The sequence below is a fragment of the Opisthocomus hoazin genome, chromosome 1 (genome assembly GCF_030867145.1).
Source record: "Opisthocomus hoazin isolate bOpiHoa1 chromosome 1, bOpiHoa1.hap1, whole genome shotgun sequence".
In the NCBI taxonomy this organism is placed as follows: domain Eukaryota; kingdom Metazoa; phylum Chordata; class Aves; order Opisthocomiformes; family Opisthocomidae; genus Opisthocomus; species Opisthocomus hoazin.
This window is the reverse complement of record NC_134414.1, coordinates 152,320,765-152,609,122: the sequence shown is the minus strand read 5'-3', so window position 1 is coordinate 152,609,122 and position 288,358 is coordinate 152,320,765. Positions and strand designations below refer to the sequence as shown.

The 288,358-nt window shown below is 38.8% G+C and overlaps 1 protein-coding gene across 7 annotated transcripts; it reads left to right on the top strand.

Annotated features, from left to right (window-relative positions):
• Positions 1–52,617: 52,617 nt before the first annotated feature.
• Positions 52,618–219,020, top strand: CCDC91 (coiled-coil domain containing 91). Of its 7 annotated transcripts, none has more exons than XR_012766080.1 (14): positions 52,841–53,401; positions 82,085–82,127; positions 82,237–82,315; positions 90,337–90,494; positions 93,631–93,819; positions 95,652–95,756; positions 125,352–125,429; positions 141,547–141,654; positions 155,959–156,051; positions 156,233–156,301; positions 158,547–158,723; positions 170,993–171,106; positions 213,372–216,463; positions 216,719–219,020. XR_012766080.1 is itself a non-coding variant. In XM_075441941.1 (13 exons), exons 2-13 carry the CDS (start codon positions 82,098–82,100, stop codon positions 204,440–204,442), a joined length of 1,323 nt encoding a protein of 440 aa, XP_075298056.1. In that variant the 5' UTR covers positions 52,618–52,640; positions 82,085–82,097; the 3' UTR covers positions 204,443–208,486. The 7 variants fall into 7 exon arrangements, 5 of the variants coding, with proteins under 5 accessions (XP_075298056.1, XP_075298084.1, XP_075298074.1 ...); XR_012766079.1 differs by having other exon boundaries at positions 213,372–216,807; positions 217,613–219,020; XM_075441941.1 differs by lacking the exons at positions 52,841–53,401; positions 213,372–216,463; positions 216,719–219,020 and adding exons at positions 52,618–52,640; positions 204,320–208,486.
• Positions 219,021–288,358: the final 69,338 nt, after the last annotated feature.

The following is a 288,358-nucleotide window of genomic DNA, read 5'->3' as shown; positions in this document are numbered from 1 at the left end:
TTGAAGCAAACTGCAGAATGTGAGAGGCTGAGTCAATGGCTAGACAGTTGCCCTCTACCTTGGTGCAGTATTCTGCTCAAGTATTTTATTATTCTGCTTCTCCAGTAAGAACTAGATATCGAAGAGAATGAGAATACCAGTTCAGTACTCCCCATCCAGCAAGTCATGAAAAAGATTTTGTTCCTTTCCATGGCCTTTGGATCAGGTTCACGATGGATGATTGTGAATCATTTTCTTTCTTATCCTACAGGCATATCCTCTACTTTGGCAGACTGACTACTGATGTTTTTCAGAGATCTTGAGAAACCAAATGAAAGGAGGTAAGCATTAGACAGAGTAATTTTCCTGTGATGAATTAGGGCTGGGCATTCATTTGCTCCTTTCATAAATCTTTGATCTGCTTTTATATCTTAGTTGTCCTTGATGGGAAACAAACTGAGCCTTTGTCAGGTAGTCATGAGTGGGATAATACCTGTGCCTTAAGTTCCTTACCTGTTTCCAGTAGGCTTAATGATCATCTGTCTTCCTCAGACTCCTGAGAACTTCCATAACATGCTGTAAGGGGCAAAAGAAGGGAGCAAGAAAAGTATAGATCAGCACTTTAGGCCGTGTTATAAACTATGTGGTAATTTGGGCTGCTGCATTTACAGCTAAGTTCTACCAGATGACACATACAGAATTAATCATAACATGCCTGAGTCTGCACACCCTTCTGACTGCACTGAGCTCAGGGCAAGAAGGGGCAAAGGGATTAAGTACTCTGTTGTCTCCTTTCTCAAGAGGCCAAGTCAGAGACCTGCCTCCTGCTTTTCGGATCTCTGGTTTTTGTCAGTCCAAAAGTTCAGTGTCAGTAGTTTTAAATATACTTATGTATATAAGTATTACATACATTTACATATTTATACACACACAGAGATACTTATAGAAACGATACATACATACTAACTCCCACGATTTCCACATTGTTTCCATATGTCAGATGTGTGACTGATGTTACAAGGAACATCACCATAGGACTGCAGGGAGTGAATTGCCATTGCTGCAAGTAAGCTGCGGGTGGAAACCACCTTTTCCCTTCCCAAAAGCTTATGTCACAAAATGATAGCAAGGAAGACAAAGCTCAGTAGACTTTTCTGAAATGACCTTGTTGCCCTTTTGCTGACCTCTTTGCTGTACTTGACGGACTGCAGCACTAAGCTGTTAAGAAAGAGGGCATGCATGTTGCACCCAAAAATCTTTCATAAATCTGTATCTATCATGACTTCTTAGGAGGAAAATGTTCTTTCACCATTGCTCCTGACATCTTGGAACAACACTGCGCACTATTTGGTTCTCTGACCTTATCAGCTGGGTCTAGCTGCATGTAAAGCTTAGCAAAACCAAAACATGGTTCAGTCTAGAGCATTTGCCACGGGCTCTTTTCTTTTTTTTCTCTTTGTGAATTGTTACCAACAATGGTCTTCCATGAGTAAACGTTTTCAGCATTCCTACAGTCTCATTCAGCTTTTTACTGTAGGTCTTGTTGAGACAGGACGGTGAAGATAAACACACTTCTGATGGGTGAATGGACGTCTCGGAAATTTGTAATAGGATGTAAGAGATTTCTTTTTTCTTCTTCCTTGTTTTCAGTCCTGGCCAGACTGCTGTTGCATATGTAGCAATCGCCTTCTGCATAAGGATAGGGCGTTAGTGTTCAAGACTCATTTTTCATTTCACAGCCTACACAACACATTTCGAATATTATTTTGAAAACACAAACTTCAGTCTTTGAGTTACACCAAACCTAAGTGAGTCTTGATCTTAGTAAAAGTGCATCACGCACCCTCTGAAGGAGCTCCTACCCCAGTCTGCCTTTTCTCCCCTGCTACCACCAGCTGCCATCAGATGATGATCGCAGTGGGCAATTCCAGCTTCTCATGGAGAAGGAAAGGGTAATTTGGAGAATTCAGTGAGCTCAGTTTATCCCCTCATATACTCCCACTAAGGCCTGCCTGGGGCCGTTTTGCAAGGGCTTAGTTAGTTTAGCCCAGTGACAGCTGTTTCTTTCATCATCTGTTTTTTATATGTTGCATTTCTTTTTAACATTGCTCTTTGTCAAGTCTAATCATTCTTTTCTTTTGAGGTGCTGCTTTCTGAAAGGGGCTAAAGAATTTATTCTCCAGGCTAAAAAAAAAAACTGTGTTGAAAAAGAGCTAGAGAGAAGTATATTACCCTGAAAGCAAATTTTAGTTTGGCTTTAATGCCTGGAAATGGGGTAGTAGAAATGGAGGTAAACACCTTATTGGAATTAGTCATTAGCCTTTCCACTTCCCTTCTTACAAGAAGACAGAAAGCTTGAGGCAAGTCCCTGGCAGCAGTTGCAAAGTCGGGTGGGGATTCCCTTCCACAGCAGAAAGCGCAATTATTCGCTACCATTACTTGATCCTTTTTAATTAGCCTTTGGACATCTATTTTACAACTCAGTTTCTCTCCAACGGCATGAAGTAATGTTGGGGTCATGTGAGTGCCACTGTTCTTTCTCTCATTTCTGTTCCTCTGAAAGCCCACCGAATCCCACACAGAGGATCATCAACCAGTAAGGACGGAATAATTCTCAAAAAAAAAAAAAGTTAACCTTAATGACATGTATACTAAATTCTAAGATAAAAACTTTATGCTGAAATTGCAAGTCAGTACTTGAGCAGATTAGGTTCACATACAAGATTTTCTAGCTGTTCAATACTACTCATTTCCATACCAACAGAAACAATATTCAGTTTCTGTACAAACAGAAAAACAGGAAAATTCAGGAGAAAAGCAAGAGGCCAGGAAATCTTCTGAGGAGAGAAGTCAGTAGGGGTGGAGGTAGCTAACAAGAAGATAAGAATCTAGGGCAAGGTTTTGCTAGGGTTTGATATATTGGTTTTATTTGTAAAGGCAGGATAATTTTGTGTCAGAATGACCCAGAAATACAGAGACTTTTCCATCTATGTACTAAGAGGCTATATTTCATGCAATTTTTATGTATTAGAGTTCTTGCATCTCATTTCACTACCTCCTCCCGCATAAAATAAGCTTTATGCAAATAAATGCTTGAGATTTCTGGATTGGTCTATGTTTTCAAAGGTGTGACAATGCACTAATTGTTAAAAGAAGGTAATGATCTTTCATAAGAGTTTTTCCACATCGTCATTCAGAAGAAGTCCCAGTAAACTTCACAGATCTGACCTAATTAAATCCAGCATCAGACACATGCCTCTTCACTTTTGATTCAAAAACCAAATCTGATTCTGATTGCCGAATATAAAGAAGCAGCTGATTCCATAATTGTGAAGCATAAATACGAAAGGCTCCAGCCGCCAAACGTTTTCAATTTATATTTAGGACAAGCTAATAAATCAGACTGTGACCTCAAAGTGTAACTGGAAACATGAAAGTCAATTGTAAGGATATTCTGGGGTAATGTGAAGAACCGGATAGGTAAACAAAAATACTTTAAAAATATCAGTGTAAAATATTACTGCTAACCGATGAAAGACTTTCAGCTCCAGGATGTTTTATTCCAAGACTTTTCCAGAGGTTTTTTTGCTTTACAGTAAACCAGCTGTACTTACTTACGCAAACTAGCAGGCTACAGTATTGTATCAGTAATGAACCGAAACTGTTTGCAGGTTACCAGTTGTGAAAGTTTTCTTAAACCAGCACACAAAGATTTGAGGTCTAAATGCTACTAATGGCATCTGTGCCAAGTGGTCACAAACTGCAACTAGACACCTGTCCCAACAGTGTCATTATAAAAATTGCAGAGTGATCCTTTATGAATGGCATCTTCCGTGATCTCGCTATACTCTATGCCAGAAACAGATTTTTGATCTACTATTTAAGAATTCGTTTCCAATCTTAGCTGAGGTAAGCAGAGTATCTTCATCCAGAACTCCCTTGTGGTCATTCTCATATTGCAGATGTCGAATTCACCCTTGTTTTTCCATTGTTCACTGACAATGAAAAAAACTCTGCTTTTTAACTGACTTCATTTTTCCTTTACAGTTCTCCAAAGAGAAGGAAGAGTTGCTTGCCAAACACTGCTGTCAGTCCGACATAACTGTGGGCTTGATCACATGAAAATTGAAAGTGTTTCTCTTTTCAATTGATTAAATGATTAACTACAGACTTCTTTAATAGAGCAGTCAGCATAATTCATCCTTAAACTCAGCATGGAGCACTGTGTGCACCATGCTCGAAATTGCTGACAGTTCATGGTTTGTCACATTTGGCAGTCTCCGTACAGAAAAAAGGGTAGTCTTAAGCTGAAATAAAAATAGGTGCTTTGACCAGAACTTGGAAACAACAGGTAGGAAGAGAGGTTGTGCAAATACATATCAAAAACACTGAGCTTTTCATTTCTCATTTTACTAGCTTTAGTTTTGTACATCTTCATAACTGTCTGTTCCAGTCAAGTTACCATCGGTAAATAATGAAATGTAAATGATGTTAAGATTTTGAATCTTGTAATAGATGACATTTCTAACATATTCAGTTAATGCTGGACATTCGTGAAATGGAATGGATGGAATGGTACCTAAAGGAGTGAGGAAGGTGAACTTGGAACGTCTTGACTCTGTTGTCTTACTGTCACGAGTCTCCCTCTCTCAAGTGACACAGACCTAGAGTGTTTTTTCCACCTCTCTCCCTCCTGGAAACTTTTTGAAAGTTGACAATTGTGAATTGTTTTAGAAAAGTGTTTTGTTTTGACTTTCTCCAAACATCTAGTATTTAAAAAAACAAAACACAATGCCCAATAATTTTCACTATTTGGACAGATATATGGTTCCATTTCCATAACTCCTGGACTTTGCAGCTTCCAGAGAAGCCCTGCAGAACCAGGATGTCAAGTTGCCATGTGTTTTACAAACTTTTAGGAAAACAAACATCTTCATGCAAAGTGATTACACACTTCTCAGCCTCATCTCCTCTGAGATGATCTAGATGATCAGGCCTTCATGGCAACACAAAGCTCTGCTGAGATTAGTCAAGCCACAGCTGGGCACATGGAACCATCCACTTAAGGTAGTTCACTGAATCATAACCCAAATGGCAGCAAGCAGTAAAAACAAAATGTGCAAAAAATCAGTAGTAACGAGTGGCATATGTACGTGGTTTGTGCATGGTTTTGCTTTATAATCTAAGAAAGAGCCATCTGAGAATCCATGGGTGGTATCTGACCCTTCAATGGCAGCTAATGCATCTGTTGGTTAAAATTATGACACTCTAGCAAAGCCATGTGAGGATTAAAGACTAGAATAGCAGAAGTGTCACAGATCAGAATTCAGCAGCTTCTTTATATACTAGACATACCTTAAAAAGTCAAAATATTCTTGGCCTAACTAAATCTGATCTCTAAAAAGCACTGAAAAACTGCATGGCATAAAACTGCCTCACCACCAACGTTTCTGGGAAGTCTTGTCTCTACTTAGGTAGAATGTAGATTCGGGGCAGGAATTCTGATTTTATTTTTCTTAGTTTATTTAAAGCAATTACTGTACAGGTTATTATAAACACTGCCTTTCAGTTTCTGTGGTCACCTGACCAGGATTAGGAAGTATTATCTAGCCTAGAACACGGGCTGGCATTGTGGTGTACGTAGTCATTAGCCGATATAAGGAGCTCACAGACTGGATGAAGTACTGCACTGGCTGACAGACATTTACAGCTGTATTGAAGATGAAAGCTGACAGATGAAATTGGGAGCCAAGATAGGACAAAGAAAGGTTTTCAGTATTTCTGCTAGCCTTTCTGCTGCCTGTAAATCCAGAGAAACTCTTTTGCAGATACAGCTGCCCTTTCAGCATTTAGATGCATATCAGAAAGCCATGGATTTCTGAGGATAAGGGGTCTACAAAAGCCACCTTTTTCTACCTTCTGGTTTACCTTTGACCTAACAGCAGCTGTAGACTTGAAGCTCTCTTCCTGCATTGGCAACACATAACCTAACATGTAAAAGGCTGTAATATTTCAAGAATATGAATAGTAGTGTAACATTTGCAAAGTGCTTTCTCTTTCGGAAGCTCCTATGATCTTGAAATGTGCCATAGTGCCAAATCACAAATGGTAATTACCTAATTTTGCTACTGATCTTCATAGTGAACCAGACCTTATTTACACCATTTAGTGCAACTTGTCCATTCAGTCACAATGAAACCACTTTCTGCAATGATCCCTGATTCCAGAATAGTACGTCTTCGCTTTTTAAAACATTTCCTTCCCTCTACCCCTCACATATGTTAATAAAACACTTTTTGACATAGAAATACATTCTTTGCTCCTGACACAAAGAATGAGAAGAAAAGCTCCATAACCGACAATTTTCCTTACATCATCTATTTTTAAAGCTTTTTATAGATGTTAATAGAGTGTGATGGGTGTCATCCAAATTTTAGTGACATAAGTGAAAAAACTCCCACTATTTCAGTGACTTCAGTGAGTTTTGCATGTTACATGAGTAACGTTCATTGCATAAATGTGGACAGCTTTCATTCAGAGAGAATTTTTAGATTTCAAACTCTACTTTTTTTCCAATAAACATTTTCATAGTTGTTTCTGTTTCATGGAGAATTTTCACCTTTAGTATCTGATCCAAATTAGAATAAAATCAAACAGCTTTGGTAATTTCATGACACTGATAATATTTGTCAATATCTGGTTTGTAGAACTACTACAGATCAAGAAACCAATGCAGTCCAATATTCAGACACTGGAGAGACTAAAATTATGACTCCATGGTTTCCCTATTTTGTGTAAGACGTATTTCACTAAAAAGATGTGCATATATACAAATGACTACATCAAAAATATAGAGAATACAAGCACTCGATCATTCAACTTATTCATATTAATTTAAATTTGCTTATTTTGATAAACTATTATAGGGGAGTTAATAGAGATTCAGAAAATGGAAGAAGCACAAATGAGGAAAAAGCTTCAGATTAATTTTGGAGATAACTGATTTTATTCAAATAAAATAGCTGTTTGTTAAACAGTTTTCAAATTCTTCTAATTTTAAGAGGTATTTTAACAAACATTGTGTGTCTTTTGCAGATGCAGATTCCTCTAGCTTGTTAAACACTTCTAAGCAAACTCTCTAATAACACAGACTAGCATGAAAAAAAATGTTATTTTAGAATGTGTCTGCATTAGAACAGCTTCTGGGCACTGAATTTAAAGATTTCAGAAAATGTTTACTGTATTTGAGGAGATCCTTACAGGAATAAGAAACCACAGGCACATTCTGGTAATCAGTTTTTCAGCCATATGTCTTTGTGCAATTTAAGCGAGTTAGTAGATAATATTATCACTGAGAAATGGGAATGATTTTCATAAATGGAAGTCTGAGTGGTTTTAATTCTCTGAATTTATGATTCAGTATGCTGTAGTCTTTACCTAAATTATTAGCAGAGATCCCACACCAGCAAAAAGAACAGCATTGTCGTCCAATAAAGAACAATTTGAAGTAGGAATAAAAATACATTTCTGATATCCTTTTATGGCAGCTGATGGAAAACATTGATTTTTTTAAAGGTAATCATTCAATCGTTAGCTAACTTCATAGAAATACCTACTTCAGGTTAGTCTGGGCAGAAGAAACCTAACATGGCTGCAGGCATATCATGCTCTGAACTGAAATCTTGAAAGAGTCGTGGATCAGAATCAGAGTATGTAGAACAAATGAAGCGGCCACAGGGTTGATAGTAGAGTCAACCTCTAAATGCCTCCAGTGGACCAAGCCTCTGCCAACAGCTTCAGTGCCATGGAGAAATCCAGCAACCAAAGGGTTTAAAAGGAGTAAATTTTGTGATTCCTGTGGGTACTTTCTCAGCACTACTGACGCTTTCAAGAGAAGACTGGTCATAGAAAGTCTTCAGCATTGCCAGCTAAAGTAGAGCTTCAAAAGGATCCAGTTTCATGCTGCTGAATTCCATATAAAGGTTTCTATTCCTTTTTTTTAATTCTGAGCCAAAACTCTATTCAAATTTGGCATTGCTCCTTCTATGTATGATGCAGATATCAGAACAGCACATGAAAGTTCGAAAGTTGAGGGCATTGCTACATCTGCTTAATTTTCTATGTAAATCATCATACGCAAGTAGCAAGTACTTAGCTCTTCGCAGGTAACTGTTTAGTTATGGCTCATTTGGAAACAAGGCTTTCCCTTTTATCCAACAACTGAAGCACACAAATCACAAAGTGAGAAAAGGTTTATTTGGTGTTTGTCATTTTCTGCTTTACGTTTTATTTTTGACAGTGTTCCTCTTCCTCGTAGTCTTCATTAGCTTTTACATACTGGGCTATTTGGTTCTGCTAACCTGCTGCTTAGAGCAGAGTCATCATGTGTGACATCATAAAGTATCTTTCTTTATTTATTAGGCTTCAGTGTTCCTTGAGAGAGAGGAAGTTGAAAGAAATGAGATGAAGATGGGAGTGGCAAAATAAAAATGTGTATCATTGTGGTGGGTTGACCTTGGCTGCCTGGCAGATGCCCATCCAGCCACTCTCTTACTACTCATCTTCAGCAGACAGGCATAGTAAATAAGATGAAAAAGCTTGTGCGTTGAGATAAATACAGCGAGAACACTTCCCAGCTATTATTAACAGGCAAAACAGACTCGACTTGGAGAAAATGAATTTAGTTTATTGCAAATAAAAATCGAGTTGGATGGTGAGAAACAACAACAAAAATTAAAACAACACATTCCCCTCACACACTTTTTTTCCCAGGCTCAACTTCTCTTCTTCAGTCTCACCTCCTCTACATCCTCCGCCCCAGCCCCAGGGTGGTGCAAAGGGTTGGGGAGTGGGAGGTTATCGGGCCAATCCATAAGAGTTCCTTTCTGCTGCTCCTTCCTCCTCATACTTTTCCCGTGTGGGTCATCTCCACAGGCTGCAGTCCTTCAGGATAAACCTCCACCAGCATGGCATCCTCCCCAGGCTGCAGTGTGGAAATCTGCTCCGACGTGGTCCTCTCCACCAGCTGCAATAGAATATTTGCTGCACTGTGGTCTCTTCCACAAGCTGTAGGGGAATCTCTGCTCCGGTGCCTAGAGCACCTCCTCCTCCTCCTCCTTCTCTGACCTTGACATTCACAAGGTTGTATCTTGCACTTACTTTCCTCACTCCTCACACTGCTGTGACTGAATTTTGGCCTTTTTAAAATATGTTTTCTCAGAGATGCCATCAGCTTGGCTGATGTGCTCAGCTCTGTACTGTGGTGGGCAGGCCCTGGTCTCTTCCCACAGAGACCACTCCTGCAGTTCCCCTGTTTCCAAAACCTTGCCATGTAGACCCAATGCATTTGCAAAGACAAGGAAAGCTCACTGTAGCTTAGAAACGGTGGAGTTTCTCACTCAGCCTCAGTTTTTCCTACTTGCAAGTTACATGTGGGAAGCTTCCTTGCAAGCCAGAAGTTACAAGCTGCCCTCACAACGCACTTCCACGTTCCTATGGATCACTCCTGTATTGCTCTACAAGTGAAGTACCAGAAGGAGAGAGGCAGGAAGGCATAAGCCAAGAGAGATCTTTGGGAATGTGGTCATTGTACAGTGTCACAGCCCAAGAAACTTCCACCCAGAATCATTACATGAACCATCTGTTTGCTGTCTATTAATAATCAAGAAAGTGAGAAAATCTAGCTAAAAAACCCATAAGAAGCAAAATTTCTGGGGAGAAGGACAGCACGAACTGTCTCTGCTCATCTGACTTTCCTCATATACCTCCAAAGAAAAAATGGAGCTGTGTAAAACTATACTGGATGTTTCCGATAACTCCTCAGACTATCTTCAGGTAGAAACAGCAATCCTGCTATGTGTAAAAAGGGTGTAACAGACAGAACTGCTTTCTAAAGGCTACCTTAATCTTCTGTAGCCATTGAAAGCATCCAGGTAAGAAATGGGAAGGTACTTATATTCATTACAACTGTCGTCTTGCTTCTCTGAATGGAGTTAAATGTACTGTGCAACAGCCGTGACAAGAGGTGGTTGTGCATCCTCTTACATCTTTTCAGAATTTTGTTCAGGTATTTGTTTTCCCCTTTCATACCTCCTCCTGTTTCGTCTCTTCCCAGCTCTGGCTTCTGGCAGCTTTCCTCATCTCTCCACTTTACTGCTTGGTCCAGCCATTTCCTGGGTTCTTTTACCTGATATTGTCCTTGTTTTGTGCTCTGACTCCTTTATAGGCATTATTCTTCTCTTTCTCTTATTTGACTACTTTCTGGCAAATCTTTTTTTCCAGCCCTTATCACTCTGCCTTCCAGCCTCCACTACCTGCTCGGCTTGGCAGTGGCAGTGGCAGCAGGAGTAGATGAAAAACAGGCATCAGACATACTTACCCCTATATGGTATCCCTTGTTTGATGGTCATGATGTTTATCCCACCCTTGCTGTGGACTGGTCAACATATGTGTTTACCCTGGCCAGTTGGTCTAAAAAGAAAACAAAAACAAACCCAAGGCACTGTAAATCAGATTAATACAATGTGAGTGTTTCGGATCTTGTTTATGTCAGTTGTACAAAATTGACGTAAGCGTGGTCACTCCTGGTTTACCTGATTGTTTGTGCACTTTGAGTAAATAGCTGTGAAAATGGCCTGTCATGGAAGAATAAGGTGAGCTTGGACTTAATTTCTGACTCCAGCACTGTACGAGTATAATGCCTCTGAAATCCGTGGCATTGCTCTAGCACAAAAATGTAGTAAGCTGTGGGGAACAGAATCCTGTTTTGTTGCCTCTGAAAATTTTCAGTCTGCCTGATATGGCATGAGTCAAAAATATTTTGTTATTCACTGCTTTTTCTAATTATCAGATTTGTCTCCAGTCCATTTTGTGGTGTTGGCCAGGCACTTGATCTGAGTCAAATTTTCCATACAATCCACACTGCTTTATGTTTCAATGTTTTTTTTCTTCTGCCTTAAAACCAGAACAGAAGAGCTGGCTAAGCATGTACAAACCTGCCTGATGAAAAGACTTGTTTTTCCTTTTCCCTCACCCTTTCTTTTCCATTTAATGCTAGTACAAAGATGAAACACCGTTTAAGTAGCATAGTGGTTAGAATTATGAACTGGGGAAAGCGATTAGCAGATCATCAATCTGTTCACTTGCCAGTGGACCACTTCATCCACACAAGTCATCTTCATTAAAGAATCCAATCTCTTGAAGATAACATTAATTTTTATAATAAGGAACTGTGGTATGTGCCTGATATTGTTTTGAGAACACTTTCAGCATCCTTTTACTGCTGAGCTTAGTCTATGGAGAGTTATCTGGGGTTGAAAAACATCTCTAGCTGCATAAAAGCAGATGAGAAACACAAACAACTGGAATGAATAAGTAATGAATCCTCCTATTCCTCATCACTGAGTGGTCTCATCACTTGATCCAAGATCCAAGATCCCATTGTGTACTTAATGCTGGCATTGTTATCCCCACCCATCTCTGCATTTGGAGAAAGGATGTTCACTTTTGCAGTTCAGGTGAAATTTCATCTGCAAGCTGCTTGCTGTCATTTTTCTGCACTACAGTCTGGATCTGTGACAGTCAGTTTGGTGGAGGAAGAGCATTACTTGGTCTGGGTGACAAGATAGTTTCACTGAGTTTTCTGAGCATGGGGTAGACCTAAGTTGCATGATTGCAAGTATTGATTCAGACAAGCTTACTTGCTACTGCAGAGCACAGCCATAGTTATGTGGCTCCCAGTCTTGCTGTGTTGACTTGTCTAGTGAAAATACACATAAAAACCTACTTTGGTTTGCCAGCCATGACTGAAGGAGCTCCACTGATGAAACTGTAGCTTTTGGACAAAAAGCAAATGGTCTCCTTCCTATACCTTATACTAAAAAATTTCAGTGTTGTTGGCTTTGCTAGAAAATTCCAAGTGGTGTTGGCTTTGGACATCAGAGATTATCAGAAGCCTGGCTTAAAATCCCACTGTTCTAAACTGACTTTTCCTGAAGCTTCAGACTCCCCAGAAACAAAAGAACCCAGTAGCTGTTATTGCACTTCAGTTGCTTTTATTTTTCTAAGTGTGTCCTGAGTTCTGTGCTGCTTTTGCCTTATCCAGGGTCAAAGATATCAAAATGAACCAAATGTTTCTGAAGTTGAAAAAAACATTAAACTTCTGGTCCAGGTGGAACCTAATTTTTTTTCAGGACACCAAATAGATCTGAGTGTTACATCCGGCCTTAAATGCTCTGTTTCAGTTTTACACTTTTGAACTAAAATCTTTTTCTTACCCTGACTGATGTCAGCTGAAAGAAAGTTCCAAGCAAAACGCCCTTTACAGTGCTATTTTAGGGCTGAGGCCATTCTTTCTCTCTTCTCTTCGTCTTTCCATTTTCCTGATGCAATGCTCAGTCTGGCCTTGGGCTCACCTCACAGACATAAAAAAACAAAACCAAAAAAACCCAAAACACCAGAGGAACCCTTCAAACCTCAAAATTTTGCTTTCGGAATAGGCTCAGAACCTAGTGATTAGCTTCCTCTGAAATAGCTTTTCAGATTCCCAAGCTTCAAAAAGTTGGAATCACTGAAAGGCCTGGTGGCAGATAGATGTCTTTTTTTTTCATTAAGTCTATAACTCAATCTGGCAGTGGAGAAGTCTACAAAAGAAACACTGCAGAAAGAGGAAGTAGCTCACTAAGTCTTGGCAAATATCTTCAAAGAATTATTATTCTTCCAAGTTTGATCTGTACAGACACATGTAAACATATTAACGTATTGCCTTATCTAGGATTTTTCTGATGAGCAGAGGGGTTTCTTAGGGGGTAACATCCTACCAAAATGACTCAGTTCTTTCTGCAGCAATTAATCTTCCATGTTTGGTTTTACACTGCTTTCCAGTCGACCCCACCAAAGTGCAAGAAGGTCAGATTGCTTGTCGAAGGTCCCATATGACTCAGCAGACTAAGTGAAAACGGAGCTCAGAGGACCAACCTGCTTTCCAGCTTTTGGTTTAGAGATTCAGTCTACACAGTTTCTTTAGTATTTCATACATTCCATTAATCCCACTGGCTATCAGCCATAAAGGTATTGCAGAAATAGTCAATACACGTAAATGTGCACAGTGATATAAAACTTCAAGCTGATGGAAAATACATAGGACAAGCATAATTTAGTTCCTCTGCATTAAAAATACCCTTTAGGCCCGTGGCTCAAAAATAAAAGAATACGAGAATACTATTTGTGGTTTTCCCTGCGTTTATTAAGATGAATAAGATGAATCTTTCATCTTGTTTCACTCTTACTCTAACTACACATAATCAAAATCCCATGGTTTTGTATCAACTTCTCAACTTACTCCTATCTGAAAATGAAATTCGTAGCTTGACTGTTATGACTACTCTCCTGTTGATGTCCTCTGGATGCAGAATAGATAAATTCCAAATTTCAGGATAAGGTATTTATTTACAGTTTTCCCATTTGTAAAAACTTTGAGCTAGAGATGTGATGAAGTTCTCAGTCGATCAACAGAGCAAGCAAGCCAAACTTTCATCTGAGAACTTGTTGTCTAGCCAGTTGTGAAAGTCTTGTAAAAGTGAGAAATTGCCTCTTTCTGAAGCACATCATATTCTATAGAAATTAGATCTAGAAATGGAAGAGTTAAGAAGCATCTAATTATTAAATTTCATTAAGGACCAACAGTAGTAACTGACCCTTGTGAAACTGTGTAACAGGATAAAGCCCTGTGCTGCCATAGCAAAGTCTACAGGGATGTCCCAGAATGTTGCAAGGTGGTTAACTAGCAAGCAAAGGACCTTGCTATAATTTACTCCTTTATGACAGCATCCTTTGACTTTTAACATAAGCACTGTCTCCCTTAACCTGCCAGTTTGCATAAACTCTCAAAATAATCATTATGTCATTTGAATTAAAGAAATCTGTCTCCTGTCTGAGGTTCTGTATGTTTCATTTCACACATCCCTCTGCAAAACCAAGTCCAACCTCATTGGTAAACCTCTTCCTTTTGGAAACTTTGTTGAGAATCTCCCAAGATGGGCCTTTCTACTGTCATTTCCAGTATGTTAAGTCTTTTTGCTTTGGGCTCTGTGTGAGTTTCTGGAAAAGGTACTGGTCAGTTCAGATGTTTTCTGAGCCAGTTTCCTGCTTCATTTCCTTCCATAAGAAATACTCCCATCAGCCACTGGTGGTGGTAATCAGCTTCTGGAGACTTCTTCACTGAGTTTTTCTTACTTGTTGCATGGTGAGAGGGCAAGGAAAACAGTACAAAAAGCATTTCAAATATTTTGAAGGGAAAGAAAGAAGCCAGTTTCTTGTTAGACAGAAAAGGAGTCTCTGTGTCTTGCATGAGTACTCTATGTCTATACAAATGGAATAGATAAGTTGCCAGTAGACAGTGGTCAGGATTGGTAGCAGAGTTCCTAAGTTTTATAGTACCATTAAAATGTGTGTAAACTGTTTCCTTCGATTTATGTCAGCTATTAGTATATAGCATGCCCTCTTGGAAACCCCATTGCTTCCCACATCTGCATGAAGAAACACTGCCATTTCCTCTTCACTGAAATACTCTGCACATACACCTCCAGCTTCATCTGTAAGTCAGATGTGCCTAGAGAGCCATAGGCAAAGCTCCAGGGAGAACAGACTTACAGAAAATTCTGCTACACATTATGTGATCCTCCTTACTTATGGATCAAAACATGTGAAGAAGTGCTGCAGGAATGTGGTGTGTAGTGAAAGTCTCACTGTCACAAGTGCACAGGAACCTGTGCGGATCTACCAGGCAACACTGGACCCTTCACAGCTCTTTGTAGGAGTCATAAAGTACAGCCTGCCACATGAGGTCAGCCAATTAAAGAGAGTAAACTTGAGTGTAGTCACTGTCATGGAGCCCCAGCTAGGAGCTCATGAAGTGGGGGCAGAATCTCGGTCTCTGCTCCATTCATTCTCTCTGTCCCTCTCTATTCTTTCTGTCTTTCTTAGCAGCTAGGAGTCTTGGGAGACGCTTGTGTGATTGTCTGCTTTGTACAAACATTTCTTTTTAATTGGAGCCAGTTACAAGATCAAAAGGTGAATTACAGTGATTTTCTTGAGCACATGAAAATGAGAACACATGCTTAGAGATGGCCTTTCTAGCACAGCTAAGAGCGAGCTTGTTAGAAATAGCATGGCTGAAAAATAGCCATGTTAGAAGAGCTGGGCTTACCTGCGTGTAGAGGTTTCCATAAAGAATACCACAGTATTTATCCATTCACAGCTCTACTTGACTTGTTCAGGTTCTATTTCTTAGTAGCTCTGGAAAAATGTTTTAATAGCCAAAAAATCTGTACCTAATTACACACACAAAACCCAGCAGAGGAGAAGTCTATTTCCTCACAGAGATACTGTGGTTTATATATTCAGTCCTAATACGAACGACTCCACTATTATTTTCTGATGTCCCTCTTGTTTAATATGCTCTGAGTAACAGGAAAGCTCTTTTTTTCTACACCAGTCATGAAAGAAGACAAGATAAATGCATGCTAGACATTTCAGTACTGGATGGTTCCTATTTCCATTTGAAAAAAGCTTCTGTCTGATTTTATTTTAAGAAGTTTATCTCGTTTAAAAGTATTTAAATGTAACCATGGCTATGTGTGCAGACTTAGGGGCAAAATCTGACAATGACTCTGTACCAGTGCTCCCTGAATTTCATCAGTGTTCTAAGTGGTGGTTTTACCTCCTTGTTACTTGGGTTTAGTCCAAACATCCAGTGATTGAAAGCTGTTTAGGACAAGGGTTCTGTGTTCATGAAGTATCTCATAGAAAGGGTCATCAGTGAGTAGAATAACTAATTAATTATAATTAATTCTGTAACAGAATAACTAACTAATAATAATAATACCTGCAGCCAAAAAAGGAGATTAGGTCTTGCCAGGGATGTTGATTCTGCTTACTTAAATGTACAATTTGTATCCAAAAAAGTGTTCTGGGTTATCTTAGGACTCTAAGCAAATGTCAGAAAAACTCTGAATTTCACTACTGCTTTTGATTCTGTTTCAGAAAGTACTCAGATATTAGGTGATGAGTGGCCATAGAACGTCCACTTCCTCCAAGCAAAGGAGGAAATTGTTGTGGGTTAGAAACCAGCACTATTTCTTAAATATTAAATGCAAACTAAGGCATGCAGCATGACTTACATGGTATGACAGCTATAAATAACCTACTCTCACTGTGCTATTGGTCCTTGGGTTTTCTGGGTGCAGAGGGGGTTTTTTGGTTTTGGTATTTGAGGTATTTTGCCCCATTTGGGCTTGTTTTCCTCAGGCTAATTATTAGAATGCAATTTGTTATGTCTCTGAATATTCCAAACTTGTTTATTTTTAAAATCTTTTCTTGTGATTCCACAGAACTTCCCACTCTACTGTGAAGCTTTCTTGTACCCAACATTTGCTCTGCTTTTGCTCCTCACTTTATCCTAGCATTACATCTCTGTCAATATATCCCTTCAGTCTTTATTGTTCTAATTTCACTCTTCCTCCTACAGAGCTGAGATCGAGCAAGTACTACATTCCATGACCATCATGAAGGGAGAACAAGGACTAAAAAAACCTTGAAGATGAGGCCAGTGTTGACAGTGCTGGAACAGGAACTCTTGAAAACCGGATCCATGCCAGGAGATGTGGAAACAAAGATGAGTCTGTTACCCAGATATCATCGTACTCCATCAGTATTATAAACATATCTGAACTAGACCTGGAGTTAAAAATAAAAACTTCTGAAATCACTGTACTGCATTACTTGCATTGCTTCTTACGAACAATATCCTTCCTCAAACTAAAAATCACCTATTTGGTATTTCCCATCTAAAATCACAGCCTTAGGTATGTCCAAAGCAAGTCCTCTAGAGCATGTGGGACCCCTCTCTATATCCCATGTCCAAGTGCACAAATACTTCAATTTGCCAACTGACATCAGCTGTCTGTGAGGTACCCATGTGGCTGGAAAATAGCCAGGACCTGGAGAAGGCCTATGTTCAGGGCTCCTCTGCAAGTTATCCTTTCAATGGGGTATCCAATAAGACTAGAATACAAATAACTAGTGGAGGAGATAGATATAGTCATGTTTTCTCTCATCTTAGACCTGTCTGATGCGGCCAAGGGGAGATCTCTGCCAGAGTAGACAGGATATGCATGTGGAAGAGTTCTGGTCTCTCAATGGTTCTTGTCAGACCCATTTGGGGTAGGAGCCATAAATCCTCAGAAAGGCTTATTCTTCTTAATATATATTTCTTCAGGTAGGAAAAAAAAATAGTTAAGTCCATTTACTAAGTTACGTTCATGTCCATGTGTAATGGCAACTGATGACTTCAGAAGAAAGCTAAGCCCTCACTTATTCATGGTGAACTAGCCCTCTGCAAGGCAGCAGATACTCTGGCAATGTTTGGGCTGAGTAAAGCCCTCTCTCTGTATGCTTTTTATATCCAATGTGGGATATGTCTGAGGAGACGTTCAGTACTACAAAAGTATTTGAGTTTTCTTAACTTCTCCAATTTTCACCATCTTTCTTTTTCCAGAAAAAAGAGCTAATGCTTTATTGATGGCATATGAAAATAAAATCACTACCCTGCCTGACCACTCTAGATCCCCCAAAGGTCTTTCATCATTACTGAAGGACAGATGGGAGAAAGGTGGAACTAACCATGTTGTTTCGGAAATAGAAGGAAAAATATAGCTGTCAAAATACCAGTGGGCTCTGCACTCCTTAACAGATGACTGATGCTTTTCTCCAAAAAGAAGCGCGCTCTAAAGTAATCACTCAAGGTTATTTTGTGATTTAGTATATTGCAAGCTCCTCTGAGACACCTATCTCCGTGGTATGTCTAAATTCTAGTATATTCTGCACTACAGGTGAGATAAGTGATGTGAAAAAAACAGACCCAGTGGTAATATTATTGGAAAGCAGACTCTTGTTCAAACAAGCTACAGATTAATAAGATAGATTTCTAGTGACTAGACTCATCCCTGGCTTTTGTCTTCCTTCAGTGTAAAATAGAAGACAGATAGTCTGATAGAGGAAAGTCTGGCAAAGGTAAACAGTAACAATGGAGCAAAGGAGTCATAGCATTCTCCTGAGCAAGCCCGGATGCCTGAATAGTGAAATACAGAGGAACACTGATTAAGGTGACTGTCAAGCTTCCCATAGGCTGCCAGCAGTAGTATAGTATCCTCCAACAAGCACATGACCAAGTCCATTCAGATCTTTCTTTTCTCTGCACAAAGTTCTCTAAAATGCAGTTACCCTCTCTCATAGAGAGATGTTTCATTTAAATTCTTCTTTGCTAGGTTGTGTAAACGTCACTTGCTTCCCCACGTTTTGCAAAGTAAAAGATATGTTACTTGTGACTATTTCTTAAGGCTAAAGTTTTTGCTAGCAATTTCCACATTTCACAGTCCTCCTGGGAAATCTAAACTTCTCTTTTAATGAAAATTCCATTCTCTGTCTTTACAATTTACAAAAAGATTTACAACCTCTCCGTGTCTGTGCTTCAAAATAATCTGACAAACTGTGTTATGTCTATTTTAAATAAGCAGTAGATTGCTTCTTTCCAGTTGAATATAATATCCGGTAATTGCAGGAATGTAGACTGCACCATTGTCATTCCTAACGATATCTTCAGGTACCAAGGTAAAGCACTAAAAGATACAAAGCACTAGTTCACTGATTTGCAAAGCAAAATTGTGCAATTTTTACAGCTAAAAAGAGATTTAAAATTTATTAATGTATTTTCTGGAGAAAAAAGTGTACATTTAATGTTGGATAGAGTGAAAAAACAAAGTAGGAAGAGACAATGATCTAGTAACTCAGAATCCATTTTCAGTGGAAAAAAACGATATTCTTGGAACATCTTGACTTGATCTTCAAATGACATATTAGGTAACCTTTATTTTTCATGTTGATAGACATTTATAATGTGAGGGGGAGGATATTTCCCTAGCCAAATAATTTACAGGAGCATAAGAGGAATCTTGTGCCATAGATTAGACTGACTCAGCACTAATATGGATTAAAAAAGACATTTCTTCCTTGCCCTGTAGTAGCCATTTTCATTCTAAAACTGGCAATCCTGTTATCATGTGGCAACTATTTTAATACATTCAGCTTTCCAAAGAGGCATGTATGGAGAATATTCCTTTTAGGCTGAGTAGTATGCAGGGTATTGCTCATCAAGTGACCTGTTACAGATATAAACTAATACAACAAATTGCTTAACATTAAGCAGAAGCACGGAATAGCGGGAGTTGTAGGACCTCTAACAGGAGGAGTTTTGAACCTGTTTGTAAGAGCTACAACAAATGATGTTGCTTCTGTGTGTGAAGATCACATCACACTTTAAGAAGGCTGCAAGTGAATCTGTAACTTCCCCCTCCATCCCTTAAATATAATTTGATTTTGGGAAAATCAGACTCATGACCTGAACATATTTATATCTTTGCATAAACATCTGAGTTGCCAGATCTGGGATCAGGTAGCATAAATGAATCAATTCATGTGCTTAAAGCTGAGCACATACAGAAATATTTACAGCCCTAAAGTCTAAGATAGCCGTGTTTTCTTTTAAGTGGTGTAATCACCCAAAAATTCAGAGACACAGTCAGGAGTACAAAAGCGACCAACGTAGCTAACTTCCACTGAATCAAAGCACTGGAATGCCTTTAAAAATCTAGTGGTAAAGAGAAACTTCCTGCTGCCTTTTTATTCACACCAAGTGGTACCTTATTTTACAGTAGTTCCCCTGACTTCTTAATATCGGGGTTGCAAAGCATAGCTTAGCGAGGTCAAGGGGCTTTCTCTTCAGCACATCAGAAGAGGAATAAACGGGAATTAGATCTTCGTGCCCTTACCTAAACATTAACCTCTGTAAGAACATCTCTACTGTATGAATTCTCTTATATTATTCCAATTGGTCATTATCAGAGAGTTTGGTAGTTTAGGTTCAGGAAAGTACTTACGCAAGTACACATTTCCCAAATTTCTTGGGCATGCAGCTTTCAAATTTTAGGAAAAAAAATTATAGTATTATTTCCATACAAATCTGTACAATTTCCTCTTAGATGTTTCAATATTTCTGTTTGTAATGTTAGATGAAACCAGGAAGCATGGATGCTTGTAAAAATAGGGATCAACAATGGAAATATGGAGATGAATTGCTCAGAGCTCAAAGGAGAACTGAGGCTGTGCTCAGACCTCCTGACAATTGGTTGATACTCAGATTACAAGAGTAACACGCGTGTGGCTCTTGGGATTTTTTCCACTGGAGTAAAAACAGTAGTGCAGTCAAAGGACAGTTGTAAATTCTGATGCCATATTAAGAGAAATGATGTTGATTTCATTAAAAGCTTAGCAGCTTTGTATAATGTACACTTTAAAATTGCACCAGTTTTCCAAGAGTTTTGTCATTTGGCTTTAGCTTGCAGTCACCAGCAGGGCTTTCTTTTCAGACATGCATCTGGTAGCTTATAAACCCATTCGATAAGGTAAGAGGCAAGATAATCTGCGAAAAGAAGAGAAACAGAAAACTTTACTTATGAAATAAAATGACAACGTCATCTGAAACAGGTCTAAGTATATGCAGGTTACAACAGACTCCCTTAGGCATATATAACTTGTATGCTTACAACAAATGATAACTTAAACTGATGTTCAATTTGCCAGTTTATTGCAAAGGTGCTATTTTGACTAGTATTAAACAGTCTTGACTGATGACCTCTCTAATTTGTTTGGTGCAAAAGCTTTCTTTCAACATCAGACACTTATTTTTATAACCATCTACTTATTTGAGAGAAAAACCTATTGTGGCCTGTGCAGACAGTCCTGCTTTTTAATTGTGTTAAGGTTTTTCTGCATCTGCTAGACAGTGCATGAAAGTATTTGTTGATGAGAGCATTGATTAACCTTGAAACATATAATCTGGTTCCCAGGCTTGGTTCTAAAGGGTTTTTGGCTCTCCTTTCAAACATAATTTGCCAAAAAGCAATTACTAGGGAGCTGCAAAAAACCTCGCCTTCTGGATTTTAAATTCACTTTCTTCTTTAATGTATTAGGAATCTGAGCATGCTGCCTCCTGCTTCTTATCAGTTAAATACATGCAGCGATACCAGAAAAAGAAAACCATGAATGCTGCAATTCTAGTTCATTAGAAGTCGTCATATAGGGAACATCTGTAAAAGCAAACAGTGCCAAGCAAACAGCCAAGGCTGTTCATCGACTGCAGGTTTAATAACTACCTTATTTATATCCCACATGCTAGGAAAAATATCGTAATTGGGATGGATTATGTAGGACATGAGGAATGGAATAATTAATGGAATAATTACAAAAAACCCCAGTCTGCTTTCCTTCTAAGCTATTTGTTTGAGACTGGTTGATTCAACGGTAACAATGGAATACCAGTAGTGTCCAATTCCTTTTACTTTTCTATGTGACATTAGCGTACAGGTCTGTGTAGAGAGAACTTTTTAGTGTAGGATGACACTAGAGGATATTTTCTTCTGTCTTGCTTGTAGTCAATAAGGGGCCTGCCCAGCTTGCTGAAGACTTTTATTGCAGAGTGCCTCTATCAGTGGCCGGCTTGTGCAAGGCAACCCAGAACACGTGCACTATCACTCACGCTCTGCCTCAACACCTTAAAACTCTCCGAGAGTATCTATGCAGCAAAGCAGGACAGGAGGGTGATGTCCTGACTTCTATGTTTCATTCTGTCTGGGTTTTGCAGGTTAAGGGAATTTTTGTGTCCCTGACTGTCAGTGAGCTGTCTCTTGTTAGCACTAATCAGCCCTGGAAACAATGGAAAGTATACAGTGTGTTAAGACTTGCATAGGTGTCTGACGCAATCTAAATGTGAAACAGCCCTGTTGCATTACCTAATATGTCTAAATGAATGCCCCATAACCCCTGTTTTTATGCTGGGGAACTGCTGATTGCAGTAGTTCTTCATTACATACATCTATATGTCTCCAGGTGATAATCCAGCAAATGAAGGACCTTTTGAACTGACATATTTAATACACATCCTTCTTATTTAAGGACACTGAGAATATTGAGCGGTGTTCCAGCAAAGGGGGACTTGCTCTGAAGTTCAAAGGGTGAACTTCGGCAGAGTGGGGATGAACCTTGCAGTCAGGATCCCTTGCCTTGCAAAAGTGTTCATACAGGTTTCAGCACAAATGAGAACCAAATCTTCATTTTGAGTATCAGCTGAGAAGGGCGCAAGATTTTTGATAACCTAAAATTAAACTAACTAAAATGTTGTACATTTTGAATTATGTTCTTGGTATTTTTATTTTATTTTAAAGAGGAGAATGGATATAACATATTAAAAAATAAAACGTGGAGATACATGGCTGCACAATGAATTACTTAAAACATTCACTGATCCTTTATTAATATGCTTATTAAAGATCTACATTTTGTAATGTTCCTATCTGGAATCAGCACTTTACATTTTGTTGTAGACAGAGTATTGAAAAAAACCCCAACAAATCAGGTATTTGATCATGGAGACAAAAAAGCAGAGAAAGTAGTGTGTGTGCACATTGCAATTATATTATCAAGGCTTTCTGTAATGTTATTATAGGCTGTTCCAAGTTACCATGTATGAAAACAAACCACACTGATTCCAAGCCCCAAAATGAGAGAAGTTAGGGAAATATAATCAGTGCAGCTGTGGCAACAATACTATTGTTAAAGTACAGGGAAATTTCATAAACAGTGAGTAAGAAGTCAAGAAGGAAATAGTTGTAGACAAAATCATTGCTAGAAAACATGAAAGCAACTCTTTTTTTCCCATCCCATCCCCTCTCCACCCTGCGAAAAGATTATCCATGGAAGGGGAAAAAAGGGTGAGGTTGTGGGTGGTGTCCTACATAAGGCCATAACACACAAAAAGTATGTGTGCTTTTTTCTCTTGGAAGAAGATGAGGGAAAAAAAATGAGCCTGGAATTTCTTTTGGAACAGATACTGTACTTTCAGGTGCCATCTGTGGGCCATGCTTTGTAAGAAATAAGTCTATGTTAGACCAAGAATAAAAGAGATAAAGCACATTCAAAAATCCATTGTAGCCATTGCTTGCAGCATGACATAGATGTCCCCAAGCTGGTTTTAAACTGCCCGGCTGTAAGAACTAGTGGCACAGTTTCTGTGCCAGCAATGTGTAACACAGGGCAACAAATATCTCGACAAACGCTCATTTATCCTGCTTCTTACTGACAAAGCTAAAGATGTCTTAGTCAAAAAAGAAATGCCACTGAGTCAACAGCTGGGCTTTGCAGTGGTTTTCATCCACTTTGCTTTGGCATTATGTTAAAAACTTCAGTGGCGTTAATCCTGTTTGACATCACTACAGAAGAATCGCTCAAAGTCTGATCCCCTGATAAACACCGTTTCAAAAGAAATTCATGGTGCAACTTCCCTTAGCATAAGAGAGGCCAGGCTTTAACCAACACGTTTTAAACTGCTTCCATGAGAAATTCAGCAGTGTGATAGATGAAACCAAAAGAGATGAAACTTGACTAGTGTATCGTCCAAATTCACATTAAATAAAAGATAATTTTCCGTCTGCAGGGAAATCTACTTAATATGAACTGCAAACATACGAAATGTGAGAGCAGGTGTTTCCTGGTATCGCCGAAACTACAGGTATATGAAAAGCGGTTCTCAGCCCAGCCAATTTTCACCTTACAGTTTTTAACAGCGTTTGGAATCTACGCCTCAGTATAAAGCATTTCTAGATTGTAGCTTGGGAGTATGGCAGTGCTGCTGTTCTTCCCTGCCAAGATAACAGAGAGATTTTCACCATTTCTTTTGAAGTTTAGACTCCATTAGGCAGCAATACAAAATTCACATTCTGGAAAAAAGGGTTCTTGTGAACTGGCAGGAAGCATAAGATGACTTGCTGGTAATTATTTCCATGACATTAGGTTTTTCCCTTTTGAGGATTGCTTAGCATATATGTATTAAGTGCAGCTAGGAAAGTTTATTGAGCAAATGTGTGTATTGATGAGTGACAATTAAATTTTTTAAAAGAGATCTGTGACTGTTTCTTTAGCTCACTTTGATAAGATGCTCGTATTCCAGGCCAGATCCTTGAGGTGAGATGTGCAATGTCAATTCAGCGCTGGAAGCTGAAAGGCTGAAGGGAACTTCATCTTGTAGACAGCAAGAAGCACTCTCCGTAAAGATTACTACATCTCTTAGCTATAAAGATCATACCATCACCCTTATCTAGGACCTTATCTTTTGCAGAATCAGGTTACTTCCCCTCCCCCCAGTCAACTTACAAACTCCAGTAAAACAATTTCAGCCCTTTGAGTTTGTGCTTTCTCTCCACTACCTTCAGCATGTTCTCTGTCGTCTCCCTGCCAAAAATATTTCCTGTCCCCCAGACATATAAAACTGGCAGCGAAGAGGTTAGGTCAGCTGTGAGAGGATTTCCATGGAATCAATTAAATCTTTCTGGCAGCAGGAAGGCAGACACTGTGGGATGTGATGGGACTCACTTCACACGGAGTTTTGACCTCATCCAGTTTCTGAAAGTGCTCTTCGACCTTCAGCCCAGTACCTCCGTTGCTGCTACTGCCCAGAACTTTTGAACACGCAGTTCCCAGACAGACCAGGTGTGCAGTGAAAGATTTTTGCCTCCCTTTGGTACTGGAAACTGTTTGGGGTTCAGCCGAATCCCAGAGCAACAATTAAGGCTACTAATTTTTCTGACATGAGTATAAGTGGCTTAGGGCCAGGCATAGCATCAATACGGTTATTGCCAACTACTAAAAACAAATAAATCAGCCACAATTTACTAGCATTTCTGACTCTTTTTCTGAATTAGATGAGTTCATTTTGAGAGTTTCTAGAGAATATTTGAGAGAATTCAGCTGGACGAGGAACAGGATTTGTTTCACTGACATAATTTATTTGGATTTTTAAAGCGTTTTTGACGGTATACCTCACAAGAGGCTAGTAAGGAAACTAAGAAGTTGTAAGGTGGGAGGTGTAGTTGTGTTATGATCACAAAATGGCTGCAAGAAAACAGAATAGAATAAAATGCTTAGTTTTCAATATGGCAGTGGTTAGCGGCAGAACCATTATATTCATGAATGTCCTGGAAAAGGTCTTAATCAGCATGGTGGCAAGATCTGCCATGGAACTATTTTTTTAAGAAGTAACAATTATTTAACTGAGCAGTTATTTAAGTTCGTCAAGACAAACCTAGGCAATTAGGCAGTACAATGGCAGAGGAAGTTCATGATGGAAACTTCAAAATAAGGTGCGTTGGAAGGATATTACTAATACACATTGTTGGATTTTGAATTAACAGTAACCACCCAAGAAAATGACCTGTGTGTCACCTTGGAGAGCTTAATAAAAACATCTGCCTAATGTGGAAAGGCAATCACAAGCGAATGAAATGTTACCAGGAATAAAGAAAGGGGTGGGGTCCCACAGAACCTGCTCTGGACAAGCCTGTCCAGGATGTACAGTGAATCAGTACACTTTCTCACTCTGCTGCGCAATTTCTAGGGTGAGCTGGCTGGTCCCCTGGAGGAGAGGAAAGTGTTGAGTACCTTTGACATCGTTTTCCGTTCTCTGCCCCCAGCTTTCTCCAAAAGGCCTTCCTGTTGCTGAGAACCAGCTGTTCACAAGCTTTTGCTGCTGGAAAGAAACTGAGTTCATAAAGCAAGTCCACTGAAATGTAGCCATTTAACAACATACAGCGTTTCAAAACAGATGAATAACAATACATCCATTTAAAAATTCTAAAAAAAAAAAAAAATCAGGTGCGGAGAGTTATTCAGTTCAATTGTGTTGAAAATTGGTCGAAATGCAATGGCTAATGCTCCAAATTACAGAGTCCAACATTTCTTTCGTTTTAATTCTCAAATGAAACCATATTTAAGCAGTGTATAGGCTCAAAAGTAAGGAATACTTTCTATTTTGTGATGAAGAAAGGCTGTTAACTACAGGGTGTCCAGTCTCACTAATCTCTAAAAGACTAAATTAAAAACATCAAGCACCCACAATACCCAATTAATCACTAGGTTTTGTGGAGGGGGAGTTCTTTGCACCTCTATGTAAACGTAATAGCCTAATGGCAAAACATTCCATTGCCTCTAACTTAACACACTATTGTTCAGCATGTAAAATCTTCTCTTTGCAGTGAAGTGATACAGGGTGGGGACTAGAAGGACTGAAAGAACCAGCCCTGCTCAAACTTACAACATGAGGTAGGAATCAAGCTTTGATTACATCTAATTGAGAATGCATTTTTATTCCCGATATAACCCACTTCACAGCATAGTAAGTGTTCTGTACATGTCTGAAAGCAGATAAAACAAAATAGTGTTGAACTTTAGTAAAACATGAAAGCAGCTGATCAAAATGCATAGGAAAAAAAAAACCTACTAAGATTACCTATTTACAGATCTTGTGGGAAACAGAGATGCACTGGAAAGAAAAGCAGTGGCCAGATTCCTTCATTTGCCAGGATTGCTTTATGCTAGTCATATGGGTCAGGTTCAGGTATCTGGAGAGATACTCTGAAATATGTTGTTCCTTTAGCAAGGAAAGGCAGGAGAGGGAAGGAGGATGTTTGAATACATGGGGAGGAGAAGAACAGGGGTTAAGTTGTGAGAGTTTGGAGGAGGGAGTAGAACTGAACTGGCCTTTGACAGGAAGGAAAGAGACACTGGGAGATATTGGTGAGGTCGGGGCACAGATGAGGAAGATAAGCAGGCATTTTCATCAAATTGGAACTGGAACTGCTTGAAGCTACAACTAAAGTGCTTAGCAGAAAAGCGGGGCTTAGATATTCGCAGTCAGCTGCATGTAGACAAGCAAGAGTGAGAGGAGAAAGAAGAGCTGGACAGCTGTCCAGTGAATATCAGCTGGGTCTTTCAGTAGCCATACAAGCAAACCAAGTCTGGGACAAATAATCCCAGTGGAAGGCAAAGAGACTGGGACTGGAAAGAGGAAACTGCAGAATGCAGTCCTGAGTGGAACTGGGAATTAGCAGGCATCATGCTGTTACTTTGGTAGAAAAATGTATTATTCCTGGTTGTGCTGGTTCACCTAGACAATGGTTAGTCATTCAGCAATCAATTACTCTGTCAGCTTATGTAGGACAAAGCAGTACAGTGGATCTAGATTCCAATCCTGCTGACATTTCACATGCTGCCAGAATACAGTACTTTTTTTCCAGTTAATTTCTTCAGAAGTTAAGAATAAATAAAACATTACATAAGAATTATTCATTATCGTCATAAAGTCAAATGTTAACATTTATGAAAAGCCCAAACTAGAATTATTTATGCAACCTTAACTTGGCCACCACATGCACAGTCATAACATCATCTGTAACTACAGATTGGAAGAGTTATTTATACACAAGATTCCAATTTTTTTCAGTATAATGAAGGAAACTTTAGCTACAGCCGAAGTCCAAGGCAAAGGTAGTCATAAGGCAAAGAACACCGTGTAAGAGAAAGAATGTCTTCACGGCTATAAGATACCAACCTGGAGGATTCTCTTCTAGACTCTACTACTTCTCATGTAGTAACAGACAGCTGACTTAGATCTGTCTTTCCTAGATGATCAGTAAGCGTATTCTTCATTTCCTAGGTGTCTGCCTTAGGCCTGATTATAGACATGCCCGAAGCTCAGGACCATATTTGACATGTATGGGACCCGTGCTTTGAGCACATTAAGCGGTAGATAATTGTTTACATTCTGAAAAGATCTACTCCTAGGCATGCAAGATCTGACCCACACAATCAGTGAAAACTTGTGACCTTGAGATCTTTGTGATTTTGTTCTCTACCTATAATACTGTGTTTCCAGAGATTGTCTTGTGAAAATAATACCACAAATATTTGTGAAGCATTCATACACTGTAGACATGAATATTAAACAAAAAGCCAGACAGAAATGAACAATTGTTTCTACATCATGGATCCAACAGTTTGCAATAAACAGCATGCAAAATCATATACTGAAAAAAAAACCTGTTACAGATGCTCCATGGCTGTTCACTAACTGAAGACTGTCCACCCTGTGTGCTCAAAAGGACAGAGATTCCACTGGAGAAAATAAAAACCTATATGGTCTTTAATCTTACGATTTCAATGGATATACAAAAGCTGACCCAAAATTCTGGCAGTTTCTTAGTTTGAGTACTTTATGATTTCACAATCCTACATGATCTTTTAAGCCTCTTAACTCTATTTTATGTGTGTGAGATACATGTAATAACTGGTTTTGTAACAAAGAACAATGGACACTTGATGCTGAGTGACTTGATTAACTATCAATATATTATTTGCATTCGATTTTTCATTAAAATCACAGCAGAGCCTGTGGCAAAGAAATTTCCCAAATATCTACTTATCTCAGAGCACCTTGATCCTTCTCAGCCCCTTTATTTGCATGGATATGGGATGGAAATTGCCCTGGTTCCACTGATCTGAGAATAAATTATGACTGTATGTCTATGGTAATACTGCTAGAATTTTCTTCCAAGTTTCACTGACTTTCATACTACACAAGAGTCATGAACACTGCTTTTGAACTGCTGTTTTCTCTCCTAATTTGCTTTTCCCAGAATGTATTTTGTGAAATTCACTTCTCTCACCTTAAGAGACTGTGATGGAGGACTACATTGGACATCTGCCTTGTCGTCTTTCCTGTTCAATGTGTGTTTGAGGCTGTTGCGTCAGTGTGTGTAACAGGATCAAGGTGTTGTTTCTAGGATGTTATCAGAATTTTACCACTCGTCTAACAGTCAGTGCAGTAGTGTCTTGCCAAAAGTCTGAGGAAACTGCAGAAGGATGAAATGTTGCTGATTCATCCAGTGCAACTGGGATTAAACTGATGGCATGGTTGGGCATAGTAACTGAATTGTAAAACCACTAAATCGTTCATTGTTTCACTATTTCTTACTTATGTTTGCAGATTTGCGGTTATGCTGGATACCAGCCGCTCTCTGATCATGCAGCAGAAGCCACCAAAAATGCTGTATTGTCGGTGCTTGAAACATCACCTAGTTCAGGACTGGGTTACTTCAAAGTGAATTATATGGGGTGCAATCCAAAATTCTACAAAACACAAAATACCAGAAGAGCTGCTGTTGTTAGCAGCAGTATACGCCCTTGGTGTTCCTTGCTGTGGAATGGTTCCTAACTGGAATACAAGAAATTGGTTTCAGCTCTGAGGTATCGGTAGTGAGTCCTGAGCGCCTGGGTTCTTGTGACCTGACTAAACACATTGTCTCTTTGTGCCAAGTCACCAAAGGTGTCTCGGTGGAAATACTCTAACTAAATCCTTTTTAACTTGAAAGACAGAAGGCTAGCCACAGAGTATCCTCTGTTAGCATGCTTCAGCTTTGGAAATCTTCTACTGACCTCCATTTCATGCTAGAAGTAGGATGTAGCTGGCTGCCATATGAATGGAATTTCAAGGGAGATTTAGGACTTCACTTTTCTTTGTATAATATATGGCAGAGATAGCCAGAGACTTTATAGTTTTCCTCTTCTGCTTTTCTATAAGTCTTATTAAAAACAAATGTTAAAGATACCTGTGAAACAGAAGACTTCTGGCCTGTGTCACTACATGAGTATCCTCAGGCAATGGAAGGTGCAAAAAGAGTTTCATATTGCAACCCCATGGGAAAAAAAAAAAAGTGAAAGAAATTCTTCTATATGAAGAGAACACCACTGTAGAGGTTTTTTTCTTTTGCAATTTCTTCCTTTGAATCAATAAAACCCTGCATAGTTATGAGAAACTGCACTTGTTATTTTATCACTTATGAGCAATGTCGTAATTCCAAACTCATGTTTATAAAGCTATTACATCCCTTCAACATCTGTTTCCAATATATATGACAACTAGGTTTATCTTTGCTGTCTAGTGCAGTCTGGCAGTTTTACTCAGGATTAAAATCTATATTGAATACACCACTTTGCTGATCTACTTTGAAATTTCTGACCAATACAATGAAGCTCACCTGGAAATGATACAACCTTCTTTTATAGCTAAGGAAGATACACATCTTTTTGAACTTAGTAAATTTCATTACACTGATTGACCAGACTATTTAATGATCGTCCTTTCTAACCCTTTTTTCTTCTGCTGTTTTTCTCTATTGTGATTATAGGGTCAGAATTCATTTTATGGTGACTGAGTAAGCTGCCTTAGCTGTATTTCCTACAACACCGTGAATCAGCTACTTTAACCCTAAGCTAACCTTGTATGTAAGTACAGATTTGTCACTTCCTGTAGAATTATTTCAAGGTAAATAGTATGTTGTAGAAATTAAAGCAGGCTGCATGATCTGAGGTAAATTGAACAGGTCTGATCATGTGAGATTTTATACTATTGAAAGTTAAAAGAAAAAAAGCAATTTTGTCTTCAAATGCTGATAGTTTTCATCATACTGATAGTTAATATTTCCAAAAATGTCCAAAAATTGCATTAATTTTAGCACTAGTTTTCTCTACCCAAGTAAAGTTTTTAAATAATATACTCATATGGGTATGTTCTTCCCTTCCTATTCCATCCTCCCTTTTTTTTTGCTCACTAGCCACTTTGTTACCATGTGTTTGTCAGATTGGCTAGGCTTATGCTCTCTGTGGGACAAACAAGCAGAAAGCAAAGAGCATTTGTTCAACACGACTTCTGCCTGCCAGCACAAATATAGACCTGAGATTGAAAAGACTGCTTATCTCATTTTTAGAAATCAGTCAAGGACAGCCAACGTACTAATTGATGAAGGTTGCATGAGAAGCTCCAAAAAGCAGATGATCAGAGACAAAAGGAGTAAGACTGAATGTGATTTAATAAACTGTAACACATTGACATGATTACTTTTGTAACCACCTGGAATATGTTCTGACAGCTATTCCTAGTTTTTATTCACTCCTTACTCAGGCAAAACGCCCACTAACTTCTCTCCCACGCTATTTTTTCTGACTACTATTTAAATACAGTATCTTTGTGTCGTCTTGTATGGATCACACAGAACATCTTACTCATTTAGCTTCAGGAGACAGTGTATTTCATACTCAGAGGCAGGCAGAGCTATTACGGCCTAAACATGAAGAAGGATTAGAAATTTTATTACACTCATTACTCCTTCACTGTGCAACTTTGTACTTCCTTACATAATGTTCCTTTTTAAATGGAGAACTGCTTTCGCTATACCATTATGACAAGTAAGTATATAACCATATGATAGCAGCAATATGCTTAAATATGTGGATTCCAGTATGCAATGTTTTAACTTGTCTAAAAACGAAAGATATGACTCAAACCAGAGTTCTCAAGAGTAAGACTTGCAGCAGTCAAATATCACGTTCAGACTGAAGCTTTCCCAATTTTTCACTACAAAATAAAGATCAGCTATAATTTTATTTGCTGATTACAATTCTAATAACTCTGGTTATTCATTCCAAGGCCATTTTTACCTCTTTAAATGCGGAGAGAAGCAATGAACATCAAAATTTGCCTTGCGTATATGCAGTTCCCAGAGATCTTCAGGGGAGTCATGCATATGCAGGAAAGGACTAGTCATTTTATTTCTTCAATATTAGATGCACATCACATGTAATTCTTAAATATTAGAAGCACAGTACATGAACTAGATGCCACAGAATTACCTTTGCACTTCCCTTTCCACAGTAACTGAAAGAAGATTATCATGTGCACCAGGGTTAAACTGAGATGATCCAGAGTGAGAAGATGCGGGAAATTTTAATACAATTTACCCGGTTGTCCTAGGTCTCCATAAAATTTATATTTTAACAGCTGATGAAAGTGAATGAAAGCTAAATACGAGCCAGAATGGAAGGAGATTTTATAAATGTGCCATGCCTGATAAATTGTTTACAATGAGTTACCAAAGAATTCTTAAATTACAGATGGTTTGAAAAATAGTAGTATGCTAAAATCTGTGTGGACATACAATCATGTCTATAAGGATAAATAATTACAGCATTGGCATAGGAAAACTTTCTGTTTATTAACTGAAACCATAGGGGTTTCTCAGCTCGTGAACTATTTAATGGGCTTCTGCAGTACCTGGAACGTGGCCATCTAGCTTGTAGACAAGAGAGATATTTTAAGACAGAAAGTACAAAAAATAATGGAGATAATATCCAGCAGCAGAAGTGGACATGGGAAACCACAGAAGAGTGGTCAGGCATTGGAACAGGCTGCCCAGGGAAGCAGTGGAGTCACCATTCCTGGAGGTGTTCAAAAAACGTGTAGATGTGGCACCTGGGGACATGGATTAGCAGGCATGGTGGTGTTGGGTTGACGGCTGGACTTGATGATCTTAGATGTCTTTTCCAACCTTAATGATTCTATGATTCTATGATCACAGTCCCAAATATCTCAAGGCTGCTAGCATGAGTAGTCTCTGATCAACACGTGCTTTATCAGAGAATACCGTGTATCACATAAAACTGGAAAAGGCGGGACTGGAGAATCTGCCAACAGTCCAGACAACTAGACTGCAGCAATGCTTGGCTTGCTTTCTTCTGTGATCTCTTCAGTCAGTCATTCTTGATGATTAGCTAATACTCCCAGCTTCTCCAAATCTTCACCTTTGTCCGTTTAGAAATCACAGTATTGATAACTAGCCCATTGACATTGTTGACCTTTGGATGAGATCTCACATGTGAAGGAAATTTGCTTAAACAGATGTCAGTAGTACTATCAGAACTGAATTTTACCTATATAACGAGATACAGCAATTTCATTGACATGTTACCAAACGCTTACTTCCGCACTTAACTAGGACTTAATGGATGTTTCCATTATATTCAAATTTTTCCTGTGTGTGACCTTTTCTCCTTAGAATACTACTTCTAATTTTCAGTCCTTCACCGTATGACATCAAATCGACATAGAGTTCATGCAAGACTCAAAGAGAGTTTCTGCTGCTCTGTTTTCATTTTATTTAGGTTTATTTTTCTAAACCACATTACCTTATACTTTGCCAATGTAACTCATTTGGAAATAAAGTATTAATTCAAACAACGTTTGTTTGGAGGAACTCTCTGATAGCTTTCAGCTGGCTAAACACACTTAGATAGCATCCTGTTGGTTTCTGAGACAGAAGTGAAAGGCTGATATGCTTACCAAATGACAGCTTTGATGCAATATCCTTACAATATATGAGTACTTACAGTCCTATATCACTAGAGATAGCTTTTTCTCAGGAGTCCTTCAAGTGCCAAAGTTCATGCAGTTCATGTTTATATTCAATTAAAACCTCAACTAAAGTATTTTCAGATAAATGCTGCATTCTCAAGTTCTACGGAAGCCATTCAGACACATCTTCTACACAGATAATGGGATGGACTAGGCAGATAATTTCACGGCAAATTAGCTCTACTGTTGTTTATTTTGTTAGGAAGTAGTTGCTGAAATTGTTTTCATGCATCCAAAACGAAATGTAACTTGATAACACACCCACTGCAAACATAAAGCAGGTTCAGAAAAGGAAACTGCAGTTCAGATTTGTTTTAAAGCATTTCATAAACTTCCTGATTATTTTGTTTTCCAGGGGAAACAAAAAGGTAAACATGCCACGTGCAAAGCCCAATGAAATTCAGTGTGCTTCTAAAATGAACTTGAAATCCTAGGAGTTAAATGCAATGATTCATAACTATGTTTTGATACTGTTTTTCTCTTTTGCTGCTCCCTGAGAGACTTGTAGAAGCAATCCAGGAAAGTAATTACATACAAATGAATGTTAGATGTATTACGAATAACAGTATACCTCTTTAGTATAGTAGCCTTTCCCTTTCCTTTGAAAAAAATGAAGTTATTTTACTAGTATTGCAGCAGCATATTTTACTATCTATTTTAATTAAGCTAAAAAAACCTAGAGTTTATCTAGAGAATGGTCTAATAATATAAAATATCTTTATTATGGCATAGCCACGCCCACACATCAAATGTTTGTTTTGCTAGCTGTCTGTGAGAATAGCACTCGTTTAAAGTAATTTGTAAGGAAAACATATCTAACAGTAAATAAACATCTTAAAGTGTAGGCAGATACAATCATTATTACAGCACTATGTTACTTGCTGCTAAACCACTAATAGTTCAGGTTGATCAGGGAAGCATAATCAGCTGGTCACTAAATAATCATAATTAATATTATCCAGGTTCTATGCTGTTAAGACTAATTACAGAAAAAATGCAGTTCTAGTATCATTAGCCACCACTTGTCTGTCCTACAGCTGTCCTATCCTATTTATAAGTCTTACACAGGAGAAGAGCATCTTTTGAAGGCTTGTGGGCAGGGTGTTTGCTTTCCTGTAAAGGGAAAGGCCTGTTTCAACTACTCAGCTCTATAATGTTTGAAACAAAAAGTTAAATTGTAGAAAAGTAGTGCAAAAAATACAGAACATGAGTAATGTGAAGAATCTTCAGTTTCAGTAGAGTAAGATTATTACCCATTTTTGGAAATCATGTGCAATTTCTCACTAAAAAAGCCTGCCCTATACCTTTGACGGTTAACTGGGAATGTCCACGGTATGGCTATCATAACTTGATATTTCCCCTCCTTTCAAAGCCCTGATAAGAAGCCACGATTGCCACTGACAATCTTTCAGAATCAGAAACTGTCTACACTTACACATGATTCATGCAGGTTTTCATCTTTCATTTCATCTTTTGGTTCACCAAAGCATCTTAACTGGCAGTGTTGATGTAGTCTCATGATATGTTTCAAAAGAATGTGCTTAATGAATGCCTTCTTTTAAAAAACGTAAATTTTGACTGAAGAGGAACTTCAGTCAAACCTCAGGATATTTATTGGAGAAAAGCCAAAGTCAACCCACCCTAAATAAAATGGAATTCCTGAGAATGAATCCTTTCCCAAAACTAAGAACAGGTTTGGTCCTGTGTTCCTGAAGCTGGATAGATTCTATCAGTGCCACGTAACTACTCTCATGGTTTCTTACAATACCTGCTATAACAAAGCAATAGACCTGAAATGTGTCGGTGGACTTCAGAATGACAGTCATCTCCTAAATAAAGGATGTTTTCTGCTAGTAGCCTCTGTTCTGGAGCATAAACTTTCCTGGTTCCTTGGGATACATCTGCATTGTCATGCTTGCACAATCTCAAGCTTAAAATTTAGTTCCTGTAACACACTTATTATCTACATGTTAATGCATGTTCAGACTCAACTTTAGCATATGCCAGCTTGCTGACTAGCACATAAACTCTGTGCTGGAGAAGGAACAAGAGCAAAGGTTTGAGATCTGGTTTATGCTTCATCTCTACTGTTACAGAAGTTATTGGTCATGGCTGAATTAAGTTGTCCTGGCTCCAGACCTCCCAAACTGTATCAGCTTGACTCCATATCATAACATAATCTCAGCCTTCTACTAAAAATCTGTTAGGCATGAAACAGACTTTCACTTCTTGGGGGAATCTTTATGTAATTTTGTAGCTATTACATGGAAGGGGTTAGTAAATAACAATATAGAAAGGAACTACCTGGGCCTAGGAGAAAACTAAATCTTCTGGAAATAGTTAAAGGAAGAAAAATTTTTCTTCTAACAAACAAATCTCTAACCAGCATACAAAGCAGGTCAGAGAGGGAATATGACTCCGATCTGGGTGCAACAGGAGAATACAACTACAAGATTAAAATACAAAGAATTTATACTTGTACATGTGGAACCTCAACCAGCCCTGCTGGGACACAATTGCCTGTTCCATGACTAGCAGATTGGATGTAGCCGACATGATGTAATTCTTGAGCACCCGTGACTCACTTGCATGACTGCAAGTGAAACAGGCAAGTTAGGCCACAGCCTCCATGATGCATTCAAGGTGTGAGGCCACAGGGCACCGGCCCCTAACCTGCCAGCCAGAAGGCTGATGTTGGAATCTTTTACATGCTTCAGTTGCAGATCACTAGCGAAGGTCTTGTAGACCAAATCTGGCTGACTACGCAGGCATAATGTAGATGTTCACAGTGGTGAGCACAGATGGAGGGTCTGTCATGAAAGGTGCAGCACACGTGAAATAACTGGGAAGTCCAAGCTCCTACTGTGAAAATTCTCTAACTATTTGAGCCTAGGATGAGTCTAATCATAAGCTATTGTGGCAGTCTGTGCACAACTCCAAAGGCTGTACCTTTGCAGATCTTTCATATTTCTGAGAAACACACAAAAATATAGTCATATCAGAAAGGTAAAGTACAAGAAAATAGGTATCATACTACAGAAAACAGGTATTCAAACAACTGATGAAAACTCCTATCTTATATACCTTTGTTAATTTCCTTGCAATTTATGTGCCTGAAAATTAATTTTCCATAATTCTAGTTAGAATATATTTACTAAATAAAAAACCCTCACAAAGTAAACCTGAATGAATAGAAAATGTACATAGAAATGGAAGTCACATTTTGCTTTATAAATAGGTGTTTAAACTGTGTAGAAGAACTTTTATAATGGTGCTATCAGAATTTTAAAATGTGCAGGCAGGCTTATTAGTGTGAATTAGGTTTATGCACACCATGTCTGTGGAATGTGAAAAGTTAGGTGGTGGCAAGTCTTACAGCCTGTGGGGTCAATCTCGCCCCTAGACACATGTGTATGTGTCATTTATCTGCTACAATGCTAGCCAACACTTGCTGATTTTGGAAAGTATGTGCACACAACTGTGGGCAAGACTGAACAGTAACTTTTCAATCTGAAGTTTCTTCATACAAATGCAAACACTTTTTGCAATCTGATTCTAATTAACAATAGAGTCATTCATTCTCTAACAAATGAGCAGAAATCCCCTTCCTTTAGCAATACACAGACATTTGATAGTAACTAAATATTTGAGATGATTATGTGTTACAAGATCTGATTCTGTTGTACTTAAGACTCAAGTCCTGTTCCCATCTCAGCTATAGGCCACAAAACCACTATGCTGTATTACTTGCTCAGGGGCATTGGAAGAACATATCTTCCATCCACAGCTGCAAAGAAAGCAGTGGAGCCACTTTGTCACAATGAAGAAAACTTAAGGGTTGGCCTAATACTTATCTCATAATCTACAGAAAAGTACCTACTGAACATCAGCAGTGGCAGCTAGCGTAGTCTTTTCATGGTCTGAGTTCACTATCGTATGAAACTTCTCAGTAATTCCATTAATCTCAATTAATAAAATCAGGTTTGTGTAAAAGTGCCCCTCAATCTACTGACAACACTCTTGCTAGAACAGCCCAGTATGCAGTTGGCTTTTTTACCCACAAAAGCCTACTGCTGGCTTATGTTCAATGTTGTCCACCAGGACTCCCAGGTCCTTTTCAGCACAACCACTTCTATAAGACTCTTGTTTAAGAGTAGAGGCAAGAGGTGCAAAACCATTTTTTTTTTTCAGGCAGCTACTACCAGGGTGTTTACTTTGTGCTGGAGAGCATCCAAAGAAGAGCAATGAAGCTGGTGAAGGGTCTAGAGAGCAAGTCTTACAAGGAGTGGCTGAGGGAACGGTGGTTGTTTAGTCTGGAGAAGAGGAGGCTGAAGGGAGACCTTATCACTCTCTACAGCTGCCTGAAAGGAGGTTGTAGCAAGGTGGGTGTCAGTGTCTTCTCCCAAGTAACAAGTAATAGGACAAGAGGAAATAGCCTCAGGTTGTGCCAGGGGAGGTTTACATTGGATATCAGGAAAAATTTCTTCACCAAAAGGGTTGTGAAGCACTGGAACTGGCTGCCCAGCGAAGCGGTTGAGTCATATCCCTAGAGGTATTCAAAAGACGTGTAGATGTGGCACATGGTTTAGGGTGACTGGGCAGTGTTAGGTTTACGGTTGGACTTAATGACCTTAAGGGTCTTTTCCAACCTAAATAAATCTATTATTCTATGATTCTATGACTAGCTTCATCTGGTCTGATACATCAAACAATTATTAACAGGTGGAGATATTAGGTGCTTTACCTGGCAGGCATCTTCCAGTTTAGTTTCATTCAAAAGGAATTCAGCTCATGAGTTCCAAGACTATTCCATGATGTGACTTGAAGTGCTGTAAGTGGGGACAATTGAGAGGTTCACTTCGAAAGCACACTCCTCATCTAAACGAAAATGCTAATACAGACACGTCTATAGAATCCTACTCAGAACCTTGAGGGAACTGAAATCCTATGATCTTGACCAAGTGCTGGAAGCAAACCCTGTAGCTTGAAATACATTCCATGAGACTTACTTAGGCCCGAAAAATATGAATAGGATCTCAGAGGTTGGTACAGAAGACTCCCATTAGTTTAGTCCCCAGCAAAGGACTTGTCCCTGTAACGATATAACTCTAAAATTCCATTCAAGTCAGAGAAGTGGCAAGAAAAAGATTCTGGATCTTGGTGATCAAAATAAGAAGCTGATGACTCTAAAGCTGTTTAAAGTACCATGACTAATGGTCTTTTGCACAAGGTATCAAGCGCATGAGTGCTTGGAAGCACAGAATCATAGAATGGTTTGTGTTGGAAGGGAATCTTAGAAGTCATCTAGTCCAGCCCCCCTGCAACTAGTAGGGACATCTTCAATTAGACCAGGTTGCTCAGAGCCCTGTCCAACCTGACCTTGAATGGTTCCAGGCATGAAGCACCCACAATTTCTCTCAGCAACCTGTTCCAGTGTTTCACCACGCTCATCATAAAACATTTATTCCTTATATCCAGTCTAAATCTACCCTCTTTTAGTTTAAAACCATTACCCCTTGTCCTATTGCAACAAGCCCTGCTAAAAAGTTTGTCCCCATCTTTCTCATGAGCCCTCTATAAGTATTGAAAGCTCACAATAAGGTCTCCCCGGAGCCTTCTCTTCTCCAGGCTGAACAGCCCCAACTCTCTCAGCCTTTCCTCATAGGAGAGGTGTTCCAGCCCTCACATCATTTTTGTGGCCTTCCTCTGGACCTGCTCCCACAGGTCCATGTCTTTCCTGTGGTGAGGGCTCCAGAGCTGGACACAGGACTCCAGGTGGGGTCTCATCAGAGTGGAGTAGAGGGGCAGAATCTCCTCCCTTGACCTGATGGCCACACTTCTGATGCCACCCAGGATACGGCTGGCCTTCTGGGCTGTGAGTGCACTTTGCCAGTTCATGTGCGGTTTTTCATCCATCAGTTCCCCCAAATCCTTCTCGGCAGGGCGGCTCTCAATCCCATCATCCCCCAGCCTGTATTGATACTGCGGGTTGCCCTGAGCCAGCTGTAGGATGCTACACTCAGCCTTCTTGAACCTCATGAGGTTCACATAGGCCCACTTCTCGAGCCTGTCAAGGTACCTCTGGATGTCATCCTGTCCCTCAGTCATGTCAACTGCATCACTCAGCTTGGTGTTGTCTGCCAACTTGTTGACGGTGCACTCGATCCCGCTGTCTAGGTCACTGCTGAGATATTAAACAGTATCAGTCCCAATACGCACCCCTGAGGGTCACCACTTGTCAGTGATCTCCATCGGGACATTGAGCCATTCATCACTACCCTCTGGATCCGACCATCCAGCCAATTCCTCATCCACCGAATGATCCACCCATCAAAGCTCTCTCTCTCCAATTTGTAGAGAGAGTGTGTCAAAGGTGTTACAGAAGTCCAGCTAGATGACATCTGTAGCTCTTCCCCTGTCCACTGATGCTGTCACTCCACCATATAGTTGAATGACTGCATCACTAGGTTGGTCAGGCAGGACTTGCCCTTGGTGAAGCCATGCTGCCTGTCTTGAATCACCTCCCCGTCCCCCATGTGCATTAGCAGAGCTTCTAGGAGGTTCCATTCCATGATCTTTCCAGGCTCAGAGGTGTGGCTGACAGGTCGGTAGTTCCCACAGTCCTCCATTCTACCCTTTTCAAAAACTGGTGCAATGTTTCCCTTTTTCCAGTCACTTAATACATAACCTGCAAATGTCAATAGAACCATTGTCAACAAAAGGTTCATTAGTGTTCTGGAAGTCAGTCTTGCACAAAGTAGCACTGCAGTAAGGAGCACTGATTCCCTTGAAGCAATCTGACTAATACTGGGCAGTCTTAGACACAGTTTTGTATGAGATACAGAAGCTGTTTAACCAACACATATGTGACACTGGGAGAGTCCTTCTTAGGTTCTTAGCCTTCCCTTCCACCTCAGCATTCTAGAAGTCTTGAGGATGTCGCCATGTCACCATTACCTGTGCCTCAGGCACTTACAGTTTTTATACGTCTAGGTAATCTGTCAACATTGAAGCAAACTCCTGTGGAAGTATCTGGTTATGGAGATAAGCAATTTTAAAAAAGAATACTATCAAACAATAGAAAAGAGTAAGGATCCTGAGAGAACAATAAAAAAATTAAAGAAAAAAACAAAACCCAAAGGAAATTGAAATTTGAAGAGTGACTGTTGCATCTGCGTGGATCAGGATTACAAGCAGGGCATGGACTAGTGAAATTATAGTGGGGGTCTGCTACAGGCCACCCAACCAGGAAGACTGAGCGGACAAGGCCCTCTATAGGCAGATAGAAGCAGCCTCATTTTCACAAGCCGTGGTCCTCATAGGGGACTTGGCGGGACAACACAGCAGGGCATAAGCAATCTGGGAGGTTCCTGGACTGCGTTAATGATAACTTCCTTCTCCAAGTGATACAGGAGCCCACGAGGAGAGGTGCTGTGCTGGACCTTGTTCTTACCAACAAAGACGGGCTGGTGGGGAATGTGAAGCTCAAGGGCAGCCTTGGTTGCAGTGACCATGAAATGGTGGAGTTCAAGATCCTGAGGGCAGCAAGGAGGGCACACAGTAAGCTCACTACCATGGACTTCAGGAGAGCAGACTTTGGCCTCTGCAGGGACCTCCTTGTTAGAGTAGCATGGGATAAAGCCCTGGACGGAAGAAGTGCCCAAGAAAGTTGGTTAATATTCAAGGATTACCTCCTCCAAGCTCAGGAGCGATGCATCTCAACAAAGAGGAAGTCGGGCAAAAATGTCAGGTGGGCTGTATGGATGAAGAAGGAGCTCCTGGACAAAGTCAAGCACATAAAGGAAGCCTACAGAGGGTGGAAGCAAGGATAGGTAACCTGGAAGGAATACAGAGAATTTGTCTGAGCAACCAGAGATCACGTTAGGAACGCTAAAGCCCTGTCAGAATTAAATCAGGCCAAGGACGTCAAGGACAACAAGAAAAGCTTCTATAGGTACATCAGTGATAAAAGGAAGACTAGGGAGAATGTGGGCCCTCTCTGGAAGGAAATGCTCTGTATGTTAGGGACAGCTTCGACTGTATAGAGCTCGATGATTGTGATGACAAGGTCGAATGCTTATGGGTAAAGATGAAGGGGAAAGCCAACAAGGCAGACATCCTGCTGGGAGTCTGTTATAGACCACCCAACAAGGATGAAGAGGCAGATGAAGTTTTCTACAAGAAGCTGGCAGAAGTCTCACAATCACATTTCATATGTAGATCATAGAATGGTGTCACTGAATGGTTTTGGGTTGGAAGGGATCTTAGAGATCATCTGTTTCCAACCTTTCTGCCATGCGCAGGGATGCTTTCCACTAGACCAGGTTACTCAAAATCCCATCCAACCTGGCCTTGAACACTACCAGGGATGGGGCAGCCACAACTTCTCTGGGCCACCTGTTCCAGTGACTCACCACCCTATAGAAGAAATAAAGAATTTCTTTCTTATGTCTAATCTAAATCTACCCTCTTCCAGCTTAAAGCCATTACCCCTTATCCTGTCACTCCATGCCCTTGTATAAAGTTCCTCTCCAGCTTTTTTGTAGGCCCCTTTCAGGTACTGGAAGGCTGCAATAAGGTCTCCCCACAGCCTTCGCTTCTCTAGGCTGAACAGCCCCAACCCTCTCAGCCTTTCCTCACAGGACAGCTGTTCCATCCTTGTGATCATTTTTGTGGCCCTTTTAATCAACCTTACTAATCTTTGTGGTGCTTATTAGTTTTATTAATCTTATTAACCTTTTATCTTTGTCCTATTGACAAGCATTTTTGTCTTACTTACATGTCATTTGGTTTCCCTACCAAAATAAATACAAAAAGTGATAATTGCTTAAAATATTTTATATTGTTAAATATATAAAATATCTCCAGTAGTTAGGTTTTGGCAAGACATCAGACTCATCCTCCTAAAACGTTAACATATTCATTGTACTTCTCAAACTCTTAAAAAAATTCTGCGTTGCTAGCTTGTGTGTGTACCTACCACATTATAGAAAGCTGTCTTGTCAAAAAAATTTCCTCAACACAGCAAGACAGAGATTACATAAAATCTTAGTAGACACTTTGTGCTTGTTCCAACTGTTCATAAAAGGCATCAGTCCAACAGTAATCTGCCACTTTTGGTCTAAGAAGTAGTTAAAAAACTTTTTTCATAACAATTTATTACTTAATCTTTGAAAGTCATGTCATAGTATAGAAACATAGAATCTTTTAGGTTGGAAAAGATTCTTAAGATCATCGAGTCCACCTGTAAACCTAACATTGCCAAGTCCACCATTAAACCATGTCCCTAAATGCCACATCTACATGTCTTTTAAATCCCTTGAGGGATGGTGACTCAACCACTTCGCTGGACAGCCTGTTCCAGTTCTTGATAACCCTGTTGGTGAAGAAATTTTTCCTAATATCCAATCTAAACCTCCCCTGGGGCAACTTGAGGCCATTTCCTCTTGTCGTATCTCTTGTTACTTGGGAGAAGAGACCGACACCCACCTCGCTACAACCTCATTTCAGGTAGTTGTAGAGAGCTTGTCAGAAACAAGCACAGGGACAATTTTTGTACCTAACGTCCTTGACAACTTCCTTTAATATATCTATGACATAGGCCATCATGTAATTTAAAAATGTTTTCCAAAATCTTCCATCCAAATTACTCCAGTTTAAGGTTAATTTCATGTGCACTGAAGTACACGGAAAGGATTTAATTGATTTTAAAACAATTGGATTGATTTGATTTAGCTTTGTACGATGCCAGCTATCACCAGATCATAGTTTAGAACATTTTTTTTTTAGATATCTGCGTGAAGATGATGAAAAGAAGGTATAGAAATACAGTGTTTTTAAGTATCAGTAAGATAAAAATATCTTTCAGGAGCAGACATCTTAAATCCTGACATCTAGTCAATGAAACAGATTAAAAATGAGTTACAAATGTAATTTAGCATGTTTACCAATTCTTCCAGACTGTCAGTTTCTTTGCCTAAATATTTCTTTGCTGGCTATTGTGTAAAAAAGCCAGGCAAAAAGTACGATGAATGACTGTGGATAATGAAAATGATTAAGTATGGAATTCTATCAAGTCCACAAAATACACAAAATTAGAAAACTGAAAAGTAGTTTTCTTTTAATCTCTGCCATAATAATCTGTCATGTTGTATTGAGACTATGTAAATTTACTTTCATGAGTACAGTCCTCAAAGTACTTTTTTCTTTTGTTATTTGTGTTTTTCCAAAATGAGTATCTTAAAAGATACTTGTAGTATATATTTTAACTTTTCAAAATCTTTACATCATTTACTTTGAGTATTAACGTCAGTTTACTGTTCTGTCAGGTAGACGTTCTATTTCTAAACATGTATGCAACCTGGGAAACAAAGACAATACAGGCCTAATTTCTCCATGTATAAGAAATGTACATGTTTCTCTAAATGGTTTACATGTAAAACAAATTACTCTCCCTCATACATAGTAACTCACAATAAATCAGAAAATCTTCAGGTTTGGAATTATGTTTTCGATTTCTTCACTCATGCAAATGATACACTGTTGTGAGATTCCATTATAACATGCTAATAAATAATGTTATTTTCAACATATATAGTATACTAAAATGAGGATCAACGGATTAAGGTTAAAATTCTCCTGAGTAATTTTGTGAATATTCCTCTAATTTTTTCAACACACGAACACATTTCTTCATACCTTTTTTCAAAAGACAGATGTTTCCACTACTTTAAGGTTAAATAATAGTTCGTGCAACTCAGAAATACAAATTTTGTATATATGCATAAATTGTTTCACAACCCACTTACAAGTAAACTCTCAAATTCTGTAACATTTCAGGCCATACCAAGCGTTCAGTACTTCCTCGTAAGTTCCTTGATTGCCCAAAGTTCTTCTATGCAACTGATACTGGCATTTTAATGAGTGCGATAATACAAAATACTGGGATGTAACTTTGTGGTGTTGCGAATGTATTTGCAGTGTGAATGTTCCTTTGCTTGTCAATGAAACAAAAAAAGTTGGTTAATGAAAACCACCAACAGCTGTGGCCATCACATTTTGCCAACAGAAACATCTCACCAGAAAGCCAACAGTACGTTTTTTCAATTGCTTCTTTTGGTAAAAATAATTGCCAAGCATTTAAAGTACCATTGGCAGATTGTAAGTAGAAGTTTATTTCTAATGTTATATTGATTTTATTTGAAGATAAGATGCAAGCAGTTTTAGTTTATAGTGTAACAAACATTTTATCTTGTCTTTGTAACAAAAAAACTTGTCAAATTGTCAACAGTGGTATTTTTTGGAGTTGCAATAGCTTGAGAGCTGCATTAAAACAAGCGTGACTAGCAGGTTGAGGGAGGTGATTCTCTCCCTCTGCTTGGCTCTCATGAGACCCCACCTGGACTACCGTGTTCAGCTCAGGGACACCCAGCATAAGACATGAATCTGCTTGAGCAGGTCCAGAGGAGGGCCATGAAGATGATCAGGGGGCTGGACAGGCTGAGAGAGTTGGGGCTGTTCAGCCTGGAGAAGAGAAGGCTCTAGGGAGACCTTATAACAACCTTCCAGTACCTGAAGGGGGCCACCAGGAAAGATGGGGAAGGACTCTTTATCAGGGAGTGTAGTGATAAGATGGGGAGTGACGGTTTTAAACTGAAAGACAGTAGATTTAGATTAGACATAAGGAAGAAATTCTTTACTAAGAGGGTGGTGAGGCACTGGAACAGGTTGCCCAGAGAAGTTGTGGCTGCCCTGTACCTGGAAGTGTCCAAGGCCAGGTTGGATGGGGCTTTGAGCAACCTCTAGTTGGTCTAGTGGAAGGCATCCCTGCCCATGGCAGGGGGGTTGGAACTAGATGATCTGTGAGGTCCCTTCCAACCCAAACCATTCTGTGATTCTATGATCTGAGGAAAAAAGGGCAAATCAATATAAGAAAATTAAACACAGGATAATACCAGATCTTAACGTGTTTAACAGCAAGTTGTTCCACTGAAAACAGTAAGAGTTGGGAGCACTTATAACCTGCTCATCAGCTGTCCAGGTTTGCCCATGAACTTTATTTTTAAAAAAGAAAAATAAGGGGTGTCTTCTAGTAATAATTTCCTCAAGGTGGTTATGTATTTTATGAATGCCAAAAGTCTTCAATGCTACTTGTATTCCTTTGCTTGTCAGGCACTTTCTTTGCTACACTTTCACATTGGCAAACATTGATGCTTTATCTATTTTCAATACAAATATCTGTCGAACTATCATTTTATGTTTTTAATTAATTTTTTGCATAGCAGCTGCATTACTTGGGAGTGCTTCTAATGGAAAAACAAGCTCCAGGAGATGGATAAACAATCAGCATTTGGATAGTGATCACCTTATTGCTTGACGATTACTACTACAATGCTATCCCAAAGAAGGGCTTATCGTGGCTGCACTACGAGAAGATGCAATTTACACAAAACATTTGCTATATGCATGTCATGATTTTTCCGTATCAGACAGTAATAAAAGAAATAATTATTTCAGGTGTTCATTCCACAACTTTTTTTCCTTCCGTAATGAAAGACAACTATGTGGGTTAGAGAAGTTCTTGAATAAACACTTCAATTAGCAGCATTAAAGCAGCTTTAATTAATAAACTAGAGGTTAATTTATCTAGGACTGAGAGAGAAATGTAATTGTCCATTGCTACATTTCACCTATCTGCATTTTGAAACAAACTATTCTGAATCCTAATACGAACGAATCCCTACTGCAGCTATTTTGCAAGTGGTCAACCAGCAAAAATGATTGATTGCTTCTAATTCCAGAGACAGATCATTCTCCCTCAACTTTAGTGCGAAGGGATGAAAAAAATATGTCTTCAATCAGCAAAAGAGAGTAGAACTGAAATCTGTGTTCCTTTTGGTATTGTAATTTCAAACTTGATCTTTGACTATATCTAGACATGGATACACAACACCAGACTGGAATTTCTTCAGGGCTCCCGTTTGGTGCAATTGTCTGACACTGTTGGATAAGAAAGGAATGGTGAGTCCCCTCTGACTGCTAGTGGAAAGAATGCCACTCCCTGTGTAATAGCTGTCCAACAACAAAGGGTGCAGCCACCATTGCTGACAAAGTCCAGGAGTCAGAAAAGGATGCACACTTTGTAAAAAGAGAACTACCTGAGGAATTTTTGTTCCAGAATGTTTCTGGTGGTTTGCCTGCATCTGTCCCAAACATAAAAAAGTCATATTCATTTATAAATAACTCCAGGATTATGAAGAGGCTAGTCTGAAGATTTTAATGTGAGACAGTAAGGAACTTTCCTGGAATAATTTTTGGAGTTCATCTGCAATACAATTGGGTCTTATCACAAGCTATTTTTAAGAGTGGATATTAAATTACTCTTAAGGAATGATATGCTAATATGCTGACCAATCTGATGCAGTACCTGGTTCCAGCAAATCTGGTGAGAGAGGATTCCAGGACTGACTAATACGGTACTGCATCTGGTTCAGCTACTGTACTAGGGTCATTTACAGTATAGGACACGCAATTCCAAGCTGTCGTGCCTAAACAGCAGTATTTGTCCTTCTCTGGTGCTCAGATGCTGACCTTGTTTACAGAATCCTGCCTTTGCTCACTTGTGGCCTTCAAGCTCAGCCCCTGACTCAGTAATCAGGCCAGCCACTCACTCAAGTTCTCTGAAAAACTCTGCACCTAGCTTTTAGTTGTTTGACCATTCCCCTGGGATTTCTGAGAGTCTAGGAATTACAAGTTTGCAGACAGTTTCTATGGTTTGGGGTAGGGAGATATCAAATCTTGCCAAAGAGTCTAAGGTCAATAATGCTCATAGGCTAAATGCACACATGGTACTGTGCATCATTTAGGAAAGTTCTTGATATTGTTAAGCAGTACTTGTACCATGCTATGTGAATGATTCTGAAGGCTGTGTTTTTTCATATTCTTCAGTCCTAAGGCCAGAATTTAAACCCGTGGTAAGACTACAAGCAAAACTATGTTTCCCAGATGCCTCATAGGACACATTGTTTACGCTGTCAGCTCTGGATTTCCATAGCTTAGAGAGAACTGTGTTGGTTTCTGCTTAAGGGAAGTTCAGGACAGACTGCATGACTTCCTAGATTACTTAATGTCTGTATCAAGTCATTGCTATTAATACAGCAAACTTGCAAACTTATTATTACAAATTTTCTCAGTAATTTTAGCAAAATATAAATAAACTAAATCCTTATGATAAAGCTCTACCTTTCAAATATTGGTACTCTGAGTAGAGGTACTAAAAGTTAAGTGAAGTGGCATGATTTAACTGCTCTCTTGTTCCTTGAGGTAGTCTCCACAAAACCATGTTGCTGGAATAAATCCAGTAGTGCTGCAAAGTCTGTCCTTTTCTGTTTCTGTATTTATTAAAAAATGAAATATATACGGGAAAAAAAAAACAAACAACACAGTAAAAACTTAGGAAGAGCTTTAGGAAAACTTTTGCCCCATTTAATTTATCTCCTACTGGGGTTAACCTACAAGATCTGCTTAACTTCATGTACTTTGGCAACACTGTGGAGTAGGTACTTTGGCAACACTGTGGAGTAGGTACTGATTACGTTAGAAATAAAGTTGTGTTTCAGAATGATCCATAGAAGTCTTGAATACTGAAGTTCTAAGAAAGTTAAGTGGAAAAATAGAATTATTTTCAAATGGCAATACTTTTGTCCTCAGAAACTATTTGTTTTGGGTAAAGTTCAGAGTTCTTGAACTTGGTGTTGAGAAAATTTATGGATCTTGTTTGTCGACTCTTTCAAATCCTCACAAAATGTGTGTACATTAGCTACCAGCTGAAGAATACAGCCCTAGTTCTTGTTGACGAGGTCTGACTGATTTAAAGTGCTGCAGTATGCTTGTAATGGCTTTAAAAAGGACTACTTGGACATTTCCCTCACAGCTTAACCAAACTCCCAGCACTTCTGCAGTTTTCCATGATTAACTAGGTGATTTCTTTGTGCAATATTGTTTTCCTTAGAATTTCTATGAACTCAAATATTTATTTATTTTGACATTAAATAAGAGAAACTAAAATCCCGTAGGAAAATACCACTTGAAGTAAGAGCACTGTTCATAAATTGCTCTTGCAGATGTATGCAAAAACTGATTTAAAAAGAGTTGCTCTTGTGAATCAAAAATCTGCCTTAAACCTTTTAACATGATTTCACAAAGAAGTCTCTAGTGTAGCATTGCTGCTTATACAAATGCACTTAACATACAAATCAATTAAACTTGGAAAAAGGTAGCTGAAAAATAGATCACTGATTGCAAATTCAAAAGTACTTCTACAGGATTTAAAAAACAGCAGGACCAAGCATTTAAAACAAAAACATCCAACACAGGAAAACACCGAGTCACCTAGTACAGTGTCTATTTAGATGCATAAAAGCTGTAACAATTAGAGAAGTGTAGTAAAGTGGATACCACTAGTTCACTGCATGCACAAGATCGCATGACTAGAGACGGCAGGTACAGTACAACACTTTATCGGAATGTCTGCTTGGTGAACCTGGCCACAACTTCACATTTCTGCCTATAACTGCCTAGAGTTTGCGAACAGACTGATTCTATAACTGAGAAAAAATACTTTAAAACTTGGCCTCTGGGTTCTGTTACTGCCATCCAAAAGGAGAATTATATTACAATAGGTTGGGGAAAAAAAGTACTCTATAGCAGGCTTCTTGTTTAACAGCAGGAGTTCTAAATGTCTAATTTTTAGTATATTTTCTTGAAAGGAAATCGTCGTGATTTCTATACCATGATTTTCCCTATAAAACCTTAAGAGGTTTATACTACGCTTTGACTGCGGGTTTTTTTAGTGGGTAGAAAGGGGTGGCAGAATTTTTCTAAGCAGGCGGATTGTGGTCTAGCAACATAATGCTTTTTGCTTTATTGACGAATGTGGTAATAGCAGTGAGGACTGAAGTAAGTGGTGATAGGAGCAGTGAGCTCAATATGGAAGAAATCAGAGATTTAAGTTGATGAAACAGACTAAATTATTTTACACATGTTGGCTAGTTTCAGGGTTGACACAGTACTTTCTTCTCCTCTCCTCCCATTCAAACTGTTTAACCATTTGGGTCTTGCTCCTAATATTGACCACAAGAACGAGAGAATATGTTGGTTCTTATCATGGAAAGGACAGTTTGCTTCAGAAGCTGACCTTGGTCTATTCTTTCCCGCTGATCACCAAACAACAGATCATAAAGATTTTAGATGCTATAAGCCTTGACTGTATTTGAAAGTGTTGAATGACACAGTACTAAAACAACTGTAATCTTTCATATAAAGAAACTTACTGCCCTATGCCCCATTGTCTCAATCTGCTTTAGAATGAGAAAAGTGAATACTTCATTTTGTTGCCAGTTGTATCACCGATCTCTCTCAGTAAGGAAGTCAGCTCTCGAAGTTAATGATGGCATTTAACAGTGGTAAATCAATCCATATCTACTTTATAAATCATGCTTGTTCAACGGAGTTTTTCTTATTTTTCTACAAAGATTTAAAAAAAGCATCCAGTCGAATAACATTACAAACATTGTTTGATTTGGAAGACCCACAAATATGACTGGCTTCATACCACACAAACTGCTATACTGAAGGGTGGTATTACCCACTTATTTATAACCACCTAATGTTACCATGTAAGGCTGAATCAATTAAAAAAAAAAAAGTTCCAGAACTGGCAGGAATCTCTATAAACTTTGCTCTCTAGGAGACATAACAATAACATTCAGCCCAAATTAAGAACCTTTTGGTCTTAGATTGGTTCAAACTATTTTGGGTGCAATTACACCGGAGTTTGTTTTTCAGTAATCTAAGTATTATGAAAGATCTTTTTTCATTTTTCATAAAACTCTAGAGAGAAACACAGTTTGAAGTTGCGCACAGCTACCAAACACAAACAACCAACCTTTTGCTAATTGCTACATTCAATGTTAAGTCAAAAAAAAGTCCATACAGCTTCTACTTCTTGATTCCTCTTAAAATCTGTAGTCAGTGTATAGCTTGCAATGTGTTTCCTCCTCTTGCTTTTTCTTTACTCGCTGAAGTTACATTTATTAAAATGTCCTTTCAGGCTTCAGTGAATGAGTCTGCGAGTGAGACAAATGGATTTTCTTCTTCCTGCCATTTCTTCATCCTTTAGTTTCCCAAAATATGGTGGCTGTCAAGAATCAGTACTGCTTTGGAAGAATGCCAACAATTTATACTGATGGCCTGTCCAAATCGGGGTACTCTATGAACTGCAGTGTTAGAGAGTAAGAAAACTGAGTAACTATATATCATCTTCCATTGATATTTATCACCCGTCATCAAAATAGTGTTGAAAGGTATCGAGATACAATATTAATGTAATCATTTTAGTGGAAAATCAAAACAGAGCTGACTTCATTTTTTTCTCATCTACAAAATTCTGACACAGAAACAAGTAAGAGACAGCTGATAATGGTCACTATAAACCATTAAACTTGAGAAAAATAATAATAATAAAAATATAATAAGCAATGCATTTACTTTTACTGATTTTCAAAATGGAGAAAATGAGCTAATTAGACAAGTCTGCGTTTTGAAGGGACATTTTCCCTTACACAAGAAGAAAAGTATAAAGTTAAGTATATTATAGACCAATTCTCATAGCCCAAAAGATACAGCTGTGCTTTAAAAACACAGTGAAAATGTAATTACCTAATTTAGCTTGGTAAGAGCTACTTTTTCTTGGCTTTTTGCCCAGAATATGCTTATTCCTTCTGCAAATACAGTGTGGCAGACTCTAAAAAGAAAAGGAACATGTTGCAGAGAGGCAAAACAGAATACGTTCACTACATACATAGCACACTTATGGATTAGTGCCTCCAGTAACAGAAAGTAGTGGTAACAGAAATTTGCATTAATCTGGACAAAGAGAATAATACCTTGATAGACAAAAAGTGAAATCTTCAGTTTATTGACAAAACAGGAGCAGGCAGTCCTGGCCTGAGAGTGTGTTTGAACACCATTCTGGAAAGGATCTCCTGAAGTCCCAAGAATCTGAATTTTCACTTTTAGTATTATAGAAACCTGTGAGATAACTACTGACTAAAACTTTCTAGAACATCTTGAATGTCCACATATCAATAGAGAATATTCAAAAGGCTCCCTTATTTTTTTCCTGCTTGGACATCCAAGAAGAAACTCTGCCATCTGACTGACCTATACAATGGTCTTCAGCTGAGAGAATACTGCAGCGGAAACTAGGGCAGAACACAAGAGCCCCCAGAATTGCTGGTTTTGTCTGCTGAGGATGAATGTTTCGGCGATGTCCATCAAACTTTAACCTTTCATAATGATTCAGGCACTAGCCTTTTTTTTTAAATGCGTGGCATAACTTGTAAAAAGACTGATAGAGGTGCATGTGTTATCTGGAAAAGAAAATTCACGTTCTGTCACCAGCTTTGGGAACACTGCAGTCAGGTGTAATGGGACGTATAGACTAAACCACCATATTTTCTGTTTCTTCACGTAATGTGGAATATGAAAATTACTGCAGTGTATTGTTGCGGTGCCATAATGCTAAACCATTTTCATTCTATGTCTTCTAATGCACTGTTCATTAAATAAGTATCCATTCAGCTAGATACTGAAACTGTTTTGTCCAGAGTGAAGATCACCAGCTGAGGCTCCCCAGTTCACCACGCTAGGGCAGGTCATTCACCACTCCGACGCTCCAGCTTCGTTTCTGCTGCTTTGTGCCACGTTGCTTACACGCAACGTTCCACGCACATGGCGGCCCCCGCCGAGGGGACTGCCCAAGAGCTCCTCTTCTCCGCCTGGCCAGGCAGGAGCAGGTTTCGTCTTCGGCTCCGGACTCGTTCTGTGTGACGCCGCGGAAGGGCGGCAGCTGGTGCTAACGACGCACGCCGCTCCCTTTGAGGCAACGAGCCCAAGGCCACCCGGCAGGCAGGGCGAGCAACCCCGTTCTGACTCCGGAATCAAAGGCCAAGAGACGCAGGCTCCATCCCGGGGCCGGGCCCGCTCCGAGACCGGCGCCAGCCCGCGATTCCAGCGGCGTCAGGCTTCCGTAACGGGCCCGCTGAGGAAGAGCGAGGCGCCGCGGCGGCCCGGGAGCCGTCCGAAGCCGAGCAGCCGCTCCCCGCGGCGCTCACGGCCGCCGGCGCTCCGGAGCCGGGCCCCGAGCGGCGGTCACGGCACCCGCGTCGGCCCCCGCGTCCCCGCACCGGGAGCGCGCCTACCCCCGCCCCGCCCCCGCTGCGCGGGCCCTCGGCGGCGCCCAATCAGCGACCGCCCGCTCCCAACGCGCGCGTGCGGGGCAGGCGCCACGTGACCCGCGGGGGGGACGGGGACGGGGAAGGGGAGGGGGTGGGAGCGGCGTGAAATCCGCATCCGGGTGAGGCCGCGCGGGCTGGGGCTCGCGTGTGCGTGCGGCTCGCGCGCGCGGGGGGGGCGGTTTTCCCGTGGGGTAGGGGAAGGGGGGGGGGGGGGGGGGGGGGGGGGGAGCGAGGCGCGGCGGCCGCAGGGTCGGAGCGGCTCTGACAGGGGCGGGGGGACGCCGCCTCTCGCCCTTCTCCGGAGGATGAGCCCCGGGGGGGGAAGGCAGGCACCGTCTGCAGGCGGGTCAGCGCCCTCCCCTCATCGGCCTTGCGGGGCGTGGAGCCGGCCAGGTACCGGCGGCGGTAGACCCTGGCTGCGGCTGCGGGTGATTGTCCCTGCGAGGCCTGCCTGCGTCTGCCTGACTCCTCCTCCGGTGCTGCCCCCGGGTCCAGGCCCTACCTGCGCCCACGGCTGCGGCCCACCGGTGTCCATAACCGCGTGCTGTGGTGGCTGTTCTTAGACTTGAAGGTTGCTGCAAAAGTGGATTTTAGAAGTAGTTTAGAGGAACAACAGGAGCCTTCCTTCCCTGCACCAGAAAATCGATATCCCTGTCAGCAGGAAGGGAGAACCTTCCGAGTAGTTCTCTGGCCGAGAGGTTTGGAAATCTTGGCTACGACTGCTCCGCTTCTGAGGCCAAACTGTGCGCGGCCACGTTTTCGAACACTGCCTGGAATCTGAAGTTGTGAAATGTTTTTCAGAGGTGCCCGCGTGCCTAATACGTTACTGTAAATGGAGTTAGGTGCTGAAGTATTACTGAAAATTTGTCTGAATCTTCAGGTATCTAAAATGTTTTCTATAAACCTGGCCTTTAAACATTTTAGGTTTTGAGGCTTCTTATATGTATAACAGGCTTCACTACATCCTCGTGGTACGTCAGAACCTGAGCTTAACGTTTTGCTCTGGGATACTCCCTTGGAGACCTCTCTCTGCAGCCTTGGTTCTCAGGAGACTATAGTTTATCTTATAAGCAATTTTCCTTTCCTATTCCAGTAATTCTTTTTGCCTACCAACTAGACATTGTGAATGCGTTTCTTGTCATCTTACTGCAGCGTTTTAATAAAGCTTTGTGTAGTTTTTGTCATAGTGCTTGAACACCTTTTTCTGTGGACTCGCTGTATTGTTTTTGTTCTCTGTGCTTTCTGGCTTTTTTGCTTTCTCCCGCTCTTCAGATTTTCCTGTTCTGCATACATTTCTTAAACTTATGACATTGTTGTGAGTACCTCCATATCCATGGCTTGAATGTCAAAGTAACTTTTGGTGCTGGTGTTCTAGTATGCCATTGTTTTTTCTTCGGGTATGTCAGTTTCTCAGTCACTAATACAGGAAGCAGACTGCTGACCATTTGCAGTTTGCAGGGTAGACAACCGCTGTTAACAGTAGTGGGCTCCATGCTGGTAGGATTTAAAAGAAAAAAAATCACAGCAGTGTTCAAATAGGCAGTGCTTGGATACTCTGTGAATAGTAGATAATGTGAAAGCCTTTTTCAGACCTCTTAAACCTTGAGAATCTGGTGCAAATTTGTTTTGCACTATTTTGAAAGGAAGATGATTCAGTACAGGAGACTAGAAGAGTAACTTGTGTGCTGTATGCCTCAACATGTCTTTGTGAATAGCTTCACCAATAATGCCTTCTGCTGCTATTCTGGGACATCACAGCCTCCGCATGCCAATTCCTTCTGTCTTAAAACTGAGATGGTGTTCTACCATAGCTCATCTGAGGAGACAGGTGGATTTTGTACACACCAGATTGAGGCAGGGCACATTAAAATAGTCTGTCACCTTTAGACATGTTTTTATTCAAATCTTTGTTCTGACCACTGCTATAATTAAGGCTTGCTTCCAGTTTAATTCTACCTAGAGACAGAAATGATTGGGAACTGCGTATACCTGGTGACACATTTACATCTGTGATGTTCATACATAAACCTCCACCACGATTTTGAGATGCATTAATCGGTCAGTGCCTCACTAGAACTCTCAATCCAGTTTAAGTACTTTTGCATTTAATTATGTGCTCCTTGATTGTTTTCTGAATGTCTTTGGTCACTATGGACTGTTAGACCAGTTCCTTTGCCTTGATTTCCAAGTGACACAACTACTGCCAGAGCTTGGTGAAGACTATATGTTGTCTAGACAGTGTTAGCTGTTTCTGTGGCGTCAGGGTGACGCTCAGGATGATGATAGCTACATAGATTTGTAGGTGCCAAAATACTATTAGGCTATAAGGCATATTTCTGGTCGAGAGGAACAATTGGATCACAAGGGCAATAACTGGCATTCTCCAAATGTTTACAGAACTGCTAAGACATCTAAGTATGGCGTGTATCTGAGCAATTGGCTTCATTCCTCCTGGCTTACTGAAACCAACTTCCAGGAAAGCTTGCAACACCAAATGGAAAAAAGTTTGTGGTGTGATGGAAACAAGCTTTTTGTGAATCTTTAAATGTAAAGTTCACAACACTTTCTTGCCCGTGTTCATTTGAGTCCGTTTGGGTTCACAAGGTGGTTGTTTCAAGTCTGCAATGGGCTGATATGCTTGTGTGTTTTCTAATCTGCTGTTGTCCATTTGTGCAGTTTTTGACGCTTAAATGCCCTCACAAGAAAGTGCTTTCTGCTTGTGTAAAACTGGTTCGATCATAATAACGAAGGAAAAAGACTCTTGTTATACCATTCTGGATACTTTTTCAGCTATGTTTTTTTCTGTTGTGTACGGCTTTTTCCCTAGCACACTAGAGGTTTCAGACTGCAGACAGTGTAAATTTTGAGTCACACAGACTAAACCTATTTTTAAGTGCCTTGTAAGTAGTAGATGATCTAAAGAGTGTTGCAAGGTGACTTTGAGACATTGTATCTTAACATTTGTTACCTTTCACTACTTTGTTACTTTCATGTTTATAATCTTAAGAATGCATCAGAAATTCAAGGCGGGAGTTGTTTTTTCCGTTTTGGTTATTTCACGCTGCTGAAGGGTTAAGATTTAGGTGAAAATAACCCTTGCTTGTGTTAGTAAAAATAAATACCTTAAATTTTAAAGTTGAATTTAACTTTTCTGATGAGGCCTATTGCGATCTTAATCTTCCATTATCTCTTTGTGTCCCTTAAGCAATCATACCTGCTTTCTAGACCTGAGTCTTCAGAAGTGGTGCTGTTCTTACAGAAAGGAATTAAGTGCTTTGTAATTTTCTTTATGTAGAATAACACAGTTTCTAGAGTTTCTTAATGTACAGTAGATTTTGTATTCTTTCTTCCTGAAGAGTTTGAGATTGACCAATGTGAATAAATTTGCTTTCTTGATGTAACAGGCTTTTTTCCTTCACATTGTTCCGTTGACAGATTTATTTTTTGAGTGACTGAAATGAATTCTGGGGATTCTGTCCACTCTGTCGGTGAAACCAAGTCTTAAAAATGTAAATTCCATTATAGGGCATGGTTGCAGAAGCAGAATTTTGTTCCCCGTAAGTTTCTTTTTGTGCAACCACAGAGGACTTTTTGAGTTAAAAGAAAGTTAATTAAATTTGTTACTTTACATGTACTGGTTTGTAAAAGTGGTGATGGATATTCCTAAAGAGATTTTTAGGGATGGCATTTTTACAGAACTCTTCGGCAGCTTTTCAGAAGCTGGATGTGACATCTGTCTGCCTTAGTTTATTTGTGTACATGAAGCTAATGTTTCCTGTTGATCACATTGTTACAGATACTGTCTAGTAAACTTTTCAAGCCTTTGAAACAGACCTAGAGGAATAGACATAATATTTATAAAGGTGTTTTGCATCCTCAGAAAGAACAATGTTTCTCGTGCCTGTATAATGCCTATATAAGAAAAGCATTTTTTGCTGTTTGCCATTAAGATAACTGCAATTCATTTTTTTGTATGTCTTTCAGAGAAGAATCTGGAAATGTCTTTAGTTTAAGTTGCTAATTTCAATCAATATAAAATATGTCTTCTGTTACATTTGCACAAAGTTCTGAGTTCTAGTTTTAAGATAATCAAGCATGGCCAAACTATAGTGCTAACCTACAAAAAAAAGGTCTAAAATCTCAGGCAGTTTGTGAAACACTGGCTTTAAAAACCTTCACTTACTGAAAAAGATACAGCATTAAATTCTGATTTTTAAGGTTCCCACTAGCAACTCTGGTAATAGTTTTAGAATGTAAAGTTTTCGCCTGTTCAGCACTTCTCTTGGTCAAAGAACCAAATTTGAATATTTAGCTAATTTTTGTGAATCTCCTTATCTCATAACATATGGCATCATAATATTCCAATATTAAATAGTCAGGCAAGTTTTCAGGTGCAGTGAAGCTTAAGTCAGGTCTTGTCCAATTCTTCTACCTTTAGAGTCCGGGAATATTGCTTCTCTTGTTTTAGTACAGTCCCTCTGGAATAGATGGCAAGTTTCTGTGCACATATGTAAACTAATTTTAGGTGACTATGCAACAATAATGGTTGGGGCTTTTTGCTTATTTGTTTTAGGAAAAAGTAGTTAAAATAATTATACTGGTAGGAGGGGTGGTTCCAAATTGTGAGTCTTGCTGCTGTTCATCTTCCCTTTGGATTGTAAGGCGTAGCAGATACTGTACAGGGCGAAGCAATCTGTACTGGAAAGCAGATTGCTTGTAGTCCATGGAGTACAGTTGGAAACTGGCGCTAAGGGTTGACAATATTGAAAACTATTTTCTTTGAAACAAAGGATATGGGATGTGCAAGCATATGGTAAGGTACAAAACATCCAAACCTAAATTATTCCAGTTTCCAAACTACTAATTTCAAGGCTGTAGCCCTGCATCTGTTACTAGAGCTGTTACTTTTGCTTCAACAGAGTATTTGAAAGGGGATTTAATGTGATGTGTTATTTCTATAAAAGCAGTTCACAGTGGCATTACCAAAGAGAATATCAATGTTTGAGTATTCTTATTGGTTGTGTTTCAGTTTTTTGTATGTATTGAAGAATTATACTCTGATTATGAAGTATTGCATTCTTAAGAGCTGTTGTGTGATAACACAGCCATGCCAAGGCACTATAGTCTGTTGAGCTGAATAGAAGCAGAAAAATATACATTTTGCAATCATCTGTTTCAAGTGATGATAAATGTGTATGAAAACATAATTAAAATTTTATACTTACTTCAATATGAATATTGTGATCTGGAAGGCATGTCCTGTGAAGAGCGGCCAAGGACTCTGGGCTTGTCTAGTTTTGAGAAAAGGAGGCTGAGGGGCAGCCTTGTAGCTCTGTACAGCTTCCAGAAGAGGGGACGGAGAGAGGGAGGTGGTGCTCTCTTCTCCCTGAGGTCCAGTGCCAGGACACATGCGAATGGTTCAAAGCTGTGGCAGGGGAGATTCAGGCTGGACATCAGGAAGCATTTCTTCACTGAGAGGGTGGTCAGACACTGGAAGAGGCTTCCTAGAGAGGTGATCTGTGCCCCATGCCTGTCAATGTTTAAGAGGCATTTGGACCATGCGCTTAATAACATGCTTTAACTTGGTCAGCCCTGAAGTAGTTAGGCAGTTGGACTAGGTGATCATTGTAGGTCTCCTCCAACTGAAATATTCTATTCTGTGAACACTCTGGGGAAGAGATGCAGGTCTGGGTGAGGATACTGAATAAATGTGAGCTGAGAGGGATTACAAATATTTACTCTAAGCTATGGATTTATCAAGAAAATAACGCCTGTAGACATACTTGCTATTGCACATGTTCTTTTGGGCACACTGAATGAAGGTAGGAGAAATCTGTAAGATGGTGAGCAGGTTTAGAGGCGCTTCATCTGTTGTTATGTACCCAGAACAGGTACCTGCTTTCTGGGAAAATCTCATCATTAATCCTTGCTGAGGCTGGAGACCATGCTTCCCTGGTGCTGTTTGGGGCTTTTCGTTAGGTACAGGGGATTTCTCCATCAGGAACTACACCCTGAGCCTGGCTGCAGACGATTACAGTCTCTAAAGGCTGTTTTTAAAGTACTGGAGATTGCTCAGGGTTTGCCTTGTGCCTTCATTGGGCAAAGTATAGTGAAGATTGTGGTGTGTAGGTGCCTTGTAGTGCTGAATTCTCTGTCCACGTATTTACATGAGACCAATCTTCTGTAATGCTGAGGAAAGCTTAAAGCTTTGCAAATTTTGGTGGGTAAAGGAGGTTTCTTCCGGCTTTAGGTCAGCACCTAAAGGGAGCGGTAGTATCAGGGGAATGTGATTCTGCAGTATAAGACTGTATAAACTGATCCCAGTTTGATTCAGGCTATATGGTTCAGGCTATAAAATGATTTTATAATTAGATTTCCAGATTGGGTTGTACCTGTTGTTGAGACAGGTCTTTATCTTCTTGTAGTTATACCTTTTGCTTTCTCTGGTACAGCAGCCCTTGTTTGGAATGCCTGGGTTTCAGGAAGGCAGTGTTTGCATCTGAGGTCTTTGGAGGTCAGTTTTCCTGCCTATTTCACATTAGATTTGCGAGTACTGCATGAGTAGTAGTAAGAAAATGGAAAAAGTTTGATTAGTGATGTGGTAGGAGCTTGTAGCCACTGACAGTCCCGTTTCCAAAAAAAATAATCGTTTGTGTGAAGCACTTTCTGTGCTTCACTTCTAGAGGATTCACAGACTGACTTTCTTCTAAGACAGAAAGAGAACTTTAGAAAATATTTTCATTGCTGACAGCTTCTTATTTTTCTGAAGAGAAAATGAACATACATTCCTTATTAAAAAAAAGGCAAAACACTACAGACATTCTGATCTGCTATCACAAACTACTGATTGTTATTTGGTGTCCATCTGAAGTTTTCTATAAGTGTTGCAGCTTGTATTTTTTTTACTAAAAATGTTTGTAATGACATTCTTAAGGAGTAGGGGTAGGGCAGATCAGAATGCTTTGGGGACATAGCAATGGGTCTCCAGAATCTATCACTTCAAAATCAGTGATCCAAATTCAGTTCAGCTTGTTAGCAGACAAATTATTTTGTATAAAATGAGCTGGGGAGTTGACCAGGTCGTACACACCTGTGATTTCATTTGTGTTAAGGTCAAACTGCTGCTTGGTCACTAGCTGTAAGATAAATTTCAGGACTGTCTGTTCAGTGTTCTTTATATTTGGATGGGTTTTTTTGATTTTGGTTGCTTTGGGGGGGTGTGGGAGTGTGCGCATTATTTGAAGTAGTCGCTTCCTTGTGGCCAACATGTCGGAGTTGGGTACACGTTTAGATGGGCAGATGTGATATAGCAGCTGGGACTAAGACTGTGTCTTTTTGTGTATATTTTTGGTGAGGATTTCCAGGCACACCTGGTGTAGAACTTATAGTATAAAAACAACTGAAACTGCTAACAAAGAAAAGGAAGATGGTGGGAGTTTTTCTGAATGTTTTTTTTCAGTAAGATACAGATCCTCTGTTCTCAAACATCTCAAGTGAAGAGGTAAGGGAAGAAATGCATTAAGTAGTCTTCTCTGATCAGAGAAAACTGCGAGGACGATATGTGCCCCTTTGAAATGTGTTTTATGCCTTTTATTCTCTAAGCAGCAGCAGACTTCAATTTCGGTTAATGGTGACTACTCTCTTAACCCAATTGTGAAAAGTGAATACAATCCCCTACTCCATTTAAATGCAGAGCAAAACAGGTTGCTTAACCTAGCTCTGAAAGTAACTTAACATTTAAAAACAAACAAATAAAATCCCTTCAGTGTGAAAAACCAGAAACTAACAACCTATTGCAGCAACTTCCTGAACTGTTTGAACTCAATATACAAGATTATGAAGGGGTTCTGTGTAACTGTGTGTTACAAGCCTTGAAATTACAATTTGACTAGCAGTTTTTTGTCTCCTTCCCCAGGGGAATATATTAATTTGAAATAGTTCAAGATAAAACAGTCTTTGTTCCACTGGTACATTGTTTAGGTTTCTGTTTTCTACTGAGGTGTAAAGTTAAGGGGAAAGGAGATGTCAGAAAACTAGCCTAATTTTCTGCGTGTAATTTTGGCTATAATGGGTGAAACGTAGGAATCTAAATACATTGAATGATAACAGAGCTGTTAGGAAAAAAAAAAAAAAGAAAACAAAACTGCATATGGCAGAAATAGGTAGCTATTCCCCCCTAAGCTAGGAGAGGGGGATGACATAAAAAAAATTCTGAGTAGTTCATCTAACAAGTCTGTTTACATATTATATTTCTCTACAGCAATTTGCTGGTGGTTTTAGCAAGGGACTGTCGATGTCTTTAGTTAATGTGTGTCTGTGCTGAGTTAGGCAGCAGATTGTTTGTTGTGTCGTTAGGCTGCTGTTAAGCCTGGGCAGAGGACATTGGTCAACAGGTAGTATCACTGCTGCAGTTACAACTTCTTTTCTCATGCTCTTCTCCTCTGAGAAGTCTGTCCAAGGAGCAACCTTCTTTTCCATTTTTAGTTCTGTGTATGCAGACTGAGTATGTGGGTATTTTTCCAACTGCTGGGCCTCTGCAGTAGAGGAAGGGACTAAAAGGTTGCTGATGTAATATGCCTCTGGTTGTGATGGTGGCTGCAACAGTACGAGCTGTGAAGAACAGTATAATGATTTAAGTTACTGTGTATTGTGCTTTACCATCTACTTCCTTCAGGTGTTAGTGTCTGATCTCAGTCCATCGAAATGCACCAAAGCCGCACCTTGCTGCAAGAAGTGTAGCTTGTATTTAAAAGACACTGTTACTGAGTGATATATATAATATTTTTAGGTGTTGAAGAGACTAACAGTTCCGATTATGTTTCCTAGAAGACATCCTGTGGTATAGTAGTTGGTGAAATTTATATTCAGAGTACCATCTAGCTCAGAGAATTGAGTGACTTTGGATGTTAAGTGTTGTCTGTGAGAATTAATGTGTGTGAGAGAGTGGGTAATAACAGTAAGAGATGACACTGATTAATTGAGCTAGGCTGTAGGTAAGATTTGAAGATTCAAAATGCAAGGGTTTCAAAATGGTTTTGTGATGCTAGTTGGTTGAGGGACCAAACTAATTTGAAGTTCAAGTAGGGGACATGTCAACAGTACTTATTCATTGCTAGTCAGTTGTTTTATCTTCCAGGCCAGCAAAAAGGTAGCTTTTTATACAAAGGAAAATAGTACTGGCTGTGCTTTTCTGTTAATCTTTCTGAAAAACCTCTGAGGCAGTTTGCACCTAGAGGTTATTTAGTGGATGTGACAAGGAGTCCTTAGCTCAGTTTGCAATGGTAATGGTGAACTTGGTCAGACTGGGGTACAAAACTGCTAAACCAAAACTGGAGTGTTTTGAATATTGATTTAGAAGTCCATACTAACAATTTTATTTTGAAATTGCCTTGGTAGCTATGTATAGATGCCCTTGACAAGTAAAGACAAATGCTAAATTTATGCTTAAGCCACTCCTCTTCTGCTTTCCATTAGAGGTCCTATGGAATGGTTTATTTTCAAATGTTTCAGAGCCAAAAACGTCAGTAGACTACTTATATGCTGTGCCTTTTCTTAAGTATATTTGCTTTAGGTTTTGCTACGGTATAATTTCTTGCACAGAATTGATTGTTTGGTAAATAAGAAGGTGATGTTGAACCATTCTGCCAAGGCAAGAGCCTACTTTTAAGAAGAGCTATTAGGCTGTAATTTAGTTTTGACTACAATAAATTATAAGGAGAAGAATGAGAAAGAACGTTTTTTCATTATTGTAATTAGAGTTAAAATCTTCATAGAATAGGGGAAGCCAATAAGTACATATAAAAAGTAATTAGGAAAATATTGATTATAGAGTTTGATCTGTTTGAAACCTGTCATCTAGCACCAAGAAGAGGTTTTGTTAATTACAGTGCTTTCTGTACATGCTCTAGATTCTGAAGTTCTGTTAGCTTGTAAATAAATAAATATACTAAGTAACTGCTAAATATACTAGGTAATGTGTAAGTTCATTCCGTGTCTCCTTAAGGTTTTTGAATAAGGTGAATGTAGGTAAAAGCCATCTGATAATGTCTGTATTGTTGCCAAAACTTGGTCTTGCAGTTCTTTACAGTTGAATTTTTCCTCATTAAATACTTTGCCAGGATACACTGCTAGAATTGATTTCATTTATCTTGAGGTGGGGCTTGAGGTAAAGGTTGGACTTACATTACCTTGAATTTGTTTTAGTATGCTTTTATGTAAAGTACCTACATTTTCACTGAATTATCTTTTATTTATTGCAGAACACAGGCCAGTGATTTTTTTTTTTTAATTTATGAGGAAGAGAGACCTGCAGTCAACCTATTTGCACTAAATTTACTCTGTTTCGAAAACTTTTAACAGCACTTTCGTGTGTTACAGTTCTTGAGTTCACTGTGTGTGTATAGAGAGAAATAAACTGGAAATCCTGTCTCTGAAGATTGGAATTTAGTGTAGTTTTAGATGGAAACCAAAACATTTTAGCATACACGTGCCAGTTAAGCTTTTAAAATGACTTTCCATGGGGTGCAACTTCTGAAATAATGCAGAGCTTCCAAAGAGGTTTCCATGTGATATACATGCCACAGTCGACTTGCTGTCAGCAGTTTATAAGCTGCTGGAGAGGAAATCAGTATTTTGGCCTGATCAACTCTAGACTGAAGAAAAGTTGTACTTAGTTTGAAATGCTGGTTTTCAGTCAAGTCTTGTGACCTGTGATATGTTCTGATGGCGAGTTCTCAAGTTTTTATTATATTTCTATCTGTTACATGGGAAACTTTAAACAGTTAGGTTTACTTCTTTTTTTCTTTTTTATTTTCTGGACAAGTTCTTCCACTCTTCATTAGAACTAATGTGTAGTAACATTGTAAAATGACTGTGGAAAGGGTCTCAGAAACTGAGTTTAAAACCACTTTTGTTTAAAAGCTACAGTCCACTTAAAAATAATTCATACAAAAATTTAATATGAGTTACTGTATGATGAACAGCAAAATGAGATATTGATACCCCAGGATCAGATTCATTTTATTATCAGAATATAAAAAATAGTTTCTCCTTTAGGATTGTTGTGAATACTGTTTTTCTAGTTAATGAGTGCTTAAAAAGTGCGTGATACAGCTGTCTAACTTTATTGATATTGAAGGTACCTGAGATTTGGTGGAGTCAGCCTTATAAATACATGCATGAGCTGCTTTTATATGTCTTAGTAAAATGGATGCATTAAAATTTGAGTACAGAATACTAAGTAGCGAGAGTGCTCAAAATTAGTTATAAAAAAATGAAGTTACTTTTTAATACTTCTGATCTGCAAGGTATAAGTAAAACACACTCAGAAATGAAGTGATTATCTTTCTAACATATCTGAATTGTTTTTCTTGGAAAAAGAAAAATAACAAAGTTGTTGCAAAAACACAACACATTTTTATTTTAAGTGGTTGTCTTCAGGTAACAGCTATGCTTAAATTGTTCAAATTTCCTTATAGTGTAAAATACACTGTGATCTGGTTACAGTGTCTAGTTTAGAAGTCTAGATAATAAATAAGAGTTTTTATTTAAGAAAAAAGGAAACTGTATTTAATTGTATGTCAACATTGAATCCCATGGCAAAATGCACACATCTGTATTTAACCTGGTTAAGCTATAAGTGGCCGTGGAACATGCGGAGTTAGTAATGCTAACTGATGAAGGACGGAACACTGGCAGTATCTTTTTTACACCAGGGGCTACTGTATAGTTCTTGCTTATTAATCCAATCCTGGTTCCTCCATTAGGTTTGAATTACAGAACCACACACTAAATAAGAAAGTGAGGGAAAGGTGAAAAAGGACCAACAGTTTGTAGAGTTGAATTTAGCTATAGTCTTCTGGTAGACTGTACCTCCCATTCAGTATCCTAGTGACAGACAGCCAGGCTGCGTTCTGAGCTGCTCTCATTAAATGCACTAGGCTTGAATTTCTTAAAATTATTTTGACATTTTGGATTAAAAAAAGGCTTTTACTTTGTTCTTATTTAGTGAAATATTTATGGTAATAGTTTTCCGTATGAGTTGTGGACTCAGCAATATCTGTCCTGGGAAAATAGTGGTTTGATCATACAAGTAGCCTAACTTACTACTCATTATGGGTGACGGAAAATACTTGTGATTTTTCTGTTAAGATTTTTTTTAACAATCTAATATTTTAGAAAATGACTAGATTAGCTGAAGTTATCCATTCACGTAACTTTTTTCTTAACATCTCTAAAGAAAATTATAGTAATTACTTGAAACTTTTAATTGTTAAATGCATTGTTTTTATTATTATTATTGAGTGTAAGTGTAGGTTATTATTGTTCAGATATTCAAGCTTTTTCTTGCCGACTTCAGGCAAGCAAAACTTGTCTTCATTGGGAATTTTGCTGACTAAAGGCTATGTGATTGCCCAGTAATTAATGTAGTTAAAAGATAGCTCCTTACATGTAGTTTACTCTCTGGAGCCTGAATGTTCTGCCTGTTTTCTCAGTGTTGCCAGAAGGCATCACTTCTGCATAGCAATTTTTGGATAAATTAAGGTAGTTGTCTTTAAACACTGCCATTTCAAAAGCCATTAAGCTCTGTGAATATAGAAGGCCCTTGTTAATTTAAATAATTCCATGAATTCTCAAGTATGTTATATACAAGTTCACTACAGTTTGTTATTATTCTGTCTTGTATATGTATTCTACATGTATGGTAGTTTTATACTTTAGGATGAATATCTTTTAGGCATGTATTTATTTCCAGTTTAACAAAGGTCTTGGAGGATATACAAAATTGTGATTTACAATATGTTACACAGGAGAAAAAACAGTTGGTTTCTGTTAGACTGGGAAGATGTGGAGCAGTTTGAATTAGGCACACTGTGATGAGTGGAGGCTTGTCTGCATATATTGCTTATATTTCATAAACTTTGTGCATCCAATTTATTCTGCATCTTAGTAGTGAGGCAATGTACGTTTTATGAGTTACCTGTTTTTTGTGTGTGTGCGTGCTAGTGTAATATGGGGATGGATATACTTACTCCTCTAATACTACATTGCTATCAATGCCATCATTGCTGGAAAGAGAAATACTGTAGAAGGCAGAGGTATTTTGAAGGTGATTGATGTCTGCTTAGTGACAAAGCAGAATACATTTTTTTTTTTCTATTTCTGGAAGGGTCTGCTTGCTAAGCCTTGTTATATGATGATATTTTAACTGCTAATAGAGTTGAGGAGAAGTTGTGCAGATCTTGGACAAGAAAATCATTGGATTTGTTCTTCTAGGGCATGCCTGGCATACTCCCTGCCTAGCTTTGTAGGCTAGCTAGGTAAGGAGGCAAAATTGAATGGATTATAAGGTGGTTGGAGAATCTGGCTGGTATGTTGTTGTCTGTTTGTTTCTTCGGGTGCGGGGAGAGTTTGACTCCTCTTGAATGATAAATAATTTCCACTTAATTGTTAACTGATAAGTAATATTCTTGGTATCAGTGCCCTCATGACATACTTGGTACTTAAATTACTTAAATGTCCTGGTAACTTGCTGGATATGGACCTCTTAGAAAATGTCTTCCTCTTTCTGAAATGGGCATGGTAGTGCCTACCCATCTTTGTCAAAAGCTTTGGGAGTAGAGGAGTATTCTAGAAATGTGTAGTAGTTATAAAGAATCAACTTGGATAAAGAAATTATTTTAAAGCATTGTGTGATGATTGAAAAGAAAAGGACTTGGGCGTTGAGCCCTAATCCTATTTTCATTCTGGCCTGATCTGTGATTTCTGCCCTCAGCTTCCTCGTCATATTACAAAGGCATCAATGGCAATGAATCTTTTCCCTGAGAAGTAAAGATTTTTTTTCTTGATTGCAGCAGAGAACATACAGTTAGGATGATGTCCATTTGGTCAAAGGTCGTGTGGTGAAAGTGTTGTGTAACATGCTTAGGAGTAGACCAAAAATGAAGAGGGGAAAAAGGAAAGATAATGTGCACAGACATTCTGGCAGCAGTATGCTCTCTTGGAAAGCAAATTATCATTTTTGTTTTGCTTGTTCAAGGGATGGGTGTTGGACAATGTGAAAACGTTCCAGTTTGCTTCATAAGTCATACGAAAATGAATTTAAAATTACATCTGGAGTTGCTGCTCCATGAATTGAACATTTTCTTTGCGGGAGTATGAAAAATCAAATTCATCTGCTTGGTGTGTGAACAAAAAGTCCATGAGTCTGCTTTTCAAGTACTGGTAAAGGGAGAAGAAGGTGCAATGATGATGGATTCTTCTTTCCCTCCCACATGGAAAAAAGAATGCATCATCACTGCATGCGATGCATCGTGGTCTTCTCTGCTTGAACAGTATATTCAGAGCTTGCAAAACAAAAGATTTAAAGTTTTTGAAATGACCAGTCATTTTTTTGTTTCAGTGTTTGGATTAGACTTTCATAGAATCTGAATTTAAAGTAGGTGGTTGGGGAGTGGGGTGGGGGGGGAGAATATTATTACAGTTATTTAAGGTATTCTCTTTCAAGACTAGCAACTGAGGCATATAAAATCACTAAGACTTGAAAATCTGAGCCATAGTTTTTATTCTTTTTGATAGTATCATCTCATGCCAGAGAAATAGGTTAGTATCTTTTTCTTGCCTCAAATTAGTACCGTGTCCCTTTGAGAAGTACTGTACTTCCAGAGTTTGGAGGAAGCTGAGGGAAGGAGTTCTATTGATTGGAAAAGTGAGTCTTCCTGTCTATTAGGAGATATACAGTAATAATAAAGGAATGCTATTTATTTGTATTTAGTGTAATGGTTGTCACATCGCATTTTGCATAATAGAGCTACCATGTGCTAGTGACTTTTTTTTGGTGAATGCATGGTCACCTGTCAGCTTTTCTAACATAAAAGATAGAGTAATATTCTGTGAACTCTTAACATTTTACAGTTTTTGCAAACTGTCTATGCATAAGTTAAAGGAAAACAGTATTGCTTTTATAATATTCAGGTTTACTGAGTATCCCTTATATTTTGACCTTTACTATTTTATTTTATTTCTAACTGAGAGAAAAAGCTGTATTTTAACTACATATCAAGGTGATATACTGAATTTTTAAGCTTTGTTTTTTACATGAAAGATTCTTTTTCTGGTGGAAGTAGTGTTGGTGTTTAGAATCAGTGGTTCACTCAACACCAAATTTTCCTAAGCAGTGCATCATGACAAAAATGTAGTACTACCCTGTTTTTTTGTGTGGGTGGTTTTTTTTTTTTCTGTAAAGGGTATATTCTTTCTTAATATATAAGGACTTGACTACTCTTAGCATTTATGACATTTATTTGTACAAGTTACTGCACATCCATAGAATTGTAGAATCACAGAATGGTTTGGATTGGAAGGAATCTTTAAAGGTCATCTAGTCCAACCACCCTGCAATGAGCAGGAACATCTTCCATCAGTCCAGATTGCTCAGAGCCCTGTCCAACCTGACCTTGAATGTTTCCAGGGATGAGGCATCTGCTGCCTCTCTGGGCAACCTGTTCCAGTGTTTCACCACCCTCATTGTAAAAAATTTCATCCTTATATCCAGTCTAAATCTACCCTCTTTTAGTTTAAAGCCATTACCCCATGTCCTATCGCAACAGGCCCTGCTAAAAAGTTTGTCCCCATCTTTCCTATAGGCCCCCTTTAGGTACTGGAAGGCAGTCCTAAGGTCTCCCTGCAGCCTTCTCGTCTCCAGGCTTAACAGCCCCAACTCTCTCAGCCTTTCCTCATAGCAGAGGTGTTCCATCCCTCTGATCATTTCTGTGGCCCTCCTCTGGACCCACTCCCACAGGTCCATGTCTTTCCTGTGCTGAGGGCGGCAGAGCTGGACATAGGACTCCAGGTGTGGTCTCACCAGAGCAGGGCAGAATCCCCTCCCTTCACCTGCTGCCAACACTGCTTTTGATGCAGCCCATGATATGGTTGGCTTTCTGGGCTGCGAGTGCGCATTGCCAATTCAGGTGCGATTTTTCATCCACCGGTGCCCCCAAGTCCTTCATGTGTGGTTTTTCATCCACCAGTTACTCCCAAGTCCTTCTCGGAAGGGCTTTTCTCAAGCCCTTCATCCCCCAGCCTGTATTGATACCGGGGTTTGCCCTGACCCAGGTGCAGGACGCTGCACTTTGCTTTCTTGAACCTCATAAGGTTCACACAGGCCCACTTCTCAAGTTTGTCCAGGTCCCTCTGGGTGTCATCCCATCCCTCAGGTGTGTCAGCTGCACCACTCAACATGGTTTCATCTGCAACTCTGCAGAGGGTGCACTCGATCCCGCTGTCTGTGTCACTGAGAAGATATTAAACAGTATCAATCCCAACACAGACCTCTGAGGGAAACCACTCATCACTGATCTCCATCGGGACATTGAGCCATTGTCCACTGATGCAGTCGCTCCATCATAGAAAGCCACTAGGTTGTTCAGGTAGGACTTGCCCTTGGTGAAGCCATGCTGGCTGTGTCGAATCACCTCTTTGTCCTCCATGTGCCTCAGCATAGCTTCTAGGAGGATCTGTTCCATGATGTTCCCAGGCTCAGAGGTGAGGCTGACAAGTTGGTAGTTCCCAGGATCCTCCTTTCTACCCTTTTTAAAAATGAATGCAATGTTTCCCCTTTTCCAGTCACCGAGGACATCACCTGACTGCCATGACTTTTCAAATATCATGGAGAGTGTCTTGGCAACTACATCAGCCAATTCCCTCAGGACTCTGGGATGCATCTTGTCAGGTCCCGTAGACTTATGTATGTTTGGGTGCCTCAGGTGGTCTTGAACCTGATCTTCCCTTACAATGGGAGGGACTTTGCTCCCTCAGTCCCTGTCTTGTGGTCCATCCACTTGAGAGGTGTGGGAAGAGAGATTGCCAGTGAAGACTGAGGCACTGAGGTGGAAATGTTGTTGAGTGCCTCAGCCTTCTCCTCATCTTTTGTTACCAGTTTGCCAGTCTTGCTCATTAGGTGGGGCGGGTTTTCTTTGACCTTCCTTTTCTGGCTGACATACCTGTAGAAGCCCTTCTTATTATTCTTAGCATCCCTTGCCAGGGTCAGGTCTATTTGTTCCTTGGCCTTCCTGACACCATCCCTGCACAGCCGGGTGGCATCCGTATACTTTTCCCAGGATAGCTGTCCCTGCTTCCACAGAAGGATATTTTCAAAGACAAATGTTTTTGTCTGACATGTCATTAAATTGTTGCTATGATGCTCTAGCTGCTACTAAGTTTGTGTCAAACCTTCTGTTTTCAGATATGTAATTCTGTGACAAAATTGCCTTGAGGCAGAACTTGCTAGTCTTTACTCATCGAAAGCTGCTCCCTACAGCATACAGACACCTCTTTCGAAGTTCTAGTAAAACACATTAGTGTGATTTGCAAGTGAAAATAATCAATTGCATTTAGGAACGTTGGATATTAACAGAAAAGAACAGACAAGCAGAAGTATTTCAGTTGTTAGACTAAGTTCTTGACGCTTATTAGTATTTTAAATGGAGGTGCATGAATATGAAATGAATGAAATACCTATGGCCCTGCTATTTTACTTCTAAACCCTCCTCTTCTTAAGTTCATCAAACATGGACTATAAAAGAAAGACCACTGTTTTTCCTAGCATTCCCAAACTCTTAGCAGTGGATGGTTTTGTACACTTAATTTATTTGCTTCCAAGTAAAAAGATTATGTTACATGAATAAGCACTTTACGAAAATTGAGCATGTAGTTGGAGTGCCCAGCAACTGATATCCAGCTCTTGAGAGAAGCTCTAAATGGCAAAGCAATGCGTCTGTCAAGGCCAAGAGGAAGAAATAGACTGAGACTTCTAAAACTGGCTCAAAAAAACATTCATTCATTATAAAAAAAACTTTTCTTTTTGAAAAAATAAAGCTATTTGTAGATATCTTACCATATTCACAGTGAAATCATGCAATTTAGTGATTTTTAGGGAGGGTTTTGAAGAAACGAATGAATGAAGTTTTCTGTTACTTCCAGAGAAGAAACAGCCCCATGCAATTTTTCTATCTTGTCAAGATTTTTTTTCTTAATGCGAAGTTTACCTCAGCCTTCTTCAAGAAATATCTCTGTTGAGTACAGAGACTTATGTAAGACTTTTTTTTTTTTAACTCATGATGAAAATACTTCAATAGGTTTTTGCTACTTTTGTTCCTCCTACAGCAGTGACGATTTCTAGAGGTACTGTTTCTCTTTCATTCTTGTCTCTTGAAGTTGATTCATTTGTCATTAGCAAACCGAATCCTAAAATGATCCTTGACAGATGTTGGTAGTTATTACTACTGTTCAACGGAAGAACAGTCTCAAAGGTGGATTCACTTTTGTCGCAGCATTACACTTTTTTTTTTTTCCCTGTACTATTCTGGGTAAAACTGAAAGCACTGAGTGACAGACCATGCATGGAAGGGACATCTGAACGTTTTCTAGTCCAAACCTCTGCTTAAAGGAAGTCTGGGTAGAGCAGGTGGCTCGCAGCCCTGTCCTGATGAGTTCTGAATTTCTGCAGAGATGAAGAGTCCACAGTGTCTGTGGGCAGCCTGTTCCAATACCTGGTCAGAATTTTCACTATTCCAGCTTTTGTCCGATGTATCTTGTCGTAATCCCTCTGCAACTCTGAGAACAGCCTGGCTCTGTCTTTTAGAGGACTGTGTCCAATTTTATGGTCTCTAGTACAATAAAAATACTTCAAATATGAGTGTTAGTTTTTAGCCTACCATGGTCACTTTTGCACAGACATTTGCTGGGCCGCTGTCGTCTGATCTTTGTGACCTAGTTAGTCAATGACAAGTCATGCTTTTCTTACCACCTTTTTTCTTAAAATACAAACAAATTTCCAGGGATTCTGTTTATTGTTAATCTGAATCAGGTTTACAGAGATTGTTGATTAGGACTTGACGTTGGCTAGTTATAGATATATTGTATTGATGTACATAATGGAAATGATCAATTGCAGTTTAATTCAATCTGCTTTTTGAGGTTTTTTTGGGGGCAGATGGGGTGAAGGCTTGGTGAGGGGAGAGGTTTTTCCTCCAGAAAGCACAACATGTTTGAATTTTATCAGGTTTGTCAGACTTCTCACAGCAGTTTATGTACATTTTGTAAAAGTATGTGGCTTTTGAAATAAAAAGATATTTGTGACAGAGGAAGTTTATAGAGGGACATTAGAGAAATTTAAAAGTTAGTTAACTGTGATTCTTTATTTTTATAATGAAATAAAGGCTAGTCTTACAGTGTTCTGGTCACAAGAAACCAGTTATGGTGAAGACTGAAGCCCTTGGAAGGAGTTTCTATAAAATCTTGAGTTACTGAAGGTGTTAGAACTAAGTCTTGAGAGAGTGTCTATAGATTCTGGAGACAAAGAAATAAGCTGATGAATATGGTACTATGATACTTCTGCTGGAATTGATAAGGTTTTATTTTAACTCATCTTTCAGCATCTAGAATGAAAAAGTTGTTATTTTCTAAGTGGAAGAAGTTGGGAGAAGCTGACAAAGAGTCATAGGCAAAAATGTAAAAAAGATCCTCAGTCAAGAAGTATGTATTACTATAATTACTCATGTCAATAGGTAACCCTGTGGAATTAAATCCATATTTTTCTTATTAGAGATTTTTTAAATTTTTTTTTTTTTCCTGACTGTAGATGGATCTCAGTGACCAAAGCGTTTGGAAGCCAAAGTATACAGGCTTTTTCTCTCTTCAGCCTTTTAATTGAAAATATGTGCTGAAAGTACCACTGTGATGCTTGCAAAATCTTTTCTTCTGAATGATGCTATCCTCTGAGTACTTATGGTTACGCATTAAATCCCCATGTGGTCCATGGGTTGTGGTCTGGTATAGAGACAAAAATGGTACATGCATGTGGTAGAGCTCTACCTCAGGAAATATTCTGAAGTCAACCTCAGCCATTATTTCTGAATCACAAGCAGAGTGGTATTGTAGATGTTGGCCTAGTGTTCACACCTTTTTATTGATCTAGGAGAAAGCGCTTCTCTCCTACTTTATATTAATGCTTTCCTATACATAAATGCACACCATATGTTTGGTGATTTTTACATAAATTTAGAGTTCAAGAACAATGAGTGAAGTCAGGCAGTTTCTATCTAATATTGCCCCTTTTTTTCCTCAATAGCAATTTCTTTTTCTCACAGTCTATATCCTTTTGTTCTTTATCACCTTCTAAATTACTTCTGTGCACTATGCCTTTTTACAAATAGATTTCTTAATAACTTTTCAGAGATCAGATTTCACAGAACATGGTTTTGCTAGTTTTGTGATGTTGGTTTCTTCTAGAATACGTCTGAAGAATTGCCAGTTTTTGAATGCATTTTCCACACAAGGCTGTGGTGGGTTTTCTCTCTGCTGTGTTTTAGGTGATTTTGAAAACCAGTACCTGCCTTCTCTGTAGGAGCTGTCAGAGCCCCTTTTCTTCTAGTGGGTAAAAATGCAACTCTCACTTTCTCTTTGGTGAAGCTGTATCTGATCCAGGGAAGTGAAGTGGACTTGGAATTTGCACTTCATTGCTTTTTCCTGCTTTAAGCACTGTTTAAAAAACCAAAAGTGTATGCTGAAGAAGGGGATCCACAAGTTCTAAACCACAAATTTTTGTGGAATGGATTTTGCAGATTATCTTAATACCTGTTTTTGTGGAATTTCAGAGATTTTTGCTCATATTAGTTTAGTACCTTTCAGGTGAGGATATGATTTGTAAAGAAGATTTTTGTTCTAATGTCTTTAATAAAGACTATATCCAGCTAAAGAAGAAGTTTTGTTTTGTTTGTGATTTTATGTGATTGTTCAAATTTTTGCCACCCTTCTGATGCTTATAAAAGGTATGTTTACTGGTGTTTAATCATATGCCATGGTTCATTGTTCTTCTGAAAATGCTTTTTTAAATAGAAGTGGGAAGGGCGGTTACAGAAGTCTTGCAGATTGCATAAGATGTTCTTGTTACATGAAACTGATACAAATGCTATAGCTTTGGCTGCTACTCTTTTGTTACATACAGCACTGTTAAGCGTTGGTAGTGTTATTTCAAAATTGCTCGTGAAGATAGGTATGAATTCTCATATCATAGGGTATAGAATTTTACATGCTTCTTATAGGATCTGGATCTTTTGGTCCAGGGGATGTCTCCTGAGAAATGGACTAAGTGGTAAAAAGAATTTTGGTTTTGGTTCTCTTAGGGCTTTTTTTGTCTGTGAATTTTTTTTTTTTTTAATTCTTAAATTCACTTTAGGAATTGATAGAAAAGTTTTGGCTATTGACTTTTATTTTATATACTCTGTTTTGTGTAAATCAGTCCTTGACTTTTATTGTCACATTCCTTAATGTGCTGTTCACATCACTAGGTGTTGAAACCTCCTGAAAACTCTTCAGAATAAGTGAATAAATAAACAGATGAGAAAGGTGAATAGGAAAAGAAATTTCCCTAGGTATCTACTCTAGTGTTTCACCGCTGTTGCCTTGTTAGACTAGAGTCTCAGTCCTTGCAGATATTTTAAACTTGACTGTATGCGGCCTTAAACAGGCTGATGACCTTTAGAGGTCCCTTCCAACCCAAACTGTTTTGTGATTCTGTGATGATACAGTATGTAAGAGGCGGCCTTGCTTTCAGGTGGGGTGGCATCAGGTGTCCTCCTGAGATGCTTCCCAAACTAAATTTATTCTGTGATTCCTTGAATATATTTAGTTGTGTTTGTTTACTTGGACTGTGGAAAAGAATTAGTTAGAAAGAGCCAGACTCGCATTTTTCTTAAAAGTCCTGTAGATTTCAGTTGAATGAATTGTAGTATAAGCAACTGCTACTGTAAAATTGGTGATGTTTTGCGTCTGCTTTCTTTGGGTTTTTTTTATTAAAAAGATATATTATTTCATAATTGTTTATGAAGTCAGTACTAGGATTGAAATCATAGGATCATTTAGGTTGGAAAAGACATTTAAGATCATCGCATCCAACCGTAAACCTCACACTGTGAAGTCCACCACTAAACCATGTCCATAAGCACCACATGTACACATCTTTTAAATACCTCCAGGGATGGTGACTCCACCACTTCCCTGGGCAGCCTGTTCCAGTGCTTGACAACCCTTTTGGTGAAGAAATTTTTCCTAGTATCCAATCTAAACCTCCCCTGGCGCAACTTGTGGCTGTGTCCTATCAATTGTTGCTTGGGAAAAGAGACTAATACCCACCTTGCTATAACCTCCTTTCAGGTAGTTGTAGAGTGGTAAGGTCTCCCCTCAGCCTCCTTTTCTCCAGACTAAATGAACCAGCCTCGCATCCCAGGAGAAGATTGCTGTGACATGTTTGTGTTGTCTTCTTTTTCTTTTTACCCATAAACCTAGAAGTCTCTTCCTTTAACATGTGATTGAGCATGCTTCTGTTGCATGTTCAAAGGCAGGTGCTAACTGTCATATTATTGTGCCTTTCCTTGTGGGAGCTGATATGCATACTGCTTCATGGTGGTGGGGATTTCCTACATGTCACGTTATATGACTAAATACACACTGTAATGTGATGGAGAACATTGGCATTTTGGCGATGCTTGATTTTCACTATTTCATGATAGGGGTAGGGCATACAGCCCTTGCACAACTTTGAATGGGATGGTATTGTCTGTCTGATTGAAAATAAAAGGGCAGTTGATCGCGTAAAGCAAAATACTCGTTTCAGTCTCAGCCTTGCATCTCACATGTTACAGGTTCTCAGTCCTCTCATCTAACCAACTTCTTTAACAGTTGGCATGTACAGCCAGGCATAAGTTTGTATACCTACAGGGCTTTAGATGCTCTGCTTCAAGGGTAAATAAATGTAGGTTTTCTTTTTCTGATGTAGCACGAAATCAAAGATTGCATCTCTTAATATAGAGAGAGGTGGATGCTACATGCATGTGGCAACAGTTCATTGGTTTGAATAATATTAAATGGTGCTTTCCAAAGTAGTTAATTTTCTCTTTTTTCTTAAAAGTTTGAAGCTGTTTGCCTTGTATGGTGGTTAAAAATGACACACCCCACACCCTTCCCCATAACAACTCAAACCAAAAATTCAAAACTATGAAACCCCCTAAAAAAGAAAGTAGAAAACTTAACTGAATTCCCAAGTTTATTTGGGCATTTCATTCTCTGAAATAGTAAAAAGCTTGTATTTCTATTTCTTCTTAAAAGGTGTTCCTAATGTTTACCTTCGGTTCTAGCCTTATAGATGTCTCATTTAAAAATTGTAGCTTATCTGAGGTTCATTAATGAGCATGCAAATTGAAGTTTCATATTTCTTAATAGTTGAAGGATTTTGAATATCTCTGTGGAACTGATTAGCCTAATTTTTTCTTACATAACTAATCTATTATATTTTTGGCAAAAACTCTTGATTTCTTATTGAAGTCCTGCGTTAATTTTGTTACTTCCAAGTTTTTTTGTTTTTAAGATCATGTTTATTGTAATTACTAATGCGGTCTAATTCCAAATTGAAAGACCTAAATTTCCCTCTGGTCTTATGTCCTCATGGTCTTATGATGTTAGCCCCTGCTCAGTTGTATACTTTCATTGTTAGATACAGATGATAAATAGTGAAAATTTAATGCAGAATTTAGGAGCTGTTAAGAGCTTTCCTGTTAAAAACCAATACAGAATACTCTTTTTCTGTAACAAGACTGTGAACTCTTTTCATTAAATAACAAACCACTAAGTGAATGTTAACCACACGGATCATGCTCTCTTTGTAGGAAATTTTTCCATTCAATTTTACCGTACGGTCAGCTGCTTTAATAAGGGAAAAAAATTAAGTCTGCAGAAGCTTTTCATTGCAAACAAGATATCGCTGTGAGGGAAATTACAGAATTAAAAGTTACAAAAATAAAACACTAAAAAGATTGAACTCTCCACTGATTTGAAAGATTGAGAATTACTGCATCATACTGTTTCATTCTTTTTGAAGAGAAAAAAATGAAAAATCACCTACGTTACAGCTACCATTTTTAGAAATTGATACTGGACAGATATGCTAGCAGAATTTAGCCTTACTGCTAGGAATGGAAGTTAGAATTCCTCAATCTAAAAATAAAAAAGCTAAAAACAAAAAAAATCTTCCAGTATCTGTTTTTTAATTTTTGTTTTGACAGTGGCCTCTGGTAATGTTTATATTTTTTCATGCCGCTGAATTTCTGGCCACAATAAATGAAAAGTATTCCTCTGTTTATGGTCTAAGTGGTATTAAACAGGTTACTTCTAGTGCTGAGATTTCAAGCAGGAACGAAGTGAAAAATGTAAGTTTTATTTTGTTTAGAAAATTTTACAGATGCCCTAAAATTATTTTAGTTTCCATTACGCTGTACATTCATATTCTGGTCTTTCTTAGGTAGATATCCTCTGGGATATGTGTATTTTGTAATCAAGAATTTCTTGATGACTTACTAGCTACCATAAGTTGTTGAGATGCCACATGCTTGTCCTGCAGCTGTAATTGGTATAGATTAGGAGAAAAGTCTGTATCAACTGGGTGAAAAGAAGAAAGGTTGTTCCTGTTTTGAAATTGCGAAGAGGTGCTTGGAGCTTTGGCAGAAGAGCCATGAGGAAAAGTGCATGTGAGCTGGTTAGAACTTTGTGATACAGAATCTTATAATCTGTTGTGCTGTTTATCACAGAGGTATTGCCAGTATATATGCCTTCTAAATGACTACTTTTAAATTTTATTTTATTGTTGTTTTTTTTTAATCTCATACTCATCTTGGATAGGCTTTTTGCAGCCTGCTGTTTCAGCCAAAGATTTATTCTTCAAATAATGCGGTCTGTTATGTCCTGTGAAGAAACAGCTAATAAGTCTGTCCTAGATGGAACACATTCAATGAGTCATTTGGTAAGCATAAACATGCAAGTAAAACTGATACGTTGTCATAGGTAGGGGTTAACCACCGACCATGTTTGCCAGAAATACGACTGCAGCAGCCCCACCCTCAGCCAGCTCCACACATACTGTTCTGACAAAATAAACAGCAATATGCACTGTGAGTTGTTGCTTTAAAAATGTACAAAATTCTGCAAGTAAGTTGATTACTCAGAATTACAGGCCAGGTAATATATTGTTCAGTTGAATGTACCTGGTAAAATTAGTTGCCATTATTACTGAGGCAAATTTATATTTGATTTATCAAGCAATAGACCAGGACTTGATTAGTTTGAATTCTTACCAACCAGAGGTAGACTTTTAAGTGAATGAAGAATCCTTCTTAATTCACTGTTTGGTCTCTCTGCTACTTTTGCTTTTTGGATATGAAGAATACTGGAGTTTCTGGTGGGATTACAACATTCCTTCTCCTCCTAACAGTTGGAATGGGGAAGAGGGGCTTTTTTCACACCTGACATTTTCTATGTTAATTCTTGTGAATGACTCCTGATCTTCCTGTGTATAAAACCATGATTTTGATATGTCAGTTAGGTAAGTGCATTTCACAAAGTTCTCATGACATGTGTTAAGCTGATGGTCAAGCTATGGTGACTGCATTTTGTGTAGGAAAGCTTGCAAGCATCTCGGATATGCACAGCCATCAGTGTTTGAATACATTTGTCATGCATTGTCATCAGTGATAGAGAAGGAAGACTTGAGCAACCTGATCTGAATACAGGGTTGACCCTGCTTCGAGCATGAGCTTAGAGTGGATGACCTGCTGATCTGAATTCTGGCCTAAATTATTGTATGATATAATGAATACAAATATGTTCATAAAATATACTGAAAATGCGGTGGCTTACGTATTCATGATCCATGAAATGTTTCCTTCTTTTCACTGAAGAGCTTCTCAGGCTTCTCAAGATTTGGAAATCTCCTGGGCTGGATGACCTACTGTGTCTTTTCCAACCATAATTTCTATGTATCTGTAATTTTGAGGTTGACTTCTTGTTGCCCAATTTTACAGTTACTTAATTCCAGTATCAGGCATATTTTAAGAGACCACATTTAGTCATGGTAAGACTGTGTGGGTTGTTTTGTCTTAGTGTTATTTTTTAAATCCTTCTGAAGATTGTCAGCACTTAATGTATTCTTTCCTATTCCAGTGCCACAAATAATGTTCCTAGTCTGTGAGGAAAGAGAAGTCTGATTACTGGTTTTGGAATAGATGATCGATTAAAAAAAGTTGCTCCCAAAATTGTTGCAGTTCTGTGTCAGGTGTTAGGCTAGTTCTGCTGTTTGTTTCTTCCAGAAATGCATTTCCATCACCAGAATAAAGGGTGCAATTGAGAAATTGTGTATTTGGTCATATGTTCAGCATTGTTTTCAATTAGGTTTATAATGAACTGTTCAAACATTTTTTAGAGCTAAATGCATGAGTACTTTTGAGGGCTGTGAGAGAATCCTAGTTAAAAATAGGCTTGATTAATTTTTCTTTTACACGCTTTGTATCCTAATTTGCTGCCTGCTTGCTAGTGATACATGTGAAGTTTGCCAGTTTCATTGTGGTTTTTTTTTTCCTACAGAAAACAAAACATGTAAACAAATCAGGATTTCTTTCTATTAGACTCAAAACTTAGCTTTGTCTTTGAAAACAGAGAGACATGTACATGTATGACTGTATATTATACATGCACAAATAGCATGGTCCTCCTTAGCTGGCTGAGAACCACTTAGCCTAGAATTCCTGTGGGGTCTCCGAAGAACTGGAAATTGGAAGATTAGCAGTTAGGCGTGAAAACAGCATTGATACTACTGAGACTTGCTTGGGGTCTGTTTATCTCTTATTCCATTTAAATGATGTGTGAAATAATTTATAGATTAATCATGCTGTTACAGCCGTGAAATGCCTGTGTTAAAATTTGTGGAGAAAGGTAATCTTAGGTCAAAATAGTCTTGTGATCATTACCAGACTTACGAAAACTCTATATGAAATGTGATAACAAAGTTGATGGATTCAAGAACAGGTTGTTCTCCATTTTTTTAATTCTGCCTTACATCCTTTTTCTGTATTAAAAGTTACTTCTCTTTTATGTATATGTAGGTTCTTATAAATTTTCTTGTAGGGTTTTATGTTGCCTTCCTGGAAATCCTCACAAGTGTTTTGCCTACAGAGACTTCTGTCCTTTACTGCCTTATGTCAGTGCCGCATTTGATGATAAATGAAAGTAGTTAATAACTTCTTAGAACATAATTTTTCATATTTTATAGGTATTTGTTTGCCTTTTTTAGTTTTTTAAAAAAAACCTCTCCATTTTAATGTGCCTTTCCAAAATTGCTTCAATTCCTATTGCACTCCTCTGAACTTGTTCCAGTTTGTCTGTTTGAAGCACAATGCTGAATATGGAATGTAATTCATCCAGCTGAGACATAACCAGTCCTGAGATGATGGGAATAATGTCTTTTGCTCTTTGTGGAGAAAATCTGTGGTTCTTTGACGTAATTACTGTGGACCTTTGAAGTAACGTTGGGTAGATCCTGTAGGACCTGTTGATGTGATACATAGTGTGTAGATAAAATCCCTATTTGCCTTTCTAAAGCCTCTCTTTCTCCAGCTGACTCATCAAATTGCTACTTGAATGCTGCATTTTGCAGTACCTGTATTAATCGCCAGTCTGTTTGGATGGTGTTTAATAGTAGGTAGCGTGAATACGTTGACATTCTCGTTTGTGCATTGATGTCAGCTTGAACAGTGATCTTCTATCTATACAACTTCCATTGCTATCGTTTGTGTGTGCATGTGTTATTTTTTTGAGTTATATATTAAAGCCCTGAAAGTTAGTGGAATGCACGAATGTTTGACCAGTTAAGGTTAATATTGATAGGGAAAAATACCCAACTACCTTCTTACTCTCTTGAAAAGTAAACCAGCACAAAATCCAACCAACACAAACCAGACAAAATCCTTAGCAGTCCCTAAAAAGATACTTAGTTAATATACTACATGTGAATGTTGGACAATAGTCTTTAACCACATCTGTCTGCTTACTGATAGTGGTGGCTTAACCTAAGTTAATCAATAAGAGCTTGGAAATTAATTTGTTAAGCTTCATATAAATTTAAAGTGTCCCCTTCTGACAGCCAAATACTTTAATTTGGAGATTTCCTCCAAACTCTTTGAATTCTTCTGTTTCGGAGCATGTGCTTTCACAGGAAGAATAATTTCTCTTGCCTATTTTAACTGAAGTCAACGAAGTTTACAAACATTTTGACATTCTATAGACCCTAAAGGGTTTTTGGATCATCCTTCATTCACATGTCAGAATGATATTTTTTTTGAATATAGATAATACCCTTCTTTGAGCAACCATGTATATCTTGAGTTACTTTCATTAGCAGAGTAACTTACCCTGCATTTTTGTAAAAGGAACTGCAATTTAACTACAAATATAACAAAATGCCACAGAATTCAGGGCTACAACTCAAAAATGCCGATCAGTTTGTAAAATCTGAATCAGCCCCTCCATGAAACCTAGGGAAGGACCTCTGTGGTAGCAGAAAAATTTCCAGAAATTCACCACAGTCTTTTTCTAAGTTGTAGTTTGTGCTGATGTTGCCAGACAACTAAGAAAGATGGGAAAAGCAGGACATCTTTTTGGATTTAATCACAGTGTGGATTTGGAAAAGCAATTTAACAATGGAAAATGTTTTTATATTTTAAAACATAAACACAGAACTATGAAGTACATGGTAGATCGTGATTGCATTAAATTGGATCGTCGTCACTGCTAATGAAGAAAATTCTTCATTTTGGAAACTGATGGTCAGAAATCCTACTTCCTGGATTTTTTTTTTTTTTTAAATATGTATCCAGACCAGGTTATTTGCTGTTTTCAGTACCATTTGTTGAGGTACTGGGGACTTCACTGATGTTACTGAGAGCAATAGATACAGCTTTTAAAGTACCATCTTTCTGTTTTCCTATTCTGGAAAGCTTTTTCTACTTTCCTGCTTTCAGAAGATGTTTGACAATATTGATGCACAGTGCTTATCTTTTCTATTGAAGATAATCAAATTCCATTGTAAAATACCAAATTTTTTCATTTATCTGGATCAATAAAAAAGTGCTTCTTAAGAAACATCTTACAGTTCTAGCTCTTGCATCCTCTATGTGAAAAAGTTCCTATTTATGTCCCTTGATCTTTTGTAGAACTTGTAAATTGGGCGACTTCAGGCAACCTGTGGAGATGAGTACTTGGGAGAAAGACTGAATGCTTATTTCTGAATGGGGAGGTGATGAGGTTATGAGGAGCACATGGATGAGCTAGGTAGCAGTTGTATTCAGTTGAAGATCTCAACTTATCTGACGTGTAATTGAAGTACAAATACATGAGTCATTTTGTCTTTTGACTCCTAGTTGATGATATAATCAGTCCATTTCTCTTATGAGACTGACCAATTAAATATACCGATTTTCCTGCAGTGTAGATCACTGTATTACTTCGTACTGCTGGGCTTTTACGGTTTGACCACAGTGACTTGTTCTGCCCAAGTCTGTCCTTTAAAACTAACACCATACCTTTGGTTTTACAAAGTTTTTATTGCTATTCTGTGACTAAAGGGGATATAACAATTTAGTGGTTTTGTTCTTGTTTTTAAATCAAGATTTCTGCTATATTCTAGTTCCAGTTGAAAGATGGATGACGATGAGTTTGGAGGATTTGAGGTATGTTACTTGGATTACTTAATATTGAAATTTAACTATTGTCAGCTATTTTTATAGGAATTTATAGTATTTTTTAAAATACGTAACAATAATTTTTTCATGTTTCTAGGCAGCAGAGAGTTACGAATGTGGAAACGGTGAAAAGCAGACTACCTCCCCTGCTATTGCTTGGGCAGCATTTCCTACAGGTATGGATAAAGTCACTATAAAAATTCTTAATAATTTATTTCTGTCCTTCCGTGTTCACTGTATGTATTAGTACCCAGAAGGGTGTATATGCACAATAAAAGAATGGGCAGCAGTGAAACCCTATCATAAGAATGTTCCCGAGTAATTGTTTTGGGAAGCTGCGCTTCTCAAAGTTAAACTTTCTTGAGGAGCGAAAGAGAAGTATGGTTTATCCAGTTCAAAGGCTGACTAGCATCTCATGGGAGGAAGAAACGGAGCTTCTTTACTCTAGGGATATTCTTACTTTTAAGTATGGAAGGTCTGTTGTGAATGATGGGAAAACGTACAAAAACTAGACTTAAAAATAGGACTTGAACATGTTACTTTCTCCATTAGATTTCTCTGACTGTGATAAAGTCTTTCAGTTGCTTTGGGGGCAGGGAGAATGATCATTTTTACTTAAGCAGTTTTTTAAGTTAGAGAATATATTGCAGATCCTTTACCTCAAACAGAAGCTGAAACATTAGGCAGCTACTTTTATTAATTTATATAAATGCCTGGTGCCTGTCTGGGTTTTAAGAAACTAATAAAAGCTTATTGATAGTGGATAAATGTACAATATCAGTGATTAAAAGGGTGTTACTGATTGGGAGTTGGTTTTGTGGGAATTTATTCTAGATTTCACTGCTTTCACAAAACAAAACATCACTTTAGCAGCACTAGGAGAAAAAACCCATATTTTATTCTTTTATCAGGAATCAAAGATTTCTGCCTGTTATTATATTATTGTGCTGAATAAATTATGAAAACTAATTATAGTTTTAAATATAATACAAGCATTTATGTCGATATAAGCTCTCCATAAATCTTGTTCTTCAAATGTTTTTATGTATTTATTTCTGGCACTACTGGCTTTCATACGTTTCAGAATAGGGTTTTTTTGCCTTTGAAGTAAAGGAAGACAAATAATAAGGAAACTGTATTTTCCCAAATATCTCTATTATTCATCTTGTAATTTTGACTGTTATTTAAAAATACTGCTTAAATTCATTGGCATATTTGAATGCACTTGAATAATGTAGCTATGCGATGTCTATGTCATGAAGTCTACTTTAAATCGAATAAGGTATGTAGAATTTAAATGATTTGTAAGTAACACTGAAGTTTTTTGTATGATTTGTGAGACAGAAGTCCTAGGGTAGGTTGTATACCAAGTTATTTTAAGTATTTCAAAATTCAAAGAAAACCCCTTGTATTCAGAATATTTTATTAGTGTAAAGTCTTTACATGACTTTTGCATGCAAATGTTTCTGTGAATAAATTAACTTGTTGCAAGAGGCAAGATTTTAATAGGTTCGATGAAAATGCGTGTTAGGCATTGACTTGTAAGTTAATGTTTTTAGTAAGAGAAGTAACTGAATTGTGTGCCCAATGTTGTTTCTATATAAGTTCTTATCTTACCCTGGAAATTTGTCAGTCAGTAAGGTTTGCTGAAAAAGTCAGAAATTGAAATGTATTATGGTGCTATTGAGATATTTTGACAGATTTGGAGTGTGATACCATTATATACACACAAGATTCGGTGAACTTTGTGGAGGAGGAGTACATTACTCATCACACCAATTTGCAGCATATTTGATGTTTGTAAGATGTAAAAAGTTCTAAAACAAAATACTGAAACCTGTTGCAGTATTTCTCAGTGTGTGAAAAGAAATCAGATATTATTTCTAAGGCCCCAGGGTTGTCTGGGTTTTGGAGAAATGTGAGAGAACTACTCAAACAGCAGGGTTTTCTTAGGTTGGATTCAGTAAATGTATTCATAAAGTTGAAGAAAAGGAAAATCTATTTAAAAAAAAAAGCCACAACAAAACACTTTTGGAATAAAAAGTTGTTCTTTGGAAAGATGAGAACTCTCTGAGAACAGCAATGGAGTACTAAGTCTTATGTTTAAGGCTCAGACTTAAACACAGCTCAGAACTGAAAACAAAAATTTAAGTTTTTAAGAGCTCTAAAATAAATTATGGAATGTTCTAGTGCTGTATCAGTGGTCTGTCTCATTCCCAGAAGAGATTCAAAGAGGCTGACTGTACTAATTGTTATGGCTGGCCAGAAAACTCATGATATTTTCTTGATTTGTTATTGTGGCACTTTTCAGGGGGTTTTGCTCTTTCTTCATAAACTTAATTTTTTTTAGGAAATAAATGTAACACTTATGCTGTTCTCAAACAATTTTGTTTACTGAACATTATTACTAATATTTAAACTGAGCTATTTTTAATGCAGTGGCGAAATCTAACTGCAAATGTGTTGTTATTGACAACTTGACACACTTTTTAATGTAAGAAAGTAACTCTCAAGTATTTTAGACTCTAGAATGATCCTTGCAATGGATAAGTAAGATACTTCAATGAGAGAAAGAATTATTTGTAATTCAGTTTTGCTTTGTTTCTTCTTTAGATGCTTAGTAATAGAAGCACATTGTTGCGCAACTTAATAAAAATAAGGTTTTAAGAGTGATGTCAGTTTGCAATTCAGTAAGTGTGTACTGGAATACTGAAGTGCCTACTTTTTTTATTTGTTTGTTTTAGGGTTTTTTTCTTCCTGAAGAAGAAATGTACAAACTGTCAATTTTCTTGTACTTCTGTAGGTGTCAGGTTAAGTACCTTTAAGCCTAAGGAGGATCTTGAAATTTAGAACTGTGCTTGCAGATTCTGGTGTTATCTCTGCTTTTCTAGAGTTATGAATAATATCTGTTGCTTATAGTGAACAGTAGGAATAGGACCTGGGTCTCTAAATGCTGTGTCAGTGTTTTGTTTTGGCAGGAATTCTGCTCTGGACATCACAAGGAGCTCATGTAATGGAGCAGATGAAAAAAACAAGCAGATGTTACAGAATCACAGAATGTTCGGGATTGGAAGGGACCTCTGTGGATCATCTAGTCCAACCCCCCTGCTGAAGCAGGATCACCCAGAGCAGGCTGCACAGGACCTTGTCCAGGGAGATTTTGAATATCTCCAGAGAAGGAGAATCCACAGCCTCCCTGGGCAGCCTGTTCCAGTGCTCTGTCACCCTCAGAGGGAAGAAGTTCTTCCTCGTGTTCAGCTGGAACTTCCTGTGCTTCAGTTTGTGCCCATTGCCCCTTGTCCTGTTGCTGGGCACCACTGAAAAGAGTCTGGCCCCATCCTCCTGACACCCACCCTGCAGATATTTAAAGGCATTTCTAAGATCCCCTCTCAGCCTTCTCTTCTTCAGGCTAAACAAGCTGAGCTCCTTCAGCCTTTCCTCATAGGAGAGATGCTTCAGTCCCCTCATCATCCTCGTAGCCCTCTGCTGGACTCTCTGCAGTAGTTCCTCAAAGAAGGACTGTTTTGGCCCAGATGGAGATTGTGAATTGTTCTAAGTAAAGCTTGAATAGCAGAACATCCTCCAAATTACTGGGGAAGATTTTTCTCCTTGTTCTCATATTCTTTTGTTAACAATGCAGAAGGACTGTATGTATACAAAATCTATTTTTCATGTTTCATCTAAGAATTCAGTATTTCTGATGGTCTTGTTTGCAGCATTGAAAGAACAGATGTTTTGAAGTCTATGCAGTATGAGATGGGGTGAACTGTACTAGTGTGCAGACATGTAAGCAGACATCTGTGTAGCTTAAAAGGTTCTGTTTTCAGCTGTTGTGTTGAAATGGTTGTTTTCAGTTGTTTCTTTTCATAATAAATTTTGGTTTTCTGCAGGATATTAACATCTTGACTTGAGAGGGGTGGTGGAGGGGTGGGCAATAGTAGTAGGATACCAATATGTCCCTAAGGAGATGGGAGGGAACTGGCTTCATTCCTTGCCATGACTGGATGATGTTCAGAGGTCTTTGTTGACAATGGTATACAGCCTCATTTAACTCTGGAATGGTCTTGTTTTTCGTTTGCTGACATTTCCAGTACCTTGAGTATGTTGCTTTGAAAATGACTTCTATAACTTTTCAGATGTGACTATCTAGAATTTACATACGGTTGAAAGATTTTCTTGTAGCATGTTTATTAGATTACATACCACCTGCACTCTCTCTTGCTTAAAGTTGTCCAACTGCTTTAAAAGGCCATCCTATTGATTGAATATTTTGGCAAACCCAAAACAAAACACAACCAAAACCCCCCCAAAAAATACCGCAAACAGAAAAACCTGATGGACAATGAGTTCTCAGTTTCCTTGTGCTGTGTAGTCATTGAATGCAATTAATTTGTTTCTGAGGTTCAGCTAAATGGTTGCAGTGTTGTAAATTTTCCATAGCTGTACATAAGGTTTACTTAAATAAGAAGTGAAGTTAGTACTTCCATATGACCTTAGATTTAAGATGTTGGAATAGTATGTGTAATTACTTATTTCCTAGAATAGCTTGGCTTTGGAAGAAGAAAATGTGGAGAAGAGCTTGCTGCTGTGAACTGTAGGAAATAATCTTTAAAGCACATGGGAGTGGTTTTTCTTCCTCTCTATATGTTGATGTACCACTGTAAACTGGTATGTGTAGAGAAGCAGCCAAGTGTTTGCTTTTGGTAGGAGGACATTCATGCTTATTGAAGTCAACAGAGAAATTGCTGTCATCTTCAGCATTATGTAGACATTTACCTGTTAATCCTAATTCTAATTACACTTTTGGAATTAACACTGACTTACATTTTGGTTGTTTTTGAAGTCTGTATTCCCCAACAGATGTGGAAATGCACCTCATTCTGGTGAATCAGTGATCTGCAAATACACTGATTAAAAGTGTTGTTTTTGGAAGAGGAGAATTGCTAAGGAAAATACTAAAATCCCTACAGCTTTGCAGAATGCTATGCATGACATCTGAGACTTTTACACCACTATTACGGGCATATTGTGTGTCAATTGATAGCTGTTAATATATCCACTCATTCTTTAAGCAATTGAACCTTTTCTAATAGTTATACATTTACATTGAGCTAAAAGCAGTGTAAGTACAGGAAATACTTTGTCTATTTTAAACTAAAATTTTTAGTTCTTGCTTCTTGTTTCATGGGAAAAGATTTTTTTCTCTTTTGGGAAGGATTCTGTTCTTCTTTCATAAATTAAGTTGTCTTCCACTAACAATGGCAGCTTAATTTCATTGGGTGTTTGTTACTTACATGCTTTAGAATGGATTTGACACGTTCTGTTGTGTCCTAGTTTGAGAAGTCTGTAAATACAGTCATTTTCAGTTTATTTTTCCCTAAGCTGCTTATTCATCATTAGGCAGGCTGTAGATCCCTTTGTTCTAGTTCTGGTGTTACAGTTGACAGAAATTCCTGCCAAAATTTCAGGTGTGATCACTGAAATGTGGACACACAAAACCAGTTTTAAACTTTCTATCTGAATATTACTTTTAACTGAAAATGTTCAGTGATACGGTTTACAGTTCATACAGTATAGTTTAAAGGGTCAGTGAATTGTATAATCAAAGATGTGAATAGTTAAGGATGGAAATTTAGGTTTTGTTCGTTGGGTTTTTTATTTTTAGCAGCTCAAACCTACACGTAGGGGAACTGTGCTGCAAGTAGTTTGCAAAGTTCTACAAAAGTATGTCAAAGAATTATTATATGGTCTTTTGCTCAGACCCCTGCTGGCGTAGCTTCTCTTAATTGCTGGATATGAATAACATCCAATTAGTAAATGATACTAATGTTTATTTTTTCAGTGGTTTATTTCATACCTAATGTCTTCATTCTGAAGCTCAAAAGTATGGGACTCACGTGGAATGTTGATTTAACAGTTCATGTTCATCCACTTGGTTTTTTTTTCAGAATTTCTGATCCCCCAGTGATTTTTAATAATGGTTTGAGCTTCATTACTAGGAGAAAGACTTAGAATTTTTCTTGCATGAGCAAAATTACAGGCTCTTACTGATCTCTCCTTCTGGTAAACTGTGTGGTTTTGTCAGTTCTTGCATACAGACCTGTGACAGAATATTCTTACTATTGGGAAGTCAAGGCTTCAGAAATTATCAGATTTTTTTAAAGTATGTTTATGACAATAACTTATATCTGCATTTTATTTCAGCCTTCTTGGGCGATTTTGATATACCTGTGATTGAGTACATGCTGCATTTTTTTTATAGTACTGCAGCTTTGATCTATGAACAATACCAGTTTTCTTTGGAAGTTCATCAGGACTATGACTCCTGCCCTGCTTACTGAAGAAGTTAGAGGACATATATTACATCAGGGCAACATACTGTAGAAGACTATTTTGTCATTATTAACAGAATGGCTGTGTATCATAGCAGGTGGTGCAGCAGTTGAAGAGGAGACGATCTGTAAAGTGGTGCTAAAAAGCCAATATCTGTACTACATGTGCTGCCAGAGTTTTGTTTCAGACCAGCATTAGCCCAGTCCTGTGGACCTGAACATCCATTAGCTGTTGGAGTCCAGTCAGGCAGATTTAGCAGAGGAAAGTTTTTGTTTCAGGGGTTCTGAAACTGTTCCGTTACGATAATTAAGGCATGGTAAGCAGAAATGATAGAAGGGTCATTTTCATAAGCGAATTTTGAGCTGAAGTAAGATGCTAATACAATTTCACCAGTATATACATAAAAGGAATGAATTAAGAGAGCTTGGATAACAGACATCGCACATGTAATTTAGAGAATGTCTAATTCATGAATTTCTAACATCGCTGAAAGTGGAAAAAAAGGTTTTGTAAAAAAGATGTTTGAGTGATACCTTGGAGAATTGCCACCTTTTCTTGTCTTTTGCAAGGTCATGTATTTAGATGAATAATTTTAAACCGCAGTGTTAAGAGGTGGTCACCAGTTGTTGCTCCTCACTTCCTAGGCTTTATTTTGATAACTTTAGAGATGGGGTTTTATTTCTGTTTTTTCTTCCCCCTTAAAATGCTAAGCATTCATTACTATAATTGAAATAACTGAAAGCTCAATTTGATTGTTCTACGTAAAACTGTGTTATGTGAAAAATGAAGTCTTATGTCTAGTATTGGATACCCCAAAATATGGAATACCTTAAGCTTTAATCTCTGTGAGACTCCATTCCTCATCTGTATTCAGACTCGGTTTCTTTTTTTGCTTTTGTGATCAAGTATTTATTTTAGTTGCGTTTCCATCTGGTGCAAATTGACTTCAAACTGAAATTCAGGATATTAAGTGGTAGCATAAAACTGAGACTTTTCTGGGTTTTTAGAATCAAAGTCATGTCACTGTCATTTGAACTAACAGAGTAGGTATGTGGTTATAGGAAGCTGCCTTAGTAACCAGACAAGGCGATCGGTAGGGGAAAGATGAATAGAATACTTTGGTGGGTTTCGCGGGTATCTTATGATATGTTAAGAAAGCCTGAAAAGTCCCATTTCCAATTCTGGAGAACGGGTAAAATGCAGTTTTCTGTCCTGTTTTGTTTTGCCCTGGTTACCTAAATTGGTTGATAATGATGATCCACTGTTCAGGATTTTTATGGCATAACTGGAAACTGCTGTGGAAGAGCTCTCACTCTGGTATTAATTACACTTTAGTTTTATTAGCTAGAGAGTTATTTACTTTGCTATTTTTTGATCTCTTATAAAATAGAAAACTGCTTTTATCATGTGTCTTAGTAAGCTGTTTGTGTATATCTTCCAAGACAGCTGAGGATATTTTACCTTTAAAATTTATTAAACTTAGGAAACTAAATACGGTTCTACAGTTCTACAGCTGATTAAAAATCACGCTGAAGCTGAAAGGGTATCTGAGTGGAAAGAGACAAAAGTTAAAACTGCTGCTTTTGATGGCAATTGTCTTGTGAAACATCTGTGTAACTCTAAATTTAGTGTGATTGTACAATTTTGAATATCCTTAAGTTGATAGTACTCAAAAATACAGGAACTTTGTATGGAATTATTCTTCAGTGCAATTAGATCATGAGAGGTACACAGCTTTACATCAGTAGGACTATGCTTGTTGCTACTGTGATGGGTTTTGCTGGGTATAGATTTCAGAAACAATTAATTTTTGAATGCTGCTTCATATCATGTGAGTGTTTTCTGTTTTTATTTCTTGCATTAGTGTCTGAAGTCTATTTGTCTCCTGATGCTGTTCTGGAGCACTCTGTGCCTTCTTCCTGCCTGGTTCCTTCCGACTCATTCATTTTATCAAGTGATAACATGGCAGCAGCTATTCAAACAGCCAACAATGTTGTAAATCCAGCTGTTCTTGAAGAACGGGTAAAGCCACAATTTTTGTTTCACTAAGAGAACTTAATGTATTAAATATCTTAACATTGTATCTTTTCTGTGCAAATGTAGGTTGAATTGCGTTTTAAGAGCAGAAGGTAGTCCTTGGATTTCTGTGGTACAGACTTTGAAGTAGAATAATTTTGAAATTATGTTTAAATCCTGTAACTGGGAGGCACCATACTACTTTGGTATGGACTGCAAGAGAGAGAAGTGTGTTAGAGACTTATTAAAGGCATGCTGATAGTGCTAGGCATGAAAGTAGGAAACAATAGCAGGAAGATTCTCTAAAACAATGTGTTGCTGTTAAAGCTATGAAGATTATGGCTGTGCATATATGTCATACTTGTATGTTTTCTCAAGTGGTTTTTTTGGTGATCTGATGCAGTCCTAGTTGTGTGATCTTGATCTCTCCTTATGGCTGTATTGCTTCTGAGAACTGATCTTAGCTTCTTTTTGAGGGGTGAAAGTGTTTAGTTTTTAACTAAATGGTTAGGTGAGCAAAGGAGGGAAAAGAATTTCTGCCTGGAGATTAGCACAAGAATGCAAGATTGCTGTGGACAAGAATTAAATAGATTTACCCTCCCAAGTGAATTTTTGTTGCCATTGATTGCAGTGACACCTATTTGAACAAGTTTATTGATTGTAAAGTTCCTTGTTTCAGGATGCATAGTAGTATATACTTGAATTAGAAAGTGCTCTTGTCTTTCTCCGAGCCAATCAATATTTTGGGCTACTTTGTGACCCTCCCGTTTCCAGCTGCTTTATTATTTTTCAGGTAGTCTCATCAAGTCCTAGGGCTATTCATGGTGAAAGTTGAATTTCATGATTAAGACAGATTTCCATAATGACCATTTAAAAACATTTTTCTTCAGCTATTTAAACAACTTGTGCAAAATACTTGTTTTGATTGAACTGACTGTTACTGTTTTTCCTTGGAGCAGCATCTGTGTGTTCACACTTCCAGAACGACTGGCTAGTATAGCTCCAAGATTTCAGTCTTAGTGATGAATTAGTTACTGTTTTGTATTTGTTCCCAGCCTAATGCTCTGAGGAAAGCCTTTAAAAATTGAAGAAGAGATGTGCCCAGGTGCAAATAATACCTAAGAAATTTTCTTAGAAATCCAAAAGTTGTGGCTTTTTTTCTTGGGGGGGGGGGAAGTGTTTGCTTTCTTTTTTTGACTGATGCCAGCCAGGGTAATTTTCTGTGTTGAAAGCTCTTCATCTGCCTCTCTAACAATGTTTTGATAAGTAGATTTCTATTACTGGCAGGATGATCAAAATATGCTTTTCTTCAGACACAACAGATCCTACCCTTTTTAATTTTGGCTAACGGTGAAATGTGAATAACCTGTATCCTTTCTTGTTTGAGCTAGGCCAGCAGCCTTAGCTTGTGTGCTCTCTGGAAAGAGCACTTTGGATATTACAGAGTACTAAGACTTAGGTGTATTTTTTAAAACTAAAAAGTAATTTGGTTACATAATCTTACTAAAAATAAAAAATACACTTTGTAACTTCTGAATAATTGTGCGTGAGAGTTCTAGTTGTAGGTCATGTTTCAGTCTTTCTCATCTTATTCTGGTCAGCTACTGACAGACCCACGGTTCCACAAACACGAAATTCATTCTCTTTTTAATTCAGGAAATAATAGAAACTGAAGAATATAACATTAGCGAGTGTTACTAAAAGGAGAAGGGACGTTGAGAGGGGTCCTTTAAAATTATTTGGAAATGGAGATCAGACTTTGCACTTTTAGAGAAAGCTAAAGGAATATGGTGCACATAAAACTATAATAAAATATTATCACACCTGTTAGAGCAGAATGTTAGAACTATATTCTTCTGTAATTGTGTCTCCAGACCCTCTTGTTTCATGTTAAAAAAAAATTCAACTTTTCAGGTTCCAACATCACAGTTTTTGGCAGTGCCAGACTCTAATCTTGAGGAGTACTTGGAAGTAGAATTAGCACATCTAGCTTCTTTTTGCTTCTTACAGAAGGGAAATTCAGAGCACAAACCGCAATTTTCTTTCTGGCTGTTTTGTCTACTGGATCTTATGTGTCCATGTACAGTCAAGATCTCAGCTATTTTTGTTTGTTTCTTTCTTTGAATCCTTCAAGAGATACTTATTTATTGAAAATCTTTTATTTGAGTGTCTGTTTGGAATAAAGGGTGTTAATCCATTTCATAGAATGAATTAAATCAGATCAGTCAAACCTTTCTTAACAAACACATTGAGATGTTCCTTTTGCCACCCCTCCCCACATTTCAAGTGCACTGGGCTTTCAAATTGTTGTTGAAAAAGTGGCAGCTGATATTAATTTACGAACTTTTTCCTCTCCTGCTTTATAAATAAGCTTTTGTCTTTTTAATTTCTTTTTAAACAAGGAAAAAAGCTTTGGCATTTGTTAATTATACCACAAAATATTTAAACTTCACCTAATTTGTTTTTGTGCTTTTCTGAAAATGTGGGCTTATTATCAAAGTTTCATCTGTTTTGGGTTGTGTATTCTAGAAACCTCTGTTTCGGTTTTTGTACTTCTACAGTACACTAAAATAGCATCAACTAAATGTTGCAGACATACCCCAATTACTCTTACTCTGTTGGTCTAGCCTCAAGATGAGGTATTTATTTTAGCACAAAAATTTGTATTCCCTTTCCATGGCTACTGTTTGCAGTCTACATGGGGTGAAACCATGAAGTGACTAATCCAAGGAGAGTTCATTTCCCTCTAAGCTTGATGCTTTGAGACAGGTCATTCAGCTTCACTTCTGTTTCTTTTCACCTCTTTTGAGTATTTTGACCTCATTGGAAACTCAGATATTTGTGCCATTCTCCTTCTTAAAGCCTTCTCCTAAAGCATTCTTGAAAAAGCAGTCCAGGAGATTGGAAGGACTGATGTGAATCCATCTAGAATTGCTAGCTACTGTTCCATTGTTGGACCTTTCTTTTGAGCCAGCACATCCTACATATGAGATTTCAGAGAAGGGTGGTTTAAAAAAAGTAACCTTAGTATTTACTTATTACTTAAGTTCTGTAATGTCATCTGGAAATGAAATCTGATTTGACTGGAATGTTAAATTCTCTTTAACCTTTCTTTTACTGTTTTGTTTCTTGTATGAATTAGATTCAAGCAGATGTTGCAGTTGCATCTTTGAATGTAATTGAAGAGAAGACTTCAGGTACATCAGCCATTGCTTCGGTTGATGCTGAGACACAGAGAACAAATGAATCAAAGAGCTACCTTCAAGAAGCTGTTGCAAACTTAAAACTGAAGCTTTGCACTGCTGAAGAAGAAAAATTAAAAATTAAAAAGGTATGAATAGTTTATTGATGAAAATATTTGGCATTTATATAGGATTTAAATACAGTTGGAGCTGGCAGAGGTTTGCAGTGCATTTTTGTAGTTTTCACAGCGTGGAGCCATGTGGTAACAAGGTACAGTCATTCCCTCATGTTTTGGGGGTGAGTGTGTGTTCACTGAAGTTGAAAGTGCCTTTGGCTATCTTTATAAACATAATACGTAACACTTTTTTTTTTTTTTTTCCCTGGGAGCTCTGGTAAGTAAATTATTTGTATTCCTTCTGACCTGAATATGATAGAGCACCAAGCAGGCCTATGCCTGTAGTTATGTGTCTGAGTTAGCAAAAGGTCAATGAGGAATGGGAGAGTAAGTTTAGTTTCTGCTATTCTTAATATTGTTCCTTGATAGCTGTCAAGGTGTGGTAGAGAAGGAGGAAAAGGCTTGCTGGAAATGAAAATGAGGATGAGTAACTAGAGCCAAAGATGAAGAGGTCTGGGGTGGATTGGTTTTGCTGGGAATTAAGTGTATAGAGGAGGGCTGGAAGGGAAGCATGAATACAGACTATAAGAGGAGATAGGTTTAGAGCTCCGCTCTGAATTGAAGCGGTATTGCACAATCAGTTTCTGTCTCTACAGTTGAATCAAAGACTTTGATTCTCAAGAACTGTTTTTATTATTTCGTCCAAAAGTAAGATTGAACTAAGCAGAACTGCTCTTTCTGTCCTCCTTATGACCCTCTCAGTTGTACCTTTGTTTGAATAGCTGTACAATGATCTGGCAGGTCATTTGTTTCTATGCTGGCTTCCTGCATGGCTGCAGAAATAATTGTTTTGGAGCAACTGAAAGGGTGCCAACAGTTATGTGTAGTAGGAATGAGTTTGGTAGGAGCAACAGCTGCATTAAGAAAAAATGAAAATCTTTAGCTCTTTGTATGGCACGTAATTTTGAAGTTTATTGTCAGTAGTGTCATTCTCCTTCCTCTTTATTGGTTCAGGTTGGGCAGGCTTCTAGAATGGCTCTCTGCAAGATCACAGAGTATTTAAAAATTTTATTCATTTTGGAGATATAGGTAGAGGTCATTAGGGTTGTATGTAATGGGATTTCTCCATTTGCAGTGAAACCATTTGCTAAAAGTACACTTAATATGCAGCTTTTCAAATACAGAAAGACAGAACAAGCTATTAAAAACATGGAAATAATTAGAATAGAACAGAATAATTCCAATTGGAAGGGACCTACAACCATCATCTGGTCCAACTTGCCTGAGCACTTCAGGGCTCACCAGAAGTTAAAGCATATTATTAAGGGCAGTGTCCAAATACCATTTGAACACTGACAGGCATGGGGCTTCGACTATCTCTCTAGGAAGCCTCTTCCTGTGCTTAACCACCCTCTTGATAAAGAAATGCTTCCTGATGTCCAGTCTGAACCTCCCCTGGGACAGCTCTGAACGATTCCCACGCGCCCTGGCACTGGATCCCAGGGAGAAGAGCTCAGCACCTCCCTCTCCACCTTCTGTCCTCAGGGAGCCATAGAGAGCAACGAGGCCGCTCCTCGACCTCCTTTTCTCCAAACTAGACAAGCCCAGAGTTCTCAGCTGCTTCTCACAGGACATGACTTCCAGGACATGCCTTTGGTTTTAAATACCTTATACTTGAAAATATTGTTTCGGTTTAAAGACTGCAGTCAGAGTTTTCTTGCACAACCCTTTGTCTCTGTGTATATTATGATAGCAAATGTCATGGTCTTCAGAAACGAAATTAGTTGGAATGATTAACTGAATCTGTATTTTCACAATTTGCAAATGTTTGTAACTTCATGTACTTTATTTTGTAAACTTGACAGGAATTAGAATATTTACTGGAAAAACACAGTATTCTAGAAATGGATTTCTTGAAGGAAAAAAAAGAGAAAGTAACTTCACATCAAGATCACTACAAGACACTCCAGGTAATTTCTTTCTTGTAGTATCTTAATTTTTTTCAGGAGGAGTTTTTATAAACTATTTTTATATGCAAGAAATGCTCTGTTCAGTATCTACAGGCCTTCTCCAAAGGCATTTGAATTTAAAGAATTTTAAGGTCTTTAGATCAGAGCCTGACTTTTGACATTGGTGGAAATATAGGTTTAATAGCCCACTTGCATAAGTACATTATTGAAACTCAGATCACTCATCCTTATTATGATCCACTTCATAGAACGGATGAACAGAAAAACACTTTGCACGATAGATGTGTGTTTAACAGTATGGCTTGGCATGTTCTAGAGGAGATATGGCCTGTTATTTGTAAAGTATTAACAGACTTGGATATGGAATAGCTTGTGTTGCGTAATAATAATCTGTAAGTGTAATTAGTGCTACACAATGGAATTAAAATTGCTTCCATTGCAAAAATCAACATTGTTCATTAAGTACATGTGTGAAGTCTCACATACAAGACAAATTTTTCATTGAAGTTTTCAGTCTTCTTCTAGTGTTGTAGCAGGACAAACTAAATATTATAGACTTACAAAATTTCAAAACTTTCTTGTTGGCAATTCAGCTTCACTTTTTTTTTGTGCTGCTGTGCATAGTTTTTAAGTAGCTACTGCACTGTTTCCCATTTGTACTAAAGACTTGCTGTAATAATTTATATTGAATTCCTGGCTGCAGTACTTCCTAGAACTTATGGTAATATAATAATCTATTTTTTTTCTTGTTTATGTGTGTAACATCCTACTCAATGAAATAAATATTTGCTTAGCTATGTTATAAAAATGAGTTTTGCTTAAAAAACCTTCTGATTTATGGAGTATCGTACTGGCTAAAGAATTAGTGGATATTATTTTTTAATACTTTCACCTTCAAGCAGAAGTATTTAAGCAGTGGGAATGTTACTGAGATTTGCAAGTATCAGTCTGTCTGTATCGTACCTCTTTGAGTTGGGTACTACAGTTTTCAAGAATGGCAATGAAAGGGTCATAACCTTTAACTTTGTAGATAAACTCATGTACTTCCTGTTGTTGTCTTCTGGAGATAGCCCGAATCAAATCAGAGAAGAAGAGTGAGTCGTGTGTCTAAGAGCTGACAGTTAAAATTACTTTCATGAAACTTGGATATTGGATGCTCTCTATTAGTACGACTTTTCATGCCAATTCCTTTTGTCTTTCTCCTTTGGCTCCTACAACACTAGGGTCAACACCTGTGGCCACACACTGAGTAAATCTGGCAGCTGTTCAGTACAGCTGTCTGTCTTGCTAGCATTTCTTTTTCCAGTAGAAGCAGCTGGCTATTAGTGCTGTTGACTTGAAAAGCTTAAAAGCAGACTATGGTGGTGACTCTGGAAGAGCTTTGGGAACTCTCAGGGTGAGACTTCCAACTGAACTGATCCTGACATCCTAAGCTGTAGGTGTGCCTTGACTTGATTCCTCTTAAATGAAATTTCTGTTAATGTTTGACTATAACATGTAAAACAAATGTCTCATGAGATGGTTCTAACAGCTTTTTACATGAATGTGCATTATTTCATACATCTTTATATTTACTAATTATCTGAGTTATGGCAGTTGTGACAGGGAATTCCCAAAAGCTAGTTTGGAGGTAACAGAGCCAGTCAGTCAGATCTTTAACAAGGAGATATTTAGATTAGAGTATTTTCTTTTTTTGTGTAGTTATTGTGCTTAGTTCTGAGAGAAGATTTCATGAATCTTTTTTAACTAAGCCCAGTAATTCTTTTTTTTTTTTCCCATCTTTTCCCATTGATTTCTGACTCAATCAAGGATGGCAGTTATGTTACCACAGTTTTGTTGTCACAAAATTGTTTCAATAAAACATGCTTTCAGGTTTTTTATATTAAAAAAAAAAAATATTTTGAAAGACAAGATAGGAACATAAAGCATTTTAAAGATGTTTTCTGAGTTGGGTTAGTACGCTGATGAACTGAATTGTATTCTGGCCTAGTCACAATCTTTCTTCATCATAGGTGTGGAGAAAGCCATATACTTAATTTGGTAGTACTGCAAATGGAAGAATTGAAGGAGATTGATAATCCCTGCTCCTCATCAAGGGGGGAAGATTTCCATCTTTGGTATAGTGTTAGCATTTAACCAATGGATGACAATAGTGTGTGTGTTGCCACATTTATGCTTGTGTATAAGAGAAAAGTAAAAAGTTGTGTTTCGTCTAAATAAAATTAGCTTTAAAAAAATCAAGATTGAACAGAGCGTGTAGTATTTTCAGATTCTTAATATTGTTTCCATATGTTACTACAACAACCAGAGACATTAGAAGGGCAGCAGTGGGTTCATAAATAGATAAACAAATTGCTATTAACTAGTATTATAGAATTGTTTGCATATTTAATGCCATGTTCTCTTTGAGATTTTTGAATTCATACAAGCTGGTAAAATTGCAGTTATGATTCCCACGTTCTCACTTTGTTTGTAGTATTTAAGAGGCAGAATAACATACTGTAATTCTAACTTCTTTGCACACAAAATGTAGCTGAGTTAAAATTGCTGTGGGAAGTGTAATTTTAGTTTTCTTGTGTGCAGTATTGGAACCATAAAGTTGCATAAATGCAATCTTAGCCTTATCATTCCTTGCTTATTTAGACAGGAAGGAAACAGGTGCAAATGTAAGCCAGATTTTTCTATTTTTTTTTGTTGGTATGTCAGTCTTTTTCCCTTCTTTTGATCACATGGTCTTGTAATTATTCATCTCAACTTTTAACAACTCAGCTTTTCTGTAAATGTGAGGTGCTGCATATTTTCAAGACATTTAGTGCTAGTGGGTAGTACATGTTTTTGACTTCAATGCAGAATTAGTGATCATTTTAATCCTATAAATCTAAGATTTTGCTGCAGCCCCATTGCAACAGGTTGTAGAAATGTTGCCAACCATACTCCGGGCTGCACCCAAAGCAGCGTGGCCAGTAGGTCGAGGGAGGGGATTCTGCCTTTTTGCTCCACTCTGGTGAGACCACACCTGGAGTCCTGCGTCCAGCTCTGGAGCCCCCAGCACAGGAAAGACATGGACCTGGGGGAGAGGGTCCGGTGGAGGCTGCAAAGGTGATCCGAGGGCTGGAGCACCTCTCCTATGAGGAAATGCTGAGAGTTGGGGCTGTTCAGCCTGGAGAAGAGAAGGCTGCGGGGAGACCTTACAGCAGCCTTTCAGTACCTGAAGGGGGCTTATGGCAAAGATGGGGAAAATATTTACAGCAGGGCTTGCTGCGATAGGACAAGGAGTGATGGCTTTAAACTAAGGGAGAGTAGCATTAGACTCGATAGAAGGAAGACATTTTATATGATAAGGGTGGTGAAACACTGGAACAGGTTGCTCGGAGAGGTAGTGGAGGCCCCAACCCTGGGAACATTCAAGGTCAGGTTGGACAGGGCTCTGAGCAACCTGATCTAGTGGTAGATGTCCCTGCTCATTGCAGGGGGCTTGGACTAGATGACCTTTAAAGGTCCCTTCCAACCCAACCCATTCTATGATACTATGAAAGGAATAAATGCTGCGTTTTAAAACTACCATTCCCCAATTTGTAATACAGTGAAAAACCGTCAATAGCGAAATGAGTACTCCTGTTTAGTAGGTGATGTCCTCTCATTTACAAATCAGAAAGGGAACATTTCATTTGAGAATGGAAAATAGTGACTGGGTTCCCGTGCTCTGAGTAGGAACTTAGTTCCTTGGACAGATTCTTTAGCTGATATGAATTCTGATGTTTGGTCTATCTACAGACAACTGTTTTTGATGATTCAGTAAGAACTGGATCATACTTTTCCCCTGCTATTTCTTTGATTTACCACACAGTCGCATTTGAAATAGTCTGCATTGCTGCTGGAAAATTGTAGTTGTGGTTTTACACATTTTTTCCCCATCATCAGGCCTTTCTGGAAGTTAAACAGACTGTTTTTTTAAAGAACAATATAGTTGACGTGGTGTGATTGTTCTTTTTGAAACAGAGATTTTTTTTTTTTATTTTTTTTTTTGCCAGCTGACATCTCGTCTTCTAACTTGACAAATCTATAGTTGTTTTGAAAGCAGAAAAAATTGGTTGGGTTGTTTTTTTTGATCTCTTGGTTCTGTTCTGCCTTTTTTTAGGAAATGTCTTTTAAATATTTTTTTTAAAGTGACTTCAATATGCTTATTTTGTTTAGCAATATTCCTGTTGTTGCAAAAAGTCATGATTAAAAATGCATTGGCTTAATACTGTAATTTCATTTTGAATGATATTTTTGTGTGTAAAAAAGCAGGTGGGGTAGACTCCCTCTTTAAATGATGTTTTGGAAAGGCAAAGAGAGGAAGCTTATACTGAAGGAAGTATTGATAGATTGATAAGTAGTGAAGTTTCTTTGGATCATTAGGTCATACAATAACATCTAGCTGGGACTAAATGGTATGGTAACATAAGTACAGTCATTGCAGGTATAAGATGTTGTTTCATTTATTTATTTCTGTAACTGTTGATGTTTGGGGAATTTTTCATTTGAGTACCTGTGCAAATGTCACATTAAATTATAAGTGCGTTTAAGTAAGACAAGAAAAGGTAAACTTGAGATTTGTGGACTAGTTTCATCCCTCCTAGTTTGGAGGGATGAGTTTATTTTTAATCTGATTAATATTGCATGTTAATGTTGGGTTTTTTTATATAGTGGACCCATATATCACACGCATTCGTATAAAATAAAATGCATACTTTGTTGTGTCTGTCTCCTTGTTTGTGGAGATCATGCTGCAAAACTTTAAAATACTTTGTAAGGTATATAAAAATTAAAACTTTATGTTAATGCTAGATTCATCATACAATTTCGCATTTAAATTGAGTTATACAAACAGTAATTGAGATGTACTTACAATTTAGGACTGAATATACTCTGAATCTCAAAAATTGTACCCAGTACATGTTAAAAACTTGCTTGTATTCATAAGGTGTTGAAAAAGGAATGTTAAATAATGTGGCTTAATGTGATGATACCTGGTTTTATGTGTATGGATACTTTTGATTTTTTTTCCTCTTTCTTTTAGTATTTAAAATTGTATCCTATACTGTTGCCCACCACTACTCTTCATGGAGTTTCTTGCTTTCAAAATTGAATTAAGCCACATAATATTTCATATGGTAGCTTAAAATCTTTGATTTTAGATTCAAACTATGTCATAGTAATCTCACTATTAATTAAATAAATGACTAAGTACTAGCTCTAGTGGTTACATGCTAAACTTCCTATAATGAAAAGAATTTCTCTTGAGGAGTTGGAATTACAGTTTTGCAATTCCAAGAACAAGAAACAAGGTAACTAATTTTGTCTTGATGGCAAAATTCAGTTTTGCAATGATGACAGAAGATATTTCAGAAGTAAGTAGGTATACTGGTTTCTGAGATGGGTGAAGTGGCTTTGGAGAGCTGTGGTTTTGAGAGCTGTTCAGTGGTGTTCCAAGAAGGGTAGGAGGGACAGCAGTTAAAAGTGAATAGAAGCTATTAAGAAGGATTGAGGAGTGGGAAGTTAGTCGTAGATATCACCCCTCCTCGCTACTCCCAGTGTGATCTTGTCCAAAGTCCAGTACTTCTTCTAAGGAACCTTGTCCTGTGACAGTGATGCCATGTGGTGCTGGTCTGAACACAGATCAGGAGCTGGTGTGCATAAGGGCATAGGTGACTGAGAGTTAGGGGTAACTCTTCTAGGTCATGCCTTTCCTTAGGTACCTTTTCCTTCCTTGTTCCCTGCAGCATTGTATTTTTGCCCTCTCCTCCTTCTCTGTTGTTATTCCTTCTTCTGTTTGTCCACTTGTTCCTGACCTTGCTTACCTAACGGATAAACTCAGCCCTTCTGTGCCTTCCATCCGCCTTCGCTTCTTCCTTTCTTATCCAATGTTGACAGCTGGGGAGTGTAACTTTGCCTCTAATACGGGTACTTCCCAGCGTTTGAGAGAAGAACAAACAGCTCTCTAACTTCCCCAGCCTCTGTTTTTGTTGATAACAGGAACACTGTCCGTTTCAAGCCGGCGCTAGACCTACAATGTGTGGTCCGTCAGCTGTCCGTATTGTGAGAAGTCTCAGCGGCTGAAACCTGAGGACATAGGAGAGAAATCTGAAATGCACATCTTCCTTGAATAATAGACCTGTTTGTGTTGACAATAGGAAGTTTGTGTTTTTGGAATGAACACAGATGGTCCCAGAGAGAAAGCTTCCTATTCTGGAAGACCTCTGTGTTGTGCTTTAAACGTACATAAGCAATCCTGGCCTTGTATGAACATTGATTTCCTAAAGTAATTTCAAGAAGCAATCTTGCAGTTGGCTGTCTAGCAAAACAAGCTCTTGGGAGCACTTGCAGTTGAAGTGACAGGGTGAAAAGGTCATGTTTCCTAGTGCTAGTTGGCTATAGGATGAATTTTGTGTGCTGTGTTTGAAGATACAACTTTCTCTGGAGGAAGTATTCACTATGTGTTAATGATCTAGTAAATAAAGTGTACCCCCATGCAAACAGGTGTGTTTTTATCCTGATTTAATAAAGAGACCAGTTCTTCCATTTGGGGGGGTAGTTCTTGGGGAAAAAAAAATAATTGTAGTGATGGAAGATAACATCCAAGAATTTGTCTGTTGCCATTATACTGAACCTAAAATAAGGTACAGCGTGAGTAACCACGCTCTTTCTTCAAACTGCAGTTCACCTTTGAAATTAATTTTGTATCATTTTGACTGCAAAGGTTATCTCCATTCCAGAGAAACTGGTGAGCAGGGTCTGACAGATTTACTTCTGTTTGCAAGCTAAGTATACCTTGATGTGTTTATTACAACAAATCTGTGAATTTGGTAACTGAAAGGAAGAAATTAATTATGCTTTTCTGAGGTATTCCACCCCTCCCCCAGCATCTATGTATGAATTTCGGAGAAAAGTTATTGTTTTCCTTTACTGAAATGTGATATGTGTAAGAATGCTTATAGCAAAAAAAGCACAGTTGTAAGCTGTTTAATGCTACAGTTGGAATTAGATTTTAAAGAATTTTACTTTAACTTCAGTTCAGATTGGGGAAGGAGGGTTGAAATTATGGATTCAACCACAGGTTGTGAAACATTTTTCTCTTCTTGAGCTGGCTCTGGAGATTTAGGGATGACTGACATATCTGGATCGTGTAAACAGCAAAAGTACCGTCCTGTTTTGCTGTTTTCCCTGTTTCTGTTTCTCAGCTGTTGAAGTAGGTTAAACATAACTACTTCTATGCTTGCACGCTAACTATGTTGAACTGGTTTAATGACAATTTCAGTTTTGCCACACATGGTTACTAGAAATAATGTAGGCGATTTTAATATAATCTACCAGGGATTTTGAAGGGGAATTGTTTAACTAATTCACATAAGAATCTTCATAAATCTCTCAAATTTGAATACGTCTTGTATTTCTTAATGGAAACTGGAGAATTATTGTTGATTCAGAGCCTTGGCCTGGAGTAAATGATATCTGGTGTATTGCTATGACTGCTGTTTTTGATTGTAACATTAGTAGTAAAGCGCATACGAAAGCTCAGTGCTACTTTGTTTAATTAATAATATCAGTCAGAAGGTTAGTGACTCACAGAAAACATCTGAAGGTATTTGTCAGTTATGCCAACGTTACTTTTTTGCTATGATGCTTTACAGTGGGCTCTTTTCTTACTCTATATATCAGTTGTAGACTGAAAAATACTGTTCTAAAAATGACTGGTAAAGTAGAAAAATTCCATCTAAACCATGTATTTCATTCACAGAATCATTGCAGTGGAAGGGACCTCTTGAGATACAGTTTCCCACAACATTCTTGCCACTAAATTGGAGAGAAGTGGATTTGATGGATGGACTACTGGATGGATAAGGAATTGGCTGGATGGCTGTATCCAAAGAGTTGCATTCAACAGCTTAGTGTCCAAATGGAAACCAGTAACAAGTGGTTGCCCCTCAAGGGTCTGTACTAGGAGCAATACTGTTTAATATCTTCGTTAATGGCATAGTGGGATTGAGTACACCCTCACTAAGTTTCTGGCTGACACCAAGCCAAATGGTGTAGTCAATGCACTAGTGGACTAATTGTCCACCATTGCCGCACAGGTTCTTCTCTGCAAAACTGTTTTCCTGCCATTTGACCCGGAGTGTGTACTGGTACATGGGATTATTCCTGCCAGGCTTAGCATTTCCCTTTGTTAAATTTTAGCCTGTCAAGGACCCACTGAATGGCAGGTGGTCAGGTGTATCACCACCTCCTCACAGGTCTGTATCATCTGCAAACTTGCTGAGAGTGCATTCTGCCCTGTCATCCAGGTCATTAATGACAGTAGTCATTAATGACAGTATTGGCCCCAGTATCGATCCATGTGGTACACCACTTGTCACCAGGTGGATTTTCTGCCACTGATCATCACCCTCTGGATGCAAGCATTCAGCCAGTTTGAAGTCCACCTCACTGTCCACTTATCTAACCCATACTTTGTGAGCTTGTTTATAAGGATGTTATGGGAGACAGTGTCAAAAGCCTTGCTAAAGCAGAGATAAACAATATCCAACCACTCCTATCATAGAAGGCTATCAGATTGGTTAATCATGATTTTCCCTTTGTAAATCCATGCTTACTATATCTTTATTTCTTGTGTCTGGAAATGGTTTCTAGGATCAGTTGCTCCATCACCTCCCTGGGGACTGAGGTGAGGCTGATGGGCCTGCAGTTCTACAGATCCTCTTTCCTGCCCTTCTTGAGGACAGGCATGACGTTTACTTTCTTCCAGTACTTGGGAACCTGCCCTGATCACCACAATCTTTCAAAGATTATTGGGTGTGGCCTCGCAATGACATCCGCCAGCTCCTTCAGTGCTTGTGGCTGTGTCCTGTTAAGGCACCATGGACTTGTTTGAGTCTGCTTTGTTTTAGTGTTCCCTAACACGATCGTCTTCCACTGCGGGTTTAAGTCTTCCTTGCTCCAGACTTTCTCTTGCGTTTCAGGGGCCTGGGATTCCTGAAGGCCAGTCTCAGCATTAAGAACTGAGGCAAAGAAAGCATTTTTCATGTCCTTTGTCACCAGGGCCCCTGCCCCACTCAGCAGTGGGTTCGCATTTTCACTAGTCTTCCTTCTGCTGTTAACACACTTGTGGACTCCTTTCTTGTAGCGCTTCATGTCCCTAGCTGGATTCAAAACCAGGTGGGCTTTGGTTTTCTTAACTCCATCCCTACACACTTGAAAAACAGCTCTGTGTTCCCCCTGGATCGCGTACTCCTGCTTCCACCTCCTGTAAGCTTCCTTTTTATTACAGAGTTTAGTGAGGAGCTTCTTGTTCATCCATGCAGACCTCCTGCTGTCTTTGCTTGATTTCCTGCTTGTCACAATGGACCATTCTTGAACTTGGAAGAGATAATCCTAGAAGAGCCACCAGCTCTCTTGGAGCCCTCTTTCTGGGGTTGTAACCTGTGGAATTCTTCCAAGCAGACACCCAAAGAGACCAAAGTCTTCTCTCCTGAAGTCCAGTGTTCTGATCCTGCTTTTTGCCCTGCTCCTTCAGCTCCCACCGTCTCACAGTCACTGCAGCCAAGGCACGCTGCCAGTGACTTTCACGTGCCCAAACAATCCTTCCATATTTTTAATATCAGGTCCAACAGAGTGCCTCAGAGGTTGCTCCTCAGTCACCTGTGTTAGGAAGTTGTAATCAATGTACCCCAGGAATCTCCTGGGTTGCTTGTGCCTTGCTGTGTTGTCTCTCCAGCCAACACTGGGGTGGATGAGGACCGGGGCCTGTGAATGTGAGGCTTCTTCCTGTTGTCTGAAGAAGGCCTCAGCTACATCATCTTCCTGTAGACCATCCGGTTTATAGCAAGCAGACGCATCAGTGTCCGCTATGTTGACCCAGAAGTTCTTGACATTGCTTACCCCGGAACAGAGCTCCATGCATTCCAGCTCCTCTCTCACATAAAAGGCAACACTCTGTCATCGCCTTCCGTGTCTTTTCTTCCAGAAGAGTGCATTTATGATTCTGGAAAAGGTGTTCTGCAGGAGATTTGAAACAGGTCTTGGAGGTAGGTGCTTTTTGTGGCTGGAGTACTAGAAAATGTATGTTTTCTTTCAAAACTAATATATGACTTGCATCCTGTTAAATAACATCTTCTAAGAAAATATTTAGGTTGGTTTTCGGTGCAGACATAGAGGAGACGGAATGCTAATAAAGAAAAATAGGTGTGAAAAAAACTTTTCTGCTGTACCTGCAACTAAATTTATGAATGAGATTCCAGGAAATTTCACAGGTCACAGCAGGGTTTAAAAGTATGGAACACTGAAGATGGGGGATTTCAGAAAAGGGACTTTCACAGGTAGCAATGCATCTTTTTGCTGAACTGTTAAAGGTATCTATGGATATAGCAACAATCCCTTGCCCACCTCTTTTTCAAGTGTGTGCCAGATACCTCACATTTATTTCTTCATGTTTTATATTTTTTTAATGTTACTCTATGTACTCTTTCAGGCATTCATTTTTATTCAAAGTCTCTATTTTATTAATAATTTCAAACTGTTTATCTTTTGGCCTGTTTTTTTTTTTTCCCACTTTTGATGTCGTCTTGAAATTATTTTTCAATGGTATGAGGAAAAATAACTTTTAATTCCTGTTAGGAGAAGATTCTTCTCCCTTGCCTTTATGTTTTCCTCTTAAATTCTGCTTTTATGAATTATTTTATTGTCTTGTTTCAGAATGATTAATTAGACGAGTGGATATAAGACTAAGTGTAAGTGTGCTAATTTTGTTTTAATAATATGCTGTGTTCAAATATACCTCTATACCGCTCTATACCGCTATTGTGCTGTTACTTAACAGCTTTGAATGCCTAACTTGCGTTATACTGTATTATTCAGTTACAGACCTATAGCATGCCTAGCATTTATTCATTTAAAGTTCTGTGCCTCTTTTGGCTCTCTGATTTTGAAGATATGCAAAATATTGTGCTTAGATAACTTTCATTTTTCTAGTGTATAAGTATGTGGAAGTAAAAGTATTTTTTTGAAAACAAGATTCCTGTCCTGGCTGCTTTTTCACTGGCCTGATCTGGTTTATGCCAGTGTATCCTAAACTTATTTGACTGCACTGACTAATTCACGTTCAGTGTGTCACAGGTCCATCACAGCTACTGCACGTGTCCATTTGTGCATTCACAGTGAGTGTGTTCAGGATGATTAATCTTTTTCTTTTTTCTATTTAATGTGGAAATTATAATTGAGATAGTTGTGAAATGTACAAATAGATTTAACATGGATAATTTGGAGTTCTTTATCACCCAGCTTGTCTCATCAAGATTGTCTCTGGATCCACTTGACTCTTGTTTGTGTTCAATGTAAGATTTCTCAGACACAATGTAAGATTTCTCAGACAGTGTAATTATTGTTAGTACTTGGTCTTTGATCACTATCAAAATACTAATTCTTAGCCAATATTAGTCAAAATGAGTCAATACTTTTAATAGCATTTTTTTGTTTTGTCTTTATGTACTTGAGAGAAAGAAGATGCATAGCAAATATTATGATGATGTTTTGGGAACAATTTTGAAGAATTGTCCCTTCATTGCCCTTTAACTGCTAAATCTTCTTACTTGGTTCATAGTTCATTAATAAACTGTGAACTGTTGCCTAATTAACCTATTAAACACCTTTAAATTTACTTCTTCAATCTGTATTTAACTTCATATATAGTACACACTAGGTGTTGCAACAGTGTGATCAATTGAAAGGTGTAATTTGTCAAGTATTAAACAACCTTACTTCTATACACATATTCTAATCTAGGTAATTGATACACTGGAGGTTAATCATAACTAAGAAAAACTCACATGACTTACATGTCAAAGTGAAATTTATTTATGCATGCTTTGTTAACTTGGAAATTTCCTTATTAATTATGCCTTTAAGATTTAGGCTCTTTTAACTTGCGTAAACAAGTAACTGCAGAAATTTTTATATGTAGGCCAAATGCATAGCATCTTAATTAGTAATATAATAGTAACAGGTTATTTCTATATAGCTCCTGATATATCCTGATATATAGCTCCTGATAATATATAGCTATATATTTCTATATAGCTCCTATATATTTCTATATAGCTCCTGATATCTATATAGCAGATATCCTGATATATCCTGATACCCTCAAGGTTTTGAAACTACCATCTGATTATGAGAAGCTTTAAAGAATAAAACAGTGTTTGAGAGATGGAGGAGATAAGAGAAGGTGAAAGTCGGCTCTGATTATGTATCAACATAACTCGATTGCTGTTCCATCTTTCTTTTTTTTTTCTTCAGATAAATATACATGTTTGTAAGGTAAAATCTGTTTTCTAGTGTATATTCTTACACTGAATATTTTTGATTCTGCTTATAGATAACCATAATGACACTAATTACTTTTAGTTACTTCGCTGCAACTCTTCTTTAAAAAAAAAAAGTTTTGCTGTTGAGACTTGTATGAATTTTTTTTTCCTCATTAAAGATTTGAAAGGTCCAGAACAGCATGTGACATTTAAAATAATCATGTACTATAACTACTGAGAACTCTTTTACTTTTCTTGGCGAAAGTTTTATCATTTAAAGAAAACTGATGCTAATGAAAACTAGAACATCTGTTCTTAAACTTGAAGAACGTTGAGGTAAAACAGACTTTCCTAGTCCTATACAATTCCTTAAAAATGAACCTATTAGTTAAATGTATTGCTAGACAGACAATATTAATTACCAGAAATAAGTACCATAATGAAATTTAACTAAAAATATGAAAATGCAAGTCCGATTAGTGCTTAAAAAGTTGTCCAAGATGCTATGATAAAGGACTGAGAGCAATTTTTAATTTCTTCATGTCTTATAATATTGTTATATATAATATGAAGAATTTCAACTCGTAATTCTGCACTTAATGTAGTTCCTTTGTATGTAGGGAGAACAATCCAAGTTCCTGTGGTAGGTTTTCAAAGGGCTGAGCATATAGTCTGAGCTTTGACACAAGTATATAGAAAGAAGTGAGTGTGCCATTGAAAAGTAATTTTCCGTTAGTCTGCTAAGTAGAGAAATGAGGCTAGGTAACTTCAGCGAAGCTAAGAAAGAAAAATATATTTGAGCTTATAAGCAAAAAGCAATGAAAAATATTCTGGACCTCCCTTATATTCAAATAGTATAACTGGAAAAGTAATTTTTATGATTGAAGAGCCTTCTTGTTAGTGATAAAGAAGAAAAGGAGATATCCATTTCCGTCTTCATTAGCAAACCCATAATTTCAGGCAGTGTTTCAGTTTGTTGCCTGCTTTTGTGAAATATTTTATTTAAAAAAAAAACTCCAAAGACAACACACACCCCCAAAAAAAACAAAACACAAACAACTCTTTGTCATATTTAAAAATACTACTCCTTAAAACTATTAAGAAGAGAGTCATACTACTAGACTTCTACGATAGTGTACTTTTTGTTATTACTTACTTTTGTTACTGAGCAGACGCTTGATGCATGTTTCCATTAAGGAATATTTAATCTTATGCATGCTTTTTATTGTTATGTAGCAGTTACAATTTTCATTGACGGTTTTAATAGTGAATTGTGCTGAACACTTCAGCTTGAACAAAAGAAAGTCTGTACTAGACTACTTTGAAATTAGCTGCTTCTGGGGTGGTTTTGCTCTCCCTTCTTTCTTCTTGAGTCTGCCAGTGTTTATTGGGTATTTTTCAATATTGTTATCACTTCCATTGAATCTGCTTCATTCGGGAGCTTCCCCCTTGTAAATCACAGAATCACAGAATGTTCGGGGTTGAAAGCGACCTCTGTGGGTCACCCAGCCCAACCCCCTGCCAAAGCAGGGTCACCCACAGCAGGCTGCACAGGACCTTGTCCAGGGAGATTTTGAATATCTCCAGAGAAGGAGACTCCACAGCCTCCCTGGGCAGCCTGGGCCAGTGCTCCATCACCCTCAGAGTGAAGAAGTTCTTCCTCGTGTTCAGCTGGAACTTCCTCTGCTTCAGTTTGTGCCCATTGCCCCTTGTCCTGTCGCTGGGCACCACTGAAAAGAATCTGGCCCCATCCTCCTGACACCCACCCTGCAGATATTTATACGCATTTCTAAGGTCCTCTCTCAGCCTTCTCTTCTTCAGGCTGAACAAGCCCAGCTCCCTCAGCCTTTCCTCATATGACAGATGCTCCTGTCCCCTCCTCATCCTCGTAGCCCTCCGCTGGACTCTCTCCAGTAGCTCCTCATCTTTCTTGAAGTGGGGAGCCCAGAACTGGACAGAGTACTCCAGATGGGGCCTCACCAGGGCAGTGTAGAGGGGGAGCAGAACCTCCCTTGACCTGCTGGCCACACTCTTCTAAATGCAGCCTAATGTAATTGTGGTCACTAGAGGAGAACAATTCCTCGGTTTCATATGGAGTGTGACTGTATCTCTGCCACTTGGGAATTCTATTACCTACACAGAATCCCCCAGTGACCAGCCAGAATGCAGCTGCATGCAGTTGGAGCGGTGAGAAGTTGCTTCCGTGAATGGGACTTGGACCCATTGCTTACAAAGATTCATTTTAGCCGTGTGTTAGTTTAGCACGGTCAGTCTTTTTGTTTTAAACTAAATTAAGCAGGTCTTAGATATCTTATACTGTTTTTATTTACTAAAAATATGGTGACAGTGTTAACAGAGGAAAATTATTCAGGGCTTTATGGTATTCAGCCAAAAATACAGTGGACATCTTGCATTGCATGCAGGGAGAAAGAGTATACTGTGGCTATCCTGTAACAAAGACTACAGGAGTAGTCTGAAGATATCTCATATTTCACATATTTTCATGAGATAGTTCTCACATGGATGAGGGTCTAGTGGCACTTGCCCCCCTTCTTACATCAATGTTGTCTTTAGTTGCATGTTCTTTTGAGATATGAATATTTATTAAATAAAAATAGCAGCCCTGAGACATGTTGCAATTCCTGTGACAGTATTTCATAAACTTTAAACACATTCCTCTTCTGTTACCATTGATTAAATTATTTTATCAGATACCAATCACTGCCATAGCTGGTGAATCTTCCATTGCACAATAGAAACCAAATAGTACTTTTTAAGGAAGAAACAATTTTTTATTCATTTTTTGATATTTTGTATTTTTAATCTCTGCTGCACTACTTTAGGTTTTTAAATCTGGCCTCTAGTCTTTTAAATACCTTTACATATGCTTAATAAATCTGCATGCATCCAGTTGAGGAAGGCTGTATTCCAGCAGGATTTGCTTTCGCATTTTGAAAAGACGTTCAGCCAAGAGCCTTACTGTAAGCAGCGTTTGTGCCCCTCTGAAGAGGCGAGCTGCTGAGAACAAGAACGTGTCTTAATCATGGTTTTTCTCATCTGAATTAGCCAATTTGTGGGAGGTCTGACACAGTGTAAAATACCAAGAAGTTTCAAACCAAGCTAATACAGCCAAAGCTTTCTCTCAAATTCAGTCCCTAAAGCTACAGCCTTTTAAAATCTATTTACATTTTATTCTATCTTATACAACAAAGAAAGCCTGAGCTTGTTTCTGCATCCATGCCAGCTGGCTTGTAGAAAGGAACCAAGGGAGTCTCGAATAGGGTGGCGTATGTATGGTCTTAGTTTGTAGAGTTAGAGGAAGTGAGATTTGTGGCTGTATTAGAATCCCTTTCCTCCTCTCTCTCACTCTTTCAGCAACAGGAGGGTTCTTGATGTTACTATTTTGTCCTGCTCTTAATTTTTGGGGGGAAAAGTCTTGGGTCCCCCCCCCCCCCCCCCGTTCTTTCCTTGTTGAAGGCTCTTTGTAGTGGGAAAGTTCTTTGCATATCCATGTACAGCTTCAATTGAAGTAAACAGAAGTTTCAGCTGAAGGCCAGATTTGACTTAATTTTTTTTTTCTAACATTGTCACCAACTTCATGTTTCATCCTTAAATTAATAGTTTTGCTTTCAATAAGACTGACTCCTGTTACAAAAGAAATGATATTGTTTCTCAAAGAATCTTTCTCACAATTTCTTTTTTTTTGGGTGCTGTTCTCATCAAGATTGAGAAGTAAATGGAGTGTGTAAAGTAAATAAAACAGCCACATCACTGTTAGGAATCTGGAGTTTTATTCCTCTTAGATTATGTTTAAAAAGTACAGATATATGTCTATTTTTATTGTTTTCACTATAGCTTTAGGATTTTGAATATTCATCTGTATGAATCCATTTGCCTTTTGTGGTCAATTTCTATAATAGTAACATTTTTTAAAAAATGGATTAGATGGCATAGTTTAATCATCTGCAGTTTTTAAAATCTAGCAGGTCTATGTGTTTTTCAATTTGCAATTAAATTTAAAAATACCCAAAACCCAACTAAACCCTAACATTTTAATAGCTTTTAGTAACCTTTAAGTAACTTAATGTGGTATCAATCATTGCTGACTTTTTTCAGAAAGTTACATCTGATGTGTTTTGGCTTAAAAAAAAAATTGTTGATTTTTGGTGATTTTGGATAATTCTTTACTTAGAGAAAGAAACTAGATTAAATATATCATCCTTTTAATACATCGATTGGATTTTCCACCCACCCCACCCTTAAAAAAATGTAACTGTTCTCCTCTGGAGTAAGTAATTTTGCTTTTTTAGTTCAATGACATCAGTGTTTCACAGTAAGTAAAACAGAGAAATCCCTTTTTTCTTTGGCTTCTCTTTCTGTATGTTAGCTCACAAGTTAAATAAATAAATGCATGTTACAGTTTTCACACGGGAATGCTCTTTAGATGTCTAGGTCTGTATCTAGACTCCAAAGTATGAGGGGATTTTTGTGGGGTTTTTTTGGTGTTTTGTTACAAGTACTGTGCAACGGGAACTTCATTGATGACAGACAACTAGAGGTTGTGATCATCTTTGCTAATCAAACCAAAGTTCTTAAAGACTTAGGAACTGAATACTGTCATCTCTTTTTGTCGATCGTATGTGTCTCTTGCAAAGGAGAGAAGCAGGAGTTTCTTCTCTCACATATAGGTTGAAAGTCTATTTATTTTTTAGAAGTGGTTTATGGTTGGACTCGATGATCTTAGAGGTCTTTTCCAACCTATGATTCTATGGTAATTGTGAGTTTAGTAGCCTCAGAGATGGGAAGTGGTAAAAGAAATAACCAAAACCAGACTCCCATGCATCAAGCAACACAAAAGTTGAATCAATTTTCAGGGGCGCGTGTCAAATGGGCCATATCAAACATATACAAATACATGCAATCTGGGAAACACGCAGGAGGAGCTAGAGTTCCATGTGCAAAGGCTGACCTTTGACATTGCTGAAATAACTGTGATGTGTTGGGATACTTTTTGTGGCTGGATATCTAGTACGGGTGATGGATATCAACTCACTAGAAAGCCAGGGATGAAGAAGGGGCGACACTGTCATTCATAAAAAAGAGCAGCTTCAGACCATGTAGCATAGCAGAGGGCAGACCACAGAGCAGACCGGTGTAGTTTGGTGATGAGAGCGGGCTGTCACTATGAGAGAGTTTGTATCAACTCAGAGACTGAGGAAAGTCTCTGATTATTGAAGACAGACAAGAAGGGTGTTGTGTGGATCTACAGGCTTGCCAGCCTTTTTGTCTTTGGGAAAATCATGGCGAGAGTGCTCTTGGCAGCCATTTCTAGGCACATGAAGAAGGTGATTTGGAATAGCCAACACGGATTTACCAAAATATAAATCGTGCCTGGCCAACCTGAGTGGACATTGTACATCTTGACCTCAACCTGGAGAGGAGAAGGTGTAGGGGGAACCTAATAGTGAACGTCCAATACCTACAAGGTTGTCAGTAAAATGGAGCCAGGCAGGCTCTGCAGAGATGCATAGCAGGAGGATGAGTGGAAATGGTCATAAATGGAAACATGGGAAGTTGCAATTTGGTATGACAAAAAAGGTATTTTTGTGACGAAGATAAGCATTCAGATGTTTTTGCCACCTAGGCTGAGAAATCTCCATCATCGGAGGTTTTCAAGGTGCAACTGGATGAGAATCTGAACAATCTGGTCTGAATTTGGTGTTGATCTTGCTTTCAGCAGGAGGTTCAACTAGATGACCTCCAGAGGTCCCCTCCAACCTGAATGATTGTGTGATTTTGTGATTTAATACTTTGGTTATAAACTGAGAAAAATAAATAGCCCACTCCCAGTCACTGAAGTCGTAACTCAAATCCAGGGGATACTCCCTGGTCTGAATTATTTGGAATCTTTTACTCCAATCTGGCCTACCTCATTGCCAGCAAAAAGACATTAGCAATTAAGGGTAGGGCCAGGAATGCCTGAACCAAAAATCTGATTAATGTAGGGTTTGAAATGTTACACTAATCAGAATATCAGTTACTGTAAACTTAAATCACTGTTGTATGGAATATAATTTTTTTGGTGTTTTTAAATATATGTGCTTTGTTAGAATAGGAGCTTATACTGTGCAACATATCTATGTTCTGTGTGAGGTTTTACAGTAAGCAAAATATAGTAATTCAGAATGTGGAACTGCATGACTAGTTCCCTAAGATGCACAACAAGAAGTGAGAAGGACTTTGTATAAAATCTGTGCATCTGTGATTTGGGTAACTTTTCCTGTACCACGGGAGATGTTTCCTTCTACTTCAAATTTTTCTGAGGTTAGGCAACAAACTCTTTCCTTCAGAAACCATACTAGTACTATTGTATCTTAAAATAAGGGAGAAGAAGTTAGTTCTTCTTTCTTGGTTTACTGTTTTGTTGTCTTAGGTGAAGGTGTAACTTATGTCTCTTTGGATTGTTTTTTTCTCCCTTCATTCTTAGATTAGTTATGAATTTGTCAAGTATGTAAAACAAATAACCAACAATTTAGCCTAGAAGTTTAAATTTCATAGCATTTCTCTGGATGCAAGGAAAACGTTGGAGTAAATTGCAGATGCAGTTTGCTTTATGGGTTGGACAATATGGTCTAACTGACAAGTGTTGGATTTTATTTTGTAAACATCTTTTTTTCTTGAACAACAAGGTCAAGAGAAGCTTGTCTTGCAGATCTTCTTCAGCTGAGCAAGTCTACATAAGGCTTTGCTGTCATCTTCTTCAGTACCTGTTTTTCCTGGCACTTATATTATCTCAAACTCCTTGATTTGATGCTCAGTTTCCCAAGCTGTTGTTCATTTTGTCTTCTGATCTAAATTCTTGTCACTTTTCTAGTGGGAGAAATACAACAGCTTGATGAAAAGATGATTATTTGTGTCTCTGGTTGTCCTGCAAGTTCTGTCATTTTTGTTCAGTCATACCCTTCATCCATTTTGTTCAGGAAACAAACAAACAAAAAATCATTTGTAGCTCTGAATAAATATGGCAACCACTTTGTGTTGGAGCTGCTTTGCTTGCACTTTCATGAGAAAATAGCTGTTGATCAGCTGGTTTTCAAATAATATGTCTGATCTGGAATATTTTTAGTGTTCCAAAATGTATTTACAAATTGGAAAAGGAGTTAAGTTTGGAAGAAGTAAGTTTGCTTCCTGAGCTTTGTATCAGAAGGCAGCCAAAGAAGATAGTTCAGATACTGAAAATGAAAAGAAGATTCAAATATGAAGATGTAACTTCTTTTTCTGTTGATTTGGTAGTAAATGGGATTGTTTACATTATACTTCAACTTATTTTCTAAGCTGCAAAAACAAGGAAGGAGAAAACCAATTTGTTCTTTAAATACACTGGATAAACTCCAAAGATATGTTAATCTTAGAGTCTTTACATCTTCTAGAATTAAATCTTTGAAAGTTTTTATTCATGCTTAAGTGGAGTTTCTGCCTGCATACTTTTGAAGCTATTGGGTGGAGTGTCAAGTTTCCTTGTAGTCTTGGGTCTTTAAACATGCATGAAAATACTAAAGCTATCCTCTAGGAATGTGCTATGAACATCATTATGTGTTATGAATATTACAACTCTATGGAAATTCAGTATGCATTATTTCAGTTATTTATATTTCTTAAACATATATTGATGACTTTTCAAAGGTTAACAAAGCTGCAGATGGAAATGCTACCAATTTTTGGCACAGAAGGTATCTTCAGTTCAGTTATAGTTTAATTAATATAAATGGTGGTTTTGATTACTATTCACTGTGAAGTTTGAAGTTTCATATATTTGAAACAAAAGGTTGTATCCAGAATAAATATTGGAAAACAGCAAATATGCTGTAGTGAACTGTAGGCAATGGGTCCTTTGGAATAGTTCACCTGTGATAGATCCATAAATATGCAGCACTCCACCGCTGTTTGCTTCATAATACAATAGGAAGTTCTTTTTAGTGCTTTCTTTGGACTAGTTTTGAAGAAAAACAAGTAGCCTCATGATTAATACCTAGTAGATTAAGGCTTGGTAAATATGATTGTGATTCACAGAATGGTTGAGGTTGGTAGGGACCTCTGAAGGTCTTCTAGTCCAACCCTCCTTCTCAGTCAGGGCTACTTAGAGCCAGTTGCCCAGGACCTTGCCCAGACAGTTTTTGAATATCTCTAAGAAGGGAGATTCCACCACCTCTCTGGGAAACCTGAGCCAGTGCTTGATCACCCTCACTGTTTAAAAAAAAAAAAAAAAAAAAAAAGAAAAAGTTTGCTGATGTTCAGATGGAGCCTCCTGTGTTTCAGTGTGTGCCCACTGCCTCTTGTCCTATCATTTGCATCACTGAAGAGAGCCTGGCTTGGTCCTCTTTGCACCCTCTCTTCAGGGGTTTATAGACTGTGATAAGATTCCCCTAAGCCTTCTCTTCTCCAGGTTAAAGAGTTCCAGCTTTCTCAGTGTCTCCCCATGTGAAAGATACTTCAGTCCCGTCATCATCCTTATGACCCTTTGTTGGACTTTCTCCAGTATGTCCATGTGGTTTTTGTACTGGGAAGCCCAGAGCTTGATGCAGTACCCCAGGTGTGGCCTCACCAGTGCTGAGTAGAGGGGAAGGATCACCTCCATCGACCTGGGGTCAGTACTTTGCCTAATGCAGGCCAGGATACCATTTGCCTTCTTTGTGGTGAAGGCACATTGCTGGCTTATGTTCAGTTTCTTGTCCTCTGGGAACCCTCAGGTCCTCTTCTGACAAGCTGCTTTCCAGATGAGTGGCCCCTAGCATATACTGGTGCATGGAGTTGTTCCTCCCCAGTTGCAGGACTTTGCACTTCCCCTTGCTGAACTTCATGAGGTTCTTGCCAGGCTGTTTCTCCAGCCTGATGAGCCCTCTGGATGGCAGCTTGACCGTCTGGCGTATCAGCCACTCTTCCCAGTTTTGTGTCATTTGCAAACTTGCAGAGGGTACACTCTGCACCATCATCCAGATCATTAATGAAGGTCTTAAACAGTATCAGACCCAGCATTTACCTCTGGTGTACACAACTAGTTTCTGACCTCCAGCTATAGACTTCATGCAACTGATTGCCACCCTCTGGGCCTGGTGGTTCAGCCAGTTTTCAGTCCATCCCAATTTGTGCTTACGCAGTCCACACTTCAACAGCTTCTCTAGGAGGATCTTACAGGAGACAGTGTCAAAGGCCTTACTGGAGTTTAGGTAGACAATGTCCACAGCTCTCCCCTCATCTACAAAGCCAATCATTTCACCATAGAAGGCGATTAAGTTAAGTTGGTGAAGCCATGCTGACTACTCCTGGTGACTTTCTTGTCCTTCTTGTGCCTGGAGATGCTTTCCAGGATTAGCTGCTCTGTCACCTTCCAAGGTATTAAGACAAGGCTGACCAGCCTGTAGTTCCTTGGGTTTTTCTTCCTACTCTTTTTGAAGACAGGAATGACATTTTCTTACCTCCAGTCCTTAGACGCTTCTCCCAGTTGCCATGATCAGTCTAAGAGTATGGAGAGGGGCCTCGCAATAGCGTCAGCTAGCTCCCTCAGCACTTGTGGGTGTATCCCGTCAGGCCTCATGGATTTAATTGTGTCTAGTTTGCTGAAGTATTTCCCGACATGATCCTCTTCCAAAGTCGTCATTGCTCCAGACTTTCACCTGGTCTCTGGGATTCGTAAAGGCTGGTCTTGCTAGTAAAGGCATTCAGTACCTCAGCCTTTTCCATGTTTTATGTGACCAGGTCCACCATCTTGTTCAGCAGTGTGCTCACATTTTCCCTAGCCTTCCTTTTGTCATATTTACTTACAGGAGCCCTTCTTGTTGTCTTTGACATCCCTTGCTAGATTCGATCCAGGTGGGGCTTTGGCTCTGCTAACCTCATCTCTGCATGCTTGGACACTGTCTCTATGTTCCTGCCGGGTTACGCGTCCTTGCTTCCAACCTGTGTATGTTTCCTACTTGTTTTTGAGTTTTGCCAGGATCTCCTTGTTCATCCATGCGGGCCTTCTGGCAGTTTTGCTTACTTCCTACTCGTTGGGTTAACCTAATCTTCTGCAGTCTTTTTTTGTCCGTTTGCCATCTGCAGGTCAGTTTCCTGTGTAGAGAAAGAAGGAAAACTCTCCTTGTGTAGTTTTCGTCATAGATAGTTATATGAAGTAGTATAGTATACTGCAGTAGAGCAATACATAAATACTACTATATTTTTAAATATACATAGTATATAAAACTGTGTTGGTTAATATAACGGGCTTCAGCATCAGTAGCTATTGAGGACAGCTGGCAACCCTTTCTGAGTTAATATTTTGTTCCTTATGATGAACAGTGGAATTTAGTTTAATCTGAAGACTGATGCTCTTGAGATAAAAGGCAAGAGAATGTCCTAGTGAAGATAAGAATTCCTTTCGTGCTTATTGTGTTGAATGGAAGTATTCTCTTTCGTCAGCTTCCCTGGGATTGTTCTCCTGTTTGCACTTTCTTCTTTGCTTGCTCTGCCTAGTATGTCTCATCAGCTAGATTACACGGGGAAGTAGGAAAGCAGCAGTGGCATAAGATGCCCTGGCACAGTTGTAGCTCTATTCCAAAGAATTAACTATCCATATAATGTTTTAGAAATCTGAAGGCAATCAGAGAAGGCTTCCTGAGGCAAATGTACTGTTCTATTTACCACATCATGCAGTTTTGCCAGCAAAATGTATATTAATACTAAGAACACAGCGTTAGTTAACAGACTGTGGCTCTTGTTTTTCTTGTTTAATGTCCTCCTCAGTGGAGAGTCTTTGTATTTATGTCCTGATTTCAGCTGGGATGGAGTTGATTTTCTTCACAGTAGCTGCTGTGTTTTGGATTTAGTATCAGAAGAATGTTGATAATACTGATGTTTTCAGTTGCTATGAAATCAAGGACTTTTTTCCAGTTTCTGATGTTCAGCTAATGAGCTGGTGTGCAGGAGCTGGGAGGGAGCACAGCCAGACAGGTAGCCAAGCTGGCCAGTGGAAATATTCCATACCACAGACATAATGCTCAGTTTGTGAATGGGGGTTGGCCGGGTGGCAGGGGTCTCTGCTTTTATTGTTTTTGTGAATTCGAATCCTCTCTTGTCTGGGAGTTAAAACTTTGCTGGGAGTTCACTCTTTTTTTGTGAGTTTTGCAAATTTTTCAAAAATTTGTGAGTTGGGGGTTCTGCAGTTGCTGCTCGGGGACTGACTGCGAATCAGTCATTGAGCGATGAGAAAATTGTGTTGTATATAGTTTTTTTTTGTGTATTCATTATTGTCACTATTGTTATTATTAGTGTTAGTATGAGGTTTATTATTTTATTAAACTGTCTATCTTAACCCACAAGTTTTACCTTTTGTCCATTTCTCCTCCCTGTCCCACTGGGGACAGTTGTAAATCAACCTGTAGAATAAATGAGTAGATATAAACTGTAGTTGTTCTTCACACAGTGTTAATGTCTTAAATGTGACAGGGTATAGATCCATGTTGTACACTGCAAATGCTTGGAGAATTTAGTTACGTGTGTTATGGGAACTATGACTATGTTTCAGTTTTGGGGCGTGTACAGGCTCTTCCATACTGTTTCCTTTACACAGTTTTTCACATTTTATCAGTCATAATGTCTCCCAGAAGACTGATCGTTCACACTCACTCAGCTCTGGCTCAGTTCAGTTCTATCTCAGCAGAGAATGTCCTCACCACTATACTAGGAAGTTGCTCGTGAAAGTGTGTTTGCTGCTTCACTTTATTATTCACTTCAAAGTCTTCTCTTGTTGTATATTCCAGGTGGCAATGATATTTACTTGTAAGAAATAAATAATAGTACCTCCTTGGTTCCTGTGGTGAGCTTAAGGTTGTGCTTACTGTCTGTTCTTTTGGTTATATAGGAAAATCTGAAATCTTTCTTTCCTTCCTATAAAAATGTTTGTTCTTATCTTTAGGTTCTGAACTGTATTTTTCACTAGGATGCTGATGATGTGACCAAAGTGAAAATACTTGCTTTTCTGTAGACCTGGAGGCAATCCCGTGTCTTAGTTCTGGAGAGCTCACATTCTTATTTCAAGTGAACAGTAATACTGACCAATCTGTATTTTATATACAATAGCACACTCTAGTGTGTAGATTAATTAGCCATTATGAACTGATTCTTATCATGTTTAACTCAATTTTTCAGTGATTTAGTTCTATGGTGTTCAGTAATATTATTTTTTTCTATACTTGGGTGAATTGGAGGAAATGTGCATCTTCAAATGAGAAGTTACCAGTTACTTAACACATTAATTATGATACTAGATGTTATTTATTATTTTTTAAAATGATGCTTTGAAAGAAAAAACTGATAATTTTTGTGGAGAGGAGAATCTTGACATAATGGAGGAATTGAGTCCAATATGAAGAATCTTAATCATGTAATTGTATACAGCAAAACAGTATAAGGTGGAGTTAAAATTTGTCTTCTGATTTAGTCGCCTGCAGGGAATTACAGTTTGCTTGTTTGCATTAGTAGAAAATGTAGGAGGGAAGAGAGTACATCACTTTTTGAGACGTTGGCTCAGACTTTCAGATAATTCTGCAGATACCATGGAAGATAGGCAGTCAACATCAACTCAGATAACTGGCTTGTACTTTATATATAGTAATAGAAGACTCTTAACAGTTGTTACAGAAACATTTGTACAGTTAAAACCTGGATGCTTTGTGCAAACTTACAATTTTATTGGCATGTTTTTCCTGACTTTTTTTTTAACAGGGTGTATGAATAAGAAATATAAAAAGCACAAACTATTAGTTGACCCCAAAATACAGGATTTTATCTTATGGATTATATTTGATTATTTGGGAAAGTGGGAAAAATTTGGGATCTTTTTCTGAATTGATTTTATTTCTTCTATCATTTTTCCCACATGTAAATGTGATCTCATAGTGCTTCTTTGCAGTACTGACTTTTGCCTCATCTGTGTATTACTGCTGTGATCTTTTTTAATGTTAGAAGTTGTGATTACTGATAACCTAATAAAAAGGAGGAAGAATTAAATTAAATTTCTTTGGCTCTGATGTCAAGCGGAAAATCAGTGGGGGGAAAAAAAATACCTGTGGAGAAAATGTCGTAAATTCAATAGGCATGATCTACATTAATTTCTTCAGTTATTTTAAAAACTTTGGGTTTTTTTCATGTTAGTTATACCTGCTGTAGAACTGGGATTGGGAAATTATTATTGTGTGTACTGTTGTGGGCTGATTATTATCAAAAGATACTTTGATATGTAGGCATTTGCTTACTTTTCAGGTGGCTGTGTTCAGTGGCCCTAATTTGAAGTATGAAGTTTCTTTTTTTGCTTCTGTTTTTGATACGTGTTAGGAGCATTGAGACAAAACAGTTTTTCTAAGTATCAGCTTTTGATAAGGAGAAGAATTGCGGTTGCTTTGAATTAGATGAGAAGCAATTAGACAGCGAGTATCTTTTTCTTCCCTTCATTTATATTCTTTCACTTACTGCTGTTAACATGTGTGACATATACAGGCATGCCGTAGTGGAAGGTTAGTAGGGAATCTGTGCAGAGTCTGTGGGTGGCATGCACTTTTCCCCAACAATTCAAGACAGTTTGCCTCTTAGAAAGTTAGTAGAAAAATGTATCAACTTAAGGGTAAATAAATATAAGAAAATAAAATAGTTTTGAGGTCTTTGCTCTCTCTTCTTCCACTATCTGATCCTACAAATCCTCTTACTGCAGGTCTTACATAGTGCTCTGCTGAGAAGTGTTACCCTTACACTTCCCAGTATGCGCAAACACATGCCCTGCATTTCTGTCGAAATGCTGGTTGTTAACAAAGAACCCTGCTTGAAACTGTTTATGCTAACAATGGTTCAGTTAGACTGAAATGATTTAAGAAGCAATTCAGCTAAAAGATCTGAAAGAAGTACTAATGCAGTTGGCAGGCGGTGACAAGCAGTTGGCTGGCGGGTGGTCAGTAACCTTTGCTGCTGTCACAGCCGCTTCAGAAGACTTCTCTGCTCAGTGGCGTCCTTGGGAATGGCGCCTCTCGGCAGCTCATCAGGCATTTGGATCCATCTGCCTCTGTAGTGGTTTGATTCACAGGGGCCTAAGAGAGTCCGGAGTCACTTGGGTTTTAGACTGTAAAAAAGCTTTCAAAATTCAATCCCATTTTCTCATCCTTATCATTCAAATTTTATTTGAAGTATTTCTGAAGGCACATATATTTGGTACCATTAAAACATTTATTCTTATGCATAAATGGTTCGCCATGGCATATTTCCCCATATGAGTCACAAAATGAAAAAACTTCTCAAATCCTGTTTGATTCCTTTCTTAGGTAAAGGAAGGGGACAACAACCTTCTTAAAAAACATCTTTGAAGTCATACAAACCATGCAGGAGAATTCTACAAGAGCCAGAAACCACAAAATTCTTCTCTCTTTGATAGGAAATATGAATATTACATTTTAATTTCAGGTCTACACCATTCAGAACTCTTAACAGAGCTTCCCTTTTTGTTTTTGCAAGCAGAGTAATAATTCCAACAGTGGTTATGTCAAATCATTCAGCTTATTTTTGTATCAAAAGTACACATTTTATTGAGGTTTTGTGAAGAACTGACATGACCATTGTTCATCAAATGCATATACTGCTGTTCTTGGAATGTTTCTGTTGTGTTTGTAGCCAAATCATGAAACTCAGGAACTTTGATGTGTCTTCATTGTTAAGACAGTAAATCTATACATACACTTCCATAATGTGCTACTTAAAGTGACTATGGGTCTTCTCCTTACCAGTTATTACAAGGACTAAGCATGCATTCCTTTGAGGGATGTATCTATAAGATTTTGAAACATTTTTTTACAGACTTTCAGAAAAAAAAAGGCCAGCCAACCTGCAAAGAATTGAAATGCACCCTTACAAGTTAAAAGAAATAAACTTGCAGGCCTCATGTCTTAGCTGAAAAATCTTGCAAATAGACACAGAGAAAAAACAGTGTAGTGTTCGTCAGACTGCATAAAGCCCTTCCTTGGAGGGAGCATTGCAATGTGACCTTAAACTTTTCATCTTTGTGCTTGTAATTCCCTTTCATTCTCTCTTTTCTCTCTGTTGTAGAAATTGGTTGCTAGACCTGACCCAAGCAAAACTGATGTCTTGGTATTAGTTCTGTGCTAGTGACTCTTTTCCTTTACTTAGGAAATGTTTTAAGAAAGTAAGTACTCTAAAATATGTTGGGTGTAATCTTCATGTTGGTAGTTATACCTTGATGTTGGTGCTTCAACTTGCGTGATCAGTTCACATTTAGTATATGACTGAGAAAGTCACTAATTCTGAAAAACTTGAGAGATTTACTGTAAGAGGACAAATTGCATTTTTCGCTTTGTGTCTTCATTTGCCTGGTAATGCTAGTGAGAGGCACTGTATTTTTTAGGGGAATGAAATACGTTACTTCCTCAGTCAACACACTTCATCGACTTTGTCTCGTTGCTTTCAGGTCAGTTCTGACAGATGGAAATCTTACTGTTTTAACTCTTCTCATTTAAAGGCATTTCTCATCACGGAATGCTTACTCTTCCATTTTGTTTTTGTTGTTTTGGGTTTTTTTCAGTTACAATTATTAAAGACCATTAACAACTTCTTTATATATAATTCGTTTTTCATATTTATGAATCCAGGGTATACTACTATAGTAATTACATTTTTCTCTTCCCCCCACACTCAGTTTTTGCAGGGAATGTATTTGTTAATGATTTGTGAAGTTTTGGAGTTAAGCACTGTATAACATTTTCCCCCCTTACACCAATTCTGTAGTTTTGTACTGTAAAAATATTTCTAGCTCAGCCCTTTTTTTTAAGTGTATAACATCTGAGTTTACCTAGTTTGTGGTGTCTATGATACCTATGCATCACAGTGTGATTAAACAGACGTACCCAGTTGTTGTGCATTGTTAACTGATGTAGTAGTTTGTTTACCTTCAAAATATTTCCATTTTCAGTTCTTCTGCTTCATTTCAGTTGTTCTTGCAGGGCTTCACAAAAAAAACCCAGTTCTACTCAAGAGAATCTCAACGTCTCATATTTGGGCCGACAATAAGGAGTTTGTGTAGCTATAATTTCAAACTTTCTGCTGAGATGGCCCATTCAGGAGAAAAGAACTGAATGGCAGAGCAGAAACCTATGATCAAAGATAGAGTTACAGACTGATTATTTTTAATGGTGTTATATGGCCTTTCATAATAAAATTGAACATGCTTTTAGACACTAGGTTTTGCTTATTTCAAGCATAAAGATCTTAGAAAATATGGAATCGTGTCAATTAATTTCAACTTCCATCCAAAAAGCAATAAATATGTAGCGTAAGTTGCGTATGGTTTTACGCTGTAATCACTGCAAGGTAAGGTTTGCGATGAATGTCTTTCTTTTTTCTGCACCAGTTTTCCAAGGTGATTTCAAGCACCTATGGCCTGCTGTACTAGCTGATTTAAGAACAGATTCGTGAAGCAAAAAATGAGGGAAGAGGGAAAGTTTTTCATCTTCTTACTAGTTGGTGATTTGAAAAAGCGGTGCTGCTCATTGATAAGCATGAAATGCTGCTGAGAATCTAATGAGGTGTTCACATTGCAGACTCAGAGAGCAAACCACAGACAAACATTTCTATGTAGAGGCAAAACTATTAGAATGTTCTTGTCCATGTTATCTTTATGTAATACCGGGAATAAAGTAAGAAGTAAACAGTAGAGCTTTATTTGAAAAATATATTCAAGATGTCTTATACAAGAATGCTTTCCTGTGAACCTTAAGAATAAAAATAGATTTAAAAGGAACTATGTAATGAGTAGGAGAAGGGTGTGCTTTTCTGAGGAAGCTGGATCTGACACTAGTCTGTTTCAACATTTTCATTAATATAGGCAGTAGATAACGTTTACTAAGAGAGTGATTTGGAAATCCTGCCACCCACAGGTATACCAAGAAACCAGAAAAATTAGAGTAACAAATTTTTTGAAAAATTTGGAGAACTGTTTAGAATTATCTGGGAACTAATAAAGTAAAACTAAGAAATAAAGAAAAATAAGATTAATACTATGACCAACTTGAATTGAGCATATATGTAATATCTAAAGAGCCAAGATGTGTGCACTTCTTCATGAAAGATACCAAAAATGAGGAAAATAATTGGTCTTTACTCTCGTAATTAAAATTGTTATGTCAGGTGCCTATGTTGTATATAATCTTTCCATGTTTTTGTACAGGAAAAGCATAAGCAGGAGTTAGAAGACATGAGAAATGCTGGACATGAAGCCTTGAGTATTATTGTTGAAGAATTCAAGGTGAGTGAGTTGCCAAGATAACACAATTTTTCCAAATAATATTGTTGTAATAGTATATAAGTGTGCACTACAGGCAGTCTTCTTTAATATTGCTTGTTCTTCAGATAAAATATGTTAGCCATTTTCAGTAATGAGACATAAAACCAGACCAAGAAAAAAATGCTCAGTTAATTGTGGTAAATTTCAGGTTTGATTATTTATCACATATCCACATTTTGGACCTCCTCAGTCTCAAGAGACCACTTGGTGGAAAGCAGCTTCACAGAGCAATTCAGCAGGTTTTTATCTACACAGCACTAAGAGAAGGAGTTAAGGATGAAATAAGGCTCAATCTGTAATTCTCGCATGTTGTTCCTAGTTCCTCTCAGCTCTAAAGGTGAAAGAACTGGGTGTTATCATGGAGGATAAATCTATGTCTTTTATACTATTATGGAAACTTTCTAGTAACAAATGCACAGAGGACAAAACCTGAATCCAGTTAGAAGGTGTAAGTAAAGCTAAGAAGTCTAATTAGGCTTAAAGAGGTAAAGAAGATCCGTCTCGGGGAAAAAAACTGGTAATGGGAAATGGAAAAGAAGGCTGGTTTTGAGAATGAGAAGGAGACATCAGACCTGGCAGGCAAATGTGAGCTGGGAACACAAATCTGACAGTGTAGTTAGTGAAGGGGAAATTCAGTTTGTAACTGCTCAGCAATGGTAATTCGTGACCAAGGAATGATCTGGCATGGACGACAACAAGGTTTGACTGCAGAATGGTTTAAACTTGCTGGAAGCAGAAATGCCAGAGAGAGAAGGACTTTGTGTAAGGGAGTGTGATTTCCCTTGGTAATGAGGTAAGAAATGTCACAGCTTTGTCTCCTAGCAATCCATCCTGGAATGTGAATGCTGAGGGGCACTTTTGGAAACAGGGCTGATGCTGGGGGATGAACTGAACACTGGGCTAAGGTGCCCCATGCCGATGGTCATGTGATCGGTGCGGGTTCAAGAGTACATAAGGAATTGTCTCATGTTGCATCTTTGCAAACTCTTTGTAGAGCTACTTATGGAGGTAAGACCGTCCACTCCATTGTTTATTAAATCATTTTCTGGTTAAGCACAAACATGTTTACTTTGCTTCATGGGGTGTGATAAAAATTCCCCAACATTAGTTAGGGTTGGAATGGAACTGCCAAGGGAGAAAGGATTGAGGTTGGATGTTGTGTTTCAGGTAGTAAGCTGAAAACTTGAGTCTAGGACCTGCTGGTCAAGAAGCCTGCAATACGTTTTTAGGTAGGGCAGGCAGGTTTGTTTTCAGCAATACCCAAAACCTACTTCCAGTGTATGTTTCTTTGTGATGGTGTCAGGATCTGCAGCTCCAGGAGAGCCATCTGTGCCAGATTCCGATCCGAGTCTGTTGCAAAATTTGGGATATTACTATTATGCAAAACTTTTTTTTTTTTAAATTAGTTTCTATGGGACTTGTAGGCTTCATTCCTCACATGTAAGGTACCCCTACCAAGTTCTACGTCTGAGAAAGCTCCACTCTGTAGGGGACCTTATGATACTTTTAGGAGCCTCTGCTTGAAGGCAGCCCATGTCGTTGGCTGCAGAAAAGTATAAAGTAATTCTGGACACCATACAAGTTTGCAACAACTCAGAATAAGAAAGCCTTCTAATAATTTTGCTAATAACCATTAGTAGTGGTCTAACTAATAGTTAAATTGGAGTAACTGTAGAAATTTGTCTGTCTCCATCAATGCAACTTACACCAATTTCGTCTAAAGGGAACCTATCCAGAAAAAAGTTTGAAAAGTTTCCATTCTTGAGAAAAGTTAAGCATGGCCGCTGGTGATGTTCTGTTTCTCTGTAAGTCCCTCATTTCACTTCTGGAGGAGAATTATTGTGTTTGTTTTCCCTTACTTCTTTGGGGAACACTTTGCAGTAGAAGTACCCAAATCTTAATTTTCTTTGGGTTGTCCCACTTTGGATTGCTCACTGAACATGTTTTGTATCAGCATTTTTGCTTTCTGTTTTGTGCTACGTGTGTGTGAAATATCTGGCTATTTCTGTATGAACTTACATTTTGAAAAACCTGTTGAGCTATTGGTAATTGCTGTACTTATGTTTCCTCCTTTTTATTTCTGAAAATACAAACAAATTGTCATCTGTGGCCATTTTATAGTATTGAAGGAAAGTTTTGTATGTTTTCTAGATATACTTTTTCACTGTTTTAATGCCTTTGTGTGAGGTAAAGCAGAGTTTTGCATAGATGATATTGTCCCTTTTAAGGAACAATTTCTTCATGTATAATTGGATAAAGGAATATACTTATGTGCCATATTGGTTTTTGAAAGCTATTTTACTAGTCAACAGCAGCTGGTAAGATCTGATATGCCATCTGGAAAAGAGGATTTATATTTATCAGTTTCTGTGATTTGACGCAAAATATTAGGGATTTAATTGAATACTGTGATTCTAAGCAATATTTATATTTATCATATAATTTCTCATAGACTGTTTATATTCAAGTTATATAAAGACATTTGTTAATACAGGGGAACCATGGTATGAATATACTTGATACACGTCTTCCTGTTACCTCCTGTGGATAATTGCCATATTTTGGTCAATGAGATCACAGTACTCTGAGGAGAAATAACATCAGATATGCCAGCCTCTGAGTAAAATACTTCAACCAACTTTGTCTGCAAACATGCAGTGAGTTTTTCTTCAGGGTAGCAGGAAAAATAAAAAATGTTTGTTGGATTTAAAAAAAAAAATCAAGGTTTTGTTTGTTTGTTCATGGCTTAAACACATTTTTAGTAACTCTTTACCATGTACTTAAAAAAAAAAGGGAGTAACAGTGAATCATCAGAGACTTCAGAGAAAGCAAAAACTGTTCTGTAGTTTTGTTTGAGAAAGTAATCTCATGGATTCTTTTAAAATGTTAATTCCTGGTTAATATTTCAATATGGAACAGGGATATTTTTTCTTAAGTGAATGAGTCAAGTCTCTTTTTGTAATTATAAATGTAATTTTTTACATTTTGGGGACCTTCATATCTTTAGGAATTGATTATTTTATGTTGGCAGTTAGTAGTCGGAGGTGTCCTACATTTAGTGTTTGATCAGATTTACTTTAGATTCTTAAACAATCCTTTTAGTGAAATACAGAATTGTGAAATTTAGTGACTCTTTTAATCCAGTGTTGATTAGCCATGCTTAATTTTGTGCTGAAATGTGTCGTCTTTACGGTTTGAGACTGTGTTACATTAATACATATCATTTATATGCAGCAGTGATTTCCATTTTCAGTATATTTTGTAAGTACTATCTAATTAATTCACAAATTGCCTTGAGTGTGGAAATTCACCTGAATAAGTCTACTGCATTGTTTAAAAGGCATAGAAAGGAAAATCTTTCTTATAATGAATACAGTTCTGTTTTGCATTCCTTGGGTTTTAATAAAATGAACGGATGCAGATTATTCCAATCAAGTGCTTGCTCACATCCCAAATTAAGTTCTGTTGCAGTCGTAGCTGTTGGAATTATGACTAGTCCTCTTTGATACCAGCCAATTATAGTTTTGCAAAGCCACTCCAAGCAGAGTTGTAGCATGAGTGAATGTAATGCTGGACTTCGGTTGTTTAAGGATTGCTGTGTACAAATATGAACCGTTCATCATTAGCCCCGGAAAATAATCCCGAGAATCCCTCAAGCCCCAAATCCTCCGAATTTGATATTGAAACTCTGGGTTGCACAACAATGGAAAAGAGTTGACGACTTGCCTTTTTGTATTCACGGGGTAGATGAGTCTTTCTGCTGGTACATTTGTGAAAGTGCCTTTCTTTTGTCCTACGAGGGAAAAGAGAGTTGCAATTTTTTCACTTCCGTCTACAGTGTTGCGAAGTTAGTAACCAAAAGCTTGAATTTTTCTTGCATTTAGAGCTAATTGTTACTCCTTGCAGACTTACTTCAGCAGACCAGTTGTTGTTGTATCTTTCTCTGCTTGAAAATGGGTTATAATTTCTGATAATTGCTCTCCTGTATTTTGGTGAATTATTTGTTGCGATAGGAACCATGTTTCTGCACGTTGATCCTTCATTAGTACGTTATACCTAGGCAGACCAGGCACTCAAACTTAAGACTAAATCCTCTCAATTTCTCCCCTTGTTGTGACTTGTCCTTTTTAAGATGGCAACAGTGTCGAAAATGGAGCTTACAAAAGAAGTCAAATAATGAATGAGCTAATGTCAAGGACCAAAGCCCTTAGAATTATTGCAGTTGTCTTTGGAATATTAGCTTGCCAGCTGTGCTGGGAAATCCATTAACAGAGACCATTAGACACTTTGTAGCACAACCCCTCAAAAACCTTGGCCACTGTTAAGCATCTCGCATTCTTATCTTCCTTTCAACAAATAAACCACCCACAATGCAGTCACAAGATTTGTGTTAAAAAACATAGGAAAACAAATTAAAAATTAGCTTAGTGTTCCGTGTAGGCCAAGTTTCCCCTTCTCATGTTTACCTAGTTTTGTTTAATTTTTGTCTTTCATGTCATTATTTTTTTAAACTTTTATCCCTGATAATGAACTACAGTAAAGAAAAGTAAATGTAGATCTTGGAGATGATGCTTGTCACATTTTGACGTGTTTACCACAAGCAACATAAGGATTTTTTCTCTGCTTGTTTAATCAGGCTTTTGTTCTGAAATTGTCATAGTTCTGTAAATAGATGAGCGAAGATTTTTAATCTGTTTTGTTTATATTTCTCACCATATAAAATATCCTCTAATGTAAGCTTTAAAGAATATGAGGTTACAGGCAGGTGTATTTATTTGATGGTATTTATTTACTTAGGGAATTTTATGCAGTTATTAATCTTCTAAAAAAGACAGCTTGCGTGAATTAGATGTGTATTTCCTTTCATGGAAATTAACTTTAAGATGCAAAGTCCTTTCCAGCCCTTTCTCCAGTGAGGGTTTTCTCTATCCATTTTCAGTGTTGAGTGGTTGGTTTTTTTCATATTTCCAGAATGTAAGAACAGACAGATTTGCAAAGTACAAGATATGTGATGGGCATCAGATTGTCTTTCAAAAATATTTGTGTCAGTAGCAGACCTCTGAACTGAAAGGTTACCCTCTAATAAACAAAGGATAATTTAAAAGATTTCATTACAAGAGAAGTTACTCTAGAATCAGGGTATCTTTTTTTAGACATAGTTTATCCCTAATGGGGAGGAAAAACTCTTGGAAGTGTGGCCAGTTCTCAGCTCTTTAAAACGCCAGTTTAGCTTACGAAGTTTCCGAGATGACATGCTGGCTTAGAAAGTCCTGACACATAAATAAGAGGATAAATTCAAAAGTTGTTGCAAGGTCTTGTATTTCACTTCCAACTTCTATACTTGTCCATGTACAAGTCGCACTAGAATTCAAGTGGGCCTAGAATATAATATGATATTCTTTTTTGTCATGAAGATGGCTAGAAAAGAGATTCTGTGTCATATTTACAATATAGGAGTATTCATGTACAACAGCGATGGATGCTACTGTAAAAATCTTTCTACGGAACTCTGATAAAAGCAAGGTACAATAAAATCTCAATCTTCCAAAGATAAGGCTATTAAAAAATATGTTATTATTGATTAAAGCCTCTTGATACTTTAAAAGTAATTGAAACATAATTACAAGATATCTCTCCCTCCCTTTTTAGTAAGGATGACTTTTTATATGTGATTCTGACTATAGAAGAACAAATGCAATGCTGAATATTATAATAATTGAAAGGTTTGATTAAGAGTGAGTTTGCAATTTGTTTCTGACATAAATTTGTTTTGGGGATAACAGTATTTTGTGGAAAAGAAATCATTGAAAGTCACATGCCAGTAAAACTGAGATATAGAATCATAGAATCATAGAATCATATCTAGGTGAACTGAGCACAGTGTTCAAACTGTAAATTGTTGATCATTGCTAGTATACCAAAAGTAGCTGAAAACGAAACTGAGTTGTTATACCACTATACAAAAAACATGTTGCTCTACGCTTGTATTTGATCCAAATGTCTTTTATGTTATGGCTTTGAAAGACTTGACTAAAATTCAGTTCATGGTTAGTGAAACCATGAAGCTTCTTCATACCTTGATGCACATCAGAATGTGTTGACCTTTTGTAAAGAATGACTTGTGAGAAGAATTTTCCATGGAAAATACTTTTTGAATTGATACGTAAAATTTTGCAAAGCTCTGTTTAAAGATTTGGTAGCATGCCATGACTATGAATGGAATCAACATTTTGCTTTATTTCATTTAGAACCTACTTCATTGTAACTTGCAAGTTGACTCTGACCTAAACAGGAGTTTAATTGCTTTCATTTTGATTAATATTCACTGACACAAAAAACCCCTTTATTCCTTGGCACCTAAAAGGACATGTTTCATTTTCACTTAAAGGGAGACTCACCTGAAAATAGCCAGAGCAGGAAAATATACAGTATCTTGGGCTGAAGTGGACAAGTCGGATTCTGTTGAATAAGACATTTTCAAAAATCTCTTTAGTAGTTTTATTTATATAGTATGTGTACTAGCTAGTAACTGAGTTATAACACAATTGGTTAAATAGTACATTTTATTGAGTTAATGTATCTTCAGCAAGGGTCAGGAAAGTATTTTGATTGTGTCCTCTGCTCTGTTGTATCTTTCAACAATAGGTTAATTATATTTTGCCTTTAAATAAAGTAGTAGAAATTAAGTAGTGGTGGAGACAGGATGCTGAATTAGATGATTTATTGTCTAATGCTATGAAGCATAGAAGTTCTTATGTACTATTGCTGAAATTAATGCTGGTAGCTAATATAGTTCTTATGGTTGAAGTAGTATGGTAACTTTGCTTTTCGGTAGGTATCTTTATTGTTAAAGATGACCTGTTTTGGCCATCCTGATCCAGCACTTTAGAAGTAAAGAAGATGTTTGATGTACTTACTGGCTTGTATTTAGTTACTTAAGCAAGTTAATGATGCTTGAGCAAGGGAAAGAAACCAGAGAGGGTATTCTTTAGGATTCACTAAGGGTTTTGTTGCAGTGCTTTTAAGTAACAGTACAGAACATAACGCAGCAGCCTATACATCATGATGCATGTTTCATACTGATGTTTCGTGTGAGTTGGTTTAATATTTTCAAACAATGTTAGACATCTGAAAAGTCTGTTTTTTGCACAGATTTGAATTGCTTTTATAGTGTTTTTCAGAAGAGATGAGAGGGGATAATAAACTCTGCTTTGTTTTTCCTTTTGCTTTTTTTTTTCCCCTGAACTAATTTTTTCCTCCTATAAAAAGAGGGTATTGAGAGAAAGAGATCTGGCATTTTCTTACTGTTAGGGAATTTGGGATGAATGTAGGGGTAACAGTCTATATTTTGGCTATATAATTCAAGAAGTTTTCTCATAAATTCTGTTTCTTGGCCATATGGTAAATCCTGTTCTGGGCAAGCATCTGTGGTTTCTGTTGCCAGTGGAATTAAGACAGTATGCACTAGAGCTGGGCATATAGGTTTGTATTAAAAATGGGCTGGAGTGCCTGTGCTGTAGTTTTGGCAAAATCTTAATCATTGCACTTTTACCATTCCAAGGATGAGGACAGATTTTAGAAAGTGTCTAGTAGTCTGTGCATGACAGAGCCTGTAGTAATAGGGGATGAAATTTGTGATCATTTGTATTTTCCAATCTTTAAACTTTTCTTCTCAGATTGGGTACACTACAGTTTTTAAGTCTCTAGTCCATGTGCAGTGACGCAGTTCTCTAGTGCTTCTGCAGTACGTGTAGTGTGCTGTTGCTAGTATTGCAGGACTACTTAATTCTCTGACCATTGCTAAAGCATATAATAGAGTAATTAAGATGTGTATTCGCTTAAGGAGACCCCAAGGTGATTATGGATAAAGTTCTTATTATGATGTTTGGATCTAGTTTCAACTCAGGGTCTTCCAAAATTATTCTATTGTATGAAACTTACAGCCAAGGTTAGCTCTTTAAATGAATTCAAACAGGGCTTTGGACTAATTTACTTAGTTACACTTTATTTTGTTTTGGTAAAGTTCCAGTTTATAAAATTAAGATGTATTCACTTTTAATCTTTCTGCAAACTAATTTTAAAATGTTTTGTACTGTCATTTAAATGTGTGAACGTTTTGATAATGGTTTGAGGAAGCAGTAGTTTCCGTGATTTTTTTATAACCCATCATATATAAAACTAAAATAGATATGAAGACACTTTAGAGAACTTGTTATTAAGGGATTTCATTCTCTTTGTTCTGTCAGAAGCCACCAGGTATTTATGGCTAGTGAAGGAAAAGTAGGATCAGTTCTCTGGTAGCTTTTTTTGGGTTAGGAGCGTGAGAAAGGAGAGAAGAAGCAGGATTTCTTGAATGGTTTGGAATATTTCTGATAGTTCAAGCTTCAGAAGAAGACTTACTTTGCTGTCATTGTCATCTTACAAGGCTTGCTATTTGGAGCATTCATTTCGAGCAGCCACACTGTATATAGTTACTGTTAAATGTGAGCATGTATGTTACTCCTTAGCTTTCCCATTAATAATGTGAATTTGTTCTTTTAAAAACCTCCCCAAAGTTGTTCATGTATATATGTCCAGAAACAATGAACAGAAAACATAAAACAGTTTGGTGATGAAGTATATGTGTGTTGGGACTATGAATTATTTCCAAGTGGTGAAGTACCATGTAGGAGACAGAACTTCTCCCAAATGATTTCTAGAATTTAAACTACGTTATCATATAAATAAACCATTACAGACACCAGAAGATGTCCTGCCCCCCCACCCCCCAAGGAACTACAAGGTTCTAACACATTCTGCAATCCTGCTATTATTTTGTTATTCCTTGCACCGTAAAGGCTGCTTTGCTAACAAGAGTCCAGAGATACAGGTATTAGAATAATAACTATAATCAAAGAATCTTTGAAATTTTAGAACTTAGAAAATTTCGCTTCATCTGTAGTGGTTCAAGAGCCATTGCCCTACTCTCTGGGAAAGGAAAGTCAGGACTGAGGCAGAGTGCAGACTCTTAATTTTCCTTTTTGGTTAAATTCCAATGGTTTTACTCCTTATAAAATGAGAAGAGCATATAATGATTTTTTTCATTTGTTTCTGAAAGGAATAAAATACAACTGTACATCAGACTGTATTCCATCTGATACCTGATAGATTTTGGAAAGGGGCCTAAAGGTTTGCTATTCCATATCTGACTCTGATAGTTTCTTGTCAATTCTTTGAGTTATCTTAAGTTCCTGTACCAAAACAGAGGATATGAACCTGGGTTAATTGCTAAAATATGATGTATTTTATTCTTGTCCCGTATTTTTTTGACCAAATAAAACCCACTGGATGTCTTACGTCAGTGTAATTCTTGGAAATAATTCTGGTTTTAGAGGAATTGAATCTAGATGTGCTGATTTGGCACCCTTGTCTTGCTCTAATAACTGTCTCAGTGCTACTTTCTACTGTCATTTTCTTTTTCTGATCTATAGGCCAAAACAGCTATAGACCAATTTTTAGCTTTGGTTAGCTAAGAAGATTATATTAAGTTGAAAATGAATTAAAACTGATCCAAACCTAGTAAAACAATGTCAGTGTAGACATTAATTCTTGGTTTTCTCAGTTAATGTTTTATTGCCCAGTTTAGTAATGGTAAAAGTATAACAGGCGATATGAAGAAGAAGGGTATGTTAAAAGGCCATATATTTGTCTGATTACTTGGAGGTGTGGTGATATTTTTTGTTTTCTCTTTGGGAGTCAGAGGAAAGATGTTACTATTCTTATTTTATTATACTGAAATATACTTTGATTATTTAGTACATAAACCTTGTAAATTCTGTCTTTGATTAGCAGAAAGGCATCAGTTCAAATGATGATGTACTTACATTCATAACTATAGTTCGTTCTTATATTCATGCATGGCTTTGTATTTGAATTTTAAGCAAACAGCTTTAAGTAGGTGTTTATCTAAGGCACCACAGTCCTTTGCACTCTTCCCTGATACAACAGCTTACATAAGGGAGGGGGTCAGAAAATTTCTGAAAGCTGAGGACATTAAAAATGGGAAAAGAAGATCTAGTAATTCCCTGGAAAAGATTGTTTGGCTCTAGTAAAGACCTAAGAGGCAGACGTAGTTAGGGTTTGTGAAGTGTGTTGTGCTGAGGAAAGAAAAAAGAAAAGCCAAGAAGCAGTAAGGACTACTTCATAAATGCAAAGAAATACGGAAAATATGAATCCACCACTTCCTCTATGACTATAACTAAAGTGTAGACTGAGGCAACAAATGTGATAGGAGTGTAGAAACAGATCCACATGAAGACTGATGCCATATCAGTCCTGAAACTGGCTGTTGGTACAGGATGACTCATGCCACCCTGTGTCAGGGAAGTTCATTGCACAGTATATAGAAGGAGAAATTAATTACCAAGAGTACCCGTTACAGAAATCCTACCCTTTGCCTTCATGCAGCAGATGCTATAGGCAATATTCTGCTGTAACTTACTTGAAGTGATTCAATGAGCCATTAAAAGGATGCTTCGAGAATGCCAGCTTGTTATCATTAGGTCAGTGGCCACAGATTTATGGAACATCAGCCCACTGGGATCATTGTGTAATTAATTAAGGAAGAAAGTGGTGTTTCAACAGTGATAAGTAGTTGCCCAGAATAGAATTAGTCAAAAGACTTTTAGTGTTGTTGTACTGAAGGAGGTATGTGACTGTAAGAGTTAGAAAAGTTGTTGTGGTTTAGCCTGGCTGGATGCCAGGTGCCCTCCAAAGCTGCTCTGTGGCTCCCCTCCTCAGCTGGACAGGGGAGAGAAAAATGCAATGAAAGGCTCGTGGGCCGAGATGAGGACAGGGAGAGATCACTCACCAGTTACTGTCATGGGCAAACAGATTGAACTTGGGGAAATCAGTTTAATTTCATAGAATCATAGGATGGAAAAGACCTCTAAGATCATCGAGTCCAACCATCCACCCAGCCACCATGCCTACTAAACTGTATCCTGAAGTGGCACATGTACATGTTTTTTAAACATCCCCTCCAGGGATGGTGACTCCAGCACCTCCCTGGGCAGCCTATGTCTTCCAGCACTGGGGGCTGACTACCCAGGGAATAACCAGTCTGACTATTAAAGACTGAGGTGAAGACGGCATGAAGTACCTCAGCCTTTTTCTCTTCCTTGTTGGCAATATTCCCCCCCACATCCAATCAGGGATGGATACTCTCCTTGGCCCTCTTTTTGTTGTTGATGTATTTGTAAAAACATTTTTTGTTGACCCTTACAACAGCGACCAGCCTGAGTTCTAGCTGGGCTTTTACCTTTCTAATTTCCTCTCCGCATGACCTAGTGAGAACCCTGTACTCCTTGAGTCACCTGTCCTTTCTTCCATACGTGGTCAACTCTCCTTTTTTTCCTGAGTCCCAGCAAGAGCTCCCTGTTCAGCCAGGCCAGTCGTCTTCCCCGCTGGTTCATCTTGCGGCACATGGGGACAGCCTGCTCCTGTGCCTTCAAGACTTCCTCCTTGAAGAATGTCCAGTCTTCCTGGACCCCTTTGCCCTTCAGGGCTGTTTCCCAGGGGACCCTTGCAACCAGCGTCCCAAACAGGCCAAAGTCTGCCCTCCGAAAGTCCATGGTGGTGGCTTTGCTGGCCCCCCTCTTAACTTCACCTCAAACTGAGAACTCTACAATTTCATGGTCGATAAGCCCAAGATGGCCTCCAACCACCACATCTCCCACCAGTCCTTCTCTGTTAGTAAACAGCAGGTCTAGCGAGGCACCTCCCCTGGTAGGGTCACTTACCAGCTGCATCAGGATGTTATCTTCCACACACTCCAGGAACCTCCTAGACTGTTTCCTCTCTGCTGTGTTGTATTTCCAGCAGGTGTCTGGTAAGTTGAAGTTCCTTATGAGAACAAGGGCTAACGATTGTGAGACTTCTGCCAGCCTCTTGCAGAAAACTTCATCTACCTCTTCATCCTGGTTGGATGGTCTGTAACACATCCTCAGCAGGATGTCTGCCTTGTTGGCTTTCCCCCTCATGTTCACCCGTAAGCATTCAACCTTGTCACCACAATCGTTGAGCTCTATACAATCGAAGCAGTCCCTAACATACAGTGCCACCCCACCGCCTCTCTTTCCTCACCTGTCCCTTCTGAAGAGCTTATAGCCATCCATTGCAGCACTCCAGTCATGAGAGTCATCCCACCACGTTTCTGTGATGGCGACCAAGTCATACCTGTCCTGCTGCACAATGGCTTCCAGCTCCTCCTGTTTATTGCCCATGCTACGTGCAATGGTGTAGATGCACTAGAACTCAGCTATCGATCTCACCCCCAACCCCGGTGTGCCACGGCTGGGCTCATCTCTAGTGAGCCTGGTTATATCCCCTTCCCCCCTTTGAACCTAGTTTAAAGCCCTCTCGATGAGCCCCACCAGCTCGTGGGCAAGAATCCTTTTTCCCCTTTGAGAAGGGGATTTATTCCCATTCAAATCAGAGTAGGGTAATGAGAAATGAAACTAAATCTTAAAACACCTTAAAATCAAATCTTATAACACCTTCCCCCCACCCCTCCCTTCTTCACAGGCTTGACTTCACTCCTGATGCTTTCTGCCTCCTCTCTCCAAGCAGCACGGGGGGATGGGGAATGGGGGTTACGGTCAGTTCATCACACATTTTCTCTGCTGCTCCTTCCTCCTCAGGGGGAGGACTCCTCACACTCTGCCCCTGCTCCAGGGTGAGCTCCCTCCCACAGGAGACAGTTCTCCACAAACTTTTCCAACGTGAGTCCTTCCCACAGGCTGCAGTTATTCATGAACTTCTCCAGCATGGGTCACTTCCATGGGGTGCAGTCCTTCAGGAGGAGGGTGCTCCAGCGTGGGTCCCCCACGGGGTCACAAGCCCTGACAGCAAACCCACACTGGTGTGGGCTTCTCTCTTAACGGGTCTGCAGGTCCTGCCAGGACCCTGCTCCAACGCGGGCTTCTCATGGGCCCACAGCCTCTGCCAGGCATCCACCTGCTCCAACGTGGGGTCCCTTCCACGGGGTGCAGCTGGATATCTGCTCCACCATGGCCCTCTGTGGGCTGCAGGGGGACAGCCTGCCACACAAACCCAGTACAGGTGCCTATCATCAAATAGCTAAATGTCTGCTTTCATTTAGTAAATTAGTTAATTAGTAAATTAGGGTTTTTAATTAGTAGTTTAAGTAGCTGATTATCTTGAAATTTGCAAAAACTTTGGATGGATATCAGACATCTCTGCTGTATTTACCCAATCAAGAAATCAAGAAAGTGTAAGTGGTGGTTGTGATGAGACAAACAAGAAAATTACCTCATTTTTTAACTCCATGTTTTCTTTTTTTTGATTTTTTTTTTTACAAATTTGGAAAGACATTGTTTTATGATGTCTTTAAGTTCATATTGACTTTTTATAGTCAGCTGGAGCCAGGCAGATGTAGGATATATGCAATGAACATGCTAGTGTCCTAGGCAACAACTGCATGTTAGATTAGAATTTAAGGAAGTTGTAAAATTTGGCTTTTATTTTATTTTAAAAATTCTTTTATTTCTGTTACTTTATTAAATATGGGACATGATTTCAATGATAAATGGAGAATAATGAAAAACTTCATTTAAAGGGCAAGATACGTTTGTCTAGTTATGCCATTTCTCTATGACACTTTTTTGTTCCTGCTTCAGAAGAGTAGATTTTCCATTTTATAGAAGTGCCTTATCTGACAGTACTGACAATTATTGTCAGTCCTGAGCATAAAAATTTTCTCATGAGAATAAAAAAATTCTACACTTTAAAATAAATTCGAGCTCAGCATGCTGTTTTCATTATAAGCATATCTTAAAACCATCAGGTTTTGAGAATCTTAAGATTCCTTTTGAAAGGGAAAACTTATTTTTATAATAAGGAGTTACTGCTATTTCAGGGTATTATATGACACATTTCATCTTCTTTTAAGTGACTTGGAAAGATTTGGGCCTTGGCCCACAAATAATTTATTCTGTATTTTAAAGGCTTGCTTGACTGGCTGCATGTCTCCATATTTTTTTGGAAAAAAAAGATTTTTTTTTTTATGACATGACATGGAAGCTATCTCTGAAGTACTGTGCCACAGCGGGACTTTTCTTTCTCCTTACTCGGCCAACTAGTGGAGTAGTCAAATATAGGATCAATTCTGTGGTACTGTTTAAACTACAGTAGCAGTGTGCATCATACAAAAGGAAGGCTTTTGTTTCTGAAAGTGAAATTGTATGTATTTTCTAAATAAATAATAATAATAAATAAATTTTAATATTTAACAACCTCTACATGCCATCCAATGAATAATAATTGTTTCCTTGAAAACTGAAAGTTCTTTATACCGTTTAATAGGAATTTAACAGTCGCCAGTTAAGTTTACATAGTAAAGTGCATAAAGTGACTCAGCCCTTGGCATCAGCAAGAAGCTGTCTGAGAAATGGCATTGCAACTGCATGACAATTCTGTCACTGTTTTCCCTGAAATGGCAATTTGAGTTTGTTTTTCTTTTGTGCCAGCTATATGAAACAGTAGTTTAGGAAAAAAAACTCACGCCCCAAAGCACACACTAAATTTTTTCCAATGATATGTGGCAATTCTACTTTATATATAGTAGGATTTAGCATATAAAATTTCACATACAGGAGTTATACTTCTTGGAGAGTGGAGTTTTTGCGATTGCTTGAATTTGTATCAATAAAAGAACTAAATTGAGTTGGAAAGAAATTGGCTTTTATGAAAGCAAACTTACAGCCAGCTAAATCCCCTTCAAACACCGGTAAACATATCCTTACACTTTGATTCTATGTTAAGCACCTTTTTTTACCTTTTAAATCCTTCTGAACCTGTGCTGAAAACTACTACCATACTATAACATTACTGAAGAACATGGATTTTGACATGAAGCTAATTAGTGGAAAATCTGGAAAGATAGTTCAAATATTGTCCGAAGTTTTTTTAAAATACACTTTGTTTTTTTTAAAAGTACTCAAATTTGTATTCAATGTGCGTGTTATGTTCCATGAAGTAAATGTATCTCTAGAATAAAAATTGTATGAAAGATGGATTTTTCTTCTTTGTCTGCATTTGGGCCAAAGGTCTGTTTTCTATAAAACTTATGTCTGTTTTAACTTAAGCAGTAATTTCAACTACTTCACTATATTGATTACTAGTTAAAAATAGTTTGCTGCATTGTGTATAAATAGCCCAATGAATACCTGGAAAGTCACATAAATATTTTATAATATTAGGGACAAAAGACTTGCATAACATCAGTTAAGTAAATGTCGCATTAAAATACCATCGCTGTTTAAGGAAGCCCAATTGTAATTGCTCAAATGGCAGTTTGGTTTTTCATGTATCTTAAATTCTTTTTTATTTCTCTTTTTGCATTCAGATGCTGAAAACTCTGCAGAGTTCAGTCAAGTGCATGTGAATACACATGTTTGCGTGCACCCATGCACTTACGCAGAGTGTTTCTGATTTTACCGCCCTTTTGTTACTGTCTTGGTACTTTGACTTTCCACACTTTGACTTCCACTGCTTCACATTTGAGTGTGAACTTCCAGGGGGGGTGAGGGGGGGTGTGTGCATTCTTTTATGTTTTAAATTACTCAGAATTTCCATGTGCTTTTACTTGACTTGTGGTTGTGAAGATCATGCTTGGCCCATGGGATCTTACACTGTGCCGAGAGGATGTGGAGTTTTGTCAGCCAGGGAAATATGTCTGGCTTTTTTTTTTTTTTTTTCTTCAGCAGCTCTCATATGCTTCTCTTCTTGTGTGGTCTCACTAAACGGAGTATATTTAACAGAAATACTCTCCCTCTCTATCTTCTGTGTGCTGCTCTCTTTTAAGCAGACTGTGTACAAGAAATCTGAGATCCAGAAAATTTTAGTCCTGACTGAAAACAGGGTAGTGTTACATAGAAAGGTACTTTAATAGTTGTACATTCCGAATTTATAACAGCGTTCCACATTCTGGTTATGCACAACTATTAGTAGATCTGCAGTTACCGATAAACACCCCAGCTATATCTTTTTATGGGTATTCTGTGCTTTCTTTTTGCAGGCACTGCTACAATCTACAGTTCAACAGCAAGAAGCAGCTATTGAAAAGCAATATATACTAGCAATTGAAAAACATTCTCACAAATGTGAAGAACTTCTTAATGCTCAGGTATGGATGTGCACATACAAAAATCCTGGTGATTTTCTTTTAGTTTCAACTCTTTTCTGTTTGTAATACTATTAACATGTATGATCACCAAAGATAATACATAATCTTTCATCTTATGTCCTCAGCATAACAGTAAACACAAGTATTTAAAAGTGCAAAATAAGTAATGACTCTTCATCTGTTGGGATCAAAGGTTTTTTATAAAATTTAAACCTGCTTGGAACAGGTTCAAGAAAAGTGCAGCACTGAGAAAAAGTCTCAGAGCAACTTAGTACTTACTCCTTTAACAGCTGCCACTTTCTGTAGTCTTGGAGAAAACATGCAATTATTTTAAATTTGTGTAGTTAAATGCCGGATTTGATTGTATGGGATTTGCATGAAGTGTTTTCCAATTTTTTTGGTGCTTCTTAGACACAAACATCTGTTATCCAAACCTATTTTTATTTCACAGAAATCTTACATAAAACTTAGCTATAAGGAATTATGTAATTTTCAGAAATATATACACATAACTAGGCTTATATTGGATCATTTAACATGAGTGAAAGCACACTGCACAGCAAGTATTTGGAATCACATCAATTACTGATGAGTATCTGAACAGTGTAAACCTGGTTTGTTATTGAAAATATCTTGGTTTAACTTACGTACAGTTCTTGAACTAAAATAATAATGAACATCAGTGTGTAAGTTTAAAAGAGAAAAGATAATTTGCTAATGGTATCCTGAAGCTGTTTATATGGCAATTAACAGCTACCTTTTAAGTATTGTTAGCAAGATTTCTACTACAAATACAAAGGACAATAATTTGTTTATTTAATTTTCTTGGAGTGTATTAAACCTAAACACATCAGAAGTCCACTTGAAATATTCCACCAGTATTTCCAGCAGTGTTTTATGACTGTTTCACTGTTCTGACCATATTGATTAACACTTAGTGCAAACATGTATTAAATATATAAGGGTTTCTGAAATGAACGTATTGTTTACAGACTTGATGTCATTTCTGAATGTTAAAAAGGAGTGAATCTCATGAACTCTGGAAGAATTACAGGAAGATTTTTTTAGGGTGTACTTACATATTGAGCAAAAATATTGCTCCTGTGATCTGTTACATTTGCATTGCAAACCAAAAGGTAAGACGGAAGTGTGAAAATGTGTTCAAGAGGTTCAGATGTACCTGAGGAGAACCCAACAATATAAGGGACCTTGGTTGTAGGACAGAAGAGTACTTACAACATAACACAGTGCCCAGTTCACATCATGTCTACATTTAATGCAATTTAACACCCCATTTGGATCCTAGAAAAGGTTTACGTTTTGTTCACAAACTTCCAAATAATTTCTCATTCAACTCAATCAAAGTTTACCACCTTTAATTGTTATATAAAACTGCGATTTTGAAGCGTAATCAAGTAGACAAGTGTGAGTGCTTATGGTAGAACTACCAGGTTTAACAAAATAGGATTTATACTGGTGAATTTTCACTCATAAGTCTTCGTTGGAAGAGATCTGAGAAACGTGTAGTATGTTTTCATTCTTTGTGAATGCATCTATTCTTAAATGTATGCTGTGGTGTTTGTTTTAACATTTGGTTTTGTTTGAATTATTTTGTTCTGTGCTAACAGTGAAGATTACTGATGCAGTTACTAAAGATTGTGCTCCAAGTTGATTAATATTCAATGTTACAGGATTGTACATGCATATCCACCTTTACATGGAGAGTTATGAGTACCTATATCACTGTAAAGAACTTTTGTTTTGATGCAACAGTAATGACACAGTGTAAGTATGTTCCGTACACAATCATGGCTTCTTTTTTTTTGTTCCCTTCTAATAGTCTTGCCTTACAAGCAGTATTTTGCCTTCAGATGTCTAAGCCCACATAAAACTTGTCAACCCACATAATTTTTTGTCCTCATTTGCAATTCCTTCTAGATTTTCTGCTGTTTTATTTCCGCTTCCACAGAATCAAGATTATTTCATGTAATAATTCCTTCCTCACGCTTTCTCCCAATCCCATTTTCCCCCTAAATTCCATACCCCTCCCTCCCAAAAATCTCTCTTTTAGAAGGAGGAAAGGCTGTTTTTCTCTGCTTGTCTTTAACCCATCGTTAGAATTTATTTAAGTTTCTGATTTTGAAGCTGTATTTCATCAGGCTGTTGTGCCTGTGATGGAGATGCATGTGAAAGTCTGGCTAGAGAGGTATCATACTGCTGATACAGTCAGTGTACAAGTCTTTATCTTCCAGGACAGGGGAAGATCTGAAAGGCCTAGTTCTGTGGTTCTGCTTCAGCTTCCTGCCAGACAAATCTCTGCAATTCATCTTTGATCGTGACATGTGAGGTTTTGCAGCATACTGGCTAGCTATAGGTCACATCATCATTACCTACAGGAGGGAACCATCAGCCGGTCAAAACAAATTGTCTTCAGTTTTGTATCTTGTTTCGAGTCTGTCAGCTATCTTTTCACTGTACTCTTCTGCTAGATCTAACTCCATAGGTCTGCGGTTTAGGACATTGCTAAAATTGCAGAAACTTCTCCAAAGTAAATTTCTGAGCCATTTTCTATTCTGGCCCTTCTGACAGATGCCTTCCCCACTGATTCTAAAGTAAAAAAGTTCTGGTCTATTTTCTAGTTTAGTTTCATTTGTTTGGGGTTCAGTATACTCTCCGACATACTGTACTGAACTGCCTCTCAGTGAAGTGTCCTTCTGCATTGATCGTTACCACTATCCATTGCTTTTGAAACAAGCACTTGAGAGATGAGCTGGCAGTATCAGTTACTATTCAGTTACTGCCCAGAGATGCCAAGTATTTCTATATCTACCCTTTTCTCAGTCCATTAATGTCACTTGTCTTGAATATCCGATCTCAAAGGTTCCCAAGGTCTGGAGCTTATGGGTCCCCTTCCCTCTTTCCTGGAATGTGTTGAAAGGACCGGTTTTCTCAATGAAATCGATGATGACTGTAATGGATGCTTCCTGGAGAACAATCTTTAGGGCTGCTATTCTTTTCAAGGAAATACACTCTCATATCAACATTTCAAGAAGCAAACCAGGCATTCTCATGGCATATTCAGGGGCACAGGGTCATGGTGCCCTTCATCAATGAACAGGGCAATGAGAACTCTTATCCTCTATGCCAGGAATCAGCAACATCATATAGTGAATATTTAGGAAAGTAACATATGTCAGTTGTACGTTTGTAGCATTTAAGGATATCAGAGAAAATGTCATCGGAAAACACATGTCAGTTGATTACAAGTTGGAAAATAAAAAATTTCATCCTTAGCTTTTTCTGAGACACAAACATATTTGATGTTGCCTCTTGAAAATGCCAATTTTGATCTTATGGTTTGACTTGTGATGTATGAAAACGCATACTGAAAACCATGATTAACAAACTTTTTAATAGGATTTTTTAATACTCAGAAAACGAAGCCACATGTAACATCAAGATAATGTAAGTGCTTCAGTATGGTCAGATATTGGTCATTGCTAGAAGTGAGATGCCACATAGGGTAAAACAATATGTATCTTGTAAAGTATGAATGTTAGAAGCAAAAACAATTAAAAACCCCCAAACAAAACCCCAAAACAAAGCAGACATCTGACATTAAAATTTATCTCTCTGTGAGATTACTGACAAATTTAGATCACAGTTCTACCTTCTTTAGTAAGCGCTAACAATCTTTCATGACAAATGAGACATGGAAAAGGTCTACAGGCTATGCATACTTCGATTTTTAGGGAGAAAGAGCAGCAATTTTTTATACATGTGTAAGTTAATGAAATAGGTCTCATACTTACGGAGAAGTATTGTTTCGAAACGTCACTGAGACTTTGTAACTAAGATATTGCCTGGGCTGGGTGCTGGAAGCAGCTAGCAGAGGCAGGTATCACTGGCAATAGTCTGCTGTTCTGTACCACAGTATGTGGAATAGAGTGACTCTCAGCTTTCCCTGTTCTAAAATGTTTGATTAGAAACATCGAAGTGTGTTTTTCTTCTGGAAATAGAGAAGACATAGAGACTCAGTTACTTTACAAGGCATGGACCATAAAAGGCACCATAAAAAGACAGACTAAGTAAGCATCTATTATTTAGAAGTATTTACTATGTAGGACCAGGATATTCTAAGGAATTTTCTCATTTAGGTTGCGAGACCATGAACGTGATAGTATAAAAGGAATGACCTGTTTTCACTGGAAGCCCAGAAATGATGAAGTATCAGAAGTTTCTCTCACTGTTCAAAATAGATGGTTTTAAAAATGTAGACTATATTGAGGTAGATTTTTATATTCTTTTTAAAACAGTCAATGATCTGTGTATTAAGGTAAAATAAATTCTTAAATACCTACAGCAAATCACTTCTTTTTTGTCAGAAAACATTTTCCCTCTATTTATTTACCTTGCACTTTTCTTTCCTTACCTTTTGTGGGGAGAAGTGAGCAAGAGGCCGTGTGGTGCTTTGCTGCCGCCTGGGGCTAAACCGCAACAGTGGCACACAAAAAGGAAAGAACTCAGTTAAATGCTTCCTCTGCACTTTAACAAATTGATATTTTTCATGATAATTTTATGTGAAGCTATGAAACAAAACTCTCATTTGTAGATGCAACAGCATTTAAGATAAGTAGAGTTAGCCCCATGTCCTTAGTTCTTTTTCCACTCTACTTTATCGTGATGTTGGCTGTCATTTGTATGACAAATAGTAGTTAAAAATCTCTCGAATGGGGCACCAAGTCTCGTGCCTTTTTTTGGAGACACACTCAGAAAATTACAGATTCAGCTTCAATTTGAAAACAGTTTGCTGAAAGGTCAATCAGAGTAGAAGTCCCATTTGATAGAACTCTGTTTTTTGAATTGTATGATGCTTCCAAGAACAGCTTGTGGACACGCAGAAGACTGGTGTGACAATAGTAATGAGCTGCTGGAATGTGATTTGTGCCTTGCCTTCTCCAGTATTTGGATGATACATTTTGATGTGTTTTGCATAGCCTTCTGTGAAGAGTACCAGTAAGTCCCCTGACAATTCCTAAAATGTCAAATGTGAGTAGTACTTCTCTTGTATAGCAAGTGATTGTTTGTTTGCCAGAGAAAATATTTATTTCATTCAACAACTTAGTTTCAGAGTCAGGAAATATAATTTTCTATTGTTTCAAATCTTGTGTTCATATCTACTCATAATGTGCAGCATGTTTCTATAATAATGCTTTATTTTATGAACTTTGATTATTTATTTTTTCCCCTCTTGTAAACAAAAGAGGTTCTGTGTTTTTCCCATCTAATGGTAGTAATTGTGAAATCTGTTTAATGCCTGATCTCAAAGGGAGCATATGCAAACTAGATTCTTAGAGAATTTTGTATATTTGCATTTTAGGAGACATTAGCCAATTTTTGCAGTGACAGTGGTAGGTACTTGAATAATACTGAAGACTTGAAAAAAAATGAAGAATGCAGTGGATGTAACCTTTCTGGTTCATTAGTTCCAAATGTGATAGGTTTGGAAGTTCTTGAGAGTGTTTATCATGTCCCCTTTTTTGGGTGTTTCCTTTCAGTTCTCAGAATCTTGCAGCTGCTGCTGGGGGAATAACTGTTAAATGAAGTACTTCCTATCAGTCATTCCTATTATGTTTTCGCCTAATTCACTTTGCACCTTTCCTCTCATCCTCAAACACAGTTCATCTAGACGTGTCTTATGAGGTCTGCTGCTCTTCTGCCAAAAGCGAAGTTAGAATAAAGAAGTTCTGAGAAAGTCTCTGGTAGTTACTGGTTATGTAAAGGAGGGAAAAAAAAAAAGTATTTATTAGAATCCTGTCGTCAACTGGAGTCATTTATTCCTAAATTCATAATATCTCCATGATTTCTGCAGAGACAATTAGAGTGAAAAGATCAAGAATCAGCTGTTCCTGTGCTGAGAAAGCCTTTTTTTGTTTGGGTTTTTTTTTTTTCCCTTAAATCCTGAAAAAGACTGATTTATCCTCGCTCTGCGTTTTCGTTTTGTATGTGTTGACTTTGTATCCAGTATTGCTTAATATTTACATCCCAAAGTACAAGTTACGTTGCTAAGATCCAAAGGCATATCTATTTTTTTGAAAAAATGTAGATCTTTAATGGAGTTTTTTTAACTTCATTTGAATCTGCCCGCTATCGCAAGCTAGTTAAAGGCTGATTTTGCACTCCCTTTGCACTTTTAATTCAGCCAGGATACTCTCAGAGTCTCAACGAAAAATCCTATTTGAATATTGCATTTGCTTCCTTGGATTTGTCAAGTTCCACTTGAAAGTGGATCTGTAGTGTGATTTTTGCTTTCTGCCTCTTGCTTATGTAACAAGTTTCCTTAAAATCTTCATTACTTGTTATGAATTTGTATCAACTCTTGTCCATACTGAACAACTAAGTAATACAGTATGATTTTTCTCCTCAACTATTTTTCAATCAGCTCTTGTTGAAAAAAATTTTTTTCCTTCCTTCTGCTATCTTCCATTACTCAACATTTTTCTGTTTATGTTGCTCGTATTTGGGGAGTTAATTTCCTTTTCTTTTTTCTGATATATGGAGCAATTCCGTGAGAAGTCATACAGGCTAGGAAATTAATTAGATCACAAAACCAGAAGGGCTAACGACTACTTTTTTCATATTTTTACTGAGGTTCCTTATCTCTGTATCCTTAGGACCTTGAAGTTTGTGGGTTTTTTAGTGGTCTCTATTACTATGTATGCTTTCTGAGAGAAGTATTTTCACTATGAAATGATTTTGGATAGCTTCTTACTTTATAAACAATAAAGCATATATGCAGCAAAATGTTTTAAGTTTAATTTCAGTCTCTGATGTGCCTCAAATTATACAGTTTGCGTACTGTCTGTATACTGCTGGATGGAACTCTAAGGAGGAGTATAGTTATAGTTATTTCATTACTGCTATTATAATTTTTCTGTATATTTTCTTTATATTTTAATTGTTTTAACTTTTCTGGTTTAATAATGTTTTGCTGATTCCTGAGCATTCTCTTTGAAAGGTTTTGCTGCTTTGTTAGCCACTTGGACCTCAAACTGGCAAAAAGATACAGTTCAACCATGCAGTAATAAATTATAATTTGAGGAAGTGGAAATATGTAACAGATGTTGGAATTCTTCAGACCGATTTTCCACCTTCCGCTGCCAAACACTCAGATGCCACAGATAGTGAGGACAGTGTAGGAAACCAGTTATGATTACCAGATCTTGTCATTTGACTTAGGGATAGTTTAGCAGCCATGAAGAAAAGATGCAGTATGAAAGAATATGCTGTTAAATATAGCTAGGCTTTCTACAGGAGCAGAAAACTATTACTGGTGTTTTATTAAGGTTGCCTTTTTCCTCAGGATAATATTTTGAATAGGATGTAGAAATGGACATGTTTTGATAACATTACAAAATCATGATGCTGTAACTGTGTATTTTTATAATGTCACCTCCCTCTCACACAGAGATAATGTTTCCCATGACCTACTGTTAGATTCCTTCATAAGAGTCAGAAATTAAAGTAGAACTTTGTGGGTTAAGAAGGTTTCTCGTTAAAATACGTGAACAAATTTGAATTGGTGAATTCTTGAAAAGCCCCAAATGGTGGTTTATTTCTCCTTCTGATGAATGAAGTACTGAAACATTTACTACACGTTTCTGAAGATAAGATCTCGAGGGACAGGGATTGTTCTGTGTCTGTACAATGTGGTTTCATTAGGTTAAAAAATTCAGTAGATTTTTGTTACAAGAAAAAATGGTGGTTCACTGAGGGTGAATTAGACAAACGTATGTCTTAATACAGTTTTTCAGAATGATGCCATTAAAAGAAGGCTTCAAGTGCCATTTCAAGTGTGAAAATTTTTTCCTCAGATGAAGGATCTATTACAGTGTGAAATGTCATTGTTTTGTTGCAGTGATGCTACAAATAATGCAAGCTCTTTTTTCTGTTTAGTGTTAGAATATTCAGGTTAGCTTTGGTTGTTCTGTGATGTTGTCTGCTGTTTTGTATTTGAATGATTAGCTAACTGAATAGTTCTACATAAGCTATGAATAGCAGCTAACAAAATTTATTTATCCATACTGAATTTGGTGATCCATGCATGATGACTTAGTACTGTGAAGGAACAAGTCTGCGGAAATATAGATTAGATGCCTATTATTTACAGCAAAAGGATTACATCCTCATTTGTGGATGAAATCCTGTACTTATTTCCTTTTAAATAAAACAGTACAGGGCCCAGGAAGAAACTATCTATATTTTTAAAAAGCATTTCAGTTCATGCAAGACAGCCTATATTCTGTTTTTCTTTAAATTTTGCAGTTTAGGATTAACAGGAATGTGCAAGGAATTATAACCCTACTAAATCAGAGTTATTAACAGCTTTAACACAGCATTTTAGTTGTAAAATAGCTCATATCCTGCATTATTTCATTCACTCCATGAATTATTATAATATATACTATTTAATCCTTCCAAAGATGCTTACCTGAAAGAAAAATGTCATGATTCCTCAGAAATAAATTTAATATATAAAATAACAAAAGAGACTTGACTAGTTGCTATTGTGATTAAAGCTGTTTACAATATCTTCTGTGACTCACATTCCAGGAAAAAAAGAAAGATTTTTTGATTTCTTTTTTACAGGAATCAAGAAAAACCACAGGACCTCTGTATTTATATTTGAATCTACATCAAACAATTTTCGTTTGGAACCATTGCCTAGAGAACTTCTTGCAGGGAGGAAAACATTATAACCTATTTTTGAATGTCTTTTGTTTTCAGCTGATTTTCAGAAAACACTTCTTGACCCTCTCTTGCTACTTTCCAAAGAGTAGGGTAGAAATACTAATATTTCTCTCCACTTCGGAATACCACTTTTCTAAAATGCTTGGAGTTTTTTCTTTTATTGGAAAACACTTTCTTGTGTCTCATTGGGCCATTTTGTCTCACTACAGTTTGGTCTGCAGAATTTTGACACATCAGAATTTTACACTCTTAACCCTATATTCCCTGTCTAAGGAATAAAAGGAAGCAAATTACAGCTTTGTCAGAAAGAGGGCTATGTAAGGGTGCTGGGCTATGGAAATTAGTTCAGGCAAAGTGATGCATTAAAGAGCTGTACTGTTTGTTGTAGCTAACATAAAGGTTTTTAGATCTGGCAGAGTATCTCTGCGTAGTGTTCTACTGTATACTCTGCCTTATAGATAACGTGCACAATGTGAGTGTGCAGCCTAGCAAATGTACTGGCTGAATACTTTCTTGTTGCACTGAAGTGGAGTTTTCACTTGAGATTTATTTTGGCCTCACACTGATTCATCGACCATATTTTCAGTTCAGGACGGTTTTTTTTCTGTTTTGGTTTTTTTTTTTTTTTTTTTTTTAAGATTATCTGTAGCCATAGCTTTTCATCAGTTTCTCGTTTTGCAGTTTAGTCCAAAGAGTCAGTAAGGTATATACGTGTAATGACAGCTGGATAATTGGATTCAAAGACTTAGCATGTTTAGAATTTTCTTACCTGTTTTCTGGTTCTTGGATTGTTGATTAATAAAGGAACCCCTCACTGCAACTTCCATTTCAAAACTTCATGGGCACTGTCTTGCAGTCTACACAGGGTAGGTGTTTTTTCTGAAAGTAAGGCTTCATAAGTCTCCATCATAAATTTCACACGAAAATTGGAATACACGACTATTTTTCATAGGACGGTTAGGTCTGATGAACTCATTAGCCTACTTACAAGAGGCTGGTCACTCTTTTTTTGAATGCTTTTATTAGATTTACTTGGTGAAGCATGGTCTCCTTCTCTGGAGATATTCAAGACCTGCCTGGACAAGGTCCTCTACTGCCTACTGTAGGCAGGAGGGTTGGACTAGATGACCCACAGAGGTTCCTTCCAACCCCTACCATTCTGTGATTCTGTGATTCTGTGACAATATTCTCTTGACAGGTTCAATTACCAGGAGACCTCCAACTTTGATGTTCAAATAAGCCTAAGAGAAACTGGCCTCTGTAATGCTTGGGAATCAAAATTCAGTGTATACATAGCTCAGAGTGGTGCCTCAAGTCTCAACACTCTTCCTTTGTTCCTTTAATACTGTCTAATAGAGAGAGGAACATGTCCATAATTCTTACCTATGGAAACTGGAAATGCTAAATGAGATTCATTCAGCTCTCATCCTTTCTATAGCTTTTATTCCTGTTGAGAAGGGGAGGGGGTTATAAGTTTGCTTAGTTGTAGGCATTTATCTCTCTGTATATGATCTTTAATTCAGCAGTGCCCTGTATTGTTAAGAGACCTTTGCTATAGCTGAACAAAAATCTGCAAGCCAAGTAAATGAACTTAAAACATCCTGTTATTTCCTGTTAGATGAAAATACAAGAGCACTTAAAAGGTCTCAAATGTATGAATGCTGAAGTGAAACTGTCACCTTTTATGTTTTTAACCTTCAACTCCCTTTAATAACTTCATCTGAAAGACCAACTGAGGAAGCACTGACTGTACGTAAAGTTCATTGTGGCCATTTAGTACCAAGGTCATTCTGCATATGCCTAGAAAATTAACTTCTGCTTAGAAGGTATATGTATTATTTTTAAATCTGAATTACCAAGCTAGTTGCCCTTATTGAAAGACTAGTTTCAGAGGGATTACAGTAGCTTGCTGCGCAGAAACATTTAAGCTATGAGCTTGGAGTTCTATTCATACGTTTATTAATCATTTCCTTTGCATTGCTGCTTTTTTCAAAGTCTGTCAGAATGCTGTCATTGTACAGAAATCGCTAAAATTTCCTCCATAGCTCTCTGTAGCATAAAAGAGGGAATGCACAGAATCCTTTACTATCCATAACTTCCCAAATTTTCTGCTCAAATGTTATGCATAATATAAAAACACCTCAATATCTGAGTATGCCTTTGAAAGATCTGTGCTTCTGTAAAAAGGAATTCAGATGGCAAGGTGATGCATTCTTTTCTATAAAATGGATTAATAATACCACTGAATTCACTTTACATCATTTGAAGAAGTACAGCTTTCAAGGAGATTCCATGGCTCCGTATGAGGGCTAATAACTGCTGTGAAAAACTAGAAGTTCTTGAAAAGTAATCAAATTGCTTAAGAATTACATGCGGAATGGAAGCTTTCATCCTTCTTGTTATATCTCTGCTAACCATGCGATATTTCAGGGAGAAGCTGTTCACATACTATTTTATTCTGCTTTGTCTGTTTCCTGTTACTTATTTCTTTTAATATAATTTATGTAATTTAATAGCCGAAGGTATGTTTCTCTCTGAAAAAGAAAACTATTTGGTGAAATATAAATTCTAAAGCCAAATAAACAGTTCTTCAAGGTATTTCTTGAGGACTGGGACAAGAGAATTTGCGCTACTGGGTTGCATGGACAGCTCTTGCAACATTTGTGATGGTATATGAACCTTTGGAAGTTCAGATATGAAGTAGCCATTTATGGAAGGATTATTCCACGTGAATAAACATTAAAATTATAATAGGAAGGGACATGCCAAGCTCTTCACAAGAGGCTTACAATCTTGAAATTATGAATTTTACATTTCCATGAGAAATGGGGATGCTGTGTAATGTATAAGAAGTTGCACTGAAATATGCCAGAAGACAGTAGATTTTATTCTGAAAGCATTCTAAATGTGCTTACAAATCGTTACCCCTAGTATCTCGGAAAATAGGAACTAGTGTGTTTTTATATACAGATACAATTTGTAATACAGTTCTTACTGAATGTTTATGAATTCCGTAAAACTCAAAATGCAATACCATATAGATTTTCTAACCTGCCAAGGAAATAGGAAATCCTAAGCTCAATTAAAGTAATCATACTGTAAATGGCAGTCACAGCACACATTAATGGTAATTTTTTACTTACTAGGCAAACTTTTCTGTAGTTAAAGTGGCAAGCAAAAAAGTATATTGTATTTTAAAGATTGCCCTTTCTGCTTCCAAAAGATGCAAACTGGTTTCTGTTATACTGCTGTCTATATTTCCGGTTGTTTGGTGTGCTGTAACTCCATGGAACTGATATGTCCAGGTGTTGTTAAACTCCTTATTACTGTAACAGCCAACTGGAATAACATTTTCTTGTTTTGTACCAAGAGTTGATCTCTGGATTTAGTTGTGTGCTCTTCTTTGCAATGAAGGAGGTACGTTTTTGCTTCAGAGCTGTATTAAAGATCAGAACTTCTCAGGTTTCCACGTGATAGAATAAGTTTTGGTCCTGATGTCTCTGTTTTTCAGGATTCTAGATCTACCACGGGTTTATGGAAAGTAAACTGCTGTGTAGTGAGGTGGGCATTGTGCAGAAGGCTGTTGTCATGAAAGTATTTCATCTGCAGAGAGAACAGACATTAGTTCTCTCCATTGGCTATGTATACATGTGCTATATTGTATTAATACAAATGTCTGCGTTTTTTCAGGACTTCCAGGATGGGCTTGAATGTCGTCTTATACATATATGCAAAATGAAATTTCTAAAACTGCCCTGAAGTTTAAAGGCTAAAAATTGTAGTCCCATGGAGAATGTTGTAAAATACATCTGGTAACTGGCACATTATGGCAGCTTGAAATATGCATACACAGTCCACATATCTAACCTAGAAATCTGATGGTCAGGGTCAAACTGGAATTAAATGCCTGCAACTCTTACACTAGGAATTCTAATCTTGCTGAACAAGTTGACTGCCATTCTGTTGTAAGCTCTCCTTAGAAAGTCCCTGACTGAAGCAAATAAAATTTAAGCCTTTTAACTGACATTAGTAAACTTTGATTTGTGGCATATGTCTGATAAAATATTTGTAAATGTTCTGTCTTCTATTGTGTCATTCTTTCAAATGAAAGTGAAGTAACAGATTTGTAGTCTGTGCACTCAGTCAAGTGAAGAGTCATGGAAATCATTTAACTAGAAAAATCCGTTTATTGTTTCACATTTGAGTTACAGGGGAAAAAAATAATTTCTATAAGTGCCCTGATAGTTAAAGGTAATGTCTGAAAATACTGAGTCCACAAGAAAAATTAGTTACACATCATTAAGTATAACCATGATGTGCATTTCACCACTCCTTCCACAGGTGTTTTCCATTAGAATATGTCTGCTCCATTCAGACCTATTTTAAGTAAATTCACAAGGAAATGCCTCTTTACATGTTTATCCTGGAAGGGCAGATAGGTGTTTTATTTTATAAAACAGTCTAGAAGTTTTCTATTCTATTCTTCAGATGAAAAAATATTTTTCAGAACATAGTATTGCAGTTTGGTAATGTATTTCTAGCTTCCATTAGAGGCATTTATAATTAAAACATAATAAAATTCATGACACAGAAATGACTGTTTCTTAGAAATACTGTTGAGAGGGGTATTTGCCTGCATAAGCATTTGCGTAAAAATTTTATGTTCATTATATACCCTTTTATTAATATAAAACTCCACTGTTACACTTTTGGTGAGCTTGTAAAATATTATTATGTATTGATACTAGACTTTTAAGGTTATAATGCATCATCCCTTAAATAACATGTTAAAAATGTGTACTGGTTTGCTAGCAATTATCTCATGACAAATACCTGACATCAATAGTTTCCAGTAATAATTTTTAGGTTTGGAAAGCAGCTTAGCTCTTACAGACAAACCTCACGTCTTTCAAACAGTTTACTTGGCTTAGTGAAAAACAGATAAATGGGTTGGGTTGTGACTGAGAATGGTGACAGTTTATACATCTACATATGGACAACTTGGTTGCTTTATTTCAGTGTTCATTTTCTCCTTGAAAAAAAGTTTTGGATTCCAAGAAAATCAGAAGAAACCCATATTCTGTTTTGCTGTCATTTTGTGGCTTTCAAAGTTCATGCTGTCACAAATGGTTGAAAAAAATACATTTGCTTTCTGCCCTCTGTATGTATAACTGAGAAGTAGTTAAATCATTTAAATAATTAGAACAATTTAAATTCTGCAGCTGTTTAAATGAAATCTTTAAAGTGTGGTGTTACAAAATCTGTAAAGACGGTCTAAGTAAGTGTTGCTTTTATATAGTGGGGTTTTTTTTCAACTTCTTTCCTAGTACTCTTCAGACTGAGAGGAAATATTAGATAATCATGAAGCTAAACATTTCTTATTATTGTAATTTTTTTTTCTTGTCGTGAAAGCAATTAAGGGAGTGCTGTATATGTCATTTAACTGAATCTACGTTCTAAGTCATTTTATAAGTAACTGACTTGCGTGGGTTCTCTTTGTCTGTTTTACTAGCAGACTGTGGTTACAATAATATCAATGTTTTCTCCCAATAGCACCAGCGACTCCTTGACATTTTGGAAGTAGAGAAGGAAGCGTTATCAGAAAAGATAGAAGAAGCTTTGATGCAGCAGTCGAAGAAACACAAGGTATTGCTTTTATTTGCAAGAAAAACGGGGTCTGATCTTAATCATGGAGTTCGTTGGGAATGATCCTGTCACAGTCATTGACAGGAAGAGGAAGCTTTGTCAAGCACTTTTTTCTTTTTGAAATTATTTTTAGCCGCTCCTCTATTGCGAATTGCAGTTTAATTTTTCATAACTTTTACAGGAAGCACTTGACAAATGTTTGGATGAAGAAAGACAAAGAAGTAAGGAGGCTGTGGCAGCTGCTGCACAGGTATCTCTTGTTAAGTAGTAGACGTGCAATGTGGATTCCATGTGTGTCGTTACTATTGTCAAGTTCAGCAACTCGTTGTTTCATAATTAAATTGGTCAAACTCTGTGTTCTCATCTGTGTTTAAAATATGCTAGTTCTATAAATCATGAATATATCTGCTGTATTATAGGTGTATATATATATATATGTATTTTATATATATATATATTTGTATATATAGAGGGCTGGAGCACCTCTCCTACAAGGACAGGCTAGGAGAGTTGGGGCTGTTCAGCCTGGAGAAGAGAAGGCTCCGGGGTGACCTTAGAGCAGCCTTCCAGTACCTGAAGGGGGCCTACATGAAGGATGGAGAGGGACTTCTCACAAGGGTGTGTAGTGATAGGACAAGGGGGAATGGCTGTAAACTAAAAGAGGGTAGATTTAGATTAGATATTAGGAAGAAATTCTTCACCATGAGGGTGGTGAGGCACTGGAACAGGTTGTCCAGAGAAGCTGTGGCTGCCCCCTCCCTGGCAGTGCTCAAAGCCAGGTTGGATGGAGCTCTGAGCAACCTGGTCTGGTGGAAGCTGTCCCTGCTCGTGGTAGGGGGTTTGGAACCAGATGATCTTTAAGGTCCCTTCCAACCCTTACCATTCTATGATTCTGTTATATGCCTTTATACAGATAGTCCAGGTAACTTCTATCTAAGATAGCCTCTGAATTAGTTCATAACAAGAAGCCACAATATTACACTTGAGTTGTTGGTGTTACCTAAATATCTTGTTTCATGGTCTTTTAGTCAACAACAGCAATACATCTGGATTTGAAGAGCTAGGTGGCAGGGTCCACTGGTGATCTTAATAAGACAATTAGCAGTGTCTTATTTAACTTTTGTTAAATATGGTCATTTTCAGTGAGGGCAGAACTATTTTATAGATTGTATAAAAATTTGGACATTTTAACAGATTTTCAATTATTTTATTTACATTGCTATTTAACTATAAGTGAACATTCACATTTTAAAATAAGATTTCTTCAGTCTATTTTGTTATTAAGTGCATTGTGGTTAGGACAGTAATTTTGTAAATGTTAAGCTATCTCCCATTTCTAATACTGATCTAGAATCCGGTACAAAATTTCAGTTGCATGTAATGATCTGGGAAAACTAGTGATGTATGTTACCTAGCACAGTTGGTTAGGCTGTATTATCGTTTCCTGTATATCTTCATATGTTCTGTATTTACATTAGCTGAGCACCTCTCTGAATATTATTCATTAATACAAGAAACATCTGTTACAGGGTTGATATCTAGGGGAAAATGTGTATATAATCAAATATCTTTAATTAATAGTGCATTTTTTAATTTACATTTTTATTATATTTCATAAATATCTAAAAAAAAATAAAGTCCCAGCAAATTGCAAGAAATAGCTTTATTTGTAAGCGTAGGTATTTGAGGAAGCCAGTATTTTTTCCCATTTATAACTTCACTTGACCAGTTCCATAATCGCCACCAAAGGGCATTGATGTGACCTGTAAGCTTATTAAATTGGGGGGTGTGTGGATGTGGTTTGTCAGCCCGTATTCATTTATTTTCAACTTCAGCCCACCGTTACTTATTTGTAGATATTTTGCAATGATTATCTTGCTGATAAATATGTTTGTGTGGCTCAGCATGTGTATAGCTATCCTTGTTACTTCAAATGCAGTGTGTGCCTTCTGATAATTTCACGTAATGGTTGAATATAAACATTTAAAAAAAAAAAGATGAAACAGTAGTTCTTGTAGAATGCATAGCTAAGGAGCTTTGGGAGGGAAGATGCATGTTTAAAGTGTGCATTGGTGCGCTCAGATTGTTTTGGAAATTTAGACACTTGTAAAGAAGAGCAGGAATATCTCATCGTGGGGACATCAAGCAGTGCAGGGAGGCCCGTGATGTGCCTACTCTTACATGGTTTCTGCTGCATGTCTTTTGTGTTGGCATTAAGCAAACTAGTTATGATATATTGTGTTTTCAGTAGGTCGGAATTTAAGATCCTTGCTCGTAACCTTCTTTTTCTTTCTCTAACTACAAAGTCACTGTCCAGTGGTAATACCTGCTTGGTAGCACCTTAAGATAAATTTAAGCCTATAGTTCAGTAACTGAAAATATTCTCATCCCATATCTTGTCAGCTCATAGGTCTCATTACAAGTAGTAATACGTAAGAGTTAGGCACTCATGTTTGGTATTTTGGTCATTTATTTGTGCTTGATTTGTTTCAAAGGCTGAAAAAGAAGTAGTGCAGGAGGCTGTTCTGAAAGCAGTAGAGGAGGAGAGAAGAAACATGGAGAAGGTTCATGCAGAAGAGAGAAAAATGTGGGAAGCAGAATGTGACAGACATAAAGAGAAGATTGCCCAGGCTGTTTGGGAAGCCATGCAGGAGCAAAGAAAGCATAATCAAGTTAGTATATTTTACCATACCATGGACCTGCTTTGTGTATTTCATTTTTGCTTTTGATTGTCTTCCTAATGTTGTGTTAGATTTTCTCATGACGTGTCATTCACCATTGCACCTAGTTGATACTTGCAATGCACAGAGATCTTGTTAGTTTATCTTCATCTAAACTGTATAGAGAGAAGCTGGCACATTCATAACAAATTTACTGTGACCTTTTCAGATATGTATATTGAGGCCCTTTGAGTGCCTGCTTTTGTCCACTGACTTCAAAAGGAGCCCAAGATGACTAGCTCGGATACCGGCGTTTATGTTGTGTACAGTTTAGATTACTTTTTTTATACCTGTGGAAAAGATGTTACATTTGTTCTTTATTATGCTGAAATTCCATTGTCTCTCTCAGTAAAAAGATATTTTTCTAAGGCAAAAAATAGAATAGGTACAAAATAAAGACACCCAGTAATGTTTCTAGAGTTACTTTTTAGATAGGTGCTTCTATAATTGTACATCACTTAACAGAAGATCCTAACATAGCTTTTAACAATTGTAGGAATTACAAATTAAATATGTTATAATAGCCATTAAATTACTTTTCCAACAGTTGGTTTTTGTAGTCTCTGATGCTGGAAATATTTGGGGGAACAGTCTAAATTCACTGATTTCTTGGTGGCGTACTTCAGTGTTGTAGTCTGAAGAATTTTAAACAAGATACATTTCATTTGGGTGTTGAAATTTGGTAATACTATATTTTTTGTCTCCTAAATAACAACAACAAAAAAAGACCTTTTAGAATTTGAATTAAAATAGCGTATCACAGAAGTTTAAAAATCAGCTCTTTGGAAATACACCCCATTTCCCTTTCCAGCTTTAAACAGAATTGTTAACCTCATACTTAATCAATTACACAAAAAGTTGTTTTTTGAATTCTAAACCATTATTATACTCTATATTGCTTACAGTTCTAGTGGAAATAGAATGATTTTACTTTGTATATACCTTGTTTACTTCTTTTGAATGTAAAGGTATGAAGTGGTAAGTTGTCAGTTTTCAGTTTTACTAGACTGATAAGCCTTCAGGCACTCAAACTCTTCTTTACAACAAAAAGCTAAGCAGCTGACTTCAAAGCTAAAGTCAATCTGAGAACAACTGCATAGGGTTTAGTTAAATGCAAATCATTTAGACTACCCAGAATGAGAACTGGCACCAGTGGTGTAAAGGCTCTGTTAGTGGAAGGGAGAGCAATAAAATAGTTTTTTACTCCAGCAGAGAATAAGATTCAGCAATTTTATAGCTTGTGGAACATGAAGAGTTTAATAGGAGGACGACTATGGTAATGAAGTTTGAGGAGAGTTTTGATGAATCCTGAAGATTTTTGGTGAAGGAGCCCCATAGCTGAATGCATGAGGTCGGCCAGGGTTCTATATTTATGGATTTGGGGAGCATGTATAATGTCCCAGGGGTGGGAGAGAGGAGGATTAAGTTGGCTTAATGACTTGAGGTAGATTTACCTTCCCTATGGAGTGTTCTGCCAGTTTCTTCTTGTTGTTGATGCTGCCTTTGAAGTTGTCACAGGACAGGATTATAGTAAAAGTAGTTTAATACTGATGGATGTATTCCTTCAGACAAAGTCTTAAATATACTGATATGTCAATGCTTTTCTGAGGAAGCAATTCAAGCCTTTCAAAAGGACAGGTTTTTCAGCTAGTTGATGAAGTAGCTGATAGTGTTGGAGTATCTAGTGATGTACTTGTTGTGACAATGAGTAGCACTGAGGTATTGGAGAATGGTGTGATTAATTCTCCTGTAAATATCTTGCCTATAATGTAGTCATGTGGCCTTAGTTAATTCCATCTTTTTTAATGCTGAATAACTCTGACAACTTTGATACTAACAGGAATAATTTATTCAGTTATAATGTATGATGATTTCTCCAGTGTGTTAGGTTCATTTTTCAAATAAATTAAGGAAAATGCAGATTTTTCTTAAGATTTCCAAAATTCTCTCACATAAACGTATAGTATATTTAAAGTTACACTCTTTATTCTCTGCTTAATGAGTACAAATTTGTTGAGGAGGAATGACTTTCATGTAGAAATTTGTTTCTTGCAGAAATTTTCACTAGTTACCTCTGCCGCAAACTCCCTCTTTTAGGCCATTGCTGTTATAAACATACAACATATGCTAAAATTGTCTGTCTGACACCAGAAGAAGTCCTGCAGAGCTGATGTGCCGACTCATAGCCTATGTATTGTGTGAGATATGTTTTTGGTTTAGCAATGAGAAAGACTTGTGACTACAGGCAGTTTGTGTGCGGGTGTTATTTTTTCTGGATAGAGCCTTTCACTCAGAATTGGTTTTTTGTTTACAGTTTTTTGCTATGAAAATTTCTCTTTTGAGAGCTATAACTGCATGATTGACTTTCCTGCAATTATTGTTTAGACAACATAATCTGTCATCTCTGTAATGGCCAAAAGTAAAGCATACAGTCTTCCCTCATTTAATTCTTTATGCTGTGCTGTATAATTCTTCATGCTTCCTGCTTCAGATTTGTCACCTGATACTATTATTATGTTTTATATCAAGGAATGAAACAACTGAGTGTAGTTGAATGTAAGTGAACACACAAAATAGTCTTTTGATATCAGACATATAAAAAGAGCTTTAACAGCAGTACTTTTATTTCAAGAAAGAGAACTTTCATTCTAACACATTATTTTGGAACATAATACTAGGAAAGAGAAGCCTGACTTCTTTTAACAAAAACTCTCTTCTTGTAGTTTATCGTCTTCAGTTTATCACAAGAGGAAGGAGATTTTTATATTTATCTTTTTCTCTTTTAGTCTTGTATCACACTAGTAATTGTCATAGAAACCTAGTTAAAATTTAATTTTATTCTGCTCTAAGTTGATTTGAATGGATTTGCTTTACTGATTTGAACTAAAACAAAGAAATTATGCATAGTAGTGAAAAGAAGGATTTTTCCTTCACTAACACTGTAAGTCAGCAAAATTGAACGAGAAAGGTCAGAAAGTGTCAGTGTAGTCTTCTCCATATAGGTGAGGCAGAATGGCTTTTGGTCATGACACTCATAAGTAACTCTAGGAATAATTAATGGAAAAATTTGAAGACAATCAAAATTTTATCGTTTTCTTTGAGATCCAAACCCACTTTATGATCTAGTGGTTTAAATACATTTTGGTCTATGTCAGAGTTGAATGAGAACAAAATAGAAGCATTGCCAGAGAAAAATTCTGGGCTTAGGGACAGTTTAATAAATAACTCATGATTAATATCAAATAATTTGTTACCAAACATGAAACAACAGAGTAAAGATAAACTTACAATGAAAGTAGGAACAGACATACTGAGTTAATGTTTCAGCTTAATGGAGCAACCTTGACATATCTGTCTTCTCTTTTTTTGAAAGAAATTAAAGGATTAAAGTAACATGAGTATTGCATTTGTTTACATGAAAGCTTTGACTGTTCCAGTGACTTGGGGTCTTTAGTTAAAGACATGGGATTTTTAATTAGATTTAAGACGTTGTTCTTTGAAGCCTTATAACCATTTACCAAGGAAATGGTAAAAGTTTTCTAGAGCACTGTCTGGAGAGATTGTAAAGTATTAGAAGTCCAAAAGACTCCTTTTGGTTGAGACTGGCAGCATCTTCATGTTTTACACACGTGTTATCCAGGTGCTTAGTGATTTTATAAAAGAAATTTTGGTTTTTTTCATTCAGAAGAGGATTCTTAGTTTTAGGGAGGGTGCGATTGCATTTTAAATCAGGGAGAATAAACTCTTCTTGAAATAAGTGAGTAGTCTTTTGATTAAAGATAATGTTCATTTGCACAGTAACCTCTTGATCCTTTTACAACGCATTGAAAAGTCGTTACAGATGAGAAACTCATATATTCAGCAGGCTAGATGTATCCTGGCATGTCTCCAGTGGTTTTTTTTCTATTTTTGATACATTGTATGGCATTTTTTACAGTGGCAACTTCCCGGCAAGAGAGTTTTATATGTCTGGTAGTTGTCAGTGTTGAGAGGACTGCTTGGTGAAATTCCTCTGCCAAAATGTTTTTTTCTGTAACACTTATTTCAGTAAAGAAGTGGGTGCCCTCTAGATAAGGAGAAACTAGAACAGGTAATTTGGTTGAAGCAGAAGCTTTTCCCCCAGAATTCAAAATTGCAGTGAAGCTCCTGGGGTACAACTATAAACTTCAGTGAAAAAACAATGGGCAGTGCTCTCCATTGTCATCTTTCCTCTTATTTTTGCTCCTAGAAAAAGACTAAAATCCAAAAATTCTTAGGGGATGTAGGATGGTGAGATCCATACAGTTTTGGATAAAATAGAAGGATGATGTATTGTATTTATAACTAGTAGGCAATGCGGAGTAGCTGTAACAGTAGCTACCATAGCTAGAACACTATCATTCACAGAGCTCTCTGCATGGTACTTGTTATCATTTTACAAAGCTAAATATTCAATTACATTAGTGAGGTGAAATCAGAGAGGCAGAGAAGTAGCAAAAAAAGCTAAAGAGATTTTATGCACCACAATCCTTGTTTGAAAGAAAATTCGTTAAAAGCAAAATGAAAGCTGGCAGCTGCTGGAAATTTAGGTCTGTGTCATAGTTTGAAATTAATAACTTTTCTAAAACACTTGAAGCAAAGAATCACCTTTGTCATCTCCTGAAGGCTTGAATTTAAAATACCGTGTGTAATCTACTGTAGTTTACCCTGATTCTCAAGGGAAAAAGAGCCTGAGTTCATCATTGCCATTATCCACACAGCGGATACATTAGAGACTCAAGTGTTCTAAAGGCTGCAAATAATCAGGAAAAAAAGCCTTTAATTTATGAAAAGAACTAGCATAAACTTTGCTTCCTCTTGGACAAGAGCAAAAGAACTAAGGCAAAATGATCTTACCAATGGGAAAGTATTTCAGGAAAATGAAGGCTGCAGTGTTTCATTCAGCCAAAGCACAACTGAGAGATATGAAATAAAAATATTCTTGCAAGAACAGTTAACTAAAAGGCTTATGGAAGAAAAATGTGAACTTTCCAATAGCCTTTGGTGATTAAATCTCTAAGCATTCAAGACAATTGAATATGTTCACCCTCCTGAGGGTTCATGTGTTTATGTTTTTCCATGAGTTTATGAATAACAGCACATGCTGTTGCTTAGAAGGTAAAAGCAAAATGCCTACAGCACACGTCTGAATGTCTTAAAGGTTTCCACACCCAGTCATATGTAAGTGAACAAAAGATCTATAAGTGAAAACATGAGGGCATTGGCTGTATAAAGAACTGACTTTTGTGTCTTCTCTACTATTGCTTAACTTAACTTTTAAATTTTTGTTGAAAAATATTGTCTAAATAGTTTTCTTCATTGCCCTGTATTTGAGAATGTTGGAAGAACTAATAAATAAAAGTTTTGTCTAAAAAATAATTTCCCGGTCTAGCTTTCAGTCAGATTTATTAGCTGTAGAATAGCCCTTTCTTAGCCTTGTAAAAAAACCTTCTTTTTTTTTTTTTAAGGTGTCAGATCAGTAGGTGCATAACAAATATTTTGGAGGATAGTAGGAGGAAAAAACGAAAATATGTGGGGTTTATACATTTGTTACCTTTGTATTGTCCAGTCAGACTACTCTTGCAGATAGGTTCCCCAACATATCTTTTTTAGTTGTCAAAACTATGGGATTTTGTTTATTCGCACCACAGTTTCTTTACCTTAAAAAACAGTGGACACTAAGTGCAAGGGCATGCCCCTTTTCTGATTTTGAAATCTGTGAAAGAATTTTGTATTGTGAATCTACTTATCTGTATTTTCTTCAGTTTTATACACAGCAGTTTTCAGGGTTGTCCTTGCAGGACATTTCTCACTTGATCTCCTGTAATCTCTTTCTATCCTATCTGTTCATGTCTTTCATACAAACACTTTCTCCTCAACTGCTTATGTGTAAACACGCATTCAACTGCTATGCCCATGACAATGGTGCAGAAATCTGTTTCTTCTGCCACTTTAAGTGATGTGCTACATGGTATTATTATATTCCCTACAACTTTATTATGAAATCATCATGCTATTTTTAAGGTAGAGCTGTTTTCCAATGGTCTGTGCCTCCTGTAACCTGCAGAACTTGCATCTTGTTTCTGTGTGATGCAACAGGTGATGTGGTAATTTTAGCAAGGTAGGAGATAGGCTAGTTTGGGAACCCATCTCTTGTGGAGCGGCAAGATACTACTGGATAGCTGCTTGGCAGCAGTTTTCTGTGGTAATCCATGATATTATTGGGGGTGCTGGTTGACAAGAAGCTCAACATGACCCAGCAATGTGTGCTTGCAGCCCAGAAGGCCAACTATATCCCCAGCTGCATCAAAAGAAGCATGACCAGCAGGTTGAGGGAGGTGATTCTATTCTTCTGCTCTGGTGAAACCCCACCTCGAGTCCTGTGTCCAGCTCTGGAGCCCTCAGCACAGGAAAGACATGGACCTGTGGGAGGAGGGCCACAGAAATGATCAGAGGGATGGAACACCTCTCCTAATGAAGAAAGGCTGAGAGAGTTGAGGTCATTCAGCCTGGAAAAGAGAATGCTTCAGGGTGACCTTATAGCAGCCTTCCAGTACCTGAAGGGGGCCTACAAGAGAGCTGGAGAGGGCTTTTTACAAGGGCCTGTAGTGATAGGAAAAGGGGTAATGGCTTTAAGCTGGAAGAGTATAGGTTCAGGTTAGATATAACAAGGAAATTCTTTACTAGGAGGGTGGTGAGACACTGGAACAAGATGCCCAGAGAAGCTGTGGATGCCTCGTCCCTGGCAGTGTTCAAGGCCAGGTTGGATGGGGCTTTGAACAGCCTGGTCTAGTGGAAGGCATCCCTGCCCATGGCAGGGGGAGTTGGAACTAGGTAATCTATAAAGTCCCTTCCAACCCAAACCATTCTGTGACTCTATGATTATGCTTCTTTAGCAGAATCAGGAACTATTGCCTCCCTAGGTTTAGACAGTTGCTGTATGCTTTGTGTGCAAGATTGCCTCTTAGCTCATAGTGAATGCAGAAGCCTAGCTCACTTCTACATCCATGCCCACTTTGAGTGCTATTTCTGTCTACACTAAAAACACTGATAAATGTCTTTGATATCACTTTATGAATGCATCGCTATTCCTTGAAGTTCAGTAGGTCTCTTAGTCTTTCTTTTCTTCTTTCCCACTCTCAAAATACTTTCCGGTACCTTCAACACCAACCGTGTTGCTTGTTACTCAGGCCTGTATCATGGTTTTGTTTGAGATCTAATTGTAAATGTAAATGTAATTGTTTACATGTTGCTGGCATCACATCTGTAAGAGATGACTTCTATCTAACAACATAGGTACAATTTTCATATAAGCTCCCACTTTTCCTGTATTTTTATTAATGCATCTTTTTTTTCTGTCCTAACAATTATGGTTTATCCTTACAGAATACTGCTGTAATGATCACTTTCTAGCCAGTTACTTTGGGCTTTCTGTCACTCTGTTAAATAGGTGATAAACGTTTTTTGTCTCTGCTTCAGAGTTTCTTTTGTCTCTTTCTCATCATTATTCACTCTATTTGTAGTATTTGTTACTAGGAGACCGACTTTTACCTATAAAATGTTCATGATATTGGCATTACTTTCCCTTCTTTTGTGATGTTTTTGTACTTGGAAGGATTTCCACGTGACAAGTAATATTAATTTAATTTCCTTAAATACATCCTCAAAACACAGTTCTGGGCTCCCCAGTTCAAGAAAGATGAGGAGTTACTGGAGAGAGTCCAGTGGAGGGCTGCGAGGATGGTGAGGGGACTGGGGCATCTCTCCTCTGAGGAGAGGCTGAGGGAGCTGGGCTTGTTCAGCCTGAAGAAGAGAAGGCTGCGAGGGGACCTTATAAATGCTTATAAGTATCTGAAGGGTGGGTGTCAGGAGGACGGGGCCAGACTCTTTTCAGTGGTGCCCAGTGACAGGACAAGGGGCAGCGGGCACAAACTAACGCATAGGAAGTTCCGTCTGAACACGAGGAATAACTTCCCTCTGAGGGTGACGGAGCCCTGGCCCAGGCTGCCCAGGGAGGTTGTGGATTCTCCTTCTCTGGAGATATTCAAGACCCGCCTGGACAAGGTCCTGTGCAGCCTGCTGTAGGTGACCCTGCTTCGGCAGGGGGGTTGGACGAGATGACCCCCAGAGGTCCCTTCCAACCCCGAACATTCTGTGATTCTGTGAAAACTCTTCTCATCTGTGATATACAAAGCATTGAGTGTGTTGTTGGGGTTACAAAATAGTTTCTATTTATGACTATTTCATTGTCTGTTTGTTGTTTGTGTTATCTTATACATAGGTTAGAGGATCCTATGGGGAAGGCAGAGTTTGAAATACTCCACTTATTCTGTGTTTCTGAAGTAGCCAGCAAAATGGCATATTTGGCATTGCAATTCCAGGAAACACTTTTTTAGAGCTGGTAGGATTTAGATCAGTCGGGAGAGTGTTAATGTTTGGAAGAATAAAGATGTTTTTTCAGTAACAGACTTGGACTATCATGACATTGCTGTTCATGTTCAACATCTTGTAGATTCATACAAAAAGTTGGTAGGGTTTATTCTCAATATCATGATTCCTACCGAAATAGGCTATTGATAATATAGTGTCACGTAGTGTGCTGGAGAACGACTTGCTCTTCAAGGGACAGCTTCTTCAATTTTGGTTGTCTTTATTGTTCAGCTTTCAGTGGAGTGTTTGCTCACATTTCTCTCAAGAGGTTATCCAACCAATGCTTTCAGTTTCACTGTCTTCTTGTTTTTCCACCTTCTTGCAGAAACATTAGTGTGTCCAGTGTTTATGGAGACCGTGGTGATTCCAGAAAAACACGGAAAAGAATTTGTCATTTAAAAAAAAATGTTGTATATTCTTGAGTGTGTGAAGAAGCACACAACTTAGTAGCACTGAGTGGAAAGAGTTCCTTGCCATTAGATCAGTGTATTCTTCGCATGCTTGCAAAGTCTGGAAAATGAGTAGGCTACTGCATGCAGACGTTAACCATGTCTGATTTCAGAAGTCGTTTGTAATAGTTTATAACCACAGACATTATAATTTAAGGGTTACTATTTTCTGAAAAGCCACTAACATTGCAATTTGTGGTAGCATTCCTAGATAAAATTCAGTACTGCCACCTGATCCTTGTGTGGAAACAAAAGAACTGTCCTGTAAAATTGCAAACCATTATATGGCTTCCATCTCTTTTTTTTTTCTTTTTTAAATACTGAGTGGAGTTCTCTGGTATATACAGTACACTGTTTTTTCATTCTTCCTGCAGATACAGATATTGTGATTACATGATTGTGATTCTTAATATATGGTTGATTATGATTTGTCAATTGAGTACTTGAATAACTTATTTTTTTTATTAGGTATTCCAGTCTTCTAACTGGTGTCAAGCCACATGTACATGAAGTCCTGTAAAGAAGCTATGTGATTATAACGTAGTGCTCCAGCCTCTGATCAGATATTTTTTAAAAAAAAGAGGGGTGGGGGGAAGAGTTGCACATGAAGTGCAATTTGTGGAGTGCTCTTCCTCATGAAGACCACCAGAGATGGTGGCTCAACCACTTCACTGGGCAGCCTGTTCCAATGCTTCACAACCCTTTCAGTAAAAACAATTTTCCTAATAGGCAATCTAGCAAGGTGGGTGTTGGTCCATTCTCCCAAGCAACTAGCAATAGCATGGGAGGAAATGGCCTCAAGTTGTGCTAGAGGAAGTTTAGATTGGATATTAGGAAAAATTTCTTTACTATGAAATCTGGAGGTAATACATCTCTGGAGGTATGTAGAAGACATGTAGACATGGCGCTTAGGGACATGGTTTAGTGGTGGACTTGGCAGTCTTGGGTTAACTGTGGGGCTTGATGATCTTAAGGGTCTTTTCCAATCTAAATGATTCTATGAATGATGCATCATATCTGATAGTGTAGCATATAGCAAAAGAAAATTTGAACTTGGTTTAGATCTTTGGTCCCTGGCCAGCAGAGATCTGTGGGAGAAAAAAAAAGAAAATTAAAAAAAAAAAAAAGAAAAAAAAAGAAAAACCAAAGAATGGACCAACCTTCCCCACTCCCATGAATTCAAGTTGTAAATATGTATCATAAAATGTCTGTATTACTCTGCAGTCAAGCAAACCTACAGATCAATATTTTCAGCACCTGCTAGTAACACAGTGTTACATCTAATTAGTGAACAGTAAGAAGGAAGACTGTCCATGCATATTTAATTTTCATTTTCAAGATGTTTTGGTAAAATAATAATCATATATGTGAATAAGTATACTATAAGTCCTCATGTGTTCCTTTTTAAACAGTTGGTTTTTTCCATTATTTCTATTTTTATTTTTTAATATTTTTTCCATGTCTGCAATCCTTTTGAGTTTTGTGAAAGTCTGCACTTATGGGGAAATTGAGATTCTTCTTTTCCATGTGCTGCCCTGTAAACACTCCCTCAGAGCGGCTGCAGCATGGCCTCAATGCCTATCTGTTTTTCTTACCCATTTGTTTTATTATGCACTGGATTCTCGGCTCAGCTATCTCTGTGGTGCATGGCTGTGATGCAGTAACAGGGGAGGTGAATTTTGGCCCATAGAAAAAAACAATTTAACAACATTATTTACAGTTCCTATGAATATTGCAACAGTTATCAGTTTTTTTCCTGCAATTTTCATGCATGTATGTTTGAGAGACTGTGGAGCTTCTTGCAAACGAAACCCAACCCTTTTTTTTTTCCTGAAGAAGTAATATTTCTGAATAGCTATAAAGAATACAAAGACGCTATATTTTTATTCTTTAAAAAGAAAAATAAATTTCATCCTATGAAATTCTGATTACAGCTTACTGTTTGTGCTAAATGTGAATGCACTAAGTAAGCTTGGTGATACCGTCAATAGAAGTTTGTGTCACAAATCTGTGCTTCATTCTGCAGGTGCACCACTAGTGTTGGTGCTATTTCCACTTTTGAGTATCTAGCACAAAAGCATAGGAATTGCAAAGGCCACTAGCTGATTTCTGAGACACTCTTGGTCTCCCTCTCAGTCTCCCCTCCAAAGCATTTAACATTTTGTGATTATTTTTGCTGGATGTTTTGTAGTTTTCTGAAAATGTCGCATATTTATATAGTTTGTTTTAAGGAATCTCATTTTCCTGAATTTTGGAAACAAAACACTTGGCTAAATAATGTTATTATTTCTTTCGTGAATGGCTTTGGGAAGCTGGAACTTAAGTGTATGGACATTGACTTTGGTCCAGGAAGTTGTCTCATGAGCTGTTAGCTTACACAGATAAGGAGGTGACAGAGGTGTGTTAAGAAGTGGCTCCTGGCTTTCTCTACTACAATGCATTTCTAGCACCGAATCAGATTTGATGTAGGCTAATGCTAATTTGGGGAGTGGTGTGGGTGGGTGTCCATTGTTGCTTTCGTTGATGTGTACAGAATGACCCTGGCATTTCCCGAGATTTGGAAACAAACTTATTGTCATTAGGACTCTGATTATTGTGATGTTAGAACAGCTGTTATGTAAGTTCTGAACAGTCACGCAATATGGAGAAAAGGAGGCTGAGGGGCCATGTCATTGCTCTCCATGGCTTCCTGAGGAGGGGACGTGGAGAGGGAGGTGCTGAGATCTGCTCCCTTGGATCCAATGCCAGGACATGTGGGAATGGTTTCAAGCTGCCCCAGGGGAGGTTCAGACTGGACATCAGGAAGCATTTCTTTACCGAGAGGGTGGTCAGACACTAGAACAGGCTTCCTAGAGAGGTGGTGGATGCCCCAAGCCTGTCAGTGTTTAAGAGGCATTTGGACCATGCGCTTAATGATTTGCTTTAACTTTTGATCAGCCCTGAAGTGCTCAGGCAGTTGGACTAGGTGATCATTGTAGGTGTCTTCCAACTGGAACTGTTCTATTCTATTTTATTAATAGCAACTACTACATCCCTTCTTCTGTTAGAATGTAGTACCTGTATTGCTTTTCTTCTGCTCTCAGGGAACATTTTGTATCTATTAACACAGCTTTAAAGCGATTATTTCACTCTTCTTTAGGCCCTTTAGTGATCAAACTACTGAATTTATAAATTTTTGTAAAGATATTGCATACATTTAGGATAACTATCACTGAGAAAGGAGTGTGGTCATGATAAAATTTTAGTAGGAAGGAAAGGGATGACCTGTATTACATTTGTGAAATACTTTTAATATTTACACTTATATGTTTTCCTTTTAAAAAGGAAATTGTCAAGGAAGCATTGATGGAGGAGCAAAAACGAAGTGAAAAGGCAATCGAAGAAGCAGTGAAAAGGACAAGAGAGGAACTGATGGAATATATAAAAGAGCAGAAAAGGGTGAGTTACCAGTGGCTAATGGGTTTGACTTCATGCAGTGAGAAATTGGTGAAGTTTATTACTCCTGAAACCTGTCTTAAGCTGCACAGGAAAACAGAATTAGGAGTTATGTCTTGAGGTGTGTCACTTCTTTTTTTCAAATAATTTGTTGCTATGATATATTTCTTCATGTGTATTTACAGAATTTTAATTTCATCACAAGCCAAAAAGCAGAAATAAATACATTGGTTGAAATTTACAATATTTCTTATTGCAGCAACTTAAACTTGGGGCACAAATGCAGTCTCAAATTCAAATTGTGATCTGTGTTTGGTTCATTGAAAGCATCCCAGTATCAATAACAGGTGCTATTTTATGTTCACAAATTGACTTTATTGTGCAGTTTACATGCACTGGAAGGTCACTAACATAACAGCCTGAAAACGTATTGGTATTTTATTAAGCATGATTTATAGCCAGTGCAGTGGTCTTGTTATGAAATGCTGTAATGTTCTGAAACTTGGTTTCAGGTATTCTGTTAATGCTGTATGCTTGCAGTTTAATGCTTGTGTATAAACAGTAAAAGGTAACTTAAAAGACAGTTTGATTTGCTTTCAGTACAAGGATAAAAAAATTAACATACTTCTTCCCTTTGAGGCACTCTATAAAAATAAAAAAATAATTTAAACAACTCTTGCATATGGTGGTAGCAGCCCGAAATCAAACTCCGTTATTTCAGTGTTCTCAGTAAACAAAATCACTAAGCTTGAATTTAATTGGTAATGTTGTCCTGAGAAGCAAGAGAAAACAATGTGCTTGGCCTCTTCTATTCGCTACTTTTTTGGGCTGAATAGTATTATGGGAAATAGGATTTAACTTCAGAAGTTTCACTCTACTACTATTTAAGATTGGTACTGGATGAGCTCTCTTCCATTATGCTGTGCGTGAAGAAGTATTTAACAGTATGGGTCTTATTGGTAACAACATTTAAACAGACATCTGGAGAAAACATGATCCATAAGGATGTTTGATCTTGTTTATATGTGAAGTTGGTCAATTACAAAGGATAAGCTGTTGGGAAAGTGAAAATAGGTCTACTATTAAAATAGCTTGTACCATAAATAGATTCGTCAGTAGGACCACTAATGCAGATCATCTAGTCCATCTAACGCAGACTCCTCACTGCTGGCAGCTAGATCACACCATTTTAAGTTGGCAGTAATTTCTTGTAGACAACAGCAACTCATTTGTCCTTAATCTCTTAGATTTCCATTTGCATCAGGAATGGAGACGTTCTTCCCTTTTCTTTCCTCCTGCACATAGTTGGAGCTCATTGCCATTATTCCAGTGTCTGACTACTGTTAATTTGCCTTGTCCTTGTGAAGTTTTCACAAATCAGTGAAACAATGAAAATGCCATCTTCAAAGAAACAAAATCCTCTTAGGTTTAGATAGTAGGAGCATCATTTCCATTCGTTCTATACAGTTCTTGAATATCAAAGTATTTCAGTCAACTTTTTTTCCTTTCTTGATCAATTGACACATATATCCATTCATTTAAAAAAAAAATATATGCAAGGACAGCTGTTTTTTTCTGGCATAAGATTTCTAAAGTCTGTCTGCATTTAAGTTGATAGTGGGAGATGTTTTAAACTCCAATTGATTTGGCATAATAGATTTCATATGATTACATAAAAGGCAGAGTAAATGGACCTTGGTCAAAGCCCTGCACCTGTCAGAGTAGTAAATATACTTTATGAACTATACTGAAAAGTAGCAGCTTGTGGAAGGAATTGCTAGGAAGAACTCAGGGAAAATGCCTCACTTTCCTGACTGAGATTCAGTGATTTATTTTTTTTTTTCTTTGTGTGACAGGGGGAGTCACAGTTACACACTTGCAAAGGTAGTGTACACTGTATGTGTTTCATCATTGTTTTGAAAATAAGTTTGTAGAATCCTTCAAACCATGGGACATGGGCATAACAGTATTTGTACTTGGTTAGCAGTGGTTAAGTGCTTCAGGAATCAATAGATTCTTATCCAGCTTAGTTTGTAATAGTACAAATTACATTTCATCCCTCATGGTAAATATAGTATATGCCAGTTTTCAAAGTAGCTTGTAACTCGGTCATTTATTCCATTAAGGCTTTCTTTTAGTGAAAGTATAATAGTTATGATATCAATTTAAGAAAATCACTTGCATATTTGGCCAGTTACATATTTGCCACAAATATTGTAAAATATTAATGGGCATTAACAGTTGTATTTGTGCTTGGGTTCTTAGAATAATTTCTCTGCCAGTTTATAAAAGTTGAATCTGGCAATACCACAAGTTTTGCAGTACAATATAAATGTAGTCCAGCGTTATACTGTACTATATATGATAGTAAATATTTACTTTGAGTTAGAAAGAATTGGTTGTGAATGAGTCTTTCTAAAAATAGATTGATCTGATAATTATTTGTAGAGATCATTTGTGTCAACATAACATATACATTGAAAGTAAACCACAGAAGTCTCCCATTGCAGTTCCAAAACTGACTTCAATTATGTTCTAGCTGTGCTGGTGCTAAAATAGCAGTTACTTTAGAGAACCAAGACGCTGTACCGTTGAAGTGTTCAGACTTACCGACTGTGAATCCAGCATATCAGCAACCTATGTACAGTTTGTTAGTATATGGGACGTATGCATGGGATTATTTGAATTAGTAGAAAGTTACTTAGCAATAAGCAAGTAATTGATGTTCCTTTGTCCTTACACAGCACTTTTCAACCCTTTTCTTTCCTGATCAGTAATCTTTCAATGGAAATTCTTTAGAGCTGAGGATACTAAATGTCCTGCCTTTGACAAAAATCTTATCTCAATAATTTGTGGTTATGCCTTTCTCATATTTCAAATATAATCCAAAGTTTTTAAATATATATTTATATATATATAATATATATGTATAATGAATATATATAACTGGCAACAGTTCAACTTATGTACTGCAATCTTAGTTTTATTTTCTCTGTTCTATATTAAATGAAAAATTTTGATACTATAAAAATGTTTTTTATGTTGCCACAGGTAGCATCTTAAGAATCTGGATATCTAAGATTTGAAGGAAAATTCGGTCAGGAATTTGACTGTATTATTTCAGAATTATTTCGTAACCACCACAATTCTGAAACATGCTTCAAAACTACAATAGAATAAGACTGTCCTGTCTGTTCAAAGGCATATTCCATAGCTATCAGACTGGTAGAGGTTTATATAAATATTCATAACACATGGAAGAACTCAGAAGAGTCAAATTTGAATACACTTGCTACAACTGTTAGCCAGACTTGCCTTCTTCAGCAAAGGTATATCCACATTATGTCCAGAAAGTTATCGTTATTAATTGCCTGAAGGTATATTTGTGTAATTTCGACATGTCTGTGTTTGCACGCAAGTATCAGGAAGGCAAAACAACGCTTTACCTTCCTGCTAGTGGGGTCAGAAATAAGGGAAAGAGGTGTAGCACACAGGTAAAAAGGAGATAGGCACTGAAGTTCAACTAAATGGCAAGCCACTACTTTCACTTCTGTCTGAAAAATGAATGTTCTTCTTGGTTCGTATCCAGTGCATGGATACAGCGCAGTGTTGCGTGCCGCCTATATCCATGAGACATGGATGTAGAAGGAAGCAAAATCTTTCGGTTTGGTTAGAGTGAGTTGAGTAAAGAGTAAGGAAGCTCTTGTCCATGAGTATCTAAAGTCTACCCAGTCTGATGTCAGCGCTAGATTCACTGACTCATTTGTCTGTATTGTCTTTTGTTGCCTGATGTTCAGAATGCCATAACCTCTGGCCCTGCATTGTGGTCTTTGCTCCTCTGACTGCTCTGAGGACAGCTGGCACTGTGGCAGGCCCCGGCACATGAAGTGCCCCAAAATACAATAAATCACATAGGCCAGCCATTGAGGCTCACTGTACCTGTGTTACTGATTGGACTGGAAAGCATTTACCAGCTTTTTGCATTAATTCTTTAAAAATTCTAGTGTTTGTGTTTATACTGAATGTGTGTGAAGGGGATTCCCATTATTAGGTGGAACAACTCTGGGTTTTTTTAAGGGTTAACAGTTTTGTTTTGCTAGAGCATCATGCTGATGCGGTAGCATACATTTGCATGTCTGTATGTAGGCTTTTACATGTATGTGTGTGTATACATTCATATTTGTATTTATTACTTGGAGATCAGGACAAGAAGTAGAGTCTAATGGCATGTAAACTATGGCCTAGTATTTCAGTTCCCAAACTGTGATCCCTGGGCTAGGAGACAGAGGCATAGCAGCGCCCTGCCACTGACCTGTAGAACTGTATTGATATTTTGTAATATTTTTGGTTAAAGACTTGATTAATGGGTCCATGATGATCTGTTAGGAATATAAAGTCACACTAGGCCCATTCCTGCTCCCTTTTGTATGGACTTCATGTGGGGCTTTGGCCCATTCACAGAACACTCTTTGCTTCAGTTTGCTAGCATTGAATTATGTGAACATAAAAATAGCTTTGTCCCAAAGTGCAAGAACTTTCTTTCACATTTGTTTTTTCTCCTGTGTACAATGTAATTACAAGATTGACTGAAAATTTGGAGCTATGTTAAAAGTATTCCAAATATAGGAGTGGAAGGACAAGAGAAATATGTTAGCTTCCTGTGTAAAGCAATGTTTATGTATATGTTTAAGTATAAAGCAATAAAGGAATTGTTATAAGGTAGTAAAGGTGAATTTTCAGAATCCGTTGGTCTGAGAGAACCCAAGCTAGTACATTTACAGGAGTAATGGTTTATTTCTGAACAAGAAATAAGCTTGAGAATAAATTGTAAAATAGCAGGAAAGTAGTATCTGTATCAAATCAAATCAGTATTGGAGAATATTAATCTCCCCTAGTTTTTAATCTTATTTAGAAGCAATGAAAGCATTCCGAAAGGCCATGTTTTGGCCTTTTCTTTCTATTCACAATATGGAATTAGAAATTTTTCTTTTTATGCAGTTGAGTTTAGTGCCTGCTGTACTATGAAGACAGTTCCTGAAAGACAGTTACATTTTATATGACTGGCTGAGATTATTTCATTAATCAATTTGCATGTAGAAAGCAAGCAAAGCAACTTAATAAAAACAATTTTTAAATAATTCCAGAAGTCTGAAAAGATCGAATTTACTCAATTAAGCTCTATTCAATGTTTTCAAATGAAATAGTTGGGATCTTCAATGCCAACAACTCGTAATTGTTTTTTGGTTTGTTTTTTTTTTTAAGAATTTTAGCTAGGTAGTGTTTCTAGCAGGTGAAATGGTGCTTGCATCCAACTGCATTCCAGCAGTAAGACATACTGGGAAGTAATTATTTCCGTATGAATTACAGGATAGAATAGAATAATGCAGTTGGAAGGAACCTACAATGATCATCTAGTCCAACTGCCTCTAGTCCAACTGCCTGTACATGCCTTTACTAATTTCTGTAATGCTTTATATACCATAACTGCATATAGAGTACAGAAAAAGATGGGCATTCAGTATATTATTAATATTTAAACTTAATTAGCTTCTGTGTGCTTTTTGTTTTTCTTTCCTGTTGGTTGCATATACTAGTATCGTTAAACTTATTATGAGCCAAAAGTGTGCTGTACAGTAGCAAGGGAAAAAAACTCATGCTGCATTCCCCTGCAATGAATATGAAAGAAAAGTAAATTATCTGTTACTTTTTGGTTTAGTTGTCCAAATGGACTATACAGTGGAAAATATCCTTGTAGTCCGGATCCTGCAAAAATATGTTTGCATACTTTATTTTATGCAGTGTGATTGATCTGTTTACTTCAGATGGCATGAACTGTAAAATTTTGCCATAAAAATTATTTCAGTATCAAAGGAAATCTAGAAGTGGTCTCAGAGTCAATTCACTGCTATATATTTAATGTTTAAATTGCTACTTTCAGTTTAAGTCTCTAACTGTGAGTGTAAATTTGGTGAGTTGCAGGAAAAGACCAGCTATACTTTTGTATGCAGGTATGTTACAATTACTGTTAAATTTATCAGTTCTGAGGAGGATGTATCACATTTTAAGACCGACAACTGAAATGCAACCAGGCTTCATTTTTCTGATGGTATTGTGTATTTAAAAAACAGACAAAATAAGAGCAATTCAGTTGTTTCTCAAAATCAGAAAGTACCAAATGAGTCTTGTGAAAAAATCTGTGGTAAAACTATTGCTGGTATAAGTTTACTTTTTTTTTTTTTTTTAAATTACACATTCTTGATGAAGATTAGTAAATGTAAAATCTTGTGGGGGAGTGGAGGAACAGCAGGAAATGTGAAGTTTGATTGTTAAGGTCAAATTCAAACTGTCTTTATTCTGACAGGTAGGAAGTACATGTTCTGAAACAGTCTAACCTTCTGCATCTCAGGATTCAAAAGAGAACTTAAAAGTTTCTATCACAGTCTCTCATTAGTCTTTCATCAGTGAGAACTAAAAGAAGAATGCACAGCTTGGCCATACACCACAAAAATTGCCCAATCAATTTAGTAATTATTGACTATAATATGATATTTCACAAGTTCAGGGTTTTTTTTTTTTGGGGGGGGGGGGGGTCCTGTTCATTCGGTGTCAGATTCTCTGATTTTGCAGATTGGCTTCCGAAAGCACTTTTGCTTACAACTAGATTTTCTGGAATAGGAAGGTTTCAAGATTGGAATGGACTTTTTGGGTTACCAAACCAATCTTTTGTTGTTATGTATAATTTCTTTCCCAAATGGTCATAGAAGTGTAATTTTGAAGCACTTTGAGTAATCCTATTCCAGTTTATGGCATGAGCTATATTAGGAATCAGTTGGTACATAAATTTGCCATTCAAATGGGACATACTGTAGGGGCCAGGATGATCCTTGGCAGTGTCAGCCTATTTTTTCCCTAACCTGTTTTCTAGCCTAGTCCTCTGGTCACAAGGTCAACCATTTCTCACTTCTGCTTTCTTCAGTAGAGGGCCACTGAGTCATAGCACTGCAGTTATTACTTTCCCAATAGTTGATATTTCTGTCCCTTGTATATATCTGTAAAAGTATGAGGAGACAAAGCAAAACAGTAGTAATAATTTTGTGTTAGTTTGTTCTGCATCCATAAAGAGGAATTAAAATATGGTCACAAAGTTGAGAGGTTTTTGGCCTTCTAAGTATTGTTCTCTTCTGTAATGTGGCCTTAGTGTAATTGTTCATTATTTTTGCACATGAAATTGTTTGGAGATTCTTTTTGTAATTGTTAATGAAGAGTTTTATGACCCTTTTTTGCGTAAGGAGCTTTATCCAGTACCCCTTTAAATAAACAGTAAAAGTCCCATGTGATTTTAGTGCATATACAAGTGCCTCAAAAATGTCAGCTTTATCCTGGAACACAGAACTTTAATTGAATTTTCCTAGTTATTTTATGGGAATTCTTGCTCTTTGAGTTATCCATTTTGGGGTTTTTACTGTGGGGTCATTTGACATTTTAAATAATTTAATTACTTGGATTTTTTTTCTCATCATGGTTACTTTTTCATATGAGATTTTGTGGAAGACATTTATACACTGTTTTCTCTTTGTGCTTAATTTTTTTTCCATTCCTATGCTTGACTGTTTAATGTCTGCAGTATTGTGCATTTTGTGTTCTAAAATAATTATTTCCAGTAGTATCAAATAAATAATTGAACTGGGTTCTGAAAGGGTGACTTCACATTAACTTGGAATAGATTAGATCCAGCATGATCTGAAATAATATCTTGGTGCAGAAATTTTTACTTCCTGCAGTTTTTCAGATTTCTTTATTTTCATATTTTCTACCAACTTTTAATGTATAAAGTGTATAAAAACTTTTTTTTTTTATTAAGCCAAGAGGAGGAGGAGATTCTAACTTACATGCTTCCTACTTCCAAAACATTGGAATACTATTGAAAAGCCTATATTTAGCCTGGAGTTTTCTGTTCCAGTATCTAAATTTTGTAGGATATTTTGCTTGAGAGAAATTTGACTAATTAGAATGGGTATATAGATCTACGGGATCTACTGTCTTGGAGACTAAAGGTTGAAATAAGTAGAAGTAACAGCATGAAGGTGTGTTGCATTGAGTATGTGTCAATCACATGCTTAGTTTCACCACAGTTTAGTTGAGATAAGAGCATGTCTTGATTTTTTTTTTCCTTTTTGTATTGAAAGTATATTAAAATTAATTTTCTGCATGTCATCTGAAATGCCCTTCTATTTTTGTATTTCTATTTATATATCATTATTCTGTTTCAGTACTTTTATGTTTAGAAAATTATCTTTCAGTAGAAGCCAGGTAGTCCTCTCTGTAAGTCACTTTGCTTCACACCATTTTTCTTTTTGCAACTATGGTTTTTAACCTTAGACTGATATTTAGTTGTTTATGGTTAAGATTTAAAATGCAAATGATTAATCTTTAAAATACCAATGTTTTGCCTGAACCATATAGAGCTAGTTTTATAAAGACTGAACCATGCACTATGGCAACAATGTTAAATATTTAATTGAAGCCAATCTCAAAAATATGAACAGATCCTGTCCTGCAGTGCATTTTAGTCAACAACAATTGTTTCGTCCCCATCATTTAGTCCCTCAACAATTTTAATCCCCAACTTAATGGATAAAGCTGACTTTCAGAGAATGTTCAAGTAAAAAATTAATTAAATTACCTTTTAGCATTAACAGTGAATGATTTTTAATCTTTCCCTTGCCTTCAGTATACCAATCATATATTAAGGAACCTACTAGTATTTACAAATTTGGAACATGTCTGTTTTGGATATTTTATTTTATTTCTTCTTTTTCTAGGTCACAAGAAGAACTTCATATAGTTGTATTTAATATTCAGTATGTTCAAATTCTCTTTCACTTTATTTTGGTGTCTGTTGGATCATTTGAATCAACATGGCTGATGCAGAGAAGAATAAATGCAAACATGAGGAGTTCAATATTAAAAAAAAATCACTTAGACTAGAATATGATTTTTTTTTTAAGACAGGTTGAAAATTACTTGCTACCATTTGTTTCTTAAAGTATGGAAATGCTAGGTATGTCTCAATTTCTTTATAAAAGGTGTTAATAAAGCAATTATTGTTTGAGACTGATTTTTGCATTTGAAGATGCACTATCAAAATTACAATTGTATTGATAATTCATAACTCTTACAAGATTTGTGGTACTCTAGTACTTCTATAACTTTTTATCATTTTAATTGAAATATTTTGTTTACATACTTAAGAGGGGATTTCTCTGGAACAATTGTTTGGAACTTGCAAAGATGCAAGTTAATATTTTCCGTTAGCTTCAATTGTTTTGCAATTTCTTGTTAAAAAGAAAAATATCATCCTTTGGTTTTGTTTTCTGCGTATTCGTGAAGAAGCAGTATGCAAGAGCGTGTCTTGGGCGTACCCTCTACTTTATATTTGCCCTGATCTTTTGTGCAGTTGAAACTCTTAAGTAAAGGTTATACTTTTTTTTTTACTTGTTTTGTGGACATGGTTGAATTTTCCTTCATGATGTTGAAGGTTTTTGTTCTAACATATTGTAAAAGTGTTCTTTAGGAAAAAGAAGGAAAAATACAAACATTCAGAAGTGTTTCTCTCTTAAGCTAGGTGCTGTATTATGTCTGTTCCAAAAGGTTCCTATGATCTTATTTTACTGGAAGCCCCACAACTGCTACCTTCTAACTTGGTCGATACAAAAGAGTCTTCTGATCACACAGTTCATTCTGTTTGCATGCAAACACATTTGCATTCTAACATTGCCTCATACAATTAATTAATGAAATCCTGCAATTAACAATGCTTAAAATATGACATTAATGATTATAAAGTGGTCTCATAAATACAGTTAGAAGATGTCACCTGCAAAGCAAGCAGGAAGATGTACTTCTTCCCATAATGTGGAACTCCTTGCCACTAGATGTTGTAGATGCTAAAAGCCTAAATGATTCTTTCAAAAAATAAAAAGCACACTCCCCACACACACACCCCCCAAAAATAGACAAATTTGTTGGAAGAAAATTCCAGCAAGAGCTGTTAAATGCAAACGTATCTTGCTCTGGCTAAGGCAGTGACTGAGTCAGTGTGTGCTTCTCTAGTTATATTCTTTTCTGGATACTTGCTGTTTGCCTCTAGTAAAGACAGATGCTGCACTAGGTGGACGTTGGTCTGACATGTATGGACATGTTGCCTACAGCCCTTTCTTACGTGAATAGGGAGTAAAAATAATTTATTACTGTATCTTATTTAGAAAAAACCAAGGTAACATCTGTAAGAAATGCCAGATCCACTGGATGAGGAAGTACAAAAGGAGGCATTTGGTTGTTTTCCGTTTCCTCAAGGGGACCAGTGTAGTAGCAGCAGCATCAGCTACCACACTTGTAGGACCTACCTGTGGCTCGTGTACTATTTGTTGCCTCAGTACTAAATATGGACATTTCTGATCTGAGTTCTTATTTTGGCATATGCGCAGTCAACTCCTCTGGGTCTACGAGAAAAGAAAAAAAAAGTATTGTGGAAAATGGTAGGATGCTAAAAATTAAATTATGACTCAAGGTCTAGTTCCAACTATTTCTGCTTTTAATTGTATCAGGGAGCTTGGAGAACCAAGCTCTTAATAAATCCATTATGCTTTCATGTCACGAAGTAATACATACATGGACTTCATTAAGACTTTTTAAAATTAAATCATTAAATTAAAACCTGGTACTTAAAAGTAAAAACTGCTTGTAATATGCATGCCTTCAGCACATCATCCAGGCCAGGACAGTCAAATGTTACTTCAAAGTATTTCTGTAAACATTTTTAGAAATGAAAAGAAATAACAATGTCAAAAGCTTATCAGATTGATAGCCTGTTTTAGATACCATATTTTCCTTGAATACATTTTTTCTGTGAAACATACATCTTGTTAGGCAATGTAAATGTGATTTACTTTGAAAGAGAAGAGAACGTCTCTGTACTTTCAGTGGAAGATACAGAGCCATAGCAAGATTAGATAAATAAATGCACTTGGTATTGTTCCAAATTGTCAGCCTCACCGCTGTCATCATTTTTTGGGCAGCAGCTGCAGCAGCAAGTAAAGCTTGCTGTAGTTATCGCTGTTTGGTTCCCTGTTCATGCTACCCACGCTGTGGATCCCACAAGCTACATAGCTGTCATGTGTTACACCATTTGTTTTGGTGGTGAACAATGAGGACTTTTTTAGGGTAAAAAATACCTCCCAGAAGACATTTTCAAAATTGCTTTCCTTATAAGCTTAGTGCCACAAATGAAAAAATACAGTTCCTTTCTGAGATGCAAAAGTTGCGCAGAAGGCAGCCTTACTCAGAGGCAAATCCTTACTCAGAGGAAAATATGCAGTGCTGCACTGAGCTTTCCTTAGAAAGAATAAGATAAAAAAAAGAAAAAGCAGTAAAATTTGTTTATTATGACAGCAGGAGATGTTGTCAAGGAATATTTATGCTCTCAAAGGGTATCTTCCCCGTGGAGTGCAGTCACTCAAAGAATCTGCTCTTCTGGCCTCCTACCTCAGGACATCAGATCCTTTAAATGTTACCAATTTCGAGCTGCTGTGTAATACTGACTCAAGCGAGTATGTGTCTGTTTGTCAGAGGAGACAGAATCACAGAATGGTAGGAGTTGGAAGGGACCTCTGTGGGTCACCCAGCCCAACCCCCTGCCGAAGCAGGGTCACCTACAGCAGGCTGCACAGGACCTTGTCCAGGCGGGTCTTGAATATCTCCAGAGAAGGAGACTCCACAACCTCCCTGGGCAGCCTGGGCCAGGGCTCCATCACCCTCAGAGTGAAGAAGTTCTTCCTCATGTTCAGCTGGAACTTCCTCTGCTTCAGTTTGTAAACATCTATACAGACGAGAATGCCACCCAGAGACTTCAGGCTGAGTTTTGGTTCCTTCTGATACCGACCACTCTGTTGTGTGAGAAAGGTCAAGAGTATCACCATCATACTCGCTTCCTCCCTGCCTTGGGTATGCCTGCCTCTCTGCCAGTGGCTGCCTCAGAGTAAGTGAGGTCGCACAACTTCTAAAATACCTGTCTCGTCAGTGAAGAGGTAGAGCTGGGAAAAAAAGAATTTAGCTCGTATGTTGTGTGGCGGTTAGCCACTCTTCTGACTCACGCTGAACTGAGGAAAGTAAGACACTTTGCCTTCAGTCTCCCGCTGTTCCTTCCCTATGTTCAGTAAGTGAGTAGACAAACGGAGAGAAAGAGCATAGTGTTTTGAGTTGTTTTTACAAATGCACTGCAGTTTTAGTCACCTTAGGGGTTACTTACAAATAGATATGAAACTTTCAGACAGAAATGTGATTTGTAAACTGTCCAGAAACTAAGGCTGAAGTCAATAAAAGTAAACCACAAAATATTTCCCGGTGTCTTATAAAAATTCTAATGATCAAAGCAGTTAATTGGTCACTACTGTACTTCAAACCATAATCTGTTTCCAATTTCTTGTTGTTAGAAAGGTCAGGAATTTTTTTGCTCTGCTTCATATTTTTTTCAAACTTGGACAGTGTTCAGGCTTCTTCTAAATAATCTGAAAATGTTGTTTGCCTTTTGTTAAAAACTAGTTGTTGTTAATTCTTAAAATCACAAATGTTAGGAAGTTTTGTGAAGTTGAGGTCTACAAAAGTATTCTGTTGTCCAATTCCAGTATTTTTATTGTCAGTGCTATAGATTGAAAGTTGTTTATAAAAGTCAGTTAAGTACTGCCCATTCATTGCTATTGAGTGATTAAAGAAATATTCATTCAATATCTTAGAGTTTGCATGTTTATAGCAGACAAAAATGCAGTACTCTAATACTGTGCCTATTATTTATGAGCTTTTTTGTTTTTGTGGCCATTAGCTGTGCAGAGAAAAAAAAGTATTCTTCTAGTTGGCATGCTTAGGATAAAGTAAGCCACAAGAGAGAAAGTTTTCTACCAAATAAATGTTGTACTGAATAGGTTATTTAAAGAAATTTTCTAAATGACAGAGATTCACTTCATGAGATAAATACTTAGAGTAAGCATTTCTTGTATTTGTAGTTCCTGAAGTACTACCCACATAGCCAGTCAGCAAGCAAATTTTAATGTTTCCTATTTACACTGACAGTCATCTTCCTTCAGGAAAATTTGCTGCCTGTTTTCTGACAACACAGATAATCATTTTAAGCAGTCCTGCTTTGTCTGCTACGTTGTACATGGCTCTCATTGATTTCAAAGGGCACATTTTGACCTACAGGAGAAAACTTGCATGTTAGGACTTGAGTAATCATTTGAATGACAGACTTGTTTTTATGCAGCCCGTGTTTCCCTGAAAGACACAGATACTTGTCACAAATGCACTCCCACTCCAATTTAAGGGACAGAAACTGGGAGCAAAGATATAACCATTGTTATGAAATTCACTGTACTACTGTGTGTTCCCATATGACTTGTGCAGCTGTGTCTCATAACCTTTAGAAGAAAGCATAACTAAACATTGCATTTCTCTGACTAAGATTTACCAAAATATAAGTGCACACTTCAGAACTGTGAATATCCAAATGAGATATTTTTTGGGTTTAGTATTTCATAGATCATTTTTTCCGATATTATGGAAGCTAAGGACCTGTTTCAACAATTTATTCATATTTAAGAATCACTGGCAAGCTGGTACGAGCCGTGTCTGTCTTACTGTAAAGTGAAAACAAAAAGCCAGCAAGTTTCTCTTCTGGCTTTGTATAGAGAAGTTATTCCTTTAGTTTGGTAATGATACAATTACTTTTGGAAACTGGAATTCCAGGCCTGTTTCCTGCTTCCCTGATCAGGTGCTTTCTGTGCAGTTCGGTCCAGACAGCAGGATGTGTGCGAGGTTACCTCTGTGGGGACTTGGCGTCTGCTGGGACAGTCAGCTTAGCCATTCAGCATGGAACTAGAACTGGAAACACTTTTGCTCTTTTCTTAAAAAGACCTAAGAGTGTTTGCAAAATACTAGAGTTTACCCTAATAATACACATTTATAGAGGGTCAGCTCATCTTGGGCTATACCTTGAAGTGCAAGTCATACATTTTCCCAGTTTCAATGGTATTATTCTGGAAAGAAACAAGTATTTAACATTTGGAGAGGGAATTGTGCATTTCATTTTGTGCACAGATGAATCATGGTTACAATGCTTTTTAAGAGAAGAAAAATAGTGATCAAGTTATACCTAAGACAGCAGGAAATATATATATGTAGTTGAGACTAACACCACTAATTTCCTCCATGGCCATTCTTGCGTATCAGGGTAATTTTTAGTAACGTACTAGATTTGAGGATTGTATTTTGTATGTTGATTTTGTCTGAAGAAAACAACTAGAATTTTGGGGGGCCTTTTGAGTAGTCTGCTATCTGGTACACTGTTTGGGGGGTTTGGTTATGGTATGAATCGTAGAATCATAGAAAGTTTTGGGTCGGAAGGGACCCCTAGAGGTCATCTAGTCCAACCCCCCCGCAGCGAGCAGGGACACCGCTAACTAGATCAGGTTGCTCAGAGCCCTGTCCAACCTGGTCTTGAATGTTTCCAGGGATGGGGCCTCCACTACCTCTCTGGGCAACCCGTTCCAGTGTTTCACCACCCTCATTGTAAAGAATTTCTTCCTTATATCCAGCCTAAACCTACCCTGTTTTAGTTTAAAACCATTACCCCTCGTCCTGTCACTGCTGTCTCTACTAAAAAGATTGTCCCCATCTTTCCTATAGGCTCCTCTTAAGTACTGAAATGCTGCAATCAGGTCTCCCCGCAGCCTTCTCTTCTCCAGGCTGAACAAGCCCAGTTCTCTCAGCCTGTCCTCATAGGAGAGGTGCTCCAGCCCTTGGATCATTTTTGTAGCCCTCCTTTGGACCCTCTCCAACAGTTCCATGTCCTTCTTGTGCTGAGAGCTCCAGAGCTGAACGCAGTACTCCAGGTGAGGTCTCACCAGAGCAGAGTAGAGGGGCAGAATCACCTCTCTCGACCTGCTGGCCACACTTCTCTTGATGCAGCCCAGGACACGGTTGGCCCTCTGGGCTGCGAGCACACATTGCCGGCTCATGTCCAGCCTTTCGTCTATCAGTACGCCCAAGTGCCTCTCAGCAGAGCTGCTCTCGATCCTTTCATCCCTCAGCCTGTATTGGTACCGGGGGTTACCCCGACCCAGGTGTAGGACCTTGCACTTGGCCTTGTTGAACCTCATGAGGTTCACACAGGCCCACGTTTCCAGCTTGTCCAGGTCCCTCTGGATGGCATCCCGTCCTTCTGGTGTCTCAACCGTACCACTCAGCTTGGTGTCATCTGCAAACTTGCTGAGGGTACACTTTTGAAGTTCCATGTGTTACATTTCATAATTACATGAAGTCATACAGATTTCATTTATCATGAATGCACTTCTAGAACTGGTTATTCTTTTTTCTTACCTTTGATTTTGTAGACTAGTTACAAAGCCTATAAACTCTATCTTGAAAGCACCTTTACCAATATAGATTGTGGAAGATGATCTAGGTTACAATTGCTATAAGCCTTGTTATCTACCTAGATTTTTTAGTGATATGTGAAATATTTTCTTTGCAGTGTTCACAGAGAATATCTTCATTGTATTTTTTCCAATCAGAAATACATGGGTGGCTGGATATTCTGCAAAGCTATCTGCCTTCTCAACTCTCATCACCTGGCTATTATTTGAGTCATATGCTCATAAAAGACAGTGTAATAGTAGTTTATGTTCAATACTTGCTGTTTGCTGGCACCACACATAGTTGTTTTTATTGCTTGTAGGTCAGAGAAAATATAAAGGACTTGACGTTCTAGAGGAGTCTCAATACTGTTGAGAAGTATCTACTCTTTTCAAAACAGAACTGTATTCTATGAAAAAAGAATCTAAACCCAAGTATTAATGGCATGTTTTTATTAATGATTCTCCATGTGTACTGTCAACATCATGTAACTGTTCTAAAATCTGAGTAAGGTTAGTACAGGCAGGTGATTCTATTAAAAATGTGTCTGGAACTTAAAGTCATATTTTTACCACTTAACACACAGAATTTCCCCAATGAAAAAACTGTCTAACAGTGCAGAAAGGAGAGTGAACAGGAAGGAAAAAGAATTCTTTATAAAAGTAGTAAAGGAAACAGGCTAACTAAAAGCAATAAAAATTATAGAAATGGACAAGGACAAATATTCCATGCAGAAATGTTATCATGTATTTAGTGTTCAGACCAAGATTTCCAGTTGAAATTTCCATTTTACTTTGTCAAATGTTCAGTTAACAAAACAAGATCAGGCCTTTTTTTAAAGGTCGTGTTGGTTGGTATCCTGAATCATCGGTCAGTTCAGAAAAGCATGGTCTATTAAGGGTAGTGATGTGCTCAACAACACGTGAAGTCTTTAAAGTCAAAATCTGAATGGCCAGATATTGTCATAGTTATGTGAAACATAATCTTGTTTTACGTTTATGCCTTTGATTTCTGTTGCAAAAGGTAACTTACTCTGCGGGTTGGGGTTTACTGTATCTGGCTTTTAATTAACAGTTGTGAACTTGTTCAATACAACAGTGCGGTGAATATTTTTATGCCTTTATTATGTAAAATTTGCATATCTTTGGGGTTGCTTTTTACTGTTAAACAAGTTATCACAAATATTTTCAATTCTGGTTTTGTATTTTTAGCTTTGTTTAGATTCAGGACCAAAGAATTACAACAGTAATCATTGCAACTCAGCGTAATTTCCTGTTGAAACCTGAATCCTAATGTAGGATTTTAAGTCCATGATAATTACATTATAAGAGCTCAGATTTTTGGGGTGATAATCATGTTTAGATTATAAATTAATTCTTTTACTTTATTTGTGTTGCCTAAACTTCTCAACTGTGCCCATCCAGTCTCTTTATTTTTTTACTCTTAGATAAACTTGCAAAGTTATTCACTGTTTCTAATAAAGTGTATATTTGTACAACTGATTAGCATGATGATGGGTGGAAGTAAAAGAAGAAACCCTTTACCTGCTTTTCAGAAATGTACTGCATGTGAATGGGAAATAATGTGGTTTGAAAGGCTTCTAAAATACCTACGAATGTCTTGGATTGGGCAGAAAATAACTGTTACCATAAACTACTACAGTAACTTCAGTAACTAGACAGTACACATATAATCTGCAGGTTTTGAAAATGTGTAGTTGACTTTATGGTTCCAAGAAGAGTGCTGATGAGGTTCATGTTGAGTGCTGATGAGGTTCATGTTGAGTGCTGATGTGGTTCGTGTTGAGTACTGATGTGCTTGCATGAGTAAGAGTGGCTACTGCTAACCCTTTTCAGCTATGGCTTACAACAGTATTAAGAGTCCAACACTCTGCCTTCTTTCCAATTATTTATTTCAGGAAAGGCCCGACAAGCACACAGCATCTGCTTATCCAATGCTTTCAGACCAAAATCCAGGAAGTCTGCAAATAAAATCATAGAATCATAGAATCATTCAGGTTGGAAAAGACCTCTAAGATCATCACATCCAACGAAAGTGAGGGGTTTCTACACAGTGGTGTAGACTAGGCCATGAATTGGCACCTACTTGGTCACACTTTGTCATTCATATTATGGAGCTGATTTTAATGTTTACTTTTCAAAATAGAGACAGAAATAAGATTGGAATTTACTTGGCGTATTGGGTAGAAGTCTAGAGTATATCATAATCTCGTATGCTTCAAGTGACCACTGTGTGTTAGCAGTGGAACGTTTCCTAGTGAGTCCTGTTAGAAGTTCTGGCACACTTTTTCCTCTGTCTCCTTGATAAATCGGTAACTTCACATTCTTCAAATTTTCCATTTCTCTAGTGGCAGTTAAGCTATCCTTAATCACTGCTTTGAGTCAAAGTTACAGTCTACTCTTTGAATCAGATTAATCTGCAACCCAGATTCCCATCTGGGAGAAGTGTATCAGAGCAGTGGTTATATGAGATGCTCCATAGATTCCACGTGGATCCAGACTGCAATTTTTCCCGAATAGGGGATAGTATCTACATGTCATGTGACATTCCAGAAGCTGGGGGTAGGATAGGCAGGGCTGACCATTCGTGTCTTGGGTAAGAGATTCCAGTTCCTACTTTGGGACAGAGGATATGTCTCATATTTTATGTGATACTCTTGATCCATCTACATTGTGAGATTACTGAAGGCTGCTGCTAGTGTCTTAGAAGAGAGAGAGGGAGAAACTAGTAGCTGAAGCAGCACAATCTCACCTTGAATGCAGTGTATTTGGGAAAAGAAGGTGGGAATAAGAGAACTGAAATGCTGGTATGAAATGTTTCGGCAGCAGAGTTATGATATCAGTGTATCTTATCGCTGTGAACAGGAAGGACCCTTCTTTAAAAACTTATGTTGCAGATTGATGAATTTCATTTACTGATACATTTGCATTGTCACTCGCAAAATCACACATCAAAATCACACGATTTATTTTTTAACTCCTGTAAGTAAAGCTTATGCCCTTCGGTGTTAGCCAGTTATTATCAGCATTCTGATATGTGTTATTGTTTGTAAGTGTGCTTGATTTTAAGCGTAAATCACAGTTTTCTTCTGAAGGTTTATTATTTGAAGACAAGTGCAAGTGGGAGAGGCTATGAAAATCAGTTTCTTTCAAGTTATTAATCTCAGATGACTGATTTTTTTTTTAAATACTTGCTATATTTTAATATGACTTAGAACAAAATAGGGTGTCATTACCATTCTTGTTCCTGAATGTTTAGCTTGGCATTTGATGCAAGGCCTCAATTGCAGGCTGAAGTGCCAGCAGCCGAAGCTAAAAACAAGACTGCGGTGGGCAAACTCAAGATTTAATTTCAGAAAGAGTGTTTATATTTTCCCTGGGGCCACATTAATGAGAGCCCAAACCCTAAATGTTACCACCAACACATTTAAACAGACCAGTTTCGAAGTTTTTAAAGTGCGGTGTCACCTTGAGTATTTTTCTTTTAACTTTTTGCCCTTCTTCTGACTTTAAAAGAAAAGCAATAAATCTGTATCATTTTTGGCTGAATTCAGTGACATGTTTCGGGAACACAAAGTTCTGTGTAATGCAACAAAGTCGCATTTTTAAAAAACATTTAATCCTATCTTCTATTTCTGTATCATCGATTTTAATAATTCAGCTTCAAGTTACCAATGCAAAACTTCGTGTCACTAGAAAAGATACCACCATCTGGTATGTACATACGTGTTACAGGGGTCCACATATTGATGTCCTGAATCAGCCTGATATCAGAACATCTGTGCCATGCCTGGGATGAACTTGTGACCAACAGGTCAGTGCCAAGAGAGACAGTGGTGGTGGGGTCACTGAGAGTTCCTTAGCTCAGTTTCCTGCTCCTTCAGCTGGGCCTGTTTTGTGGCTTTAATAGGATTAAAGAAACATTTACATTGAGGCTTTAGGAGCATTTTCACACTGCTCCTTTACCCAACTCAAAGAGCAGTATAAATCCTAAGGATTAAGTAAGGGATTTATGTGAAGTTGTAGTGTAAGATGAGTTGGTGCACCTGGCTCTCCTTTTTCTCCTCTGCGAATAAGGCATACCGAAGCAGTGTGCTGCATGTGATACAGAAGTGAGCTTCGCATTTTTTTCCTGAGCTTTTATGTCTCTATAAACTTTGAAGTTATCCTTTCTGAATATTAAAATGAAATGGTAGTTTCTGATGGAGGAATATAGTATTTCAATCTGTGGATCCTATTAGACATTTTTCTTCAGAGGGTCTTATGGCATTTTTCTGCCACTTTTCGATACTGAAACATCATGCATTTAAGAGAATTTTTAATTTCCTGGAAACTATAGTACTCTTTAAAAATGGAAAGGGGAAAAAATACAATTCTCTGCCACTTAAGTTTATTAAAATCCAAAGGAAATCGTTAAATAACCAAAATTATAATTTTCAAACTCCTTGAGTAATCATTTATGCTGGTAAAAGCAGTTTAGTCGAAACTACATACATAACCTATTGTATGTTTTTTGCAATTACTCTAGAGTAAAATTGCCAGAGCTTGAAATTCTTTGCTTAAGTTAGAACAGTTTCATATATCCTTTTGTGCCTCACTGTATAAATCTACAAAGGCTGAGATTATGCCTGTACTCTTTAGTCAGGCGAGATTCCAGTTGGAACTGAAATCAAGTGGTGTTATTGCTGAGAAAATATTGTGCTACCAAAGCCAAAGAGGAAAAAAATGGCAGGATGAATTATGATGTTCAACAGTGAGATGACTGGTCACTGCACTGTTTCAAAACTGTTCTTGTGATTTAGATGTATTGTGTTTTTAATCCAGTGTGCATCATTATAGTTACTACCAACTTTAGATTTGGTCTGCAATCGCATAAGCATTCAACTTGCTCTGTGGATATAGACTATTCACATTCATACAGTTTTGCAGTGTACGCTGTACTAATGTCACCCAGCTGTATCCGTCAGTGGACAGTGCTATTGTTTTTCACATCATTACGTGATTAAGCAACACCTGAAGTCCGGGGAAATGCAACATCTGTCATCCAGGGTCCCTCTATTCGGCAAGTGTTTGATAAGGACACAGAGGAGACTTCCATATTTCTTTCTGTTCTCCATTAGGGAGGCTGTGCATGACAGGAGGAAGTGATGCATCCTTACACACCTCCTGTCCCCTGTAATGAGGCTCTCTTGCATTATTCCTCATTCATCCTTCAGTATTATAGTTTTTACTGTGCTTCTGGAAATCTGAGAATTATAATCAGATCATTTGTTTCGAGATTGGTTATTTTGCGTTCTGTGCAACTTTCTTAAAATCTCTTTTGAGATAGAGAAAAAATTCAAAGTTCTTGATAGATGTGTGGAATTACTTGTTTTTAACGCAACTCGAGACTCCTGTCTGTAGGCATTTGCATGAGAGCTTAGACTGACGAAGAGAAGCTAATAATAAAAAAACAAGAAAAAACTACAGATCCTTGTGTATGAATGAGCATGAATGCCCTTATTTTACCATCCTAGTGAGAAAGTTAGGTCAGCTGAATTTTGGAGGTTAGACATTTAACATTCTATTAGACTGAATAAGTGAATGCGTGAGGAGGAGTACTTGGTGAAGATTTTATCATTGCTGTTAAAATAAAACTTGTATTCCTTTACTGTCTTTTTCTTTCAAATTCATCTGTATGCTTGTAACCAAATATGTATTCCAGTGATTTATATTCACTGACATTTCTTAATTCAGAATTGTTGAGTGTGTATGATTAGATATTTTGGTAACGCAGCAGCAGTTACAAATTTTCTTTTTTAAGTTAGTGTAATCCACATTACTTTGTACTAGATGCAAAGTTTAATGTGTTCAATATGATCAACGTGGGTTAATTAAAGCTAAGCAAATACTCTGTAATTTGATTTTCTTAGTCCTAGGCCAGCTTCTTGGCTTTTTATAAGTCTCTGTTGTACCATTCTCTTGGCACCAAGGGGATCCTAAAAAGTCTTAGCAAGTACGATGGACGTGCTCACTGAGGGCATTTTGGCATGCACTTGCAAGGCTGTCAAGTTGCAAGAGAGAAGAGGCAGTTGTCCGCTCTGATGGACAGTATTATGAGTTCTCAGTGAGATCAGGAGATTGGGTCAAGGTCTCTTCCATCCCTGGATTTCTGTGACTGATTACATTACAGTTGAGCCCCAAAGGGACGAGGACAGAATACAGAAGGCCCTTGTTTCCATGACATGCAGGACACTCCTGTGGTCTCAGAATTTGTGTTGTAAAGATCCAGAACTTGCATGCATCTTAATTAATAAAAAAACCAAGAAGATGTGGTCTGTAGAATTTCTCTGTCTGTGTACCAGAATAGGATAAGCCTAGAGTAATTGCAGGGCCACCACAGAGTCCCATTATTTAACAGATTTTCTTGGCTGTACAGTTTTGAGAGGGAATTAATTTTTTCTTTTGTTCACTGCACAAATGAGTGGATAACTTTGTTCATAAGGATGGTTTATTCTGTTCCTAAATGTGTTTTGCTACAGCTGAGGAATATTCAGAGTTCAGTGTTTGTTTGGGTTTTTTTGTACTTCTCATTTACACCCAAGTCCTTTTATGTGGAGATCCTTTAACCTCAGTAGTTTTATCTGCTTGCTTTTTTTGTTGGGTTTTTAGCCGGGGACTTACTGGTAACATTTCAGAACTGGTTATATGCAGAAATTTTCAAGCTATTTTTATCCCAGGTCTTGCAGCTTCTTCGCTCTGTTTTTCAGGTATGTCTTTTCCTTTGACTGTTTTTGCCCTTCTGCTGAACTTTGATTTTAAAAAGTAAATGGGAAAGTTGGCCTTACCTTACGTCTTTTCATGAATCTTTCTTAGGGTTATTTCCTGCAGTTGGATTCCTGCAGCAAAGCCAGTGGGATCAAAAGTTGAGACTTAATCAAGTTGTCTATGAAGCTAGAGAAACATGTAAAGAAGTAAATTTTCTTACCTGCAGCAATAGTAAGATTAGATAGATGAAGCGACACAATGTGGTTTCCTGTTTACTTTTTGTGTTCATGTCAGCGTGAATAATAAAAACACTAAGCAGTCTTTACCCATGCGTTAGAAATTTAGCAAGATACTTCAGTGACATATATATATAGTAAATACACATATATGATATTTTTCTGCTTTGGCTGCACACTACTGACTCACATGATTTGCTCAGTGGTATTTTTCTCTCCCTTGCCCTCCTCCTCCCCGCTCTGCTTAGCAACAGTTTCTTGTGGGTTTATTAATGTAAAATAAGGTATTGCCAAGGTAAAAAGCTACCATTTTGTTTGCAGTTGTATGTCCTTGATGTTGTTATTTCACTCCAAAACCTTAATATAAATCTGTATCTGGAAAAGAAGCAGAATAGCTAATCTAGTAACCAAAGGAAACTGCTTTGGGAAATATACTCCGCTGGCTGGCGGTTGCAAAAGTAATCTGGAGTTGGGTAGAGCATAAAGCCTGCAGATTATTACGTTTTGCTAGTTTTTCCCTCCTCCTTTAGAATCTTCTGCTTGCGGTGTCACAAGTGACGACCTGCTGGAAGCCATGGGTACTCCACCTGTGCATGTTTTGAAACAAGGAGGTGTTGTCTTTGATGCTGCTCTTGCAGCTTTATGAAGTGCTTCTCCAGCAGCTGTCCTGAGTTCTGCTGCAGTAGTTTGGCTTCAAATTCCAAACTGAGGTTTGCAGTAAAACGTGTCTGACAGTAAAAAGCATTAGCAAAAGCTGCAATCCTCTCAATACTGAAGAAGTCCACTAGTAAGTGTAGTCTCAAAAATGGCCATCTGAATAGTAGAAAATTAATTTCTGTTCCCTGAAACTTAACTACTTATTTCAATGCATATGTATGCTTACCACTGACTTAACACTAAATTTATCACAAATTCACTGCAGGCTGATTTGCCTTGTTGAATTTCTTCATGGGAATCCATCAACTTTAATCTACAATGGTAATTTTAGAGAGAGATTTGTATTTTTTGTGATATGATCTTTGCCTATGCCTTCAAATATATACTGCCTCATCCTGTCACAATTTATAAGTAAAGTTTCTTAAAATGAAAACTGAAAATTTGACTGTTAAATCAAGCGTTCCTCAAAATTAAGAGGCAAGGTTTTTCTCGTGCTACTTCAGTATGTACCAAACTCCAGTGTGTTATTAAGGAACACTTTGTTTTAGCAATACCTAGTGGCATACGGTATCACAATTTCACAGGAACCTTCAGGTAATCATGGTATAACTCCAGTCTCCTTGATATCGAAGTAGAATAACTACAGCCTGACTCCTTCTGTTACCTGTGGTTTCAGCTTTGTATATAATGTTGGTTTTCACCTCGCAGTGATTCTCTGTGCTGTGTATTGTTAACCACCTGTTATATTTCTTCTTAGAGGCAAGGAAATTGTGCTCCTGGTGAATCTTCCATTAATGAAGAATCACATGAGATATAGCTATTTAGAAAGCACTCATGGCAGTGGAATAGCAGTTATACAACTGTGGAAGGATTTAGCCTATGGTTGCCCAGTCGTACACATTATTAGGGTAGTTTTTTTCAGTTTGTATGCACTGCAAACACTTTTGATTCAATAATTATGTCTCTTTTACATACTTATTGCCTGATAGTGTAAAACACATTCTCATAGTAATGAAAAATATTGTTCTTACTAGTGCCTTTATTTGCTGTTTGCTTTTTGGTTAGGCTTAATTAATCCAGTTCTGTAGATATCATCTTAATACTGCAAGGCAACTCTGTGAGCATGACTCACCTTGAGCCCATCAGATAACATTTTTTTATTTGGTTTGATAACAATAGCAATTTATATATGTAGGAAAGTTGCTGTTGCTTTTAGGCAGACGTGCTTACCCTGGTTTATTTGGAACACGTATGCATACTGACAAATGAAGCAGATTTTTGGTACCAGATCTAGCACCCAACACAGCACTCAGTGCTTTTCAGGAAGCATAGTCTGATAGTCTTCAGGCTTTCATGAAGAGATGGTAATTTGCGGTTATGAAGCTCCACAGAAGCCCTGTGTATTCTCTGCCAAGTCATTTGTAGACATATTAAAACAGCATCTGATGGTGCCTAAGACAGACTTGGCTACTTAAAACAGTTCAAGATTGAAAAAAAAAAAACTATTAAGGATTTCTACCCTCTGTGAGGACTCAGGATCTGACAAGCCTGGATAGAAAGCAGTCTGAGTCGCTTACAAATCCTGTATTTAGGTGCTGTTATATATCTCCAGTTCATTCTTTCATATCAGAGGAGGTGATCTGATGAATTTGGCCCTTAATTTGGCCCTTAATTACATGGTCTAATGCTTTGTACCTACCTTGTGGGGACTGCTATCTAGTGTATATCAGAAGCTATAAAGGCACTTGCCAGAACCAAACACAAACCGTTTCTCACTTAGAGATTTTGCAGACACTGCTAAAGTCCATGCTGGGTAGAACTGGATCTTGCTCAGGAAGACATACAGCATAGATTCACTTGCATGGCTCCATCTGTAAAACAAACAATAGCATTCACAGAAGTATAATGAGAGCTAAGATGCTGAGTACAAACAGGGATAAAATAAAAATATTTTGAATAAATAGGGGATGATCAGTATGTCTGATTTCTGTCCATCTCAAATAATTTCTTGCCTTTTTTTTTCTCGTTCTCACAACCAGTAGAAAATACCATGCCCAGAGAAAAATATGAATTGAATCAGCATTTTCCATGCATCTTATTAAACCATAAGGACTTGTTTTCTGCAAGTTCAACAATATTTTGCAAAAGCTTTTGTTTTGGAAAGCTTTAAAAATCAATGAGATTTCTGTCCACATAATGTACATGGGTGACTTTAATAGTGGGAGAGGCCCTACTGTGGTCAAAGTTTTGCCTGCATCCCAGAATTTGTAGCTTCAGGGCCCCAATTTTTAAGATTGTGCAAGTGCATTTCATTGTGTGAGATATTCAGATGCTTAAGTACTGTTTGCATATATTTCTGTATGTTTGTCCTAAGTATGTTGAATCTGATTGCTAGACCAATCAGCTATTAGAGTAGCAATTATGGTAACTCTATACACTTGGTGTATGGCAATAGTCTATAAATAACTTGGTCAAGGAATCCTATGTTCCTGATCTAGGTAGGTCACCCCAGAGGCTGCTCGTGTGTTTCTGTGCATAAATATTTCCATTACTATTTTTGTGGGTTTAGATAATTACCATTTTTTATCTACTGCAGCAGTCTAAGCAGGTGCTGCAAGCATTTTTAATTCCTTTATGCGCTCAGTCTAGTTTCCTTGATTGAAAGCAAATTTCCTTTTGTTATTTATATGAAGGAAAGTTAGTATCTTCTTACATTCCTGTGTCCAGCTGGGAGACAGTGGAGATTCTGAGAGGGTTGACAGGGTGTTTTCCCACCACCTTCAGCACACTAGGCAAATCTGTTTTAAAGATGTGTCCAGCATATGGTATTATTTTAATGGTTTCACTGATCAGGTTCAGAGCATAAAATCCTGAAGGTTTAGAAGTTACAGCATTATTTATTTAAGGAGAAAGAAACATTTTCACATGGCAATATAATTTATTAAACATCACTCTTTCCTAGAGGTTCAGTCTTGAACACTGATGGCTTTCTAATGTGTAGCAGATACTGTATAAATTACAGCCATGAAGAACCTTGGTTTTATATACTTAGTAAGTGTTATCAATAGTAGAAATTCACAGGTGGACAGACAAAAATGTCCTGTTCTGGGATTAACTCTAAAATAAACTCTGCTGCACATATGTGCCATATGGATCTGTTTTCTGTCTCATCCATTATAGAAATGAGAGGAAGTAGTTCATTGTTTCCTCATCCAACTCACAGATTTGCGGGTTCCTCAAGGTAATAATTTTTTTATATGGTCTATTTAATGTGCTAGGGAATTTTTTAATACCTTCTGTTGAATCTGTGGGGAGAAGTTCATGTTAGACCACTGGGAAAGCTTTCTGAGCCCATAGTTTTACTAGAAAATATAATCACGTAGCTGAACTTCTACAGCTATGGAATTTTGCAGAATCATGTTGGGCTCATTCACTAGTGTGGGTTATAATGGGGGGGGGAAAAACCCCACCAAAATCTATACATCATAAAAATTATACCAAACAAGCCCGTCATCTTTGAGTTTTCCTCAAACAGGGGCATCTACTGATCAAAATATGATAATACATTTATGAGTCTGTAATTACACTGTAGTGTTCTGTGGAACACTGGGTTTGTTAGCCAATATCCAGCACAGTATATGCGAAGGGTCCTAACACTAAGCTGCGATAACCTATTTCAGTGGATTATTGTGCACCATGAACGAGGGCAGGAGGAGTCTGCAAAAGCTAAGGTTTTAACCATACAAGAAACCCCATAGTTTTTCCAGAAATAAATTTTCTCTAAAAATGTTTAGAAAGTGGTTGCAGATTTAAAATGCAGTCATTTGTCCACTTAGCACTGAAGTTCAGCCCGTTGTTCAGAAAGACCATAACTGTATTTTATAGTGCAGACTGATGCTAAAATGATTTAAAGAAAATATTACGTATTATTATAGATCTACATATAACTAGGCCAAACAGAAATACCTAAATGTAAATTCAGTTGCAACATCAATGGTTGACTTTGAGCAAGCAGTCGTGTTACATTTGGATTAACTGCTCCATAACCAACCCAATATATTTTTAACGTCATACTGGCTATGTGGAATGAGTCCCTACACAGAGGAAAGAGTGCCGCTGACAGAATTTTTCAGTAAATTATTTACGTGGATGAACAAATCGAGGGTCATAACGAATTTTTCCTTATACTTAACTAAAGTATATTCCTGATCCTACTGATTTCAAAGGGACTTGAATTTTCTTCCTCTACTCCTTAATTATTAAGTACATAAATATTTAGAAAAGCAGTCTTTCGTCATCAATGCTTTTGACTAGTATTCTATTATTCATGGACACATCCATCTAAGTGTTGATCAAACAACGCCAAGTTAGAACTATAGAATAAAATGAAAAATTATTCCAGTCTTTTCATGGAAGAAGGTAAGTTCACTTTATTGTTAGTTTAGACTTGTATTAGTTTTCTGTGAACAGGAGGACACTTATTTCAGATTCAGATTTTTTGATCATTTCATTAAGTTTATCATCATTCTTTAATTTATACTTACTGATTTTTTTTTAAAAAGGCTTTTAGTTAGTAAATTCATGTAATGCAAAACCATACAGAAAAATAAGAAATAGGTATTAGTTATAGTTCATTTGCAAACAGCAATTAGAAAAAGCTTTTGTATATTTATCAACAATGAAAATACATAGAGAAATTAAGACTAAATAAAAGAAGATAAACTTTGACAAATATTACAACAAAATCTCGATTGCTTTTACCTGAAATATGAAAGTGTCCCCTTTCTACTGAGCATTACTTAGAAAGGGGACTGCTCATATTATTAGTCCTTTGAAAAAAATGTAATGAAGCCATGATGATGTCTATAAATAATTACTTCTGGCTAAGCAATATGCAACTTCAAAGAATTACCTTGGCAATGAGTCCTATTCAACAGTTAACAAGCAACTACTTATAAACACTAAATAAATTGAAAGCCTTTATATCAGCCTTGCTAATCTAGACCTGCCAAACCCTTATCTTCAGAACACATTTTCTTACACATCAGTCTGTGTTTTCAATTCCCAAAAAAATTCGTATTGCACTTGAGATTTCCCATCTTGGCATTAATATAATTTTCTTTGAGTGACAAGCACACTTTCCAGGATTTGAAGTCTTCCCCCCAGCCCCCCAAACTCCCCCTTGATGAACGAATATAAGCGTGTATATCACTGTGCTAGAATGTGTTCTTGATACACTTCTTTGCATGAGTTTCATAAGAAGTCAGCAGGACTCAAAAGCTGATTTGTCATTTTACAGTCTTTAAGGGAAACTACTCTGCTTCATTAAATTATAAAGGCATGATAACTTTTTTCATCTCTGGTCATTGTACTTGTTGAATCTCATGATAAAAAGAAGATTGCAACTTTTACATATGTTAGCATTACAGAGGTAGAACAGTGAGCTGTACTGCATTACATTTAATCATCAGACTGTCATTTAAAGTACAAATAAATTGTTTGATACGTAGTTCTATAAATGTAGCTACATTTTCTACAGCTACAAATATATTTGGTATTGGAAATTGGTATTATCTCAGAAATAATTTTGAAAAATGCACTTTTGAACATCTTAATGTTTATACAAGAAGGAAAATTGAAGAGCCATATGTAACATTAATTTTGCTTTCTTCACTTCTCTGGGTGAACTTCAGGCCACAGTCAGATTAATAACAAAAAGTATTTTTACTGTAGTGAAATCAGAATTTCATCCTTAAATCTTCAGTGCTGGACCTAAAATTATATTTTTCATAAGATTTTTATTAGTGACTTGTAATGGATAATACAATTCTGACATATAGTGGTTATTTATGGAGTTCTTACTGGGTTTCTCTTCTAGCAATTTGAAGTGTTGAACAGGTTGGAGAATAGTCAATAGAGGAATCTAAGCACATATGCCATGAAAATATATCCATTTGCAGGTAGATATTACAAGGGGAAAATATGGAGGATATGCATGCTCATTTATTTGTGCAAGAAACCATTTTCTACTTGAGGCATCAGCCATGTAGACTTTCATTCCATTTTACAGAAAATGTGAGCTGTATAGTAGAAGTTTAGAAAATGTAGAGCTAACAATAATTATGAACTTTGATTTGAGCTCTGGGTTTATGAAGTGATACACGGGAAGATGGAGGGAGTTCAAGTAAAATAGAGGAGCCTGAGACGAAAGCAGTCACCTGGTGGCAGTATTCTGCACAGTTACATGTGAGAATTTCTTTTCATTTCCCAAGTCAAATTCTTGCATCCAGTGACAGGAGTTCTGCTGAGGCCTACGCCTTCCTTCAGCGCATGCCTTGCATGGCTCAAAGGCACATCATTCTGGGTGGCCTACGGATACGACTGAGGTGGGACCCCACAGGGAGTCTCATCCAGTCATCTTTGGCCAGAAGTGCAGTGGAATCATGCTTAGACCTCAAAAGTGGACTGAAGGTTCAAACAAGGGAGAAAGCAGCAGTGAATGTGTTAGAAAGACCTGCAACATGCAGCTCATTTTTGGAAAATGAATGTCTCGCGATGATTGTGGGAGTTCCAGGGGTGGTACAGACTCTATGGAGTTCAGGAACTGCTTTTGCAAATCTCATCTAGCCAGTTCCTCAGCAGGTTCCATGAGAGTACACAGAGAGGCAACCTCTGGTTCTTGAAAAAAACAAATAAATCTGCACAAAGTTAAAAAGATACCACTGACTAACTTAAAATAATGACGTTCAGGAACATTAAAATTTTGAGCTGATTAAAGCTGTGCCAGTAGGACACAACGTACAGAATTGGGAACTTTGAACTGGATAGATTTCATATGGTGGAAGAGAAGCATTGATTACTAATAGTAACAGTGATGGTGTGATGTAGAAAATTGCCCTCTCCTGTGGTAGATCTGGACCAACATGGTGCATTTTTCAGTATCTATAGAATTAAAACAGTTGGGTTGGGTTGGTTGTATCTGCATCCCTAATACATTATTCATACTGATTACATTTGCATATGAGTCACATTCAGTTTGAATTTGCCAGATGTCCATTTATGTTTGTTTAAATAATGAGATCATTCCATGAAGTGAACAGAACCTAAAAATATAGAGGGAAGACTGTTTAGAAAAACAAGATTTAAAATGCCTTGCTTACGTATTTTCATATCTCATGGTATATTATGCAAGCAGAAGCACAGCAATGTTGAGGCACTGTTCAAAAAATGTGTCCATTGCTAACACTTCATTAAACAATATAGTACATAACAAAGCTCCACTGGATTTGTTTCTATTTCCCAGTCAATTTCTCCATTAGTGGGAATATTTTCCTTCTGAATACATTCAAATGTACCATTTTCAGAGCCAGCATCATTTTGCTGCTTCTCTTTTCATGTTATGTGAAGATCCCAAGTCTATTCAGAGTGTTTTGTCATTTACTGTAGCATGGAAGAATTTGAAAACGTACTAATCAAGGTAAAGCTTATACATAAACTGAGCAGACAAGGGGCAATTGAACTTTTATGTTATTGAGCTTACTTAAACTTTTAACAAGCAATAAACTTTTCTTATGGACAAAGGGAGACTACCAACTAATCACCCGAGTTCAACAAAGACTCCCCAAATGTGTGCTTAATTTGTTTGAAGCTTTTAAAATCTTTCTCAAACCTGAAGAAATTCCATTTTGTTCGTATTGCAGCCAATCAGTACACACATTAAACATTTACATTGGTACTTGGTGAAATAAATTTAACAGTATACAATTTGAGATTGCCGCCTTGGTAAAGAAAGTTAACAGCAGCATATCAGAACACACATCTGGTGAGCTACTTTGGTCTCTTTAGAGCAGAATCTGCAAGGAAAGGCTGCAAGGAAAGAAAATGGAGAGGTTAGCCAAAGCTCTTGGTCAAAGCTCAGTAAAGAGCTATCTAGGAGCATACATGATAGAATATACAATAAAAAGAAACCATTGAAAATCGGTTTCATGCTAAGCTGCTCCAGCTGATATGTCTACCAGAAGCATCAGAATTTGATGACATAATATGCTTAGAGAAAGAAGTTTCTCATGTTCTTTCATAAGACGTAATAGATGATTTTATGTGAATTGCAGTATATCTGCCCGTTCCCCAGAGCAATACAGGTCACAAGCACAAAAACATCTGCAAGCTTCTCCATGCAAAATGTTCTTTATATTTTTGACCATAGAAGAGGAAGGAGGCAAGATAGCTTTCAGATCAGAAGAAATGCACCATCACAACAGTGTGTTTATGTTGTTTGTTTCATCTAGACTGTCTTTTCTAGATATAGCTTCTTTAGAGCTTAGTTTGGTGTTTCTAAGTGTTTCATTTTCTTGTTGCTGGCAGCTGTTACTTAAATATGGCAAGAACAGACTTTTCAGAGCTTTATTTGAACTAGTTCTGCTTTAATATCTGTTGTAAATCAGTGGGCTAGGTTCACATCAGGCTGTGTATGGAATAGTAAGCTCTGCTTTGGCTAAGAGATTCAAAAATTTGCACAACAGGAGGAAATTTGCTGAACGAAAAGTGCAAGCAGACCTATTACTGAAGGAGAGTTTTACGATTTGTGTGGCTTCTAGAAAATATGTGTGTGTTCTGCTTGTGACTAGATTTGACACACTCATCTCTATTCAAACCAAATGCCAAAATATTCAAACTCCCAGAACCTGATTTTGCGTGTTAGAGAAACTTAAAGAGCAGAAAAGCACAGGGTCATAAAAATGTTTCCCTTTGTGTATTCAGTCACAAGCACTGCAGCTATACCCTGAGTGCATTTTCAGAGTGCGGTGGGAAGGTATCACTAAATTTGCCTTGCATTCTGTATTAAAGTTTTTTTAAAAGTATATCTGTTATAAAACAAATTGTCCGTTCAAGTGATTGCTAGAGCAACTAACTGGACTGCTGAATGATAAGCATATATGTGCAGAGATACCATTGGATCAGATTTTTTTATTGAAAGCTATAATTAAAGCTGTGAGTGCTAAATGTATGAGGCATGAGACTTTTTTAAAAAAATATGGCTATTTGCAGATGATTGCCACCAGCCTGCTAAACTAGTTGTAAACTAGTAAACTAGCTCTATTCTGCTGGGACCACATGGCCTCACATTAGCACATTTCTGGTGTTACAGAGTTTGAGAAGTTGCTTACAAACTCGTGCACAACAGTTTGACAGAAGTGTGGAGATGGACTTCCTCCAAATTCCATCACTTCCTTTCTCTTGAGTGGCAGAACTTTCATGTCCTATTAGCCTTGTGCCACTACCTTTCAGTCTCGCCCTGTGTCGTTGTTATATGTGTTTAGATTAGTTTGTGGCTGATTGAAGGAGAGGGAAGTTGAAAACATCTCTCAATCGTGATATTATTTGTTTGGCATTTGAACTTCAAAATTAAAATGAAAGGAATTCAGCAGTGCATTTTATTTATCAATGATGTGATATTAAGCAAATTCAAATATCTTTCAGTAAACTGTGTTTTAATGTCATTAATATGACATAGCCTACCAAGTGTTGTTATTGTGTTTGTATCTTTTTTGGGGGGGAGGAAAGGACTGCTGTCTTTATAGCAAGTAAGTATATAATTCACATTGTTTGACAGCAGAGTACTCCAATAAAATGTTGCAATGAAGAAAGCAGGCAGAAAATGTTACCACTTTTCCACTGGGAACTATTTAAACATGCTGCCATTTAAATTAACAGTAGACTTTGAATTTTGGAAGATGCAGTTCTATGTAGTGTTCATTTTAAAGCAGAAGCAGTATCTTTCTTAAAAGCAACAGCTGCAATTTTGAAAGATGCTGTGGGGATTTATCTAGTGCGGCAGCTAGGTGGTTTATCTTTTTCGAATTTCTTGTGTAGAATTCAACAGTTTTGTGAGGTAACTTTTAGCCTTATGTACATTTTATTTTGAAGAAACTCAAATACTTCATTAAAAAGTTGTTACTAAGTTGCACATGTGGAAATTACTTAGATTCTTTTGTTGTTGTCACATTTGGTTGTTGATTTTTTTCTGAGAAACCCTGGCATTTATTTCCAGGTTTTCTTAAAGGTTTGTGTTTTTTTTTTTATTTCAACAGCTTGATCAAGTTGTCCGTCAAAGAAATCTGTATAGTTTGGAACTTTTCCTCTCATGTGCGCAGAAACAGTTAAGTGTTTTGTTAAAAGAAGAGCCAACCACTACAGAGGAACAGAGAGACTGACATTCCCAGTACCGCTGATACAGTGTAATTTGTGAAGCTGAAAATCTCAATCCAGCAAAAAAGTACATTCTAAAATTGGGACTGTATCATTGATTCAAGATTGATTGGAAGATATGCTTGATTGAAGTGTTTCTGGATGATGTTCATTCATTTATTTATTTATTTATTTTACTACCCTTGTCAGATTGCAAATATGGGAAGCAAAAAATCCGTGGGAAAAAATGTGGGGTTTTTTTATTTTTCTTTCATTATATTTTCTAGTAGCCCATGATTGAAGCTGTAGGTAACTGCACCAATTATGAAAATATTTCCCTGTTATGTTGGTTTTAAATGCGGTATCATGTGCTGATGTAATTTATCAATATTTTTGATATTTTAAAAAATGGAGAAAAACATTTAATTGAATGTAGATACAAATCCGTCTCTTTTTCCAAAGTATATGCCCAAGTGCATTGCCTCAGGCGATCCTGGGGAGCTTATTTCTGCTTACTACTTTTGATGTATAACAAAAGAATCAGCACTGATATGTAAGGGAGTTGACAGGCATTTCTTTAAGTCATTTACAAACAATTTCAGCTCTAGTAATGGAAAAGTTTAAAAACTAAACAGCGACTCTTTTTAGACTAGGGCAAAGCATTGCCATAACCAATGTACAGTGTGTATTTTGTTTCTGTTTTACAAAGCTAGTTTGATTCCAAAAGTCATTTTCTCATGAAAATACGATTAATGTGACTGACCTCAGTTTCAGGAAGAAGATGTATGTAATTATGTGGAGGCTGATACTGCGCTGCCTCAGTGGAATTTCTGACAGAATAAGGAGAGCAGCTTGCTGACCTCAGATGCCCTTTCTAAACCCAGTGAAGGAAGTAGAAAAACTCCTCACTGACATTACTGGGCTTTAGATCAAGTTGTAGGTCTTTCTAGTCTTGCTAACGGCAGCGTGGAGTGCAATTTCTGTGCCTAGGCTCTGTTGATTGTAGATTTGGGGCCTTTTATAAAAGAGTTCTGAATGAAATAAGGGAAAAAAAATGTTCATGCTTAGAAATGTAAATAAACTGAGAATGATATCTCTTATGGTGAGCTTCCGATTCCTTGGGGGACTTAATGGGCATTTTTTAGTGTGGTTCTTGTTCTTCAGTGGTGGTTATGTTTTATCTTTTGGCTGGGTTTTTTTGCATCAGCAGTAATTGTTCATAAATTGCTTTTTTATAGCAATAAGGAAACAGCAAATGAAATATGTATTGCAGAGAGTTTAGGGTTTTATTTGAGTGTTTTTCTGTGCTTCATTTTTGTAATCAAAGCCAAAGGTTATGTCTCCTGTATGCAAAGGTTCACTGAAGAAGTAAATGATGTTGGTTTTACTAGATGACGGCCTCACCCTACAAATGGACAAAAATCCAGTCTTCTTTTTGATACTTCTTAATTGACTGATCAGTTTCCATTTCTTATGGCAGGCAAAAAATAGTGTTAATGAATCGCCTACTTATTTATCGTTCCTAAGCTAGTGAAATTTTTGTCTTTGTCAACTGCAGCAATTACGTAGACAATTACTCCAAAGGTGGAGTTTTTTGGAAAGTACAGGCAGTGCACAGTGAAATTGATTGTCTAGTGCTGTCTCACAATCTATCTTTAACTGTGGAAATGTAGTATGAGCAGATTCCTGGATGAAATGCAACATTCTTGTTTTTTACGTCTAGACATATACATGGAATAGTACTTCTTTTTACTAAAGACCTGAAAGTGTTCCCCATCAAAGCTAGAGCCTTAGCAGTACGTCAGCATCCTCCTACTAAAGAGTTTTGTATTCTGACTTGCAACAATATGTAGAAGCACTTGCTGGAGAAGTTTATGGTTGCTGTCAGTAAGATTTCATGGCAACCGTGGTGTATCATAGAATTCTAGAATAGTTTGGGTTGGAAGGGACCATTTAAGATCATCTGGTCCAACCCCTCTGCAATGAGCAGGGACATCTTCAACTGGATCAGGTTGCTCAGAGCCCCGTCCAACCTGACCTGCAAACTGAATATTTGCACCCATGTGGGGCACCCACCACCTCTCTGGGCAACCTGTGCCAGTGTTTCACCACCCTCATTGTAATAAATTTTGTCCTTATATCCAGTCTAAATCTACCTTCTTTTAGTTTAAAGCCGTTACCCCTTGTCCTATTGCAACAGGCCTTGCTAAAAAGATTGTCCCCATCTTTCCCCTTTAAGGCCCGCTTTAAGTACTGGAAGACTGCAATCAGGTCTCCCCGCAGCCTGCTCTTCTCCAGGCTGAACAGCCCCAACTCTCTCAGCATTTCCTCATAGGAGAGGTGCTCCAGCCCTTGGATCATTTCTGTGGCCCTCCTCTGGACCCGCTCCAACAGGTCCATGAATTTCCTGTGCTGAGGGCTCCATAGCTGGATGCAGGACTCTTGGTGGGGTCTCACAAGAATGGAGTAGAGGGGCGAAATCCCCTCTCTCAACCTGCTGGCCATGCTGCTCTGCTTTTGATGCAGCCCAGGATACGGTTTGCTTTCTGGTGTGAGACCATACATTGTTGGCTCATGTCCAGTTTTTCATCCACCAATACCCCCATGTCCCTCTTGGCAGCGCTGCTCTCAATCCCTTCATCCCACAGCCGGTATTGATACTGGCGGTTGCCCTGACCCAGGTGCAGGACGCTGCACTTGGCCTTCTTGAACCTCATGAGGTTCACCCGGGCCCACTACTTGAGCTTGTCCACATCCCTCTGGATGGCATTCTGTCCCTCAGGTGTGTCAAATGTAGCACACAACTTGGTGTTGTCGACAAACTTGCTGAGGGTGAACTTGATCCTGCTGTCTAGGGCAGTGATGAAGTTATTAAACAGTGCTGGTCTCAGTATAGACCCCTGAGGGACACTACTTGTCACTGATCTCTATCTGGACATTGAGCCATTGACTACTACCCTCTGGATGCAACCATCCAGCCAATGCCACCGAATGGTCCACCCGTCATGTCAATCTACCCCCAATTTAGAGAGAAGGATGTTATGGGAGACCGTGTCAAAGGCCTTAGAGAAGTCCCAACAGATGATATCCATAACTCTTCCTTTGTCCACAGATGCAGTCACTCCATCATAGAAGGCCACTAAGTTGGTGAGGCAGGACTTGCACTTGGTGAAGTCATGCTGGCTGTCTTGAATCACCTCCTTGTCCTTCATGTACCTTAGCCTAGCTTCTAAGAGGATCAGTTCCATGATCTTCCCAGGCTCAGAAGTGAGGCTGACAGGTTGGTTGTTCTCAGGGTCCTCCTTTCTACCCTTTTTAAAATGGGGTGCAATGTTTCCCTTTTTCCAGTCACCAGGAAGATCACCTGACTGCCATGACTTTTCAGATATCATGGAGAGTGTCTTGGCAACTACATCAGCCAATTCCCTCAGGACTCTGGGATGCATCTTGTCAGGTCCCGTAGATTTATGTATGTTCGGGTGCCTCAGGTGGTCATGAACTATGGTAGGTCATGGTGTTTACATTTCGAGGGGAAGCATTGCTAGCACTCATTACAAAGACCTATAGTAATGTCCTGAAAGTGGTGAGAGTCAACTGTAGATGCTAACAACAGAAAACAAAGATCATATTGATTTTTATTGATCTTGTTCATTGTATAATGTGTATTTTAACCTTGTTGTATCATCTTTCAGTGATACAACATTCCTGTGAAAATAATAATAATAATTATGCTGTGATAATAACAATAACCATAATTTCCTGTGATAGAAGTTGTAGCAGTATTTTATCCACCTCTTACATGCCGTGTAATTGTAACTATTTTAATATGCGTCAGAGATTCACAATTGTTTATGTTGCCTGTAATTCCTCACATTTCAGACTTACAAACCCAGCATTTTTTAAATGCTTTCCATTGTCCGGCATGGATAATACAATACACACAGAAAGTATTATTGAATAAACACTCAGACTATTCTACTTTTTTCAGATGGCATTTTTAAACAGTTTGACAGCGAACACTAGTAAAAAAGATGAGATGTTTATTAATACACATATCCTAAAAATACAGTTAATAACAAAATGCTATGAATTTATCTCTTTTTTTGTTTGTTCAGATTTGATAATAAATCTGTATCAAGAGAGATAGTTCACCATCAGATGGCAAATTGTTGACATTCATTCTCTTTCTTCAACTTAAAATACTTTTATCTTCTCACAAAAGCCAAGGGCATTTGCACCTCTCTGAGTTTAAAGAAAAGCTTTTCTGAAGTGATCTGGTCTACAGTATAATGGTCGGAGGCCCTTTAGCCAAGGGAGAAAAAGAATTGTTTATGCTGAGTGAACTTTGAAGGATGTTTCAGTTCTTGGGCTACTACCAAATTAGGGCACCAGTTAAGACTTCATGTCTGTCTCACTACATAAATTTTCTGAATGGTAGCTGGGCATCATGATACATGGCCAGTCTCTATTTTTGTGGCAATAATTTTAAAAATTCCATTACTTAAACATCCCACTCTTTTATTGTGATCATAGATTACATATTTAGAGAGTGATTGTGAAGCTCTGGCTCCCAGGAAGTCAGCAGGAATTCTGCTGTTGGTTATTTCCAGCTCAGAATTTCATCCTGCCTCGCATTTTTTGCAATTACGACCACAGTGAATGTAATGTACACAGCTTTGTCTTTGTATGGTTCTGGAAACGTACCAAGAAGTTCAAGACCAGATTTCATGATCAGTTCTTTGAAGAGAATGTGAGCATTTGTTCTGCTCACGGTACAGTGGGAAAGGGGGATAAGCAGTTGGCTGAGACCTTGGTGAGGGGATACGTGTGTCTCATCATTACTATACAACTGCTGAGAACAGTATGTTTTCCTGTTCTCATTAAAATAAGTTGCTTCTCCCTTGGTACATCACAACAAGTAGCGACTGTAGTATTCCATACTGAAATGCCTAGAAAAAAAACATTTGGTTGTATTAACAAAATCACTCTCACAAAGATATAAATCAGTCCATTTTAATCTCAGGCTGGAAAGTAGTGGAAACATGAAAGTAAATGTGAGGTGCTACTATTAGTTATATGTCCCTCTGACTACTAGTTTTACTTGACGAAGAAAATGGGGTCATTATGAAATACTCTGTCTCCTGCAAATTCAACTGACTGATGAAGTTTATAGCTGGATAGTATTTTGATAAAAAGCTGGATGAATCTTAGTAAGTTTGTCAGGGTCAGAGTATTACAAATGAAAGCATCTTGCTTTTTGTATGGATTATTGTTAGAATGAGTCAAAATCTGTCCTGGAGTGTCAGCGGCCAAGAATTTCAGCAGTTACCTGAATACAACAGAGATGCATTTGGTGCATTTGAAACAATAATATTGCCACTGGAAAGCATGATTATTTCAGAAAATATTCCATATACAATTTTCCAACTCTTGTATCTTGTTTTTCACATGTTCCTTGCCCTAAGGCAAAAGGAACATTGTTTTCATAAATGTTATGAACACAATGGTGAAATAAATGGAGGAGTTGTAAGCTACATGAAATTTATTTTCTCCATACTCTTTTGGTAGTGAGGGCAAGGATATTTGAGAAAAATGAAGTTCTCTAGATGTAGAAAAACCAAAATAATAGTATTGTGGTTTAGGAATTGAGAAGGACTTTGTGAGGAAGAAGACAAAGACACAAAGAGGTATCCTTTTATAATGTGAACTTTGTGGTATATTAAGAGAAAGAAAAGATGTGATTTCATGGAAGAGGGCAGGAAAACAAGTTCAAGTAAGAAGTGCAGACAGGAGGTTCTGAATCCTTTAGAAAGCACTCATCCGAACCTACAAAATTCTCAGATGCAAACAGCAAAATGAGTCAAAAAAGAAAGGTGATGACTGATATGTTTCCTCTGCAGTTCAAAGAGTAATTGGTTTCATAGAATTATAGAACAGCTTGGATTGGAAGGGACGTTTTAAGATCATCTAGTCTGACCTCCCTGCAATGAGCAGGGACATCTTCACCTAGACCAGGTTGCTCAGAGCCCTGTCCAATCTGGCCTTGAACACTTCCAGGGATGGGGCATCTACGATCTCAGTGGGCAACCTGTTCCAGTGTTTCACCACCCTCATTGTAATAAATTTCATCCTTATATCCAGTCTAAATCTACCCTCTTCTAGTTTTAAACCATTACCCCTTGTCCTATTGCAACACGCTGTGATAAAAAGTTTGTTCCCATCTTTCTTATAAGCCCCCTGTAAGTACTGAAAGGCCGCAAAAAGATCTCCCTAGAGCCCTCTGTTCTCCAGACTGAACAGTCCCAACTCTCTCAGCCTTTCCTCATAGGAGAGGTGCTCCATCCTTCTGACAATTTTTGTGGCTCTCCTCTGGACCCACTCCCACAGATCCATGTCTCTTCTGTGCTGAGGCCTCCAGAGCTGGACGCAGGACACCAGGTGGGGTCTCACCAGAGCGGAGTAGAGGAGCAAAATCCCCTCCCTCAACCTGCTGACCATGCTGCTTTTGATGTTTCGGGACTTAGAACTTCTGAAGCTTAACAGGGGTTTTTGTCAGGACCCGGACAATTTAACCAGAGGATCTTCTCTCTCAGAAAATAGTACTACATGTGAAGCTGTACTTCAGAAAGACGTTCAAAACCTCAAAATAAAATAAATTAAAAGTTTATGCTTTGTATGACTTAAAAGCATTGCAAGGCTGACATGTTGAGACCCAAATATGTTAGTCTGAAAAATATCAATAGAAATTCCTGGGCATCCTGGACAGAATGTTTTGGGAGCTTCTCTGGAGGAATGGTGCTCGCTGGGGGTACTACTGTGTCAGGATGATGAACATATTCTTGCTTGATTGTTACACTAATATTAAAAGCAGAGTTGTATACACAATGGAGAAGTCTTTAAATGTCTGCCAGATAAAATGGAAAGGGATCCAGATGTTGTGTTCAAAGATAATATATCATCTATTCATCTTCTTGGGAATGAGAAATGTGTTTAGGTCTCAGATGGAATAATTTTCATTTGCAGAGATTGGAATAAAAATTCCTATAAGCTGAAGACAGCTTATAGTGGAGAAGGTCTACAAAAGACTGATAGTTACACAGTTCATGAATGACAAGACTACTCAGAACAATACAAATGACTACAAGCAGGCTAAGCATCAAATTTCACTCTATTTAATTATATCAATATGTAATATAAATATCATGATCTTAATGTATATGCACAGTTTTCAAGGCAATTTTTCTTCAACAAATTCTTCAAGGAGCAAGTGAGTTAAAGGAGGGGATGACGAGGTCATCCTCCACTGTATTTAAGAAGGAGCCAGATGGATGGTTGATCAGTTTTTTGTACATTGGCACCAAATTTTAATAGCTATTCTGATGCATAAGCATCCAGAAGTGCATGCTGGTTTTCACAAAGCAATCACATAGCACAACTGTCTGTACAAATTAGATGTTTTGATTGTATCTTTCCTGTTGGTTAAGCTTCAATAAATCAAGCTGGTAAGTGGGTTACTGTCTTTTATGTGCCTTGTATTATGTTGGTGTCATGAATATTTTATTTATGGCTGCCTCCTGGACAAAGCTCAGAAATGTCAGTTAACAACTTTTAAAAAGGTGTTCTACATTATAGTGAGAGTTGATTCACTTTCTAGACTTTCTGTTGTTGAGCTCAGTGAAATGGATACTGTTTTCCTTTATAGAAGACAAAACTGGCGCGCCAAATTTGCTTGGCTTTGTTAATTAAGAAAGCCTGTTGGTCAGTAATGTTATTTATAGTGCTCTGAAAAGTACCTGTTATTATGAAAGAGTCCAGGAATCAGCCAGAACAGATGTATTCTTTGTTTAGTTTGTGAAGTTTGTTAGTGGATTTTACTCCTGCTGTTAAACAAGGCCAGGATTTTGCTCATTGTTTCTAGCTAGTGCCTTGCCTTCTTGACAATGGAGCTTTGAGGAAACATCAGCTATACCACCCTCAGAAAGAACTCTGACAAGGAAAGAGAAAAACACAAACGGCATTCCAGCCTAGAGTCCAGCTGGGAACATGGTGCTTCCGTCTCGAAAGGCGTCATCCTGCCAATTTCTCTCACCAAATCTATCAGCCTACTCAAAATTTGCAGGGAGAACTCCCCCACTTATGTAGACTATAATGTGTTCTGAGTCTTGGAGGGAAATGTTTTCTCACACTTTCATAGTGACAATGCATCTTGTACTCAGCCTGACATGCTGTGCTACTGTATTGGCCTTTTAATGTTGAATTTTACATAGCTGTCTGTTGTGCACTGTATTAAAGACACTTTAGATACTATACTGAAAGGAAACTGACTGTAAAAGATCGTGAATTTTATTTGGTGTTTCATTAGTGAAAAGTGCTGATATGTCTTTGCATAGAGGAGGAGATTGCTAGCACAGGAAGACTTTCAGCATTCTTTTAATGAAAGGTATTGTATGTGTCTTACTGTGTGTCTTCAAGCAAGAGTCCGGTGCCCTTAGCACGTAAAGCTGGCTGATGAGACAAAAATACTCAGAAGACTGTTTTTTATCATCAGCATCCTCAATGTAGGGATTTATTTTGTTTCAAAGTCAAGTTTGATTACCTCTAAAGCGTGTGAAACCAGTGCCTGTTAAAAAGAAGAAATAACACAACCGCTTCAAGGTTCACACGGAGGAGACTGTGGAGTAGTCTCATTCCTTTCCTTATGGAAGTCCTGAGGATCAGTTTTAGCCTGAGCCATAGAAGTAAGCAAAACAAGGGCCTTTGCTCAACTTTGCATAGGCAGACATAATGCAGTCCCTATATAGCCCAGTTCTCCTCCCTGCATTCTTTCCCATGCCATGTTGTCCCAGACTCCTAGGAACACGGAGCACGAGGCCAACAAGCTGCTTGTGTGTACCCGCAGGTGAGCTTAATGCTAGTTGTTGTCATCGCTAACAAGCTGTGGTTTCTCTTTTCTAGCACGTGTCAGCATATCTTGCAGAAATGGCGTCACACATCATTCAGCTTCACGTTCAGCTTTGATAGAAAGGTGTTGTATGCAGTTCTTCTGACAAGTTTGAGGGACTGACTGCTTTCAACCCTCGCATCTGCCTCTCACTAAACGGTCAGTAAACTAATGGCCTAATATGTATGTGCTGGACAATGCTATAAAATCCTAAATAGTCAAACATTGACATCAAATATTCCAAGACCTTCAGATATTTTTGAAAGTCATAAAGTGTTTTTTAGTCATTTTAATAACAAATAATTATGCTTTTTTAGTATGCCTTACAGTTTTTGAACTCCTTAGCATTCAAGCTTTCCCCTGGAAATGCAAGCGCGAGAAAGCCTTTTTCCCCTTTGTGAGATCTAGGATTTACAGGATCCCAGGAGGTAAGGTGTTCAGGAAAACATCAAATATTTGATAAAATCACCAAGGGAACAGCCGTGGGTGGGATGGGTCAGTGGTTCACCTGAAGGAGCGCGTCACACTTCTGTCCTGCTTCTCCCATCCTGCTGTTAACCTCCGTTAGATGGTCATAACTTCACTTACCCCTCAGGGTGAAGGTTTGGAGTTAGTTCTCAGGCTGTCTTTCCACTAATGCTGTCTTCGTTTGTGATCTTACAGTCTTCTGTTACTAAGGAGGAAACATAAGCATTGTGCCATTCTGTCGGGTTGTCCTACATCATAGAGCCTCGAAACTTTTGACAAAGATTTTTTTATTTAGATTGTTCAAGAGGAGAGGGATTACTCTCCTTCCTGGAACAAATGTCACCACTGCAGGATACGCTAGAAAACAGAGTGACTTAACTTTGTGTAAAAAAATTGTAAATACCAAAGCAATCTGAGTTGGTAGACTGCTTCTGATGCAGTTACTGGAGCAGCAGCCTCTGTGTTTAGATAGAGTATGGATTCCTCGCTAGTTCTTGATGACAGGCTGCCACAAATGTGAATAAAGTCATGCAGACCATGAATTAATCACTCCCACATTATTTGCCTTATTACATACCAAATTGACAGGCTGCTTGGCAGCTTGGAAACATAAGGCAAAAATGTGGAAAACGACAACTGCTCTGTGTGTCAAAATTCTGTTGATGATCCTGTTTACAGGAATGTTTCTTCACATTGGAAAGCCCAACTCTTACCTCATTCTGATACACAATAAAACATGATAAAATGTGCAGAGCTGACGTGATTAAAACATATATTTGCAGCAATTTTATTTCAAATGATTGCAAACAAATAGAGGACAGCTTGGTACTGCTGAGGAAAGATAGTGATTCTTTTCTGTGTTTGTTACCTTGTGGATATATCTAAACTAAGGTTAAAAATAAAGAACTTAAGTAAAAGTGGCTAATCATAGGTGCTCAGCAGTGACAGGAATTTTAAAAGCATGTGGGGTCCTCATGGAAGTTCATTAAAGCAACGACAATGCAATGGAGTTTGACCCATTAGAGCACACTGAATACAGTGTCTTTCCCACCATTGACTGGAAAACCAGTAGAAAATGACTGTCATTGTACAAATCAAGATCAGAAGGCAGCTTGTGTCTGTGCCTAGAAAAAGAAGAAAATCTGTGGAAGAATAATGATCCATCGCCATTGTAAGTTCTCATTTAGTATTGTAAATAAAATAAGACAGAGTTAATAATGTTAAGTACGGAGACTCTTCTTTCCTACCCTGTGATATTTGACACATAAGACATTGCAAATGAATAAATGGCTGCACTGGGCAGTCATTTTTATGTCAAAAAGCTCTGCTGCAGTGCATTTCCCAAGGGAAGCGGCATTGTGGACAGCAGAAGGGGGGTGGAGCAAATGGCCCATCATCGTTAGTGATCTTACAGGGGCACAAAAAGGATAGATAAACTTGCTCAGAATAGTCAGGCTATCAGCGTCGCCTGGGAAAGGCCTGTCTTCACCACTTCCAGATCAGACCATGGACCCGTGTGGTAATTCTGAGCTATGTGAATTTTGCACACGTACGAGGTCCGCTCATTTCAAAGTTACTTCAGTGCCTGAGGGTTACCCAGTAAGTAAGGCAAAAGGCGATGATTGCAAAGACTGGTCTTGAGTTGTCAACATACAGGGTGCACTTTCAGTTCTAGTGAAAACTCTGTTTATTTCCCACAAGAAAGTCATATCAAGTAGTAGAGAGAAATGAAGAACTAAAGAGAAAGAAAGAACATCCAGGAAAAAAATCTGCCTAGACATAAGCACGATCCAAGACCGAACAAATGACACAGGCCAAAACTGTTTGCAATAAATGTGAAATAAAAATAACAAGTCTAGACAATCATAGCCTAGAAAAGCCCTCAATATTTTGCAGTTCTGCAAATTCTCCTCAATTTTTTTGGCAACATGCAGAGAAATAGATCAGTGAATCCACCTGCAGAAGATACAGCTGATGATTCAGAAAAAGGGTCAACTTCCAGGTGCTGGAACTGAGGGCTTTGCGTTAATAGAATAATAGTAAATGCATACTGGATTGGGTGATGATGTCAAGGTTTTGGTGAAGGGAGGGGGGTGCACAAGTGGTCTCTGTGTAGGGGCTGCCCCATGCCAGTTCCAGATGGTTCCAGCCAGCTCCAGCCACCCCACCACAGGGCACGGCTGAGCCCCTCAGGCAAGGTAGTGTTGTGTCTCAGAAAATATGTTTAAGGAAGGGCAAAGCTCTGCACAGGCAGTGAGGAGTGGGAAGAACAATAGTGAGAAACAGCCCTATGGGTGCCAGGGTCAGAAGAAGGAGGGGGAGGAGGAGCTCCTGCAGCCTATGGAAAGGCTATGGTGGAACAGGTATTTCCCTGCAGCCCATGGAGAGGGCCATGCCAAAGCACGTATCTGCACTGCAGCCCATGGAGGAGTCCACGCTGGAGCAGATGGATATTTCCTGAGGGAACTCTGGCCTGCAGAGAGCCCATGTTGGAGCAGGTTTACCCTGGAGGACTGCAGAGGTATGAAGAGGACCTGTGCTAGAGCCGGGGAATAGTACGAAGAGGAAGGAGCAGCAGAGAGGAGCTGTTATGAACTGACCTCATAAACCTCTGCTCCCCATCCTCCTGCACTGCTTGGTAAGGAAAGGGTAGGAGAGCTTGGAATGAAGGGGTGAAGTTGAGCATAGAATAACTGGCAGGAGGGGAAGAAGGTGTTTTAGTTTCAGTCTTTGTTTCTCAGCATCCAACTTGATTTTAATTGTGAATAAATTAAATCTGTTTTTCCCAAGTGGAGTCGAATTTTGCCCGTTGATGATAAAATTATCTCCCTGTATATACCTTGACCCATGAGCTTTGTCATCTTTTTTTTCTCCTCCTGACCTGTTGAGCAAGGAGAGTGAGAGAGCGGCTGGGTAGGTCTGTGGCAGCCAGCCAAGGTCAACCCACCAGACATGCGCTGACATTAGAGCCTCAGTGACAGTGTAAGTGGATACCCTCTCCAGTCATGTCAATGGGGACAGAAAACCCATGGGAGTCTCCCATAGGTCTTTCCTCCTCTCAGAATGTTGTTACATTCTCAGCAAGAGCTAGAAGCATAAGAACAGGGGAAAGAGGAAGAAAGAACGTAACCTAGAGGAAGAGGTTGGCGTGCAGTGCCAGTGGTGAGGAAGGGCTGCTCTCAGAATGGCGGGGGTCCTTCCTTCTTAAGCGTGCATTTGCTTACGAGAGTTTCGCCAGCGTGAGAGGATGGCAAACAGAAAGTTGGGTGAACTCAACTAGCACTGAGTTATTCCATCCTGAAGGTTAGAAGGCTGGATGAGAGAAGATAAAATAAGGGCGTACCAAGGCAGCTGATAAGAAAGGAACAAGCAGCGTTGGGAGCTGGCGCCGGAGAAGTCAGCAAAGCAGGGACTGAACGAAACGCAAGAGTGCAAGGGTGCAATAATGAAGATCACAGAGAGATTGGAGTGAGCAATGCTAAAAAGAATGAAAATTGTGGTTAGTGAGAGAAAGCCTTGACAAGACTAATCAGAAAGAAAAAACCAATAGTGACGATTCGGATGTAGAGCTAGGGCTGGGGTGGGGGCAGGGAGGCAGCGGACCAGGAGGGGAGGATGAACTTCTGTGTAATATTTGCTTCCACACACGCACTATTAAAGTTGGAGAGTGGTGCTGAAAGAGATTTAAATAGAGTTGATTTCCTGAGCTTGTAATGAGTCCATGCACTTTGGTTTTGGCTGATTTTTTTTCCATTTTGATTTCTTTTTTTTTTTTTTTTTTCCACAGGAAGAAGTAATAACGTTTTCAAACCAACTGTAGTTCTGGTCCAAATCAGTTTTAAGATTCTAGTTTGGGAATGACAGGATCAAATTCTCACAAGCCTTCTCAGGAGACTATGGCCCACCAAAGATTAAGATATTTCTGCTGTCTTGATCTGGATCCAGAAATTCTTTCCACTTTTGAGCCTGCTTTCCAACCAGCGCTGCTAAGGTGTATTTGAATCACAAGTTTAGACTCCAGGCAGTTGTTTTTCTCTCTCCTTTGTCGTCTTCTCTCCTCCCATGTCCTAACCCCCACCAATCGTCGAAGTTTCACTCCCTCCTATGTCTACCTTGCTGCCAAAAAAAAAGGAAAACCAAAACCTCACAACTCACCCTATTTTTTTTAATAAGATCAGATTTTGAGGCTTTGGTTTTGACTCATGTCTATATGAGGTAAAAAACACTCAGGGTTGTTTTTTTTTTCTCCGCGTCTTAAAACCTGATGTTTCTTTGGGTTTGTACTGAAAAGTAGATTAATGTCCTTGTGTATTCCCGATAACAAACATTTTCTTTTCTTGCTCTTTTGCATTCAGTTTTTGCATTGATTCCTCCGAATCGCACAGCCTACAGGACTAGACTGATAGCTGAACTTCAGCCAACATGTTTTTTCCTATGTTCTTAAGTGTTCCTGCTGACTTCTGTTTTCTGACGTGTTTTTGGATTGCCATGGTATGACGCCGTCAAGCAGAAATATAATTGGCTGTTTCATTTTTTTTGTTTACTGTCATAATACTGCACAAGTTAGCCCTCAGTTTTAAAGGCAGGAAGCACAAATATACACACACGCATGCAGAGATACACATTCATCTGTCACAGATGTCGTCACATTGAGCTAATCATGAAGTCCATTTAGGAAGCTGTAGTTAAAGGCAGAGGAGGAGTTCTGCAAATCAAAGCCTGACTTCAGTGTCGCTTGAGCAGTGACTCACCAAGCAGTCATTGTAAACAAATTAATTTGTGCCTCAGTTTACTGCACTGTAAAAATAAAGTGTCACTAAAGTGTTTCAAAGTTGAAACGTTATGCTGAGAACATATTGAGGGGCTTTCTGATTCAGGTGACTGTTGATAAGCATCATTTTGACAGTATCTCCCCTAAGAAATAAACAAATTGGTGCTTGAAAAGCTGGCATTCCCAGCAGCCATACACTCAGAACATTCCTTCGCCATCGTCTCAGTTTGTTTGTAAGGGATTTTCTGCTTGCTTTCTTTACACTGGAAAATGTGAAGCAGAAAACAAGCATGAAGCAAAACAATTTGCTAATGAGTGCTAAGAAAGGTAAAACCGTCAGGAGCTTTTTTTAGGAAACATTTCCTCCATCAAAAAATCTGTGCTTTCTTTTCATGGGGGGAGGTAAAAAGCAAGGAGTTTGTGGGGGTGAGTTGGTTGTATGTGAATGTAATCATTAAATGCTAGCTTTGTGTCTTTTTTTTTGACCTGCTAGGAGCTATGTGCCATGGTGATACATAAACAAGAAGTGAGCAATTATTTATGTGAAAAGAGGTTTCATGAATCACAGAAAAACAGTAAATTATGTGGAAAAGCACATTTCAGGCTCTTTTCAGGATATAATTATGACAACATGGAATCGCTATAACAACTATGCGCATTCTTTTTAACAACATTTGGGGGTGGGAGGGAGAAGGGGTTCTGATAGTACTGGAGTGATTTGCAACAAACCCTGACTTCTGGTTTTGAGGAGCAAAATAGACTGCTTTAGCTGTCTGCTCCGATATGGCTCATTGAAGTATGTGCCAAGCGTGTAAACGAAACCCTGGCAGAACTGGCAAGCCTGCAGAAGATCAAGCCCTGAAGTGCATGTTGTTTGTTAGCAGAAGCGCTAGCAGTGCCACCAGTTACCTGAAGATGAAATAACTATTGAAGCAATACAGCATCTCTGTCCACAGATGTGCTTTTTTGCTTCTTTGGTGGTACATTGGAAGGGAGGAGTTTTTCCAGGCACAGGGGAGGAATCTACTCCTAATAGACACCTGCATTGCATGGGTTGTTTCTTGCTTGAGGGACTTAAGTTCCAACCTCCTACATTGGAAGTCCACTGGCATAAACATCCCACCAAGCTTTTGGCCTGATCTTTCAGCTGGCACAGCCTGAGGGCAGATTTGTGCTGGAGTAGAATCTCTTTGAGTTCACTCAGTCTCTAAGATGGCACGTATATCTGCTAGCCCCAGAGAAGGCAGTAGGGCTGGGGAGCTAATGCTGGCAAGTAGCTTTTAGGTAGCAAGTTCATGTTTTTCCTTCTACTTTTAATGAAATCACGTCAATCAAAATCCACACTTGCCTTCACTGCCCAGTGCTGCTTGGCTTCATGATCTGCTACAGAAAGCCATCATCTGTTTTCCCCTTTGTATACATCTAGCTAGTGAAATAACAGGTAGCCCCACCAAACTGTGCAGCAGAAAGGAGAATTCAGCATCTCCAGCACTGTCAGAGCAGTTTGGTTCTCAAGGCACTTTGCTGGTTTAGTGTTGTGTTAGCCACTGAGATTGCTGTGCTTGCCTGGAAGGCTTTGTTACAGAATGCAACGTCTGAGGAACTTTATCTGCCACTTGGAAAGTCAGGTGTTGAGTTTGGCACAACAGAGTTCATGATTCTGAAAGTGTCACTCCACTGACTTGATGAGAAAAACCAGACACCCCGTAGCAAGGGCTTCCATAGTACCTTTCCATTAGCACCTAAAACCCCTAAGAATGAGGTCAGAAGGGACATGGAATATGTAAAACCTGAACCCCATCACCTGACATGAAGTGGTAAAGAGAAAAGAAATTATTTTCTTTTTAAAGCAGAACGTCAGGAGTTAGTAACACACGGTTTCTTGATCTGGAAGCCCCTCACAGTGAAAAATTCATGTGCAGAGATGGGGGCATACAGAACTACCTGCAGACAGGATAATCAGAAACTGGCCAAAGTACATGGTTCTTGCTTTCATCCCACCTCCTCAGGCTGCACTTCTTTGTGCATTGGGTGGCCAGCCATGGTTTCAAACAGCAGGGATAGTGTTCCTCCTATCAAAGGAAATTATCTGAGAGTTCTCAATGTTTTTGTTCTATTTTGTTTTAGTGACTTTGCCCAGGATGAAATGATTGTACAGGGTGCCGGTGACCAGACTAGAGAATCAGGCCCAGGACATGACCTCCTTTGAGCCTGGAGTGGGTGATGAGGAGCGAGAGGAGGGGCTGGCTCAAGCTGCAAGGGAAGAGTCCCACTGTTGAAAACACTGCTCACATCAGTGGTGCTGGCCATTATGTCACATCACAAGTAGGATGGAAAGGAGCCAAGATGCCCACCAGTCCCCACTTTACTTTTTGTTCTTATCACCATTCATCAGGTGCCATGTCACATTTAATATTTTCCATCTGCTTTTGGCCAGTGTGGTCTGGTACCACTCAACAGCAGAAACCTGTTGATTCTGGACTGCTAACTACTACTGGCTGGCACACCAAACCGTAGGGTGACTTAACTGTGGGGGAAGACAGACAGAATTGTTTCCAATGTACACCTAAGGAGGCCCTCAGTAAAGCAAACATTGATTTTGGAGAAGGGTTTTTTTATTTTTTTTTACCTGTCTGCTGCCAGCAGGCTGTAAATAGGATCCCTATATTTTTCCTTGTTGATACTAACCCACGTTGGAGCTCATCAGCAACCTTTAAGCCAATAGAAGTTGCTGAGCATTGCTAGAAGCCACACACACCTCAGAACAGATGAGGTCCGTACCAGTTGTCACGAACCTGCTACAAGGAGTGAAGGCACTGCAGGCCATGCTGCAGCCCATGGGTGGCCTGTGACTGCTGGTTCACTGGGTTCGTCTTGTCTTCATGGACTAACTCCCAGTATTATAAATCATATAGGTATGAGTTTCTTCCTGGAGCAACTTGTTTGCTTTATTTATTTGGAAAATTTCAGTAACTGCACTCGCTACAGCTGCTTTTTCTGCTGCTGAACTTGCCATAACTGAGACGCACTCAAGAATGTTTAGTCTTAACAGTGTGTGATTTCCCCTCGTGACTTCTGAACCACATACTGAATAGATGTGCTGGTGGAGCGTGGTAAATACATTTCCAGATAAACTAATGGCATCTCAGAAATGGCCCACTTCTCTAGAGACAGAATGCTGTGGATTTGAGGCACCCTCAGACTGAAAAAGCCCTGGATATCCTGTCCCATTCCCCCCTGCCCCCAGTTTTAAGATCAGCGAAACATTTAGAAGAGAAAACAATCTATTTTTAGTACAATCACAGTCTCTCCTGGTATTATTTATATTTAAATTAAAACCAGCTTTTAGGCCTTCAGCTAACCAAGAAAGCTGATGTTATTTAAAGAAGAGGAGAAAAAAATAAAAGGTTTAAAATAGCTAAATAATTAATTTGAACCTGGCATCACATACCGAGAGGAAACAACAGTACCCTGTGATGGCTACTTGTTTTAGAAAGTTGGTGGATAAAACAGTCAGATTTCTACAGCAGTGGCTCCCAGGGCACGGTTTACAGAAGTCACGTGTACACTCGGTGGCAAAGCTATGGTTAAAACGTTGCTTGGGCTGAGTCAAATGCCCAGTGGTGCCTGTTTGGAACATTTTCCTTTGAGTCACTTTGTTTGAAATGTAATAGATGGCTGGTCAATCTGTTGTCAGAGCCTCTGCAGTTGTTGCCTGGAATATTATTCCAAAATGTTTACCCCACCGAGGTGTCTCATGAGCGGCACCTCTTACTCATATCTGTCACTTTTTTAGGAGGGGTAACATGAACTTGCTCTGTTTTTTTATTCACAGCTCGCAGATGTTCAGACAAGCAATGCTGTTTCCTTCAGTCACCCTGTCGCTGCATGCACTTCCAAGGTGAATTCAGAGCCAGATTTAAAAGTGACTGAAGTGAGCAGAAAGACTGAAGTCAAGTATATTCACAATAAGAAAATATTTCTAGTACAACCAAAGGGCCAGTTAAAAAGTGGAAGGATCCACGTTTCCGCTGACTGGTAATAGGAAGGGGTCCGTGAGTGGTCCAGATTGACTGCAGCAGATGTTGTCGTGGAAGTCAGTGAGTGAGGAGCCTTGACATAACAATCCCTGATATTCCCAAAATCCCAGATTCATGAGATGTAAATATTTTTTAGTGGAGTTTCGGAAAAGCCTGGAATGTATCTGAGGCAAAGGAGACACTATGTGATTTATCACTTGCTAGATCTTCACACAGCCATCCACTGTGGTCCTTAAACAGCCAGTGTGCTCCTGCCACAAACTCCATGCAGTCTGAAACCGAAGGGGAGCTGGAAGGAGCGTGGGGCTGGTGTGCTTGACCTAAAAGTTGAGAGTGCACGCACTGCCAAATCCTTTTGGTAAGTGATGGTGAACTGGGGCTTGTGCTAGTGCATAGAGCCTGTATGAGCTGAGGAAGAGAAGAGCTCCAGCAGTGCGGGAGTCATGAAGACCTGGGATGTTCTTTGACATACACAGAGGTAGGTGTCACCCGGAGTTAACTGGCAGCTTCTGAGGCTCAGACTCCTTCTGTGAAGGCTGGCATACATGCCTCACTGCCTGCTGGACAGGCTTTGGGACTGAAGAGCTGGCTGTTGTAGTCCTGCCAGACATCTGGTATTTCTGCCTTCAGAGTGGGGTTGGATTCATGATCTCCTCTTCAGTGTATGGAGTTGGGTCTGGTAGCTGTTTTGGGAGCAAGAATAATGTCTACAAAAGTGTACAGGGGACTCTGAGGGAATGTGCTGCATTGCTATCTCTCGTGGCATAAATAGCACTTGATACTTGTGATTTCTTAGAATGCTCCTCAGCTTCCTTCTTGCAAAAACCACCATTATGGAAGGAACGAAGGAGAATGTGGTCTAAGCTTTCCTGCCCAAAGGCAGATGCTAACCCTGAACAATGATATTGCAAAGCTTTTTTTCAGGATTGTATGCTATACCTGCAAAGAGACTGGATAGGAAACCCCCTGTATCCACATTAGCATCCCACAAAGTCTCATCTGGTTGGATTGATTTGGATCAGGTGGTCACCGAATCACTTTGTGCTGTTTCTATTCACTTATTGGCTTAAGCAGTTTTCACTGAGGAGTTATTTCAGGTTATTTTGCGTATGGAATCGATTGCTTTCAGAGAAGCTTTGATTTGCAGTTTGAGTTGTGTTTGATTAACTGTCCTTTGCAGATAGCAAAGTGTTGGGGGTAAAAAATGTTCCCTTTCCCAGTGAAAATGATGTAAATTGCTCTAAGGAATTATTTTTTCTTGTGTCTTTTGAAAATGTTATTTCATAATGCTGTTGACTAGGATCTCATCTTGATGGCTCAGACAATTTAAAGCACCTTTGCAGGCGTAGCGGATGCCAATATCCGACTTAACCTGGTCTGTCAGAGTTACAGCGTGGGCTTGATGGGGGATATCAACCGGTTCAGCTGGCAAATACTCCCACACTGTTCGCTCTGAGACCTGTTAGAGTTATGAGCTGCCTCCTGCCATGATACAGGAGATCATGAGTTAGTGTTGATTTCAGCAGGGACTCTGGAGAATAAACAGAAGGTCTTCACGTGAAAAGATCCTGGAAAGCATCAGTGGGAAAGTGCTGGGATCTCTCCTGCTGTCCACCCTGAGAGTAATGGGGTGCTGCAGTCTTGCCGAGAAACAGAGATGCGAGTCCCCTGGCAGTGTCCCAGAGCCACGCTGTGAGGCCATACTTGCAGCACAGGACTACAACCTTTCTCTGGTACTTTGCCTCTGGGCATGAAGTTGGGAATTACAGAGGAGTCTGATACTGGGCAAGGAACTATTGTGCAGCCTGCAATGTGGCTAGGGCTGGCATCAGTGATAAAGCACCATGACATCCTGAAAAATCCACACCTGAAGTGACACGGTTGTCTGATTGAGAGGATGGAGTGGCTGAAGTTGTCTTGTGCTGGAGGGCCTACTTAGAGGATGGATGCTTCCCAATCAATCTCTTGATCAGTGGCCCCCTGGCTCCCCCTTCCCCCCACACTCTTCCCTCTTTTTAAATCAGACAATCAAGCAAACAACTGAAAACATGTGCGCTGTCAATTCTGTGTTGTAGTAATGTGTCTAGCAATTAGCAGGAAGCAGTTGTGACCTCATCTGGCAACGTATAAAAGCCGGTTCTAAAAATGGTGTTTAAAACAGTGACCTTTAATTGGTAGCTGCCAGAAAAGGACACACACAAACTTTGTTTAAGTAGAACTTGATTTTCAGCATGAAGGAATCTGGAGATGTTTTGACATGTTTACATTATGTAATGGAAGTGTTAAAAAGGAAATGAGAAGTCAATTTTTTTCTTAAAAATCTGATTTATGTTTACATACCCAGACAAAATTTAACATTAGAGTAATGCCCTACTCCTCTTTTTCTTTCCATAGTTTTGTCCCATGTCTCTGTTGTTTACATTCCAGTTAATTTGAGCGAGCCGATGGCTGAAGGCAATTACCTCATTGTCCTTTTTTATGTGTAAAAGCAGTGGCATGATTGTAAATTACAGATTTATTAATGAAACATCTGAAGCTTCCAAGAGTCATTAGCAGGCAGGATGGAAAGACGTATCCTACACATCCTGCAGGATTACTTACCATCTTGTGTATACTCAGGGAAAAACATCAGAAAATGTGGGCAGCATCATTTAAAGCATAAATCTGGCATTCTGGAAGAATGTACAATGTAGATAACAGCTTGAGGGTTGGCTGTGCTATACTCGAGGCTGAACATGGCTTGTCAGAGTGGGAAGAAGGTGGCTCTCCTTCATCATTACGTGCCCACAACTTTGACTGGTGCTTACCTGGAGGTAGGAATGAGTTTGGGTGACATTTAGAACAGCTTAAATAAATGTTTAGCTAAACTATTCTGGCCTAAATGCTCTTGTGAACTGATGTCTTCGCTGAGGATTACCAGAGGGCAAAGCACTTCAGCGTTCTTCTGTTTCTAATCGCATCCACTGCTGTCTCCACATAACTCCACCCAGGTGGCAAGTTCAATAGGTATTCTACTAATGGCTTTGCATTTGGGAAGGTCTTAACTTTCCTTAGAGCAACCACTGTTCATCTTGTCCCACAACGGCAAAAAGTGAAGAGGGATTGTTCTGGTATGTCATTTAAGGAATGGTTGTTGTGGTTTGGCCCTGGCCAGCAATAAAGGACCACTCAGTCGCTCTATCACCCCTCCCCTCACTGGGCTGGGGAGGAGAGTGGAAAGAAAAAGGTAAAAACTCATGGGTCAGGATAATGGCAGTTTAACAGACAGCAAAGGAAGCAAACAGTAAGAACAGTAATACTGATAAGAAGAATATACAAAACAATGAGTGGGACGCATGGAGCAACTCTCACCGCCTGATGCCGAGCGCACTCCCGAGCTGCGATGAGCTCCCCCCAGCCAGCTCCCCCACTCAGAGCCGAGCATGACAGCACATGGTATCAAATACCCCATCTCTCTGGCCAGTTTGGGTCAGCCGGCCCGGCTGTGTCCCCTCCTGGCTTCTTGTGAGAATTAACCCTGTCCTGGCCAAACCCAGGAGAGTGGTTCAGAGTCTGATATGCTGAGGTTGAAATCAGCAAGGGTAAAAAGCTTACTTAATTTTCTTGTTCAGCTGTATCTCACAAATATCTCTATAACTCATTTATGATATTTTTATTGTTATCACTGGATTTTAAGATGGGAGTCTAAAGAACGATCTCATATCCAGAGACAAATTCAAATCTCTTTGAGTAACAGTTCCCAAACCATGGGGAAGGTGTTTGTTCCAGGGGCCATAGAATGTGCATGTAACCCCCTTGCCCTTATGCTGTAGAAAACAGGGAAACAAATGAAGGGCTGACAGTTGTCCAAAGATCTCAGCAAGAGACAAAATGGTTGAGGCAGTTGCACGGGCAAGGGAGAAAACCACTGTTGGAAGCAGAGAGAAAATACTCAGCATGCAAGATAGGTAGGAAAAAAATGAAGGCAATGATGGAATCCCATTCACTTCTAGGGAACAGGCTTTAAGCTTTGATCTTCTCAACACTGGAAGAAATTAGGAAAATTCAGAATTAGACAAAATATACTCCCACTTACAGGGAACAATTTAATAAGCAGTTTCATTCTAAGGACATTAGCTGCAGTGCATAGATTTTTACACAGGTTAAAAATGAATACAATCAAGCAAAAAAAGACAAAAAGTGCAAATATGACAGGCTATGGATTATATTATGGAACGGTGCCGAAAAACTGCCTGCCAAAACCTCTGTCTGCTTTGTATAAATGTGTTTACAACTTCAACTTTCAGCTGAAGTTTTCAGCAGTGAACACGATTGTAAAGTTAGGAGACAGTTTCTATAAGGACTCCCTGCTTGATGGCATCTCTGTTCCTAGGTTTTTGAAAATTTTTCACTCTTGGAGGCTGTCTGAGAGTAAAACGTTTAAAATGCAGTAGATATTTTTCAGCAGTTGCTGTGGAGAGGTATTCTGGTGTTTTGTTTTTTTTTTTAAATAGGGGGTGAGTGTTGAGGAAGAATCATAAATTTACTCATAGCAACAGTGAAAGGAGTATGAAGCTTGCAAATTTTTCTCTTTTTTGCAGAGGATTCAAGTCTGCTTGTTCTGATTAAACAATGCTGTGACTAAAAGGATTGAGAATCTCCTAAAAACATCAGCAGCATGTAAACATTGAGTTAGAGCATTACACACACATATTCAAAAACCCTGACAGTTAGCTTTTGAAGCCTGCTTTCCATTTTGTCTGAAAGAAACTGGAAAATTTCATGCCACTATTTGACCACTCTCATAGTAAAAATATTGTTTTCTATTTGGAATTTCTCACATTCCAGCCTGTGCCATTGCCCTTGTCTTCTCACCATGCACCTCCAATAAAAGTGTCTCCATCTTCTCTAAACCCTGTGATCAGATAGTTGCAGCCAGCAGTAAGGTCTCCCCTTCAGTTTTTCTTCTCCAGGCTGGACAGACTCAGCCTCTCCTTGTACACCATATGCTCTAGCCCTGCTGCCAGCCTTGCCTCCCCCACTGAACTTTAGCTCAAATGTCAATATCCTGCTTGTACTGCAGATCCTAAAACTGGACGCAGAAGTCCAGATGTGGTCTTACAAGTGTCAAATAGAGGGAAAGGATTTCTCTGGTCCTGCTGGCTACATTCCTCCTAAGAAAGCCCAGGATGCTGCTGGCTTTCTTTGCCTCAAGCGCACAGTGCTCCTTCATGTTCAGCCTGCTGTCTGCTATGACCCCCAGATGCTTTTCTGCAGAGCTGTTTCATCAGAGTCAGCCACCAGTCTGCATCATTTCATAAAGCTATTCCATTCAAGGTGCAAGACCTTGTGTTTTTTCATGCTGAACCTCATCAGCCTCTTGTCAGCCCATTTCATTAGCCTGATCCTGATGCTCCAGTCCCTTTGAACAGCAGTCCTGCCCTCCAGGATACGGACTACTCCTCCCAAGTTGGTGTCATCTGCAAACTTGCTGATGGTACGCTCCATCCCATCATCCAGGTCATTGATGAAGACATTGAACAGTACAGTCCCAGTACTGATCCCTGAGGGATGGCCCTAGTTACTGACCAACAGCTAGACTTTGCATCATTGATCACAACTCTTTGAACCTGACAATCCAGCCAGCTTTTCAACCCAATGATCCAGGCCATGTGGATTTCTCACCAATTATGATGACTAGGAGACTACAGGAGACTGTGACAAAGGCCTTATGAAAATCCAGGCATTCAACATCCCTCTCCCTGCCCTTGTCCACAATGTCAGTTACCTCCTCATAGAAAGCAATGAAGTTGGGCAGGCACCATCTTCCCTTGGTAAATCCAGGCTTGTTCCCTCTAGTCACCTTCTCACCCTTCATGTGTTTGGAAGTGACTTCTAAGAGCATTTGCTCCACAGGCTTCCCAAGGACTGAGGATATGATGGCCAGCTACAAGTTCCCTGGATCTGGGTTACCCTTTTTGGCACTGGTACAACATCTGCCTTTTTCCAGGCATTAGGAATCTTCTCCAATTGCCATAACCTTTCAAAGGTGATAGAAATTAGCCCCTCAATAACATCAGCCAGCTCCTCTGTCACCCTCAGATGCCCCCTATCTGGTCTGATGGACTTGTGCACGTCCACTTGGGTGAAGTGATCCCCAGTTCTTTTTCCTATGGGTACTGCTTCATTCCCACAGACAGTATTAGGAGGCTCAGAAAGCTGGGAGGCCTAAGGACAAGTCTTACATGTGAAACATGACTACAAAATACATCTTTTTCCCTATAGCTGGTCACTATGTCCCTTAACCCGCTGAGCAATGGATCCCTGCTCTTTGGCTTTTCTTCCACCAGTGTACATGCAGAAACTGCTGATTTTTAGCTGCCTTGCTAGTTTCAGCTCCAGCTGAGCTTTGGCTTTGGCCTGACTGCATCCCTACTCGTGCACCTCATGTGGACATGGCATGTGTAATCTTACCATTTTGCCATTTGCCATTTTCAGTGTCTGCTGTTTACGTTACCAATGCTCTCAAGCCACGTCGAGCCTCCAGAAATAGAAGAAAAAAGCCTATTGTGATTCAGTTGTTTCAGACATGGTTAAATGGCAGGCTATTTAACAATATAAATTAGTTTTATTGGTTTTAGTCTCATCTCCTCCACCTCCAGGAATTGGATCTATTCATCAGTCAAGCAAAATGGAAGGCTTCCTCTGTATGACGGATGGCACAGAGTAACGTACAGGTCCTAACTGGTGCTGTCAGAGCACTTTAATTTACATGAGCTGCTGTGAAAAGTGTGACTTTACTGGTTTGGCCCCTGAACGGCCCAGGTAAAGCCTGAAGGGGGCCTGAGCATACAGAAGCTGATGGCCTTTAACAAAATCCATCTTGTGGCCTGCAGTCCATTATCCAGTGTCCCTTACAGTCTGGTTCTGAGTCAGTCAAAAAAAGAGGTTTTCCCCGTTATGGTGGAAGACCTGCTGTGAACCAGCTCAGCAAGGTCTTAGAAAGGGAGAGGGATTGATATGATCTCTCTTGGAGGGAGAGAGCTGCTTGACAGAACAAGGAACTGGCTTGGAATAGCAGATGAAAGGATATTACCATGTGTCAGTAAGGCAAAGGAGACCCTAGGCAGCTCTGATTTAGGCTCAGCTGTTAATCAAAAATTCTGGGGGAAATCCAAGCCTCCAGAGTTTGAACAGAAATAGAAAAGGCTGTTTCATATTATACAAGCACATAAAGCTGTGTTAAGGGGGAAATCCAACCGGAAAAAAGGGCTTTTCTCCCTATCCAGCTCGTAGCTTGTGCTGGAGCAGTAAGAGGCACAGAGTTCTGGGCACTCTTCTGGAGCAGCTTACATATTCACCTGCGGTGTGAGTATAGAGACAGCAATACTCTGTGGGTATTCTGCCTGAAAATCGCTTTACAGGATACTCACTTTCTAAGGACTTTCTATCAGACCTGCTCAGGCTAATTGTGACTTAAGACCCCTTCATATCTCTAGGCCTCATTCAAAACCCATCAAAGATAATATAAAGATTCTCTTTGGCTTTAATGGGCTTTGAATCAAGCCTATAAAACAACCTGACATCTGCAGTACATATCCAGGCCTTAATGACCCTTTTTCCCTCGGGGTTAGGAACACCATTCCAGCATCTGGGAACCTTCCCTTTCCTCATGTTTCCCATTTCATATGTTTTTTAACAGATTAAAAAGCATAAGCTTCAGGCCAATTGAATCCTCAGTTGCTGGGTTAGTTCAGGTTCTGCTGTGAATCAGAACATCAAATTCTTTCCAGACCTTACTCTTGTCCTGAGAAACTGGGACAGACTGTGTAGCAAAGGATGGGTAAGTTCGGTTTTTATGGTCAAAGGAGACACTATTGGATATTCCAGAGAACAGAGAAAGAAAGGGAGATATCCTTATTATCTTTCAAAGGGTAATTGCAGCTTATGTCTTCAAGCAAAGAAGAAAAAAGATCTGTTGCTGAGTCAATGCACCTGACACCAAGAAAAGGGTTGAGACGGTTTGCCTAGCATAAACACTGCGTGTCATTTTGGGCTTTCGTCCTTTTTACGCTGCACTCCAGCAACTCTGAGAATAGGAAACCACCACTTTTGCCCACAAAAGCCTGATCACACACGCTCACAGCAGGAATTTACAGGGTTTGTCTTTCAAGGAAGTGGCAAACCCTGTCTCTTTACATAACAGCAGTGGTGAAAGGGAAAGAAAGAAGTCTAAACCACTTGGACAAGCCTGGGCTGAATTTCACAGACCAGAGGTGACTGTTGAAACATAAAATGTCCACTTGGAGAAGAAGATAGGAGGCTGACGGTGTTGTCAGTAGCAGCGGGGAGGGCAGAAAGGGAGGGAGATACAAGGAGAATGAGAGTTACCCCAGCCCAAAAACTGGAGTGGTTAAAGCTAAGGAGAATTGAAAGATACTTGCAAGGCAAGTTTAAAGCTTGGGGAGAGGAGAATACCTGTACAGCCCTTTACTAATACTGCGGTCTGCATGCTATGCTTCGCTTTTGGTGAAGTGAGACTGGCTTGTTTTTTCGATCCAATGGTGCTCACAACTCTTAAGATGGAAATGGCTTACAGGTTGGAAAATGGGATCGCTATCATGAAATCAGGACCAGCCCCAAAATATTTGGTCCTTAAGTTTCCATTCATGGTCTCTAAGACAGCACTCAGGCCACAGCAAAAAGAGATCTGAAGTGTGGCTTACCACAAACACTCCTTGAAATCCCAGCTAGCAGTCTGGCACTTTCTCTAGCTCGCTCCTCATGTCTCCAAGCCACTCATCTATCTGCTGATCATGTTAGGCGCGAACAGCATCCAGAACTCTCTCCATTTGGATTCATGCATATGATTTTTAGAAAGGCTCCAACACAGACTGTTTCTTTTCTTTGTTTTTGTTTCTACTTTGCTATTTTTTCCATGTCCAGATTCAGAGCGTGGATGTTACTGTGGTTGCCTTTCTCACAATGACACTCTCATAATTAATCCCTACACTTTAGAAGAATTGGTGCCTGGTTTAGGATACATCAAGATCTCAGGCTTAGAATATTTATATGCAAAACTGTGCCTGCAGTTAAGGAGGCAGCATAGGAACAGGAATCGCTGTCCTGAACTTCTCTTTGTGCAGGGATTTGCAGAGAGTGCCAAGCCAGAATCAGATGAGTTTCTTTAAGACTTAGATTTTCCCATGTTTTCTATTACTGAAAGGTCACGATGTTTTTTAAAGGTGTCTGCTGTTCCTGGGTTAGTTTTTGCTTCTGCAACAACCTGTAGGGAAGTCATAATGCAGTGTTTATGATGACATCCCTTTTGTACTGTGGAAAGAATTTCAGTGTCATGAATTCCACCTTATGACTGGAGAGATGGGCTTGAACAGGAGTCTCACAATCACACAACTTCTCCAGACTTCATGGAATTGTGAATCCCCAGCTGAACTTACATTTTAGGAGCCAAAATTCTTGTTTTCATCCCCCATCTTCCAGTCTTTGAAGGAATTTAGATCAGAGATTCTCTGGCTCAAATGCCTGTCTAATGGTGGCTTCAATGACAGAACAAATGGAGGGAGAAAGCAGGAAACATGGAGATACATAGAACCCTTAAATGGAAAAAGTGTTAAGAAAATCTATGAAATAATAACAATGAAGAAGCAAATTTTCTGTCTGTCCAATCTGCCCAAGCACCTCCCTATGCAAAGTTCACTAGTAAAGAATTTGATTTCTGTATAGACCATCATTTTACCTACCCACTTGGGTCATTCTTAGTGGCATAGCTCTTAAAACTTCACCATGCCACGTTTTAGGCTTAAAAAAATGCCTGTAAGTTAAGGAAGGGCTGTAAAATCTCCCCTTTACAAATGGGAAAACCACAATATGTGGTTAAACAACAGACCTAGGGTCGCACTAGAAGACTGTGTCAGAGGAGGGACTTACTCTACCAGTCTCTCTGTACAAATGTCTGAATGAAGACACCTAGCTTTATTGCTGAATGGTACACCCAATGTTCCCCTCAAGACAGACAGGTGAGCTGGTTGCAGTTCTTTCATTTTAGGAGCCACTTGGCAGTGTTCATATTTCCTAGTAATGTTCATCATCCAGAATCTGGTTGGGAGTTTTTTGGTGTTGGTTTTTTGTTGTTTTTTGTTTGTTTGGTTGGTTTTTTAAATGTACTTAGCAAGACCCAGCAGATCACTGAATAATGTACCTACAGTCACACTTACTCTTCCGAGCACTTCTCCACATCTCTTCTTTCACAGTTTCCCATTAAAGTCCATGGTCAAGTTCTTTACTCAGTCACTACTCCAGAAAATGAAGTGCTGGAATGATTTAGATTAGATTTTAACACTGTTAAAGAAAAGATACCCTGCTAGTCACAGGGAGGGTAGACCTTGCTTCTCACCATAAGAAGTACCAAGCAGCTCTAAGAGCTAGTCAAGTCAATGGAGAACCATAGTGTGTCATGCTGAGAGAGAAAATATTTTTTCTGACTTTAGGTGGTTGAAGGTTGGCTTTTACACCCTGGAGACTGAAACTCTGTGGTCTTAATATCTTGTTCTTTTTATTTTTGGCTCTTTGGTAGCTGCTTATCCTCAGTGATGCACTCTGAGCTCCCTAAGGAAGTGTCTTGCATTCAACAGCAAAAGGTTTCACTTCATTCTGAGAACAGGTCAACATCATTCTTGCCCATTCATTTTTTGACTGTGTACATGTGTGCCTACAGACCTTCTCTGTAGCCCAACCTTTCTCGTCGTCCACCCAGCAGCTGGTCCTGGGTCCTTCATCGCCCCTGCTGCCTTCTGCTCAGACACACACACACACGGGACTGTCTGACAGCCAGCTCCTCAAAGTGCCTCCTTCTGCTCCACGGAGAGAGACGGGCAGCCCACTTCACCCACTCGCTGCCTGCTCCAGCTTGCGACATTCACGAGCGATCACGTACTGACATGCACACCCTCACTTGCCGCACTTGCCAGCATGACGGATACACAGGCCCTCTGACCTGGGCCCTCTGACCCACGGTCTTCTCTCAGGGGAGACCTGGACCTCCGTACACACACATGCACACAGAACAGAGGGCCTGTCACCCAGAAGCAGCGTTTATTAGGAAGACAGGACAGCCTGGGCTGAGCAGGCAGAGGGCATGGCGAGACAAGTGTACTGACAGCAGTTTCCAGATCATCAGCCCCTTTTGCCCGCATTTATCCCTAGTTTCCACACTTACTCCTTCCCAAACCACCTTGATCTCTCGCTTTCCCTGCTTTTGTTTCCTCCACTGAACATCCCACAGTAAATTCTGTACAATCCCAAGACACGCTTCCCTGCGTCCTGTAAAGTGTCCCATACCCCGGGCTGTAACCCCCTCAGTCTGCGAGGTGACCCAGCGAGATGTTCTGGGGGACTCGTCTTAGTGGGTGTGTGTCACCAGTGGACCATGGGGCCAACGCTCCCGGTGGCAGCCCTGGGAGGGACCAGGGTGGTGGATCATTTCTCTGGCTAGGTTTCTGCGGTGGCCACTCTTGCCTCTCAGCTCCTTCATGTGTGTGGAGATGAGCTGTTGATGGGCTGATGACTCTGGGAGTAGCAGTCCTGTCAGCCTACCAACTGGGTTCACCTGCCTGCCTTTCCCTCTTTGTGCACCTGCCTGTGCGTGCGTGGAGATGAGCTTTTATCACATAAGCCAACAACAGGAATAAAACATTTTTAGTGTTACCACTCGCTTTGAAGGAGCTAATGGCTCTAGCGTGTGAAATACTTCCCTGACTTTAGACCCTGCACTGTCTCTCAAGCTGCTTTGTCTCTTTGCCCAGCGTTATGGAGGCCATCATGCTGTGCGTAGCTGAACTGCTGATAGCTTGTGCCGGGGCAAGGCCATTACAGGGAGACACGGCGCTGCCTCTCCTCTGATGTTCCTCTCCTAAACCCAAATGGTGGCTCTCCAGCCCAGACGTTATCAGCAGTGTTATTCCACGTCTCCGGATTCATTAATCACAACACGGAGGTACAGTTGGGACAGGGCAAAGTGTGTACAGCGTTTGCACTTCACTCTTTTCCCGGGTGTAAGCACTGCTTGAAGGTCAAAGATACACGTTCAGATTCTTGTTCTAATAGCACTGCACGTGTCTCTTACAATTAAAACATATTTTGATATACGTTTCTGGTTTATCCCATCGAAGTCTTTTGAGCTGCTGGAATGGGGCACTGGGACACTGTTCTTTACCTCAAATTTCACTCTCCCAGTGTGCCTGCACTGGGATGTAGTTTTCTAATTGCTGGATACTACAGATAGTTAAGAGAAGTTCATTTTCCATCATGCTTGCATTGCAATGATTTTCATGTTGCTTTAAATTTTTTCCTTCCTTCTTTTGTTTTTCTAAAAGACGTAATTCATATATGACTCAAGGGCTTTCTTTTTTCTTTGGATTTTTTTTAGAAAAGTAGCTGATATATTTTGGTGTCCCTGGCATGCTCCAGAAGTTTCAGATCTGAGCACAAAGACTCCATTTTGCAAAAATAAATGTGTTCTCTTTCAACTCACGTCCATAGGATATCCCAAATGTACGTACTATGTTTACTGTGCACTAATGTAATGTGTAGCTGTGCAACTCATGAACATATTAGTAAAGCATTAATGCTTAACACACATAGTGGATTCATCAATTAACTTTGTTAGAGTTGGCCCCTTGAATGATTGTGAGTGCTTCCTTGTACAGAATGTTCCTTGCCTGCCTTTGGCGAGGGAGGCCGGCCAGAGGAACTTGCTGTTTATTTTTGAACTAATGGAGAAGTAGAACAGGAGCAGACACCTCCTGCTGCAGGCTAGACCTGACAAAGAGGTCATCTTTGTTGCACATGGCTAAGGAATCACATCCCCTGCTGAAGATAGGGGCTATTTTTAGAAACAGGCTAGAACTCTTCATTCTTGAAATTGTTTTAATTTCCATCTGAAAAGTCAGACTGCATGGCTGGGGGGGGGGGGGAAATCTAGTAGGCTGCAGGGCCAGTGTGAGCCACAAGTCTGTGTAAAAAGAAACCTGATGAAATTGCTTCTTGTGGTGCTGACAGAATTTTGTCCTGGCAGCACCAATGTGCTAATCACTATAGGCTGACAAAGAGCCGTTGCCCAAGAGCAGCCTGTAATGATCATGTAAATTTTACTTAAGTATATATGATTACAAGAAATTGCTCTGAATTTTAAGACATTGTGCTGCCCTGTTTATAGAACAGTATAGATTTACTGGCTCCATTTTTTTTACTGTAAATGAAAGCCTTAGGGCATGGGAGGGGGGAGGAGGGAGGCAAGGAAATGTTTTGGCTTCACAGTATATAACTGCCTACGGAATAATTTTAATGTACATTAAAACCTCATTCAGGTCTGCCACAGGTACAGTGAGTTTAAACGATCCAGTGGGGCACCTTCCTCACCTAACTCTTCCACGTCTCAGTCTGCAGACTGCACTTCAGTGGATGGCCATATCTCTTCTGGAGACACAAGAACTCCGATCCTGTTTGCCACGATGAGTAAACTGAGTTTTTCAGGAGTTTCAAAAATCGCATGGGGAAATTATGAATGACTCTTACGTAGTGCAGGCTACAGCATCTCACCCAGAAATTTCTACTTCAAACCCTGAGCTTTGGCTGAGTGATCCCACGTGTCCAGGTCTGGGTTGGATTTCAAGTTCTCAGCTGAGAGACAAAGCACCATGATCCCAATGGTCGATTTGTCACCCTCTTAAAAAGGCAAACTCCGAGCCTGCATTATGTCTAACTGCAGCTTCTAATCATTGAATCTTATTTGCGTCTTCTTCTGCTTCATTAGAAACCTATCTGTTATCTGAAGTTACTTGCAAACTGTGATATTTCCAAACCAGCCTCACACCGTGAGACAGGTATTTGTAATCTCAGGTCATTCTCATAACTCTTTCTAAACACTTTCCAGTTTTTCTGCATTCATTTGGGACGGTAGACATCAAACTGGACAGATGACTCCCAAAAAGCTCTCCCTGGTGCCAGATAGAGGTGTAATATTACATTTCTTTCTCTACTCAGTAGCCTCCTTCTTTGATAACCAAAAATTATGTCTACAAAGACAGTCTCAATATCTCACCAGAGCTCACAGACTATAATTTGCTAGAATTCTCATGTTTTTCAGAGCTACTAATTCGCAGTACTCGCTTGCCTATCTTAAAGACATGATCTCCGTTCTTCGTTCATGCGTTTTAACATTCACGTGTCTTAAATAAGCCCACTTTACCATATGATCTTTATTAATTTGTATCCAGGTTAGTATGATCTCTTTCTGATATCACTTGCAGTTCCAATAGCTTTTAATGTACTTTTTTTTTTTTAATTTTGCTGCCAGTCTTTGAGATCTCTGATAAAGACACTGAGTAACATTCAGTCAGGAAAATGAGCCTATGGGATACCAATAAAAACTATACTGTATGATGATCCTCTATTTAAAAAAAAACCCACCTGCTGTAATCTGTTAATCTTTGACGTATTTAACATGAACTACACAGATGCTCGCTTTTCTAGCATTATTTACTCATTTTTCAAATGAAAATACAAGTCACACAGGATTGTACCAAATGCATTATAGATTGCTGAAAACATTATGTCTACACAACTATGTCTTACTATCAGTCTTAAAAAGAAAGGAGATAATCAGAAAACAAACATAAGCCTTTTATGACAACATATCTTTCACCTTGAGGTTACAATTTATTCATTCCTTTTGGACAGTGTCACAGAGCAGCCTGTCTGTGATTTTGCCTAAGATCAGTGTCAAGCTCAGCTTGTACTCGCCCTGGTTCCTCTAACTGAATTCTTAACTACTGTCAGTGGTTGTTTCTCATCAAGCCCCTAGAATTTCTTACTGTTCTAGTCTTTCTTAAAAACCAGTGTTACTAATGCTTCTGAGATCTCCTTGGACAATTGTTTTCATATTCTTTGATGCAAATTACCTGTTCCTGCAAATAAAAAATATGGTTTGCTTTAATTGCCACAGTTTAATGTCTGTTGTCTGAAGAAATGACACATACTATATTTTCATAGAAAAAGAGAACTACACGAGCCTGTTGCTTTCCTAATGAAGAAAAACCAGGTGTGTTGTGTTCATTGTACACATCTGCTTTTTCTTCACCAGACTTGATAATTTACCAGCCCCATTCAGCATTAGAATGTTTCAGTTTCATCTTTGAGCAACCTGCAGTGCTGCAGACCAAATAGCTGGGTGTTATTTACTCCAGATGACCCTGTAATGGAATAGGAAGTGCCTGCATACAGCTATAGGAGAGTGGTATGCAGAGCTAGCGGGAGGCAGATGGGATCTGGGAGACAGCCAGGACAGGAGCAGCAGGCAGAAGAGATGAGCTGGGACTGAGGTATGCTGCAAAGGCAATAGTAGGTACAGTCAAAGTAACCTGTGGAGAGGTATTAGAGAAAGAATGGAAGGTCAAAGTCTGAAGTAGCTCTCAACTGGGTTACCCTGACACAGCCTGGAGGGAGATGGTCCTCATCTGCAAGCCCAAATTAGTTTATGACTTTAATTGGACATCTCGGCCGTCACTTTCACTGGCACAAGGTTGAGCTAGTTAAAAATAAAATCCAGACAATCTATATGTAATCATCTACTATTTTAAGCAGGGTTCTTGTTTTGTCTTTGCCCAGCGATGTGAGCTCAGCTCTTGCACTGCCAGAAGGGAATCCTGAGGCTCGAGAATGTTTTGGTGTCAAGAGCTTGACTGGTGAGTTCATCAGAGGCAGTCTGGGTAGCCCAGTGGCTCCCAGTGCTGCTCATATGCAAGAATCTGCACCAACCTAGTAGAACAGTTAAGAAAGGAAATAAAAAAAAATGTAAGCAATGTAAAAAAATCGGCAGAAAGAGGTCTGTAGGTGGGTAGGCTTATTGCAAAATAAACAACTGGTAGCAAAGAGCAATGTGATTATTCTACAGTTACACACTCGTTGTGGAAAAAGTATTATTTTTTTCAGTTCTGCCTAGAATTTAACCTGGAAGAATTGTGTTCTTCCTCAGTGCATTTGTGCAGAAGTTTCCTCAAAGATTAACTTAATATTAGATCCCTGAGAAAACGTGCAGACTTTCAAAGCAGGAATGAGACTCCTAGTGTCACGAGACAGAAATCTTTTTTTTTGATGTTGCAACAGTGTTGTGGGTACTGTTATCAGTTAGGTTTGTCATTTACTTTATGTTTGCAGATTTTGCTTATTCTTTTGCTACATGTGCACATGCATGCTGGTGCATGAAAGTTGTGTACTCATAGCCTGGCTCTACTGCATCATGTGTGTACCACTGTAATGCTGATCATTTGGTCGGGAGGATTTCTAAATTAGGGAGGAACTCTAACTCAAAGGAGGAATAGATCTTTTAGTTTCCTCATTTTATTTTAATAAATTATGTAAAGGTAGCACTCAGAAATATCCAGGTTCTGTTGTGCTAGGCATTAGACAATATAAAGGTAAAATATTCCTTCTCTAATCATGCAGCTGAAAAAAGATTCTGAACTGAAAAATGTCCTAAATGAATACCTTAAAAAGGATGATGCGGAGTGAAAACTGACCTGAGGATAAAAGAAATTGGTGGAAAGTGAAAGGAAGTTAGAGGCAGCTGCTTCCTTTCGTTTGCCTAAAAGAACTCTTCTACATTAGGCAGCAGCAGAAGTTGGACACTGATGTCCTGGTAAAAGGGTGCAACACCTCATCTATTTACAAGTTTTGTTGTTCGTTCTCCGTATTGACAAGTGACAGACAGGAATTGCTGGAGAAGGAACAGATGCTACAACACAGTGTCTTTTCAAGGAAGATTCTGATTTTACTTCATGTTTATCAGTCTCCTTCATTAGCTGACTGATTCATAAGATTTTATTTTTATGAGGAATTTTAGCTGTATGTAGATTCAAGAAGTGATATTTATGTATAGGAAAATGTCCCCTGCATACTTTAAAGTTTGTGGAAGCTCCTTCATGATCTTTTTTTTTTGCAAATCTTAGGCAATATATAGAGATGAACATGTGATTGGAGTAAATCAGAGCAAAGAAATGAGAAGATGCCTTAACTGCTTTACCTACGTGTTAGGAAAAGATTTGTAACTGGCACATACGTAAGAGGAATAATGGTTGGGTTTTCTCTCGTGTCAAAGTCATGTACGTATTGTAAGCTCCTCTACAATCAACGAAGGCAGACAGCAGCTGCTAGAAAATGATTCATCACACTTATTTTAGAAACCTATCTCAGGAGAACTGAATCAGCATCTGGAAAGGTCCAATTCTCCCCTTTGATCAGAGAGATCTTAGAGACAAAATGACTCATTTATGTATACCAGCAGATGATTTCTTGCCAAAAGTTAGTTATTTGTAGTGATTAAACCCATTTATTTTGGTATTTCTGTCTTTCCTTTTCATTAGTGTGATACCAACTCCTCTTTCCTTGCATTGGCCAAGGTAATTCATGGGCACACAAGACACTGAGTGTTGCAGTTGGCTTCTTGTGTGTTGTTTTGGAAGGTGCAACAATTATATTCCTAAAATAAAGGAGACAGGATTTATAAGCCAGAACACACAAGGGAAATCCACTTTCCTTGAAAAGCTTGGCTGCTGTCTAAGTTGCCTCTTGACACAGTTACATAAAATACCTAATTTATTTTTCCACTTTCTGAGTCAGAAGAGCTTTGGAGAAAATTCACAGTGGCCCTACTAAATGTATGGAGCCGGACTTCCAGCGAGATTTGAAGTACACCCAGAAATTTGAATTCTAAGATAAGATTTGTTTTGCAGGAAAAAAAAAGTGGCTAAGATAGTAGCCAGGGATACAGGAGATACAGATTCATTTTCCTTGCTCACCATAGACTTCCTATATGACTTTGGGAGAGTCATTTAATCTCTGCATATCAGTTTCCTGCGGTAAAACTTTCTGCACGTCTGTGAAGATAAACATAGTAAGGCGGATGGTCTGAAACCAGAGCCCATATGTCTGCTGAAGAAAAGTAGACAGTTTCTAACTAAATGTTATTTCCATATACAGATACTTGATTTATAACAAATCAATTTGAAAGGATGCCTCTTCCAAACTGCTAGTGCCATGGAAAAGATTAAAATCTTACTTAAACACCACTCTCCACACACCAGTAGTTCCAGCTCCCGTGATTCACTAGAATGAAACAAACCATACAGCAAACTCTCCCTCCCCCTCACCTTCTCCCCAACAGAGAACACCCACTTGTCTCACCTGTATCCTGTGAGCAATATCCCATCGCCCTGAAAATCTTTCTTAAAAAATGGCTGTTGCAATAAATCCAGGAGACAGACAGATACTAACTAGTCTGAATCAAAAAGACTCAAGATTTCCCAAGTAAAACAGTCGTTGCATAATACTGTACCACCACTTCCTTTCTTCTGGGCCAATGAAGCTCGCAGTCAGGAACTTATGCTGATTTCAACAGCTTGGGGATGTAGCACAAAGATGCTGTCTCTCATGTGGGGAAGTACAGGGCTGAATAAGATCTGATTAGCACATTGCTGAACAGAAACCCTTGGATACAGCCCAAAATCTGGTCAGTTCTACTGAAATGCTCCTTTAGTTTTCACTCTCTTTCAACTCATGTATAAGGTGGACCCACTATACTTGAACCGTTTTTATGGCATTTGAATATTTCACATCAGTTAGCTCTCCCTAACATAATATGCTTTTTTTTTTTCTTCCAGAAGAGAAAAATATTGACTCTATCACTTACTGAGTGGGCTTTTTCCTTTTCTAAATACTAATAAAGCATTACACTCCACAGAATAAAAGCGATGATAATGTTTGAAGGTGAAATCTTTGGTGGGCTTTCATATTACATCCTTGTGGCAGTAAATGTGAATCTAAATCACATGTATGCTTCTCGAAATTTAAAATCCACTTCTCTAAAATTAAATCCCTCCATACAAGAAGAGATATCTTGCTTCTTCAAGTGATTTTATTGAAACGAGTAGGACCATGTCATTGGGGCCTGAAATGCCGAGGAACAGACAAGCTAACATACAGATTCCCTCTGATTAGGCTTCCTACTTCAGACTGAAAACTCAAACTTGTCAAGTGACCTGGATTGCATGACTTAGGCTTTCACAATTTTTATTTCAAGATTCAATTAAACTTCAAGGTTGAGCTACTTCTATGTCCCTCTTTCTAGCATGAGGTTATTTTCCTCTCAATAAAAGGCAGAAGGAAGACCCAGAAAGATCTAGCCCTGATGGAAAAATTACTTTGTGGCAACCTTTGAAAATAAATATTGAGAGAATTGGCACTAAGGAGAAAGTGAATTTTCGCTCAGGATAATTTGTGGAATTGAAGGGTGCACTCTCAAGGGTATTATCAGCTGGTTAGAGGCGGGAGTTGGAGGGTTGATGAAGCATCAGGGGCTGTGTATCTCCACACAGAGGGATCAGGGCCTGAAGGTCCAGCACAGTGGGAAGAACTGCTACTGGGGTGAGGATACGCTGGGGATGGAACAGTACATCTCATTTCTGAGCCGCTGATTTCTGAATCAGATGTGGTTTTGAACAACTCTTTGGACCATCTGAACCACTCCCAACAGAATGAGGGTAAACTTGGAGTTAAAATTCTTGTACAAAAACTGGGAAACTGGGTTCCGCTGCCTGATTTGACTCAGATTCTCTGTGTAGTCTATGACATGTCATATATTCATTTTGTGCAATTTCGTAAATGGGCATTAGTTATATTCTCCTACTTTGGAGAGATGTAATAGGATAAATCTGTAAAATCAGAAGGGGTTCAGAGGAGTAACTAGATTAAACAGTGATGAAATTAACTAATATTTCTTTCCAGGAAAAAAAGCATGAAGGCCCGATGAACTATTAATTATGACACGGTTTTCTAAGAGAAGCAATTAGGATTCTATTGACCAGGGAATTAATAGTTTGTCTCACCCAGTTTAGAGGCTACAGAGTGTGAGAAAACTCCTCAGCTGGTAACAGAAAGACCTGAGACTTTTTAGTGTCTCTTTATATGTCTAACTTTATTGACCTAATCCTGTAATTCATTAGGCATGGAAGAATGGATCTGGACACAATAAGGACTGACCTTCCCATAATTTCCAGTGAATCTAAAGCCTTTTCACAGAATTTTGGTTAACTGTTTCCCTTCTTATTTTAATTTCCCACGCCTCTTGACTTCCAGGCTATGCTTATGACCGGAAGCCAAAATGCCATGAGAAAAAGCTCTTCCTGTGGTAATTTTAACACTGCCAAGCATAAGGCCTACAAACCACATGGGAAAGCTTGTTCACATGCAATTCACTGCCCAAAAATATCCAAAAAGTTTGGGCGAAGAATCCAACCGTTGAACATTAATACAAAACAAACTTCTTAAATATTTCAGAGTCAGCCCTTTTGGTAGTTTTTATCCAGAAGTAAAGAGCACTTCCATTAACTATTTTAAATGTTTATTGGGGATGCCAAAGCCATGAGTCAAATAATTTATTAAATGTATTCATCTGCTTAGTGTAGTTCAGAACGTTAAGCGTTTCAAGCAGCCTATTTTTATGTATTTTGCACAGGGCTGTGGTAAACTAGCAAAGCTCCTTGATGCCAGTGAGATCCTGGAGGTTTGCACAATCTGAGGACTGTTCCTGCATGAACTCTACTCAGCCTCAAGTCAAATCCCACATCCCCGAGCGTTGTCTATACAGTAATGTCACATCTTCCTTTCCAGAGAATCCAAGTTGCTTTTCAACTTTGTCTGACCACTTAAGAATAGCTGTAGTAAAGGTCATCTGAGACAGTCTAGCAAGGTCCTAGTCTCCAACAGTGGCCATAAACAGATGTCAAACTGTAGCCAAGCCAAGATCAAATCGTACTGTACTTTCTCCAAATACTCTCCCAGTCTCTGACTATTTCTTTCCAGTTAACGATTGCTCCTGAGTCTGATGTACTTTGTCCAGTTAGTAACAGAGTTCCCCTCTGTACGCTTGTCCATTCTGCTTCTGAACCCATGAATTTTGAGTTCATTTCAACTCTTTCATCAACAGCTGTCCTGACAAGGAGTTTCACACGTCTATCACTCCCTGAATAAGGACTTGCACAGAAAGCACTGATGACTCTCCAGAGCAACTCGCTACCATCAGTTGCGCAAGCCTGTTGCCTGTTCTTGAGGTTTCCATGAATTTCAAGTCATATTTAAAAAAAAAAAATGAGCATCTAAGCGAACAGCTAAACAATATTCACTTCAAAGAATGTACATATTGTAGATGCACTTTAGTTACCTTTAAATAGTCAGCATCCATGCTGCTACCACAGCATCTGTAATGGCAAGGAGTGTAGCACATGCTGGGAAAAGTTAAAAAACAAATAAACTCCGTTTTGTTTAGTAATCTGCTGATAGCTCATCAGGAGCTCCAGCATGTCATGACTAGCTCTTCTCTAGCTAACCAGTTAAAGCTAGCTTACAGCTGTATCAGAAGCAGTTCTGGCAGCACCTGCTCAGCAGTTCTTCTTTGAAATATCTGGTTTAAGCAAGAGGTAGGGTTTTCTCAGAATCTGCCCTAAGCCAGGTAATTAATCATCAGATGAACCAAAGAACATGCTTAATTTCATTGTATCCTAGTTCATGTGCAAAGTCCCCAGCTTTCAGCTTTCTTCTCTAACAGCATCTGTGTATTGAAAACAAAAGAATAGAAAGTCCATAAGTTCTTTCAGCTTTGCCTGTTCCTTGCTGGAGGAGCACTGGAAGTCCTTCAGGAGGACTTCTTCTCCATTACCTTGCATAGAATGATGTCAGCCTCTATCACTATTTTTTTCTTTTTAGATGCCTAAACCCTGTACGCTCAGCCTGAGGTATCCCTATTCCCTACCTCATTCTTTGGTTGCATAAATACAAAAGGTTTGTTTTTCACACCAATTTACCTGGATTTCTGTGAAGACGATGTGCTTTGACTTGTCACCTTTGTACTGCTCCCCAGTTTTAGGCAGCCTGTAGCTATTCCAAGGTGCTGACTGTTTTGGGAAAGCTGTTCAGAGCATTCCTGAGATGCTTCCCTTCTTCTGCTGAGATGCTTCTCTTCTTCTGCTCTCTCGCCCCCTTTTCCCCTTCACGGTCTTTTACCAAAGGGAGTCCAGCTTTAGGACCATGGAGTTCTTATACTGATTGTAGCTGTAAGGATTTATTTTTCATTTCCGAGTTCTCTGTGATTATGTTTCTCATCCTACTCCAAAGTCACTTCTTGGGAATGTCCAGAACATTGACTCCCACTATATGCATTAATAAATGTGGTTTTTCTCATTCAATTTTTTCAATATTTTCACCATATTTTAAAAATCATGTATCACTTTCACTATTCATATTGCTGGACTCTTAATTTCCAGCCTGCTGTGAGCCTTCCACAGGGAAATCACATGACATATTTGATATCTGCAATACTTCTAAATATTTTTTCCCTCCTCTTTCCCTTCTCTCCACTACCACCTTGTGTCAGTTTTTGGCGTGTATATGTGTGGCAGTAGTGAGGGATTGCCTCTATAGGAAGAATGAGAATGTACATGAAAATAATTTGTTTGTGATGTTACACAGATCAGTAGGTTTTCATGAAGAGTCTACCCAACTGCAGTCAACATGAAGCAAAATCTGGAAGCATATAGTGAAGAACATCTTCTCCAGTTAAAGGCAAGCTGTGATGCAGCCAAGGTGTCAGGGCAAGTACATCTAACTGCAGCCTCTAAAGGCAAATAGTCATAGACTAGGACGTGTGTCTGTAGATAGGAAGAGTGAGCTACCATTGGCCAAAGGCAACAAAACAACAAAAATTTTGCTTTTCTAAAGGGGGTACTCTCGAGGTTTTGTATTCGCAGTTTGAAAATGAATGAAACTAAAAGTATTTGACATAATGAAAGAATAAGAGACCTGGATTGGCTTTTGTCACTCATTTATTGGAAAAGCAGGCAATGTTCCTGGGAAACTGTGATGGTGAAAAGCCTCTTCAGTCAGGCTCTCTGGCTTCTCGAATGAGAGGAGCAATCTAATTAGGATTTGGAACTTTATTTGTGAGTGAGATCAGAAAGGAAGACAAATCCCGACTTGTTAATATTCATGGTCTCTGTGTGCTTTTAAAACATCTGATGACACGGTGCCTTGTAGGCTGACAACACCATGCCAGCAAGTGCCATGCTGAAATGGTGGTTGAGGACCAAATAAGGAGAGGAAGGGTGCCACCTGTTGAATGGCAAACCCTACTCCTTCCCTCATCCTGACCCATCCATTTCATGAAAGTCAAGTACCAGCCTAGTCCAGCTATCCTGCAGAACTCTTATAAAGATCCCTGTGCTACACTGAATGCTTGAAACAGAAGAAAACCCATAATTTCTAACAGCTACACTCCATAGAGAGCAGGGAAGGGGGACAGGTCATCAGCAGATCCTGGAGACCTGTCACATCTGTTCAAATGGAGCAATCAAAGTTTCCCATCTGTTTCTGGTCTTTCCATAGCTGTCTTTACCGGTAGTCTGGGAGTACTGGTCGATTTGGAGTGCATTTCTTGTTGTAACAGCCTTTGCAATAATGAAGACTTGTGTTCCTGTTTGAGAATGGGATCTGAGGCTCTTGAGACTTGGCTTGAAGTGCAAGCTACTGCCTCATTCTTCCAACACCTCCACGTCAACTGTCAGCTTCCTTCAGGAAAGACACGTGCTCAGTAAGAAATGAATATGCCAAAAATTCAACATAAGCCTGCCTGACCCTGCTCTTCATTACTATATATGTATTTTTAATTTTTTTTTACTTCTTGGTCTCATAGTCAACGAGGGATTAGGAGTGAGGAGTAAGGTAGAAGGGTTAATAGCTGCAGCAATGACAGGTCCTTCCTGCTTTCTGTTTTGGTTTGGTTTGGTTTAGCTCTTTTTTTTAACACTGCTTGGGGTTTTCTTTTTTAATCTACTTTCTAAAATGTCTAGTGCTGAGAGATGTATTTATCCATAATGATGAACACATGGTTTAATCTGCCTAGGTATTATATACCCATGCATTTCACAGGGACATATTGTTTTAGGGAACTGATGCAGCTTTTTTTTTATTTTTTCAGTTTGGAGGAGTTTCCTGAATCAAATACCCATGTCTCCAAGGATTTCTGCTTGTGGCCACATGCACGAAAAGAAGCCCACATATCTAAAAGTGTTCCTGGATATACAGCCTCTAACTGAGTCATTGTGAAAGCTCCCTTTGAAGTTACCTGTTTTATAAATATTTGAGTGAGCCACCCTCTGTGACAGCCTTCATTCCGAACACATGTCACTGTTGCAAAAGGAGTCAGAGAGCATCAAACCCTATTTTCTGGCAGATTATTCTGGACTGATGCAAGAAAAATATATTCCTAAAATGAGGGGTAACCCAGATAAGCAGGAGAATTAAACTAGTCAGGTGATTTCATATTTGCTGCACTGTAAACAGAACAGTGATACAGTCAGGCCCTTGACAGCAAGACTATGCTTTGACCAGTTCAGTAGCTTCTGTGTTTCTTGCAGAACATCAAATGTTTTAATGGGTCATCCTCTGAAAGTAATTATATCCTTTAAAACACTGCATATTCTGTTAAGGTCTTATGAGCCAAAGTGTGGATTTTTGTGGTAACATGTGGAGAAAAACTATAATAACTTGTAAATGGCAATGTGCATTCTAGCCCAGAGTAACATGAAGCCCCTTCACCCAAGTAAGAACAAAAAAACTGTGCTTCAACGAAATTAATAGCTTTGGTAAATTCAGCATGCACAGAATGGTTAAAAGTAGAAGGAAGCTTTACTATTCTGGGTTGTCAGGTCTGTTTTGAGAAGGTGTTAAGAAGGTATCGTTCTAAATTACTTGGCAGCTTTGAAAAGTATCCTTGAATAATTTGGACTGGAGTCTAAAAGGGAATGTTTCGTTTTGTGTAGGTAAGTGTGGAAAAATAAATGAAAATCTTAACAGTGATACCACAGAGTGTATCTCCAAGCCCACATCAGAGGAGAGAGAGAACTGCTAAGGTGGGAAAAAAATCCACTATGGATGTTGCTGACTGTGATTTTTGTCGTGTGTTCGAATGGCTTAGAGCTGTAGAACAAGGCTGCAGTTGTCAGGGTATGAGGTCCTGCTGCTTCAGAGGTGTCAAATTATTACTCCTCAGCTGGAAGAAACAGACCCGCAGTGCCAGCAGCCTGTAGACTTTGGCCCATGTCTTATCCACTGCTGGCACGTGTTCTTTGTTGTTCTTAAAATTTAAAAAACAGGTTTTAATTCTGACTTAAAGAAGAGAGATTGGTTTTAATGTTGCGAATATCAAAGGGGTGAAAACTGAATGGGATCACACAAGTCGTGAGACTGGCTATGAGGTAAGGAACTCATCACATCTAGGCTGCCTGGTTTTATTCTGGTTCAGGTGAGAGCAACTGAGAGTTGCTTCCATCTGATGGATGGAGTTGGCCTACCATCTTTGAAACATCTGCATTCAGGTTATCACTAAAATTTACTGAAACAAGAGATGATTTGCACAAGTGTTATCCCTGCTTTGTCAGTTCTTTAGGTAAGAGAAGAGCTTGGCTGTGCAGTTCAGCAAGATGTACATTAAAATTGAAAGATCTTTTCTGAACTCAGCATTGGAATTGTCACTGTTTTAAACTTGTCATAAAATGAAGATTTCTGCACTGAATATTGTCATTCATGAGTCAGGCCCTGAGGCCATCTAGCCGCACAGTAATCACAACATTAATGACATCTATGGAAATCATTCCCGGTCGTTATCAAAAATCCATAGGCATATGAACCTCTGATGTAAAGTCCAGGTACCGTTAAAGCACTGCTCACCTTATGGTGTACGCAATTTAGCTCACCACCTAACCTAACCTTAAATCAGTTAAGTCCAGATTTAAGGTTTTATGTACCCAACTCATTCAGTATCATTAAGAGAAGCTTTTATGAACTTTCCATTTCGTGGTGAGTTGACACCAGCTGGCGGGTAAGCTCCTAACTTGTCGCTCTCTCATAGCCCCACAGCAGGATGGGGGAGAAAATCAGAGGGGCAAAAGTGAGAAAAAACCTTGTGGGTCAAGAAAAAAACAGTTTAGTATGTGAAGAGGGGAAAAAAGTGGAAAAGGAAACAAGTGATACAAAAGCAGCCACTCACCACCAGCAGACTGATGCCCAGCCAGCCTCAGAGCAATGGCTACTTAGAAAAAACTGCCCCCAAGTTTTATTACTGAGTGTGATGTCAGATAGTATGGACTATCCCTTCGGTTGGTTTGGGTCACCTGTCCTGGCAGTGTCCCCTTCCTGGGTCTTGCTCACCTCCTGCCTCCTCATTGGGGGTGGAGAGTGAAAAAGAGAGATGGCCCTTGAGGCTGTGCAAGGGCTGTTCAGCAGCAGCTAAAACACCAAACTGCTATCAACACTTTTGGTCACCAATCTAAAACAGCATTGTACAGGATGCTAGGAAGAAAAATGACTCCATCCCAACAAAATCCATTACCCATTTCTAAAAATACGTCCAGAGATCATGCAAGAGCACCCTATTTGAGTGGCAAACTTACAGTACTGCTCACTCTCACTAGGCTTTCAACATGAAGAGCTTTCCAAAGAAGGGCTTTGTCCCAGAGCTTTGCTCTTTGGCTTCTTGCTTCAGCCTAGTGTGCTGATTTTGGCTGGGGTAGAGCTAATTTTCTTCAGAGTAGCTAGTATGAGGCTGCATTTTGGATCTGTGCTGAAAACAGGGAAGTTTTCGTTATTGCTGAGCAGTGCTTACACAATGTCAAGGCCTTTTCTGCTTCTCACACCACCCCACCAGCGGGTAGGCTGGGGGTGCACAAGAAGTTGGGACAGGACATTGCTGGGACAGCTGGCCCAAACTAACCAAAGGGGTATTTCATACCATATGAAGTCACATGCAGCATATAAAGCAGGAGGAAGAAGAAGGAAGGGGGGGATGTTCAGAATGACGGTGTTTTGTCTTCCCAAGTAACCATTACATGTGGTGGAGTTGGCTTTCCTGGAGATGGCTGAACACCTGCCTGCCGATGGGAAGTACTTGTTTTGCTTTGCTTGCACCCGCAACTTTTGCTTTACCTGTTATTCTGTCTTTATCTGAACCCACAAGTTTTCTCACCTTTACCCTTCTGATTCTCTCCCCCATCCCACTGGGGGGAGTGAGCGAGTGGCTGTGTGGGGCTTAGTTACCAGATGGGGTTAAACCACAACACTTGGAAGTTCAGAGATATTAAAATGATACGGAGTCTGGCCTTTAGGCTAAGGTTGAGACCTATACTTTTATTAATTAAACTAATGCACTCATTCCCAGCTACACTGAATAAAATTAGGTGGCTTACTTTTAACCAAATCCAAAGGCCAGTAAGCAGCAGTCTCTCTCTGTAACTTCCACCATCCAGGCCATTATTTTCAAAATAATCCAGGCCCCATTTTCAAAATTTGCTTTGTCACACCAGCTGCAGGAACAGCAGGGAATTCTCCACTGCAATTCGTTGGTTTTGCTGTAGAGAAGGCAAATGGATTTAAAATTCCTTTGAGGTCTGTCTGCTAGAGTCACGAAGCTAATATCATTTTATTATAGTGACATTTTTGAGGCTTTTCCTAAGTTTTACTCAGCGTGCCCTGTTCCAGCTGTTACAGTCCTAGAATTGTCCAAGAGGGGCAAAATTCCAGGAGTGAAGGTAAGGGAATTTTTACTGTTTGACCTCATCTGAGCCAAAGTTTTACTTAGAGAGTTTTTCCATCCTAGACTTGTCTTTGAAAGTGTTGCAGTGAACATGAATTTCTCTCCATTTATTGCATCTTTTCCCTCCAGCTTCCTTTCTTAATGAGATTTGGGCTTGAAAACAGGTGTTTAGGTCATACTTCCGACTTCAGGCTCCCTGTTTCTGACAGTTATGAATTCATTCCTCCTCACTCAGGAAATTCTTTGCTGCTTCTATTCATCTGTCCTTGTCTGAAAACTGGCCAGAGGGACCCCAATTGTTCTCATTTTTGGCATTCCACAGCTAGAAGACAGACAGGTCTCTTAGCAATGAAAGGGAGATTTTTCACATCCTGTCCTGCTCTTAAAGACTGCCTGTGCCAGCACCATTTCATGCTCAGAATAAACCATAAATCCAGAGGGAAAGCCTTTTTTTAGATGATAACCAACTGTGTTTTGTATTTTCTCAGAAATACTTTAGTATTTAAAAAAATTGAGTGTAAGAAATGCAGATAGTGGATGCAATGTTTCACTTGAAGTTACACAGAGCACAGCTTCTACAGCTCCAAGTGATAGACTTATGACTACTGGAGTGACATTAATAAATAAAAAACACAGACAGGGTAAGACTTATTAAAAATTACATCTTCCACTGTCTAAACATGAGTTTAATATGAGTCAGTGGTGTTTTCACAGCTTGGTTCATAGCTCGACCATGGTGGTGGTCCATTAAGGAAAGATATAAATAATTAACATGTCCCACTAGGTTGCAAAAAGGTCTGCTTTATGTCATACCGTGGCTTTGTGGCCAAGGAAAGAGACCCATTACAGTGTGTTCTGTGAGCAGGAACATCTAGCTATACAGCCCTGAATGTCTGCAGGGCCGAACCTTATGTCTATAAAAATACGATTAATTTAGAAAAATTTTAAAGAAATTATTAATTGGATTCACAGCTAAGATTTTTTTTAAATATATACAACTAAAAAATCAGCTCTGAAACAAAAAAATTCTGAATTAATTATTCACATTTGGCCAATTCTGACTTGAACTATGCATCTTGCTGCCAGACTGAATTGGCTAGTAGTGGATAAAAGGACTGGGTCTTTTTAAAAATTATTCTGTTTCTCAAGAGCACTTACACCAAAAATGGGAGCAGGGAAGGCTGAAAAAAATTATTCCAGGAATAATCGGCATGTTTCCAAGTGTGTAAGTAAAATTTTGAGGCTGCATGCCGATGATTGTAGAATGAGAGTCAGTTTCTGAGGAGATCATGTAAGGTATCCCAAACTGCACACTTAAAGGGTTGACTTCAGTTCTCTAAGCATCAAATTCAAAATACAAGGTTGCTTGGAAGACATAGGTACCAATCCCACCAGGGCTGTCACAACCTTTCTTCTTTTAAAGAGTGAGAGAGAAAATGAGAGAAAAGAAGTAATCCAATCAGTTGGCCACATAGTCTGAATACCTTTTTTTTACTGAAGTACAGAGAGCAGTTGTGCAATAGTAATCCATACAAGGTTTTAAAATCTTGGTACACCAACAATTTTGCCAGAGTGTCTGTGAAAAAAGTCTTGCCAGATAGTCTGTCATCTCTTTGTTTGCTTATTTGGTGCCCTTCCACCCCAGCAGCTGTTGAATTTCAATAGACAAGTAATTATTTCATAGTTGTAAGTTGGAACAAGGAAACTTTTTGTCTGGGAACTTTATAGCCCTGGTAACAAGGATATCAGTCCTATACATGACTACCCAAGCAACCTCATATAAGTGTGACTTGTGATACATAGTACTTGATGCTCATGGCAGGGGGGTTGGAAGCAGATGATCTTTAAGGTCCCTTCCAACCCTTACCATTCTATGATTCTGTGATTCTATGCGTGCTGGGAGTGAGGCAGAATGTTCTTTATCGGTCCATAACCATGCAAACTCAGTGTACAGTACACTGCTTAAGGCATGGCACAGATGAGTCTCAGAGGACATGCGTGCTGCAGCATTTTTTGGGTGGAGAGGATGTTATTTTGCATAAAGAGGCATAGGAAGGGGGCTGTTAACAGAGAAAGATGGAGGCTTATTTTGTTAATGTACTATTCCTTGTTGACCATTTCATTAATACAGCTGATAACTTATACTTACAAGAAAAAGCTGGAAAAGTGTGCTTGGACTGCTGTTCATACTATGGTCCATTTGGTGAGGTGCAATATTGCTTGCCTGACCCTAAACTATTGGGACAAATGAATGGTAGTTCTTCTGAATTACAAATATCTCTCATTTTCAATAAACAATTATTTTCTTCCTCTCAGAGACACAAAATGTGAACATCCCTGATCCAAGCTAGCCCACCCCTGCTTAGGAGTGCAAACTAGACGTATTCATGTAACACAGCCTGGTGTCAGGCTAAATAGAAAGCTAATGTAATTAACACAAAACCCATGCAAATGGTCAGAGTTAATTTCTTTTTGTTGTTGTTGCCAAAGCTAGAATTTAGATCCTGTTTACAATGCAAATGAGTAAGAGGCATTATAAGTCATAGGCACTGATCTTACACTGAACAGAACACTCACGGATTAGGGTCCATGTGTTGCTGTGGCTTGACCCATACCTTCTTACGTGTTCAAAGCCATGCAGGAATACAACAAAAAGGCATCTGTGTTTATCACAGTAACTATTTAAACTAGCCAACATGTTCATTTAAAAGGCTGCTTACTTTTTTTTTTTCATTGAGAATTTTCTTCTTTTTTGTATCTGTATAGATTGGAGTGGAAAAAATCAACCCAATTGGTTGGGTAGTAGCTTGAAGCCATTTCACTTTGATTGCTCAATGCAACAAAATCTGGATTTCGGATTTTGGGAGGTGATGGGTTGGGTTTTTTTAAACAACTATTGGAGTATAATCAAAATCACAAAAATACTCCATTAGCTTTGTGGAAAAAAAAAAAAATCTTCTTTAAAAAACCCTTTTATTTTTTGTCATGGTTTGAGGCCAATAGTTTCTGGTTGTTCCAGTTGGTCACGGTGCAGTCAGTTGCCAATCCACAGTGAAACCCGAATGAATGGACATTGAATCAGTTCAAACAAGATTGATCATTTGTGTAATAGCTGGATTGATAGTCCTTGCTGTGTTATCATTCTTTGTCCCCCAAAAAGGCTTTAAGAGAGTTTTGAGCCTCAAACATTCTTAGCAATACATGGAGCAGTACCAGAAACACAGAAGACAAACTGCCTTCTTTGGAAAGAAGCTGATTCTGTGACCGTGACTTGCCAGACCACCAGGTTCGCCAAGAGAGTCCTAGTTCATATCAGACGTCCAGTCTGAAACACATCCCTAATTCTTAAAAGCCCAGTCACCTGGTTCTCAGGCTGCTGGCAGTACGGCTCCCCAAACAAAAACCTTGATGACTGGAAGAAGCACAATTCAGGCTGCTGATCAGATGTATTTGGGAAGCCTTCTGTCATCTGTGACGTGGTGGGAGAAAGCACCTAACTCCACAGACAGATGGGATTGGACTCTCCACAGAACATCTGGAGGAATCACACAGGAGATGACACTGAGTCCAGTCTTCCATAGTTGCAAGTCACTGGATAACAGATAGTCAGAAACTCTTCCTCTCCTTCCAGGATATAAGGTCTTCCATTCAGATTTATTTAGTTAAATGACCCAGTTACCACTACTGTTCCTCCAGGCATATTTTGAAGAGAAACTGGGTGCCCAATGGATTTCTGTTTGACACACTATGCACCTACTTGCTTCAGCATGCACCATTATTACACACACATGCATGCTTGCTTCCTTTCTCATAATTAGTTAGCTCTAGGCATTGATCAAGAGGTGCAGGTTCCCTTCAGGCATCTGTGGCATTCTAGCATCTTAAGATCCAGCCTGCAGAAAGATGCAGTGTCCCATCCCAACATAATGTAATTCCATATGGCAACATATGGACAGTCTTGGTATGGCAAAATCTGAATGCCAGAAAAATCAGAAGACCATCCTCCCAGAATCATAAGATAGAGTTATGAATCATCAGATTAAAAAAAATGTTTTACCATTCTTTTATTTCTCTTTCAGGTCTTTGACCTTTAGTATTAATACCTTCAAATAACAGGGGAAGGGAGCAGGGACTGGAATGTCATAATCACAAAAATCTCCTATGGCTGCTGGAGATGAAGTGCATAAAAAAACAGACACCACTGTATGCTCATCAGCTTCAGCCACAAGTCAAAAATATGACCACTAAGGACCTATTTATCCATGCCCGTGACACAAAATTAACGTGTAAAACCAAGCAGCACAATCACTTCATTTCCATTCTTAAAATCTCTTTTAATGCTCTGTCTATGTGTTGTACTGAGAAAACATTTAGAACCTGGACTCAAATAATTTAGTGGGCTCAGGATTATACTGTGTTGGAAATCCGTGCTGCAGGCTGAAGAGCCAGCATGTGATATCACCCGTTTGCATTCAGCTGCACTTTTTCAGAAGAAAGCAAAGCACAGAAATAGTTTTCGTTGGGTAGTGTACATAGCATGAGGCAATATGTTATTCTGTCCCTCCCTGTTTGTGCAGTATGTTACACAATGGTATTCCCATACTGATTAGCCCCTTTTTATAACACATAATCAAAATATTACCACTGGTTATACTATTATTACCGTCAATAAACAGAATAAACAGAAAAGCATTATATTGAGAACTGCATCACCAGATGTTCAATTCCAACATTTTTCTTATCCATGCTGGTAATTCTGTTTTATTTTATATTGTAATTTGTTTGTCTGTTTGTTTAAAGAAACTGAAGTTTTGACTAGTAATTTGTGGGGCTCCAGCATTAAACTGTACATTTTCAGTTAACTTAGTCTTTCAGTCTCTTCTGATTTATTTCTTTAAAATGTCAAATGGAAGGATTGGAGAAGTGATGGAGACCACAAACTGAATTCACGAGATTCCAAGCAAAGAACAGCAGTGCTCCAGCCTCTTTGCCATCCTGGTTGGTAGCAGAGCTGTTAGAGACTTGTCATATACGAGGAAAAGAGATGTAAATTTTACAATTAAATGTTTGAAAAATGCTTTCTCTTTTGTAGTTCACTTCTTTCTCAGTCACCCTTCTGTGAAAAAAGCTAAAGAACAAAGCAAACACAAACAGTTGTAGTGTTTGCATCTTCCTTGCATCTAATGTTAAATTTACCTCTGACTCCTTTTTTGAAGAATATGTCAGGTATTTCCTTGCTTTTCTCACTTTTTCTTCCTTATTTCCAAGGTACCTAAATAACATGTAATTTCATTATTCAGAGGGAGGGGAAGAAAAAAAAGAAATAGCTTGACAGAAATCTTATAATGCTGTCCAAATCATAATCTTTACACATTTAAGGCAGGACTGTGACTAGAAAATGACCTGACATTGAATTTCTTAAATTATTTACCTCTCAGAAGTAAAATGCATCTGTTTCCTTGAGTCTCTTCTTATTAGAGTAGTCTTATTGTTAAACTACAAACAAGTAAACATTTAAACCACAGAACATGTTCAGTTTACTCAATAAACAGAATAGTGATTTAAAGCAAGGAGTAAGAATATTAAGCATCCTTAAAGTGGTGGGATTTAAATCATCAAGTATCAAGAGACTATGGTGGAAACAAGGATTATATCTAAATAAATTCCTTGGGTATATTTAGGAAATGAGAGCAAAAGAGGACAAAGTAGTCAGTATGTGATAATACTTTACGCACATTCTGTATAAATAAGACAAATTTCAAAAATAAGGTTGAAAATTATGTCATCTAAATCCTGTAGAAAACTTAGAAAAAATTCAGGCAGAACATATCAAGAAAATGTAAACTACTACAGAAACTAGCAGTCTGTTTAATGCTAGCTTTCATATCCATATTGACTGTAAATTCATTCTTGCCATTACTTTTGTTAAGAAGATCCATCAAAGCTATATTTAGCCTATGGATGTAGGCTTCTTTACTGCAGGCAATTGCACTGTAGTGCAATCATCCTTGTTTTGACTGGGATGGAGTTAATTTTCTTCCTAGGGTCTGGTATAGTGCTGTGTTTTGGATTTAGCATGAGAAGAATGTGGATAATATATTGATGTTTTAGTTGTGAATGAATTCCTTATTGGGCTTTGCTTGTGCTTGTAGCTTTTGCTTTACGTATTAAATTGTCTTTATCTCAGCCCACGAGTTTTCTCACTTTTACCCTTCTGATTCTCTCCCCTATCCCACTGGGGGTGAGTGAGAGTGCGGCTCTGTGGTACTTAGTTGCCAGCTGGGGATAAATCATGACAGCAATGAAAATATTTCTTTTACCTTGCTCAATTTTTACATTTGAAGTCTCACTATGGATACTGTGCATCCTTCACTGGAGTATAGAATCTTTTTTTTTTCTAGCAAATAATCTGCCATTCTGAAAAGGCTGTGTAAAATGAGGATGATTTGGAATGTAGAGAAGGGAATTACCTCATCATTGAACAAGAATATTGCACACATCTGAGTATTCTGCTTCTGTCTAGCAGACACTTTTGAAAGGCAGAAATTTATTCAGTATTCTGAAAGAAGTATTTTTTGACAAGTTCAGTATTCCATACTAAAGAGTAAAAAAATTCAGCAAACTCCTTCCCCCTTCAGAAAAAAATGAATTGAAAGAAAGCTTGTCTGTATAGTCCAAACTCCAACATTTCTGGTTTATGTTTTAGCATCTTTGATGTTCCAGTCTCATTCACATCTCTTCACATGGCTCTAGTTTCTTAAAGTGTAGCAAGGCACACATTAACCTGCCTACTTCATTAACTATAGTAGTTAAACAATGTGCAATCAATGACGCAGATAATCAGACATTTTCTTTTGGTGCCAGGTATTAAATATAGGCTAACTCTCTACTTTTAGTCACTCAACACCAACTTCTCCACAGCAACAATCTTTTTATTTATTTCATATGGATACTGGAACATTTCACATGGATAGTGGAAAGTATGTAAAGAACCTGGCATTCCTGAGTGCCTACAAATGAGAACTATATATGTTAAGATATTTGAGATATCAGTAATTGCTTCTAGAAACAGGGCTTGAAATCCCATATAAGTGGAGTCTCACAATATTTGCTACCAAAGATGAGCAAAGTATTTTGTTTGTAAGCAGGCTGACTATTTAAAGATAGCAAAGGGTTAACAGGCTTTGATAAATCTTAGGGTTAACCAGTGCACAATATTTTGTGTGTTTTTATTTGGTTGTGGTAACTATCTGCATACTCAGATTTCTTGTGTTTAAAGTGGAAGTGAAAATATTCTTTCTTAATTCTGCTTTATTACACCTACTGATTTCACAGACTCTCCTAATATTTGTAAATAAATTAGCTTCTACCTCTTCCACTTTTGACCACTATGTGAGACAGTGTTTCCCTGGTGTTGCAGGTTTCTAGTTTTTGCTGGAAAATGACTGGAAAAATACTTTTACATAAAGAGTGAAAAAAGGGAGATGACTGGTTCAACTTTACTGCTGCAGTTTGGTAAAGGCTGGGGGGGACCTTTTCTCTGTAAACTGGAAGAGCCATCCTGAAAATGTGTCAAAATCAGCTAAATGATTTGCAGTTCATAGTGTACTACTAACATTCCCCTGAAGGGAGGTGGCCCGCGTTTCTTACAGCAAAGGTAACTGAAACCTGGTTTGGTTCACTAGCAACTACATACACTACAGTGAAGATTTTCTGTTCCTGCATGCAGCATACGAGGCTGAAGAGCTGTTCTAGTGTGGATTTCTGAGTATAATTACTTTTCTGACTGTTAGGATGACTCTTCCTGTTGCCCCATTGCCTGCTGCAAAAAAATCCACCTCCCATTGCTTTCTCTATTTGCCAATGGCAGGGAGACAGAGTGTTCCCTGTAGGCTGTAAGGAGCTAGTGACTGCAGTAGATTGAGGAATGTGTTTCCTTAGCCCAGCGAAGAAGACAGCAGAAGAGCAAAAGAGCCTTCACTTCCAACTGAATTGAACTTCCCCTATCCCTGGAGCTACTTGTCCTATCATACATAATCGTCAGCATGTCCATGTGAATCTTCAATAAGGTTCCCATAATTTTTTTTTAAAACATGATACAGCCCAGTTCCAGCACCGCTGACCTCTTTAAAGATAAATATAAACACAAATTTAAAGCTTAAATAAATGCAATTTTTCATGAAGAACAAGAATCTCATTGTCTAGGTTGGGTAATTTACCCAAAAGTGTTTTTTGATCCTTAATTGAAAAACTGACCCTCCAGTGGCCAAAACATGCACTGAAATGCTAAAGTCGTTGGCACATTGGCATCTTCAGGAAGATGTTACTCCAGCCATGGGTTTTTTTGTCCAAGCCTGCTTTTGATTTATTTCCATAATAAAGAGCAGATTGCTGTAGCATCACAATGATTTGAGATTTGTTTCTAGCTAACAGGCCTCTGGTGGCCTGACAAATTTCTTGTAGAAGCGCATATTAAAGAAAATGGAACCTGTCTGACAGGGTACCCAGCATGACTCTGGTAGGTGGTAGAAACATGCTTCTAATCGCCTCCATGAGCAAAACTGCTCAAGCATGCCTCTCCCTCTCTAGAGCTGTAATCTTGCAACCTTTCCATGCTGCCTGCTTTTCTCTACACTTTTACAGGAAAGTATGTGGATGAATTCCATGAGTTTTCATCTGGTAACACCCAGGCAGAGCATCCTGGCTGGCTGGAGACAGCTCTACGGGAGGCTGGGAGGAGAAGAGGGAATGTGGAGGTGAGGGAGGGATTAACTGCCCTCCCAAGAAGCAACCAACCTAGTGAATAACTATGAAAGACTCTCCTGCCTGGAACATTAATGCTTAGAAATACTCAACAGAAAATCAACACTCTCTCTCTCCCAAAAGCATTAAAATCTCATTCCCAGACTTGTTGTCATGCCAGTTCAGAGTTAAGATCCATAAATTTTTGTTTGAAGTAAACATGTTTTATGTCTTAATTCAGCTCGCTCTTAGAATGAGTTGTACTTCTCAAAAAGAAATTTAACCAACATGCAGAGGGTTCAGGGATTACTGGGTGTCAGCAGAAGTGAGAAACTGGGTCAAGCAAATGGAGGGCAGCTGAAGTCTGCCTTGGCCCTAAGCATCCCTGGGAGGAACACTGTTAAAACCAGGTCTCTCCTACACTTTGCATTATTCATTGGTGCATCCGAGTCCAGCTTAACAAGTGAGTGTTTGTTTTACTCCATTGCATTCCCAGCGCTCTTTTAATTCAGCTGAGAAATCATGAGCTGAGCATAGACATGGAAGAGCAGTCTTAGCCATAAGAATTTTGCGTTAAGATTCCTGACAATGGTTAGAAAAAGACTCTCTGAGGAAAGGGATGCATGATGAGGTCCTCCCTCTTTAAGCACAAAGGAATTCAAACATGTGACACAAGGCTGCGAGAAGCCAGGCTTTCTGTGTATCACTCTGCACAAATCTGCCTTTTTCTCAGCCTCCGATGCTCTTTGTCTGAATCAACACCTTGCTGTAAAGTGGTTTATTATTCCTTTGTGAACAATCCCCAATAACTTAATTTAATCTTAATGATTGTGGCATATCCATAAGAAACTTTGAATGTTCTTCAATTCAATTGTTGCTTAGTTGTTCTGTAAAGCCATAGCTATAAATCACTTAGCTGCTCCCTGTTAAAAATTGAAATTTGGACTTAATTTTCCGGTTTTAATTGGATGCATGAGTCACATACCATGGTTTGGTCTCAGGTAGGTCTGTGCTGAATGAGCATTATGAATTCATTCTGAACTAATCCAGCCTCTCTGAATTAGGAGTTTGCTCCTCATGAATACTCTCTTAGAGTTCCTTAAAATTTATGTAGAGTGTTCCTGACAGCAAATTGTGTTCATATGAATACTCATGTAAAAGGAACAAAAGTGGGCAGCACCACACCCAACATAAATCATTTTATCTGCATAAATACTACTTGCTTCAGGCTTCATTGACCACACTGTTCTATTGCAATCCGAAAGCTTCATTTCGCCACTACTGTACAACATTAGACAATGACAAGATTCTTGGCCCAAAGATGTTACACTCTCTGATATATGTCTGCCATTCTGGTTTATTGCTTTTAGATCACAAGATCTCTGAGTCTCTACAACCACACTGTTGTAACAGAACAAGGAATCAGTCCGATAAAGTTGGAAACAAAGATCTCTGCCTATATTGAACACTGGAGACACTACTCTTATTTACTGAAGAGCTTATCTTCATAGGACATTGACTGGAATAACTACAGAATTAATAATACTTCTTCAAAGACCATTTTGGAGCCATTCTGGCTTAGAGGTCTTTAAAATAATTACAGAATCACAGAATCACAGAATGATAGGGGTTGGAAGGGACCTCTGTGGGTCACCCAGTCCAACCCCCTGTCAAAGCAGGGTCGCCTACAGCAGGCTGCACAGGAACTTGTCCAGGCGGGTCTTGAATATCTCCAGAGAAGGAGAATCCACAACCTCCCTGGGCAGCCTGTGCCAGGGCTCCGTCACCCTCACAGTGACGAAGTTCTTCCTCATGTTCAGATGGAATTTCCTCTGCTTCAGTTTGTGCCCATTGCCCCTTGTCCTGTCGCTGGGCACCACTGAAAAGAGTCTGGCCCCATCCTCTTGACATCCACCCTTCAGATATTTATAAACACTTATTAGGACCCCTCTCAGCCTTCTCTTCTTCAGGCTGAACAAGCCCAGCTCCCTCAGCCTCTCCTCATAGGAGAGATGCTCCAGTCCCCTCATCATCCTCATAGCCCTCCGCAGTAGCTCCTCATCTCTCTTGAAGTGGGGAGCCCAGAACTGGACACAGTACTCCAGATGGGGCCTCACCAGGGCAGAGTAGAGGGGAAGGAGAACCTCCCTCGACCTGCTGGCCACACTCCTCCTAATGCACCCCAGGACCGCATTAGCTTTCTTGGCAGCCAGGGCACACTGCTGGCTCATGGTTAACCTGTCATCCACCAGGACACCCAGGTCCCTCTCCACAGAGCTGCTCTCCAGCAGGTCCGCCCCAAGCCTGTACTGGTGCATGGGGTTGTTCCTCCCCACGTGCAGGACCCTGCATTTGGCTTTGTTGAACCTCATCAGGTTCCTCTCTGCCCAACTCTCCAGCCTGTCCAGGTCACGCTGAATGGCAGCACAGCCTTCTGGTGTATCTACCACTCCTCCCAGTTTGGTGTCGTCAGCAAACTTGCTGAGGGTACATTCTAACTTTTCATCCAGGTCGTTGGTGAAGAAATTAAACAAGACTGGGCCCAGTACTGACCCCTGGGGGACACCACTAGTTACCAGCCTCCAACTAGACTCAGCGCCGCTGATGACAACCCTCTGAGTTCTGCCATTCATAATTATTCCATTTTAGAAGTACATAAATTATTCTGGGATGCAAGTGTCTTTCATTTCAGAACACCATCTACTTTAAAATATTCTGGTATTATAGAATGATTTGTTTCACAATGGTTGTCTGTTTTTTCTCTCTAAATGAGACTTCTTTGATTATGTCAGAACTCAGCCTTAAGACTTTAAACCATTTGTTTTTACCTCTTCCTGTAAATAATCTGCAATTGTAGATCATCACTGAAAATATTCCTTGAAGAGCTGTGTTGTTGGTTAGAGCACTGGGAACTTGGGGAACAAGGAGGGAGATGACCTAAACAAGTGTCAAATTCTACAGCCAGTTCTTCATAGTCTAACTCTGTTTGTTTCTGTGGAAGAAATATGTGAGAAATGGATTAAAAGACTTTGTCCCAATGATCTTTCTTCACGTAAAATATTTGATGCAACCACAGGAGTGGTTGGCTACAATACTGTGTGTTACCTTCCCATATAAGTATCAAAGGTCAAAAGGAAAATGGCATGAGTACTGCTTTAGTGGAGTTTCTTGGATACATTTCAGATTTTTCTCGCTGTTATTTACTATCTATGTTTCTCAGTTTTGACTGGGTTGGAAAATAACATCACAACCAACATTGAAGAGAATTTCTCTGCAAGCATAGGCAAAGGCAAGCCATATACAGCATTTATCCCAGAGTACACTTGTAAATATCTTTTATTCGCATCAGCACTGTCATCTAAACTGCAGCCATCTGTCTGATGTGTTCATTTTGATACCAAAAGTGAGTGGCCAAAGCTTGTGCTAGAATCCTTCTCACACTCTTCTCATATTCTGATTGGAGTTCAGAACTTGAAACCTTTAAATGGGGTTTACCATAATGTCATAAAATCAATAGCATATTAATAACCTAACTTTTAAAAGAAAGTCCTGAGTTAATCCATTTCTGAGGCTTACCATATTCTTTACAAATTCACCAGAACTATCTGAGGAATGTGCTGAAATGCATTAAAAGATTGACAGGCACTCTAAGACAAGGCTGATACTCCTCTCATTAAGATTAAAGATGCAGATTAGTTTTGGTATTTTGGGAGCCTGAATGTTACAATTAACAATTGTATTGTGGCAATGAGAAGGAAGAAGTTATCTTGGCACCCACCAGGAGTGGCTCAGAACTGCTTATTTTGCAAGAAACAACAAAAAGTTTTAATATATGTCCTCAGACAGAGAGGTGAGCATGACCTGGGGTGTAATAACCTCAGGTCAAATTACAGAATGCAGCACAAAGCACAATCTCAGTCACTGCGTGGAACTCTTTAGAAAGCAGAAGAAAACATAAACAGAGGCCAAGCATCTGAAATGCCCCACTAACATCAGAAGCTGCTCCATCTTTTGTCTAAAGTTAATATAAGGTATGTGACCTGAACCCTAAGCTCTTTCCATCTGTTCCTGGACCTTCCCATCCCAAGAAAAAGAAGGAAATGAAGTACTAAAAAAGCAGGTTTAGCTCTGTTCTCCTAAACCTCTTTATTTTACATAAAAGTTTTGTTACAGTTGTGCATAAGCAATAAATATTTGAAGTTAAAACTGACATGCCAGCCTTTGAAAAGCAGTATTATGCAAAGGGAAAGAAAGGAAAAAGAAAAGAAAGATCTTCAGAACAGCAGCAGGCAGCTGTTGGCCTTAGCTTGGAGCTTTGTGGCTTTTGTTTTTCTTGCGTCACCATCCCAAAATTATTTCAGTGTAAAATTGATTTTTTTCATATGGAATTAAAAATGGTTTTGATTGCCAGGCTGTTCATGTAGGTATTTGGAACTTGGAAAATTTGTTTTCCTCCTTATTCTGCCGGGATAGTGAAGAAGAAGAATTAGGTGGTGAATATTGTATATTTGTTGTCAAAAAATCTCAAGAATGCTAGATGACACTGCCAATTTTTTCTGAACATTTTGCCTCAGCATGTAGAACTCAGTTTGTTCAGATGCAGGGGTATTAGAAGGTGGACTGTTAGACTGAGCATGGCTGCAAAAGTGCTATCATGCTACACAGATTTCTGTGTCAACTCTACCAGTGAAATATGTTTTGTTATCAAACCACAAAGCCCAAAGTGAGTGCAGTTGTCAATCTTATGCACTGCAAGCATCATAGGTAAACCAAATATTTTCAGTAACAGTACATCAGAGTAACTAAGGTTAATTATCTGCAACTACAGAGATCTGCTATTGGGACAACAATCTGCTTTCATGGCAACCCTGAAATTCATTTGATCTTTCTATGGTTTGAAAGCATGGATAATTTAGCTTTTCTCAGGCCCAGACCCAGTGGAGTAAAATCTTTTAAGGTTTTTAATTAAATAAAAACTGTGAATACCTGGTGAACTTGCGTGAGAAATCTTGCCTTTGGACTGCTGTGGCTCAAAAAACTTCCGCAGATGGTAAAATTATGATGATTTCCTATTGTGAGAAATTGTGTGGTTTTCCTGTTATTCTGCAGGACTAGTAATTAACTCTATTCCACTCAGAGGAGGGATAACAGTGGGTCTTTGGGCTCTAGGCCAGGCATTCAGTAGAAGCACAAGATTCAACCAGATGCAGCAGCCGGCAAGCAAAGAGGGCAAAGCAGTCTTGGTCATTGTGTCTGGCAAAGCCATATCAATGCTATAAGCAAAACATGCCAGTTTTGAAATAAGATGGAAAAATAAAACTGCAAGGGGTAAATGTAAAGCTGGGTAGAATGTGGTATTCCTGTCCTGGCAATATGTTTGAGATTTCCAAAGTATTCCTAAGAGAGAAAAAATCAATATTCTTTTTTCATTAGATGTGAGAACACAAAAGCATAGTAATCAAGTGGGTAAAGAAATCTGTCAGGAGGTAGGAGAATTCAGATCAAATGCCAATTCCACTCTAAAAGGATTACATGGCAGGCATCTTGACCACCATACTCTCAGCTATGATGAGTGGAGAGGGCCAAAATATGTTTACAATATCCAAAATAATTGTATTCTGGTCCTGTCAAAGGGATGATTACATCCATCTGCAAGCTCAAGGAATCACATACGTAACTGGCTGCAGCATTAAACTGCTGTAACCCATCTGCCACTAATTCTGCAGTGTTTTTTTGCTGTGATTGGCTGTAAGAAAGAGTAAAATTCAATAGTGTTGTGTTTTGGTGGGTTTTTTTTTTCCTGAAATTGTTGGTATATGTGCCTTTTTTACTGAATCAAGATAGAGTTTGTGTGGGTCGAAAAAACCCCAGAAGTTGTTTCTTAAAAGCAAATGTACCTGTCTCACCTCAGGGGAAGCAGTATGGTTAAAGTCACAGCTTGATTATGGCTTAGAAATAGCACAAATTGTCCATCAGTTTTTCCTCAGGAAACAGCCACAGCTGGACTTGGAGGTACTTACAGAGACACCCCAGTGCTGGACACCTACAGGGAAGGAGATATCTCCTTGATGTCCTGTATAGAACAACTTCTACAACCTTATTCACTCTGTCTCCAAAACAATAAACATATTGAGTATCACTATTTTGTTCATAATGACACCAGCTGCGACTGTTCATTAGAAAAATTGCTTTTAAATTAAATTAATTTATTAATTCATTAAATTAATGAAAAAAGTAGCAGTGCCATTTTTTTCCCCACACCATGTCAATATTCTGACAGCAGAATAGATAAGCCACATCACCTCAAATTTATATAAAATTCTGCTAGGTACAATCACTTTGGAAATTAAAATCTATCTTAGCATTTTGTTCACAGTCAGTGTCTAGAGGGTCTTAAATTCAGGCAAAGTGACAACAGTTTTTCCACAAATTTGGTGTGTAAAAATGAACTTGGGACAGTAGATGCCTAAGCTGGAGCAGTGGTTCAGGCAGGGTCCAGGCACTTACAGCTTCAGTTTAAAAGTGTCTCCTGAGGGAAGGGGACCAGTCCCAACTGCCACCTCCCAGCAAGGTAGTCTGGGAGCTGCTGCCCAGCATCACCCAGGGAAGGGGGCTGCCCTCAGCTGTGCTGTCTCTAGGCTAGCCCTGAGCCCAGGCAGCCTACCCTCTGGCAGGGGAGAAGCTCTCTCAGCCCTTACACCTCTCCGGCTTGAGCAGAAGCAAGAATTTCTCTTGTGACAGTACCTGGGGATAAACAGTGATTTCTATTTTGAAAATTAGTGGGTTTTTTGACATTTAATTTTGTGTCATGCCAGAAGAGACTGAAAATCTTTTGAATTTTAGTTTTTCTTTTTTGTTTTTACAAAGAGAGACCCCTGAGTAACAATAGCTAAGTAAACATAGAGATTACTGTGCTTGAGAGGAGGTCTTAGTAGTCTGTTGGAAATAATTATTTCACACAAGATGTAGTAGACTCCAGTTGATTCTCTGCTCCCCTGTAATTTGGGGGATCTTGTTTGACATTGGAGTCTGGCATTATGTCCTTGCCCAAAAACAGAACGTGAATCTGGGCTTACTTCTTCTAAATACCAGCTGGTTTTGTTCATTTACTTATTTTGGCCAGCAATTCTGTTCTAGAATCTGTGAAAAGTTTCACCAAAGCTGATATTGTTCCAACGTGTATGTATTTGTCAATAAAAAAAGTACTTCATTCTCAAATTCCTTGCTACTTCTATTCAGGTATCTCTGAAAGGAGATTTTGGGGACCTGCCTCTTTCCAAGAACAGCCCTTTGTCTTTTGCCTTTTAGTCATGTGTTCAATCAAGAGTCACACGTTTTGTGTTGCTATTAAATTTACAATATGATGTTCCAGATGATGTAGGCACCTGTTGACAAACTATGATCCACCTCAGCAAGGTGAAACATAGTGCCTTCCAGACAACCTAAAATAAATATTTCAGGGGCATGATGGCCAGGCTCCAGCTGTATAGTTCTCTATTCATGTCCTTAAATCATCTATCCTGATTCATATAATCCTTTCCAGGAGCTACAAACGAAAGTAAAACCTGCTGTTCTTGATCAAGTGTCTTCAGATTTGCTTCTTACACAGTGCACTTTTGAAGGCAGTAGGTATCCTTTAATTTAGCTCTACTGAGTTATGCCTTCAATAATTTTATATCAATATTATATCAATAATAGCTAAGAGGTTATTCCTCTCCCTCTCCTTACTCCTTTGATTTAGATGTATTTAAAAGTACTTCAATCCCCTGCCAGCAGGAGCTTGTATGACAGTCTCCGTTTGCTTGAAATACATGTTGTGATAATTTTGCCTTTGAAGGACAAAAAGAAGAATCATTCTCATTCAGATCCAAGCGACTCTTAAAGTTGATAGCTATATCATGAGATAGCATTCAAGTTTTATTTAATAATAAATTAATTTACTGTGCATCTAAAAATAGTGATAATGAAGGTGCAGCCCGTTGTTCTGTCGTCTGAAGAAATTGTAATGCCTGTTCATAAGCATGAGAAAAACTTCATTTTAGATCCAAATAATAGAAATTGTTGTCACGTTTCATCAAATGACTAGTTCATTAAGCAGTATTTGTTTTTAGTTTTATGCAATGAAAAACAGTACCAAACACTAGAACTTTGGACTAAATGCAGACAGTCCCTGTCTGCTGCTGTATGCCATTCATGTGCTGATTGACTTGGGAATGTGGTGCATAGCCTAAAACTAATCTGGTTTTATCTGTGCCTACAATTTTCAAATTAACATTTTTTAGTGTTAATATTTTCTAATCTTGCAACAAAATTAGGAACAGAACATCTTGCCCTTTCTAGAGAGAGAAACATTTTAGAAGCGTATTTTTGCTGGTTTGCTCTAGGTTTGTGTGACAGCTCCATATAAAGATTTATCTGCTGTTGTAATCCAAGTGTCCATGCCCTGAGGGCACCAAAAGGCCTTAATTTCCCTGAGCAGCCTCACCTGGGGCCTCCACCTACCTTTGTGCTGCCCCAGCAGCTCCATTTAAACTCCTAGCCCCATTCTGTGTCCAGTCTGCCTAGTGAGGCCCCATCTGGAGTACTCTGTCCAGTTCTGGGCTCCCCACTTCAGTCCTGACTGTGCTTGCTTACTCATGGGACTTTCTTGAAGGACTCTAGGTGAATGCTGAAGGTAGCTTCATCTCCACTCCTGCTTCTGGTCTTATCTTGCTATTTTTGACTGGGGACGGATGGACAGACCTGACTCATCACATTGTCTTGCTTTGTCTTAGGCTATTGATGGACCCCGTTATGAGCACACTGGTTGTTCGGACACTCTGGAACTGTGCCCTGGTTGGTGAGGGCACCATCACCGCCTGTGCTGCAGTTGTCCCTGGCTCCGGGCTTGTTCTTCTTTGCAGAGCAACCCCGGTCTTGCTGAACCCTGAGACAAAGAGCTCTGACTCTGCTAGTGATGTTTGGTGATAGAGGCAGAAGAGTACACAGCTGGCTGGTGGAGGTCTGTCTGTTTTTTTTTTGTATGTATTTACTAGCTGCGTGCTACACAGAGAGTTCTATTATTCATTGTAACATGGTGTAACATGTCAGCTTGGTCTTTTAGATCTTTTATGTTCTGAGACTATGCCAACATATGATCTCACCTTGTTAGTGGGAGGGGTGGGGTTTTTTTATGTACTCCTTGAAATCCCATTGGGCTCCTGTATACCTGGTGTAAATCAGGTAGCTCCATCAGAGTTATTGGTTATCAGCCAACTTGTGCCACTTAAGAATGTGACCCAATGTAAGGACAAGTTCCTTTTATGCTAGCTCCTTCTCTGAAGGATACTTACCAAGAGAACCACAGCAGATGCTGAAGACCAGACTGGAAGGTTACTAGATTTCCAGGGATGCCTTCAGAGTCTGAGTCTCCTTGTCCTGTAGTTCTTGTAATAGTTTGTACTCAATGCAGGACAAATGTAAAACAATATAAACTGAGAATGTGTGTGTCTTTTCAAAGTTCCCTTTCCAGCATTATAAAAGATTACATCAGAGGGAGAACAACTGAAGCTAATCAAATCAGTGCTGGCGTGATGCAGAAGGTTAGAGGAGACAACAAACAAGTAGACTCTTCTTTTGCAAATGATTCATCTGTTTGTTAGACATGAGTGATATGGGTCACAAAAGAGTTTGAGTCATGAAAGATGTTAAGCAGCTAAAACTACCACCTTTTTCTGAACAGACATGCTGCAGGTTGAGGCATACTCCCTCACTGGCTCTTGGGTTTTCAATAGCCGGAGTAAGGATAGAGCCTTATTCTTCTCAAGCTTAACTGTTCTTGGAGCTTTCTCTGGGGGATTCCGCTGCTGCAGGTCCAAGTTTCCACTGTTGCAACAACACACTCCAAATCCTCTTATATCATGGTTGGAATAAATAAAGTCTGTCTGCCAGCGTGAGTCGGCAGTAAACAACCATCCCTATACAATTTTGTGAACAGCCGACTGGAGGGTGGCATGCCACAAGACCTCTCTATCTGTGCGTAGGGTCAAAGAAACTGCCACGTTCTTGGTGGTTCAGTTAATTCCCAAGAGCATCTGGAGGCTTTTATCTCTGTTTTTCATTTGCTGTGTGCTTCTGAGTTGAGAAACTGCCAAAATACCGTAAGCAGCAATCCTCGTAGCTATATTCTCATGAGATTTCCTTTTTTCTTCCCTGATCTCATGCAATTCCCCACCCAGTTTTTCCATGCCCAAATGATCCAGAGAACTTGAACAAGAACTGACAGTTCTGAGTGCTTACCCAAAATCACAAGGCAGTGTCGTTCATATTCATCCACCATTATAATACCACGTATGTTTACAAACTTGAGAGAGTACAACAAACCTTTAGCTGTCATACAGCTACTCATTTAATTTCAAAAGTGCATTTCAGTTCCCTCAATGTACACTTTTATGTACTTCTATGTTTGAGCTTTCCTAGCAGAATCCTCATGGAAAATGCATCTTTTTGTTGTAGTTTGAATTTTGAACAGTCCACCAGGATCTTTAACTGCATAGCCAAAAGCAAAGTGACTTTTCCTTTCAGCCATGCAGTCTGTAGTGTCTAATGTCATTAATTAGCTACGTATGTGTACATGGAAGTAATGTATACTGCATGCAATACTCCACAGCAGTAACAGTCTATTGATGATATTCACAAATGTTTTGAATTAAAGCAGAGACAAGGATTTTGTAAGCTGTTCTCAGGCATCTTGAAAAATGGAAAGAGGGAAATTGACTGTTTCAGGGGTTCTTTGCAGTTTGCATAATGAGCTCAAATGTATACCTTTACTTCTGTGACAAAAGAGTAACATTTCGGACTCCCTTAAGCAAACAAGGAGCTGTAGCTTTATCTTGACAAAGGTGCCTGAAGTTGCAAGCCTTGAAGAAGTCAATGATGCTTAGGTTCTTGTGACACAGTTCCACGGGCATTTTTCTCAGTGACAAAATCAATTTAAGCTGTTCCTTGCCCTTCCTTCCAACACCAGCTTCTCATTTCCAGTCCCTGACTGCCCTCTCAGTTGTTCTGGTACAATCACTTGTGGACTTTCTTGACTGATCCTTTTCATTCAACTTTTTTTTTCCCTGATGGATTGTTTTTGACCTTCAGCTTTTCCCTAATTTAGTTCCTCTGTTTCACTATGACCCTGAAGTAGCAGAAGGTTGGGTTTGAGGTGGCAGCATACGGGCAGGAAGAAAAGAGTGAAGCAGAGCTGAGCAAAATCCTGGCTTTGCTGCTGAGAACAAGTCTGATTTTTAAGGCACTGGAACTCATCTTTCATAATTTCTAGACCCTTTGTGGGAAGGGCAGGTGACATTTTTATATTCATCTACATAAAATCTCTGCTAAACTTATATTTTAGGTTTGGACACCACTTCTCAAGGTAAAGAGAACAGTGAAAAGCAGTGCTGCATTGAGTGGACTTTTTTGTACAAGAACATAACCCTCAGTATTCGTGCTTTGGATCTAACTCAGACATGGCCTGCTTCTGACACACAGTGAGTCTAACTCATGCTTGCTGCAAATGGCTCATAGTACTCAACCTTGTCCAATCCTGCACCTAGTGTCAAAATGTTAGATGACTACTCTGGAATACAGGCAAGGATAAATTAAGAATTGCTGACAAGAACATACTTCTATATTCAACAGTTCTTAGTCAAGTCTATGGCAAAATTCCTTTTGGCTTTGATATTAAAGGAAATAGAATTACTGTTTCTTGTTGTTTTCAGCTGGATTTTGGTGGGGGTTTTTTATAGAATTTTTCCTTCATTGACTAAGCTCTTCCAGCTTTTCCTCATCTGACCCAGCCTTCAGAGTCCTGAACTATCTGCCCAGCACAAAAGAGTCATCTTCAGGGCTCCAGAGGACAAGTGAAATATTTCAAGTTTACCTTGTGGAGAAATGGGGTGGGTAGGAGTAATTTCTTTAGGATGGAGATATCTAATGCATCTGCCTTGTAGATTGCTGGATTGTGAATCTTTCCTGAAGATAGGATAAGATTCGTAGTGAATTAGTAATATTTGTTTATTGCAGGTCACAGAATCCCATACTCTCACAGCATCATTTTATAAGCATAGTGATCAAAGGATGAAGTGTTGCAAGGCATCATGGAGCATCAAAGACAGGCTGCTCTTTGAGGAGCCAAGAGTCACAGCAAGGTAGGCAGGGGCACTGACATCGCCAGCAAGGGAGTTGCCCCACCGTACCCAAACAGATCCAGTGACAGTAACCACAGTCAGCCAGTAGTACTGATAAAGTCCATAGTAATGTGGCAGGTCTGAGATCAAGCCAGAAAGTTGTATCAGTGGGCTGTGATAAGGGCCGAAATTAGGAAGGTTTTAAGTGGGGCACTGCTGTATCAGCAACATAACTCAGGTGAGCGGCAAGGGCCTGAGCATAAGAGTGGCCCCTGAGCAAAGGAGGGGCAGAGCCACACAAGAGGTCAGGCTGACAGGCCTGTGGTTCCCAGGATCCTCCTTCCGTCCATTCTTGTAGATGGGTGTTACACTGGAGATCCTCCAGTCATCTGGGACCTCCCCTGTTAGCCACGACTGCTGATAGATGTTGGAGAGTGGCTTGGCCAGCTCCTCTGCCAGTTCCCTCAGCACTCTTGGGTGGATCCCATCCGGCCCCAGAGTCTTGTAAGTGTCCAGGTGGCATAGCAGGTCATTAGCTGCTTCCTCCTGGATTATGGGAGGTTTGTTGCACCCCCCTATCTTCCAGCACTGGGGGCTGACTGCCCTGGGAATAACCTGTCTGACTATTAAAGACTGAGGCAGAGATGCATGCTTTACTGGGAGCTGTGGCCTTCTTGCATCAATCCAAGCAATAATACAAAGAGAAAAAGTCTACAGGCTTTGGGGTTCATAAATTTTTCTGTCCACACATTGCATCTCACGTCATCACATCTCATCTCACTTCCTCTTAATCATGAGACTGAGAATGTTTGAAAAGTGAAATATTTCCCACAGTCACAGAATTGAGGGCTAGCAGACTTTGAATTTAGAAGTCCCGGTATTGTTGTTCTCTTGCTTATTGAATAGCGTTTAAGTTCCTTAACGATTATTCCAGCATGAGATTATTATGATATTATGAACATAATATGAAGTTGTTATGAGATCTCATGACATTTTGTGTTGGAGCCCATGTTTTGATCAAGAACCAAGAGATTGCTAATCCTCTAGAAGCTTTTGCATGTGAAAAGAATAAAGAAAATCATTCATCTCTCCCTTTCTCAATAAAAGGGTGTAATCAATGGGGAACATGCCAGTTGCCCAGTTGAAAGATGTAACATTCCTGTTTATGATGGCAGGAGAGACACAAATATCTTCACAGTCCTTGGCATACCTTCCATGTGGGTCTTGGCACCTGGGGCAATGCCATTTCACCCAGAAAACTGCTGTCTGTTTCAGTGTGGTAACCATGCACACTAGCCAGGCATAATTTTTGGAATAAATCCTTACTTCTCTCTCTTAAAAAAAAAAATAAAATCCTTTAGAAAGAGAGATACATTTTTGTTTTGGTCAAATTGAAAAATGAAGGAGTTGTACTTATTCACAGTGTAAATTCTCTGAGAAGCATAGAGTTCTAATTATTGAAGTGGAAAAATCAACTATTTAAGAAATGTAAAAACCCACTTTTTATTTCAGGTTTAAAACATAGTGGTTCTCTGAGCCAGGACACACAAATTTTAGCTTTACCTTCTAGGGTTTGGCATCTCATGTATCCTGGCAATTTGTTTGGCCTCTACAGTAAAATTCTGGGGCTGAGTTTGATTAAGAGAACATTTATGAATAACATCCTCAGAAAAATTAAGGCCATGGCCAGGATCAGGCCACAGTGACAGTGAAGTAGGTATGCTTTATGGCTGAGCTGTTCCATAAAACAGAAGAACCAGGCAGCTCATAACTCTTTACATTGATAGCAGTCATCACTCTTATTTCACAACTTGCTAAGCCCAATTGGAAATTCCTGAAATTTTCATTTCACTTTTTTCTAGGTACATTTGCCAATTTCAGTGGAAAACACCAGACATGGTGGTATATTTATGAATATGATGCTATTGACATGATGGATGAATCATGGTTTTACATAGGGAGAGAAACACCAACCTATTTAATCCCCCTAAAAAAAATTGTAAATTTAAAAGTCTATTACCCATGTCGGGCCAGATCCTGCAGTCCTTGCTACCACTGATGTGTCTGAGAAGAAAAGAAAACTACCAGTCTTGTAAGTATTTGTATTTTTTCAGTTACCAGTGCTCTTTTTAATCCTTCATCAGTCTGGCTTCTGAGCTGGTCACTTTGACAGCAGGCAGGTTGAACTGACTTGTACCTGAAGAAGTTGGCTTATTGGATGAGAAGTCCCCAGAGTTCCCAGTGGGGTGCTTCCTGCACTCTGCACCAGTCCTCAAATCAGTGCAACTGTGCAGACCATGGTAAGGGTGCTGATGTCCACCAAATCCATATGCTTAGAAAAGTTGTCACCTTAAATCAGAGGTGCTGGTAAATACCCTCTAGAGGCAGTAGCAAGGTTGCTATTTCCACCCATTAGTTTCCTCCTCACATTGGAGGGACCTTTGCTGCATCAGAGGTGAGGGAATACTTCTCAGGCACTACTGAATTAACTTTGGTGACTGTTTTCATGCTGTGCCCTGTATGGATGGCCCTTCTACCATCTGGTTAGAGGTGCTCTGGCAGAAGGCAGTACAGATCTTGATAGTGCTCTCCTGGGAGCATAAAATCCACCTAGAAAGCAGTGATGGTTGTGCAAAAAATGCCACAGCCTCTTCCACCAGGAGATGAGCTATGTTGTAATACACAATTCGCCAAAAAAGCATTAAATATGTGGTTCATATCACCTAACTTCTGCCTTTTTTATGTCAGGAATATTTTCTAGAGTAGCTGTCTAGAGTCTTTCTATTATCATTGAAAAGGAATGGTCACTCAAAGAGGTTCTTAGAATACACGTCTGGGATAAGAAGGCTCTTGGATGTGTGTGTCTGTTAACACGAAGGTATGATGTTTCAACTAGGCACCTGACGAAAAAATCCCACCCTTACCGTGAAAGGTGGAATGCAGTCAGATGTATCGGAAAGTATCCCTACAACAAACTGTATGGACTAGGGTTTAAACTGATAGGGGTTTTACATCTGTTGTTCCAGTATCCCACAGAAAGGAAGGGCAGTATCTCAGTATGGTATTAAACAGGAAGTGACAGACGTCTGCGAGCATCCTCTACCATCTAACATGCAGAAGGTTCTTTTTCACAGCCAAAAGGCATAAAATATCTTAGGCCCATTGATGAGGTTTTACAAACTCACCCATACCTGAACCTGGTCAGAGCTGGTTCCCTTCTTCAGGCACTCCCTTTTAGACTTCAAAGGGTGGTTCTCACAATACTAAGGTCAAGTCCCTAGTTACTTCTTTTATTGTCCTGAGACCATGTGCAAGAAGAGTGAGAGGTTATGTTGCTCCAAGGGGCACACACATCTCTGCACTTGTTAACACAGCACAACTTTCTAGAAGCAGACGATATTCCTAGCTTTGTAGTAAGCACTTCTGAGATGTGGCTCAGTCCAGATCTTGTGACTCTCTAACTCTCTGGTGGCCACCAAAGGATAGCAAGTGAGATGGCTTTTCTGTGCCAGATGGAAGAGCAGACAAAGCTAGGGCAGGCAGTGCGAGTGGAGTGTGTCAGAAATAAGGGACATTCTCAAGCTGTATAGGAGACACACTTGCTAAGGGGCCCTATCTGCAGGTCATTACCAGACTGACCAACAGCATTGCAAGGGGAACAACACAAAACCTTGTCCACTGCAAGAGAAGGATCATTCTAGAGTGTCATGAAGTCACAATGTATATCAGAGGAAAAAGGGGTAAGCCTTGCTGCAAATCTTTCATTGTATGCAATGGGGTAACAATACCCCTTCCCACACTGTGATACAGCTCTGACCACCACATTAGGAATATTGCAAATACAGAGAAAATCCTTCAAACTTGAAAACCACGTGCCTATTGCTGAAACTATCACGTTCTCACTCTCATCGGCTAATAAATTGTGGCTCTCAACTCTTCATTATATTGCTAGCTGTGAAGACGTGCTAGGAGAAAACTATTCTAGGCAGTGTAGTTAAAAGCATGCCATTCTCTTCAGAAGGCACATATTCTGCACAGTCCATTGAGTCAGCTTGTCATCTGGTTTAATTACGTTCTTTTTCCTGTTTATAAGACTTTTGTGAAAGTGCTTTAACAATATTCACAAGTATTTTCTTCCTCTTCAGATGAGATTTTCTAATAAAGCAAATATAGTTCCAATTATGTAGCATGTTTCAGTAATTATTCTTGCAGTTTCTTCCTTCTTCTAGCCCCAGACTCTATGGGCATAGCTATCCACACTGGTATGGCATACAATACACCATACTAAACAATGGGAACTATGCCTTCAGGTCTTGAGTTAAGTCTGAATGCATTTTAAGTCTGAATGCATTTTTCAAATACACTTGGGGCATTGGCATTCCTGACAATAAAAATGATTGCAAACTCTATGACAGGTTTCTGTGCAGCTTGCAAAACTCATACTGGGTTTGTATACAAGAGTATATGTACACACACTTAATCTAGGAGAGATTCCCTGCCCTCAGCGACACAGGAGCAGAACAGAGCTAGCAGATTTTTAAGGACATTTTCCATAGAGTGGAAGAGCTCTTGGTCCCCAGGTGTAAGAAATCAGAAAAGCAAGGCAAGAGACGGGCATGGCTGAGTCCTGCTGGTCAAACTAAAGGGCAAGAACGAAATGCACAGGCAGTGGAAGAAGGGACAGATATTCTAGGTAGAATTATAGGGATGCTGTCTGGTTGTGTAGGGATGGGGTCAGGAAGGCCAAGACACGTATGGAGCTGAACTTGGCAAGAGACACAAAGAAGAATATGTGCTTCTACGGATATGTCAGCCAGAAGAGGAAAGTAAAAGAAAACCTGTCCCATCTGATGAGCAAGATTGGAAAACTGGTAACAAAAGATGAGGAGAAGGCTGAGGCACTCAACAACATTTTTGCCTCAGTCTTCACTGGCAACCTCTCTTCCCACACCTCTCAAGTGGATGGACCACAAGACAGGGACTGAGGGAGCAAAGTCCCTCCCATTGTAAGGGAAGATCAGGTTCGGGACCACCTGAGGCACCTGAACGTACATAAGTCTATGGGACTTGACGAGATGCATCCCAGAGTCCTGAGGGAATTGGCTGATGTGGTTGCCAAGACACTCTCCATGATATTTGAAAAGTCATGGCAGTCAGGTGATGTCCCTGGTGACTGGAAAAAGGGAAACATTGCACCCCGTTTTAAAAAGGGTAGAAAGGAGGACCCTGGGAACAACCAACCTGTCAGCCTCACTTCTGAGCCTGGGAAGACCATGGAACTGATCTTTCTAGAAGCTGTGCTAAGGCACACGAAGGACAGAGAGGTGATTCAAGACAGCCAGCATGGATTCACCAAGGGCAAGTCCTACTTGACCAACCTAGTGGCCTTCTATGATGGAGTGACTGCATCTGTGGACAAAGGAAGAGTTATGGATAGCATCTATTGGGACTTCTCTAAGGCCTTCAATATGGTCCCCCACAACAACCTTCTTTCTAAATTGGAAAGAGAAGGATTTGATGAGTGGACTGTTTGGTGGATAAGGAATTGTTTGTATGGTTGCATCCAGAGGGTAGAGGTCAACGGCTCAATGTCCAGATGGAGATCGCTGACATCCTGGTATCCCTCAGGAGTCCGTACTGGGACCAGCACTGGCTAATATCTTCATCAATGACCTAGACAGAGGGATTGAGTGCACCCTCAGCAAATTTGTTGACAACACCAAGCTGCATGCTACACTCGACACGCCTGAGGGATGGGATGCCATCCAGAGGGATCTTGACAGGCTCCGGAAGTGAGCCTGTGTGAACCTCATGAGGTTCAACATGGTCAAATGTAGTGTCCTGCACTTGGGTCAGGGCAACCCCTGGTATCAATACCGGCTGCGGGATGAAGTGATTGAGAGCAGTTCTGCCAAGAAGGACTTGGGGGTAGGGCTTGTAGGATTTAGGAGTCTGGCTCAAGACTGTTAACCTTTCATATCAGTAATGGTAGCATGGCACCTCCCAATACATTTGTACGTTCATTTGCTCACAAACCACTCTGTTGTTTGTTGTTTGAAGGTTAATAGTAATTGTAAAATGCTAATGTTACCAAAACTCTGCTTTGAAATAAAGGCAGATTCATAAATCATGACTCACTGTTATCTAAACTTCAAGAGCAAATCACAGAATAATTTTTTTTTCAGTTAAAGTGACATCCTCAAAGTTATATTTGTCACTTGTATGATCGAAGGAAAAGTTAATTCAATAAAAATGCTATTTTTGTGGTACTGTACAGGAGTTATTTGCCCTTCTTGGATTAAAAGCATACAAACACTCAGTATCTTGGATCCAGTCCTTCTCAAACTGCTGCTGATAGTAAACATGAACACCTTTGTTGTCATAGCTATGCTTTCTCCTCTGAGAGGTATGTATTCTGGCAACCTGATCTAGTGGAAGATGACCCTCCCCACAGCAGGGGGTTTAGACTAGATGATCTTTAAAGGGACCTGCCAACCCAAGCCGTTCTGTGATTCTGTGCCTATACGGACACTGCTTTTGATGCATCATCTTGAATTGCATTTTAGCATGGTTGAAATAATGCATAGCAAACTCATTCGGATGGCAGACAATACTCTAATATTAATAATCCGGTTCCCCTCACTGCTGTCTTCACAGTAAACTCTTCTTGAGAGTATTTTTTTTAAGTAGAAGAGCGATCAAAGATCAAAAAATGCCATATGAAGGGGCTTGATTTTTTGCCCAGAGCAAAAAAATAATCTTCATTAGGTCTTATTAGGTCTTCCCTTCTCCCACCACGCCTTCTCTTCTCCAGGTTACATAAGCCATTGTCCCTCAGGCTCTCTTCATACTTGATAGGTCTCAGCACCATGACTATCTTGGTGGCCTTCGACTGGACCTGCTCAAGTTTATAACTACCTATCTTGTATGTGGGGTAAGGAGATATGGGGATAAGTTTGGATGCAGTATTTTGGATGTGGCCAAAGACGTGCTGAGCACAGGGAAATAATCACTTCCCTCGGTCAACTGACTAATTTCCTGTTGCTGTTAGTTAGGACACTGTTAGCCCTCATTGCTGCCAGAGTGCAATCACAGAATCACAGAATCACAGAATCACAGAATGGTAGGGGTTGGAAGGGACCTCTGTGGGTCATCTAGTCCAACCTCCCTGCCGAAGCAGCGTCGCCTACAGCAGGCTGCATAGGACCTTGTCCAGGCGGGTCTTGAATATCTCCAGAGACGGAGACTCCACAAATGCAATGCTGACTTCTGTCCAGCCTTCTGTCCACCAGGACCCCAGGACTTCTAGGTCCTTTTCAGCAGAACTACTACCCATCCAATCAGTCCCCTGGCTGTACAATTACATGGGGTTTGTCCATCCTATGTGCAGAACTTTGCAGTTATCCCTCTTGACTTTCATAAGGTTCCTGTCAGCCCATTCCTCCAGCTTCTTCAGCCCATTCTTCAGCTGAATGACAGCTCTGCAAGAGGACTATATTGAGTGTCCTCATCCAGATTGGTGAGGCTGCATTCCCTCTTCTCCTCTAAGTCACTGATAAATGGTGAAGTGCTGGGACTCTAGCACCCACTATTTTATGGATAAATGAGAATTTACACACTGTACTGGACTTCTAAGGGTACTAGAGACCTCTATATGTGCATGCATGCCAGTTGTAAGTCACTTAAAAAGAACAAATGAGGTATTTGTACAGACATTTCCTTTATAAAACCAGAGGGCCTGAGTCCTTCGTATAGAATTATTCCTCCTGCAGGCATTCTTCTCAGGAAACTCAATAGACTGAATGACATTTGAAGAGTTATATGTAATGAGGTCTTGGTATTGCTATCCCTACATATTTCCCTGTACTAAGTCAAGTCTCACAGAATCACAGAATCACAGAATAGTAGGGGTTGGAAGGGACCTCTGTGGGTCATCTAGTCCAACCCCCCTGCCCAAGCAGGGTCACCTACAGTAGGCTGCACAGGATCTTGTCCAGGCGGGTCTTGAATATCTCCAGAGAAGGAGACTCCACAACCTCCCTGGGCAGCCTGTGCCAGGGCTCCGTCACCCTCAGAGGGAAGAAGTTCTTCCTCATGTTCAGACGGAACTTCCTCTGCTTCAGTTTGTGCCCATTGTCCCTTGTCCTGTCACTGGGCACCACTGAAAAGAGCTTGGCCCCATCCTCCTGACACCCACCCTGCAGATATTTGTAGGCATTTATAAGGTCCCCTCGCAGCCTTCTCTTCTTCAGGCTGAACAAGCCCAGTTCCCTCAACCTCTCCTTGTAGGGGAGATGCTCCAGTCCCCTCACCATCCTTGTAGCCCTCCGCTGGACTCTCTCCAGTAGCTCTTCATCCTTCTTGAACTGGGGAGCCCAGAACCGGACACAGTACTCCAGATGAGGCCTCACCAGGGCAGTGTAGAGGGGAAGGAGAACCTCCCTCGTCCTGCTGGCCACACTCTTCTTGATGCACCCCAGGATCCCATTGGCCTTCTTGGCAGCCAGGGCACACTGCTGGCTCATGGTTAACCTGTCATCCACCAGGACACCCATGTCCCTCTCCGCAGAGCTGCTCTCCAGCAGGTCCACCCCAAGCCTGTACTGGTGCATGGGGTTGTTCCTCCCCAGGTGCAGGACCCTGCACTTGCCCTTGTTGAACCTCATCAGGTTCCTCTCTGCCCAGCTTTCCAGCCTATCCAGGTCACGCTGAATGGCAGCACAGCCTTCTGGTGTATCTACCACACCTCCCAGTTTGGTGTCGTCAGCAAACTTGCTGAGGGTACACTCTAACTCTTCATCCAGGTCGTTGATGAAGAAGTTAAACAAGACTGGGCCCAGTACTGACCCCTGAGGGACACCACTTGTCACCAGCCTCCAACTAGACTCAGCGCCACTGATGACAACCCTCTGAGTTCTGCCATTCAGCCAGTTCTCTATCCACTTCACTGACCAAAGTCTCCTTAAAGCATTGAGATTTTCTTCAAATCAAGTTTTCTTACGGGGTAAAGGCTTGGCTGTTTTTTATGTCTCTGGAGTTTTGAACTATATCAAAGTTTCTCTACAAAAAAAAAAGAAAAGTTGCAAATATCCCCAAGATTAAGAGTGAGACAAATATTTTAGGGTGAAATTCAGTATAAAAGTGCGAAGAGTGAGAATTCTAAAATCCTCTAGGAAAGGCAGTTCTTCCAGAGTGAATTTAATCATGTTAATGTCATGTTAAAAATTTACAAACCCTGTGCCATGAAGTTCTGGAAATAAAAAAAAAAAATCTTTGCACCGATAAACTGGTGGCAAAGGAGAAAAAGAGCCACAGCCACTTTATTCAGATAAGATTTCTGCCTGGCATTCCTCTGGTGACACATGCAGAGGCACTGTGACTTGACCAAAGCTTAGAATTGCTTGGGTGATAAAACTGGAAAGGAGAGTTTCTTCAGTGTCTCTCTCTTTCTTTCATTACTTTAACTATTATATGTAGGATTTTTTTTGTTTGTTTTTGTCTTTTTTTAAACAATAGGAGTAGACAAGTGGCTTGCAGAACCCAGGATATTTGTTTCTCAAGGTAAGGACTTTACACTCAAAGTTGTGCATCTAAGCTCTGTTAAGAGACAAACTTCGATACACAGCCCATACTCAGCATTTCTTGTCTATAATCTCTGGGTAGCTCCCCATGAGCATGCAATCTGCTCTTCTTATGTAGAGGTACCTAATTCTCTTCATTGAGTCTTGTGGAGGCCTAGGTGGCTAACAGAAACAGCTGTGTTTCCCTTTAAGAGTCAAGGTGCTGTGACTTAGACATTTTGTCCGTTATTGGATTTAGGTCTTGCATAGTTGCTTGGTTGTAAGAACATCCCTGATTCAGTTGAGACAGAAGTTTTACAGGAACTATAGCTGAACTGGCATAAATCAATGCATGGAGGTACACCAACTTGTCACCGAAAATCTGGGAATAAACCTCGTAACACCAATGTAGTGTTAAAAGGCAGGCATTCTTTATTACGATGTCGGATGCACGGGGGATAATTTCACAGAACGTGCATACCTCATACCTTTTCCGTGCAGTTTATATAGATCAAAATATGCATATTTATTAGGTTACATAACTTATCCCTTTCATAGTAAAATTAGTCCATTTTCATACACTCCTCCCACCCACGCTTGCGCAGTGCCTCCTAGTGGTGGTCGTCGGGGGTCCCAAGATGAAGGCTTATCCTCTTCATCACGTTATCCATTGATTGACCCCTGTTTCTGTGCAAGCTCAATCTCCTTCTGGCTCCTGTCCCTGCAGCAGGGTCGCCTTGACCGGTTCTAGGCAACTCCTAGTTTTAATTAAAAACTGACTTCTCTGGTGGGAGATGTATGATTCTTCGCTTCAGTTAGTTTCCACAATATAAGTGCCCTGAATACGTCTGTGGTTACAGTATATAAGTACCATGAATACATCTGTGGTTAGCTAACAATGTTATTCCTATTTACCATTGCTTAATACTTCATGATTGGAAACTTAACTGTTCGATCCTACTAATGTCCAGATGGGTAGGGCTGTGCAAGGGACGTAATAGTAGCATTGTTCGTGCTTTATGGTTAGTTGATTCCATCACCATGGTTACAGAATCTTCCATGGCTCTTAGGCAGAAACTTGCCCCAGTATAGGAAATGAACATAGGCATACAAATGAACATAGGCATGCAAGTCAGTCTTTGCACTGATATGCTGTAAGGTAGTGGTAAACGCATCCAGCATGAGCAGAGCTCAGTTCTGAGTCCTCACTAAGCCCCTTTTGCACCAGTACAGTAGAAGAAGAGGCAATAAAACCTAACTTAAAGAGAGTGTTCAAATTGCTCTCTTTTTGGTAGAAAGTTCTTCAGTAGCCAAGAGTTGTCTTTGTAGACCTATGATATCCACTGATACATCACAAGCACGCCAGGGTGCCTTCTTCTCTCTAGGTAAGTGTGCTGGATTAACAATGGTGTTCTCTCTCCTTCTTCTCTGCCAGTTCACATGTAAGGGTTGCTAAAGTGTGCATCTCTTAATTGCAGAGTTAAAAATAGTAGCTGAGGCTACAGGGGAACATACCCAAAAAGCGGGGTAAAATGCAGGGACTTAAGCAATCCACATAATGTCCTGTTTCTCATCTTCCAGAAGCTGCAGGTACAGCACACCAACAATAGCCAGCATCAAATCCCTGCAGAGTGTATTTATCTTGAGAACTCTCCTAAGATCCTAATCAACGCTGAGTTATTAATAAAGAATATATTTCTGACACATATCTTTCCCCAGACCACTTTACTTGAACATTTTTGAAGGGCAAACACTCAAAGCGAAGGTACCCACTGACTCGCTCCGATCTTGTGGTTTAGAGCTTCAGCCACACCTTTACACAGTTTCACTCTCAGCTCCTTGTCTTTGCAAGGCCCTCAGGCACTGGTGACAATTCAGTCCCTCCTGATCTCCACTCACAATATTCAGACTGATCTCTTGGGAACAGAAACTTTTCAGCTCAAGTGTCTGGGTTTAGTATGAGGGGATCTGGGTGACACTTAATAAGCAACACGACACAGGAGATGATTCAGTGGTGTCTTCTGGCTTTTAAATTTTCTACATGTGTGAAAATCCTATCCGGTTTATCCAGCTCTCCCAACCCCAAAATGATATCATTAACTATTGTATCAACAAATAATAGTGACAGGGTTGTTATTCCTATCTATATCTAAACCTTGTTTAACTTTTGCTAAATTCTTTGTTTCCAGTAGCAATGATCGATTCTATGTCCTACTAAAAAGTGATACTTTCACCATATTTGAGTGACTTACATTTTAACTTCCCTGAATGTGACTGTCCTCCCTTTTCAGAGTTTCTGTGACATTGTGTGCTGTTCTACTGTCCTGTATTGTTTACTTCCTCTCTAAAGTGAAGAAATTGTATCTTTTTCACTAATTTTCCAAACCTGGAAACTATAATTTTCCAAACCTGGAAACTATCTAAAAGCTTTGCTGAGGCAGAACTGATTACAGATAAGGCCACATGTGATATAAGTGGCTTTATACTGATTTCTGCATTATTTATTCCATGTGTCCTCAGGTGGCCGAGCTCTGGTCTAACAGCTAAACAATACTCTCTCTTGCTTTCAGGGAAAAACCCCAAAAAACCCCAAGCATTTCACATGTACTCATTTAAAAAGAGAGCAAAGCAGATGGAATATTTGAATAGCCCTATCCATTATGCTTCAGTGTCAGAACTTTTCGGTTGTCTTTCATGGGGTGCACCCATGGCTTCAGTGTCCCAAACCATCAGCCTGCAGGCTCATGCCTATCCATAAACAAAGTTATAAATTTGATTTATTTTTCTTTGCTGGCAGAGAAATTTTTGTTCCTCAGCTTGAAGCAGAGTTTGAAGCTGATTGCATCCTTACGGGATGTTGCTTCCTCTCCAGAAGATAATATTATTGAAAAAGATTATATCCTAATAGTGTTAATCTGGAGTTTTTTGAGCCTTAAAAGCTGATTCTCATTATACCAAAGTATCCTTTAGATAGCAGTATCTAGTGAGGTGTTGGGGAGGCAAAAAGAGATTTTATCTTCTTTGAGATCTCTGTAATTTACTAGGGTGATTTGAAGTGTCCTCAGCATACAGCTGACAGTAGACTATATCTTACACAGGAATCGAAAACTGTACAATTAAAATTGAAATCTTTCTTTATTTTATCTCTTTTTCCTATAAATTTCACTTTGGCTCTTTTTTTTCACTCTCAGCTAATTACATTACAGGTCATTTAGGGATGGATGGAAGACGATGGAACTAGGGCATTAATCTGGGATTTGGAACTACACTCTTCTCCTTTCTTTTCCATTAACTTCTCCTAAGTGCTGGTTGAGGCCTGTGATCCCAATTTCTCAGATGTGTGTAAGTGATTAAACACTCCTGAAAACTACAGAAACTGGATACTTTACTATGATCCTGATCTTCAAGAGTCTTCATCTCTCCACCTGAAAAACAGAAATAAAATTACTTTCCTACCTTACAGAGTAGAAAATATGGTTTGTAGAAAACACATGAAAGATGATTCCAAGAGCTTGGAACCTGCAATTCTGCAGAAATAAGGATAGAGGCTCCTACATGTGCACTTACGAGGCATATGTGTATACATGATAATGTATTTTCAGATGGGAAACCCTGGGGAACTTAAATCCTTCACTGATCACCTTGGCAGACACCTCAGAAGACCCAGAGGAACCCAGATGAGACTTACACAGGTGATTAACTTTAGTTATGTGAATCTTAGGTGAAAACAAAACCCACTGCATCAGCAGAGTTGACTCGTCAGTGCATCCATGGACAACTCTATAGTGTTGTTTTATTTATTATTGGTCTTAAAGGCTTCTGTGATAGGGTTGTTTTCAGGCTGATGTGCTAAAGAAAAAATATTTCTGTGAACATAAGGTCTGTCCATCCATCCTTCCTATAACTTCTGGACTCACTAGTTCATCTCAACTCACTTTGGCAGCAGGATAGAAGTGAAGATAAGTGCCTGTGAATTTTCATTAAAAGGGATATGTGGGCAGAGGAAGATGATTCAGATTAGTGCTTTCACTGAGGAAAAGGCAGTTATAGTTTAGTTATCCACCTGAAAAAGTGGCAATCAGCCGAGCAGGCAGCACATGCATTGCCCTAAAACGGCTGGGACCACTGCCCCAGCCAACTGCTGAAGCATATGGCATGCCACCGTGGAGAGAGGGAGGAGGGAGATGCTGTGGGTGTGATAAAGATGGTGGGAATGGGGAATATGAGAAGGAGGACAGGAGACGAATCTATAGGTAACCAGGTATCCAGAGCTGTTCTGCTCACTTTTTTTTGTGTTCTATTCTCTTGTGTTGGTATTATCAAAACCTCTTTCCGTGAGGGCAAGGAGAGAGAAAAGCATAGCAGGTGCTCACTTCAAACTTCTAAAACAGGGAAGCAAAGCCAAGACTGTTATCTGTGGCAATGAAGGTCCTCGACAGCAAAAAAGCAGCTGCACTGCAAGCGAGTTAGAGGTCTGGTTGTGTGGGAATGGGAGAAAGGATACGGCTGCAAGCCTCCTATTTAGTTTGTGGGACTTAAGAGCTCTGCTGTATATTTGGAGCCTACCAAAAAGCAGCCAATATTATCTATATCCTCTACTCTTTTCCTCATGGGTGAAGTAAGGACAGGCTTTCAGTCAGACCTTACCATGTTTCCCAGCTTTTGTGGGTTTTAGTCAGCCCCTTGTAGTTTAGTGGAGGGGATATTTTTTTCGCTGTGGTTTGAACACTTAAGGAATTTATTCTAATGTACCGTTGCAATTTCAGTCAGTTTGCATGTTAGCCTGATTATACAAACCCCTTAGTTTTGCCCTCCGAATGCCAAGAATTCTGTTAGACAACAAGTAAGATTCACCCTCTTGGTCTCATTTGTAGCCACAGGGAAGGTGAAGGAAAAAAAAAAAGCTATTGTGTGAAGAAAGAAGAGATTCTTGGTGAAATGTGGTGATACATGTCACATTGTTGGAGGGAAGCAGTGGGAGTTCTGGTCTGAAACACATGAAAATCTTTGAATCCACTTGCGAGCCCCTTCTGCATCCTTTGTTCACTCAGGAGCCTGCAGTGGCAGCCTCTGCACCAGATGCTTCCGGCTTCGCTGGGCAGTTTGACCAGGGTATTTTTGAATACCCAGTTCTTCGTGCCAGCTGTTTATCTAAATCTGTGAATAGCATCAGTCAGCTTCTCAGCTGGGGCCCACTGCTTCCTGCTGTTAGTACACTGCTGCAGCTTGACAATACAATTTTGCCTGTGCTTGCATGCGGCACGACTGGGGCCATTACAGAGTAGATTGCTCACTGGCCTGATGGTGCAAATTTTCTTGGACACAGGATGTAGCCCTGCAGCCCCGGGGAATCCCAAGCAAGCTTGTGTGGCTCTAGCTGCTTCCATGGCTTTGTGAAGATAAGCACGAATTGAGGGTCTAACACAGAAATACCACCTTTCCTATCCCTTTCCCTTCCCATGGTTACACAAAAAATACCTTTTTTATTTCTCTTTTAGGAAGAAACACTTCTCAGAATCCCCTTTCTTTACAAAATTAAACAATTGTTCTTCCAGTATGCTGACTTATTTCTCTGTGGGAACTGCAAGGGAAAGTGTTCTGCCAAATATATTTTGTTTTTTCTTCTTTTGACATATGTTGTCTTGAATCAGTGAGAGGTCTCCTATGCCCAAACATGATTAAAAACCATAGAAGTTAAGTCTTTTCGAGCTGAGACTATGTTATAAAAGCCGCTGTGAGTCAACGGCAATTTTACAGTCTTAGTTTTGTGTGGTCCTTGTTTGGAGAGTATTAGGCATAAAGTTGTCATACTGGAGCTCTAATGGGTGCACTCAGTAGGTGTGATTTATGGGACTTGTTGCCTTGTGAGAATGAAGTCATGTAGTGTATCAAGGTTGCCCTGCAAATGAAGCAATTAAATTTTGTCATCTTTCTTCCAAAGGTGTCCTGAGCGAGGTAAGAGCAAGCATGGGGGAATGCAAAATGAGGGGTGGGAGAGAGAGATGATTAGATTCCATCTGTTGATGAACACTTACAACACTTTTTCTAACATCTTTAATTGAATTTCATTTGCTGAAGCCTACTGCCACATCTGGAGGCAAACAGCACATCTTTTTCTTTCCAGTTCTATTTATATGCCTGTGAAGTAGATCATTGTAATGAATACAGATGGGCAATAACTACAAAGTTATTGCATAATTTTTCAAAATTTTATGATTGCCTTTCCTACTTCCTCTTAGAATAATGGCTCCACTGTACAGCCTGCAGACCATTCACTATATCTTTCGTACATTTTACCACTTCAGCAGATTTTAATTTATTAGAGACACACTAGAAGTGGTAGGTAAACAATCTACAGAAAGAATCCGATTTACAAGACAAGGAAGACTTGAACCAGTATTAAGTTGCTTTGGAGATCACTTGGTGAATGCAAGTATATATGATTTTTCATCTTACTGACTTGGCAGCAAAGGGCAGGGAGTGTGTGTGTGGGGAGGAAGTCAACTGAAAGCCACCCACCACCAGCTTTACAGAACATAGAACAGGTTTGTAACAGGATGTCTAGTCTGATGGAAAGTGTTTTTGTACAATTTGCAGATTTAAACCTGCCGCAAGGGAAAGTGTCAGACCTGCTACGAGAAATCCAATTCTCTTTCACAGGGATAAAGCAGGCTTGGTTTTGCCACCCTGGTGCTAGCTGGAGTAGTCTTGACTTATGACTGTCTTTCTGATTTGCCCCCCCCCCCCCCCCCCCCCCCCGAGTTCAACCCGTTCTACTTCCAAAATAATGAAGTGGAGCACTTTTTCCTGAGCTGCGATTAAGAGTAAACTGACACCTGAGAGTATGATCCGTATCCCATTTAAGTGAATGGAAGTCTTTGAGTAGATAAAATTAATATTGGATGTGTCCCTAAAACAACTGGGTTTAAATCCTGGCCACACTGAAGCTGATGGCAAAGAGAAATTGGAATTTCACCCCAGTGTCTATGCATCATCTGCTGTACTGGCAAAGATTAGCACAAAGTCTGCTTCCCCTTGAAGGCAGAGAGGTAAGTGCTTTTGAACCACATGCAGCTTTTCTTAGTCTCACTTCCGAAACCAGTCCCAATTCAAGTCTGCAATCCTCAGGACCACCAGTAATGAACTGTATGAATGCCAGTTAAGCTGGTCTTTGAACCCCATTTTGGGACTGGCTTGTGATTACATAATTAACTCTCAGAACCAAAGACATTTGACCTGAATATTCAGAAATGTACTGCATTTTGGGTGCCTAGCTAGAAATCTGTCAGAGACACTTGATTTTCAGAAGGGTTCTTGTATCTAAAAATTTTGACTGCTCAAATTGCTTCATGGTATAAAATAAAAAATTTGGATACCTCAGTCACTTTTGGTAACTGAAGCATCCTTTCATTTATCAAATTATCAAGCGACCTCAGTCACTTTTAGTAACTAAAGCATTCTTTCACTTACCAAATTTTCACAGCACATAAAACCAATGAATGCTTACACCGCAGAAGTATGCTTTGGGGTTGAATTCCCATTCATCTTTCCCCAGTTAGTCTTTCTAAATAAAG

Excerpts from the sequence above, each read along its gene's own strand:
- CCDC91 (XM_075441941.1), top strand. The coding sequence starts at position 82,098 with ATGGATGACGATGAGTTTGGAGGATTTGAG. Across the intron at positions 82,316-90,336 it reads TTGGGCAGCATTTCCTACAG|TGTCTGAAGTCTATTTGTCT; the intron begins GTATGGATAAAG and ends TTCTTGCATTAG. Across the intron at positions 158,724-170,992 it reads AGCAAAGAAAGCATAATCAA|GAAATTGTCAAGGAAGCATT; the intron begins GTTAGTATATTT and ends CCTTTTAAAAAG.